The sequence below is a fragment of the Thunnus albacares genome, chromosome 5, assembly GCF_914725855.1.
Source record: "Thunnus albacares chromosome 5, fThuAlb1.1, whole genome shotgun sequence".
In the NCBI taxonomy this organism is placed as follows: domain Eukaryota; kingdom Metazoa; phylum Chordata; class Actinopteri; order Scombriformes; family Scombridae; genus Thunnus; species Thunnus albacares.
The window spans coordinates 14742402-15030759 of record NC_058110.1 but is presented as its reverse complement, the minus strand read 5'-3'; the positions used below and the strand labels follow the sequence as shown (position 1 = coordinate 15030759).

Here is a 288358-nt window from a genome sequence, read left to right as displayed (position 1 = left end):
AGAAATAATGCCCTTCACAAGGCATTAAAAGTTAATTCAAGATTTATCCTCCAATATTCAACCAACTTGTAATCCTTCCCTTTCATGGTCGTCCTGGTAATTGATCGATGGAACAGCAGACGTAAGATGCAAGGAGTCAAATTAAAAGGTAAAAGATGAAAAAGGGCCTCATACCCCTGAAGAACCAGAGTTTTATCATTTATTTTCATTATCCCACCAATTAAGCTGTGTGATGTTTTACTTTAGCCTCATCTACTGTTTCCTGTTCTAATGAATGTGTCAGCTCATCAGAAATAATAGACCACTAGAGAGCTGTGAGACAGACCGCAGAATAATAATGCCCCTAGCTCTGCTCACACTCTTCACTGGCTCTGAAGTGGTTTCTAATCTGAAGCAAAATATTCTAATTATTAAAGCAGTAAATTATTTTTTAAACAAACAATCAATGCTTTGGGAACACACACACAAAAAAACAGAATTTGTGTTTATGGTTCATGCAGTATGAATGAGCTATATGTATTTGCATGTATGTCTAAATATTGAGCAGATTGCACTCAGCAGGCATGCTAAATAAGGTATTGCTGAACTACTTTTTCTTGTTTACAGAAGGCTTGTACGTGCTGCCCACATACGCTCGCCCTTAAAGCCCTGGCTTTAGAGATATTGGGCCTCATGCAAGAACAGTTTTGTATTTTTATCCTAAAACTCTCAGACTTTTCTCTGTGAGGTTTACTCGTACGAGTTTTCCAAGTCAGATTCAACAAACTCTCTTAACGGCATGAACTTGTTGTAAATCGCTTGTTTCAGGCTGATGAATGTCACCTGTTCATAAAGAGGTAATCCATGTCCCTAAAATTGCCATATAAGGCTCCATGTTACGCTCCGTTTGTGGGTGAGTTTCATTCACAAAAAAATTCCCAAAGAGTAAAAACGCTGCGCAACTTCAAGTCCTGCTTCCAGAAATCAGAGGACAAATACGTAACAAATTTAGGAGTGATAGTAGGAGACCCGAAACAATTAGAACATATGAATCCAGCTAAAAGTCATCAGAGCTGCTCAGCACTGTGACAGAAATAAAGACAGATATCTAACTTCACGTCATTCTGTGACGTTAGATGCTAAAAACATCTTTCTAAAGTAAAGCGCTCCATGAGGAGAGGCGGTAAAGGGATGTGACATGCACAGAGATACTAGAGGAGAATATAGTCCACAGGTGATGTTACACTGTCAGCTGCAACACAAGATGATACTGGACAGAGAGCTGCAGAGACACAGGGGCAGCTGTCAGAGTGAGAGAAGTTTCCAACAACTACTAAACTGTAGAAGTTGCTGCATCAAATGGCCATAAAAATCCTAAAATTGGCAGCCATGATGATGATTTGGTAAACAGAATATACATTTTGCATTAAGTTTGTTTTACTTATATATTCCATTTTTTGTTAATTCCAGTATCATATTTAAATTCAAAATTAATCCAGATTAGGACAATGCAGAGATGAGCTGGACCACAATTTTGTACAAGTAAATTAATGAATGCAACAAATGTTCTAAAATCACTCGTACGTACATTTTAAGAACAAATCTGTTTGTACGAGTGCTTCTTGCATTAGGCCCATTGATCTGTATAAAACTCATTAGCAGCTCCTGATGAAAAAAAACCTCTAATACACTGGCCTCATTAATACATATTAATGGGGCAACAATCAAGGATCAATTCCTTATCCTCTTAATTATATTTCATTGGCTGAGGCAAGAGGATGCTGTCAGTGTCTTGAGGGTGTTCAAATAATCTGTTATTAATATGGACAGTCTGGGCTTTTGTTGTGAACTTGGCTCAGGGCAAATTAATATCTGGCTGTATTATGAATACTTACAGCCGCAGCCGTATTATTTTGGTCCAAACTGAATATTTCCCAAATCTGTAAAATATCCCATCACACATGTCGGAAATGAATCTAAATAAAAGAATGTTTTAAAAGGAATCATATTGATAAAACACATCGAGTGTCGTACTGACTGGTGTGAGGTGTATTTCGCTACGTACTGTCTTCCAGGATGGTGATGACACAACTGTCATACAAGCACAAGTGGTCACTAAGTGGTTTGAATGCTAATGACAACGATGCTATCCGTGCACCATGACCTTCTCCATAACCACCACCACCAGTCTTTGTGAGGCATCGCGGAGTGGCATCTAAAACATTTTCCATTGCCATTGTTAAAAAAACACAAGCACCCAGATCATCACTCAAGAGTCGTCGTGTCAGGAGCGATTATCATTGACCTTCACCGCTACAAGAGGAGCGGAGTGAAACAGGCCCGCAAATACCGCCGTGCAAAATTATTGAGCTACTATCAGTGGCTAATTTTACATGATTGCAACAATGTGTCTACTGCCAATAACACAAATAGTCGCTACTGCTGCGAGTACGATCATAAAAGTCCACATATGCAGCCGCAATCATAATCAAACTGACAGCACAGTCACACTGGCATCATCATTACCATCACAGTTAAATGAGTTATTATTCACATTTTTGTCCTCACATAATAATTGCATTTTTGGAGCACATGTAAATGCAATTGTTTTCTCACCTTGTAGTATTTAGTCATGCAGATAGTTTGGATTTATTTACCCAGGTTATTTCTGCCACCACCTCAAAAAGAAATGAGGTTCGGTGGAATATTGTTTTTTGGTGTTTGCAGCTTTTAAGAATGACATTTATAAAAATTCAGCAGTGACATCTCTTCAGAACAACACGGAACAATTTCCTTGAAAGAAAGCAGTTCCAGCGAAAAATGTTGACAGCAGTCGTGGGGATTATTATGAGTAACAGCAACACTCTTACTGAAAAGACGTCTTTTCAGAAAGAGGGTCTGTGGTGAAAGTAAAAACAACCAGAACCATTTACACGACTGCTTGAGGTAAGTAAGAACAGACCCTTTAAGGTGACCACAGTCTGTATGTTGGAAGGTACATATACTGATGCATGCTCAGTGAGGTGCTGCACATTGTTTGGAGGTGTTATTGTGTCCTTTATGGGTCACAGGTAAAGGTGGCATGGTTTCCAAACAGGATGGCTGGCTGCTAGATTGGAAAATAATATTCTGATCAACACGTGACCGACCTCATTTTGCTGAAAGTCTGTGATAAAGCAAAACTATTTGCCCTCAGTGACTGGTTTTCTATCTAGCTTCATGCTTTGCCGCCCACCATTTGAAGCCATTCGATCCAAGGAATGAGACACCCATGACAGCTGCAGTGAGCAGGAAGTGTAAATAATGCACAATGTGAGTCACAGACAAGTTTCTCTTCAGTCAATACTAGGCCAATCCATTTCCATGGCCTTGACGTTGCTTCTACTTGAGAAAACAACCTTATTTCCACTTAGCCCTCAGCCATTTGGGAAAGGAGTGCCTATTAATGCCATTTGCCTGGAAGATCTTCAACATGCCAAACCGAATCACTGGTGGGTATCTGTACAAGATAAAGATATGGATCCAACCTTTTCAAATGTTGACACCAAAATCATCCCTCACCTCATTTGACATTTAACATATTTGCGTAGTGTCAATTTGCTTGGCTATTTGGCGTATTGATCAAAGCCAGAAACACTCCTCTCACTCTGCACGCTATGCAAACCCTCCACTCCCCAAAACATATAATAAAAGTTGTCCTATTTTGTTTTACCCGACGTAACTCTTGACAATTGTGTCTCTCTGGAGCTATACATACTGCATGAGTGAGCACAGACAGGCATCTGAACATCCAACTGTCAAGCACATTGCAACAATATTGAAAATTGGCCATTAAAAAAAGAGAGAAGGAGGAAAAAAAGAAAACACACATCTTAAAAATTCATAGCTGGCATTCATACAATTTCGGACAATTTTGTCAAGTTCTGTACTTCCAAAAGCATCTCTGAATGCAATATAAAAGAAAAATAAGCCTCTTCTATTTGGGGTAATCAAATGGCTGATACTACAAATAAACAAGACATAAAAACTGTGGACTCTTTGATGACACCCAGAATGATTTTCATGAGATTGTGGGCATTTTGGGTTCAGTGCAATCACCAGCTGAAACAAAACCCATTTGAGTTTAAAAGCCTAAGTGAACATTATAAGCCCAGAAAGTGGTACATTCATATAATGTCTCGAAAAAACATCTTTTATAGGATACATTTTCCTTTATTTCTTGCAACGCAGCTTGTTTGGTAACACAGAGTCCTGACATCTTCTTATCGAGGGTTGTTTTGTAGCTGCGTCTATCATCCACTTTACAGTCGAGACAGTTTTTTTTCCTTTTATTTCTCCTTTTTTAAAAGGGGAACCCAAAAACAACCCTGGCTGCAAGCCTCGCTTTAATTAGTGACTGCAGAGCAGAGAGGAGGCTTTCTTACCTTTCACAATCAATACAGCCACGGCTGACAGGCTCTCCACATCCGTGTCCACCACGCAGATATATTTGCCATCATGGTAAAGCTGAATGTTCCTGATCATCAGATCTCCTGCTGTTCTCTACCAAGGAGGAAAGAAAGCTTTATGTAGCATGAAAGATAACAGACCTTGTGACAGCTTATTAAAAAATCTAGTGAAGCATATATAAGGTGCAGTAAATAGCGGTGCCAAAAACATTTGCAGCTATTTAGCGAGGACTTTGCAGGGAAAAACAAAGCCTGTTTTTTTTTTTTAAAAAAGATATTATATATGTATTTTACACACATCTCTTGACAGCTCTTGCAGTCAGAGCCATAAAGGCAAAACTTAATAAGACAGAACCTCACATACAGCGGTCCAAGATGAGCTCAGATGAAAAGAATTCATAAAAATTTTATGCAGTGAATTGAGTTTTTGTGTTTGACATGGCCTTGGCTATTTCACTTGCTTTTTTGCAGAGGTCATCACCATGGCCTTCAAGACCTGTTGCGAGGAACTACACAAATAAGCTATTACTATTGAGTTAAACAGGCAGTTTTTGCTTGATTGGAGAAGGAAAAAAGGCCCCCTAGATTCTCATCTGAGAGGACACCCATAAGCAGCAAACAGTAAATTAGTGGTGAAATCGTTCTCCTGGCATTGGCAGGGAAATGTGGCAGTGGAGCCAACATGGTTTAATTATGGAAATTAAATTCCTTGAAGCAGCAAAGTTAAGTTGATAATCTCTTTAGACTGGGGACATCCAAGCATTTCTGGGGAAGGAGTCTCTTTTCAGATAAGAACATTGTCAGTCAAACACACACAGGAAGAATGGCTAATCTCGAAGGGTGTGAGGGTGTTCTGGAAGTGTTTTGTCATTTGGGGCTCTGCCATGCTTTCATTCCTTTTAAAGACACCTCTAATGATGTGTATCCTCTTTCTGTTATGAAGAGCTGTGCAGCAGGCTATGTCAAAGAAGGGTTTGAAAAGAATTCAAGACCAACCGAAGTATTAATGTCTCCTGGTCATTCCTTCAGTTAACAAAAAAAATCAGTTGGCTTCAAAGCATTTGTCTACCGTGCTCTTTATAACATTCAGTTGAAATCTTTAACTTTGACTGACAAACTACCTTTATTGACTTCATTACAGCCTACCTAAGTCGGGTCCATCAGCCTCTTAACATCCCTTTAACATTGATAGTTTTAATGTGGTTGTTTTATTTGAATTTTTATTATTTTATTTGCTTGCTGTATGATTTGTCCTAAAGTAAAGTGTACTGGGACCATGCTGCATGGTGATTCTGCACTTTAAATAAAAGAGACTGATTGATTAAAAAATAGATTACTTCAGAAGGCTGAGCTTGAGTAGAGGAAGCGTATCCAAAAAGACGATAACCTGTCACAATGGCTGAGCAACTAACACTCTACCGACATGATGATTTTTATAAAGGAAGTGTATTTTGACATAATAACCACCATGTTTCTATTCACAAAAATACAATTGGAAGCTTAGAGTGACTGAATGATCAAATAGCACATCCTTCTAAAGATTTTCACATACACGCAGCTTATTATGCCTCTGAGAAGATTTGGAAGTATTGCGAAAAAAAAAAAAGATGGTCTCACACCAATTGCAGCAATACTAACCACGGTAAATCTCCAAGAAATACCATGATGTCAAACCACAAGCTGTCTCTTTTAACTAATGGCAGGAATGAAGTGAAGCAAGATGGGAAAAGGTGCCAACTGCCCATTCGCACGTTCTAAAGACGTATGACTGCAGGTCACTCACCCCACCCACTAGCTCAAAGTGACCGTCCCCCTTGGCGATGAGCTGTCCGTTGAAGGCCCAGGAGAAAGAAACGTCAAGGACGGGGTCACTAATGACCTGACAGGGTAACACGATGCTCTCGCCCACAATGATCTCCATGTCCACTGGCCCCTGGATGATTCTGGTTGGATCTGCACCCCCGCACACCAAGAAAAAACACATTGTGAGCAGGAGTCACTTTTGACAGGGCTGCAGCCAATATCACACAGAACATGAAACATTTCATTACAAGGAGATGAGCAGTGCTTTGTCGATTGTCTGAAAAAGGAAGCACACTCATGATATGACAATTGCTGGAACACATGAGCAGGCTCTGTAATACAGTAAGAAGAGAAGTATTATCTACATAAAGAGAGGTCTCATGAAAGTCTTAGTGGAATAATGTGATAACATGCAGCCTGCCACGACTAAAACGGCCTAATACAGGCTGACACGGCAAGAATAATCTTCTGAAATCCTGATAGCAATTACAATACAATGAGAATCAGATAAAACTTCATGTAATAGACTGCTCTGTGCACCCAGAACAAAATGAGGGGCACTGCTTCAAAGTCTGCTATAGCAATCATTTGGTTAAGTCTGCTGTGCTTCAAAAGTCAAGATAATGAATCTGCTGGAATCAAATAAAGAAGGTACAACAAAGAAGAAGAAGATTTGCACCGTCACATCTTACCTTATATTGACTGTTGAGGGATTAAAAAAAAAAATCACAAGTTAAGAGTGTCCTCGCAGTTCTTAAGCTAGTAATAATCAATGTCTGGGTCGTGGCTCTGTGTCGCTGACTGCATTATGGCCTTGAAAAATACTCCAGCAATTTAAAATAAATAACTGGCCTTGGCAGTTACAGCGGCAGAAAATAGCATTCAGCACATTAATAAAAACAATAAGAATCCTGGAGAACACTCAACTATCACGCACGCCACTGGAAACACGCTTGTGACAATAACGGTGTCTGTAACACCTCCTCACTAACACTTTCATTGCTTCCACTCAGGGCACTTTCATTTGTTGCAGTAAATTGGTTGTTTCAACTGCTTTGAGGAATACAATGACAGAGTATTTTCTCAAACACCTCCCAAGTGCATTAGTGCAACTGCTGCGAAAATGCAGCCAGCCAAAACAACTCCACAACATTAAACTGAGAGATAAGAGTTTGTTCCATTTGCAGTTGAGTTTTTTTGGTAACCCCCTCAAATAAATAAATAAATAAATAAATAAATAAAAAAGGCTGTTACTTAATTATGCAGAAACTCTATGCAAAGTCGCTCAAGCATAGAGACTTCCCAAAGTTTTGACACACTCCTTAAAAGCAAAACTTAAAGTTTGTTTATGTTTTCTAGCCGCCAGTTATTGACTCGAGTCCTCGCGGCACAGCAGCTTTCTCTGGTGCTAATCTATACTGAGCAATAAATTGTGCTTACTATGTGGGGTGCACAAACATTCTGCTGTTTATCAGTGGAGCTTACCGGTAACAAGGAGCCTTCCAGTTGTACTAGACATGCCAAATCTATTCCTAGCGAAACATGTATAGCTGCCAGCATCAGACTTGCTCACATTGGCAAGCCTCAGTGTTCCATCTGGGGAAAGTGTGATCCTATAGGCGAGTATAAGCAAAGACAGCAGTTTACAATCCAACTTCAGAGGACATAGAATCATTTCATCTTTACATAAAAACTGATTTTGGATTAAAAAAATGATAAATTGGTTATGTGTGTGCATTACTATAAATATTTCTGATGCAACACTTTCAACTGAAGAAGTGTTTCAGTTCAGTACCTGTCATTGGTGTGGATAGGCAGGTTTCCTTTCTTCCACAAAATGCTGGCGATAGGATAGGCCTGGGGTTTACACTCTAAAGTCACTGTAGTTCCTGCCTTGGCTTTGAGCAAAGCTCTGAGGACGTTCCCTGTGAAGTCTGGAGGAGAGGCTGATGGGAAACAGTAAACTGACTTTAGTACAAGACTGCAGCAACTCTCACAGGGCATTTGAAGCATGCTTCAGTTTGATCTGTGGAAAATTGTAAAGTAATGGAGGCAGACGTTTTAAACATTTGTAATGGGAGTCAAATAGATATAAAATCGAATCACTGCAGAGGATTTTCATTTCATTTTCTATGTATAAAATGAAGAACAAACAAAAATGTTTTTCAAAAAACTTTTTTCAGTTATTGTTGAACTTTAACATTAAAAGCTCAAACTGTTTCTGGTATTCTGTATCCGCCTCCCCATCTTCACCATAATATCAAAGTAAATCAGGATATCATGAAAAGCATTTTTTAAAAAATGTCTTTGACCCCACAAAACCATCCTCGCTGACCCCATTATCCACTAATCCAGACAACCTTTAAGAATGACAGTAAGATGACCTTTAAGACTCTTTGGCAACAATGATTTGAGGATTTAAAGGCGAGATAAATGCCATCCTACCTAAAACCATTAGTTCAGCAGCAAAATATATGACGCCGTGTTTATTCTCAGCCACACACTGGTACATGCCGGCGTCAGACAGTGTCAGCACTGACACTGACAGCACTCCGTCCTCCACATGGATTCTGTCCTGTGAAGAAAAGGATGAAAGAAAGCAATTATTGCTTAAGACTTAAATATAGCTTTTGCTTTGCTCAGCACACTCTGGCAAAGCTTAATAAGCATTGGATTGGGTTAGAGGCATCGTCAACGGGCGCAGATCAAATCAGGATTGTGTTGTAGAGAATGAATCAGTCAGAGCACAAAGCACATTTTCATTTTACAAATACATCCCCGCTTGTTTCACCATTATGTAAACCAGTATTTGTAGTTTGCTGGCTGGTCCTGCTTCCAGGTGCTGGACTCAATTGTTCCTCAATGGATGTTTTCAAGGAAAACTGAGCTCGCAACATTTGTGTCTCTGTGGCTAAACTAAGGGGTTTTGCAATAGCAAGACTAAAGAGTCTACAGTTATGCTAGCAGCTCTGAGGCTGTATTTAGGCACAGTGGTGCTTGGCGCTAAATGCTAATGCTAACATTGCAACATGCTCACAATGACAATGGTAACATGCTGATGTTTAGCAGGTATCATTTTTAGGGTCACCATCTTAGTTTAACCAAAAGACTGACATGCATAAAGCCATGCTGCTAGCATGACAAATGACATTTTTTTCCACTTTCATATCTCATATCCATAACACAAAATGCTTCACAACTCTGTATTTTTTTATTCCTGTGAATCCTGTGGGATTTAGCTCTCATATTCGTTCAACATCATTTTAATTAACGGATATACATTTACCAAACAGCATTCTTATCATAAGCTAAATATATCTGAAACAAAAACTAGATGATATGGCACCTTGAACAGTAAGAATCCTAGTGACAATATTCTTGAGATCAAATTAAACACTGACATTTGAAAAATGTCTTTTTAATAATAATATAAAACAGGTTATATTTGCATTCTTATTCAAATCAGGTATGCCTAGCCCCGAGCATAATTAAATCCTAGAAAGAAAATAAATCTCCACAACATGTTACAGTCAGTCAAGTTCAAAGCTGTGGATCTGAAAATACACAACCCTACATGTATTTCTCTGGTGGTCTGGAGTAAGGTGCGCTGCTATACACAGTATATTTCACAGTAGATTAAATCCATTGTCCCTAAATCAGGAGGAGCTTAAACATGCACCATGAATAATGAAAAACAACCACTGACTCCATTCGGATGAAATAGAGCAATCTCCTGGGGACTACACTGATCCACTCTCTAAGACTGTGTAATCTGCCAAGGTAGAGCAGAATAAGAGACAGTTACATCCATGTCTCATCACTGGCACACCTCAGCAAGATGTTTACACTCTCCTTTCATCTCACTCTGTTTTGCACGCGGAAAAACAGCAATGTGTTTGACGCTAGGCTCTCTAAAATGAAAAGGATGAGCTGAAGCTGAAGATTAAGTCTTTAAAATGAAACACTGGGGAGGTGGCAGAAGACAGGCAGTAATTTACCTCTGAGAGCAGCTGTTGGCCGTTCTTCAGCCACGTGTAGGAAGGTTTGGGCTTGCCATTGGCTCGACACTCCCAGTATAGTCTCTCCTCTATGGCCAGGGCTGTGTCCTTCATGGTCTGGATCCACTGAGGTTTGGCTGAGGAAACACAAATAGTGAGTCTTTCCTGTGCCCGAGTTTGTCTATGATGCAAAGATCAAACTCCAGCGTGCAAATAGTGACTCTCAAAGTACCAGTAGTCTCTTCAGTCCTACACTAAGAATGAAGTCTGACATTCTTGAATGTTTGGCATCACAAATCATCAAATATCCCTCAAGTGCTAAATTTGATGCAGTAGCTGAAGCACTAGTTGAAGAAGCACCCATGTTTAAGGGAGAAAGGTTCTGTTACTGGCTTCTATGGGTGGAAGATTAGTTTGAAATATAAAATGGTGAACTACCACACTAAGCTGCGTAACATTGGATGTTCAGAGCTGAATGTCAATTCCTTCGAGCGTAAACAGAGTGATCCACGCACATCTTCAGATCAAGTGAAACCTGGAAAAGCAGAGGTGAATTACTATCCAGACTATCCAACAGGACAAACCAAAGAGAGCCTAGAGGACGAGAGGCTGGCACTGTTGTCTGAGGTGAACCACTAACAGGTGGTTAAGGAGAAAATGGAAAAGACATTTGCTTACAGGCGGCATGAGGTGATTGAAGACAAGCCTTTCATTGCAGATTTCAAAAGAAAGAGGCCAGCTCTCTTTTCTGAGCATGACATCAGTCGTTATGTATTGTGCCAATAGCTAAATCAGTATTTATTTTTTAAGGGGGTAAGTAAGGCAAATGAAAATTGGAATTATCAACTTATTCTAATGCAAGTTGACCAGAGCACTGTGGCACATTTGTCCAAAATCTGGCCATTTATACTCATAATTTATGGTGGTCATTGGAAATTAAATGGAAATTACCCTAGCTTCCACGACAATGATAACTTTTGGGAAAAATAATTATTCAGAAAGGGTGTCCTCATCCTGGTGATACTGCATTGGTTTATAGCTCAAAACGACCCACAATACCTGTTTATGTACGACTCTAATGCAATGTTTTAACTAAAATTCATCACATTAAGGAAGTAAAAATACTATTTCATTGATTGGACTGATTCCATTTTTGTTTTCATTAACCTACCATAACCTAACCATTATTGTGTTGTTGTGGACCACAAAACATTTGTCGATTTTAATACTGTCATTATCATCACTCCTTCCAGCTGATGAGAGTTTTCCAGCTGCTAGACGAAAAATAAGGAATATCATGGTAGACTTGGACAAGGTGTGTGTTTTTCTAACAAATGTCTGTACATAAAGAACGTTTGTTTTGTTTAGAAAATTTTTTTCGAAGAAGCAAGCATGAACTAAAAAATAGGAGCCTGAGCAGTTTGCTTGTGCATCTCTAGTGTTAATTGCTGCACAGTACAATAATATAACGCCTCTTACAAATTTCCCTTGTTCTTTGCTGCAGAATGACGCCATTGAAACAAGAAGAGCCTGTGTACTCAAAGCGCTAATTGTTTACCTCAAAGAAAACCCTGAAACCCTCATTAGGGAGCACCTTCTAACTACTTTGGCCTCTGCTTTCCACAGAATTACTCTCAGGAGACTGAAAATGTGATTACTGTTTGTACTTTTTCTTGCAGTTTCTAAACAAACTAATGTGACCAAAGTCTTCATAATGAAGGAACACGTCACCCGGTGCAACGATGTGGCTCATTGACGTGTTTTTAATAGCTTTTGGACAAGAATGGAGGTCTACGGCACAAAGGAATAAAATATCAGGCTTTGGATACACACACAATACTTGTTAGTAGATCGATTCATTGTTGGTTTGGCTCCAAACATGAAATCTGTTGACAATAAGAAAAATACAGAAAATTGCAAGACTTATCCTTTAACACAGCCACGCTTCCCTCAGTGCAGATGGAAAGATAACGGCCATGCTTGAATAGGAAAAATCAGTTCCCACTGATATTATTAACAGCAGTTTGTGTACTGCTGTTTGAAGATATCATTTATGGATGGAGATTATGCTGTTTAGTTATTCAAATGTAACTTTTTGTAAAGCCTGTTTCATATCCAACATTGACAACAGATACGAAGATACCAACAGCAGATAATGCCAAAACTAGAAAAGCTACTCCAAATGTAGTCTGGAGGGATAGTAAATGCAGGAAGAGAAATAGGAGAGAAAATGCTTGTCCATTGTGTGTGTGTGTGTGTGCGTGTGTGTGTGTGTGTGTGTGTCTGTGTGTGTGTGTGTGTGTGTGTGTGTGTGTGTGATGTTGGTTCTACGAAATCTTGTGATGGAACTGGATGGCAACCACCTCTCAACAAAGGCTGAAGTGCTAAAAAACAAACTGTTTGAAGGAACAATTTAAGACAAGACAAGACATTTCGCAAGTGGAGTGTGGATCATCAAAGACCTTTTTGTGGATGCTCTGAAGCAGCACATAGGAAAGCTTAGAGCAAGGGTTTTATCCCAAATCATCTAACAGAAAAGATATCTTTTTGGATCCACATGTTGAATTGTTATAATTATTATGGCCTTAGTTTCAGATGATTGATGTCTGAATATGTTTTAACAGACTTTCATAATGATCACAAAAAAAGAGAGAATGAGAGTAACAATCAGCGACTATGAGAGAGTGGAGAGAGTATTTTATGTCTTTTAGAGGAGGGCAGAACAAGAGTTTGAAATGGAGAGAGTGACAGAGAGATGGGTGTGAATGAGAGGACAGTAAGAGATGTATTAGGAGGGTTGTAGCAAAAATATAAGGGTGAGAGAAACAGAATGAAATGTGAGAGCACGGAGCAAGAGTAACAGGCACCAATTTAACATGTGAATTTTAAGTTGCTGTTTGTGATATATTTAGCTTGACATGTTGATTTAAACAAGCAACGCTGTTTCTACAATGTCTGTTCCAAGCTGAATGTGGTGCAAATTTTTCCATTTGTATTTTGTATTGTCAATTTCACCAAACGCTGTACACTGTAGGATTAAAAATAAGCTGTAGATGTTGAGAAATGCTTTCTCAGAGCAGTTCTAGGGGTTAACTGAAAGTGTCAATCATATGTTTACCATTTAGAGTCGAACAAGTTCAAGTTTTGAGGTTTTAAACATGTATGACTGTTCAGCTGATGGTTGCCATAAATTTGAAAGGTAAGGCTGGTGATTTTCAATATTTTTCTTATTGTTGACAAATCCCATGAAAAGACCAAAAGGAACGATGAATTCACAGTATTAACAAGTATTGCTTTTGTCTCCGAAGCCTGATTTATTTTATTCATTTGTGCCATTGAGCTCCATTGTTTTTGCTTTGGTGTTTTGACAGGATTTGTTGACAATATGAAGAATATATAGGCTTTTTTCATTGGCATTTATGGCCACGACAAGTCAAACCATAACACGTTAATTTGTTTTTTCCATTCCATAAAGGTGCTGAGCTGCGCCAAGTCGCACCCAGAACAGACCATCTTCAAAGTCAAAGCGTGCCCGACCCGCCTCCAAGCAGGTTGTTTTGTCATCATTCAGGGACGAACCGGCTAACTTCCGGTTTAGCCCTCCGCTAACTTGAAGGGGATAAAATGATTCATGATGCGGCTCTTCTAGACTTTACAAATGTTATCGGACCGAATGGATCAAATCCTGATAGTGAAACGAGTCATCTAACGGGGGTCGTGATGCTCAAAAAAATGTATCCACCGTTTTACAGCCGCACTTCCCGGGGGCTTGAGTGAACAGCGCTAAAGAGAGCGCTGCTTTTAAACGTCATCGACTCAAAACAAGCACATCATCAGTTAAAGACACACCTTCAAATGAGATGCAAAAAAGTGAGATGCAACATCCCCGTCGCACTGGGCTTTTCTTTTCGTCTTAGCAAGCCAAACAAAAACCTCAGTACCATAGAATGCCAGTCGACCAGTGGCTGTGTTCTTGCCCATCTTGTTCTCTGCCACACACTCGTACGCTCCCGTATCGTCCTGCTGGAAGCTGGGGATCTCTAGCACGGCGTTGGAGTACTTCATTTTGACTTTGCTGGGGAAGGGAACTCCATTTGCCCTCTTCCAGGTGATCTCTGGGACAGGGCTGCAAGAGAAAGAGGAAGCAGAGATTCTGATTTAGTTCCTTTGAAGTTTTTCAGATTGTCACTCAGGTTGCAGGTGTGTCTGTAATAATCCTGCAATAAAGTGTTTGATGGAGCTTAAACCTTATTCACAGTACTTTTTTTTCCGGATGAATGGGTTAGAGTTAAGCCAATCCAGCAACAAAATAAGCCGACTCACATGGTTTTCAGACCAATCACGACCTGGTGCTACACTCTAAGAAATATAATTGCCACAGTAACTTTACTATATAGAAATCCTGGGGTTCCTCATCTGGAATGAAAGACAGCAGAAGATTGAAAACATGCTTCAAGGAATCCAGCTTACTTCCCAAGGGCGAAACACTCCAGCGTAACTGTTGATCCTTTTGCGGAGGGTACATTGTCTGGGAAATTAACTTCTATTTTCGGCTCGTATTCACCCATCACTCCTATGAAGAGCAAGCACAAGAACTTGCTCAGTCTTCCATTATTCATGACTTACAAGCAATATGGCTTGCATTATGGACCAAACAATAGCACTGCAAAGCTAACAGAGGAGAAATAGAAGACACATGAGCAAACATTCTCTCATGGGTAAACTCAAAGCAGTACATCACTTAAGTGTGCAGTCACCAGAGTGCAGAGAAATACCAGCAAGGAATAATCTAAATCTCTTCTTGGTGGAATAGACAAGAGTATGTTTGAAATCTTGTTTTTTTCAGCTTGTCTGAGTGTTTATGTATTATTTTAAAGCTTGAGTGGGCAGTTCACCCATCTCTGGTATTTCATTGTTTGTATCAGTATTCAGTGAAGACACTCAGGACCAGGATCAGAAAGTGATGCGATGGGATTTAAATTTATGCAGCTACATGTACAGTACACTGAGTGGAAACTAACTGGTTGCGCCACCGGAACACTCAATGTAATGGTCCAGTGACGTACGGCTTATGTTTAATTCATTTCAAAGGCGATCTTTATGCACGCTTTCTATGAAAGCACAACAGAGAGGGAGCAGAACAACAGGCCATCGAGAACCCGCCTGCGAATTCATGTGAAAGCACAGGGCAAAGCTTTTAAAGGGAATGCGAATTATAAAGAAAGCTAAGTCAGCAAAGAAGAGATTTGGATGCTTTGTTTGCTGCCCTACATTGAGGAGAAACTATTTACTTACAGGCATTAGCACTCTGTGATTCAACTACAGTGCAACACGGCAGGCTAAAGAGCACTCATGCTAGAACGATGATTAAAGCCACCTTGAAAGGAAAGGTTCTTAATACATGGCTGAAAGGCATATTTGTCACATCACGGTCATAAGCTGGGTCTTACCATCTGTCCTGAGGATCAGAGACGTAGGTGAGCTATGAACTTTGCCCTTTGTGATGCTGTTCATCACTACACAAGTGTAGTTACCCACATCAGAGGGCTCCACCTTGGCAATGTAAAGGTTTCCCGTCTGCTGGGAGACGAAACGTCGATTGTCTTGCTGAACAAAGTACGGGTACTCATTGAAGACCCATGCATAAGTAAGGTCTGGAAGATAAATATGGATGCATATCAGACGAGTAAAGATGCACATCAGCCAGTCGTGGAAAAAACACCCCACTAGAACTTTACATAACTTCAGCGTTGAGGTTATTTGGAGGTTAGGATGAAGGCTAGAGAGTTTACCTCCTGAGGAAGTGGGCGTTCCACAAAGCAACACCACTCCTTGTCCCTCTCGGACTGATACCGCGCTTCTGGTATGGACTTTGAAATGATCTAAGTCTGAGGGAGGAAAAAAAAAAATGAAAAGAGAGATCACTGCAGGATCTCACATAACAGAGTGGAACAGAGCAGTAAAAGCTTTCAGCAAGACACTGACATAAATCCGTAAGGAAATTGTCATGAGAATTGCACTTCTGCCTGAGAGAGAGAGAGAGAAATAGAGAGAAAGAGTTAGAAGAGAGCTTGTTCTAAGTACATACACAGGGGGTTGTAAAGTATTGAACTTATAAACCGAAAAGCAGTGCAGAAAGTTTAACCAGGACCTAAAATACTTTATCCACTGATGAGTTTTTCCTTGTCTGTATTGTTTAACATTGCCTATGTCCGAACTTAAGCCATAGCAACCTTCACTTACTAATATCCTGTAATGTCACATCCAATTAATGCTGAGACAAAACACACTCAAAACCACATAAAACATTTCAAGATAACAATGACGAACTACAAAATACTGCATATGTTTTACAATGTGTGTTATCTGTGAAAGAGTCAGGATCACAAAATATACATATACATATTTTCCCACTTAACACTAAAGCTATCTAGCCAGGTAATATCCTGCAATTACTTTTCAATAGGAACTATTTTCATTTGAAGGTAATAAAGCAAAACTCTAATCAGTGAGGTGTCTGGAAGATCAGTTCTAACCACAACATTATTTCTGAAATAAAGACTCTTTGTTGTTGAGTTTTTTTAAAATGTCATTTTTCCTCATTTTGGGTGCCACAAATCAGCACTAGTCTCAGCAGCACATGTCTCAAAAGCTTGTAGAATAAAACCCCAAAAATATCCGCATGTCCAGATAGCATCAAGAGTAGGTGTGAAAAGATGTTTTTTCGTGATCTGCATGAAAAGAACCCTTAATGAATAGCACATGAATAGAAAGTATTCATTTCGTTATTCAGATGTTTGCTGGTTTCACTACCATGGATATATGATTTGAAAGATATCAGCTTATATACAGTCTTACTTCTGTTTTGTGATAATGCAGCTGTAATATACTGTAAGTCAATGTTTGCACTCTTAAATATTTATATGTAGCTTTTCTCCATTTGCATTATTCCTATCCTATTTTGTTCCAGTTAAAGTAAATGTTGGTTCCTTCAGGCTTCAGTCTTTTTTATTAACATATTCTTCAAACACTTTGGCAATTAGTTTGATTGCTTTATCCCAGACTACATTCAATGAAACACCATTCACTTTTGATCAAACTAAGCAAAGCAAAGTGAACTAGTCATTCTTAGTTTGCATTCATGCTTGAAGTGACCAGTAATAAGCAAAGAACAGTCATCGCACTCAAACTGCTCCCTTGCTACTTTAACATTTAATGTAGATTCACACCAATGTCACAGCACTCAAAATAAATATTGCAAATATCGCCCACGCAATTCAGTGTGCGTCTGCATTATTTGCTAAGTGCTGTTACACTTCAATGCCATTTCTTAGTAAAATGACTATAACTTACAGGCAAACTGCAGACTTGCTCTCCTGCTGAGGATCGCTCCTACAGTGTTGTAGGCCATACACTGGTACATCCCTACATCCTGGTAACGGTCCAGACTGCTTATAATGAGGTTGCCCCCAGACAGACGCCGCCGGCGATCCAGATCCAGATTTATGAGAGTCCCATTCAAAGACCATCTGTGAGGGCAAAGACACCATCAGTCCCTGGCAAAATGCACTGTCCATTTCTTTCTACCAACCAAGGTGGTCTGACAGGAGGTGAGTGGAGAACACAACTCACTGTAGTAACTCACTTGAAGTAAGAATAATATAATGTGTATTCGCGCTGGCGTCTAGGAATTCACAGGCTTGACATGTTCAGCGTGAAGTTAAAGGTCATGACATTAATTCTTTTCCTGCAGTGCTTCAACTTTCCTGACAAACAAAGATACATACAAAAGTATTTTGTAAAGCTATAGAGGAACTTGGAGAGGACAGTTGATAAATGTGTGCACACCTGTCTCAAGTAATATAAAAGTATATTGATGAGCATTTGAATGGCCTCTGTAGTCGTACTTACATTTATCTTTACAGCACCACATTCTTGTCAACTGTCATTTTTATTAAATAACTGCACATTTATCATATTCTGCAAGTGTTTCATAATTGTTTGTATACTTCTTGGTCCCTGTAATCCAATTATATCATTGCTGTGATCCACGATGTTGCAGTGGTGTTATTGGTTGTGTGTTTATATAACACTCAAAACCCAAATGTTTTATTTATATAGTATTTATGTGTTTTTATTCATCTTTTCTCTATTTGCTGCTGCAGCTAACCCGTTTCCCCACAGGGATCATTAAAGTTTAATCTTAGAGTATCGTAAACAAAGCTGTCCTCTGCCATTTAAGGGAAGCAGAAGACAAAGGTTTTAGAAGACATTCTCAGTATTATGATAGATAGATTATACATACATAATGTGACATTATTCCACTTCTGACTTCTCATTATGACAAAACGTTAGCATTTGGCAAGATGTAACAGTGGGTTGATGCAACAAAGGATACCTTTTATGCTCCTTTTCACCTTCTATTACATCCTTCTCACGCTTAACAGGCGTGGGAATTTAAAAGAAAAGAATTCTTTTGCAAGGCAGGTTGAGATTGCGCTATCAAATAAATGAAGCACCTAAAAGAACTCTTAAAAACACGAGGTTAATTCATTGATTTAAACAAGTCCCATTATTCAGCAAGAAAATATATTCTTTCTCTGCCACCACAACACTCTATCTCTTTTTAAATGCTGTTTAAAATTGGAGCACTGACGGGTTCAAGGACAGAGCACTTTTCAAGAATGTTCCATCATTTTTCTTAAAGGATAGAAAATAACGCTTTCTTTCCTTCAGCCACATTCTTCTATTCTGCTTTCCTTAAGTGGAAATCAAAGACATAAAGGCCATGATGGTCAACCTTCCAAAAGCTTTCAAGTTTAAAATAATTTCTTAAAGAATGAACCCAAACCATTGAATGTTGATGAATGCTTACTGCCATATTCTAGACACTTGTACTCAATACCTGTATTTTGTGTGCATTTAGATGAAACCTACAAGTATTTAACACTATACAGTTCAAGAGGCTGTCTGTACCTAAAAGGTTGGATCAACCAGTGGTACACGCTTGTCTGTGTTTAAGTCTGTGCATCCACTCGCATGCATTCAACTCTTTATCCCTGAGTCACCATTTTCACCTCTTTTTGACCTGCTCTGAAGTGCCACTGCTGCTTAGTGGTGCCCTGAATGTTGGGCAGGTGATTGAATAACAACTCCAAACTGAATTACTCTGCTCGAAACTCATTTTGTGAACACATGTTATCTGACCATCTGACCACAGAGAAACTCAAGTATTCCAGATCATCCTGCAGTCCAGAGCCACAGGCTTCAAACCTCAGGTCGAGTAAAGGTTAGTCAAGTCACCTTCTGTTTAGATTTTAAAATCTCATACTGCATTACTTTTATGACCCGATTTGGAGAAGATGTTTTTCTATATAAGATGTAGCTTTCTCCCATGACTTATTATGCTGTTATAGTGTGCGTATTGTGGAAGCCTCATCTCTTTCAGTGAGTGACAGGACTGGCAGAGGAAAGGAAAAGAGAGAAAAGAGAAGTAGGGGGAGGGAGCAGCGTGAGCCCATTTACACTTCAAGAGAGGAGGCAGAGAGGTGCTGAGGGCATGCAGAGCCTAGCACAACCAGCTTGACAAGACACCACGTTAAACATGCTCATCTCACCTTTAATCAGTACATGGAAATACCTGGTCTTAGGCGGGGAATGTGAAAAGCCTGAAATAATGAGCATACGTACTCCACACCACTATCATTGAGCTCATCTGTGCTGGCTGTGCTGCAGTAATTCCACTGTTGAACGCCAAAGACACTTGTAATCAGTGCCTGTTGGTGCCAACTGGTGTCTAGCAACCTGCATTGGTCTCATGGTGTTTTATAAGAGGGGACCATCATTAAGATGCTACACGTGTGTCGCTAAGATACTGTCTGGCGAGACAAGAGGCAGATTGGCGGCGTGTTAGTCAATATGAATTAGCAAAGCCGTTGTGACGTCACTGCGCTGAGTGTCTATGCATTTAAGTCTAATTTAGAGAGCATTAATAGGGGAGCAAACACCTTCCCATGCCAAATGAAAAATATAATCTTGGAATTTACAAATCCTTATTTACTGTAAATGACTGAAATGTATATCTATGTATATGCTGTCGGTTTTGAAAGATTTACACCAGAGGTTTTAAAAGAAGCAGATCATTTAAAACTGATTTTCACACACACAAAGAGGCTGTTATGTTTCCTGCACTGATCACAGTACTTTACATTGAACAAGGTCCTCTTGTGACATTGACAGCTCAGAATACACTTTCACACTTTCAGAAAAATAGACTGAAAGTGCAAGTGAGCCGTTGATTACACGTCTATACAAAAAAAGCGATAAATGATGATGGTGTTTTTGCTTGAAATCAACTTTCTTACTAAACTAACAGTTTTTGTGCTGCAATTTATATTTTTATAATCAGGGTTTCACACAAATGTTGTTGATTTGTAAATCAGATTTTCACTACAATAAACATAAATGGACCAATTAAAAAATAAAAAGCTAAAATAATGTGCTGCATCTTTATCTGAATACTTACACACACACCTTAATGTGAACGTGCTTGTACCTGTACTGAAGAGGTGTGGCTCCCTTAGCATCACAAGTCAGAGTAGCCTCTTCCTCTATGGAGTCCACAGGAATGAATAAGTCACCTGGCTCCATCCGCCATCTTGGACCATGGTATGATCCACTGTCCAGACAATCTGCCAGAGAAACAGTGACAGCCTGAACATTAACGGCTGAAAAATGCTCCATTTTTGATAAGGCCCAGCCTCCATAATTCTATGTTGTTCTGGAGGAAATAAGATACTTGGGCTTAACGGGGAGCAATTTTTCAAAATGGGGAGGATGGACATTACCAAACATGGAAAATGACTCAATACGTTGCACATTATCTTCAGGTGTTAAAAAGTACAGGCGCTTCCAAATGAATAAATTGAACACCTGAAAATGTATCACAGGACCGTATTATTATTCATGTCACTCTGAAATGTTGCAACATCTTATATGTACTCCTACTAGTACAGCATGAACTTAAGATACACATAGTTTTTTTAAAAAATTTAATATGAGTGGTTTGTTCCTTATTGGTAAATTCATTCATTCATCAGTAAATTATTGTACATTACACATATGTCAGAAAAGCTGTGAATTCAGTGGGAGCAATCATTGATCTGTGTTCTCAGTGAACATTAACACTATGATAAACATTATTAACAAACACATCTTTGCATGATAAAAAGGAGTCTTTGCTCTGTGTTTTGTGTTGCTCCAATTCTCCAATAAGTGCCAAATAAAAGAGTATAAAAAAAACAGGAAAACAACATCAGATGTTGCTCCACTAGGTTACAATCAGAGGGGAGTGAAGAGGAAGATCGAGCGCATTGTGTCTCTGTTGTGAATGGAAGTCAATACTGAGGAGTGTTCCTTTAAACCGGGGCCATCCTATCATCTCTGACACTGACATGATTTTCGGCTCTTTAGCTATCATCCCGCAACTGTAAACGTCCAAACGTGAAAGAATCATTACTCATATAAAAAGGTGGTTCACCTGCCAGACAGTCGATGATTGATAACAGTAGAAGCTGTTTCCACGGCAACGTCATCTTTGGCAGCCAAGGGCAAATGAGACTTTCATCCAATAAGCTTTGAAATGGCACTCGTGTTCTCTGAGAGAGGGGAGCTTGACCTGTTGGAATGAGAATTTAGTTGTAAAATACCAAACCCTAACATTTTTATCCCACTTTCAATATGGTGCCTTTTAATTGCCTGTCAGGAGGAGAGAGAGGAAGTGTAAGTTTTGGTGGAATAGTGGAATATAATAAAGTATAATAGTGATAAAATTGGATGTGGAATTTGGTACAGGATGCATCTTGTTTCATCAGTTCATTCTCACATTTCCAATTAAGTGAAGATCCAGGCGGTGTCACTTTGTGCCCTGTGATGTGGCCAACTTGCACCCAGAGATGTCTGAGGGTGATACCAGAGGCATATGGGAGGAAGCCCATGCCAATCTATTACAGGAGCGACCAACGCCCAGGCTCATCCTTCACTTGGACGGATTCACTCTCTGGCTGCCTGAGGAGACTTGGACCTGGGAATTGGGTGCCATCCAATCAATTAGATTCACCCACAGCAGCATGTGTCTCCCCACATGCTGGGGTGAATCAAGACTGCCTGATGAGGAAGCCATTCCACCCAGGTCCATAATCAAGGGCAAGTGTCTGTCTGCTTGTAGCATGTGTTGCAAATTGCGATGCACCCGCTTCTTGCAGGAGGAGACTGAGCGAGTAATGATACAATTATGAAATGTCAAACATACACACAACAGAGAACCTGCAATAACGCAGCAGTTAGGTGAGCAGTCACACGTTCACATGTGCAGACTACATGCAGATCTGTGTACATTAGAAGGAACCTGCATGAAGACATGCGCATAGAATACCTGGTCTGCACACACAGAAACACACAGAAAACACACATTTCTTCAAGAGGTGTTCAAGATATATTAAGGGCAGAGACAGATAATAACACCAATCTGCTAAATGTCACACAACCCCCACACACCTACACACCAAACTCACTTTCTCACTGTGTACAACACACACGACACCCTGCCTCCACACACACACAGACACTCACTTTCCATTTAGAAGACATAAGCTGTGATATGCGGCTCATTTGTGGCCTAATCCCGGGGCGAGCCTGGTTCAGAGCGCTACTTATGGAGGGTCTAATTGTTTGTCAGCTGCCTGGATGTCAAATCAGACACGTGGGGTCTCAGCCAGGATTTTCTTCCCTACCTTTCATGTTTGCTCGGTCCTTTTTGTTCACCCAAAGTCTGCAAAATGGGATTGGTACGCTTCCTCTCAAGTAGAGTCCTGCATGCCATACCTCAGTGATAGGCCCACAGTGTGCAAACTGCTGGCACCTCAGGACTGTGGATTGGTGTGTGGAAGGTACAGTGGGTATTACACTACTGTCGACTTTGCATGTTATGGTTTGCATTTGTAATGGGGTTTTGTTAGGGATGGCACCGTGTAACAGCTGATGCCATGTGTTCCTTTTTTTTTTTTAATGCAGCTCTAATAAATCATTTACAAATGCTAAATACAGAATCCTGTCAGTGATATTACCCAGGAGCAGATCACTCAGTGATTCACATGTACACAAGCATGTATCTGCGCGCACACACACACACGCACACACACACACACTCTTACACACACTCACACACACACTCATGCACTTTCTCACCTTGCACTAAACACAGTAATGGTGCTAACGACGATGGTGATAGAAGGGGGTGAGAAAGCTTTACTGGGTGAATCACTCAATCAAGGAGGATACCTTCCTGAACCAACACACCTCTGGGTTAACTGACATGAAAAAAAAAAACAATGTATAATGACGATATCTAGCACCTCCATCACACTCCACCTGCATCCAAGTAACAGGCTGGTTGAACAAATAGCCCAGCTGGAAGAGTGGGAGTGTACTTACTTTGAAGGCCTGAGCTGCATTCATCACAGATATTCCAGCTGACATCTTGGCATACCAGTATGCAATTACCTGGTGAGTATTGCAGGGTATAAATGGTGTGTGCACCTTTTTCACCTACAGTATCTTTGAAAGCACAATCCCAGTCGCTGCCACAACACTCTCAAGGTTTGCGTAAGAAACATATTTGGATAGTCCTCGATATCACCTGAATACATTCATGGTTTCTTAGTGCTCAGCCTGCACATAAAAGCACCATACTGTACATGCAAGTCCACCCAAGATGTGTTGGTGTTAGCCTACAGCAACACATTTCAGACAGTGAGGTGAAGTGAAGCTGGGCTGCAGTGTGGCATCACACCAGGTAGGCACCACAGTAGCAGTTAAAAGGCTAAAATACCACCATGTGACTCATGTAAGTGCACACGTACATCACTTTGACAAAGAAAAGCGTGACTGAGCCACAAAGCAACTCCTGATTATATGAAGAAGTGCCTGTTTCTGCATGCATGCCTCTCCTAAATCAGACTACTCTGTGTGGAGGAATTGGCTGCAGTTGGGAGGGCGCGTTGTTCCTGCTTAAAACAAACAATTATTATTATTATCAAACAGGCTATGGCAGTAGGAACTGATGAGCCAATTCGGGATAGTAGACAAGACAGGCCGACATGTGAGCCTGTTAGACTGAATAAATATTTCAGCATATAAATATCACTATGTAAATAATTTAGCTTTCTGTATTTGTGCACGTTCGCAAATGCCAAGCGCGCTCATGGGGTGTATTTTATTTTATTTTATTTTATTTTTTTTTGTCTTACCTCTTATCTTGAAATATCTTGAGACCAGCGGGAACCAAATTCAGCCCTCACAGAAAAAGCGACAAATTGATCCTCCATGGAAACCTTGTTAGGAAAATTTCGGTCACAATCGCAAGGTCGTTCATACAGGTGAAATTGAGCCGGTGGTCAGTCAGAGATAACGGGTAACGCAGGAGGCATAAACACACGCGTTTCATATCGCTGTTCTCCCCCTTCTCCTCCACTCCCCATCACAAAAACACACACACACACACACAGGCACACACACACTCACACACACACACGCGCGCGCACACACACACACAAACAACACCCACGTTGTTTTCTGTGCAGAATCACATTTAAATCATCCCCCAGTCAAGAGGCACGACTCTCGCCTCTCAAATCAAACGCGCGCAGGTCTGGAAATGGGCTTGAAAAGGAATCTTGCAGAGGTGATTTATTATGCGCATCAAGTCAGCTCCCCCTGCGAGGAAGAAGTGGGCTGCACGGCGGCGAGGACGGAACAGCCAGAACCAACGGCGTCGGGATGGGAAGGTGCGGGAGGGAGGAAGACGCACCTGGCGGAGAACTGCGCCCCCCTGCGTCATACCACAAAATTGCCATGAAACTGTGAGCCTGAACGGTTATCATCAGCTAGTAGGGGAACATGGGGGCAGGTGCGGTTTTTCAAAGCATTTCTTACAAATTTAGAAAACAAAAATCACCAGAAAACTGCTATTTTTAAATGTCTGTAGGCCTATATCTTAGTTACACAACTTTGAAGGTCGTCTTTGCCCACATGCGGTTTATTTTATAATATTGTATTATATGTATTGTGATTTACTATGATGTGATTTAACCAACCTGTGAAGCTGAAGGCAAATTTCCACATTTATAGACAATAAAGATTACTATTAGATTAGATAAAGATTATGTTATTATCATTGCCATCAAGCTTATCCATAGTTTACATTAGAAAATACTTAGAGTACACTGTTATATTGACAACATGGCTAAAGCATTTTGACTACCATGTTTGCAAAACATGACACACTGACATTTTTGAGAGGTAAACTAAGGATTTGAGCAAGTTAAGGGCGTTTGCAGGTAATTCATTGTGTGGTGCAGAGAAATGCATGTTCTGTTTTGCAAATGTTAAGGATGATTCGAGGAATGTACCAAAGCAACTGAGAAAAACTGTAATCTAAATGCATGTTGCATACAGCCAAGACCCACAGAACTGCAAACTATACACTATATGATGACAGATTCATAAAAGTAAAATATTAAAGCTGCAGTAAGCAATGTTTAACCACTAGTGAGCAATTCCCTAAACATTCATAAATTAATCATCAGTACAAAATCTGACCAACTGTGTTAGGATTTGGTTCTTTGATTAAAAAACAGAAAAGTAAAACACACTTTTGTACATAAAGACATAAAAAGTCAACTATGACTCCAAAGAAGTATTTTGAAACTTCTGATCAGAGATTAAAGTCGATTCAGTCGGCCTAATCGTGGGTGGAGGAAATAAATCCATCAGGTGTTTAAAGTTTAGTTTTCTGGCTCGGTGTCAGAAATACTGCGCAACAATCAAACTTGTTTTCTGAATTGCAGTGATAAAGCATACAGAATTTACTACAGCTCTGATTCACGACTGACTTTTTCTCAACAGCAGTGGCTCAACAATAGTGGCTCATTTGTTTTGAATCATTTGCAATATCAATGCCACTGAGAAAACATGTTTTCTTAGAAAGCACCAATGGGACAAGTTGAAAGCAAACAACATAATTTAACCTTGGTTATAGTTTTACTGCACTGTAGTAGGTATTATCTGAGAGTATAGACAGAAAATGCTACAAACGTGTCAGATTCTTAGCCGGATCACTACAGTAGGGCGGCCCTACACAACAAAAGGCTGCCCAAAAAGTCTGTCACTGACTGACTGAGTCACTGACTGAGTGATGAAGTTACACCATTTGTCGGCCGAAGCTAAGTATCCCAGAATGCATTTTGCACCAACCGACAGCAATGGCAGAGATTATGTTGTTGTAATTTTTGCTGTAGGAATGTTAATGTGTCAATTTTCTAAGTGTTAATATTTTTACAGGTGAAAATAGTGTTACGATTAGTGAAGGAGACTGTCATGTGATATGTATGTGATCAGAGAACACCGTTTCCAGTGTAACAGTGTAACTGTCAATTTATTTCCGTACGTTACAATAAAGCACTTCGACATTCATGGTAAATATAATAAAAGCAATATAACAAATATATCTACAAATGCAACTTCACACACATAAAACACACTGTACTGAGGCTATTTACATTTAAATTTTTGGGGTTGTGGGTAAGAGAAATAATATATAAAACGTATAAAAAATACCCTAAATCTTACCAACCCTTCTTACAACAGTAACATCTCGTATACACCCAAAATCTGGTGCAATGTATTTTAAGTATTTTTAATGTTTTTTCTTATGTACAGCACCTTGAGTTACAACTACTGTATGAAAAGTGCTACAAATAAATAAACTTAAAGGACCAGTGTGTAAGATTTAGGGGGATCTATTGGCAGCAGTGGAATATAATATTCATATTCCATATTCAACCTACCAACTCAAATATCATACTCCTTAGAAAATATCAAATGTTAGCTGCCTGTGGCTCACTTAATTGGTTCCTTCGGCTCTGTGCTGTAGTGTACAGTTAGCGTATATCAGGAAAAAGTTTAAGTACAGTATGTTCTCAGAGAATCTCCTGAACATGCAGAATAAAAAAAAAAAGATTGGTGACATTGTCAAACAGTGTGGATTATGCTGTAGTGCTCTGTCTTACTCTGAGCGAATTTAAAACAAAAAAGAGCTTCATTTGCAACCCCTAATTGGGACCTATTTTTAATCATCTTTTGGGTTAACTATCTTGCATGTGGTACAAAATTTTCCTTGGCTTTACTTGGAAGTTTTAAAGCAGCATTAAGAGATTTCTGACCATTAGAAAAATGGGTCTTTGTGATTCAACTTTCTCCACTAGTCACTTGTTTACATCAGTAAGCCTTCATTTTTACACTACACAAGTAGCATAAAATCACCTTCTATGAGTTTATGTGCTGGGAGTGGCTTCCATGTTATGATATGTGTGGGGAAAAGGGGGCTTGAGAGCCATTGGGATTCAAGCATACATGTACCAGAAACCAATATAATGAGCCGAAAGTGGCTGAAAACACAGAGTTGCAGAGTGGGGTGTTAAAATGAGAGTGTGTGGTTTCTTTGTGTGCAAGCGGGTATGCATCGGAATATGAGGGGGCTGAGTGACATCACTCAAACTAGTTTCTGTTTGAAGGAGACTGAAGTGTTGTGGTTACAACTGAATCTGTCCTCCACTGGACCACTCACGGCACATAACAAAATGCGCCTGGTTATTGTGGAAATGTAACAGAGCAGGTATCTGGAGTTAAAACTCAGAGCGTGCTATTTGTGATATTAATATTGGTAATATTTCTCCCTTTTCTAAAAGTTTATTTTGACTTGTCACAGTAGGAAAAGTATATAATATGTATATAATAAAATCAATAATAGCCTAGAGCCTTTTCATGACAGACATTTAGGAGACTGTCCTCCCAAGAAAAATGACACAGTAGGTTATAATGTCAGTCGTCCAAAAATGCCATAACAACGATCATCCTCTTATCTTAACCCTATCCTAGAAGGTCACCTAACTTTAAGGAAAGTTAATCTAACCAAGTGCCAATGCCTAACCCTAACCAGACTGTCACATTATAAAACATCATTATTTTTTAACAGTGATTTTCAGCACAGACAAATGATGATAAGAAAATTCCCTTACGTGTCGTTTTGGAGCGCATGGTGAAACAATGTATTTGGTCATTTAAGAACTTGCTGACATTTTGACTTGTTAACAACTTGTAATTGTCCCAGTAAGCCATACCAGAGCCCTGAAACTGAATCAAGTGGAATGCAGCCATCATTAGTGTTATTAAGGGTCTATTGTGCATGCTGGCTCAAACTGTCATGACTCACTGGGACACTTGAATAGAACAGAGTCATTATTAATATTATTAGTAACATTAATGATGGCTTTTCCCACTATGACAAGTCAAAATATCTGCTGAGAAAAATGCCTATTAATGCTACTAACTGGCTATTTATTGATAGGAATATTTGATCCACAGTAACCCAAACACTTACATTTACATTTTTGCTGAAACTCTTTGTACTTATAGATAACATGTACGTAATTTTATATGTTACATACTTTATTTACTCAATATTGTCATTCTGTTTCTTCACATTGTAATTGTAAAGCAGTTACTTCTGTCTACTCTGTATATACATCATCTATTGCATGTCTGTACATCCTGGAAGAGGGATTCTTACTCTGGAGCTCATCTGAGGTTTCTCTGTTTTCTCTGCCAGTTTAAGTTTTTCTCCCTTATCTGAATGGAGGATCTAAAGATAAATAGAGGGTGTTGTTTGTTGTGCAGATTACAAAGCCCTCTGGGACGTATTTGTGATTTGGGGCTCTATAAAGAAGATTTACTTTGCTTCACTTGACTATAATTTAAAACTGCACTCAACAACTGAAAGAAAGACTTGGTTGCTGTATGTACTGAGTTGGAGAAGGCTGAAGTCTCACTGTTTTTGATAAGCTTTCGCGGACAGTTTGGTGCATGGTGAAAAAATGTATTTGCAATGACAAGACTGGAAAGAAACTGCTCTCTTTCTTTATTTCCACTTTCCAACTCTCTCACAAAAACAACTGCCCTTCACCGCCCTCTGTCTCTCTCTTTCTGTCTGTCTTCTCTTTCTACAACACAGAATCTCTGCATCTCTCTTCTTTACCACCACAATCATGTTGTCTTTTTGTATATCAAACCCTCTTTCCCTCCCAAACACGCACACACACACACACACACACACACACACACACACACACACACACACACACACACACACAAAAGTCATTATCAGTTGTGGGCCTCAGTGAAGCCTAACTGTGTTATTGTATGTCCCATAGTCCCTCAGTCTACTAGGAACCCCATTAAACCTACATTGATCATCTTCATTCCAGGCCCAGGATCCTTTAACATGGCCAGGGCATCGTTAATAATGCTCCATACAGCAGCCATTTGACATTTCCTTTAATTATGCCCGTAATTTATTCATGCACTTGATCCTAGGAGCTTGTTGTGAAAAGCTTCCTCCAGGAATATTTTATCCAGCTCCTCACGAGGCCCACGGATTAACCATCTTAATAGCAAACCCCTGAAGGTATTACTTCCTGCACTGTGTGTGAGTGTGTCTGCACACGTGTATGTGTATGATGGCGCTGAGCGTTGTGCCTTGAATGCGCGTGTTAAGCTGCAAAAGTCATTAGGTCTTATTTCTCAACCATTCAGTGGACTCAATGTGAATTCTCCTGTATTACTAGCTTGTCTAATTTTGGGAGAGCACAAAGAAAAGTGCAAATGGCTGCAAGATCTGCGCTTATCGCACAATGCAGCGACCCCCACATTTTAACCCAGTTTTGCAGACGAAAAAAACATTAACGCTTAATTTGCTCACTCTGCAGGTCGGTTAACAGACAGCAAAACACAGCAATTTTTTGACAAAGTAACGGAGGAAATCACAAAATCACAACTGCACAGACTTCAAATTGGATTTATGATGTTAATTATGATGTTGCTTGATTACAGAACATTGCTCAACTCCTGACTGCACACCTGATAGAATTTTTTTTCAGGCTGTGGAAAAAATGAAAAAGACACACACACACACACACACACACACACACACACACACACACACACACACACACACACACACACAGGTAGAAAAGGGAAGGTAATTTGTCACTTCTAAATGGAAAGTAATTTGAAATTTTGACAATTTGTCAGGACTGGAGGAAACAATATACAGCATACTTTATTATTTCATAAAAAATGTAGCAGCTATTGCAGCAAATACATAAACCTGCATCACTTTCACTTTCATTGTAATCATATTCCACAAAACCATAAATCCTTTTTGCTTTTTTTAATACCCCTTTGCTCTGCTGTATAATACATCTGAACATAAAACCTGAGCTGTTGTCAATCTAAATCGATTGTTTTCTGCAGCGTGTTCACTTAAATACTGTATGTCAGAGGGTCATTGGGATACCTATTTCTCTCTCTTAGCTCCGCTTTCCACTCTGTTTTTTTTTTTTTCTTTTTTACTTTACTCAGCCTTAGTTCATTAGCCAGACTATTTTCAACAGCCTTGCATAGAAGACTAATGGGCCAGTATACCTTTTATTGCATGCCATAGTTCCATGTATGTGGAGGTCCATTACTTTGGAGGATCAAGAATTTACTCTCTTACTGATAGGGAAGCCTTGCTAGGAGCTAACGAAGGGAAAGATCCACTTTGAGATAAATCCTCCTATAGGTCAATAAAAAAATTGCTTGGCTGCAGAGTCCTGCAATTAGAAACCTGCTTGTGAGGTCTGCCCTGGGGTGAATCCAGTCAATTCAGTAGGGAGATATCTATCTATCTATCTATCTATCTATCTATCTTAGTAAACATAGGTTGCATATACAATATCTTTGATTAAACCTGTATTTATCAATTGCTACAAAATAAGGTGCTGCACATACTGTAGCATTTCACCATTAACTAATTATGACTTCATCTATTTAAAACATGGATTACACACAATTACGAACAAAAACTGTTCCAAATAAATTGGTTGCCTCTACATGCCTCTTTGCTCTACATTTACATTGTCAGTTATGAGTACAGGAAGTCTGTATTATGCTACATTTGTGGCACAAAGAGGCTGCATAACAGCACAAAGACTGGACAGGACAGTATTCACACTGCATAAAGCGAACCAAAGCTTTCCTGTAACAATGATGGTAGTGTGAGTAAAAGACTGATGGAAAAAGTGACTCTATCCATTATCAGCTCTTATCCTTTTTGCTCTATTAAACAAACTCATGCAGAGTGATGCCCGGGGGGAGAAAACATCAGCCCTCTCCATTGCAACAGGAAGCAATACGGTTTATTGGAAATGTGGTCATAATCTGGATCATAATTTAGCAGCACTCACAATACTTCTGCTGTGCAGCAGAGGCTACTACTAATTATCTCAACCACAGTTTCATTAATTACACCAAGGTAATTCAAATAATTTACTGTTACAGTGATCTATAGTATTGATTACAGTAAAAATGATACCCTGATTAAAATGCCACACAGACCGTTCAGTTGCAGCTCTAAAACCTTTCCATTTACACTCAATTGGCAAAATAACAAAGTAGCTTATAATGGTCAGTTGTGCTAGAGATGGTCAGAGGTGTTGATTCAACTCGATGGTCATTCGGAGGCTGTAGTTTGTAGTGTTATTAAGCAAATGTCCTGTTAAGTGTTTTTTAGTCGGCATTGGTGAGGGTCTACTTGTGATCACTGGTGCTCTTTACTAAAGCAGTTCTCCTGTGTGTGGATATTGTTTATTGAGAAGTTCCTTTCACTGTTTTGTATAATTTCACAGTGTTTGGGATTGATGCACCGGCAATTTTGGCATCGATAACTGTTAAAACACAAAGGCAGCTTCACATAAATGAGTCATTTAAAGCTGAATACCAACCAGCAGTAGGTGCCATCTTCACGGTAACACATCCCAGTTTTTGACTGAGTTTTCAAGTCAACAGAAGGCAACTCACAGAGCCACAAAGAGACCGGTCACTATTAGCAGCAGTACATAACCCTCGCAATAATTTGGGGTTTAGTGTCTTACTCAAGGGCTCTTTCACAGTGTTTATGGTCTGTAACAACAGCCACCTCGTACTTGTCTACACTCCTAACCCAGTGCCAGGAATCAACCTAACAGAGTTTCATAGCTTTTTGATGGTCAGTATCTGCACCTCTAGGGCAAACTGGAAGTTTTGACAAGATTAAATTGCACTGACATCATCATCTCCTGATGCCTTTGCAGCCCTGGTAAAAGGTCCCTAAATCCTGAACTCGCAGTGCAGACAGAATTAGACTCACTGCCTGTGGCCTTGTACTGCTGAGAAGAAAACACTGGGAAAGGAGCAGGTGGCAGCAGACATTACTGCCCACGTCCTCATGCCAGTCTGAACAGACATTTTCCACACAGCTCATTTGGTTATAAATTCTGCCATTGGCAACACATAAAGTGATAACCGAATCAAAATGGCCTTAATGCGTAAGTTTTGGTAAGGATAGAAGGAGGGGAGGTGTTAAGTGTGGTAAAGGGTGAGAAGAGGAGATTGTTAAATGGAACAACTTGCCATGTGTCATCAATATTCAGTCAGGAAGTCTGTCCTGTTCACATATTCAGGGATGCTTTATTGGGGACGTACAGATACAGATTTAAATCATGTTTTTATATAATTCTTAATATCCATAGACACACCCAAACCTCATGCACCACCTGTTCATACTCACCAAGACATTCCCAATGTTTAGGTTGTGCGGCTGTTCCATTTATTTAAGCGGCTATAAATATTTAAACTGTAAAACTGTTGTGGGGGGATGATACAAAAGTACTCTCAGCTGAATATTCATTACCTATAAATATTTTAGCTTTCATTTCACCAGCTTTCCATTGACTCATCTTGTGTGTGTGCATACACAAGAGTACGTTGTTTCCAGCGCTCAGTTTTGCTGCCCAATATTAGGTTGTCTGGCATCTGCAATCAATAAAGCCACTGAACCAACAAGGTCAGCCTAACTCATACTGGAATTGGCAATTTTTCCTTTTTATAAAAAGCTACTTGAGTCTACACATTTCACTGATGGTCTTTGGTTGGCTTCAGGAGCACATTTTCCTCTTTTTAATATTTTTACCAGTTACGGACAGGAAAAAGATAAAATTGTTAATATATACTTCACTCACTCAAAAAGAAATTAATTAAATGAGCATATGAATGTATTAATATTCATTATTTAATATCAACTTCCATGCCTGTTATTATTTTTTGAGTATCAGCAGAAAAAACAAAACATTTTGGAAAATTCCTGGCTTAGTAGTGTGCCTCCTTAATGAAATGTTTGCCTCCTTCATGAGAAAACGAGTCAGTTGGGAGTTGTGTTTACTTTCATTTTGAGAGTATTAGAGGCTTATACGCAAGTGAACCCTACAGTATAATGGAACAAACAATGGGGATGTCACCCAAGTGGATTTTCTTCCATTCTCTAGAGAAGGTTCCTGCACACTAACACACATCATGGATGTTCAGCATACTGTGCAGCCCAGTGCTGCGGGCATTTGTTTTCACACATTGTTCCCAAGTGTTCAATGAAAAGATCTATCCTCAGTGATTGGGGTTTAGATATGTATAGGTCCAAGGTGTAGACCACTGTATGGATTTTCAATAGTCTCTTCCTAATGAATGTTTTCACCCTCCTAGTTGTCAATGACTCAATGATCTCCTGCACTTAAAAGCTACAAGAATATTAGCTTGTGTTTAAAAACAAAACATATCTCTCTTGATTTTTAACTTTACTCGCAATTAGACACCAAAACCTACAGTACACACAAAACAATCTCATCAGCACTCTCAAGGAATTGCAAAAACACAATCAGTCTCAAACAGCTGGTAACAAGCGACTACTCTGCACTTCTCGAGTCTTTACTTGCACATTTTTTGGTGACAAATGAAGCAGAAATTGTGTGAAAAGGCAAAGTTTTCACCATGAACAGCAGCAGATCTGCTAGGCTCTCAGATTTTCATGGATGATCAGTAGCTGGTTAAAGGTGAACACATCTGTTTCCCAATGCCTTCATCTAGCTTAGCACTCTGGGTGTCAAATACATGAATTATTCAAACATGTTAATTAACATAAAGGATCGCTTAATGGTCAACATGCTGACATACGGGTTTACATGAAACAGAAAGTCTATATTACAAGTGTATGAAGATAACTTTTGTTTGTGCGTTGTAAGGAAACTAATGGTAGATTGGATTGTTTTTGGTTTTTTTGTTGTTGTTATTATCATGTCCTGCTCTCATATAGTACAGGACATGTTTCATTATAAATACATACTAATGTACATTAAAGAAAACTTGTGATATGCAATTTTATTGAGATTCATTACATATACATTGTTGCTTTTAATGTATGTATAATAATCCCAGTGTTCTGCATACTTATATACTTAAACTTTACTGTAAATCTTTGCTTATTTATTTTATATAGATAAGAAATAATAAATTCTGTTACTCACAGGGTTATTATTGTACAAGGACTTGGTCAGGCTTAAAGCGGCTGCCAGAAACAATGCAGTAGGCCTTGATTTTGCACCAATCTCACACCAAGGATGACAGCAGCCTGTTGTTTGGAATATGTAGTTACTTTATGTCTGTCAGCTGTTGCTCTTGCTACTTGTTAAGATATTGATTCAGTAGAAAAGGACGTCATGCAGCAGCATTGTCAGACAAACTAAAGTGCATTGCAACATTTTTATCATTCTGTTCCTTAAAACATAGTCATTTATCTTTTTCAGCACTGTATAAACATCACACAAGTACCATTCCTATGCGCTTGTTCTTTTCATCGGCCTCATGCACACGCATTTTTCACATTTATAAATAAAGCAGAGGCCAGAAAAACACAGCAAAGCATAAATACAACCCTTAGTCACATATTCCCAACGTGCACGTCACGTGTATTAAAGTCATTTAACATTTCAATTTCAAATTTCTCCCTTGGGCACCTATAGTCTAGCAAGCTGCCTGTAATGCTGTTAAGTGGTGATGATGCAAGTCCTCGTATTCCACTGCAACACTGGTATTACACACATTCTCACACACATTCACACCCCTGGGTCTTGAGTCAATAAATGAAGGCAGCTGGCTTTGATTGCACTTATCAGTCAACATTTATTCCCAGTCCATCTCCACTTAGCACCCATTGCAATGCTGTTATCTTGTTGGGCAGCAAATATAAGACTGAATTTTTGCATGAGACATTTGATGTTCCCAGTGTCGCCTGCACAATACAGTCAGTCATTAAAAACAAATGCAGCATAAGCATTCTCCTCAGATTCGAGACACATGTTCTGTATTCTCTGAAGCATTCTTCTTCAGATAGAGCATTGCTCCCCGCAGCATCATCTCCTTTCTTTCCACACCCCTGTCTTCAATTCTGGCCCTCTTTTATGAATGTGACACTTAAAGGTAAGGTTGGTCAAATAAAGAACCACAAAGAACTGCATAACAGGCACATACTGAAAATTGCACTGAAGGAAATGGATGCAGAGAAAGATCCCTGACATCTTCAGGTCGATGTGCACACACGCTGGGCCTCAATACAAAGAAACTCATAATTGGATAATTTCATACAGTGAGCAGTGGTTCAGCCTTGTACTATGGATAATCCTTGAAGCGCTGCTAATATTCACAGCCTGAATGATGGCCTTGCAATGGCAAAAGTGCTATCAGTCAAAGCAGCTGGCAGTGCTGAATCTCAGAGGAATTTTTGGTTATAGGTCTGGATCCTATGGTCTATAATTCAAATTTAAAAAAAAAAAAATCATATCAAATGTATTTAGTTTGCTTTTCAGCCAGTTATCTGTCATCTATAGGAACCCACATCAATTTTACACTTGCTTTAACATTTTTACTGCACCAATTTAGATGAGGATCATTGTATATTCTGAGTCTGTCATTTAGAAATAGACGACATAATAGCCAACATCAAGATAATACATAAAATAAATTTCAAGCACATATAAAGTGTTTTAAAGATGTCTCTCTTACCCTTTATGTGGAAAAATAAAGTACAATATTTTCTTCTGTGATGAATGATATTTTTGGGGGCATGCTGAAACATAATATAGAAAAAGAGAAGTTAACTGAAAGTGACAAATATTCTCTTTCCTCACCATGGTCTCACTTTAACACATATTTGCAACTTGTGAGCCTGGGATGAAGACTTTTTTGATTAACTGTTTCCCGTAAGATTTAGCGATTTGATATTATATTAGATTTCATGTTAAATCACTACCTGGATGGCAAAACTATCGAGAAATTAATTCCTAAACTCCCTTGACTGTTTATTCAAATAAATTAAAATATGTCAGCAACAGACCCAGTAGTAGAAACACCTGAAGAAAATTTCTTGCTTAACCAACTGAAAAATCTACATAGATCTTTCACATTTAAGGAGGACCCTGGGAGAAGCAGTTGTGGTGCAGATTTCTGCAGCTGGTGTAGAAATGATGTTTCATGCTCAAATGCACCTTAGAAGAGACAATCCACTGCATGAGACTGACACTGCGATATAGAGATCACCTGTCATCTCCTGTAACATCAAAGCTGGACATAAATCTGACCTTTCAAATGCACTTGTTTGGCTTAATCAGTCATTTAACATTTCCTTGCCTCTCTGAAAACACACAAGATGAAAAATGATGTTTGAATATCCTTGAAATAGTTACTGAAATTGAAATGAAAGACTGGTTAAAGCGTTCACTGGAGTGAAGCTGTGAAAATCCTCTCTCTGGATTGTGCTGCTGCTTCCTCAGTGTGCAAGGCCATCTGAGATGTCACTAGGGGGCATCGTTATACCACTGGAGGAAAGACCTGCCCACAATAAAAATCCATTACCATGGCAACTGGATTCTCTTCACTTTGTCCTCTGTGAAATATATATTTTTCTCGTTTTCTCTGTTGCTCAAAAACAAAGGGCAAAGGTCAATGTGAACTACCACTGGGACTGCACATATTGATAGAAATAAATTGCTATGGGGTGTCAGAGTCAACACTTGAATAAAGAGTTTTCAATTTGTGCAAAACATTATATTTCCATGTGCTATAGAATAACTTACTGCCCTTTATGTCTACTGGCATGTAGGGCAGCAACTATAAAATTACTTCTGCTAATACATGCTGTGACTCAGACATGGAGGGGAATCTACAGATCTCAGTTATCAGCAGGGAAGTGCTTCGAGCCAGAGAGAAACACAACTTGAGGTCAAGATTACAGGTCAGAGAAGCACAATGGCCTTAATGGGTGAAAATGTGTGATCTCCAAGCGGGTCTTCAGTGTTTCTCTCAAAGGAGGGTGATGTCAAGGTTCAAGACACAGTGTTCACTGCGGGTTTGAGTGGTAATTGGAATGTAAGCTTCTTCTCTATAGCTTTATAATAAAGTCTGAACCTTGAGGGAACGGAGCACGGTATGGACAACTTGACACAGAGAATATATTTTATAGTCTATATGTGTCGATGGGGGTGAGGTTTTACATTGTTTTTTTTGTGTGTGTGTGTATTTCAATAAGTAGCACATATTTTTTATAAGATTAAGACACAAGGAGAGATTAATATCCCAGATAAAACTTCTACAGGATTGTGTTTGTGTAAAATGCTAATGCTTGCACACTTTCACCACTATATTAACAGATATGCAATGTAGTATTGCGAGAACTTTATAAAACTAATGAATTACATACATTTAATTATTTTAATTAACTAATCTCTAAAATTTGAGACAATTTTCTTTCTGGTGTTTGAATACATCTTGTGTTGCATATGTGTTTTGTAGCTGTCACATTTTTTAGACATTTTTATGAGCCAAACCTTGACTGCAAAGGAAATTAAAATATCATATAGTCCAACTAAGAGTATTTGTCAACAAAAGTCTATTTTTATTGCAGGAGTTTACAGAATGGAGTGAGCATCCTCTACTGATTTGGCCTTCTGATTACACATAGTAGAATGATATGCTTAGTCTGGTGCGTTGTCAGTATGTCCATGACGAAATAAGCAAACATACTAAAAATATCAAAAGTAAAGAATCTGAATCAAGAGCAAAACACTGGATGAGTTAGATGTGAGGTATTGGATTAATCTGACCACAGCACTGTGTACTAAACCTAGAGTGTACTGCCATGGTTATACAAAAGAAGCCAATAATAACATAATAATAATAATAATAATAATAATAATAATAATAATAATAATAATAATAATAATAATAATAATAATAATAATAATAATTAACATCAGTAAGATTAAGTTGTATAAATAAGAATATAAATATGAGAATACTTTTTATCATAATCTTAGTGCCTTCTAGGTATCAAAACGTTATAATATTCGCTGTAAATGCCAGAGATAGGGCTGCAATTAATGATTGCTTTCATTACTGATTAATCTCACAATTATTTTCTTGATTAATCGATCAATTGTTAGGTCTATAAATTGTCATAAAATAGTGAAAAATGCCCACCACAATTTCTTACCTTGTACAGAAGACCAATAAATCCAGTAAATATTCATATTTGAGAAGCAGGAGCCTGTGATTTCTTGGCATTTTTGATTGGAAAAAAATGACTTTAATTATTCATCAGTTGTCATAATTGTTGCTGATTAATTTTCTGTTGATCCATTAATCAACTGAATAATTGTTTCAGCTCTACTTCTATCTTCATAACCCTTCAACATAATGGGTGGAGTCTTAGTTTAGATAATTAAAGCTAACTATGTATTCAGATGTTCTGATATGGATGGAAATGTTTATATCTGCAACATCTGAACACAGTGTGATACGTTTCTTATGAATCCTGTGAGCCTTTTTGCGTTTCTCTCCAAGAATCTCTCCACACACCTGCACTTCACATTCCTTCTCACATGTGAACAAGCAATGCAGGTGACAGAGTGTTTCAACATGAGGACAGTAAAAAACACAACTCATTTCTTTTTTCAGTCTTGGTAAATGTTAAATGTGTTTTTTCACTCAGTGAGCTGATATGGCTCTGCTGTAGCTGGAGTGTTAATATAAGTGAACTCAGATGGGTGTGGACTCATTCTGTGCAAACACTGGCATAGTTTTATGTGTGCACGACATGAGATATAGCATATTGTAGCCCAGTGGTTCTCACAGTGGGTTTGGGGACCCAGGTGTTTTTGAGAGGGTTCCAGGGGGTCCCCAGAAAAAAGGGGAATAATTTATTTTCACTATAATTCCATCCATAAACAACACAATGACAGAATGTATGACTATTATGGTCATGGGTTTCATACACTTTCTGTAATCTAAAAGCAAACATCTTATCAGATGGGGGTCTGTAGTCTAATTTGTGTCAGTTTAGGGGTCTTTGCAGTTACATTTTTTTTTTGCGAAACACTGTTGTAACCTACAGTAGGAACTGCTCCGTTGAAATTATAGTTATTCTTGAGCTGTATCAACTTTAAATTCGAGCAGGTAAATGTCAGATACAGCAGAGAGGAGATGAGAAAGGAAGAGTCCACTCAGCAGCTCGTTCATCCTCTCAGGATGTTCGTAAAGGGCAATTGCATTTGCATGAATGAACAGTGATTGTCCTTTCCAATCATCATCAATCCAATATCTGAGGTTCATAGGGAGGCTCAGCTCTAACACTGTGAGAAGCTACTCCAGGTAAGTTTATGAATGGGGGAGAAAAGTGGATGAGCTTACTCTCATTAAGCATTTACCTTGACTGGCGTTCAACACGCGCGCGCACAAACACGCGGACAGAAATATTTCCCAACGTTTTGTATAGACACATATTTCTCTCAAAGCATACGGACGGATGCTGGTTATAGTATATGACAGCATTCATACCACAGACACAGAGTCGCGGTGTCCTTTGACCTCTGTCGCTTCTAAAATAGAGAAACGACCTTGCAGGACTTGACTCACTGTTGCAGTTGTTGACTGCGCAGTTTTGGCCGTCAGTCAAGAGTTTCACACGTTGGTCGTCTGAGGTAAAAAGAAATGGAGAAGTACGGACACGTCGAGCTTCTCTTGTATTAAAAAAGAAACCTGCGCAGGAAAGAGCCTCATCACTCCAGTTGTTCGTCTTATGGGTAAGCTGTACAACACAATTTGCCTTCAGACAACTAAGTGAATGTCATATGATCTGCGTTTGTGGCCGTAAAAAAAGCTTTCAGCTTTGTAGTATGCAGAGATGGGATGTCAGCACTTCTAAAAGACGCCGCAGTAATCGAATCATCAAACAGCTGCAAGTTTTCTCAGCTTAAACCAGGTAGGCAGGTCACAGGTAAAGACTTTACCTGTGACCTTTCTGATCTCTGACCTCTCTGTCTGAGCTCAGAGACAAAACAATCAAAACTTGACCTGTGCCAATGAACGTAATTGGACTTAGACTACACACTGCATCGGAGCCAAAATACTACAAGCATAGCCTACAGGGCAACATCTTAAGAGTCATCAAAAGTCAGAAACGAAAAGTCTTTGAAAACGAAACGAAATTTTGATAAGAGTTTATCTTCCCATTTTATTATTGGCCTTTTGATGCCGTTCAGTGCTGGACAGCTTCGTCCTTCATCTCCATCAGGCATGACTATGTTGAGGACATGGTTATGAAGTTGTAATTGGGGCTGGAAAAGTAGTTTTCTGAATATATCTATCTGTTGTTACATGCAAAAATACTTCAAATTGCAACTGGAACTGGTCAGAATTCATAGGTTTCAGCTTCCCAAATATGAATATTTTCCTCTATGATAATAAAAACTCATTATTTTTGGGTTTTGGACTAAGAATAGATAATGTTTTTAAGATTAATCATGGCCTCTGGGAACTGGGGATGGACATTTTTCACAATTTAATTTTCTTTTACAAATGAGAAAATAATTGGTAGATTAATCGATAATAAAAATAATTGTGAACTGCATCCCTAATTGTAACACATGATTACATTTTTGTGGTATGATTGTATGTTTTAACACTATTGTATCCAAAATCTGTAGAATGTATTTTTTATTATTATTATTATTATTTTTATTCAAAGATTTGATCGACCCATGGTTTGTCTGAGTGAGGCAGGAGCATTTTCTCACTGATGTAGCAGACTGTGTTGATCACAATTTAGATGTTCTGTCTTATTTCCACACTTTGAGCAGCATTTATCAATATATTTCCTGTAGCAAATGTAATTGTAGAAGAGTCACATTTTCATTGACAGTTATTTGGATCTGATGCTCAGATTTATATAAATGTGGGATTTTGCTGCACAGTCATATTAATCTCACTGCTTACTTGCTGTCTAACTTGTTCATAAGTCAAAATCTCTGCTATAAATGCAAATTGTTCATAATGAGATCACATCTCTCTCTGTCTGTTCATCTGTCTGGCCGGTCAGAGAGTGAAGATGAGTGGTGGAGGGTGAGTTGTGCAGAGCGCTGGCCGCGCTCGCTCCTGTGAAGCCGGCCTATTAAAGCCTCTGCAGCTTTGTCATAGTGAAATGGGTCGAGTCTCTTTCTTTGTCTGACCCAACTTGACTGAAATGTGGTAATTGGGAATCCTGTGATCCTCACTCCTTGTGGTGATGTTTGGACTAGGCTTTCAATAAATTAATTTACAGTACCACAAATTGTTACATGAGAATAGGGTCAGCCTTTCATTCAAACTGTGAAAAACATCTAGTCTCCTGCTCATTCAGGCGTGATGTGCTGCCTCTTAGATTCTCTCCCCATCACAACACATCACATTCCTCTGCTTAAAATATTGAAATCTACTTCATCTCTAAGAAATACTGTATCATGCGTGTTGTTTTGACTGGAATGTTCTCAGCAAGTATGAACTCAACCTTCCACATCCATGTGGCTCACTGGCATTTTCTAGTTTATGAAAGGCAGAGAAAAGATGATAAATTCTTCATGTCATATGGTGAGTGGTTTGTCTGAGTGTGCTTCTTATGAAGCGAGCACTTGAATGCAAACTGACAGTGGATCCACGCTGAAAATGTCATAATGCTTTGACACCGTGAAATGAAAATCAAAACTTTCCACGGCGAACAGCTCCCGGGTGGCAACAATGATAGCACATAAATGTAAAGTGTCGCAGTAAATCACACTTCCTACTACTTTTTTAGAGGTTGCACACACCATCAACCTGGAACAGCCAGGTGTATCCAGCATGTGTTACCACATGCCAGGCATGCTGTCTCCACCTACCTGCTTTGGCTTCTAGAGAAAAGGAGGAGGTAATTGTCTCTCAGCAACCTCTGTAATTGTATAATTGAAGCCTGTCGGAGTTTCACTATATTTACTCAGTACTGCAGTTCTAGGTTGTACCCTGGCTTCACAAAGGTACTACGCTGACAAAAACACCTCCACAACTTGAAATTATGTGGAATACGTATTATATTATTCAATATAGTATGTAACATATTTATGCAACATCCTGTTATTGTATAATGCTGTGAATGGGTTTGAAATAATGCCAAACCTGTCGTGACAGAATAGAATATATTTAGCTGCTGTCAGCATCTGAGCAGCTCATTGTTATCCATTAGGAGCAGCTAGTGCTGCGTAAGAGCCTTAACAGGCAGGGGGTGAGTTTCTCAGCCACTTAATCAGTGACAAACTGGGAAGAGTAAAAACTCCATGCCAGTCACTTTATAGTCAACAACATTATGCTATCAACATGCAGCTACTACATGAAAGAATATCAAACATATTTAATGTAACCTAATAAACTAATTTACTGGTAACCTAAATTGCTCTTCTGTCATTTCTAAAGGGATTTCAGATGCTTACATCTTGCATTTGTTGCCCCAAGCTAAGGAGAGGCTGTGGTGTTTCCCAGTGTTTCTCACCACATAACACACATACCAAATCACGATGTTTTATGTTGTAAAGACAAACATCAACCCATAACATCAGACCAGGATGTAGCTGCTTAGTACAAAACAATATAAGGTTTCTCATTACTGCAAAATATAAAAGTTGTATGCAAATCTCTCTAATTGCAGTAGGAACAACAATTAAGTATAAATCGACATATTCTAAATTAGTCCTTTAAAGTGGTTTGTAAAGGCTGCAAAATATATTTTAGTCCTACAGAAACGAATCAATTAGAAATAAAAATGTGATTGTGTTTGCTTTTTTTTTTTTTTTTAGAGAAGCACAACAATCACATATTTTACATATCAATAGACTCAGAGAAAGCATTCACGTGGATTAAGTGTTTGAGTACTGTTTAAGCAGATAATCTGAGAATACTGCATACATGAATAGATTAAGCAAGTCTGTGTACTTCTGAATCTGCTCTTGAGAATGTAAGATAACAGCTGTCAGAAACATAGTGTCAGAATTGATCTTTGAATGTTTAATTATGTTTTTTGCAAGCCGACATTGACCTGACTTCATGTTTTTGTATTAGTTTCAGTCTATACCACAGTACCATCTGTCATCTTCAGCTCCCAATTCAAAACTAAAGGGTAAAAATAATCTAAAGGAGAATTTTTTACATTTGATAAAGAATGGCAGGTGGTTCTGCTGTGTCGTTCCCATGGTCCTTCCTGCTGTGAGTATTAGTTTGTGTAGTAACTCCCTGCTTCTGTGCCATAAAAGGACATGCAGAAATCCTTTCCCCACCTCTAGCTCAATAACTTAATGATGCATGGTTGGCTTTAACCAGAAGATGACCATGAAAGAGAAACTGAGTACTGATGTGTGTATTTGGTAAGGGAATTTATCGCTCTCCTCCAAGGACAGCCAGTCCACATTTGGAATGCTTGTGAAATATTTACAGGAGTCATTGACACTGGAACTCACCACAGTCAACACTGTGGTTTAAAATAGAGGGGTCACTGTCAGAAACTGATTGTGTCTTCAGCCTGTGTATCTCAAACATTTTGTTGAAAGATTTGTTAGTGTCAAACTTTCACCTGCTGAGGGATTAAGCTTGTATCCTGTGGAAATTTCCTTTAAGATTCCCAGTGAATCTCTCCAGCATAGATACCAGCACTCTTGTTACCATGGTGTCTGGCTTTCTGCCTCTCAGCTCTGGCAGTTCCTAACAACCGAGAGCAAAGGTCATGACCACTCCAGCCGACAACTGTTTGGTGAAATCAACGCCTCACACAGGGGGCACAAATAACTTTCCCGCCCTTCTGAATTTGAGCGACCAAAGTTTCTCTGGCGAGCACAAGAGGACAGGGATGATCTGGCTTTGAGAGAGGTCACGTACGCTGTCCTCAGCCTCCCTCTGCCCCCTGTGCTGCACTTTCAGGAGCATTTGCACAAGTTCAATTGACAATAGGCTGCATTCCTCCTAGCGAGTGAGGAACATGGTTTGCTGGCACTTGAAATGCTTTTCACGCCATTCATCTGGACTCTTGCTTTTGAACAGTGCCCTCACTGTTAGGACCCCTTTTTCAGGACAAGTGCTCACTTTGAGAGAGAAATACAGAAATAAGCTGTGACATATACAGCGCATCTCCTTGTTGACAGTGACAGAATGTCCCAATTGCCAGACTATGAAGTAAACATCCTCTCCACATGTGGTCACCACCTGCGGATTTCTCTGTGGATCACTGCAGACTCTGTTTTGTTTCTGTCCTGGAACCTGTGGAGAGGGGGTAACTTTATATGGGCTTTTAGCAAATGTCTGACAAATGTCATGTCATACAATCAAAACTAATCTGACTGTACAGCAGGCACATGTCTGTGGAGACGTAATAATAAGAAACGTTCCGTGTCTGACAGCAATAAAGAATTTGGCCAGGACGCATGGTTTCCATGTTCTTACACGTTCTCCTGCTTTAAGGCTTGGGTGATGTACAAGACCCGCAACAGGTTCACACCACGGACGAGAAACCAAAATCAGGTTCAAGACATGTCTCTGTTAATGCCATGGCTTTTTTTCTGCTGATGTGCAGCATTTCCAGTGTTTCCCTTAATTTATCAGTAATGTGTAAAGTGGACAGTTGTGGAAGAAATATTTAGATCCTTTCCTTTAGTAAAATTAGCACGATGATAATACTCAATAATACTCAATTACAAGTAAAAGTCCTGCACTCAAACATTTATTTTAGTAAAAATGGATACGTATCTAACTACTATATCTAACTACTTAAAAAATTATGTTATGCAGACTGCTGTTGGGGACTACTATAACAATGCATCACAGCTTTGCATCTGGTTTGCAAAGTATTAACTATTGCTGTCAATGTTCAAGTACAACAAACAAGTACGAATTTCCCCTAGTAAAAGTATGAAGTAGAATAAAATGTAAGCAAAGTGCAAGTATCTCAAAATTGTACTGAAATACAGTACTTGAGTAACTTACAACTGCCACTTTTATGCATCAGCATCATTATCTGTTGATTTTGATCTTGATTATTGTGTTAAATCATCAAACCAAAGAACACAAAGGGTAGTCATACATGAGATGTGCTCAGAGTTTTACTATTATGGCGAGCACATCGTGCAAGCGTTGTACATGCTTGTTTGAATTCCTACAGTGTGTCATGGTAATATATGTTGTTTTATCTCCATCATATTTTCCCCAGGCCTCTGAAGTCCTTAGCTCTACTTTTGTAGCACACCATGAGAGGATTAACTTTGACCCTTGCACTCAGTGTACTGATTTTGCTCATCTATTGCTGGTATTCCTAACAACGGGCTCTGAACTGAATGTCTGTCCTTTCCTGCTGCTGGAATTTGATTCATATGCTAATGAGCTGGATTCCCATGGATTTTTCTCTCTCCTGTGCCGCAGATATCACCCCCAAAACTCTTTTCCTCCCCCCTCTCGCTTTCTGTCTTTTTTTGTGTCTCTCATGCTCCCTTGCTTTCTTTCTTTCTCAGGGTCCCAACCTCGCTCAGAGTAATCTTACACAAAACTGTTTGTGTGGTAGTACGCTGTTCTACCTTTACAGCAATTGTGGATAAGCATCTGCGTTGCCATCGGGCCATGTGCAGGTTCTAGGAGATCAGCATGCATCCCCCAGCTTGTCTGCAATGCTTGCTTCCAGTGAATAGATAAAGATAAGACAGCTTCAAAATTCCCTCAGATAAACATCTGTGTTTGTTTTTAGATGAGTTGACTTGCATTTCTTGTGGACAAATTATTTACATAGAAGTGCAGAATGTGAAGCACTGGTAACTCTAATCATGGCATGGCTCCAAAGAATACTTGCCTCTGATTAGTTCGTAAGGGTCTGTTTAAATTGTATACCTGGACAGACATGGCAATCTTAATTCTTTTAAAACAGTTAAATTGCTGTCTATAACCACAAACCATGAATCTGTGCTAAAGGTCTGTTAAACTACAATATTTCTCCTCTCCTCTATTCTAAGTTACTAGTTAGTTCTTACTTGTAAAGCAACCACGAATAGTGCAAACTAACTTTTTTGTAGTAAGTAACCATGGTATATTGGTGATAATGCACTCATATGTGTCCTAATATTAAAGGTAAGAGATTCAGCAGAGGGAATGCCCGTTTGTGTCATGGTGTTCTTCTCCTCCACTTTTCCAATCAACATAGATAGATACAAGGTGTCCAAAAACACCTTGTCGTGTATGATAGCCTCCATAGATATCATTGGTGTCCATAGCTTCGACCCAGATTCAGTAGGCCTATAATCTACAAGTAGAAACAGGTGTTCATCATAACTGCAACTTATATTTTATTTTAGCTGAGTGGCAACAATATAAAACCCTTGTCTTACACTCAGCAAGGTTTTTCTACCTGTAAACATTGTATTGCATAGTATTTAATGATTTAATGGCAGTAATGACATACATTTTTTAAACCATGCTTTTGCTGGGGCAGGCAGTGAAAACAGAGGGGAATACAGAGTTTAGCACTTCTAATCACTACAAGTACTATTGTACCTCCCTCCTGTGTTACTTTGAAGTTCAGGCTTTTTTAAGTTTTTACTGTAGTCATGTAACCAAATTTCCTCCTAACGGCTCTCAGTACCTTTGTGTGAGAAAATTAGGTGTTTGACAATAGTTAGTTGGCAGGGTTGCCAAGGGGGATGTTGCAATCTCTGACTTACAGTAAACGGGCCTCAGTTGATTCTTGGCTCAGAATGTGAGACCAGCCACCCGAGTTTCATCACAACCTGCCAATATGTTCGGTGTCTGTGTTGAAACATTTATTAACCTGATTGATGTTAACACTTGTTATGTGGCCCACCTGTTCACATGCTGAAAGATGACAAGCGGTGTATCATCTGCATACGGATTGATCTGGGCCACCATGTCCTTCAGAACATTTTTTTCTTTGCTCTGGCACTTTCCTCCATACACCAGCTCCCAAACTTCCGACGTAACACAGTGGAACCCGTAAAACACTCTTTAATGGACCCTTTCAATTGGGCACACAAACCAGAACAAACACTTTCATTCATGGTGCTCCAAAAATGCTAATGAAGCAAGGCCCTGACACTTTCACAGGGGTACGCCTGTCATGGGCCTATGTTAGACAGCAGCAAGGCTATCACTTACACAGGGTGATGCAAGGTACAGCTCCTATGGTGGCTGTCCCAAGTGTAATTTAGACCTATCATGCTGATGAGTCTCCTCAAGCGCCATTGGCTCTGATCCATAGCATTGATGTAACAGATTAAGGGCAAACCAAGTTAAAACAACTGGAGTCGGTTTCCTGAAACAGCTCATGAAATGAATGAATTAAAGCTGGCTTTTTGTGCTAGTAGCACATTTTATTCACCATCAGCCATTCTTGCATTATGATGAACCTAACAACTTTTTTGACGTAGTCTTTTCTAACTGATTGAGATAATATGACTCACAAATAAAGCCACAATGGTCTCTTTTGTTCATTATGCTTTGCAGCTTTAAAGGCCAGGGTTCAAATCAATTCAATTTTTCAATTCCCAAATAAAAGGCTGTGCTTATCTGATTCATTTTATGTTGTCAGTCCTTGTCAGAGCTTGCTGCAGATGAAATGATCTATGACCAGTGGCTCTATTTAAGGTGCCGCAGAAGCCTTATCCACCTGACATGTTGCAGCAGATGCTTCAAAACTCATTGATTGAATCACAAGTAGGCGGATAAGGAATTTATTTCTGATGTGATGATTTTTTAAAGGCAGTTAGATTCCACATAAATTGCCTTTGCAGATGGTTTATGCAGAGGATTTCAGCAGGTAATTGTCAACACTTCACAACAGTATTTCTTCTAATTCCATAAGGAAGTTTTCACAAATATTTTAGTGTTATATATATTTTATAGTATACTATGATGTATTCAATGGCACCATTTATCATTATGGCTCCACATGTCTGTGATTAAGTGGTATCATATTGCTTAATCTGCGCATAATATGAACGATACCTCTTAATGTCATGCAATGTAATGCAGTTAAGGGATTGGGATCCTGGCTCAGACTCTCTTCAAACATTTGCTAAGGTGGAATGATTACTCTTCATCCTTTCCTGCCTTGTTTGGGAAGAAACTGGACTACAGGTGCGAGGCAGTTGAAAAAAGACCCATATGCGTCTTTTCAAAGTGACAGGAAAATCGCTCTTTTCGTTTTTGCTTTTGTTTAAGTCTACCTGGGGCTTAAAGAATGACGTACACAAACTATATCTTTGGTGTTTAAAAGGCAGGGTGGGAGAGCACACGTGGAAGAGTGTTCACAATGGTGTGTACCAGCTACAAGACCAGGCAAGTGAAATGAGGCTTCATTACTTTCCGTGTCTGAGCTCTTTGGAGATGAATGTTAATCCCCAGGATTGAGCAACAGCTGTTATTTCTAAACATCATAAAATAGTATTTATCACAACTTGTCACTAAGTACATGGAAGCCCCTGTAGCGTCATGGGTGGCTGTCACTGTCAGTTCTTTATTTACATTTCACCAATGAGAGGAATAGTAAGATGAGAGGAGTGTGTCAACAGGTGTATTCATTGTAGGCCTGCCTTTATTTTTCTTAATCAGACGCAGCATACTTGCATTATGTTTGGCCATAAGAATTTACATTGGGTGGATACATATGTGATGTCTTTCTTACAATATTCGTAATAATCAGTCAAGATTTATAGTATATATAATGTTGATGATAGATAAAGCAGTAGTTGGAGAGCAGTCAGTGTATTTGGTTAATAATGCTAATGGTATTGTCATTTCATTATAATTTATTTATATATTCACAACACAGGCTGAGCGACATATGAAAAGCAAAACCGTCATGACCCACTTCATCCATTTAGCAAAAACATTAAATGAATAAACAATGAAAACTCATGCACATTTCAAATCATGTACACGAGTGTCACCAACTTTTCAAGTGTTTAGGGTGGAATGCATTCAAGTGTTAAAAACTGAATTCACACGTCTAGTGTCTAGTGTCTCACTGAGGCTTATCCTGTATATAAATAGACACACACTGTATTTATAGGTCCTCTAACTACGGGTGCAACTAAACATATGGAAATCATTCTTTAGAAATAAAGTAAAGGCATAGTTCACATAGCAAATGTAAACCAAATAGTCTCCTCTTCTCCAAAGTTCACAACACAGGAGTGAATTCTGTTATGTCTCCCATATACACCGACACTTAAGCAACAAAATATTGAAGTCATTATAAAGTTGTGTTTGGATGCTTTACAATGATCATTAATAGCAGAAATATATGTAAATACAACAGAAAACATACTTTCAACTACAAAATATTTTTCATTTTTAAACCAAACTGTTTTAGCTTTGGACTGCACCTATACACAGGGCTACTTTCAAGCAAAATTTCTTCCATTTGTTGGACAGCATCAACCCACCTAAATACCACTTTAGGTCTTCAAGATTATCCCATAAACTAATTACCAGCTTAGTTCAGACCATAGAGCACAGCGCTGCTTGCTTATCTGACTCGCTGCAACAGTGATGAACAATGTGTGAGGGTGAAGGAAGGTGTGAAGAGGTCTCCTCGTGGCCTCCGCATTTGAAGGGAGGAAGCTGAGTGTGACTGCTTGTCTCCACACTGTCTCTCTGTTGTGCTGCTGGCTGTGGCAAACTGATTAAGCTCCTGAATGCCACTCTTTGTCACTTTTCACTTCGACAAGGGGCACGTTTCCATAGTAATTCATTTTGTTTTGAAATCTGTGTCGCACAACAGACTCGGATGTTTGAATGGTAATTCGGTTTGTGTAATAATTCGTTGTCATAACTCCATGCGAGGGGGAAATATTCCCAATAAAAGTTAAAGGGGTGTTGGAGGAGAGAAACTTTGTTTAAGAAATGTCAAATTTTAAGCTCTGTGTTTTGATATCATGAATTTTAGGTTGTAATAGCTTGCCAACAGTTCGTGTGCCAGCCTTGCTCCTGTTTATAGAGGCAACTCTTCACATCATTCCACAAAGCATTATGTGCCAGAGCAGGAACCACTTAAACCCAACTGAGTGAGCTTGGCGGCACTTAAATAAGCAATATACCTCCACAAACTTCCACATAGCGCATGTGCTCTGCAAATAACAGTTACATAAAAGGAGTGTGGCATGAAACCACTGTTTTGGTGTTAGTGTTTTTTTTTTTTTTTTGTTATCAACTTTTTAAAATGTTCAAGGGTAACAAACAACACGTACGCACAGTTACACAACAATAAACCCCCACACCCACCCCTGGCAGCCGCCCAACCCCCATTACAGTTGGCCTTAAAAGATCAAAGAGGAGAAGAAATGAAAGGAGAAAAGGGAAAGTAAAAGAAAAGAAAAAGAAAGGTATGATAAATGATAAAGATGATAGAGGATATAAATTATTACATGAAAGTCATGCTGAAATGTGAAGATAGCTTGTTATGATGTTAGTGGTGAGAACTGAGTCAGTGTGTTTGACTGACTTCAAAACTTAAATTGTCAAACCAAATCTGTGTAATAATTGATCGCACATATTGAGTACAAAACATCCACCTGAATTTAAAAATGAAAAGTTACAATAGGATAAGTTTTTCCAAATGCCAATATTGTTAACCACTAATTATCCACGTGCATATACCTTGCAATGTTTATGTTTGAGTGTTTAAGATGAGCAGCTACATGCTTTTGTTATCTCCGCCGGTTGTAAGCCTGGAGGGGATAATGCGCTTGGTCGTGTGTGTGTCTGTGTGTGTGTCTGTGTGTGTATCTTTCCACAGCTAATCTTGTCTACTACTGGACCCATCAGCCTAATATTTTTTGTGCACATTTATGACTGTATTCTCAAGGACTTCCTATTGTAAAGCTTAGACCTTTGTCTTTTCAGCAGTCCTTGCCATTTAGCAAAAGAAATTTCCAGCAATTGACTTGGCTAAGAACAAGCTAGTCTGTTGCAGGTCACATTTTGGCTTTTGTCGTGGCTCAGAATCTGACATCCATAGAAAAGTTTGGTCTCATCTTGAACCAGAACATCTGCAGATTAGTTCCATACCTGTTATGTTATGATCAACTAAAGTTAGACACGATACAAGATGAATAAATCCTCGTTTTTGTTATCTTGACTGTAAGGGAACCGGGAGGACAACTGAGTGAGATTCCACTCTGTTTTGGAGAGGAGAGGGAGGTAGAGGAGGGTGTCATGTCGATGTTGGTGAACCCAGGATGCTCAGTTACAAAACCATTACACTATTCTATGCATCTTAAAGAAAACTGACCCTATACCACACAAAAACACTTTATTAAAAATGTTGCGTACATATCTATATAAGAAAAATGTACACACCTGGCAGAGATCTGCACTTTACTGAGTGCACTCCTCTAATTTTAAACCTGTTTTGCTTGTAAACTATGTAGAACGTTGGGATCCTGCCTTTACATAATACTGGAAGCACAAGTTTGATGTGTGTCAGAGAGCTGTCAGTGAGCTGTTTGTGTGAATTCCAGGCGTACGTGATTACTAGCTTGTAGAAGTGCTCAGGGGACTGAAACAGAGACATGGCTCATGTTACGACAACATTGAGTAATGGCGAAAAGATTCAGTGACCCTAAAGGTAAGGAGAGTTCTTACTTTATGACCCTAACCAGTTTAAAATCTTGATGTGTTAAGAAGACGCGGCTACAGGCTGTTATGCTCTCATGTCACTGAGGTAGGGATGCAACTAGTGACTTTTTTCATTATTGATTAATCTGTAGATTATTTTCTCAATCAAACATTCAATTGCTTGGTATAAAACATCATAAAAAGAGAAAATTGTGTGGATGCCAGTGAAAAAGAGCGCCAGGTGATGTCATCAAATGTCTTGTTTTGTTCACCTTCCCAATATCCCAGACTATTTAATTTACCATAATGTAATACAAGAAAAAGCAGCCAATGCTCACATTTGAATCTGAATCTGAAATTCTCTGAAATGTGAGAAATTTTTCTGTAATTTTTGCTTGAAAAATGAATGTATCACTGCATAATCGGCAGCATGCAAGGGAGGTTTTCCTGAGCAGCCAGAAAATTTGCTTAATTACACATTCTTTACTATCACATTTTTGTTTAACGTCCTGAATTTTAAGAATGAGACATTAAGTAGCCCAACCCACTGTGTCGAAATTGTTTTGTGTACTTTTATAAACCACAGTAGACTGGAGAAAGTTTTTGTTTGCAAAAGCTCTCCAGTATTTGTTTATGAGTAGAGTTTTTCTGAAGGCTTTCTCTCTCTCAGCCCCAGCAAATGTTTGTGGACGTCTCAAACCTCGTCTGTCATTGCTGTCATTGTCTATGTTGACAGCAAAACTTGTCATGATGCATTTCTTTTGTGTGCCTCTGTTCAGTGTCCACATGTTGCATGGGTTAACATTCACTGAAATCTTTTCTATTGTGATTTCAAACAATATTTGAGGATGGAAAAGAATTATGAATGGGTCACAGCATACTTACATATTTAGGTGTGTCTTGGTGGCCGTACGTCATTTCTTCGATTATACTCATTACACAAACGCACATATATATTTGCAGTTAAGGTATTTTAATTTAGGCATCTCGTGTCAAACATTTCATTGGTTAGTTTGGAAGGTATTTTGTAATTGCCATGTATTTGTGAGCTCTGCCAAAAGACAGAAGCAGCAGACTTGTAATTATCAGGAAACACTACAGGCAAGGACTGTCGGGGAGGAAATGACAAAGGCACGGGGCAGGGCAGCCTCTTTAGTTAGTCACCACAGGAGATTGAGATGTTGTTGGAGGCATGAAGTTGGAATTCACAAATGACTCTGTCTCTCGTTTGTTTTAACGTTCATGTTAATTTAACAAGCACAATGAAACTGGTCATGAGCAGAGACCCTGAAAACACTGTGAATTGTGTTTTAATTGTGTGACTCTGACTGTTATCAGTCAGCTGCAAGTCACAATAAGAATGACGATACTTTGAACCTGAATAATGTTAATATATATAAACACAGTACATGTATAGATTAAGATTATGTTTTATATTGATTAGTACAAGAAAAAATAAAATATTTGGTCCCTTTGACTGTGTCAACATATTTCAAATATGTAGTTTCTTAGAGTTACATACTGTGTGTGTGTATACTGTATTTACTTAGACCAGACAATATATGTTTGGCCATGCTACAGCTATTGTTCTTGGATTTACATTAATCTTTTGTGCACATGGTCCCATGTCTACATGTCAGACTTTGAGTGAACATGCAGGTCCATTAGGCTTTGCCTCTTAAGTTTTTTTCTTTGTGTTTACAGAAGCCATGCTCTCTTAAACATGAAACAGGTCCATTTGAAGTGATGAAAACGGTCTTTTTCTAAATAGACTGTGTAATTAGTTCCAGCCATTCTTTACTGACAGTGCACATTAGGCCAGAAGACTAGTTCTAAAGTATAGTGGCCTAGTTCATGTTTATTCTGCAAATAGCTAAAACTCAAGACAGGATTTTGGAAGACACTTCTTACTTCTTTATTAGGCAGAGTTAAGATGGTTTTCTATCCAGATCTGCTCACTAAAGCTTACTTTAAAATCTTAGTCTGTTCTTCTTCACTCTATGTGGTATTATAACTCTAATAATAGAATATATCATCTTTGGCAAGTGTAAAATTAATGGGGAGCTTTCACTACCTAATTTCAGGATTTACTGCTGTGCTGTAAATGTCTATTCTTGGATGACCCTGCAGGGCAGTGTTAACATCGCTTACCCTATTGGTGAGGTCATTATGTCTCCATCTGCCTTAGCAAATTATGTTGTAGGCACAATCTCTATTATTCCTAATACAATGCAGATTTGGAAACAAAAAGAGAAACACTTGAAACTCAAGACAATGTCTTTTATGCTATCTGTATTACAAATCTTTGCTTTGCTCCTTGGAATATAAATTGAGCCAACTGAGAGGATTAGAAAACAGATCGATAACATTGGAGACCTCTATGTAAGAGGGATATTGAAGTTGTTTTTCAGCTTCAGGAGAAACACAGATTGGACTGAATCATTCCTTTACATATCTCCAGATAAGAGACTACGCTTGCTCAATAAAGATAAAAACCTTTAAAATAAAACAAAAGTAGGAAAGAAAAGTAGGAAATCGTGTAGCTAAAGATCCTATTAACTTACTATCAAAAACATCATGTCTATTTCAGGCATGCTCTCTCATGCCTCCATCTATTAATACCCTGGAGCACTGCATGGAAATGAAAGTACACTTCCACAAAAGCTCTGGTCCTCTCAGAGAAGATGACTCCCTTCCCTTTTCAATGGAGCTAAGACACATTGCATTCAGATCACTGTGATGGAGCCAAGTATAAATGGGCATGCATGGTTTGTGGAAGGCTGGATGGAGGGATCTAGGAAAAACAGAGGGAGAGAGAGGGGGAGAGAGAGAGAGAGAGAGAGAGAGAGAGAGAGAGAGAGAGAGAGAGAGAGAGAGACATGCTTGTACTTCCTCTCCGCCCATTCTTTAATGCTCACTGAGTAGCCCCGCAGTGCAGGCTTTGTCCCGGGTCATTGTCACAGGCTTAGAGAACCTCTTTGCCAAGTGAGAGGCTTTGGCGACATATGTCACTTCAGTGAGTCTCCTGTCGCTCCTTTAGCTGCTTGAGTGGAGGGGCGGGCAGGGAGGCGTGCACCAGGAACGTGAGGTGGAGCAGGAAGGACATGTCAGAGATGTTAGTTCAGAGAGAGTTGTTGGAATGATCCCCTGATGGTCCTGTCCCAAACTTTTTATATGGACTTGTAGTGCAGCGGCCCTGGTCCTCCACTAGAGGTGGACTTAAGATGTAGAATGACTCAAAAACCAGTGAGTATTGGTTACTTCATGAAATGTTTGCTGTTCTCTGTGAAATTGTTAAATTCTGTATTTATTGTATATGTATTTGACTAGAGTAACATGTTGTGTGTGCATAACATTTGGGTATCATCTCTGCATTACTTTGCAGGCTTTACTTTGCAGCTACACTTACATATTGCAGCTTGTGGGGGTGCTGGTTGGTCTGAGGGAGGTTGTTCTAAGGTTTAAGCAAAGGGGGAAGTCATTGTATACAGTGTGTGTTGGCAAGGATTAGTCGTGTAGTAGTCACGCTCTTCATGCCCTGGCCAACTATTGGCTTAGGAAACACAATCCCTGCGGATTTGTGGCTATGATCTGCCATGTGTTCAGGTAATAGATCCCTTTACTCTCAAAACAAATGCTTTGTTATCTGTTTACATAGGGACTCCACCCCGTTTTTACGTTCCAGAGATTTTGCCTTTGAAACGGACTGTGTCAGCTTTGTTTGAGTTATCATTAAAGCGGCAGGTTTACAGATCTCCACATGCATATAAGGCTTACTAATGTGCCTAACCCACAAGTTTCTTTGGGTGTGCACCAAGCAGGGGATTTTCTGCACATGAATGAAAGTTGCCATGTTGTCAGGATCAAAACAAATCGGGACGAAAGGTTTCATTTTTCATGTCACTGGATGACTGTGGGCCTCCTACCTAACAAGGACTCTGCTGGGCTGATGTGCTTTGAGATTTAAATCACAATATTGTCACTGAGGTTTTAACTTATGTCTATGCAATAGTGCTATAGGTGGTTTCTAAAGCAAAGGTGCATGTGTGTCTGTAGGCATGTAAATGAAGGCATGTGTGTGAGCCTCTGTGTGTAAAATACGGTGTACAGTAGCACCAGACTAAGAATGAAAGAGGCTTACAGCTTTATTACAACATGAAAATATATGTTTACTCCACTGGAACAAACATCTAAAGAGCTTTGTTTACTATTCAATCCGGGGGAAGATAATCACAAAAAGTCCTTATAGCAGTAATACACTGCTACAATCTCTCAATTTGTTTAATTGATTCTAAATTCAAGCAGCTTAATCCTGAATCTAGTCTACAACAATTACCACATTAACCTTCCTCACTAAGAAGAGACAACACATGCAGCCATGCGTCCTTAGAAGAACCCTGAACTGATTTGTCCTGAGCAGCACTCAGTCATTGTTAAGGAGTGTACTATATGACTGCAGGAGCTCCCCGCCTTCATTCTCCTGATAGCAGGATTAGCTGGAGGGTGAACCCATTTGGCATCGCCAACGCTGCCGCCACAGTCTCAGCACTGTGAGAACTAAGCCGTGAAATACTGATGGGCTTAGACCAATTTATAGTCTGCCATCTTGGATCTAGCAATCATAGCAGACAGCAGCTTAGCCTTTGTGCCAGTTGGGTTTACTGTAAGCATGCCATCCGATGCCACCAGCCAGGCTTCACAGTTCAAAGGGTAATCTCTAGACAAGTGCTCTGCTGCGTTGTGCTACAACATCATAACAATGAGGGACATCCAGTGTTAAATGGCTTGTATCAACAGGAAATTTTGCTTTACTAAGCACAGGTTCTTTGAAGGGGGCCTTATTAAAAAACTTTAAAATATCTTCTTTTTTATACATGGAAAATCAAAGATGTTTACAGTGCAAATGACAGATGACAGACAGATTTTATATATTTATATGTGAAGTTATTTGGTCCATTGCTGATATTCACCTCTACTCCTCTGCCTTTGAGTGCTAAGTATTCAAGTAAATTCAATACATTCCATTTAGGTAATCCAAATTTACTTGCATAACATCATGAAGAACATTATTCTTACCCTGAGGCACAGCATATTTGAAAAAATGATCAAAACAGAACAGAAGTGATCTGTAATGTATTTTAATTGGGATTATCATAGAAAAGCACTGCAAAGTATCCATGCTTGATGGGTTTTTATGTTGTCAGATCTTATTTATCTATCTGCCTTCTTGTTTTCTGTAGTTTCAAGCAGTCAGTCACGTTGTATAAAGAGCCTGTTTTCAAATTTGTTACCATAAGTGTGATAATTTGCAGCTTATTTATAGCAAAGTAACTCTTCTCTTGGGATTCAGTGCCGTGTTTCTGTGATTAGAACAGATGCTTGAAGAGCCCTTACTTGACCACTCAATTTATTATGACTATGTTTTTTAATCTTATTCTTCAGGTCCTCTGTGCCTTAGGAACTCCGAGTGACGCCAGCTGATCTGCATCAACACGTTCTCCTGATCTCTACTGTCTCCCTAAACCAGCGGAGCGTGATGAGGTTGGCGGGGAGCCTGCAGCTTGTTCTGTTTTTGGCCTTGACCTCCAGGGCTGCAGGCCTCGATATCCCTCTGGAAGGTAGGAGTGTTACTGAGGGTAATACTTACTGCTCATTTATTCTCCAATAAATATAAAGAGTGGATTTACAAGGTATGTCCGACATGCAAGGCAAGACCTACTAAATGTAAGCACGATCTTATTTGTAATTTTAACTGATTACTCAACGTGCAATGTTTAATTTCCTCTCTCTGTGTTCTGAATAACATAACATCTGTCAAAAATATGTGTTCGTTTTTGGATGTCCAACCTATTTAAGTATAAAGTAAAGTATGAGGTAAATACTTTAGAAGTGTTGTTGCAGCTGAGGTTTCTTTGTTTAGGGCTAAGAATGCTTTGCAATCACGTCCTGGTGTGCTATTTTAGTTCAGTGTCTATCTAAGGCACCTCGTTTGTCCAGATTATGCAACATTGTTGGCACACAACTTTGTCATGTTGATGATTTCTCAGTCTGGGTTTCATACAGGGCAGTTGGAAAGAAAAGGAAACGATAGAGAAAAAACACAAGAGAGTTGTTGCACTAGCAAAACATTTACATTTAACATTTCTGTGCTAATTTTGTGTGTTTTTGTCTTCATATTGTAGTGGAGCAGGTTCCAACCATAACAACTCACACATCGAGTCCCGTTATTGGCCTTCCTTTTGACAACACTGTTACTCTCAGGTGTGAAGCCAAAGGCAACCCACCACCAGTGTAAGTGACATCAACATGATCTGTGTCCTATCTAACTGTGCCAAAAGATCATAGCTTTGATCACTTGAACAAAACATGCTGTATATCTGTGATTCATTGACCCACTGTATGTTTTGCTTCAACAGATACAGATGGACAAAAGATGGCCAAGACTTTATCGCTCCCCATCTCTCAAAATCCAAAGCCAACCCCAGTGATGGCACTTTTGTGCTCTACAACAAGCAACTGGTCCAGTTCAAGGGCAAATACCGGTGCTATGCTTCCAACAAGTTGGGAACTGCCATGACAGAGGAGATCGAAGTGATAGTTCCTAGTAAGTAACCTTTAGTCTGTTATGTGAAATTGCTGACTAATGCTTTTCAGAGTCATAATAAAACTGTATTTTCTTTCAAATTTTCTTGATAAAGTTTTCATTTTATTTAATGTCTGTGTCTTGGATAGATATCCCTAAGTTTCCAAAGGAGACGATTGATCCTATTGTTGTTGAAGAGGGACAGCCAATTGTCCTGAAGTGTAACCCTCCAGAGGGCATGCCCCCACGTCAGATCTTCTGGATGTCTATTGGTAAGCCTTGAAGTAACTGTTAAAGTATAGAGTAACACATCAGTAACAAATCATACTCTGAAAACCACGCCCACCAGAGGGGAAAACAATCGGTGCAATAATATGTAATCAAGGGCTGACACGCTAACAAAACACTTGTAGCTAGCTAAAAACATTAGATTTCAGCATGTAAAAGGATTATTGTAGCAGAGAGGAAAAGGTAGTTTATAGCATATGTTTATAGCATATGTTGAAACTCGTTACATTAAGATGCAATACATGAATGCAAGGGCTGACATCACGTCTACAGTAGAGATAGCACAACTGTATAGCAAACCCCACTACAGAACAGGCTAGCATGACACTTTTCACAGCTGATATGGCGAGTACAGGTTGTAAACATTGTTGAGGAAATAACACATGGGCACTTTTTACAGTTAGCATTTCAGCTCAATGCAGGTTAGCTATTCTGTGATTTAAATGTCTATTACAAACACTGCAATACCTTTCAGTTAAACAGCTGTTCTGTTTTTACTTAAAACCTGCGTGTTCTCTGTGACTAGCAGTGTGTCCAGGTGTATGTCATTTTTACGGAGGTGTTTGAGCTGCAGGCTGTCCGTGCAGCTCATGTCGGCTCTGCACTGCATGGTGCACAGCCCTGTAATGTTATCCACTTTTGTCTTCTTAAACTCTCAGTTTTTCGGTTCGGCAGCTTATAAAAACTTTGTTCTGGGTTGGTTACTCTGCTGGTTGTGCATCCCACCACACAGCAGCTTTTAGGCATTTTTCTGTTGTTTGCTAGCAGAAAGAAGTTTCTATGGGGCTTTTTTCCTCTATCTTTATTTAAGAGTGGGGTCTTTCAATTTGACAGCATGATTTATTGACTTCATGTTCAGATTTATGTAATTCTTTCCCTTAAAACCCTGCCCTCGCACCCACTGCTTTTTTGTGCTACAACCCTGTCAAAATTTCCCAACCAACAGAATGCCAGGTGTAGTGTTGAACAAAAAAATGATCCCCTGCCTCCTTGTGGGCACGTTCGCTTTACTTCTTAGAGCGTCCCATATGGGTGGTTACTCTTTAGCCGGGTTCATCCACTCCTACCCTTCAAGGCTTTATTAAATTACTTCCTTTGCTTTCTTGTACAACTTTTGGAATAAATAGGACAGTTAACATATATACCAGCGTCTGTAATTTTTACTATAATTGCTACATATAGTAGCTGTATAGTACACTGGAAACGACGTCACCTTCATGACTCAGAAGAGGGAGTCTAGCGGATCACCAAAGTCAAGGACCTTGAGTAAGTTTTTTATGTTAATGGTGCTACTGCTTCCTTCAAAGTGAACTGGTTAAATTATATTTGCAGCACATATATACGTCCATGATAATAGACATGGCTTTCAAGTGTTGTATGTTACATGAACACCGTTGGTAGGCAACTAACAACAAAATGGACAGCAAAATGAACTAGCTAACATATTAAGACAGTAGAAAAGAAAAGTAACTTTAATGAGCTGCTACATTTTTAAAACAGTGGTGAGGTCATGTATCGTGTTGTTATATCGAAGAGTCGTCCTTCTCTTCAAATGCTGTTCATTGTTGCTTATTGAAAGTTACTTTTGTTCTCTACTTACGTCTTAATGTGCTGGCTAGCATTTCTTCCTGTTGCTGTTGGCACTTTTCTCATTCCTAAATAATTGAAATACAGATACAAATATTGCTAGTTGCCTAGCAACAGTGATCATGTTATGTAAACACTTGAAAGCCAAGCATAATATCAAGGATGTATTCTTGTGCTGCAAACATAACTTAACCAGTTCAATTTGAAGGAAGTAATAGCACCATTAACATAAAAAACTCACTTGAGGTCCTTGACTTTGGTGATCTGCTAGACTCCTCTTCTGAGTCGTGAAGGTGATTTTGTTTTCTTCTCTAGCACACTGACAGGAGGCCAGAGTGCTATATGGCTTCTATATGTAGCTATTATAGTAAAAAGTACAGATTCTGGTATATATTTTTATTCCAAAAGTCATACAAGAAAGCAAAGGAAGTACATTTAATAAAGCCTTGAAGGGTAGGAGTGGATGAACCCGGTTGAAGAGTAACCACCCATATGGGACGCTCTAAGAAGTAAAGCGAATGTGCCTGCAAGGAGGCAGGGATCATTTGATTGGTCAACACTATATCTAGCATTCTGTTGGTTGGGGGATTTTGACAGGGTTGGTGCAACAAAAAATGCGAGGGCAGAGCAGAAATCTGAGAGCAGACATTTCACGAGTGCACAGAAGCAGCCTGAGTGTGAGGAGAAAGGCTGAAGCTGGAGCAGGAAATCTGTGCAAGCAACAATATATGTGAGCGCAAGCATACAGTTTGAGCAGAAGCAGAGCAAATCTAAGCACAAGCAGGGACTATTTGAGTGTGAGGGCAGGGTTTTGAAGAATTACAAAAATCTGAACATGATATCAATAAATAATGGTCTCAAATTGAAAGATCATGCTCTTGAATATGGGAAAAAAGCCCCATAGCTTGTCATTTATATGGTTGGTTCATGGGTGGCAAAAACACTCACCCACAACTGCAGAGCGCTGCTGTAGGCAAATGTTTTGCCAAGGCTTCAGTATGCTATAAATTAACTAAGTTGTACATCATGTTATCCGACCATGTCTAAAGTGGTGGAATGGTCACATTGGAAAGCAGGGCAAAAAGCCTGTCATCACTGCATAAGGTGGGTGTGATTGACTGTTTTGGAAAAATTACAAAAATTGTAGAAAATAACCCCCCTGCATCTTATGTCAGGATAAAGTGTTTCAGATGCAGTTAGACGATTCAACAAGCACTTAATTTGAAGCATAGAGCGGCCTCCACTGTTCATGAGTCACATCTTTGTCATTGTGCTGGCACCTTGAAGTGCTCTAGGCTGGGATAATGTCAATAGTTTTCAGGTTCGTTTGCATCACCCTCCTAAAGTTTCTCACAGATGAAAAGAAAGAGCTTGCGACACACCATGTATTTTGGCAAAGGCACATGGCTGTTGGCACCCTAAACTAACCTTCAGTGAAGTCAGCGGTAACAATAAGAAGGGCGGTCAAGGAAAGGTACACACTTCAGTCTCACAAGTTTACCTCACATAAGCACCACTACTGAAGAAAGTGATTTACTGTGTAAAAGGCCACCTCTGTTCTGTCTGAAGTGCTTTGCCAATAGGGGCTGAGTTTTCTGTCCTACCCTAAGAAAGCTCCTCAAACAGCACCAACAAACCTGACTGACGTCAGAAAGATGGAAAGACGGAGGGACAGAATTAATGAATACACTTTTCTGTTTTTATATGTTTTTCTTAGTCATCATACACTTATATTTCCACAGATTGTCACAACAATATGAAATAATAAAATATACTTGAACATGTACATTAGTCTGTCTGAAAAGTACAAACACATTGTGCGTTCTGTATGCAGCCTATGTGCATGAGTGTGAAAAATATTGTTCATTTTGTATTAGTCACCCCTCTTTCCCTCAGGTGTCATGTCACATAAATTAGAACCAAATATGTGTTTTTATGACTTCGCCTTAAACACTGACAAAACAACCAGTGACTTAAAGCTAAGTCTTAAATGAAGCTGTTAAATACTGTGAATGGGTTGCTGAAGGAGTGACACAGAGCTTCAGTGACCCGAGACTTAAATAGCGGCTCTATGTAAACCAAATATGCTGTCACAGTGAGTTCACAGGCTCCATACAAGGAAACTCTTTAGGGCATTTCCATTAAAGTCTATAGCATATATGAGGCTACATTGTGTTGCAATTTGTTAGCAGGTGACCTGAGTCTCATTGTGAAGTTGTTGTTGAAATTATTTTTATTTTATACTTTCGACCCTCTGGTGCCCCCGATGAATGTATTTGAGAATGTGTGCGAAAATCCAATTTGTGTCTTCTTACCAGCCACAATACAATATATACATATAATGTTGACATTGATAGTATATCACTGATGAAGAATATGCTCTTTTTCAGATCTCCAGCACATTGAGCAGGATGAGAGGGTTTCCGTGGGCATTGATGGCAACCTGTACTTCTCTAATGCCTTACAGAAAGACAGTCGTCCGGACTACTGTTGCAATGCTGCCTTCTCCAGGATACGCACCATCGTCCAGAAGACCCCCATGGCTGTCATGGTCAAGAGCTGTAGGTTTAAAACATAGTCTGTGAGATTTTTAACCCAAATACAACTGTTGGACAACAGTAGCTCACTTGTTAATTATGACAAGAACAGATCCCCGAGAAGCTAATGTGATACATATCTACAAATACACAGCAGTAAAGCCCACTTTTGCTCTACCAAAGGTGTAAAACGACATTTGAATGTTTTTCCAGGTGTTTGTTTCTGGCATATTTTTACTGGTATTCCCCTACCACATACCAAGGAGCAGGGCTTGTCTTGTCATGTTCATGTGGTAACTGATATGACACTGGATTGAGCAATACATGTACTGTGAAGACTAACCATCGCTACCACAACAACCACAATTCTCACACTACATTGTTTTTGTTCCAGTGAAACCTGACAATCAATCTGCTGATAGCGGCAATGCCAGTAAGTGATTTCACCACGTCAAAGCCAACAAAGCCTTCATAGTAAAAATGAAAACATGTTTCACATTATGTGACTCTCTGTTGAACAGACAAAACAATCAGCCTTTAAGTAGGCAAATAGCTGCAGTTTATAAGATCATTGATTAAAATTATACATATGAGTGAGGAGGACTGCTCTCTCTATATTCAATGCAGCTGAAGCCCCCCCAATGAGAATACCCAGCCTGCTGCTGCCCTCTGGTGTTCAGTCGGAGAAAGTGCTGCTCAAGGGAGAGGAGCTGCAGCTTGAGTGTATACCAGAGGGATTGTATGTATCAATGCTGTATCATCAGGACTGCAACCACATTATCACTGATATATATATATAATATAATATAATCATATTTGTCTGCCATTACGGCTCATAACATGTCCTTGTTTCATTTTGTAGTCCAACTCCAAAGATAGAATGGAGGAAAATGGGAGACAAGCTGTCTACTCGGACAACATTTAACAACTTTGGAAAGCTGTTGACCATATCTGCTATAGAAGAGAGCGATGAAGGGAAATACATGTGTAAAGCCAAAAATCCCGCTGGAGAGGCTGTTCACTACTTTGATGTAATAGTGGAAGGTAGGTCAACATCAGGAGCTAATTATACTTGCGTTTGTTTTCTTCAAAGAGAGAGAGATGACAGTTGTTTTGACTCAAACCAACACAGCACTTCTTAACATCTCCCAGAGCCTCCAAAGTGGCTGACAGAGCCTCCTCAGAGCCAGCTGACTGTGATTGGGACTGATGTTCACATCAAGTGCTCGGTCAGTGGAAAACCACTGCCAGACATAACGTGGAGGAGGAATGGAGAAATTTTCGAAGGTGAGTGACAGTAATTCTAGTGGTGGTTTTATGCATCTTTTGCCACCGGGCAGGAGGACAGGGCAGTGAGAAGCTACACCAACCTTCAACCACAGAACCCCGAGTTCAAGTCGACAAGCAGATAATTGTTCTTCAACGCTCGTGAGACATGCTTGACTCCTTGACAATTTCAGAATTTAAAATACAGACTATACCAAACGGAAGTGTTAATTAACATATTTAACATTCTACTATGTGACTACTGACTGGGGTCCCTGGGCACCCCATGAATAAACTGCTATAAGAAACAACCATCATAGCCAAATGTTAACTTCTTTCCTCTCAAAACATTATTAGTTGTGTAATTAATGTCACCTGAAAAAAACTTGGTTGACATTATTATTATTTTAGGAAAATTACAGTTAATTTGCATATTGTGTGAAACAAAGCCTTCAAAATGATTGACCGAGTGCCGCCCCTCCCCCCCCCAATAGTGTGTGATACTTTTAATTAGGACCCATGGCAAACATGAACCCAATAAATTGGGTACTTTTGACTGGAGTCCCCCAGGACCCCAGTTCATTGTTATTTTTAAAAAGCACCAATTAAAACAGAAACTGAAAACAATTATATGAGGTCATTGGGAACAAATTGACAAAGTCATGAAAAATTGGAATGATAGAATAAAGCACCTGTGAGATATGACAATAAGTAAACCTCTGGGGTCTGTGGGGAGCACGGTTGGTAGAAGGTTAAAAATAAAAGTTGTCTTTCTTTACTGGTTATAAATAATGTAAAATGTTAGAAAAATTGAGATTTACAAAATTATATGTAGAAATGTCCTGATAAGAATTATTATGTAATATATTTAAATAGGAAAATGTGTGATTTTATTCATCATTCATAACGAGTTGATTCCTAGTGAAATGTACTGTTCAAAATCTACCATCATCATCATCATCATCATCATCATCATCATCATCATCATCATCATCTCTGATAGTAAAGTTTATTGTTCATCTAACATGTCCTGTGTCAGTCTCTACATATCTCTTTCATAAAAAACAAAACAAAAAAAACTGAGGGATGATCACTAAAAATTGTTTGTTCATATTAAGTGAAGAAATATTGGCCAATATATTTTTCAGATATTTTTAAACTTTCAAATATTGATCTCATAATTAACCTAAAAAACATATTGGCTGTGCTTTAGTGTGCTGCTTGTGAAATGAGCTTCATGTTATGTTTTTATGTTGCTGTCAGATGACCCTCTGAACAACAGGCGGGTGCTTGATGACACTGTGGTGCTCCACAACGCCATGCCAGGGGACAGTGGCGTCTACCAGTGTGAAGCCTCCAACAGGCATGGCAGTATTCTGGCCAACGTTAACATCATGGTCATGAGTGAGTATTACAGTCACAGGCCAAGGACATAATTATTACATCATACAAATAATGGTCACTTAATCATGTACAACTGAGTCTGTGAATTGTTGTGTAGTTTGTGTGGACTCAATAACGTCATGCAGGCCTTCAGATTTTGAGGTGGTGCTTTAACTTTACAAACATCCAACATCTTTCTGATCCTATGTCCCATTATCAGACGATGTCAAGTCCCAGAATTCATATGGGCAGCAAAGTTTTTCAGTCTTTAATCACTAAATTTTGTGATAACACATATCATTGTGATATATTTTTAACTATATCACTGTCTCTTCATCTTCTTATTGGTTGACATCAGCTGACTAAATCTTATCGTTATTGTTTCATTCTTGAGAGATCATATATACTGCACTGCACCTAAATCCTTTGCAGTCAATCCTTTCTGAGATTATAGTTTCAGTATATCTAGCACCAGCATTTAAACACAGTCAAGGTTGTTTAAATAACGCATTTCCATGACATTCAGTTCAATATCACTTATTATCATTTTATTACCGTGTGCTTTATGTATATGTGAGTCACCGTGTGGAGGAGGAGATATTGACTTAAATGGCAGTTTACCTAATAAAGAGAGTGTCACCTCTGTTACACTAGCTTCTCTTTCATCTTTCATTCAAACCTAAGAATTAATTTGTTAGCATAACAAAAAAACACAGCTCCCATTAAAATATCTCAGCTTGGTATTGTAGCGCTACTTATGTCATTGTAACTTCCTTTCTTCCATATCCATGATATCCAACAACACTCTCCACTCATGTCATTTTTCTAATTTTTTAGCTGTAATTTCTGCCGTCTAAAACGTCTGCACCGCTCAGCCCTCTCTGTCTTGTTGTTATTACAGTCATTCAGGGCTGCAACTAAATGACTTGCTTAACTGATGAATTGTTTGGTCTATAAAAAGTCAGATAATAGTGAAAAATGCCCATTGCAATTTCCCAGGTTATTCAAATTGCTTGGTCCAATGCCCAAAGATATTCTGTTTACTTTCATAGAAGACTAAGAAAACCAGCAAATTGTCACATTTTGGAAGCTGGAAACACAGAATTTTTGACATCATTGCACACAAATGACTTAAATGATTAATTGATTATCAGAATTGTTGCCAATTAATTTGCTGTCAATTTTTTAACAAGCGGGGGCCCTTCAACACGCCCATCAAACGTCGCAGTTCATCAGTTTAACCAGTGTCTTAAAAAAAAAACCCTAAATATGAAATGAACAACATTACAAAGTTTAAGTTCATAAGTTTATGCTTCAGATTTTTGTAATTCATGTAATTTCAAATGTTAAAGTTCTCTTGTATCTTGTAAAAAACATTTTAGCTAATCTCTCCTCCCTCCACGTGCTCTTAGATATGGCTCCTCTGATACTGACAAAGGACCATCAAGAGTACGCTGTGGTACAAGGAAAGGACATTGTCATGAACTGCAGTGTTTTCAGTAGTCCACCACCCACCATCTTTTGGTAAGTGACTACCATGAACATCAGGAATTTGTCCCAGTGACATCTGTCACAGTACATTTTGACACATGTTGTTAAGACAAAAGAACCTTACACCCTCATTCAGTGTGATATGTTTTCTTCAGGTAATTATGGTTTTATTCATACATTTACATTACTGTATATCAGTCAGTTCTGTGCAGCTTGCAGATGTCTGAGCTATAGTCTAAAGAATGAATCAGGTCACATATTGTAACACTGCAGTGAGTCATGCTATTAATCCCACACTGCTTCAGGTGTCTGTATGACAGTCTGATGTTGACACTTATGTCTGTTTAATGAGATAATCCTCTTCCGTTCCTTGAAATTGGGCTAATTAAATCCTATTAACTAGCACTGCAGCGCTGCTACAGCTCTACAAAAGGGAAATAGGATCTTAGACAGTCCATGAAAAAACACTCTTAACTTTAAAAAGACCCTCAGAATATTAGGATAGCAGATGATTCATCAGATGATCCTTTCCATCTTTTTTGTTTCTAAGCACTTCTGCTGTCAGATAAGTTGTATGCACAGTCTTAAAGAGGTCTGAAAACTTCCTCTCCTAGGGCCAGAGATGAGACTCCAGAAACCATCACGGGGGAACGTTTTTTTACCCTCCAGAGCGGATCATTGCAAATCACCAGTGCAGAAAAAAACGACAGTGGGAAATACGTGTGTGATGCCATTAACAAGGAGGGCAAGGCAGCTATCACTGCTGTGCTGGATGTAAAAGGTATCTCAGCAACATGATTAGTGCTTTCCTTAAGCATGAGTAAACCTATCCATTACACAAGATTATTCATTAAAGGGGCAGTTCACCTGAATGACAAATAGACCTATTGTCTGCCCAAAGTTTTAAAGTTTTTAGTGACATTAGGGGGCTCTAGAGATGGCCAATGTCAGACTGTCAGATGGTTGGTTGGTCCATTACTTTGGTCCAGACTGAAATATCTCAACAATTATTCAATGGATTACAATGAAATTTGTTACTGGCATTCATGTTCCCATTTGATGAATTGTAATGACTTTGGTGAACCTCTAACTTTCCATCTGGCACCATCATCTGACCAAAATTGTCTTTGTCTTTGGTTTATGCTAATTAGCAAATATTTTCATGCTAACATGCTAAACTAATATGATTATTCATTTTACATTCTACGCATCGGCATGTTAGCGTGATCATTGTGTACTAGCATGCTGTCATTAGCATTTTCCTCAAAGCACCGCTGTGCCTAAGTACAGCCTAACAGAGCCGCTAATGTGGCTAAGGACTCTTCTGTGTGGCTAGTCTAGGGGTGGGGAAAAAATGTTTCTGTAATTCAGATGAACTGCCCCCTTAAAATGATAGTAATTTATATATAAATTAAATAAAAGTGTGGTTGTGTTATAACCACACTTGGATTAGAGGTTTTGTAGTGAGGTCATGGGTTTTTGCACGTTGTTTGTTTAGGTTGTATTCAAATAAACTTTAGATGTGGAATAGGACAGGTTAAGTAGATTTGTCGTTTCTTTTTTTTTATCATGCTCTGCTTTGTTTTTCCCTATGTTTTATTTTTTTAATATACAGTAATGTATTACAGCAATATTGTCTGTGAGTGATGGAATAGTTAAAAGAAGGTGGTCTGTTACCATTAGGTCCTTTCATCTTTCATTGATGTTATAAGAGGATGCAGCAGAAATAATGATATCATACAGCATATTGAGAAATATATATTTCACTGACATGTCATAAATGCAAATTACCATGGAAATTTATTGAGCAATATCAAGACATTTCCATTTTATTACTCATTTCACTCGTTTCACTCATGGCTTTTTTTTTAATCTTTAGACCCCACAAAAATAATAGAGCCACCTCAGGATGTTCAGATCATCAGTGGGACCACAGTCCAGTTGATGTGCCAGGCAGAGTATGATAAAAGCCTGCAGGGCACCTTTGAGGTGCTCTGGAGAAAGGATGGGGAGGAGATCCCACTTTCCTTTGAAAATTCCAGGTGGGTGGCTGTGGTTTGATAGTGTTTCCATTGGTCTTCAGATGTGTGTGTGTTTAAGACGGCATTTTCAGTTTCTTTATCTGTATATTAATGCAAAGGAAGAAAGAAACATGCAAGTCCCAGAAGATTTGTTCCCTATCCTAATCAGTACCAATGGATTCAGGGGGTCAAAGACAGAGGTTTTTTATTTTTATTTGACTGGTTATTAGATAGTTTGTTTGCAAGATATCTATAAAAGGTTACTTACCTGAATAATAAATGTCTGGCACACATAAACCATGACTGTCTATCACCATGTACATTTTGATGCAGTTTCAGATTGAGATGTAGATAAAAAAAATGAAAAATGTTTTTTATTAAAATGGATAAAAAATGTAGAGGATTGTGTAGCTTTTGTTGATTGATTGATTGATTGATTGACGTTATATCCCTGCTATATCCCCGTGAATGTGCTTGTATTGTTTGTTCAGGTACTTTGTGGATGATGGCATGCTGCAGATCATGAATGTGAACCTGAGTGATGAGGGAATCTACACATGCATTGCCAGAACCAATCTAGATGAGGACAATGCCACTGCGTTGCTCACAGTACTGGGTAAGATAGTTTTGTAAATACATTTCAGTTTATTTATTATATATTGATTTATTTAAATTCTACAGATGTTTTGATGATTAAATTCACAGTTGCTTCCAAGCATCTATCATTGTTGTATGTACTCTGTGTTGCAGATGTTCCTGATGCTCCAACAAACATAGAGGTGTCTGAACTAAAGAGTGAGAGGAATGTTTCCCTGTCTTGGATACCTGGGAGAGATCACAACAGCTATGTAACAGGTAAAAGTTAATGTGGAATCAAATCTAAAATATGTATAATGCTTAACTTCTATGACTCTTTTTGGTGTAAAATACTGCAACAGAGAAACTGCTATTACTCAGAGATCATTGACAGTTGCTTATCATGTACTGTTGTGACTGTTACACTTAAGATTATCAGTGTCCAAAATAATCTAATTACTTTGTTATTATGGTGCTGTTACAAAATATATTAGAGGGTAATAAGGTGAAGTTTCAGAGGAACAAAACAAGAGGACACTTTTTAATTAATTATGGCTCCTCTGGCCATAATTCACCTACTTTAAATATCAAAATCTTATCATGTCTCCTCTGCTGTGAAAATGAGAGTGAACAGATTCTGCTGCTGTGATCACTGTTGACTGAACTAACATTATTTAACAGGTGATTGTTGCTGTAAGTGCTGAGGATCCTGGCAAAGGACCTTGTCTCACTTCTAATTTATTTTTGGAAGTCAGTGATGATAAGATTTGATATCAATTCATAAATGTGTCCTATTCTAGGTTTGTAATGTTTCTTAGCTTTGATATGTGTTATCTATGAACTGAAATAAAGACTGAGAAGTATAGTCATTTTATTTGTTAAATTTAACATGTTAGAGACGCAGGCATCAGCTCTTTTCTAAATGATATTTGTGGATCACACAGTTTGATTCAACACCAGGTGGATGTGTGGAGAACTTAATATTCATTTTATGTAATTAATTTGCCATGGACTTGCCAAAAGCTATGGCTATGTCTCAAATCCCTCCCTCGTTAACTAATTTATTATTCCCTACATGATAAACAGTCCGTCGGGTAATCTATGGCAAGTAGTTAATTGAGATTTGGACACTTAGACATACACAGTGTAGTGTTGCATAACTAATCTACATGTCTGTCATCTCAGAAGCAAAAGTGAAGCAATTAATTATGTGATTTTAGCCAATGCAGTTTTATTGTCATTCATAACGATGTTGAACTTTTTGACGGTGTGCTTACATTAGCACACAAGGGCATAAAGTGAATATAGTGCAGCATTGCAAGATAGAGGTAATATCCTGAAAATTAAATGTTTTACTTGTATTTCAAAACTTCTTTTTGGGCAATTCACTTTTTTTTTCTCAAGACCGAGACCTTTCTCATGCCTGTGCATTAAGTATTAAGATTGAGTCAAGAAATTGTTAACCTAGCTTAGCATCAAGACTGGGATCAGGGGCACACAGCTAGTCTGGCTCTCTCTAAAGTTCAAAAGTCCTCCTACCAGCACTTCTAAAGTTCACCAAGTAACACGTTGTACCTGGTTTTTGGTTTTAGAGAGAAGTACGTACAATTATTAGCTTATTTTTTCTCATTCTTTAAGCTAGTGTAATTGCCTCCTGATCCCAGCTTTGTACTTCACACACAGACATGAGAGTGGTGTTATTCCTTTATTGGTGTAGTGAAAACATTAAACCTGTATTGAAGACAATCCATCAATATTTTATAGTGGACTAAAACTAGACAAAAATAAAAGTGGTTTTAATTATTGATTATTTGTATGGTGATAATTAAATGTGTATGTCTCCTATCTCCTCCATGAGCACAGAGTTTATAGTGGAGTATGAGGAGAGCCAATGGGATCCAGGCAGGTGGAAAGAGCTACAGAAAGTCCCTGGTAACCAGGCAACAGCCGAGCTGGCACTATATGGACACCTTAACTACCAGTTTAGAGTGTATGCTGTTAACGCCATTGGACCCGGACCCCCCAGTGAGCCTACTGAGAGACACAAAACACCCCCTGCTGGTGAGAGTCGCTCTCTTTAATTAACATTTTCTGCTGTGGTTATCTGTCTATTGTGAAAGCATGTGCAGTTTTAACATATCCTTTGAAATGTGCAGAGTGCAAGTGTATGGAGAGGCCAGCGTTTGGCCACAGGACTTTGTAACAGTAGGGGGTGTGGATATTTTTGGGTCTCAAAAGCCCTTAAAGTGCGTAAAGTATTAGCTCCAACACATGTTGCTGCTTAACCTTGGCTCTCATTTGAATATGTACATCTACTACAATTACCAAAGTGTCTGATTTAGCTGAACAGTATGGATGGATTTACATTTTATCAGTAAAAGACTACAGAACATCAAGATAAAGATCAACTCCACTTCAAGCAGTTTTTTCAGCTTTAATAATATGATTATACAACTTCACATATCTCTTCAAAGCTCCTGATAGGAACCCAGAAAACATTAAAATTCAAGGTCATCTTCCTCATCAAATGGACATTAGCTGGGAGGTAAGAGAAAGAGCATCTCCACGTAGAACATTGTACACTATAAACTATTATCACATGAAAGCATTTTTAAAGATTTGTAACTCATCAGTACATTGTCCTGTTGTAGCCGCTGTTGCCTATCGAACACAACGGCCCAGGCCTCGAGTACAGGGTAAGCTACAGGAAACTGGGGGTGGAAGATGTCTGGAAGGAGCATATGGTCAAGAGACACTCCTTTGTCGTGAAGAACACGTCCACTTTTGTCCCGTACGAGATCAAAATTCAGAGCAGGAACAGCCACGGCTGGGGACCAGAGCCTAAAATTGTTACAGGTTACTCTGGAGAAGATGGTGAGTTATAGACGTAATATTACTTCCTCTACTTTATGTATTCATGTCATTAATATGTTTGATCCACAATTTCGGTATATAATATGTTTATATGTGACTCACTTCTGTTTTACCGGTTCATTAAAACATAGCCTGAAGCTGAACCGGCACATGTAGCTGTTGTTTTGCTTATGACTTACTGTGAACTTTTTGTGTTACCGTATGCCACCGTGTCCTCAGTTGTCTTTTGGCATTGTCTGCGGGAAAATGTGTCAGGTTAAGTTCTTTCATTTTTTCCCTTTAGCCCATGGTTTTTAATCCCATGCAGGTGTGCAGTAGTGACATTTCCTCCCCTCTGAAATCCCTCCCCCACACCTTTGCTAAATTCAGCAGGTGGCAGATAACCTTTGTAGAGCAGAGGGATTTCCAAATTTCCACTTCTGTCTCAGAGGCTGTTGGAGATTTGACAGATCACGACACACTTTGCGCTGTAGGCCTACTGAGGCACAATGGCTGCTTCTGTCTCTTGTGTCTGCTGTGCTCCTATCATTTCCTGCTACCAGTACAGTAACATGTAGAGCAGAACATATATTTAGAATATTTTCATTCCATGTTTGCTGTTGTTTTTTTCCCTGCAAAGAAAGAAGCTTTGAGCAAATGAGCTGGTTTATCTGGTGGCCAGCTGAATGTATATTTTGTGCACTTTATGCAGATATCAGCATCAGTGTTTTAATTTACCATCTTAACCAGAAACTGATCATTTCTGCATGGCCTCAAACCATTGAATTAGGCAATTTTTTGGTAACAAGGTTATTTTATTGTTCTACTGTGTCTGCAAGCATTTATCTTCCAATTTTCTTTCTTTATACATGCTTTATACATGCTTTTTAGAGTCTCTGTGAAGGTAGCCTGTTGTTTGCAGTTAGTCTGTATTCCTGACCTTCCCTCCATGTGTTCTTCAGTCCCTTCTGCAGCACCACGGGATGTAGCGGTGGAGGTGATCAACACCACTGTTCTGAGAGTGAGCTGGACCCCGGTTCCAACTGCCACACTGAGAGGTCATCTAAGGGGATATGATGTAAGTTTTCACTGTATTAAAACACTGTCCAAGAAATCTTTGGAGGCAGAAATAAGACTCTTGGTTAAGAAAAATCAAAACAAGCAGAACCAAAGAATTAAAGTTTGTTTTTATATCATATTGTATAACTGAAGACTTTCACAGGCAACAGAGGAACTCTTGAAAGTAATGATTTGGTAGCACTTAACAATAATTTACAATATAGCAATGGCTTCATATGAATGACATATGAATGCAGAAATATGAATATGAGTGAAATAATGTAATAATGTGCAGTAACTACCAACTTGATAATTATACAGTAATTACTGGTACAAAGGTTGCATCAGCCATCAGTCACTCGTTAATACTCGTACAAAAAAATAAAAAGCTGCAGTTGATACAACTTTGTAAAAAGCAGATTGATCAATTTTCATTTTCTAAAGAATCAGTAATAATTGGAAGAAAATGCTATTAACTATAGAGAGTCCTATGATAGTTATTACTGTGCTCAGATCAGAGTTTTGAGAGAGTAATTACCATTCATTTGAATTGTTGGCTAATATTACTTAGATTGTCTGAATCCCTTTTCTGCTATAATTAGATCTTTTTTCAGTACACTTTTGTGCTAAGCCTCGTCTTTTCAGTGTGTGATAATCAAAGATAGCTTCCCAGGAAAGAGACGCCATTGTCCGCCACTATTTTACCTCTTTCAACTAAGAAGTGTACAAACAATATTTTTAACTGAGAGATACTGATACTGTGCAGTTGAGACAGAAATGCAAAAATCTTCATTATGTCATTTTAAAGTGAATCTTTTTTTCCCTCTGAACAGGACATTGCTCATAAAACTTACAGTGTCCTAAAAACAAAACTATATGTCACTTACATTTGACAAATTTATATCTGTAAGAACACAGTCATTACTGTATAGTAATGATAGTAATGAGCACATGGAGAAAGATTAGTCCTTGTAATCATAATGGTTTTGTGATTTTTTATATATATTATATATTTTATATATATTGTTATCTGTATATGTGTTGGAACAATGACAGTTGCGTGAACCAGCCATTTATCACACACCATCACTTGAGGTGAAAAAAAGCTACATCTCATATTCATAATTCATAGGTGATGTCTGATTTCAGATACCAGATATCTGCCTCATTACAGGTAAAATCTGTAATTAATTACTGCTCCTCAACATATTTTATCTCACTGTTCTGTCTTTCTCCCTCTCTCTATGGTCTATTCAGACTTGTTTCTTATCATTTTCTATTCTCCCCTCTCACAGGTTCACTGGTTGAGGAAGTGGAGTCTGCGGAATCCTAACAAGGCTTTAGATGAGCGCCACTCCCTTTCCTTCCCTGGGAAGAGGAGTCATGCCATTGTGCCTGGCCTCCAACCTTTTTCCGAGTACAGACTCACTGTCAACGTTTTCAACAAGAAGGGCAACGGGCCCAACAGTGACCCGGTCACGTTCAGCACACCAGAGGGAGGTGAGGTGTTGAGGATGACACAAACATACAGAACACAACATATACAGTAGGTGTTAGTTATACACATGTAAGTATAAGTATAAGCAGACAACAACATAAAAAATAAACTCAAGCTTGTAGGTGGGCATTTAAATTGACTCAGGCAACAAGCCAAGGACTTTTAACAAAAGCCCATATGCCGTATGTCACAATGTTTACCCTTTGAGAACAAGAGAGAAAGAGGAGGTCATTAAAGGTAGTAAGCTGTGTGCTGGCACAACTCAGTGTTGCACCCTTGTGAGATGACAAAGCTGCTTAAAACAGGCAAACTGTCAAATGGTTACACCAGTTTGTTTTACATCTGTTTAACAAGTAAGAAAGAGGTAAAGAAGGCTTTAAAACAATATAATGCACATCAAAAAAAAAAAAAAGCAAGCTTGAAAAGACATGTGAGTGGAGAGAAATAAATCCTTTGTCATTTAGTTAAGAACATGACCGACTGTCTTGATTCAAGCATCTTAAAAATAATGAAACTTTAAAACTATTTAAAAAGATGTAACGTTTAACCACCTTCAAGTGAACAAAAAGCTGCTAGTAAAACATCTGTATACAATAGACGCATTAACATAACTCTCATTTTCACAGTTCCTGAGCAAGTGCCCATCCTGACTACATCCAACGCCCAGAAAGACTCAATTTTGCTGGTATGGGGCCCGCCGCTGGAATCAAATGGCATCCTCACTGGTTATCTCCTGCAGTACCACCTCAGTATGTACACACACACCATGTTGTATGACTAATTACTCACTGACTTAATACCGTGTAGACCTTTGGCCCTGTGGGATTTTTTTTCCATTAGTACATTTCACTTAGCTGTAGCTCATTGCTCTGCTGTGTGAGGCATTACCAGGTGAGGTGTAAGCAGGATTGTGAGCAGAGGATAGGTGACAAAAGGAGGAAGGATGTGTGGAGGGGGTTGTTCAGGTATACTGCAGTTTACCTTTGAGCATACACGAGGGTTTGATGCACTTTTGACAAACCTGAAAAGAAACCAGATGCACTCCCATCCACCCTCTTTTCCTTTCTTGCATTGTCATACCAGACACTAGGTGGCAGTGTTTAATTCTGAACACTCCACAATGGTCAGCAACAGCCCAATTCTGCAAGCTACTTTAGATTTTGGTCCCCTCCGTTTTTCTTATCTCGTATCCTCCTGGACTGCAAGTTCTTTTCCAAAATGATCATTCAAGCTAAAGCAGTTTGTGCCTTTTCCACAATTTCTTCGGTATTTATCACTCACAAGCTTTTCTTCTGGCAAAAAAACCCAAAAAACAACCCACCTTTATGTTTGAGAACTGTTAGGGTGAACAAGTGAGTGAGGGGCTTTTATTACTTTCTCTCTTTTTTTTTGAAAGCCTACACTCTCGTTGGCTGACATTTCTGAAGTCTTTTGTGTAAAGTGTGAAGGCAGAGACAGCCCTTTGCCGCCTCCATCAGCACCCACAGAGTCTGGCCAGCTCTTCAATACACTCTGTGCCCCTCTCCTTTCTGCTTTTTTCCCATATCAGATGTCAGACTACACAGATATTCCCACACAATGAAGTCTGTGGGTGTTGGAGGCTTTATGTTTGAATTGATTCACCATGTAACTCAAGCGTATTTAAAATTTTGTTTTCTGCTAATTCTATGACTAAAATATTACACGGTGTACAACATGCGCAGCCTGCACATCTAGTTGAGTAATGAAAGTGCTGTGTATAATTAGTCAATGAATAATCTGAAAGCGTTCACAAACACATAAAATATCCGGTGTTCTGTGGTGCAAACAAACATCAATTTTCCGTGGCGGCACAATAGGCTTGGCACACATTCAGCAGCTCTCACCTGCATTTCAACATTGGCACAGTAATGACATCAACGAGGGCGGTTGCAGGAGAAATGCATTGCTTTCTACAGTCTGCACGCATACTGTACTTTGATCTATAATGCATGTTTGGTGATACGTTATGCTGCTTGTGATTGCTACTCTTCTGATTTCCTTCTTCTGCTTCCACTTTATGTTTATTTTTTTTTCTTTTGCCTTTTTGTCTTCCTTCTGTTTTTTCCAGTTGTACCTGTGATTTTTTTTCTCTTCCTTTTACACTCTTGTTTTTTTCAGATTTCACCCTATCATTTCTCTTTCATTCCCTCCTCCTCCGGTTTTTCTCTTTCCTTCTCTCCTCCTCCTCCTCCTCTTTTCATCCGTTGCCACTTGTTTACACTCTTTACCCCCTCTCCTCTTGAGCGCTCTATCCTCTCCTTTCATCTCCCCTCGCCTTTCTTCATAATGTATTCCTCTTCAGCTCACCTGTCACGACATGTATCTGCTACATTCACTTTCTGCATGAGCTACCATGACATCTCTTCATCTTCCTCCTCCCTCTACTATTGACCGTCATTATAATTGTGTCCCATTAACATACAACATCCAACACTGATGAGTTTTTCGGCATCTATCTGTTCTAGGCTCACTCACGCCACACAAACTGACATGACATCTTTCTCCTTCCTCCATAGTTAATGAGACCACACTGGAGGTGGTTGACTCCCAGGAGATGAACATCACTGGGGCTGACACCACCCAGTGGCAGCTTCAGGGCTTAGAGGAGGGCAGCTTCTACCGCTTCCACCTCAGTGCCTGCACTCGAGTAGGTTGTGGACCTCCGCAGGCCCAGGAGAGCAGCACCATAACTCAACCACGTGAGTAGATGGAATCAGCATACCTGGGATGGTAGTGTCGGTAATCAGAATCAGAATCAGCTTTATTGACAAGTATACTTGCGGTTACGTATAGGTAATCGCATTACATACAAGGAATTTGACTTGGTGTTGTTATGGTGCATAGTGGTCAAAAATATACAGTGAAAAATATAGACAAAATTAAGAGGTTCTAAATAATATAAAAAGAAGAATTTATAGTATATTAAAAATGTAAGATATAAAATATATTCTGGTGAGAGGAGCAGCTACAAATTAAAATTTTAAATATTAAATAGAGGAGAGTGGGATGAGTGTACAGGGTATTGACCAGGAGTAAATAGGGTATGCAGTATGCATAATTTATAATAAGTAAAAAGTGCCCCTCCAGTGTTGTTAAAGCATAGCACACTACAGACATGATCGTTGCATTCCTTGATAGTTACAGGAAGTACTAATCAGCCTGCGAAAGCAGCTATATGATGTCTTCTGTGGCTGGAGCAGCTTTGTCAGATCTGAGAAAATAACACCTGATGATGTTGGAAACTTGTTTTAATGTAAACAGAGTGTTACAAATGTGGGCAAATGAATTTGAAAATTTGAATGAAGTGGGTGTAAAGCATGGATGGTCTAATGAAAAGTCTCTTTTGATTATTTTGATTCTTCCTTTTTGCTGGAGTTTATGTAATGCACTCTGAATTTTCTCTAGTAAAAAAATGGTTTTCTTGAGATAAAATAAATACCGAATAGTGAAAGGAACACATGGCAAATAAAAATATTGATATTATAATAATTCATTGGATACATTATATTTTAAGCTGTTGCTTAAAAATGCTCAGAGACTTCCTCCCTAATATACATGTGAATGTATATTCCACTGAATTCGACTGTTTGCATATAAAAAGGTGCATCTCGAGTTTTCATATGACAGTGGTTGTGAACATCTAACAAACCTGCAGCAGGGAATGCAAGTGAACATGAAAGCACATAAAGCAACAGGGAGTCTGCAGTTTAGGCCGGTCCTGAGCCATCTAATGCTTTATAATAAAGCAAAATGACTTCTTATAGGAAGTTCTAAAAGGATACAGGGAGACAGTTTAGCTCATTTAAAACTGGAATGATAATGCTCCCTCTTTTTAGTGTTGTTTTGAAGTCTAGCAGCAGAATTGGGAGTACTTTTTATCCGCTAAATACTCGTTTAAAGAAGACCAGTGAAAATAGTCTGCTTGAGATGAAAGCATGAATTAGCTTTGTGGCATCTTTCTTGCTGAGGAATGTCTGTACACCCGCAATACTTCTCACATTGAGATATTGACCTACACGTATACCTGATTAGATGAAAGAATGCTATTTTTATCACTCCACTGATGTGTGATCTAAAACTTAGTTTGTTTTCAAAGACATGGGCTTATAACTTCTGATTTGAACCAGAGATTGAGGATTCTTGAATAGTGCATCTCTTTGTCCTTGAGGCCAAGGAGAAGCTTTTTTTTTTGAGCTGTAACAAGTAGCACTGAAGACATCACCTAAAGGAGGCATGTAAAGTTAGAATAGCATGAGATCAAGGCAGCTAACCTGTGCTACAACAAAAGAAGTGATAGACACATTTGCATTCCTTTGAGTGAGAATGTGTGTTGAAACTTTTTACTGGTACTGTGTGTACTAAAGAAATTTAAAACATCCTCTGGAAACATTTGTGATCCGTCAAATACAGCATTTTTTACTATGAATCCAAAGAACCTAGTACTGAGACCTTGAATCAGTATTAAAGGTGCAGTGTGTAGAAATGCAATCTAATATTCATAAGTATATTTTAATTAGTGTATAATCCCATGAAAACAACAACTTTTGCTGTTTTCGTTATCTTAAAATGAGCCCTTTATGTCTACATAGAGAGAGGGTCCTTTTCCACGTCATGTTGCACCGCCATGTTTGTACAGTAACCCAGAACGGACAAATCAAACACTGGCTCTAGAGATGGCCTTTCATGTTTTTTGCAAGTTTCACGGCCACTGTAGGTTCTCCTACACGTTTGGATGGGGACGGGTGAGGGTGAGGTGGGGGGTGGTTGTTGGGATGGGGGGCTATTCAGTTGGTTGAGGTTGCAACATCACCGCTAGATTCCACTAAATTTTACTCTTGGAGAAGGGCGTCACTGTGCTGTGTTTGTCCTTGAGTCTTACTGGGACCTCTCTGAAAAATGTTTTTATTTCAGAAAGCTGTTAGTTTAAAGATTACTTTTTCAAGTATCTTGCTTGTTAGAGGGAGGGCTCTTGATATGGGCCTGTGACAAATAAGAACAATATTGTTAGCTTTCTTTCAGATAAACACAGCAGAAAAAAATCTCAGTCTCATGGAACGTGTTTATAATTTTCAGGACATAATCATAGACACTGTTAAAGACACATTCAGAAAGCACAGCTGTAACGAGATCAAGACAGCACATGGAGAATTTCAATTACAAACCTAAAGAATTCTGAGGCAGAAATGAACAAAAAAACTCGTTGCCATCATCCTTTTTCAATGAGGACGTTGAGGTTGTCATCTTTGGCTACAATACCAGCTTTGATGGTAACTTTACTGTTGAAATATCTTGCAAATTCCTCACTTTTTGCAGTGGAGTATGTATAGTATATAGTGAATGTCAGAGGTTGGGGCAGCATTCAAGAGCTGATCAACTATGGACAACAATACACTAGAAAATCCACAGTTTTCTCTGAATATCTTAGAGAAATGGGCTTGTCTCGCAGTGCATACAGTCTTATTATAAGTAGTTATGGGCTCTTTATAAATTAAACATGGACCTCCAGTTCAGCCTTTCTCTATTTCCATTCACTGGCCCTACATGATCTCTTTAGCGCTGAAATAGATTTGATAAACAACGGTGATGTACTGTCACACAACCTTTTAATGACCTTCGGTGTCCATTAGGTAGTTATTCATGGTGTCAACCCTAGCCACTGAGCCGGCATCACTGAGTAGTTTAATGAGCTCATAAGTTCAGAGAACAAAAACCTCTGCTGTAGCATCTCTTATGCTATTCTAAACTGTACATGGTAAAAAAGGTAAATGGACTGCATTTGTATAGAGCCTTTCTAGTGTCCCGACCACTCAAAATGCTTTAACACTACAATCCACAATCACTCATTCACACACACATTCATACGCTGATGGCAGAGGCTGCCATGTAAAGTGCCTGCTCATCAGGAGGAGTCTAATCATTCACACGCACACTCAATTTGGGGTTCAGTATCTTGCCCAAGGACACTTCGACACGCAGACTGGACAAGCCGGGAATTGACTGCCAATCCTCCGATTAGCGGACAATCCACTCTACCTCCTGAGCCACAGCCATCACTGTGATTTCTTGTTTTTAGTTCCAAAAGTAGACACCAAAAATCACAACAATGATGAGAAACAGAGCTTTTATTAATGCCCTTGTGATGTTACTAGTACTGTATATGTTACAATGCTGATGTGTAGTCACAATAGTGTTCTAATAAATTCTACTGGCTAATGACTTCAGTAGCATTAGGGTTAATAATACTGCTAATACAAATGTTCAGGTCCCCATTTTAAAATATTCTGTCAAAACTGGTGATAGCCAGCGACACAGGATCAAATAATTCCTCATGAATTATATGATAACTGCCTTGCTGGTTTGCACAACCTACTAACTTTAAAGCTGGAGTGCGGGACTTTTGTCTCCCCCTTCTGGCAGTGAGAGTAAAGGGACAGGCATGCAGCATGCTCTCATGGCACCGCGAATGACTGGCACACAAAGGGGGCCGGTAAAAAGGATATGTTTTGACGGTCCACTGGCCCACTGAGATTTGTCCCAGTATGCCTGATGGCCAGTACACCACTGGTCGTAACCTACTGCTGTGGCTGTAAAACGGTGCATAAATTGTTTCAGCACAACCTCTCCGAAATGACTGATCCATTCGGTCCTATAACATTTGGAAAGTCTAGAGGAGCTGCATGGTTAACGCCAGCGTGGGAATGTTGCAACCGACATGAGATTTAAAAAGTCTGTATATTGTGAAATACAGAGAGATTTATCTGGCGGTGAGAGGCTTAATCAGCTTTGTGTGAACTCATTTGGCAAGGGCTTCAATGTAACGGACGTTCATTTATATGTAAAACTTCCGCATTGCAGGTTTAAGAAATGTACTCTGCTATGGCATATATATTTACTCTGTAAATCACTTCAGTTCTGTGTTCTCCTTTGAGAAAAAAAATCAAAAACCAAAAGGGAGAAATTTATGTCTAATATTTTTTTTTCCATGATGGTGCCCCCTATCTTTTCGTTAATTAGTCGGAATACTGTTAATTCATTGCTACATAGATAGAGAACTTGCTTCCATATAGCCAATCAAATCACTTTATTTAAACCATATTTGCATGAGGCACTGGTTTATGATATCACACTGACCAACAGCCAGACAGCAACTTGCTGCACAACACGAGAGCCACAGACTCTAAACATCCATCCGCATGAGGTTTCCTGCTAAAGTCTTATCTAACTTACAAACATGTAACAAACATGAACACACGTCTTGTTCTGCACCTTATCTTGTTGACTGAGTGAGGAACAAATATTCACTGGGGAAAAGTGCACTGGTAACATTAGTTTGCAGGCTAAATAGCCAATTAGCTGCTCAGCTGCACATTCAACAGTATGTTAATGTACCTGCATATGTAAGGCCGATTAGGTAGATGCTGGTGTGGTCCTTACTCTTCATTACCACCGTTTGCAAAGACATGTGGTACTTTAGTGCACATTTCTTTACTTTGTGGAATATAGTTCTCAAAATGTTTGATAATAGATACGATATTTAATGTTTATTTTGACAATGTTTGCAAAATTACAGAACAGAAGAAGAACATAACAGATTCCTAATATTAGGCGATAACCATCTATGGATGTTCTGCCATAACTTAGTGCTTGAATATTTATAATAATATTCATGCTGAATCCAACATATCATAAACTTCAACTTCTTATTTTCTGTTGATTGATAGTCCTAAAACCCACCTTTAAGTGTACAACCACCAACAACTGGACTGGTGTTTTGCAATATACCAATTGTGGGATACACTTGGCTCTGAATAGCGTTTTGAAGTGGTATTAAGAGAAGTGTGCATCAAGTGTGGGTTATGTGTACTATGTGTTGGTATATATCAGATGTGGGGACACACTTGCTTACTACCTGGTGTTGTGAGAACGTGCACTTGTACGAAAGATTGCAGACTGCAAGTGTTGGGACAGACTCTATGTATGTGTTTCTGTCTGCCTGACAGTTCAAAGTTCCTGCAAACTCTTCCCTCTTTCCCAATACTTGGCAGACAAAAAATATCTGTCCGTTATCACCAATGTTTTAATAAAGGTTATTCATTCCTCTCTGGCTTTTATATTTCCTCTGAGAGGCACTCCATTTTGTAGGTGGATGTCCAGCCTGAGAGCCATTAGATTCATTGTTTGTAAATACGGTTGAGTAGAAGGCTCTTGGGGAGATAAAATGATTCTGTTTCAGAGCGCTGTCCTCAGGGCATGTTAGTCACAATGCAGCAGAGTAGATTTATAGATGCCAATAGCACAGAGCAGGAGCACAGTGAATTTAGAGACATTAACAGGCAGTGATGGAGTGACAATGAAAAAAATGAATGCATTTGAAGTGTTCTTTTTAGATTTCACCTTTGTGACTGAGTGAGCTTTTAATACTTATAGCCATTTAGCAAGGATAAATGGTTGTCTGGCTTAGAGATAGACAAATTACAGAATGGCATAGCAGAACAAAAAACGACCATAGAGATATCAGCAGATGTGTGTGTCCATGTGTCTTTGTTTGAAAAGCTTGTAAAGCAAAGAGAGTGGCTGAAGTGAGAGACAGAAAAAGGAAACACAGAAGGATGGGGTGAGACGTCTGTGAAAAAGAGGAGCAGAAAAAAAACTGAGAGAACAGCTAACAGCCGTAGCAGAAGAGTGTGGCAGACAGAGAAAAAATATCTATTTTCCTTCATCAGCTCTCATGAGATAACAAAGCAGCAGAGATAAAGCGGGTTGCAAACTAGACAAAAAGCACAGAAGAGCCTATACCTCTAAAGTCACACAAAAATAACCAGCTCCTCCAGAGATTAAATTATTTGCTCCCTGCCAGAGCATTTGAACACCCAAGTTGTTATCGCCAACATGTTTGCTAATGGCTTGAACTCAGTGTTTGAAAAGGTTTAGATGGAAAGGGCTTCATCTTCACTGCAATCAGCTCAGGATTCAACAATCAGAGTAGAACAGGCTGTGTCAGTGAGCAGCAGTGGTAATTTGTTTTAATATAAGTTCAGCTAATATAGGCAGCAACATGTACAAATTAAATACACACACACAGAAGAGAGTTGATGTGTGTGCCACAGGTAATGAAATGTTTCTACTATTGAAATTCAGTCCATATAAAATCACTACAGGACTGGAAAATTACAAACACAGTTTATCACAACAACAGTAATTGCTACATAATAAACTTGTATTATAGACATCTTCACATAAAAGACTGAGGACCAAAAGCAACATAATAATAATAAAAAAAAATCTAATTAAACTTAGAAAATTTATGCAGGATGTGACACATTTCCCCAAACCTAATCTACCGTATGACCAATACCATAATAAGTTAATATTCACTTATTAAATTCTGGTTAATCTGGTCCCACACACTTGCAGAAAATACTCAAAACTGTTAGATAATAAATAAACATAATGACTATGTAGCTACTAGCCATAAAGATCATGCTGAAGATAAGGAGATATGCTTTCTCTTGTGTTGTAATGAAGTTGTGCATAGGTTTTTCTCTTATTTTAAAGGGGACATATCTTGCTTGTTGTGATTTTCTGTCATTTATATACTGCTATAATCTCAGATGTATATGTTAAACATGGTCAAAGTTCCAAAACTTGAGGTAAACGTGTGTAAAAATGCCATCTTCAAGTCAAAAGCCCAGGCTTCAACCTCCTCTGAATGCTCTGTTTACAAAGTTACCTCTACTTCCCCAACCGACATCAGATCGTTCACACATGCCCACAAATGGCCGCCCGTTCCATAGTCTTTGTTGCTAAGGTTGTTCCACGGCCTGTTTGCGTTGACCATATTTTGGATCGGAGTTCGGCTTGAACATACACTTGAGAAGTTGACATTTTGAGTAAAGAATGAGGAAAAGAAGTGAAATCTTGTTTGTTTACATAGCCTCCAGAGCTGGCAGCTAACCAATCAGAACAGAGTGGGCTCATCTGAAGGAGACAGGAGCTATAACAGCTTGTTTCAGACAGAGGCTGAACTGAGGGGCTGTGTAAAGTGCCAGTATAAGATAAATAAGGAGTTTTATGAATTGTAAATCACGCAAAGATATTCCATTCAGGTCAGTAAAATATAGACCTGGAAATTTGCAGAATATGTCCCCTTTAAAGAAAAATATATATATGAAAAATTCATTCACAAAAGTGACTGTTAGGCAATATAGGCAAGAAATTAATGTGCAATTGGATAAAAATAAAATTGTGATTTTAGAATGGCTAATGACAAATCTGGAAACTGTTCTGTTGTTGTGAGCAACTTTTCTTTTTTCTATTTCCTATTCTATTGGTGCTTTGCATCCAGTTACAGTAGTGTCATCAACACTCCAGTTAAGTTACAGTTATACTTCATTTGTCATTATACACTACATACCCAAATTCTGGTTAATATTTGTAAGTTTGATGTACTTGGGGGGATACTGTTCATGATCTTTTTGCTGCTCAGTGCCCTCTGTTGGTGCAGCTCTCCACCAGGCACCAAACACAAAACAGATCACCTATGCATCCACCTGCGCGTGGTTACGTTAGTGAGGATGCACTGCCCACGTATTTGTATGTGTGTCATTGTGAGTGCAATCACATATCCCTACAAATGTGTCTGTGTGTGTGCCTGGTCTATAAACCTTAAAGCTGGCTTTCCATATATCTGTAATACTCTGCTGTATTTCATTTTCTTTTTATCCCTCTGAAGATTTTTCCCTGACTCCAGCTGTGGCCTCTGTTCAGAGCAGTATGTATCACCGCCTGCAGCCGCTGCAGCTCGCTAACATAGAAATAGAGGTAGACAAGGTCGTAGGTGTGTTTGTGTGGCAAGTAGCTGTCGCTTATAGTTAGTTGTACAAGCATAGTTTGGGTAATTCCTTTAAACCAATTCAGGAAAGATGTTCCAAAATTCAAAGTGTGACCATTTTGTGTGAGAATACCCTGTTTGAAAGTAACCACTGAAGTTTGAATTTGCATTTCAGGTTTATTGTGTCGACCTCAACCCTGCTATAATTATAGTGTGTTTGCAATTAGATGCAGTGTACTTTTACAGTTACTCCCACCAGTTTTCCCAATAGCTCCAACAATCCTGCCTTAGTGTCGTTTATAGCGCTCGCTTGTTTCACAATAGAGTATTATACCTGACAGTATGGTAACAGGAATCTAACATCTGAAGCTTCTCTTTCATTCCAGGCCACAACTGCTCTCTCTCCTTTCCCAGCTCTATCCCAGGCAATTCTACTCATCCTCCTTTAGGTATATAGCTCCCACTCACACATGCACAGCCAATGATATCCCTGTGATCTCATCTTGATGTACCTGAACTTTCAACTAACAATGAGATTCGAGACATGGAAACGCTTCAATCTATTCTGATATCCGCTCAAGGCGGGGGGGCGTCAGGAAATGCCAGCTTTGCTTAAGAGAGAGTGAAGACTAGATGTCACTCCCGCCCACCATCTCTATATCTACTCTTTATGAGCCAAAATCCAGCTCCACTCAATTAAGTCTGGGGCCCAGCGTTGCCTTTTGAACTGTCGTCTTGAAGGGTTTCTGCTAGCTGCACTGTTCTCAAGCTGCGGGGGGATCCTATTTGCCTCTGCTAATCCTCTTTTCCTGCCTTCTTCTCCTTTTCTCTGTGGCTGTCTGTGTTTTCCTTTCCTCCCTATTTTCCTCCTCCTATTTCTTCTCTCTTTATCAGTTCCAGCCCTGTTGAACATAAGCTCTTATGTGAGTGACACCTTTGCCAAAATCAGCTGGACTGCCAGAGAGGAGCAGCAGGATTCGCAGCTTTATGTGGCTTATATGAATAACCGTAAGCTTCTTTCACCGTCTCCGCCTTGCTAAACATTGGTAGGAATTTTAGGTGACACCATGTTTAGGTGCAACTGGGAAGGTTTTATATAAACATCTAAAAGTACATTATAAGTCAGCATGTACAGTACATGAGCTAATGTCTGCATGGCTACCTTCATCATTTCCTCATCATCATTGCCTCAAAATGTAGTAAGATGTATTTAACATTATATATAGTTCAATAAATAAATGTGTTAACTTAGCAACTACTTCTTACTTGGCGACAGCTCTTATTCGGTAGTATGAATGCTAACACAGACTTGCTGTTTGTGCACTTCTTGTGCTTCGCTGTGTAGGTGATGGTAACTGGCGGATTTCAGAGGCTGTAAACACTTCTCAAAGTTTCCACATAATTGATGGGCTCAAACCTGGGATGGTGTACACGGTGCGCCTCATGGCCAAGAGGCTGCTCGATAACGCTAGCATTTTCGAAGACGTTATCCAGACACGAGTCAAAGGTGAGATGAGGGAAAGGTGTCACAGTCAATAGAGTTGAGTGATTTAGGTTCTAGTCTGCCATAACAAAACCGGTATATCATTGACAAATGGGTATTGAGTGTGGTGAATGTGTGAGTTTCTTACATCTCTGCGCATTTTTTCCCCCTTCCTATCTAATATTCTTTCAGAGGAGACAGAGTGTTGTAGCTGAAGGGAATATGAGTGAAATACAATGTGAGAACATCCTCTCAAACTTGAATCCATCATGTTTTTCTGTTTTAAGTCAAAGAAACAGTTGTATGAGGAGCGCTTGAGGGGATTGTCATAGTCAAATAGGCCAATGTGTGCAAAGTTGATCCTCTGTCTTTTCGTTGTTTTTTGTTCACAGTTATGGCAGGTCAGCAAAGCAACTTCTCCACCCAGGGCTGGTTCATTGGGACCATGTGTGCTGTGGCGCTCCTCACCCTTGTTGTGCTCATGGCCTGCTTTGTGCAGAGAAACAAAGGTGGCAAGTATGCAGGTACGCCGCCGCCCCAGCGACAAGACATGTTCTCCATGGATAAAGGTCAGTTAGTCTTTGACCAGGGTTGGGTCTCCATGTTGTTTCGCTTCAGGAAGTGAACCAAAATTACCTGAAATGTATATTAAATGTAGAAGATATCAGTCTGGTTTGGTAATACGCAGCTTAATTATCTCTGAAATTTTTAAACACCACCAGTTCTTGATTTGACTCTTTGATGTGATTTTGGTTGACCTCCTGAAAGAACGTACAGTGGGCCTCAACCCTGACCCCCCACCCTGTTTGGAAATGCCCGATGCATGCATGTTGGACACCTATGCATTTAACCCCATGAGCTGCTTGCAGCTAGTACAGTTTTGCTGCATGCAAAATAATTTGTATGCCCCTGTTAGTTCTGCTTGGTACCTCTGATTACATACCTCGTCAAGTCAGATGAGTGAGAATCAGCTGGCTTTGTTCCACACCTCCTAAACCTCTCACCTGTGCAGACCTTCCGGGCCCTTTCCCCTGCACTATTGTGTTGCCTTGTATCAGAGCCAAATTCAGTCTCACAGTGGTACCTACCTGCAAAGTGTCTCCTCACTCGATTTCTCTCCTCTCAACCTGCTTTCCCGTCTTCTCCCCACCACTCCATTTCTTTGCCTGCAGTAGCTTTTGACATGAAGCACTGAATATTTCATCAGCTCCTTTGGATTCCCCCTTTGCCCATCCAGCTCTTTTCATGAAATCCCTCTTTTGTCTCTTTCGAAAGTATAGAATTTTTTTTGTGTTTTGTTTTAAAGCATATTTTACACAAAGAGCTGATGTGTAGCACTTTGTGCACACACAGAAGGGAGGCTTTCAGTGTACCGACTTGATATAATGTTTACACAGTCATATTTAGTTGTGCTCAAAAGCTTTTGAATTCCATCTCTTACAAACACTCAGGTGTTATAAAGTAAAAGTTCAGATCATTTAAGCATGAATGTTGAGCTTTGCTTTTGCTCTAGTCTCCAAGCGTCATCTGACAGGAAATCACTGTAGGTCATTAAAACAAACAAAGGCAGATTTTACTGTTTGAGTTATTTCCCTTTGGAAAATGTTACAGACAAGAACCTTTATGGTTGTTTGAATTTGATGCATTACAAATGATTATGTTTCCCAACAGTACATGTAATACGTAATCATGTCTGCGGATGAAAATGCTGACCTTTCACAATGTTGCTGAAATGCCTGTTGTGCCCCTCCTGCAGTGAAAGAGAAGGAAGACCTCCACCCTGACATGGAGTCACAGGGAATGAATGATGACACCTTCTGTGAATACAGGTGAGCTGTACTCCTGCTCTGCAGAGAAAAGCTGCAGTGCCAAAGTGTTCTGAGGAAATGACATTTTTTTTATCTCCTTGAAATGCATTGTGTTGTGGCAACATTAATCTAACAACCATATGTTAAATATTATCTGGATAAGAAACTCATTTTTTATGTGTCACAGTAATGTTTTCTCTCTCCCATCCCAAAAGCAAACCTTGCATTCATGAGCTTTACCAGGATCAGCCTAGAAGCCAATGTTCTCATCATTTAATGGGCTAGGTAATCACACAGTGTAGTTAACAGAAGTGGGTAACACTCAACTAAAGCTTTGTTCCCCTTTAGTTGGAATTATGATTGTGTGCACTCAGCAGTACATGTGACTTAGCTCATTCCTGTAGGCATAAGTAAGTTATTTTGTGTGCTAGAATGTGCATGTCTGTGTGTGTCTGTGCATATTTGAATGCTGCTTGCCAAAAACATCTACACACATACACCTCATATGTGATCAGAATCAAAATCTAAACCATAGCAAGTTCGTTAGTTTATTACTGTTAGAAGAAAAAATAATACAGTTTACAAAAACAAATAAGAAAAAGACATGGCAGTAACTCCATTCTCAACTGGACGTCCACATTAGCATTCAGTCCAACAAAACTGTCTAGCACTCAATGCAGAAAAAAAGGATGTGGTGTCACGAGGCCAACGTGGGTCAAAAACAAACAAAAAAAGCACTAAACAGTGCTCGGTGCTGTAAGGAGACTATGAGATGCTGTTTTAGTTGAGTAGTCTAATATTGTACAAAACATGTTGGCACAGCACCAGAATAATGACTTCTCTCTTTCTAAACACAAATTAAAATGACACAGCCACAAGCCACAATTGCCACATGTATAGAAAATACATCAGGTTGAAATAAACTGGAATTTTCCTTTAACTATTCCATAGTGGCTTACTGTAGAACTGAATAGGGGATGGAGCCAAAATTGGCCGACTGGTGCTAGCGCGACCACTCCAGTTTCCAAGACATTTCTTAGACAACAGCTATAATGCTATTAACTATTTAAGCTGCCTACTGAACCTATTCAGCTTACGGTTTAGCCACTTCTAATATAGAAAGACCTCTCTGAGGAGACTGGGGGTTACCGAAACATGAAATTTTTTTGTCTCTTGATTTAGTGCCTCAGCTTATTTGGGAATTAAATACAGACACGTTTAATTGCAATAGAGGAAGCTCCGACTGCAGACACACAGACTGATTCTCGACATACAGCAACAGGAAATATCTTACATTCAGCGACACAGACATAAACTAAGCATGGCAAATGGGTGGAAAAACTGGGCCTTTAAGCCCGAAGCAGACAGCTGTTGTACATTATAATGGCTGTTGAATTTCCATTGTTTGCATTGTTTAGCTGCTACGGTGACAGTTTATGGATATCGACTGAATCCTATTTTGCTTGACAGCACTGCAGCAACTGTGTGACAATGCTGTGATTGTTTGTGCATACGCACACACAAACACACACAACAGAAAATCACCTAAAATGGCCTCCTCTGTGTGCTTTGATTCTGCTCGTCATCATATTATTCAGAACATGATTACTCACAATTGTGTTGTCGCTGCCAATTCCTGCATTCCTGTGATTCTTGCCAAGACCATTATTCTGTTCAGCAGGAAAAAATCTATTGTCTACAACACAGTTTATAGATTATATGGCTTAAAGATGTAATAAGTACGTTTTTACCATCCTGTATCTCAAAATGACCATATTTGTTGGGATGACAGGGGTGTTGGCCAACATCAGTGACTCAGTGATTGCTGCACAGATATCGAGATGGCTTTTAAACACAGTTTGGATTGCTTTAGATATTGTTGTCTGTGAGGTTTAATGCCAAGTAGGGCTGAACGATAATTCAGTATAATCATACATTGGCTTTCAGTGGAAATACATTATGATGATATGATTGTTTTTAGGTATAAGATACAAAGCAAGTTGTAATCAAAAACTAACAAAATTAGTTTTTGTTTTACATGTGTGAAGAATTTTGGAAATGGTTTATCAGTTTATCAATTGTATGATTTCATACACACACACACTCACTGATATTGTGATACTGATTTCAGCTCAGGTAACAAGTTTACTTTTGCAGTCATCAGACAAGGGAGGCCATGGAAATATGAGTTTGTGAGCTTGTAGAGATGTTTGGCTGCAACTTTCTGTTTAAAATGCCTCTCATGGTTGGTTTCATGAAGCTGTTTTGACTACTGTCCCCCCAGAGTGCCCTTAGCCTTACTATGATGTTGTTTTCTTGGCTATAGAGCTAGATTCAGGGCTCTCTTGTGCCCTTTGAGTCTCCAAAGGCAATAGACCACCTACTGGTATGCCACGTGTCTTGGGAGCTGACAAGTGGTAATTATGCACCAGACGATTTCTCTTTAGAGACAGCCCTCTGCTGCCTCGCCCCTGTGTCCACTGCAAGAACAGCAGGTGTCATAGCTGGAGTAGGCTGTTAGCCGACAGTGTGATGCAATTTTTTCCTTAGCTAGTTTATTTGTTTTTCTTTTTTTTATTTTACCCCTGCTCCTTTTTCTCATCTCAGCTCTCATCTTCTTGTATTTTTATGTGCAATTTGGGAGGTGGCAGCAGATGTGGAAAAAGTTTTCCTACAGACACTTTACCACAAGTAAAATAAATACACCTTCAGGTGCAAAGGGGTGAAAAAGTCTGCCTTGTGCCTGACGTTTCTGTGCTGCCCCCAAACCAAGTCACCATGGGTCAATGGCAAGACAAATTTAATTACCTTCTGCCCAGTGATGTGCCTCCACTCCATCTCTCACCTGTTTGTTGAGGCTGAAGGAAAGCCTTTTCATGGCAACAGCTGCGACTGAGCTGGATCCTGACCAAGGTCCTGAATGAGCTGGGGCTCAAAAGCACTCAGCCCCATTTTATCACTGTATTCAAAGTCATTGTGGGAGGGCTGCAGCGTCTGTGGCATTCCTCTGCTCTTAGATAACAGCCACTTATCTTCAGCGCTCTGGAGTCGTCAGAGAAAAAAGGTTTGATAAGAGTTGAAATACGGACCTTATGTGGCTTGCATGGTAAACGGCCTCATGAAATAGGATAGATAAGATTGGTTATTAAAAATACACGTGAAAGAGACCTGCTTTGTAATCTTAGCTTGAGCCATAGACTGCATGTAAAGGCGGAGAATGCGTCTCCACTTCCTTCCGCTATGCAAAAGTGAAGCCAAAATATCATGTTTCCGGGAACTGCCATCATGCTTGTGTGACGTCATTTGCAACCAGAGTCTGTGCAGTAGAGTTGGGCAGCAGGATGACGGCCCACAGGACCCGCCCCCTCAACTTGACTGACAGCCGTCCCCCTGCCAAGAGGTAGTGCCATGGAGAGGTAAACCAGCCACAACCAGCCAGTAACTACAGCTACTAGTTACTGGCTAGCAAAATGAAAACGCATACATTAGTGTCTTCTGCTGTGGTCACTTTGCTCGTCTGATGGAGGTTTTAGGGCGGCTGTCAATCACAGCTGTCAATCATGATGTCACACCCCCTTTTCATATCATCAAATAAATAATAAAAAACAAACGTATCAGAAAAATGAGAGCTTTAACGTACATCGGTGTGATAACAACTACCTAAAATGAAAGAAACCATTATGGGAAAAATGTATTTGTGCACTTTGATTTTTTAGTTTGGCCCATGTCCCATTCGCTAACATGGATGGGGCAGGACTTATGACCTATACTGCAACCAGCCATCAGGGGGCGATCGAGATAGTTTGGCTTCACTTTTGGGGACGTCATCCATCCTTATATACAGTCTATGGCTTGAACCACAGTCTCTGTGCTTGTATTTGACATATGTGTCAACTGCAGCACGCCACAAATGGCACTATCACATATCAGCCACCTGAGTGTCGTCTCGCAACGCAGACGCTCTGCGGTGTGAATACTAAACTGAAGGAGAGAGAGGTGTTACAAAAACATGGATGGTTTGGGGAATTAGAAAAGAGGACAGGGAGGAAAAATATCCTCAGTGTTTTGAGGTGACCCTGCGTCTTGTAGTGAGACACCTGCAAGTTGGCCAGTTGCCCAGCCTTAAATTGGCATCTAATCTCCTTGGCCTGCGTGTGGGCCCCTTGGGAATACCAGGAATGACAGGCTGTTTGTCTGGGATTGCATATGCCCCACCTCTTCCCCCCTCTTCCTTCTACCCTTCTCAATCTCAGCCTTCTACCCCCCCTCCACACACACACACACGTCTTCTTCTTTCTCACTGTTCGAAATGAGCTGCACTCTGGCAATTTCCATCGCTGGCTCTAAAGAGATTTGAAATTGCCTTTGGTCTTGAAGCCTTGGCAATTAGCAATTAGTGAAGTGATTGTAGCAAGCCCTCCCCGCCTCCCTTGCGCTCTCTTTCCTGCTGTGCAGCCGCTGCATCCACCCCTGCCTACTGCTCGTAGTGATGTATTGAAACCATAAGAACTTGCTTTGTGAGTGGGAGCCTGCGTGTGTGTGTGTGTCTGTTAGCGCAGTCAAGCATTTAATAGTCTTTACGTATTGTACATGCTCTGTACGCTGGTGTTTCTGTGTGTATCTGTGCTTGCTGTGCTTGTGTGTCAAACACCTCTCTAGGGTCATATGTGTTGCCTCCGAACATCTGCCTGATGTACTATACAATGTGTTTGTTTATGCACTGCACCACTGACCCCGGCCATCCTTCTCTGTTGTTGTTGATGGCAGTGACAGTGATGAGAAGCCATTGAAGGGCAGTAGCTTGTGTACCCTGAATGGCGATGATGTGGTCGGGGACAGCGTCAGCAGAGACAGCCTGGTTGACTACGCCGATGGTGGAGGAGAATTCAATGAGGACGGTTCATTTATCGGAGAATATTCGGGACGCAAGCACGGAGGGTCTGTTAGCGAGCCCAGTGGACCCAGCCCAGTCACTGCATAAAGCCAAGCTCCAGTTGAAACAGTCTACTTCAAACCCTTTCAAGATACTTTTTATACTCAGCTTTCCTGGCATTAAATATAACTTGAATAGCCAAATTTGGGGCAATAAAAATGACTCAAAAGTTTTTACTGCAGGAAGAAGTTTTGCCCAGGGACTGAAAATTAAGAATACACCCACCATACACATCAGTGTGAAAAGTTTTTGTACATACTGTAAGAGAATGAAATGTATCATTTGAGTGTTTCATGATTTTATTAATAATAATAAAGTGTTTTTTGTACCTGTCAACTACAATCTTCACTGTTGTACATTGATTTTGTTATTTAACAAAAGGCAGCAGATCAAAAATTACTTTCCATTACTGTATATTTTATTTATATATGGATGAAAAGTTGATAATTTATTTATAATCAAAATGCTGGTAATATCTGTTGTCTTTTATATCATTGTATTGAACATTGAACTTTTCATTGTTTTTTATTTCAAACAAGTGACCACAACACACATATAAGGACACACATTTTGAAGTGAAAAGTGTATTTCTGCATTTATCTCCAGAGTGTAATAATGAATACACTGAAACTAAAGCAATTTGTCATGCAGTACTTTATTTATAAGGTTTAGGACTTTTTGAATCATTTGCCTTTATTCTGCCAACTATCCCAGGGTGAATCACTCTACCTCCCTTTAAAGTTTAAAGTTTAAAACCCAGCAGCTGGGCTATTTATTATCTTCAAATTGTTAATGTCGCGAACCTCCTTCCCAGTTTCTTCTTAAGTTGTTGCGATGATTCATCAGCCTCTATTGGCTGCTCTTTTTCTGTAATTTAAAAAGCACTCACTTATATGGTAAGCTCACTTTCAAGTTGAGATGTCCTTCCACTGAACATGGAATGTGAATACATTATCAGGAAAAAAACCTTCTTTGGTGCTATTTTTCAAAAGTATTTCCACAATTATACATTAAATTTCATTCACAAACTAAGCTCTCATTATCTCTGCAATAGATGCAGTGGCTCCTTACATGCATAATGCATATTGCTAAAATATTCATCAAGGATATAAGTCAAATAAAGTTGAGATTTGACCTATTCAACAATCTTACTCACACAGATGTAATAAAACACGATATAGAAGTGGTGCTGGCTACTAAATGTTTCATTGGCTAGAGGCTTTTTAAAAAAAAAAAAAATTAGGACCAGTGAGCCTTTCAGCTACAAAGACCACTTTAAAACTAAACACAATTCTTGAAAGCTAAAGAGATTCAGTTTGTTGTGTAACTTTGGCAAATCACAGCACACCATATTTCATATTGAACTAAGAGAACATTCGGTCTATAGAAATGCAAACCAGAGAAACTTTAATAACCAAACTGAATGTTGCATGAGTTCCTCCCACACAGTAAACAACATGAGAAAACAGTAGTTGACAATAAAGAGTATTGTCACTTCAAACCAAAAAGAACAAAAATGGTCATATGGAAGAAAGTTTAGCTATGAAATATAGTCAACATTGTAGTCAATCTCTTTCCCATTACTGTACCAGCTCCCATGGCTCCAATTATCTGAACCAAAGCGGAGCTCCCTCTCCTCTTCAATTTCTGAAGGGAAAATATAGCACCTTTGATGAGGCAAAAATCCCAACTAACGAAGATGGGAGAAGATCGACTCGTGTATCAGCCTCTTTATATCTGTCTAAAACAGCCCAACTACCCCTCTGATTCGATCCATTATTTTTGAGCCTTTCAATATAAAAAACAGCTCAGAGGTTCAGAAAGAAAGCTTTTCCCTTCTTACCATATTTATTTGTCCTAAATTCAAAAAACGAAACTGTGACTCAAATTCACATTTTAAATTTATGGTGCATTCAAAGACAGGAAGATAAACATAGTGACAGAATCTTCTCAGACACAGATTTATTTATAAAAGAATGAGCTTATTTCACTTTCACTTCCTCAACCTCTCCTAAACCTTTCTGTTGTTCAAATCCTCCCACATGTCACTGGACTTCTTTCATATCTCTAAAATACCTTGGGGGCCCTTATCTCCCACTTTGAATGCGCAGCTTCCTTGCAGCTGTATAGTCTGTCTATAGCCCTCTGATTATAAATAGGCATTGTAGCCGTAATCAAACCAGACTTGGGATAGTGGAGTTGAAAAGCACTCCATGCCTCATGGCGAGATAAAGGTCATTTAAAGAGATAATCCCTGTATTGTCGGGGATTACGCCCTCATCCGTTTTAAAATTGCTTTCTCCGTGGAACGTTAAAACCTCTAAACAACAACAAAAGATTACTCTAGTCAAAGCCCCCGTGAGTGTCACACAAGCAGCTTTTTTGCTCCACTAAATCTATTTTGAAGACGTGCAGGTGACCTTTTCAAATGTCATAATCGCCTTTGGAAATGAGCACAGGTCAGGACGTTTACATCACCTGCATCCGCGTTGAATGGAACAAGCTTGTTTGTTGCGTGGTGCTTTTCTTGTGTTATCGCTGGCGGATGCCACACGCTCACACACAAACTCATAGATCCCAGTTCAAAGCGGATCACTCAGTTTCAGTCGATTTGATTGGACCTGATATTTAGGCTAAGTGCCCTGGAAATTGCCTGGTGGGAGGAAATCGATAGCATGCTCACACATGCTGGGATTTCGGCCCAATACCCACGGGCTGTAAACACTCCGTGTTGCAACAACTTTAAACCAGCTGAAGACGCTGCAAGGACAGGACACAGTGCAAAAAAAACATAGCACCTAGGGAAGATTTGCAGTTTCTCTCAAGGTGCTACATATTGAGTTTACAATGCAACTGAAGAGGAAGGTAGCATGATGACCGTGAACGTCTCATCAATAATGAACACCACAGAGTTCACAGAGAGGGGAACTGTGAGAGGTGTTTCTGAAGATGCTCTTAAGGAAGACCTTCTCTTCACCGGCTTTTGAAGGAATGCAGTTAAAGTGTTTGCAGAGGCATCGGTATCAGGAGTTAAACCAACGTCACGACTCATGCTCTTTAAAAGAGACAAACAGCCAGTCAGGCCTACTGAGAGCAACACACACACACACACACTCTCAAGGACAAGCTTTGAGCACTCTACCAGAAAGAAGGGTTAAGGGTGGGTGGAGAAAAGGGGGCTTGAGTATTGAAGGTTATTTGACGGTATGCTCTTATTAGGAACTGCTTCAGCAACATTGCAGATGAAGAAAAGGAGCTCAGAAAGATGGCTCATGACCTTGACACGTAATCGGAATGAAAGTGTTTTATTTTCCATGTTCTTCCAATGGCCTTCACTCTTTGTCTGCGTTTCTCTGCAAGTGGATGTGAAATGAATATTGAAATACAAAGCAGACTATTAAGAAAGAAAGAAAAGATACAGCCATCAAGCTAGACATCAGTGTCTAGACACGCATTCAAGAGGCTGCTATTACAATAGCCTAAACTCTCTCTCTCCCTCACAGACTTACTTGAAATATTTCTTACTTGTCAGTTCTATTGATTCCACTTTTTAAAAAAATATAAATGCATCAATATCTCTCATAAATGTGAAGCTTTCAGTCACAGCATTGTAACACCCAGAAGAACTCCCATCTAATTTAGGTCTCAGATGTCCTACTCCCCTGTTTCGGCTCTTTCTTTTTTTTTTTGTCACCTCAACATGATGCTGTACTCACCTTCTGCTAAAATTTAATTTGTCTCACTAGAATGCAAATGGAATGGGATGATTCTGCATACAGAGAATCCTTTTAGAGGGCTATTATTTCCCTGGTAAACTGCTTTAGATGCAAACCCAGACACTCTCAAATGCCAGCCAGCAATTGACTGGATGTTTGTGTGTGTGTATGTGTGTGTGTGAGAGAGGGTATGAGTAGAGCAAGAGGAGGCAGGGACACTCAGCCATGGCAGAAACTAATGAGACATGCATTGGTAATATGATTACAAAGTCAGCCTGGCTGTGTCAGAGAACAGTGGGGTGGGGGGCTTTGGTAAAGACATCTGCACGTGACACAGTGGACACTGGGAAGTTCAGATGTACTTTACCTGCATTATATCATTGTACCTGAAAGGGACTGACGGTGAGTACAGATGGTGAATGCAACACTCAGACAGGCTGTCATTCACAGGTAATGACAACACTTACATCAACGAAATGGAGTTTGATGAATGGTGATTTGAAACAACCCAGGTGTGCGTGTGCTTGAAGAATGCTGTCTGGGCCCTTTTAGGTCAACACGTCCTAAGTTTGATCCAGCAAAGGATTTCATCTAGACTATTGCTGGAGGATTAGATAAGAGACTTGTAAGTGCTGTGTGGGTGGTGAATAATTCTCACCTTCCTTTCTTAGCCTGAGGCTGTCAAAGCAACAACTTGGCACAAACCACAATCCGTACACAATACGTACGTCTGCTTGAAGTCCCTGCAGCAGAGCCATGTGAAAAGTGTCATCCTTAACTTGCACAGCTAAAGGAACATAATCAAAAATGACGTTCCTATTTGTTCATGTTAACAACACTCCACATGCTCACCATCAGGGATCTTTTAAATGTTATTTTTAGTGCATCACACGGTTGTTAATGATTCAATTGGTCTATTTTCACAAATGTCAGAACACAAGGTGCAGCTAAGTGTATTCCTTTTTTCTTTTTCTTTGTAGATGGTACTCAGACTGGTTTTGAAACCTTACCCTGATATTAGGTTTTAATCTTATTAAAGTACAAAAGGCTGGCAGCGGCAAGACAGAAGTTGAGTGGACGCAGGATGAGTGCATCTCCTGCACTTTGCAAGCTAATTAAATGGGTTATTTCAGTTTGCTGACATTTGTTAATAAGCAAGTGATGAGCAGCCCTGGATATCAAACAGAAGGGAAAGATACATCAACATCCATTTTTATTTTTCCAAAGCAATTCTTTTTCTATGAATTTGTTCCTGCAGTGCGTTTCTGTGGAACACCACTCCTGAATTATTCATGGCGCCTTCATTAAAACACCTCCATTTGCATAACACACAGGGCCGCATAAGATGCATTAGGGCTTTTGATCCTGGTGTACATGTCAAATAATTTAACGGAGAACCAGACCGCTAAAAAAGCCCAGCAACATGGAAAACTTTAAGTGTCTCAAAATAAACGGATAAAAAAACCTTACTCGGCATAAAGTTTGAAATGAAAAATTATCATGAAGACATGTAAGTGGGTCAGAGTGGACCCCCTCTGGTGGAATAACCCACTTGAACAAGTTAAATAAATATGATAAAGTAGTCATGAATCTGGAGGACATTAGTGTTTCTCTGGAGAAGCCACAGAAATGTGATTTATTATTATAATTACTTCGATGGAACCAGTGACAGTTATTTGTCAAATGTGGTTTTCCAGATGTATCAATAATGATAATTCTGTTTCATTTTCATTTCAGTCACAGCAGTTTGCAGTTCTACACCAATCTAGAGTGATTGAGGGTTTCTAGTCAGTTTCAGTGGTGTCTGGTTGTATGGGCTCAGTTACATCTAGTTAGCCTTCCTCACAAATGAAATTAAGATCACACTGACTGAAATTGTCACTAATGGTGCACTCATAGGTTGTTGTTTTTTTTTTTTTTTTTTTACATTTTTATTGTTTGAATGTTTTTGAATATGCTCTGTCATTTTAGGGACCACTTGTCATTATGTTCTTTTATTTTAGGAATAGTGTAAACTAGTAGGGGTACAATAGTGTATTTTTATGTGTGTACACATTACGTTACGTTACGTCACGTTAAAATTGTACCTACTATCCAGCCACAACCCCAGTTTGAGCTTCTTGACAGTTCTTGAAAATCTACATGATAACTTTGCAGCCAGGACAGAGGATCAGTCTATTGCACTTTGATGATGGCAAAACAATTTTTAAAAAATACATTTTGGTTCATTGCCAACAATCAAGAGAGTCTACAGCCATGGTGGTGATCAACTGGCCAACAGCACCATCTCCAGAGCCACGCTGCTAGCATTGCTAAAAATAAATGCATCACTGTTGATCACGACATCCACCATAGATCAGAACTGGTGACTAGTTACACATATTATTTTGAGTTTGGCTTGCATTAGAGTAACATTATAAATAATCATGTGGTCCAACACCTCACTGTGTGTCCACCTCAAGTTGTGTTCCATGTTTCCTCAAGAATTAAAACAGAGACATGACAAGCTTAATTTTACACACAAATTAGGTTGAGTTGCCATAAATAATGTATTTTAGGACCATGCAGAAAACACTGAGATCTGAGTGGCGTATGAGAGAAAAAAAATCCATCTTATCCTAAATGTGTGGACTTATTTACTTATAATTCCTCTACAGTAAAAGCTGCCCATCTTTGGCTTTTTGCAAAGCAGAAATGCTGCCGTCATGGGTAATACCAAGTGAGCTTATGTAGGGTTTTGATTTTCGTCCCCAATTTTGTTGTCCTTTTTACATCTCAAATTGTTGTGAAAAGGCGAGAGAGCGTAATGGATAAAAATGGCAAGTAAAACTGGTGCAAAAGCCATCATTTGGCCAGAGATAATCACACAATCAACTCTTAAATCCTGGTGGAACACTAACATGAAAGCCTGCATATTTGGTTCTTTCAATTCCACTCAACACAGACTGATTACTGTAATGGCTTTGTCCTGTGCTACACCATGGAAATACTTGATCCTTTTGCATGCTGTTTACCATTACTGCCGAACATTCAAACACACACACACGCACACACAATCCCATGCACACACTGCAGCAATAAGCACAGATGGGTATTATGTGTTCAGTGGGGTTTTCTATCTCTCATTGCCTTTCTTTATTACAGTCTTTATTCTAATCATGTGATGTCTCCTCAAGGCACGGTTCAAATACCTTGATCTGTTCAAAGCTCAGGCTGATAGTGGCAGCAACAAAGTGTTGTGTTTTGGCACAACAGCATGGAGGCTATTTCTTAGACGAACTTGTTTTTTTTGGTTGATTCCTCTGTAAATTGCTGCTACACGTCTGCTGCTACTTGTGGATAATAATTTGGGATGTTTTGAAACAAACTAAACTCTGAAACGAAATGGCAGCAACTAGCAACAGTTGACTGGGATTTAGAACACAGACACCATCTGATGTCTCCGATGACTCAGAGAGGATTAATTGTTCAGTGAGCACTTTGGGATCCAGTGCAAACAAGCCGGGTGTCATGATGTTCTGATACAATTATAGATCATCTATTTAATTCAAATCAGTGTGCTGAGTTGAAACCACCTGTAATTAACTAATTAGCAGAAAACTAGATTAAAGATTAAAGAACCATCTCACTAAATACAAGACTGAGATGATGAGCTAAAAACAGATTGATCTGCATGAAAAATGAAATTGAAGTGACAATGACCATTAGTATTGGAATAAAAGCTCCTGAGACTAGTTGTGTCTTCTGTGCTCCCTGGATGCTCTGCCACATCTTTTTGTTTGAAAGAGTTTTTTATGTCTTTCCGTCACCAAGCTGCACATGCTGACCTCATTCAATGAGGCTGTCCTCTAAAAAAAAAAAAAAAAAATTGGCAAATTCCCCAACGACATGTTTGTGCATTTACGTTCACCCTAGCATCCCCTCACTCCTCTCGTCTGTTGGGGGAGGTCGGAGGTCGGATTGGTTGGATGGGTCAAGGAAAACCTCAAAAACTCTGCCTCAAGAGACAGCTGTTCCCTTCTTGTTTCCTGCTGATAGACCTTGATTGTTCTCTAATGGTTATTATTGTAACCACATTGGCGAAGGTCACCTAACCCTAACCCAAATCCCTAACCCTAACCCTAACCCTAACCCCAAGCACTTATTTATCACCAAATCACAATCTCTCCCCGACTTTAACAACACACTTTTGTCTGAACTTAACCAGACCTTATCCACAGCTGTGTAAGATCAGGAAACCTTTTGTTGTCTTTGAAGGTTTGTTCTTTTTTCCGCTCATGTGAAGGTTTTTTTTTTCTCTCTTTGTGTTTTTGTGGAGTTATTGTGTGGGTCAAGATCTGTTGCTGTTTGAACCTGTAAAGCCCACTGAGACATTTCCCGAGCAATAGAAATAAACTTGACTTGACTTTAAAACGCACTGCACGCACACACATTCAATGACATATTCATGGCTCACCCTTCACTGTTCCCATTGCGTGAACTGGGTGAAACTGGCTTCCATGTCAAACTTTACCTGCAATGTTAGATTTGACATCTCTACTGTCCATGATAAGAAGTCAGGGACACAGAGTTTGACTTGTCTGGACTCATAATACCTAAGTTCTTATAACTTTTCACACTCCAGTGGTTGTAAGCTCCCTTAAGGAGCTATGTCCTCTGCATCTTTCAGTCTAAATCACCTCATTTCATTTGCCTCTATTATACTCCATCACGCCTTATATCTCCCGTATGACTTCAAGAAACCTAATTTGCCCTCCATTGTCTCGGCGACATGCAGTGAGACACACAACAGGGGTGCCTCTTCCTCAATTAGTGGTCACTCATCCTCCTCTGGAATCCATCAAGTCTTGCCTACCTCGCTTATTCGCACTTCACCCTTCTTCTTTACTCCACATTTTCTGCCTGAGAGAAATCTCCCCTGACATGCGCGATTACTAGAAAGCCTCTCACTGTCCTTTCCCATCATACTTATTCAGCTGTGATGGAGCCTAATTCTGAGGGCGGAGTGTGAAATTCAGTCTTTTCTGTATGTCATTTTCTGTATGTGGATGGATATATTTGCACACCAAAGACAGCAATTTGCAGTCAGACAGACAGTCAGTCAGTCAGTCAGTCAGATTTTCCCCCTCTTTATTCATTGGCGCATAGAAAAAAGGGCCCTTGAGTAGAATGATGAGAGTGTATAAACATTTAATGAACATGATGTTTTGGTGGCTCTGCATTGGTTAAAACACACATAACCTCCCCATAGTAAACCAGCAGACCTTGCCAAGACACTGTTGCATCGAAATGAAGAAAATCACGAGGCATACGTACAGTATCATTGACCTCTCGCCCCCTTAAGCTCTTTTTGCTCCAGTAAAGAGCTCTACTCTCACACCTAGCTGGTGTAATCATTAATTTGTGATGATTCCTGGATGGAGTGAGCATGTTCAGACATCATTCGAAGCTTTGGGAGAAGACACCGGCTTGGCTTTTATGTGCCACTTGCTACTTACATTACACCTCAACAGGGCCATGTCTTTGGAAAGTAACTTCACTGTATTCCAGACGTTTTTTAAAATTTTTTTACAGTACATTAATGCTGCTTTTGTCCTCTGAGACCAATTTACTCCTGCCTGCCGCTGAGTGCTGTAGGAAAGACGAAAGGCTACTGTGGCAGCACTGCTCTTTGGCACCACACATGGAGATAGAAAAATAAGCTCAGTCTGCAAAATATATGGAAGTACCTATTTTTGTTTTATTGTGTAAGCTTGCAGTATATTGGATTTATATTTGTTATAGAGGAGCTTCCTTTCAGGGATTTTGCTGTATAAGATTTCTCCTCAGAGGAACTCATAAGGAGTAGATTTTATAACTCTTATCAAAGACTGAATAAGTAGTAGCCCTGAAGCACAACTGCAGTGTAACATCCCATTAAACGTAATGAATTACCAGCTGCCTTCCATAACCAGTATTCCAGTAGACCTAGTGGGCTAGTGAGGCTCGTGGGTTGGCTCTAGTATCTTGAAGTTGGTAATGAAGAAGATGAATGAAGATGGTAAATCTTATTGTCATTTCTATTATGTTTTATTGAAGGACCATGTGTTTCTTTCTCCCAAGACAGTAGGTAGCTCAGCGGTATATACAGGTTTTGGAAAGCATCCATGCCACTGAGTGGAGTATAATCAGAAAACAACACAGCAGGTCATAAAACTGCACCGCTATCACAGAGAAATTTGTTGTCTGTACTGTTGTGCTCTGCCTCCCTCTTTCTCTCTGTTCTGCACAGTAAAGGGAAAACTTTCCAGAGCCGTCGACACAATTACAGATCTTCATCCCTACTTTGGTCACAGAAGTGTCGTATAGTACTGTACTATGGAGTGCAGTTACAGTAACAAATATGGATTTTCCAAAGCAAAATGCTTTGAGACCAAAGGCTGTTCCTCTTTCTTTTTGTTTTATATATAAAATGGTTAATAATAGGCACATAAAGAAGGTTCTGACAATAGCAAGTAGCAATAATGAACATATCTGAGTGGAAAGAAGATCGTGGTGTACATAAAAGTGTCGCTGTATATTCCTCCTGCATCTGTAAAGCAATGAGCTTTCTGAATGCCATGATTCTACTAAAACATAAAGCTTCTTGCTAAATTTTAGGTGGAAATTATAATTGGGCCAACCTACTGTAATTAATTCTCTTTTTAATTGGCTAAGAGTTGCCCTTGGTTTGTTTATGGACTACATCCTCCAGAAAGTTGTAGAATTACCTGGAGAAAAGTCTCTGGTTTACCAATGTATAAACAAGGCAAACAGGTTGGTTAAATAGAGAGGAAATGCCCCGCGGCTACAGTATGCATGTACTCTGAGTGGTTATTTCAGGGTTGTCCAAAGGTATTATTTCTAAACCTCACACTCTGGGATTGGTGGAGTGTGCAATTTCCGCTTGCAGCGTGACCACAGATAGGGGGCGGGGGGGGACCTTTTTCAAAGGGTGACAAAGCAGAATCTCTTATCAGGAGTCCTCTCTGTGACATCCCACTTTTTAGACACAGGGAATCATGGGCTGTGATCAATCGGAGAGAGAGAGAGAGAAGGAAGATGCCCTGATACAACAGAGGCAGCTAACACAGCAACTGTAATTTCAGGCATGCATTATTCAACAGCGCTGTAAGATCTGTGAAGCTTCAAGATTATTTACACTTTGAAAAGCACTGGCAGGGCAATTGCAGACATGTCCTATAGAGCCCAGAGGTAATATCTCAGCATTTGAGAAGTTTTGTAAATTCCAGCACGCACAATATCTAGAGCATTTCCATCATTATTAGTTTGGCCGACCATGAATAACATACAAATGTCAATAAGATAAGACATTGGGAGGAAGACTTACAATACCAAATATCAAAACCTGACTTGTCTAATGTTTATTTCAAGAATGCACTATTGTTTGTACTTTGCAGTATTCTAGTGGGCTATTTTTTGCAGTAGTGTTTGTGTCCAGGCCTTTACATTCATTATGGTAATTATCCATGGCAGGCAGCGATGACTCTTACATGCTGTGTCCACTGAGCTGGCGTCACAAGAAGGGCATGGCCCACGCACTGTGTCCTGCATTCACACACACTGTGTTGTCTGCGTGTGTGTGCGTGCCGTGTTTATTTGTATCTGCATGCCCCCGCTACAGGCATTCCCTACAAATATAACTCATACTCTCTGTCCTTCTATTCCTAAGTCTTCCTCTTGCTCTCTTTATCCTTTCTGCCTCTGTCTGTGTCAGGGCACTGAGTGTGATGCTAGGGCTCTGTAGCTCTGAGCGTAAACATCTCTCCATCTCCACATGAAGACAAACAGGGGGGCATTATCAGGCAGAAGGATAGACCCTGCATTCAATCTTCAACTATAAATAACCCCCTACCACCTCCTCATTGACATTCATGAGGTGAAATAGCAGCTTGGAAAAGAACAGGCTCTCTGTTTGCAGTCTTATTCGTCTCATTTGTTTAATCAAACATCACTGCATAGAATTTATCACACTTTGTCACCCTCCTGCTTCATATGAGCTTATTCATACTGGACAATTCCAACTGAATTCTTTTTCTTTTTCAGTATGAACCACAAAGACTGACAACTTGACAACAACTGACAAAACAAGTTTTCAGAGAAATATTATGACATGATATTCTCATGTCATTCTCATGTATAAAAAATATGAAGCTAACGACAGCTGGTTAGCTCAGCTTAGACTGGAAACAGGGGGAAACAGTTAGAGAGGCTTTGTCCAAAGGTGAGCAAAATCCACCTACCAGCACTATTTAAAGCTCATATTATATCCTGTTTGTTACACACAAGACAGACAAAGTAAACAAGCAGCTGGTGAACTTATATTTCCCTCGGGAGTTGGTGTAAAACAAAATGGAGCTAAAAGTTCAACTTTATTTGTCATTTGTGCAGAATAACATCGGTCATCTGTATAATTAAATGCTTGTTGGGGCTCGGGACAATACTGCAGGCAAAGTAACAATACGCTGTAACAATAAGATAAACAATAAAAGATATAACATATGAAATTAAAATATAAGGTAAAACAAGAGATGGAGAAGAAGAAAAACTACTGCAAATAAGGAAGTTACAGTAGAACCAGTATTTAAATAAATAATAGATAAATAGCATTAGGGTAAAAATATTAGATGCTATGACTATGGAGTTTTTGGAAGCAGCAATACAAATAGTGCAAAATTGAGTGATAGGATATGCAGTGACTGTAAGCAGCAGCACTTTCAGTGGACACAAACACACTTTAAATAAGCAAGTGTCTGCTTACTAGTTCTCCATATTAATTTAATAGGTGACAATATGTCAATATTGTTTTTACAGATTGTTTCTACTGCCCCCAAGTGGGAAAAAAACAGGTCTTGCTGCTTTGGATAACTAGTTAACCTAAACAAGACAACAAGACTTTGTAACTCTTGCTGAACAGCGGCCACTGTGGAGAAAACAAACATGTTCCCTGGTGAGATATAGGGTGTTTCTTCATTGCTTTACTTTTGAAATACTGTTAATGTGTAAATGTTTATGTGAGAAAAGCTTACAGAATGGGAGAGAAGAGGAACTCAAACCAGTGTTGGAGAGGTACTGACCACCAAGGTAGTCACACACTTGTAGCCACAGTGCAGTAGTTTATTAGTATAATAATAGTTCATTGAGTTGTCAATGTTTTGGCATGACAGCCTTCTTCAAGGAAGAAGACTGCATTGTGGCTACAAGTGTGCGACTACCTTCCTTCATGCCTAAAACGTAAAATGCTAAGATGTAGTAAAACAGTGGCACAAGTAGAGAAGAGTTGTATAGTACAATCAGCAAATATCTCTCTTACATTTGATGAGACACTGGTCATACCAGACCAAATAAGGCTGCGTTGGCAAAACCCCTGAGTGTACTGAATTGCATTTTATTGCTTATGAATTCACTTTTTCATTTGCAAGAGGACGATTGTTGTGTTTTTTCTTTCTGAAGTTCCATAGTCTTTCTTTTAATGTTTTGTATATGGATAACAAACTGTCTCATTGTGCATTTACATAATATAACTAACACACCATGAAACTTTTGTAGTTTGATTCTTTATGGATGAAGACATTAGTGTGAAGGAAAGCGATCAGTAGTGAACAGAAGTTCAATAAATGTAAAAAGGAGAATCACAGCGTTCCCATGAACGCTTGAAGATAGATTTCAAATGGTTGCTGTGGATCCATATGTTGTTTTTAAAAAAGCATCCAATCACATTTGAATCCTTCTGGCATTCTTCTCACAATATATTTGTGTAGGACAAACAAAGTAGTGGCTGCTCAGGAGGAACATCTGGCAAACCAGGTTCTGTGTGTTTGTTATTTCCTTTATCCTAAAGCATAAAGGAAATATAGTTAGCGCTCATAACCCAGGTGGTATAATAGAAGTGGCTCATTAAAGGAGCTCGCTTTTGCTCAGTGATTGTCTCTTTTTTACAACAAAACCATGGTATTGCACGTCTTTCTACCCGTTGGAATTTTTAAAGTTCAAGTCACACTGGTGATGATCTTCAGTCATGCACACACTAATTTAATGAAAAGGCTGTTAACTATCAAACTTTTGAGACATTAACCCAGGAGAAAATATTTTATTACTTTGTTGTATTTTTCTTCATATGTATAATGTGATGTGATGCAAGTTGAGTCACCTGTACATACCTGAAACAACAAGTGAAAAACATAAAATAACACGTTAGAAAGCCATTTGATGTTCGTCACTCTGTCACATAACTCCCTGACAAAAGATAAAAAAGGACTTACAGTAGTGTGATCTTTTCTCCTCATATTAATACATTCACACATTCCAATATTTCATATCGAGTGAATTATTAATGATGTTTTATTTTATCTGCCAAAAAAAGTAATACTTCAGCTACAAAAAAAATCAAAGATGTGTTGCTATGGAAACTGTGAATATCAGTGTGTGACTGAAAGACTGTCTGTCTTGCAGGCATGATGGCTCAAAAACCATTTCTGGAGCCACATCTTATCACACTCCTTGCTTGTTAAAAGTTTGTGCTACTTTTGTGCCTGATCTATATTATTCTTCTCACTTCTGATCAATGCGCTTTGACATTTCTTTTTAACCTGAGTGGAACCTCTGTACACACATACACTCTTACACACACTTTTTAAAAAGCTGGAAACAATCTGTCAATTAACACCTTCTCTAGGTCAGACTCATAGATTGAATATTCAATTCAAGCTGTTGCTTTATAATCACACTGCTCAGATGGCTTACTTCCCTTTTGTTGATTGATGATGCATCACTTTTGGTTTCCATCCCATTTAGCCGTCCTACACACTCTTATTTTACTGTTACACTTACTGTCACTGCACCTGGTAAGAGTCTCTGCTTGCAAGTTACGTTGCTGTGCAGGTTTTCATTTGGGTTGTGACTAGGCTATTTATAGTATCTAATATTACAGTAGTAATGTTGATATTTCACAGGTAACGGCTAATCTCATGATACGATGTAAGATGACCTTAAGTTAATTAGCTCTGTTGTTACCAGCTTGTTTCCTCCACCACGCGTCATCTCAGTGACACATACAGCGCTGAGATGTTTTCTGCTCACTGCAAATCACACCAAGGAAACCTTGACTGTCGTAGCTTTCAAGCTGTGTCTGACAGTGAATCAAGCCAGCTGTACCACGAGGTTCGGAGTGAAAACTCACACAGAGGTCTTACATATTTCCCATGTGCTCCCAGGAGGTTGTTATCAATAGGAAAATCAAGCTTTTTTTTTCCTGTATCAGCATATGATGCTCAGTCACAGGAGGATTATTGGCTATATGCCTGCATAAATCACTCAATTTTCATCTGGCTTATGAATCTGTTTAGTGGATCCTTACCACTTTCAAAACACAAAGACTAACCCCAAGACCCTAGAAAGCCACTGCATATTATCATTATTAACCTCAGTTTACCCCAGAGGAGATCACATGTCCTCAGAGCGATTGTGTTTCCAGCTAACTCCTGCCTGAAACACAATCTTTGTAATGATGAGCTGTGAAATTTGCTACCTGTGAATCCTTGGTCATGAAAAATTAATTGGAGAGTCGGGTATTGACCTAGGTAACATCTAACATCAGATGAGACAGATCATACAGTATGTTAAGATGTATTTATATAAATGTAATTAAATAGCTAAACCCACTGAGTGTTTTTCTTTGCACTTTTTATATGACAGTCTCATTTTCAATGTTTTTCTGGATGTTTTGGGAAGAAAGCTCCTTTGGTGTTTTTTTCTCTCTCACAAAAATAGCATACTCTCATGAATAAGACAAAAAACTTTATTTTTTGTTGAATACACAAAGCATTGTATTCATTACAAGTACCCTATTTTCCCCTGCAGTCTTGAAACAACCAAACAAAAATGTTCTGAAAACAGACAAAACTGTTATGAGGATACGAGCAAAACGCCTTTGCTCTGGCTGCGTTTGAACCTAAGTCACTTTATTCATTTGATTTTTCTGAGAAGCAAGGTCAGAATTGCTGCCAGAGATCTCTGTCTCCTCTATTTATGCGTTTGTATTTTTGTCAGGTCTTTGAGAGTGGATGACTAACGACACAGAAGGATCGACAAGCCGCAGCCTCAAGCTGTGAGAAAGATTTGATTTATCCCTGTTATTAACCTGTGCCATTTCCCTCCACACTTATTCAAATTCATGACTAAATCCATCTCTTTTTCCCGCGTCATTTTTTCATCAGTGTGCTTTTGCATTCTCCGTGTTTTGATCAATATTCCGGGATAAAGATTTGCTGTTTGTACAAAGGAGCCATTTAGATGGCACCCGGTAGTTCGAGAAGGGAATGGATATGAATCTCATATGACAATGTATTCAATTAAAAGCAGCATGAGGTGTGAGCTCAAGAAATGGCTGTGCTCAAAAATGTACCCGCACATTCATACAGACGAGTCTATTCTGGCTGGGTAGCATAACTGCTGGCAACCTGTAAACCTCACAACCACAGATACATTGAATTTACACAAAAAATGCTCAAGAAACATCTACAGTATTGTTTTAAATTGATTCTCACGTCTTTAGAGCTATGATTCTCAGCAAAAGCACACACCAGTAGAAAGACAAGCAGTGCTGTTATGACAGGTAGACAGCAGGTCGAGATTTATTGTAGCTTTTGCTGGGAAGTGTATCAATACCCCCAACAGTCTCTTACTCCCACCACTATATTTTCTCTTACTCTGAGTGATAAACTATCTGTAGGGTGAGTTTATTTGTATTGCACCTTTCAATCATAAGGCCGTTTTCAGAGTGCTATATAGAGGGTGAAGAAATGCATATGAAAAGGAAAACCAGTTAAGATAAAATTACAAATGGACATAAAATAATGACAAGAAATGCAGTTATAGTGTGTTTACAGAGCAGAATAATAAAGACAGGTGCAGTAGAGAAAGTAATCTAGTGTCAACAATATATAGCATTTCATGAATATAGTATAAAAACCTTATATCATAATTATGTTATTGTGATTTGCGATTCCCTCAAAGAGACAAAGCATCAGAGGGATAGATATATTGCAGCCATGTAGTGGAGGAATTATTATTGACATGAAAATATTGTGATGAGCATATATTTGGTGAATATAAAACTGATTAAAAGTTACCCTATCAAAAGATTATGCAGTAATATACAGTACAATGGCAGAATGATAAAGATCGTTTTAGAATATATGCTTTTTATCTGTGCCCATCCTGGACTTTAGAGAACTGGACAGAGTGTGATGTGTTTTTACAATGTCTGGGCTTCAGACACTGCTTTTTGGAGAGACAGGTTAAAAGGATCATAAATCCAGCCATGAAACCAGTGCTGATATAAATAGTTGTTTTATGCTGTTGTAGGGTCTAACAGCTCCATTTCTCATCCACCTCATGGCAGTCGAGGCATGTTCTTAGCGACTGTAACAGCCAGGAAAATCCACTGCAAACATGACCTGAAACCCAAAGCAGTTGTTCGGTGCCCCTAAAAGATCGAGGGGGAACTTTACTCGGTTTTTGGACTTTATTATTTGAGTTTCACCTCTCTGTGTGTGGGTTTATTTTTCAGTTTTTTTCCCCCTCCCTGTCTTTTTTCTCTCTAAATCACCACAGGCTTCTAAGCATTTTTAAACTGTAAAGTGATTTTTTTAACTGAAGTCACCTCATGATTCCGACTTTCACAAATGACCCAGTTGGAGCACGTTATTACATCCATGAATGGGATGAAAAAAACACTGCAAAAAAACTACCAAAAGTCAACCACAAAGGAAACATGTCCTTGACACAGTTATATTTATAAAGGATGATCTCTCACTGGAAACTGGAAGTGTATTTTTTGTTTTTTTTAAATCACTTTACACATGCGGCATAAGGGATGTTCAGCTTTAGAGAAAAAAAAAATTCAATTGAATATTTTATTAGCTGCAGAGAAATTGGGTAATTGCTGTGCATCTCGAGTGCCTAAAGACACAGCTGGACACTGAGATGAAATCCCCCTGAGTGAAAGTTCACTGCAGAAGCTTCGAGATGAAATGCGGTTCACAGCAGGAGTTTTCTCTACAGTATGTACGCATATCAAAATAGGAGAATATATCTTATATGAATCAGCATGCATACCATCGGCACAACAGCAAGTAATAAAGCATTCATTCTCATGCTCTGTTTGGTATGTTGTCAGACTGTGTGGAGTGAAGAATTCAGATTTGTATGGCTTTGTACACCAAAACACGGCGTACAAAATCAACTGTGAGCAGAACAGTTTGGTCATTAGACAATATCTGCTGCTAATGAAGAGTACATTTTTATAGTAGTTGCTTTACTCCTTGAGCCACACATACAGTGAGCAAAAGACAGATTTAAGTTTCACCGATCAACCCCAAAGTCATTATTTTAAACTCTTTTCGAGTTCCGAGGTTTGAAGGGTGTTTTGACAGGCACGGTGCATTTGCTGAGGAGGCTAATTGACTTGCAGCAACTAATTAATTCAAAGGTTGCGAGGTTGTGATAACAGTGTAATGAGAGAAGGGAATGTCAACACCAGTTGATATTACCCCCGCTAAATATAGATGAGATAATATTCGACAGCTTTTCTATGGGGAACTGGGGTTCCAGATGTAAAAACAGATGGTGATGACACAATGTGGAGACAACAGAGATCTTCATACCGTAGCTTAACAACAGGTTACTGCAGCTTCACAAAATTCAGGTTCATGGGGCAGTAAGTTTTACTCACTTAGTTAGAAGCAGCTGATTTTTGCATTTACAGAACATAAATACGGAATACGATAATTTACTTTAGTTTGTTGTCTGTTCAGAAATTATATTAATTAACCTTTACATTACATTACAAGAGCACTTTTAAAGCAGTGTTACTAAGTACTGAACAGCTTTCACAGCAAACAATTCTATTATTACAAAATACATTAAAATAATACATTTGTGTCCCCAAAGTTGTCTCCTTGTCTGACCTTCTTATCACAATGAAAACCTTTTGTCTTCTCAAAGTAACTCTTGGTCAGAAAATTCTTGATTACTTCTGTAAATACTGTTAAATAAGTTACCATTGCTAAAAGTTGTGTTTTCTTTCAACAAACTATGCGCATACACTAAATTAAAAACCAGCATTCTGCCATCTTGAGTGAATTTATTGTCACGCTGACTTGACATGCAGTAGGTGGATGTGTCACTAACTTTGGTTGTAATAACACCTCTCTGCATGGACTACACCTACCCGTTGTAATTCAAACTGTCAAAGCCCCTGCTGGCTTGTCTCAGTGTCAAGGCAGGCATTTCTACCTGAGAGCAAGCGAGCCTTTAAATAACCCTTTCCAGTGAAACCTGGCTATTCAAGCGTTCGACTTCTATGAGAAAGCTACAGGATCGAGGAGATTTGCCTAGCCAGTTGAACGATGACAAAAGAAAATTGTCAAAAATGTCACGCTTTATTTGACCTCTGTCTGAAAACAACAACTGCAACAACAAACCAACTCAATCAGTCTTTCTACAGCCAAAACAGGAATCAATCTGTTTTAATAGGGATAGTTGGGATCCATTTGATTGACCATGCAGCAAGGCTGACCTAATAGGCATGTCAATGCATGTTACCATTTAAGAAAACCACTATTTCAGCCGAGACAAATCCTCATCAAGGATATAAAACATTGGCATGTTTCCATGTTGTTTTTTTAAAGAGAAAAAAACAGAAAACCTAAATAAACCAGATGAGCTAGCAGTGTATCCCCCTGAAATTAATTGCTCGTTTAAAACACAATGTTCCTCGGATGTGTCTTGGAAAACAAGTGATGCTGAAAACCTCGAGAGACATCTGCTCAATCATGTTTTTCCTGAGCTTGAACATACTTTCTAATTATGGCCTGTCCCCTTTGGCTGACAGAAGTGTTTTGCGAGCAATAAAGTTGTGACATTTTAAAATGAGCAAAGCAAGACAATTAAAGCGTATGGTGGGATTACCTCCTCATGGATGACCCTTACTTGCATGAGTGTTCAACTCAGCAATAATGCTCTTAATTCTTGCCTTGTGCTTTTTTTTGCTTGTACAAATGTCACATCAGATGGGGGATTATTTTTTGTCAAGAAGCACTGGGGTGACAGCGGCAACCCACATGAGGGTAAGGGCACTGGCATCAGTTTAACCCAAGGGTCTGACTGCTGAATGTCATAGTTTCCTGGTAATTTGAAGAATAAGAATACATAATTGTGATAAAACGATGCAAGCCAAAGCTTTTCACAGTGTTAAGATTTTTTTCTAATTGCTATCACATGCCACAGCCTGCTTTTCTTAATGTGAAAAGAAAATATAATCTATAAAGATTCTCCTTAAGATTAATGCCCAAATATCCTGCAAGAACATTTTCTATGTCGAGGAGATCCACAAAAAGAGACAATCTATCATGCCATCTTGAGTTAGTGTCAGAAAGTAACACCCATCCGCTGCCTCCTCTTCAGTGACTGCATAAATAGCTGCTGAGATCGCTGATTGATAATTATCCTTATCTCCAAATGTCTCCTGTTACGGGGAAACAAATAAGGCAAGAGGGAAGTCGGAGCTGGCAGGCAGAGGTCAATGGGAGGACTTCTACATTTCATCCAGCACATATTGAGAGATGGAGGTGCCACGGAGTGACAGTCTCTGACCCCTAGGTGAGATCTGAAAGGGATGATAAAGGCAACTGACGGAGAGAAAATTGGCAGATAATTACAAAGGCTAGAGGGGCACATTTTGTCTCCTCCTGTCTCTTTCTCTGTGTCATACACACACACACACACACACACACACACACACACACACACACACACACACACACGTACATAATGCAACAACAGTGACAAGTCAGTGTGAACACTGTGCAACATCCACAGGTAGGCAGTGAAATTACCTTTAACTCCTGTTCCACCATTATACCTGCTTGTTGTTGTTTGCTTTGGCTTGTTTTCAGGAGGCACTGGTGCGATATATGATTTCATGATCTTTCAAAAAGAATTATCCTCCATTATAAGCATATGTATCTGTGCCGGAGATGCTGACATCGCCTCTATTTACATGGTGACTCTCCGCTGGTTATATCACAAGATAATGGAACATTTAATGTCATATCTGTTGTTCCACCTCATTTTTGATGAAAATGTCATCTGCTGATCAGGTATCACGGACCCAGATGTGTTATTTACTGAAGTAATGGAGATGCCTCTTTGAGAAAATAAATGCATCTATTCAACAGTACTGTATTAAATAAATGTTATGTAATTGAATATGTTTCATAGAGGTGATCGTGCAAAACGCACCAATCAGGGACGTTTTTCACCTGTGCTGACTTCCTACTTGTTCATTTACTTCATACCCTCATTTATAATTTCTCCTAATGCGGTGTTTGTGGATTTTCCCCCCTCCTTTTCTCCCATCAGCCACCTGTGTTGCCCATTAATCATGTTGTGCATCTCTCACTGGACGAACCCCAGGGAGGGCTGAGGGGATCAGAGGACTGAACTGCACTTGAACTGGAAAAAATGCACCAGAACAGCTAGAGCAGCTGAACCAAATCATGTCTTAAGAAAATCACGTGTGTGTGTGTGAGGTAGAGATTAAAGTACTGTGCTGCTGGCTCAATAGCAATACAGTCCGAAAGGATATACTTACCTTTCAGTGATGTTATTCCTTCTGAAGTGTATTCTTAATCCCAAACATTGTTTTTTTTTTCCTTCACAGCCACCCTCGCTGATTCAACTTGACAGAGGCAAGGTGGGCGCAGATATATCATGTTCTGTTTCAGAAGCTACTGTTTGTTAGTCTTCACTCAAACTAAAAATTGCAGAAGACATTGTTCTTTTTTAAAATGAATTACATGTAGCTGAATGAGTCGGAGCCATGTGATTTGTGGGTGTGTGTGCTGTAAATCTTAAATGACTCGAGCTAGTCCCGTCGCTGGACTGCTGGGAGGCAAGTTTATTGGTTTCCACACATGAGGTTATTGTTTTGTCTGTCCATGCTGTTGTTTTATTGACGGAGGTGAATGAGGAATTTTCTTCTTGTATACTTGATCAGTTTAAAGTGCCACAGCGAGGCTCAGCTCTCAATGAGACACTTGACTTACACCTTAAAAGAATGATTCGACATTTTGGAAATGGCACGTATTCAATTTCTTGGTGAGAGTTGGATGATAAGATCGATACTATAAATTGTTGTTTTAATATTTACACAAACGAGATATAATATGTTAATTAGTGAGCTTAATTAGAGGTGCTGGTGGGTGGATTTTCTTACCTTCTGACTAGGGGTGTAATGGCATGTGTATTTGTCCTGAACTGTCACAGTACAGACGTTACAGTTTGGTACATGTCATACGAAGAATATGCTTTGTGACCTAAGAAATTACTGTCAAAATAGTTTAATAATCCACTTAGTCCGACCTGCAGAACAATAATTCTAGAGCACAAGCTCAACCCAGAACGTTTTGGCCTTGCGCCACTTAGCTGTAGCAGGGTAAATGCTAAGTCAGATGGGCCAGAGGGACGATCTCTCACGAGGTTAGGGTTAAAATCACGAGAGAGTTTCGCAAATCGCCCCTCTGGCCCATCCAATCTAGCACCAACCTTGTGGCACCATGCTCATGGATGTATGCTAGCCGGCTTAGCCAAGGTAGCCTGGTTAACCTGTAGTGTCACTGCTGACAGAATAACAGATGCCTTATCTGCCTCTGATTGGCTAGTACTCGTTGCCTTCATTGCTTAGGTTGGTTAGGTTTAGGCACGAGGAGTGATATGGTTAAGGTTAGGGTAAGAATATCAGGGTCAGAGCCAATCAGAGGCAGAATAGCAGCAGGTCTTCACAGAATGCAGGTGGGAACAAAAATAATTCATGACAAACAAGTGACCCCTAACACTGACTGAGTGCAACACTATTATTAAAATATGCTCCGTTCTCTTCGTAGTCAAACAATATCGTGTCTCCCGTCCCCTTCCCCCCTCTGTGATGGTCATCTTTTCACTCCACCTTTGTGTAGTTAAAAAGTATTGCAGTAAAAGTAGTGGTTTGGTCTCTCTGACTGATATATTATTATATATGACATCATTAGATTATTAATACTGAAGCATCAGTGTTAGAGCAGCATGTTACTGTTGTAGCTGCTGGAGGTGGAGCTAGTTTCAACTACTTTACATACAGTCAGACCATAAATCATCATATAACAGCTGTCAGCAGGTGTTCTGACTCCTTGCAGGAAACAGAAAGCTTGTTTTCTTTTTCCACTGCAGCACAACTAAACTCTTTCAGCAATAGTTTCCACTGTGGCACAACTAAACTGTTTCAGTAATAGTTTTGGCCAATGAGCCATTAGTGGATGTTTCTGCTGTACTTATAACATACTGAACCGTGAATTCTGTGTACTGTCACACCCCTACTTCCGACAGAGCCAGGCTAATTGTTTCCTCCTGTTTCCAGTCCTTATGCTGAGCTAAGCTAACCAGCTACGGGTATTAGCTTTATATTTAGCTGATATATATGTCAGTGGTATCCATTTTCTCATCTACCTTGTGGCAAGAAAGTAAATGAGCTTACTTCCCAAAATGTTGATTTCTCTTATCTAGCATAACATCTTAGTGAGAATTAGAGGTGAAAATAAAAAATGTAAGATGTTCAGAATTGTCTCTGCCCCCCTTTCAGTAGTAGGCTCAGTCTGTTGCTGGTTCAAGCTGCTGTATTCAGTTCAGTACAAAACTTGTCCTATAGAAGCAGAGTTTATAAAGTTAATAGCTCAGCAGGCTTTATTTGGGACAGGGTTATCACAGACTGATTGTTTCTTTGGCCTTTGTGGTCTTTTTGTAAGATTTTAAGAGGAAGCACCGTATTGTGTATCACGGCTGAGCTGACAGCTTTGTTCTCAGACACCAGTGAGGGGAGCTCCACCACTAAAAGCTACTGATTCAGTCAGTGACAATGGTGGTTCAGTATAGTCAGCTCAGTTTGAAGATTCTCTATTAAAGAGTAATTTCTACATGCATTAAACACCTCTAGTAAAAATATGATGTATTTATCAGTAACAGTGGTTTATTTTAATCTACTCTTTATTATGTCATAATAGATTGATAGATAGACAGATACAGTACTTCATCTTGATGGGAAATTGCAGCATTACAGCAGTCAAATCACTAGGGCTGTAGTCAACCAAAGAAAGTGTTGGTTGACTAAAATCGTACATAATCTTCAACTAATGGATTAGTCGCGCGGGGGGGGGGGGGGGGGGGGGGGCTGTAATGGGACTGAGTGCACAGTTAACCCGGCAGCCACACATTTCTCTGTTCTGTATTTCTCTGTTTTGTGTCTTCAGGTTAAGCTAATCCATCGTCGCTAACTTTGGAGCTAACCCCCTTTACTTTTCCAGCATTTGGGGAAACAACAGATGTGACTTTTTAGCATTTATTAACTGACACACTGTTGTCTGTACTGTACATTTACTGCCAGACTGACAAATTACTACCGACCTTTTCCTCTGCCCCGCTCGCATCCACTGTCACTTCTCTGCCCCTCGCTCTTTCCCACTCGCTACGCAAACATACTCCTTAACGGAGCCACGCAACCAATAGTTTCCCAGGCAATGACAGAGGTTGACTCACGTACTAGAACAGCGCTCCACAGAGACTCCTAAATGCTATCGATTTCAATATTATCAATTATTTAAAAATTTTTTTTGGCCTGGCGGGGGTTCTCGTTGTGTCATTATGGAGAAACGCAGATTCAGTTCAGCACGTTCAGTAAACGTTAAGTACAGGTGGACCTAGCAATTTCCATTAAGTTGGGCGAGTTCAAAGTTGTGAAAACGACGGGGGTGTTTTGAATACACTCGTTAAACTAAAAACTAGGAACATAATCTAAATATAAAACATATACAATAAGATTCTGTAAATGGTTAGTGCAAGTCAGCTCCAGTATATTGTCAGTATATGCACTGATATGGCAAGGTGCATTTCTATTGCATGGTTGAGTATTGGGAATAACTATACAGTGGATTTATATATATACACATGTCATGTACAGGTGAAGTGAAAGTGGACAGTAAACATCATGGAATAAAGAGAACAGAAGTGATCAGAGATAAAATAATAAGTGGTATAGTAAATGTCAGGAGTTTGTCCTAGTGAAGTGAGAAAGTAGAGTTTCATAGTTCAGATGAGCCCCTCTCCCAACAAAGAGAAGAGCGCTTGAACAGGTGGGAATAACTTCCTGTAACATTCTTGTCACAGCTGATCTGTTTAAGTCTGCTGTTGCTGAAAGTTTGACCAGTAGGTCATGGAGGGGGATTTGAGACATTCTTCACGATGGATAACAGTTTGTGCAGCATCTTCCTCTCCGTAAAGGCTCCTGAGAGGTCCCTCAGCGCAGAGCCAGACTTCCTTATCAGTTATATCCAGAGGAGCTGAGTCAAGGGCAACTGGACTTCTTTTATATTCTTGAAGTTGTTTCACCACTCATCCAAGTCTTCTTCAGAGGCGAAATGTCTCCAAGAATCTACAGCAAGTCCAGCTGCCCTTGACTCAACTCTGAGAATCTTCACAGACATACTTCCCGACCAACTTGTTCAGTTTTCTTGTGTCACTGGCTTTGATGCTGCTGCCCCAGCAGATAGCGGCAAATAATATCCTTAGCCACAACAGACTAGTAAAAAATCTGCAACATCTTGCTGCACACAGTGAAGGACCACATATTCCTTAGAGAGTAAACTCTGCTCTGTCTCATCTTGTAGACAGCCTCTGTGATGCACTTCCAGTCCAGTCTGTTGTCAAGCTGGAAGATATTTGTATTTCTCCAGCACTTTCATCTCCTCTCCCAGGATGGAGAAGGGGTTTGTTGTGATCTTCTTCCTTCTGAAATCAACTAACATGTTCTAGGTCTTAGTGACAAGCAGAAGCTGCTACGAACATACTGATAGAGAAAATGATCTCTTGGCATCTTGATAAGCATCTTAAATTATTATTATTTATTGCCAAATAATTTTCTGATCGCAGAACCTTATATCCAACTTATATCAATTCAATTTTTATACTCAATTTCATACTCCCAATGATTTTACCTGGATTCATGGTATGGATATGAAATACCTGATCCATAATTCAACGCAACAAGACAATGATTTGACACTGATCCATTGCTGGATCAATAGCCTTGTTGACAGAGAATTCAGATGAGCCAGCATTGTTGTAGCGATAGAGGGCTTGCTCCATTATGCTAAACCAAAGACTATGGGAGGGCAGCCCTAATTGTCCAAACAACACACACCACATTCCTCATTTGATGCTGCATTGACATCTAACATATTGGATTCCATGCTGGAGCAATCAGGCCAGGACTGCAGCGGTGGGGCATTCTGAGACGCGACCAGGAGCCAGGATAATTAACATTTATTGATACATGACTGCTGTAAGCCTGTTTGCCCAGTGAATTAAACCAGCTCATTACAGGCTTAATGGTGGGTAGGGGAGATAAATAATAGATGCCAGTCCACTCACTGGCACTTTAGCATGCATCAGGAGACCACTGCCTCCCCCACCCCCCTTCCACTATTCCTGACATCAATTTGCCCTACACACACAAAGTCAAGACATCCTCCCTCGAAACCAAAACTGACATCACCACTTCAATCCAATCAAGTGGTCTCATGTGGGCTGGGTTGGAGGTTTTAATGATGGTAGTTGTGGATAAAGGTTAGGTTGAGTTGGGTAGTAAATCACAAACATGCACACAAGCAGATGCTTTTTAAAAAGTGAGGATGTAATGATTAGCAGGAAAAAAAATATATTTATGTTGCAGCTTGTGGAGATTTGTTTGCACTCCTGGGAGTGTTTGATGATAAAAACCAACCCAGTCTCACGGCAGTTCATGAAATTTAATCTATAGATTCGTGTACATGGACACAAATTTTCCATTTTTTTTCATGACACTCAGCACGAATATCAAACTAATGTACTTCAATTGGAAGGATATTTCATGCCTGCACCACATTTTTCAGTCAGTCGGGACTTGGGAGCATGAAGCTGTGTTATTTTTCCTCATTTGTTATTCATTTTTTAACTTTATTTTTTAAATAACCACTACATTAATCCACATTTAATCCTTGTTTTTACTTCTTTATTTTAATTTTATCAGTTGCCTACAGTCAATGGTCTGCATCAGTCCGGATGACTCGCCACCTGGAAGTAGACTATTTTCCTCACTGTGTTAAGGTTTTCTTGTAATGATATCTTTAATATTTCTCAACACAAAAACATCAAGTGTCCTTGATAAAACAACAGTATGATCGGTTAATGTTGAGGCCATCAGTTTTTAATTATTTCTCCTTCAATTCTGAGAAAGTTTTTTTTGTCAGTTTTTGATAGCAGTAGGCTAAAGAAGTACATTGTGTTGTAGGCGGATGTGGTGCATTCGACTACTGTTTTGGGTTGTCTGCCATCAGTGGGCTTCATAACGGTTCAAATTGCTGCTGTTCCACCACAACCTGAATTAAAACACTCTGTTAAGAAAAGACGTTTTATAGCCTGTGATTATAAAATATGAAGTTGCTCATTTATTTTTTTATTTTCCAAAAATGTGGCTGAGGATATTTAAAATGAAATCATCTTTCTTGAGAGTCTTCCTCAATTGATATTGAGCCACATCATCCAATAAAGCACTCCAATGTTTTGTATGTATGTGTGTGTGCGTGCGTGCATCAAATGTTGTACCATGGCCATATAAATGGGATGAAGACAGGGTTATCTAACCGGACCTCCTGGATCCTTCTTTTAATCCGTGCACTTGTCACTTTCATATATTTCATCAAACTGGACTTTACATTGTGCGTTGTATTCAATCTCCACTGTTACATAATTTAGTATTATTATTAATAATATTACTTCACTTTCATCTATTTTTATTCTTCTATGTTGTATTTTTTGGGAGCAAATGCCAAGACACATTCCATTTATGCTTGCACTGGCTAATAAAACAGATGCTGATTCATGCTGACATAAAATCCCAAAACCAAGAATCATAAAGATACCAAAAATCTCCAGGGTTGTGTAAATAGTAGCCTACGCTTTAATGAGAACGGGTTGTTCTTTTCAGCCCTAACCCTAACCCAAGCACTTCAGGTCTTCCTTCAAGCCTGTAGTAATGCCCTAGATTGTCAGCAGCATTGTAATCTCTGAAGGTGACTCATTTTGGTCACTATTTCCACTAAAAAGAAAAGACAAACAAACAAAGAGCTTCATTTTATATATTGGGCCTTCAAAGTGCTCTCTGAAACTAGGGCTGGGATGACTTGTGTCCATAAAATGAGAAAATTAAAACTTTGTCAGAGCTAAACCAAATACATCTTTGGAAAAGTCTCGACCTGAAGGGTAACTATGAAAATTCTACATAGCTCCTGCTTTGAAATACTGGCCTTTGAACCTTGACCTCAGTGTATGAACAATGGAACAAAATCAGTTGATGCGTCATCGCAGACAGGCTTGAAATAAAGCTGCTAACATTAGCTAGCCCAATTCACTAACAGGTCATAAAAACTTTGTAAAAACTTTTAATCCCTCTACTTTGGTTGTTAAACTGTCACATTCACCAGGTCTGTCAGTCAAACTGACAGGTTTTATCATGTTTTATGTGAGCAGCCTGCTTTCAGAAAAAGGACAGCAGTATTAAATCTCAACATTTTTGAATGGAGTTCTGCATACAAGTCAGCGGGTCATCCAGTACGCCCAACAGACTGGCGCGGACCATTGACTGGACTGATAAATAAATAAAAACCAGGATAAAATCTTGTGATTAAATGTTGACTAATGTAGCAGTAAACAGCTACTGTGCTCCCGAGTCCCGAAAAAAAAGGGATGCAGGCACGAAACATACTTCCAATTGAAAAACATTAGTTTGAAAGTTGTGCTGAGTGTCGCGGGACCATATATGTCCATATATGCAAATCTATAGATTAAATTTTGTGATGATTAACGAACTGCTGTGAGACTGGATTGTAAAAACAGAGATGTCAAGACAGAAAGAGAAAGTTCTCTGTAGGTGTCAACGCCACAAAAGGGTGTTCACTTGCTCCATTCTACACTCGCTATCTCCTGCCGTATGGCTGCTCCCAGAAATGAAACACGAGAAAACCCCATTCATTTTAGCGTTACAGCAAAGCATCCTGACAAACAGATGATGCTTTTTGTTGTGCTTCTTATCTTCTTTGCCTCCCCTGTCCTTTCCAATTGTTCTCCTCCCTGACAACATAACTTTCACGCTCGTGCTCCTCCACCTCTCCCCTGTAACCCTCCATGAAATGCTGCCTTATTGAGCTCTAACCCGAGACACGGCACATTTTCAAATGCAGCTCTGCCTTGTAAAATCCACTCAATTCAAAAGCTTATGAACATTCAGTGCTGAGTGCAAGGCTAAAAGTTGGAAAGGAACTAGTCATGACTGAGTGTTTTTATTTTTTCTATTTATGTGAGATGCAAGATTTTCACAAAATTAACTACTTTGTACAAGTTTTGTTGGGAGGGGATCAAATCCGAGAGCCGATTTCATGTTTTAATCTGATGAATGAAAGAATCCTTTCCAAATGGATATTTTGATGAATTATCTGGAAACATTATGTCTTGGATACATTAAAATTAACTAACAAGATAAAAGATAAAAAGTCTGTAATGTGCAATCTACAGTACTGTTGGGAAGATGATAGAAGTCAGAGAGAGGAGTTTGATGTGTTTGACAGAAATGCTACAGAAGTCTTATCTTTGTATTTTAGATTGTAATCACATGATGTACTTTGATTATTGGTCTTCCTTTATATAGTCAGGCTATATTGCCTCAAATGAATAATAACTTTTTTTTTGTTGGTGTTGTTTTTGATTTTATCTGCTTTCATGTCCAAACTGAATTTCATATTCCTCTCTATTAGAAGCTAAACTACTGGAGATCAGCAAAAACAGGATTTTCAACTGGTGTTAAATCACCCATTAAAGGATCATTCCTGTTTATTGGAACTTATTTTCATAGGTTTATTTCTAACAGGTGTGATACAATTGTACTCACCAACGTAAGTGCTGAGATATTAAATGCGGCAACATTGCTAAAAATGTCCAAATCAGCATGAAACACAAGCAGTCTAACAATCATACAGATTTCAACCAAACTTATTTTCACAAAAAGATAAAGGCAAACAGTTAATTTATTATCCAAATGTTATCCTGTAGACTGTATCTGACACTTTTTTGACAGTTTTCATGTGCAATGAGGGATTATTATTTACATGTCGGGAGCACTCACTTTGAGTTAACCTCCACGTAAAAAAGGTTTAGATAATCTGACTCTGCTCTTGGTTTATTTACGACCTGTCTGATCGTCTGACTGCTTGTGCTTCTTGCCTTGTCAGACTTTGTTTTAATGATGTTGCCTTGATGCTACTTTGGCAAGTACAATGTTATCATAACCAACAGAAATGGCCAAACCTACAAAAATAAAATCCAATAAAACAGGTACCATGTGTCTCATTTAATGGAGACACATGGTACCTGTTTTGCTTGAATAAAGAGATGTTGAAATGTGGACGTTTACTGTGATCGAGGCAGTCTGGCTGGAGAAAAGTATGGGTGTGAGTTGGTGAGGAATTTGTGATGATACTCTGGTGCTTGTGTTGGAAGAAGTCTCTCTTTCCACTGAACAATTGCCTCTGTTATATCCAGATTCCTACTCATTGTTGCTGAGTGTCATTATTACTCCATAAATCTTAATAAAGGCCAAGTTGTTTGATTCATGCTAAGTTGCCCTTGCCCACTTCAACATTTCCATCTGTTTTATTTTTTCACTACCTCTAATAAGAAATGTAATTCACTTGCTTGTACTGGTTTGAATATAACTTGACAAAGGCTGACTTTTATTTCCTGTGTAATGATTTGGAGCATCATTATTAACCCTCATGTACAACGACAGGCCAGACAATAAATTACTGACTTTGTAGACTTGTGAATGTTTTTTTTTTTTAAGCTTTCATACCAAACAGAAATATATTTCATAACAGCAGTGCCTTAATATCAACATCATCCACACAAATGAGCAGGCATTGGTACAGAAGCAGGTCCAGGCTACACTTCAAAGAGTTAAATTTCAATAATCACTTATGGTCAGGTTGTATTTTTTGTAAGATCTGAGCCAGCATTATAGAGTATACAGATACTTTGTTTCGTTTACTACAAAAAGGTCAGGGGATGAAATTTCAACACTCCAGCCGCAGTCAGCATTCAGTAGTTCAGTTGTAAGAGCAGTTCGTTCATTGTCCTCATTATGTCACTTCTGACATTTGCGATGCTTTTGCCGGTTTGTTTGTTCTGGTTTGTAGGAGGACTCCTCCAGTGCCACCCATGAGGGTCTATCAGTATCAAAGCAACACGTCAGAAACCTGACACACATCACAAGGTTCTCTCCAACATTGCCAAGGCTGCGCTGGGAGTACACTGAAGTCTATGTGAAGCAGGCTCTTGTGAATCATATCAGAGGGATCTAAGAGCCCTCTGTAATGTTTACAGTTAGCATATAGATGTGAGGGTACAAACAACTGTATAGTCTCAGTTTGTTGTCTGTTTTTCAGAGTTTAAAAAACAGTTTGTGTGTATATAAATATAAAAATATATATATTTCATGGCTACCCTGCTTTTCAGTTTTTCCACTCATTTGAGAATCTTGCTAGCACCTGTCATTTTAACAAGACTAATAGTCTGGTCTTATAGTCTGGATGAAAAGGCAAAAAACAGCCTATTTCTAGAGAGAAGCTGACACTTTTGGAATAGAGTAAATTGGAACCAGGGATTTTTTTGGAGAAAGCATCTAGTGGCTGCTGGTGGCACTTTAACTTTAGGTACTTCTGCATTGGCTTCAGCCTCAAGCCTTGGTAGTTGCCACTTGTTTGGAACCATTCTGGCCCTGTAAATGGCTTTCACTGCTATCAGAAGTATCACGGCCCACTATGGGGAGCATTACAGAACTGGGTGGTTTTCAGTGTTTGTGACTATTCTTAACTCTGACAGACCAAAATGACTTCTGGAATTTGTAGTAAAATCATATCCCCTCTGTGCTCGGACCAATGTAACCACTCCAAGCTCTGTTGGAACTGTCACTGCTGAGTCTCTATAATATTGCCTATGGGTGCCTGCCTGAGTAATACTTCTTTCCCACTGTCTTTCTTTGAGTGCTTCTGCTTTTTTGTGACCTGCAAACGGACATTTTCCTGATCATCTTTGTCCAACAATCTGTCCCAGTAAAATAAACTGCATTACTCCACAGCAGCTTTTTCAAAGGAATTTTGGGAGCTATTTTTACATGTCCCGATCCACATGCAAAACACACTGCACCTTCAAAATAGATTTTCATTTGACACCATCAATAAGTCTGGATTATTTCATTGCACAAATACCACTAACGTTAAATGATACTGGATACTGCTTGGATTATAGCCAATAATTCATTTTCAAGAATGGATTTTGTCTTTGTTTATTGTTTGCTTGCCTATTTATTTGGTAAATGCAGTCCTCCCCAAAGTGAAATTAATGTCAGAAACAAAAAAAGCAAGCAATTTGTACACTATGAAGGCACCACTACAAATATGCAACTATTCTACATTAGTTATTTATGTTCAGTGGCAACTGTCAAAGCGAGTGTAGTAAGTAGTGTGACATTCATAGTGCATGGAAAGTAAGGTGTGAAGGTCAGAGTGGCAGAATTACTTATCTGCAGCACAAGCAGCCCACATTTGCGTCTCATAATAGTCAGAGTAGACATTTTTATTAATTAACCATATCTCACACACACTTTAACATAAATATGCAATGCTTCCACTGTGCACCTCTGGTTACCTGGTTTCTTCTGGTGCATGTGGTTCAGTCGCTTTAAAGACCCAGTTCCAAAAACAATATCTATAGCCTTCAGCCAAACAATATCCAACGGCCAGCATGCCGTCTGTCTGAGGTCAAGCACGTTACTGAATTTAAAGGGAGTGTATAATTAGCCGATGAGCACCAGCTGTGCCAATCAACTCACCTGGCACGGCCCTCATGAACCATCTCTACACCTCTCTCTCCTGCAGCTGAATGCCAACCACGCTCACCCCTACACTTAAAAACTGTTTTTAGTTGCATAATGATATCCACATCTTAACTAACCTTAAGTTGCATACTGATATTGTTGTGAAAAATGTTGTAAGTGAATATTTTGGAGTTATTGTAGGCGTGTATAATATATGGAAGAAAGTAGTTATATTAACATTATTTTGTAGGACATGAAGTGATGTTGATGAGCCTGTAGAATAACTTTCAGAAACATTGACCTCCTTATTTCCTCTCAGAAATGCTGATTTAGACTAGGTTAAGGGTGACAAAACATATTTTAACATATTCTTTGTCAGCTAAACGAAATAGATGTTTTATTTCAGTTTGGTCAGAGACCATTACGAGCCGAGACTAACTACTGACTGTCACACTGTCTCAATTTTCTATGGAGAGCTTTGCTGTGACCTGAAACTCTGTAGCAGAGGCTGTACCAATCCATCAAGGAAAGAAAACTGAAGGGAAGCCCTTATGTGTCTATAAAAATGGACATGTCAGCTGGGCCTCCAGACATGCACAAATGGTAAAATAGTAGTTTGTTAAATCTTATAGCAGTGTTTGTTGCTGTGCCCAATTGTTTCATTCATCAGATTCTTAGAGGAGGGCAATGTGACAATTGACAACAGCAAACCCTTTTATTTAGACTTATTTAGATTTCTGCTGATGACAGAGTAAATTACAGAAAATTTCCTGATCACAGGAAAATAGATAATTATGGTTTTACCCTCATTTTTCTCCTAAATTAAAATTAAATGAATTCTGAAATGTTTATTTACAAAAAAGCAACATAGTTAATAAGTGTATAGCATAAATACAGTGTAATCAAGACAACTTTAAACATGCTGAAAAGACTATTCATTCATTTAAAAACTGGCAATTATCACTACATAATGCCACAGTATATTGTAATTCTATAATCGTCTTTATCCATTTCGAACTAATAGGTTAAATGTGGTAAGTGTATTAAATTACAAATTGATTGATTTGTGATGATCTCTGAAATACAACAAGGAAACATTGAAACACAACGTCTAAAAGTCTAACACGTTGTGTTAAAGTGCTCTCCAGTGTGAGGAGTTCTCTGGTCAAGATGAGTCAAATAAATTTGCTTTTGTCACCACTCGATCCCAGTCTGCCGTTAAACAGAGGCTATTCCCTGTATCTGCAACTAAACACAATAAAATGAGCTCACTGTATCGGTTTTGCTCATAAGGATTATTTTACTAAATGATCTTGATTAAGTAGATGGCTGAGACAGACAAGGGTAAAGTCCTGGAATAACTCATTTCACCTTAACAAGTGAGTTTCACCTCATTTAACTGCATGTGTTGTTGTGTTGTGTTTGCCCGCCAGAAGCTCTGTCAAGCTCTGTCTTAAACTGTCTTTTTTCCAGTTTTAAGCCACATTTTTACGATACACTTTTTAGATCTTGATCGTTTTTAACTATATCTTTTAACTGGATAAAGGATTTTATTCATTGGACGTCTGGATCTTAAGTCATCAAACAAACTAAGCACATGCTTTGTCACTGCTGTTTTGTGAACAGTTGTTCTTACCATGGATTTAAAGCACTTTTACTGTGGTTTATAAGCATACAGTATAATCATGTCACCACTCACCACTCCATCCAGTTGGGAGAACTGTGCAAGTCGTCTTGTGATAATGGAGCTGCTGGATAGAATATCCACTAAATAAGATTCAGGAGGAGGAGAAGCACTTGGACTCTATAGTGTCTTTTGCCCCAGCACCAGCTGTCTTGGTGGGGAAGTTGAATGTCAAGCCTAAGGTCCCACTCAGCTCGACCCCACAACAGCCGGAGCCCTGGACGAATTTTTAACACTTTTCTGAACAAGCATTTTGGTTTGATCTGTACTATAGTGATAATGAGTTTACCATGACAATTTCTGATCCACACCTGGCCCTAGACTATTTTATAAAAACATTTCATTCCATTGCAGACATGTATGCCCCTTTTAAGAAATTCAGAGTCAAAAAGAGAAAGAATCCTTGGTTTTGTTTGGAAATTGCTGAAATGTTACATGAAAGGGATGCTGCCTGGCACAAAGCGTGAACAACTAAATCATCCTCTTGATTGGCAATATTTTCATCAGCAATGGAAGAGGTGTCTCATTGTTATTCTAAATGCCAAATCTTTTATTTTATGTCTCTGCACTATCTGAAAGCCAAGGAAACCATTTGGAAACTTTTGGAAAATGGTTCAATCATTATCACATAATCCCTCTTCATCCTTACCCACTGAAATTGTTCAAGGTTCCATCGCTATCTCAGTTGGAAAGAAAATATGTGATGCAATAAACATTTCATTTTCTTCAGGTTATTTATTTGAAAATGCTGGATATCTCTCCCACTGTCTCTGATCATAGTGCACCTTGCTGGGCAAACAAATAAGGCACTCAGACCTTTTCATTGCAGCCTTTTACAAATCATGAAGTGTTTAATGCTCTTTGTTATATTGACACAAAAAAGGACTGATCAGTGAGAGTCAAAGCTTTTATCATTAGCAGGTCCATTGTTAGGTGACTTATATTATATGCTTATATATATATAGACTTATATTTTTAATCTGACTGTGGTAACGGAAAGCATCCCTGACCTTTGGAAGACAGCTTTCTTCCTTTGCATAAAGGAAGAAACACTTTAGCTATCATGTCTAGCTAAAGTGCTAAAGAAACTGGTAAACAATCAGGTGAGAACATTTTTATGTCAACAATCCATTTTAAAAACGTATCAATCAGGATTCAGACCTGCATAGTACTGTGACGCAGCATTGAAAGTCTTGATTGATGTTGCTGGTGCATTAGATAACAAGCAGGATTGTGTCGCCCTTTTTATTGATTCATCTAAGGCTTTCAATACTGTCAATCATAAAATTCTTTTGACATGCCTGGACTCTATTGGATTTGATGACAATCATGTAATTGAGTGCAAATTATTTCAGATGTAGAACACAAGCTGTTGTGCCTGATGGCTATCAGACCAGTGTTATGAGAGTGGTAACAAAGGTTTGCCACAGGGCTCTATTCTAGGACCACTTTTATTCATAATTTTCATAAATGACTTAGGAGAAAATGTTAGAAACAGTACAATTAATCTGTACGTGGATTACGCACCCTCTGTTGCCCAAGCAGTATAAAACATGCATTTTGATTTCTGTGCTGTACAACAAATTTTAATTGATCTTAAATTACTTTAGAACTCTGATAAAACAAAATGCATTCTGTTTTCAATAAAAAGTTCAGTTTACGTCCAGTGAAATGAATATTACTACCCTTAATGGGACAGCAATTGAAAGAGTATCCTCTTATAAATATCTTGGTTTCTTGCTTGATGACAAGCTGTGCTTCAAAAAACATATTAATGAACTGACTGAGTCCTTAAAAGCAAAACTGACAATATTTTATAGAAATAAGGCATATATTACCCAGAAATGCAGAAAGCAAATTGTTCAGTCAACCTTTTTATCTGTTATGGACTATGGTGATGTAATTTATATGTACTCTTAAACCTCTCAATGTCTATGTCTCTCAGTCTATCTTTCCACCCTACGGCTCATAACTGGGGACGGCTTTAGAACGCATCATTGTATACTATATGAGATAGTTGGGTGGCAGTCGTTGGCAGTGAGAAGAGAAAGAAACTGCAATCTATTTATTTAGCACCTTGGCTTTTTAACTATACATCAATATCACACTGCACTAGGTCACAAGACTATTTGGTCCTCAAAAATCATCATGTTAGTACTGAGACTGGGACACTGGCTTCTAAATACTATGCTCCTCAGAAGTGGAACAATCTGGAGAAACTTGTAAAATTAGACAAGATAATCCCTTTTAATCAATTCAAATCTCTTTTGACTGACATAGAGCAGTGTTTTTGAATTGATGTCGTCCCTTATGTTGATGTCTATGGCCTGTTTGTTGTATAATCTGTTGATGATGTATAGTGTAACTTTTGTGTGCTATATTGTTTCCATATGTACTGTACTATATATATATACATATATATATATATATATATATATATATATGTATATGCAGTGTTATCACACACAATTATCACTTGCAAGAAAATAAGTGTAAATTACAATCAAATTCTGTATTAGCCATGCTTCCCTGATTTTAACTGCACAGTACAACAGATGGAAACTAGAAAGCCAAGTTGAATTGCACTGCTGCAACTGCTTCAAAGTAATTTCTCGAGAAATGCTGGTCAATCTCGTCTGAACAGCAAAACAACATGTGTCCAACAGCTTTCCATTTGGAAACTAATAGAGATTTTTGGTTGAGATGTTTGAGACAAGTAAACCTAAATGACACCAAAAGAGCTGGTGAGGTGTGATGATGATTAACTTCTGCACTGCAAGTTATATAAAACAGAAGCAACACGACACATATATGTCTCAAGGGAACACCTCCACAGCCTTCTCTGATGTTTTCATCATTCTGTGTTTGATCCCACTTTCCTTCCCTGTATGTGTTTACCCTCAAACCTGGCCAATTCAAGTGGCCAGGTGCAGCCTCTTCAGAGAAGCTAACACAACAGCCCTCCAGTCACTGTGTTCTCACCAATGTTACAATCATATGCAACAAATTATTCTGCTTTTTCACACTCCAGGACTGAAAACATCAAATCAGCTATCTTATTTTTCTTTTCTGAAATATTGTTAACAGTTACAGTAGTCACACTGACAAAGAGACCCTTCTTTCAAAACATATTTCCCTTGCTGAGTTTAAGATGTCATTAGATAAATCCACAAGCGTGTACAAAGTGTACAAACACTGTTTATGCAGTTAGTATACTCACTATAGAGTATACTCTATACTCTACTGTTGTATTTACAGTGCTTTGTTAGCTTGTTGTGCTAAATATCACAACCCTTTGACTTTATCAAAGAAAATCACCAGCCTTACCCTTTAAAGTCTAGCGCATGGTCAGAGGATATAACGGTGGTTCAGAAACAGTATTGTTCGCTATGATGCTGTAAGGTCAAGCCACTGATCCCACAACAGTGCCTTGGGGCTATTTCATTCCTAAGTCTGTGTTAGCTAACAGTTGATGGGATTGAATGGGGTCAAATAGTGAGGTTGTTAGGAACACCAAATAAGTCAAGCTACGGTTTTCTGTCTGTGCTTGAGCATGACCTATGGCTACTTTGTGACTGAACTATACAGAAAACAAATGGGAAGCATCTGACATTTCCCACAACCAGTATGCCATAGCCTCACCTATGTGCTAGGCAATTCACTATACAGTCACAAACAACATCTGTTTAATTACATACCATTAGATCATTAGCTAATGTTGATGTAATGGGGTCATCATCAGGGTTGTTACTGTCCAATACACCTTTTTCACACTACACACTGACTCCGCAGCCAGTGTTGGCTGGTCCAGCGTACCAACCTATCTGAATGAAGCCTCCCACCCCCCCACCTCCACCACCACCACCGCCACCACCACCATCTCTCTCAGCCATTCTTCTGCACTATTGAGTACAAAGCCACTCGCATCCCTCTTGTTCTCTACTCAAGCAGAATCATTGACAGTGACAAACATCATTATAATGTTCCCCAATGAGTGCTCCACCTTTAGCTGCATGTTGTAGCCTGCGGGGGGCTCTTCTCCTGATGTGCTGACCCGTGTTTGCATGCTCGCAGTTTGACTGTCCACCCCAGTGAATCACACACCCAAGTCACTTCCTGTCCGCTCTGCTTCCAGAATATTACGCATTAGCTGGAAGACTTTGGGGAAAGAAGACTGACATCATGTAACCTTTTCATTATATTTTTATCATAAGTTAGTGAATATCTGCATCTATGCATATGCATATTTATATGACTGATAAAATAACCAGTGGTAAAAATAGGTTTTGCTGAGAGTAAAAATTTAAAAAAGTAAATAAAGCATTAGATTGTTTCTTTCCTTTTAGGATTTTGGAAAGGCACAGGACAATGATAAAAATTAAAATTAATTGAGCACCATTAATTAATAATTAATTGAGAAATAGCTCTTGCCTTTTCCAGCACATGCACTGGTGCAAAAATCGTGCAAAAACAGTGTTCTACTCATAAAAATTTAGGCTCAACACATGAAGACAGCAAATATATTGTAATCTACACAATATATTTGTCATTAGAATGTACAAAAAGTTCTGCTTATGATACATTTAGTGACATTTTGAGATAATTTGTGTGGTGGAGGGTTAATGCTGGCAGCAAAAGGGATTTAGTCAGAGAGTGATGCATTATATGGAGTCAAATCTCTAAGTCTTGATGATTTAAAACACCTTGTGCAGCTGCTACAAATTCATCTTACACCAATCTGGTCTCAGCATTTTTGGAATATGATAAACTAGTGAATGAACTGCCTGTCTATTTTTTTCTAATAAAACGAAATATATATATATTTAAAATGATAACTCATCTAGAGTGTTTGATTAAGACTATTGTGACCCAGTCAACAAATTCTTAATGTTTTCCCATGTGATTAGTGTTTTGCTTAATGTAAATTACAGTAACTTTCTAATTTAAGGACCCTAATATGCATTAAGTACTAATCTGTGGACTATTTAAGTAACACTATCATAGAGTCTGTTGGGGGCTTAAGTGTTTACAACAGAGCTGTGCTTGGAGAAAGTCTCCTGCGGACAGTTTCAAGTATTAATGCTTTGGGTCCTCTGGGAATTTGTCATAATACTGAGCTCCTAAAAAGAGTCAGGTGTGTCCCTGGGCATGTCCTGTTTTATATCATAAAACTTATCTTTCATTGATGATTTATAACATCTAACTTCGTATTTCCTTCACTTGTGGCTGTTTTGATGGGCTCTCTACAGCACCATTAATGTCACTAAAATTCAGAAAATATAATTCACATTGGATGGGTCTCAAATATAAACAACACATAATGTCCTGCTTCTTTTCGTTCATGCATCTGATGTGGGTTTTTGGATGTACATCAGTGATATGGCTCTGGTTAGGAGGCATGTGGTGACTTTGACCTTTCCTAACCTTGGCAAGATGATGATATGACCAACTGTGAGGCCGGCTGTCCGTCTCTCACTGGGACCTTTTCTTTAAGTGACAAGCCTGGAAATGTTGCCAACACATTGCTTTTTCCAATAAAGCATCTAAAGTAATGGACAATGAAGTCATTAAATTATCATGACAACATCTTTGCTGCCAAATTAAACCAACTGTTTTAATAATCACAGGAAAGTTCAAAACATGCACTGCATGGAAATATAATCTTGTTTATGCTGACATTCCACCCAGTAACTATCCTACACCTTACACCTGTTTGTGTTGTTGAATGTGGTTCTTCTGGTCCTTCATGGGGCAAATCATGAGGAACAAATGTAGCTGTTGTTCATGATGGAAGCCCCTGCTAGCTTTGTGCTCTGGGATCATGTGTCCACTCTGTTACTGAGTCCAAGAGGTGTGTGACACATTTGTGACAGGTGGATTGCCAGGTGTCGCAGTTGGTGGCCAGGCTTTCATGTGCTCAGGCTGAGATGTCACATATTTTCAAGAGAGTGCTCAAGCGGCCATGCAGATCTGAATGGGCCAAACAGGGAAGTGGTAACCAATGCAGATCCATGTGTGTCACATGCATTTTCACTTGTCTGTTTTCAGTTAAATGTTTGAAGACCCTGCAGTACAATATGTGCATTTGTTTTTGCTTTTTGTCAAACTTTACCTTTTGATTTTCCTCCAGAATAGTAAATACATGAAATTAAATGAAATGGCAAAAAATGGGACATATTTTTCCATAGTTCCTGAAAATTAGCGGAATTTAAAAAAACAAACAGTATAGTCTGATTAGCAGTGTCAGAACACCTTCCCCCTAGAGACAGCAAGAAACTAAGTGGCATGCAAAGTAGAAAGGTGATATGACTCCTGAAATCTAATGTCTAATCTAATGTGTGTATAGGAGGCAGTACACCTGTAAGCCCTGCACCCACTGGAGCAAAGCCTATCAGAACAAGCATAAGACATATCCCTCAGACTGTGAACTGTGAACACACACATTGAAGCACATACACACACACACACACACACACACAAGCCCATCTCAGGCAGACAAGACATTGTACAGTGCAGGCATGAATTACCATCTTGATCATACCAGCAGCAGCCGCGATGTCATGCAAACTTATTGTTCTGTCTAATGCAGAGGTCACCTTCAACAAGCCTATGCATAGTCTATGCATAGCTTTACGCTGTCTGCAATTGTGATGCTTTTGTTCTAGCCACAAAATGTATTTCTTATCCCCCTGCAAATGCTTATTCATCAATTGACAGTGAAGATTCCGGTGACTGTCAAGGATAAACTTTTTGTTCCGCCCTTCTTGCAAAGGTTGTTGGGTTCAAGATATCTACTGTATACACAAGGTGTGGTCTACTCAATGCAATAGTGATGCTTTTCCAGGCATTAAGTTTATTTCTAAACCTATCTAAAAGCTTAGTCATCCATTGACAGCAACCCGCTGTAACTGTCGAGCATTTAGTATCTGAGGCTTTTTTGTGCATTGTCCAGTATTTGGTGCAGATTAAATATTGATTTCTATACATTTTGGAACACAGTGAAAAATGTTCCCTTGAGTTGGATTATATGGGGCGTTACTGGAGGCCACTCATCATTTTTCTGAATCCTACAATTTTACTCAAGAGGTGAGATTATACCATATACTATGCTCTTGTGGCCTCTCAATATTTGAGTTATTTTGAGTATTCAGCAAGCTTTTCTCAAACGACTTGTCCCCAGCAGTGATGAAACTCCGCTAAAGTTACTTTCCAGTGTGCTAAGTCCTTAAAGCAATCAAGGATGAGGAGAAAATAGACAATCTCCAAGAGAGTATCTCATGCTGATTTGCTCGCCACGCTTATCCAAATAGTCTGGCTCCTTATCAAATTGGATTGGTTTATTTGAATGAGAGTGAAGTCCCTTTTGGTCAGCACAAGATTAATATTGATTTAATCTGAAATTGTTAAATATGGGACAGATGGTGACAGTAGAAAGACCTTGAATTTTGAAATCGTTGTCTATAATACGCTGTCTTCCCTTGGTGTCTTTTTCTGCATATAGACAAGGCATTTTAATTTCTTATGTAACATTGAAAGTTCTGATATTTTTTATATCCATGTTGTTATGCTGTCATTGCTAAATTAAACATGTTTTTAAATGAACTCACATTTACTAAAATGTTAAAATTCAGGAAATTACAGTAAAAAGTGCAATAATTTAGTGCATCTTAATGTCTGAATAAATACATTTTGTTTTCATAGCTCTAATATTTCACAAATTAATAAACTATTGCTGCTCTCATCCTCACTAATATGCTGCTATGATTACAATAGATGTTGCGTATAATCTTTTCTCTTGGGTGAGTGATTTTACTGATTGTGAAAAATGAGGATCGGTTTCAACTGTAGAACAGAGGCTGTTTCAGCATCCTTGTCCGCAACTCATTAAAAACTCTCTCCTTGTGCCAGTACTAATTACAAAGGATTTACTGCATGCCCTCACCTTGAAATAGAGTAAGCCTCATCAGGGCCAAGTGTCAGGTACCTGTTTTGAGGATGATTACAGCAAAGTTGACACACAGTCACCACAGATCAGTTTCAATTGAATTTCTAATTACATATATCATAAGCACTGTGATGACGTGGCCTCTGCTTTCATCTGAGCACCACGTAGTGAACTCCAGAGTATCCACGAGTGCACTACAAGCTCGATGCTTGCCTTGTTGTTGTTCTTTTATCCCCCTACACCACACACAGGAGCAGCCTTTGAGCCTCTTCAGATGCTGGTGAGAGCTCAGAAATCAATGCACTCAAACAGGGATAAGAGGGACTTGGTTTTGGATAACTCAGGGTGTCTTAGTGTGCATTATTCATTAGACAGGAGAGACACAGTCACCGCTGCAGAGGTGTACTGGAGACAAAGAATATGAAAGCTTAACTATATCAGTCTGTAAATCTCAGAGCAGGAATACTACAATTCCTGGTGTTTAGTTTTCTCCAGGTCCCTCTGTATCGGGGCGGGTAGGACACAGCTTCTGATGGTGTTGTAAACCTATTTGAAATGGAAGCAAGGGCATGTGGTGGGTCTGCAGAGGTTTCTGGCTTGAAAGATAAAGCTAATGTATAATTATACTGTACACATAATGGAATTTATCTGTGACACAACTGATACTCACGGGAGGAAGACCTTAAGCAACCAAGCATTTCTCCTCATCTTACCTGATATTTTACCTTGTCATGATGGACTTTCATCACAATGTGACCAAATAAAGAGTTGGACAGGCAATCCGTTGCATAGAAGGTGTAAAAGAAAGTGTCATCAGAGGTTAAATTTCATTAAAATGTGTTTAATGTCCCACTGTTAGTTGTGAGTTTGCATTTGATTTCTTTTATGTTAGTGCTGCCAGTCCTTTCACTTAGAAAACTTTTCAAGCTCAGAAATGAGAGTGAGAAATCTAATCAAAAGCAGCGTACTGTCAGTAACACAAGTAACACTGATCATGACAAAAGTAGAAGAATCTATTGGTATTAATTTTATAATTACCTAAGCTCGTTAAGTTCAGGCTAGATATATGAATGTATTAATTATTAGACAGAATGTTCCTGTAAGTGGGAAGGCTTTATATGCTCCAAGAGATTGGCATTCATCCAGCAAAATGGAGGAAAAACATAAAATAACAAACACATATGTCTACCATTAACCTCTCATGTACAAATTTGTGAAAACAGCTCAAGGGCATGTATTTACACATACAGATTCTGCCCTCTATGCACACACACATACAACTTTTCAAGTTTCAAGTTTATTTTATTTACATAGCACTTTAAAAAGCCACCAGGTTTCGTACCAGAGTGCTTCACAAAGACAAACACATACTGTATGTACATGCAGTATATGTGCATAACAGATCAAACAGATGAAAATAGGGCAAGATTGAAATAGAAACAAGTTTAAACACAATTTAAAACCCAATAAATCAGATAGAAAGAAAAACTGGTTAAACACAATTAAAAGCCAGAGAATAAAAGTGGGTCTTAAGGTGCATCTTAAAAGCATCAACAGACTCACTATGTCTAATGGCCTCCAGCAGGCTATTCAGGAGCCGAGGAGCCGCAACAGAAAAAGCCCTGTCCCTGTCCTTTTTTTTTTTTTTTCATGAACTGGGTTACAGTCAACATGCCATGGTGGGAGGATCTAAGGGGACTGGTGGTGCTGTAATGGGTGAGAAGTTCTGAGATATATGTTAGGGTGAGACCATGGAGAGATTTATAAACAATTAGAAGGATTTTGAAGTTTATCCTGAAATGCCAGCATAAGAATGCAAGGACAGGGGTGATATGGTCTTGTTTCTTTGACCTTGTTAATAACTAAGCAGCAGCGTTTTGAATTAGTTGTAAACTGAAAATGGCAGCCTGAGAGATGCCTAAGTAGACGGAGTTACAGTAGTTCCAGCCTGGATGATATTAGTGCATGAATGACTCTTGTAGGTCAGAGGGTGAGAGGAAGTGCCTAATTTTGGAGATGGTTCTGATTTGAAAGAAGCTGGACCTGACAAAGGAATTTACCTGCCTGTTGAAATTTAGATCGCCATCAAATATAATACTTAGAGCCTAGAAATCTAGCAAATCTTTAAGCTTAACAAAGGTTGAAGTTGTCATTTTGTCACTGTCAGTTTGCTCTTTGAAGAGGAAGCTGTCGCTTCAAATCTGGAATATTTCTTAACCACTATAGTGACTAAAAACTCAAGGGGATGGGTATCATATAAATCTTTTTTGGTGCATATCAGATTGTCTTTCAGAAAGTGTGATGGGTTTCAGAAAATATTTAATTTGCACAGGTGCACACACACAAATCAAAATTCAGAAGGGATTTCTGCATGCAGGTTTCGCTTCAACTGTGTTACATTCAGTAGATGATTTGCCACGTTCCTTCAGCCTTTTTTACGCCGCTCCCTAGTTGCATTGAGACAGCTGGGTACATATGCACTGGATCGTATCCACACTTTTACAAATAAATTTGCCAAGACTGGCAGCACAATCACTTTGGAGGAGGAGGAAAAGTTTGACTTGCTTATGTATCATTGCATCTGTAGTGTTTGGACATGTATACAATCCTTTTTTTTTTTTTGCCTTTATTCGATATTGAGCAGTGAAGAGACAGACAGGAAACAAGTGGAGAGAGAGATGGGTATGACATGCAACGAAGGTCCCGGCCAGAATTGAACCTGGGACATTGCAGTCACATTAACCATTCCGCTACCGGGGCACTCAATTTGTTTTAACAACAGTCATGTCTCCAATGTTTTAAAATTATTCATAAGAAAATTATTCTGAAACTGAACAAGACAAAAAGCAGATTGAAACAACAAAGTTCTGATTATAAATTTAGCCAGTGATTTCTGAAATGGTAATAATTGATTAATCTTGAAGTAGTCTGGGTTGTAACCTCCTTTCAGAGGGACAACTGCCTCTATTTCATGGTTCAAGAACTCAGCTTTTCAAAGTGAGAAGACAGATTGGCTCAAGGTTAAATGCTTTGGCAAGACAGTCATTAGTGTGCAGCAAGTGAAGGCTGGTGGTAAGAGAGAAAACCTCTACTTCTTGATTTTCTGTGAGATATCTCCCACTCAGACAATTTGGCCTGTGGAGCCAGGAGTCACAAGTCAATATCAAAGTCCTTGTGTTACACCATTTCAAACTGACATGGCTAATTAGAAAGAAATAGTCAGGTCTTCTCGTTGAAGTATTTCTGAGAACTTGCTTGTCTCTGTCAATATAAAATTAAAGCACACATCAAGAATGTCCAGATCGACTTAATTTATTTATTAAGTCGGACAAAACATACAAAAGTGTTGTATCGTAGCTTCTTCAGGTTTGCTCATCACATGTTCAGCAACAGGTGTACACTTTTAAAGCTTAATGTAGCAGCTGATTTAGCTGATTATGTGATAAACGTATCTGTCTTTCTTAATAAATTAAAGTCTAATAGACAAAGTACAAATCATGTATAAATAAAGAGCTGTCTAAAGGTCTAACAGGCCTATACATTACATCTAATACTGACAAGAGTCAACAGTGTATCAGCTCTAACTATATAAAGCAGATAGAAAAAAGAGCTATGTTATTCCATCATAAAAATCCAGTGCTTCATTGCTTATATTCATATAAGCAATCATATACTTCATATACTCATATTCTTCTTCAACCCTTTATTAAAACAGGGAGGGCCATTGAGAGCAAGCTCTCTTTTACATGGATGCCATGATTACAGTACATATAAAAAGCACACGAAAGTTACAGTATACATCAACGACAACAATTCAGCAAGAACAATAGAAAGAATAAAAGTGCAAAAATTACAGTACCAATAGATTATACAACAAACAGGCCAAAGACATCAACATACAAGACAACATCGATTCAAAAACACGTGCATTCATACTGCTCCATGTCAGTCAAAAGAGATTTAAAATGATTAAAAGGGATTAGCTTGTCTAATTTTACAAGCTTCTCCAGATTGTTCCACTTGTGTGGAGCATAGTATTTAAAAGCCAGTTTCCCAATCTAACATGATGATTTTTGAGGGTGAGATACCCAGGAAGTTTTCCAAGAAGTGCTCTATAAAAAAAATAGATTGCATTGCCTTTCTCTTCTAACTGCCAATGACTGCCACCCAACTTTCTCATATAGTATACAATGATGCGTTCTAAAGCCATCCCCAGTTATGAACCTAAGAGCAGAATGATAGACTGCATCAAGAGGTTTAAGAGTAGAGGCAGGAGATTACATATAAATTACCATGGTCCATAACAGATAAAAAGATTGACTGAACAGTTTGCCTTTCGCGATTTGGGTAATATATGCCTTATTTCTATAAAAGAATGCCAGTATTGTTTTTAAAGACTTAGTCAGTTCATTAATATGTTTTTTGAAGCACAGCTTGTCATCAAGCAAGAAACCAAGATATTTATAGGAGTATACTCTTTCAATTGGTGTCCCATTAAGGGTAGTAATATTCACTTCAGTGTAACTGTTAATCAGTTTTCTAGAAACAGCATGCATTTTGTTTTAAAATGTATGTTGTGTAAAAATGAGTTTGAAGGTAAATGAGTCTAAAAGTAATTTAAGATCAATTAAAATGTGCTGTATAGCACAGAAATCAAAATGCAAGTTTTAAACTGCTTGATCAACAGAGGTTGCGTCATCCACAGATGAATTGTACTGTTTCTAACATTTTCTCCTGTGTCATTTATGAAAATTGTGAATAAAAGTGGTCCTAGAATAGAGCCCTGTGGCATACCTTTGTTAACACTCATAAAGTTGGACTGATAGCCATCAGCCACAACAGCATGTGTTCTACCACTGAGGTAATTTGCAAACCAATTACACAACTTTTCATGAAATCCAATAGATTCCAGGAATTTGATGATCGACAGTATCAAAAACCTTGGATAAATCAATAAAAATGGCGATACAATCCTGCTTGTACTATACACAGGTCTAAATCCTGATTGATGCGATTTTATAATGGAGTTTTGAGACAACATTTCAACTAAACATGATAGTTTAGAAATTGGTCGGTAATCATTTATTATTTATATATTATATAAGTCAACTGACAATGGAGCTGCTAATAATAAAAGCCTTGGCTCTAACTGATTAGCCCCAATGTACCTTTTAGGATCAATAAAACAAAGAGCATTAAACACTTCAAGGTTCGTAAAAGGCTTCAATAAAAAGGTCTGAGTGCCTTATTTGTTTGCCCAGCAAGGTGCACTATGATCAGAGACAGTGGGAGAGATATCCAGCATTTTCAAATAAATAACCTGAAGAAATGAAATATTCATTGCATCACATATTTTCTTTCCGACTGAGATAGCGATGGAACCTTGAACAATTTAATTGGGTAAGGATGAAGAGGGATTATGTGATAATGATTGATCCATTTTCCAAAAGTTTCCAAATGGTTTCCTTTGCTTTCAGATAGTGCAGAGACATAAAATGAAAGATTTGGAATACTGGATTTAGAATAACAGTGAGACACCTATTCTGTTGTTGACGAAAATATTGCCAATCAAGAGGATGATTTAGTTGTTCACGCTTTGCACCAGGCAGCATCCCTTTTATGTAACATTTCAGCAATTTCCAAACAAAACCAAGGATTCTTTCTGTTTTTGACTCTGAATTTCTTAAACGGCGCATATTTGTCTGCAAAGGAAATTAAAGGTTTATATAAAATAGTCTAGGGCCAAGTGTGGATCAGAAATTGCCATGGTAAACTCATTATCACTATAGCACAAATCAAACAAAAATGCTTGTTCAGAAAAGTGTTAAAAATTCCTTTTGACAGTGATGCATGCTGTTGGGCAGTGGTCACTGAAGTCTAGAGGAAAAACACCACTAGACTTATAATGCTGAAGTCTATTTGTTAAAATAATATCTAGAAGTGTGACCTTTTCTACATTTTTAGATCTGGCTGAGTTGGAGAAGACATAAACTGTGTGAGATTGAATTCATTGCAGAGATTTTTCAGATCAGAAGTATTAGTTAACCAGTTAATATTCATATCACCCAGAATAAGAAGTTCTGAATTTTCATAGCTGGATATCAAATCAAATAAATCATCTATTGCACCTGCAGGTGTAGAGAGTGAATGATAAAACCCAGTAACTAGTACCTTTCCAGTATTAATTTTCCCAAGCAAACACTTGTAGCCAAGAGTTCAAACATTTTGGCTTAGATACAGAGACAACGAGAGAGACAGATAAACAACTTTTCACAAAAATGGCAAAAGGTGTGCATCTATCCAGCATGCCTCTCTTTTCATTAGCTGTTCAATGAAGTTGCCTCCTTTTGGGTAAGGCAAGACTCTTTCCATTAAGAGTGGAGGCTGATCCGTGTTTTCAACTCAAATTTTGTTCATATACAACAACCTTAATCAGCAAACACGGTTTACAGGAAATATGATGCCACTCATATCATGTTATGTATTAACATTGTCAATATAATGAGGAAATGTCCATAAGTTGCCAGTATTTTACTGTTTTTTACACTGTCACCACTGTAATTTACTTCAACAGTTAATTACTGTAAAAATCATTATTGTATTCTTTTGTAGAATGTGGTGTTTATAGTTTGATACTATAGCTGGGCCTGCAGTAAGGACCTGTATTTTCACTATGTTGCTATTGTAATCTACATTAACAGTTTCTTACTGTAAATGTTTGAGTAAACAACTGAAAAGTTTTCTTCTTATTCATATTAATGAAAACAACCATAAATTGCAGACATATACTGTAAATAACAATGTGTCTTCAATCTCACTGGTCCAGTAATGAGATCTGCTCAGTTTTACATTTAAAAAGTCATAACCCCTCTACCATAACATCCATCACAAAAGAGGATGAGACAAGTGACAGCTTTATGGAACTGAACACTTATTCAGAAGCATTCAAATATGCCAAATAAATTTCAGTATACGTGTTTGAAAAAAATCATTCAATGTATATCTGTTAATTATAATATCCCGAGCTGCCAGCAAAACTTAGTCATGAGTCTAAACAGCAACAGAATAAAATAAAATATTAAAAAAATATAAAAGCACAAATGAACAGATTGCAGGATACACAGTTGGTAATGCCTTCAAACGTCCTCTGTTATAATTGGCAGAGGGTTGGCTTCCAGGCTCACAGCTCACTGAGTGAGAAAAAAACAAGAATGAAAATCGAGCACACAGTGAGAGAAAAAGAAATGAAACAGTTGAATGGCAGCGAGAAACATTTTAAACAAGGACACCTAACTTACCTTCATGAAGTGACGTCAAGTTCTTCAGAAGAGTGGTGACAAGGATTCACTGTGAGCTTGTTTGTCTTCTTAAGCTTCACTTTCGCCTGGTTGGCCTCTGTTCCCCTCTCAGGGTTAATCACAATGAAGCACCTGAAAACAACATGTAACACTTGTACAAACAAACAGCATTGCCTGGAAAATCACATATTATTATCACTAGCTTTTAGTACAGCTTGGCAACAAACTACAGTATCTTTGCAGAAACCTAGCTACAGCTTAGGAACACACTTGGGTTGAGCTTAGACAACCAATATTACCACTCTGTCTTTTGGGGCTCATAAGGTGTAGGTATAGATTATTAGCATTCACTGATATGTAGTTAAACTTGACTTGCAAGCAGAAGTGAAAATATTGTTTAAATACCCGTAATTCAAACTTCCAACTGAAGAACTCTACCTGAAAATGCTCCAAGTGCTTGCTAGGATTATATCAGTTTAATGTTAGCAAAAATTAAACGCAGTTGCTAATTGGGTAACCAGATGTTGTTCATGGTTGCATGTTGCTTCTGTGCCTCCATTACTGCTGCAGTGAAAATGAAAATACTATATTTTACTGTCAAATAGTACAGTAGCCTACTGTTAATATGTGTTCTTGATTTTGTAGCGCTCAAAAAAGCGTTAAAATTTACAGTATAGAATTTGGTTGTATTTTTACAGCAGTTTATTACAGCGTACTTATGACTTCTGGATGGGAAAAATCTTACCAGTGAACATAAGTCATTCAGTAATTATGCTTCCTCCAACATATATTTGGAAATAGTTAATGTTATAAAAATTATGATTGCACTATGTATGAGTGTTACTATTTTATTTAGATCATGATGAATTGTTCCTGTCTTGTACTGCAACTCTGCAACATCAGCAGACTTATCAGCTAAGGTTAAAGGAAGTTCAGTATTATATTTGTAAAGAGGAAGATGTAGAAATTAAAATTCATTGGAGACAGGGTGAGACATGTCATCTGGGGGTCAGTTGGGCAAGATGGCTCCTGGACAGGAGAACTGAAAACAGACATGACGTTATCTATAAGTCTGTATTTTGATAGATTAAGAAAAGAACTGTAACGCCCACTTAAGATGTATAAAACCCTGTTGTAGGCGCTCCTCTGGGAGCCTTTTTCTTTGTAACCTCATCCTGTGTGTTGCATTGTGAAACACTCCTTCTTGTACAAGAAAATAAATTCTTCGGCTCCGGTCTCTATTCTTTAATGGTCAGTAGGAAGAATTTTTTAACAGTTAAACTAAGGGTTTCTATTCGTATAATGATGGCATAGTCTACATTTCCACTTTAATCGCAGCTTTATGTTCTTTGGTTTTTGATGGCATTTGGCCACATTCAAAAGTCCCACTCTCACCAGAAAGTTGCCATTACTTTGGACATAAGGACATTCTTACTCTCCGCAATGCCTTCAGACTGCTGGTACCCATCTTTGTGAGAATGAAACCTGATACTGGCTAATCTCCAGAGTGTTATAGACCTGCTTTTTCAAACCCTACTTTGCCTACATATCCTAGTTGAGTATACACATACAACAGAGGCTCTGTAGTTTTGGCTTCTTGTTTCTATGCCAGGATCCCATTTGTGAACTTCATCTCTGCTTTCAACACTATTATCCTGTACCTGCTCCACAGCAATCTGTTGCAGCTGTACATTGCACCCTCAATGAGTGGGTTGATATGGGACTTCCTGACAGATCGAAGGCAGCTACCTGTCAAGCCCCAGGCTGCAAGCACAGGTGTAACGCAGGGATGTGTGTTATTTTCCTCTCCACTGCTCACTGTAAATCCATGATTGTATGTCCTATCTTGTCCATCAAGCTTCTTAAGTTTATGAACAACACTTGTCTTGTGAGTTTCAGCTACAAAAATAAGTTTGAGCTGAGAAGAGAGGTGGAAATTTTTAGATCATACTGTTCCATTAATGACCTTGAGGTGAAGACACTTAAAAATGTAATGAGAAAAATTCACGTTCATAAAAACAAATTATATCTGAATTTTCTTTATCAATCAGTTTACTTAGTTAATCTTATAGACTAACTAAGTAAACTAATGTAAAAAGAGTAAAAAGTGTCCAAATGTCAAATTGGTTGTGTAATTGTACCAACAGTCCAAAAACCAAAGGTATTCAATTTACAATGCTATATAACAGCATTATAGCATCAATCCAGATATTCTACATACACGTACACACATTTTCTGCACATATCTACAGTTTGTCTGTAGATTATTATTTATTATAAATGTGGTGTACAATAGTATGTACACCTTTGTGAACAAGTTTGTGCTTGGTGCTTAGTTTTTCTTTTTTATAAATGTGTATTTATCCATTTCAAATACAATATTTACCTATCTACACACACACACACACACACAAATGTCTATCTGACCGATAAAACCGTTGTCGATTAGTTTCTGGTTGAGCAGCTAATCAATTAATTGACTAATCCTTTCAGCACTAAACTGCCTGCTCATCCACACTACAGTAACTTTGCTGTGTGTCATGTAAACAAGTTAATGTATTCATTTTGTAGCTGCCTCACACATATTAAAACACATTACTACTATTCTTAATCCATAACATGGATACATTTTTATGTCAGCCATTTACCGTGGTTTCATTTTTGGATTATCATGTCTTTCTCTTGTCTAAGGGCAGCCCTCTCATGTCAGACAGGATGGCTGTACTCTTCTATATATTACTGTGATTTCTGTCTGTGAGGGTGACATTTTGGGTAAACAGGAATCTGTGATTATTCATTCAGTTTATTGGTTTATGGCAACAGGGAAACTCAATCTCAGGATAAATTTCCATAGACATATTCAAATAAACAGCTTAAACCAAATAGGACCTTAATCTACAATCATATTGTTAATTTGTATATGTTAATCTAGCCAGTCCACTGGCTGATCAATTTCTAAGGGTCTACCACCACCAGCAGCATTAAATGAGGATGAAAATATGTAAAATCAAAGGCCATTAGTGAATATCCTGCCCATTGTGCAGTTCAGTAACAGAAAGTACCCTCACATCAGACTGCAGTCTCAGGTTTAGCACTGCAACCTCCTGTCTCAAGAATAAGCTCCAGTGTGTTGTCTGCATTGCTGAACAGGTGACTGAGCAGTTGACTGTCCTTCATTTGACTAAAACTGAATGACATCATGCAGAGACAAAGGCAGAGAATATTGCACACCTGTGCCAGAAACTTTGCTCTGACAGAAAGAGCTGATCCAGATCACCCTTCAGCTTAGTCAGTTCTTCATGTGCAACAATTACATAAGTTAATGCAGGTGGTAACAAAACAAACAGATAAACAAAAAAAAACCTAAATACAAAATTCCAAGGTAAAAATAATGTTGTGATGTATTGTGCTATGGATAGCAAAGAGTCCAGATGCAACCTATTGCAGCTGTGAGATGATGGCTTTTTGGCTGGATAATCAGACACAGATATAAAGGGAACTTGACACACAACAGTATTATAACTGGAAGTCACAGAGAAAATGTTTGTGATTAAAGACAATACTTTATTTATTTTATATTTGTTGTTTTGCATGTGTCTAGAAGAGCATGTGGCAGTGTGACACCTCTGCAGAAAATAATCTGTCTTCCCTTGCTGTCAGAGAGGCGGCCCTGAAAATGCTTGCCTTTCTGACTCCTGGCGACGTTGACAAGCAGCTCATTTTAGCATCTCATTTACTGCCTGAGGACAAACGTAATTCAAGTATTTAAATGACATCTTCCAAACAACAATGAAAAGCTCATTGTCACATAGAGAGAGTCACATGCAGTATCTGTTCCCATAAAGATCAGAGGGAAGTAAGTAAAACTGCATGAAGTTGAATTCAGTTAGTTTTCCTTTGGCAGAAATCATCACAGTAAATTGATAAGAAAAATTTCCCTCCAGTCTTGAGCATTAAAGACTTCATGAAATATTCAAGACTATTTGCAGATATTTGTGTTTAGGGTGGCTATACTATTAAGTGTTCCTTGGAGCTTTGATGCGCCATTATTAGCAGTGTGCATGGGTGGCTAAGGAATACTAAATGTTCATTCAGTAGGTTAATCCAAATATTCTTTTTTCCTTTTGCCTTCCTAAGGCTCAGCGGGGCATTCATTAATTTCTTCTGTAATTATCACTCTCCCACTGGCTCAAACAGAAGTAGATTCTCTTAAATCCCACTCAACATTATGAGTGGATTATGTGCCAGAGGCGTAGTGCATATAACAAGTTCTGACTGTTTAAACTTTATGAGCTGGCAATCTGTCCAGTGTTGTGTAGTAGTAGTAATGATGTGCATGATCATACACCTGAATCAACTGACATGGACGTGATTTCAGACGTGACTCTTTATTTATTGTGTAAATTTTGTATTAGTTTGTAATACCATATACAGTGTCAAGTCAGGTCAAGGCAGTTTTATTCATATAGTGCCAAATCACACCAGAAGTTATCTCAGGGCACTTTTCACATAGAGCAGGTCTAGACCGTAATCTTTAATTTACAGAGACCCAGCATTCCCCCATGAGCAAGCACTTGGCGACAGCAGCAAGGAAAAACTCCCCTTTAACGGGAAGAAACCTCGAGCAGAACCGGGCTCTAGGTGGGAGGCCATCTGCCTCGACCGGTTGGGTTGAGAGAGAAAGAAGGAGGAGGGAGAAGGGAAGTGGGAAGACAAAAAACGTTAACGCATCATGAAAAATTAACTGAATAATTTTTATCACAGTTACAAACCCTGCTACAAAGGTGGGTTATTTGAGGTTGAATGCCATAATCACGGTTTTTCTGTGTTCTTTCAAAGCACGAGGCAACCAGCAGAGCTTCAAAGAGGCAAAATCATCTGTTGCCAAGCTCCAAGTGCATGGAAATTGTGCAAAATTACTTAATATGGCAGTCATATACACAAAAACTGTCAACCTAACCAACATGAATAATAAACCAGTGGTGGAAGAAGTACTCAGATTCTTTATATGAGTTAAAATGGCAATATCAGTATTTAAAAATTGCTCCATTACAAGTAAAAGCCCTGTGTTTAAATTTGTACCTAAGTAAAAATATATAAGTGGTAAAATGTACTCAAAATACCAATAATAAAAGCACTCATCATGCAGAGTTGCCCCTATCAGAGGTTTATATTATAATATACAGTATATTATTGTATCAATATTATATAAGCATTAACATTTAAGTGGCATTTTAAAATATGATGTATATATAGGCCTACAGTACAGTGCAAAAGTTTTAGGCACTAAAAGTAAAGTGAGGATGCTTTAAAAACTAATGTCACGAATAGCTTTTATTTATCAGTTAACCTTATACAAGGTTAACTAAACAGAAGAAACATAAATGAAATCAATATTTGATGTGACCACTCTTTGCCTTTAAAACAGCAGCAGTTCTCAGTACACCTGCACAGTTTTTCAAGGTACTTGGCAGGTTGGTTGTTCCTGCATCTTGGAGAATTTGCCACAGTTCTTCTTTGGATTTAGGCTGTATCAGTTGCTTCTGCGTCTTCATGTAATCTCAGAATGACTCAATGATGTTGAGATCAGGGCTCTGTGGGGGCCAGACCATCTGTTGCAGGACTCCTTGTTCTTGTTGCTGAAGATAGTTCTTTATGACTGGCCGTATGTTTGGGGTCATTGTCATGCTGCAGAATAAATTTGGGACAGAGCAGGAGCCTCCCTGATGATATTGCATCATGGATAAGAGTCTAAACATGTACAGTGCCTAAAACCTTTGCACAGTACTGTATATACACAGTGGTGTTGGGCATTTTCATCTAGAATAGAGCTGTAGCAATTTACATAATAGATTAAATGATTGACAAAAAAATCAATTGGTGACTATTTTTCTAAGCAATTAATCACCATTTTTAAGCAAAAATGCAAAACATTTTCTGGTTCCATCTTCTCCAATATAAAAATTTGTTGTTTTTCTCTGTTTAATATCAGTGTAATATGATTATCTTTGGGGTTTTGCTTATTGGTTAGACAAAACAAGACATTTGAAGAGGTCACCAAGGACAAAATGTGATGGACATTTTTCACTATCTTATAGATCAAATAATTAAGTAATTAATTGAGAAAAGTGGCAGACTAATTAAAACTTGCAGATTAATCCATAATGAAAATAATCATTAGTTGCAGCCTTAATCTATAACAAGTATTTTACAAACTGATAATGTGATTTGTATGAAAATTCATACACTAACTAAAGCTGAGTAGAAGTATAAAGTTGAAGCAAATGGAAATAACTGAGTAAAGTAAAGTACATGTGCCTCATAATTGTACTTACAGGAGGTACAGCCGTTGACTTAATGTGTGCTTCTGACTTACTTTCCACCACTGTAAAGAGCATACAGTTCACAGTGTGAAGAGTTTACTTTAATGTAGGCAGGCTACTGCTACTGTAACTTCAGAGTTTTAGCTCCTCCGTGCATTATTTTGCCTGTTTTATATAAGTATATTAACATTTATTGATAGTGGTAAGCAATTAAAATACGCCTATAAGTCACTCTTTTCCCTCACAAATGTAGCCTCTGATAATAAAATGACATGTTTTTATTTATCTCTGATTGAAACACTGGAAGAAAATGACCTTTTAATACTTTAATGAGTGGGAATAAACAAATATTCTCAAGCGTCTTCAGATATGAAAGGTCTTCTATAGGGTGAGTTCTCGTGCCAGTTTGAGGATAAGACGAGTAGGTTACTGTAAATGCACCTCCGATGTCCCATGTGCCACTACCGCCGCGCGCGCAGGCAACTACTGTACAGTCCTTATCCTTTTGCGCGAGCCCGGACGTGTCAGGCTCAACACGACGTCAGCCAGACCGTGGACACTTTCTGCCCCCTAAAAATTAATTCATACAGTGAAATGTAAAGACTCACGAAACGTAGACCTCCTTGTTTGAGGCAACCGCTGCGGGTTTGGTTCGTAGGAGACCGGCGGCGGTGCGAACAGGAGTGCCGGTGTGTCCTAAATGAACGTGCCGGGGATTGAAGTGGAGACAACGGAGGACTGGGCTGATGCTGGAGAAAAACCAGGGTACTGACAACAGCGGTGGCACTGGGGGTAGACACAGTGAACACAAGGGCTCGGGTTAGCCATATTAGAAAGAGAAAGAGTTTGGGGCCATTTGTACGAGAGCGACATCCGCACTTTGAAGAGACGAACTTCACTGTCGCCGTCGCCTCGATGCTGCGTGCTGCTGGGCTGAAGGAGTGAAGGAGATGCGCGGTGTAACATGGATATCCGAGAAGGGATAAACACCAACAAACACCGCAGGGGACGTAAACAGGTAAATAATTACAACTATTTGCTTTTCTCTAGTGTATAATGTTAAAAACCCTTATTTTCAATATTCCCCGCTTGTTTTCTGTCTGTGCAATCATCAGGCTGTTCTCACTTCTTACTTCCACTTCTGGCCTCGAAGAAAATTATAGTAGCTAAAATAGTGTCAAACTTAATATTTTAGACATTCACCGCAAGATATAAGCATATAGGTTGTCCTGTTCTGTGTTTTTTTTTAGACTATGCATGCCCATTTTTATTTCTATCACAGGCAATGGTAGGCAGCGCACAGTTATTACAACGTGCAGCGTGTAATTGTAGCCTACATGTCAAGGCATATATTTGTCTCCATGCATTTTATGGCCGTGCATTAATTCAGAAGAACGAACTGGTTTGAAATCCAAGTGTGTCCCAATTCATAGTTGAGTTATACAATTTCCATATAAGCCATTAGAGATAATAAAATTATCTGTGTCCTTTAATTGCCACGGCTATCACACCATGCATGTTTTCTATAAGAGCGGCACACATTCACTTATCAAATCCAGGCTCATTTAAAACCTCTGGCAGAAGTCATTTGTTGTCAGTGATCAACAGAGGGGATTGGGCTGAATCCGGGCTCATCATCTCTCGCTTGCTTTGATTGCACCGAGCTTCCAGCTTGATTGCCGTTCAGATTGTCTAAAGTCCTTAAGCGTGCCACTGCGTTGGAAATATTGATTCTCATGATATCAAGTGTCCATATGTTTGGGAAGGAGCTGCCTTGCACATGATGATTCTGCTATTAATTAAGGGGTGGCTGAGAATAGATTCTTTTGGCTTTTAACTATTTCCTATGGCAACCTTTTTGACATTTTGTGTTATTTTGCCTCTCAGCAGGAAGTCTCAGTGTTGTAAGCACTGGGTTTAGTTTCATGTTGACATGGTGCCATCTGGATGTTCCCTAGGCATAACTGCTACTGCCACAAGCTAAGGTTTAATTCTCTACTCTAAACACTGCTTTGGAGTGTTACTCCTCTTACCTTTTTGTATCCAAGTGGTTGGAAATGTAGAGCTACTACACATCTCCTTGGGGAAGTGTGCTTATGGCTGGACACGTTTCTGATGATGTCACTGTCTCAGAGAGAGGAGGTGGGTGGAACATGAAGTTTATAGTAGTCATACAGTGGAACCTGGTCTGCATGAGAAGTGGAGGAACAGCTCTGGGAAATGTTGATGCAAGGGAAAATTATGTGCATTTTGATATAAGTAGGGATGTTTTTCTCCCCCAGCATTTTATAGCACAACAGGTAAGCATAGATAGTAGGATGAGCTACAGTTTTTATGCTTCTGCTGTTCATCCTTTTCTTTATGTTCAAAAATAACAAAATGCTTTTGTTGTGCTGCAGAGCTAAGCTATATAATCTATATAATTTATTCAACTGAGTACAATTGTGACAGTGACAGATATAGTTCAGAGGAACCTACTGAAATGCACATGCATTAATAAAATTCTTCTTCTCTTCTACAAAATATATAGGTTGAACAGCAGCAATACAAAACCCTGTGGATCATATGCTTGCCTATTTTCTAGGTGGACTAAGTGTGAGTAAACTGAGAAATGGATGGGATGTTGCTTTTCTAGATCTTGACACTGTAACAAGGCACATGCAGCAAACAAGTTCCTCTTTGTTTGTCTTTCAACAACTGATGAAATTACATATTAAATACTAATCCTAACAGAGGAGGCAGTGCATTCACACTGGACAAAAAATGTTATTTCTGAAATTTAAAGCAGAATCTGCAAGTTGTAGTTTGATATACTGTACATTGTCTTATATTACTTCTTGACTTTACACAGTGTGAAAGTTCATAAACTTGTTGTGTAGTAACTGCCAAGACAGTGCAGTAGGAACATATATGTGCTACATACTGTAGTTTGGCATTGGGCCACAGTTTACACTCATCTCTACGATACAGTTTGCCAGATTTTTTGTGATTAGTGTGTTTCCAAAAATGCCTTAAGCCATCGTGCTTAGGTTTTTTTGTTTATAAGATGATCTTCCATTCCTCAAAGTAACAACTGCTTGCCTTTTACCTCCATCATGGGCTTTAAAATTGCCTCCCATGATAACAGAAAGGTGTTCCACCAAAGATCTAAATCTGTGTATTTAAGGAACTATTAATTGGCAGGCTCTAAAATCCTAATGGGATCCTTAATTAGTGGCTTGGTAAAGGCAGGTGCGGTGGAATTGTCACCCACTTGTGCCTAAAAACGCATTCAGCCAGAGCTAGCATCAGTTATAAGACAAATACACAGTATGCTGGCTGCAGGTGCCTAATTAGAGTGATTAAAATCTAGGCCATCCCAGTTACATCTCGGCTATTAGCAATGAAATCAAAAGGTTACAACCATTTATCAATTCACTCACATCTATTACTTATTTTAGGGTATTTACAATGGGCGCATTGCTTGAGACTTAACCATTTAATCAATAATGCTATATAATATACAAACATATATATATATATATAGTAGCAGGGAACGTGATATATATATATATATATATATATATATATATATATATATATAAAGGGATAAAGGGTGTTGAGAAACTTTCTAACTGAATTTTCATGCATTTTTATATAATGATGCGTAAATTATTATCATATACTGGGCCCATTATGCTAAAACTTGGAGCTTGGAGCATGCGTGTAAGCAGGAAGAACCTTTCAACGTACTCCGTTGTCTTTGTCACAGGGGAGATCGGGATGAGCGCTTTCGTGGAGCGCCCCCGGTGCGGTCTGGAGAAATGAAGAAGCTGGCACGTGTTATGTCATGCCTGCGGCTTGTGTGCTTAGATCAAAACACCATTAGTCTCTTTGTCTTGTGCCACTATTTGAGGTAGTATCTTGGCTAGGGAATACGCTGGCACTTCCTTGACTCCCGTAGTGTGCCATTTGTGAGGAAGAAAAAAAAAAATGCGTTGGCACACATAAAAGCTGCAGCTCAACAAAGTTTTGAGCATATTGGTTATATGTGCCTAGATTATAGAAGAGCAAGATTGGCAGGAGGAAGTAAAGGTTTTGTGGCTTCGTCATCTCTGTGTAGCTTGAAAATTACCCTGAGTTCAATGTTTACAATCAGCGTTAGCAGAAGCTTCAAAATAGCTTTGGAAGTACTGCTTTTCTTTTCATGTTAAAATTGTACAGGAGGCTACAAACATTTATGAGACCTACTTAACATAGAGCGAGGACAATGTCAGTTCAATAATGAAAAAGAAAACTATTTCAGAACTTCAAAAAACAGCAGTATAGTCTTGGTCAATGTATAAATCGCTCCCACAGTAAAAAAAGAAAAAAAGAAAAATCTTAATTGCTGTCTTATTCCTGTGTGTACTTGGCTTAATGATTAAATATTTAGAGTAAAGAGGCTCATAACTGTAAAATACTATCATCTGATTAGGACTTGATATCATTATCGCTGCCACTCTTCCACGGAGCTGCTTGGTAAATCTTTGATTCATGTCTGCGGTGAATCAAAATATGCAGGATTAGGGAGAAATTTCACGTTCTCTGCTACTACTAGTCTCAACTCGAGCACCACCAGAAAATGAATTTTAAATGACTGGAGGCACTCAGAGCCGTGAGATGAGCCTCACATGCAGGAAAACACTGATCGAGCTGGTGTCTGCAGATCAAGTGAAGTCACAGCTCAGGTGATTAAAGATGCAGCATTGTATGCCATTTTTCCTGGTCTTGTCTCGTTTCTGCGGAGTGTGGGAGTCTGGTCTCATTCATGATTCAGAGCTCGGGGGGGGGTTCGGGCGCGTGTGTGTGTATGTGTGTGTGTGTGGGGTGCTCATGCATTTTAGTGTGAATTTTATCTTCATCTGGACTCTTCAACCAAAGGGACCTGGAGTACCCTTCTATTAATACATTTTTGAGCCCTGAAAAATTGATGGCAGTGGAGAGATCGGTTGTAGTGGAGAGGGTCGAATCAACTGCCATCACTGTCAGCTTCTGTGGCTGACTGAACTACAATCTGTGGTTTATCAACTCCAGCTGGTGCTGTCAGAGAAGAAGAGGAAAAGAGGTGTCACTTTGACAACACTGAAATTTGGATGAGTGCTTTGTCTCCACAAATCCAAAGCTTCCCTCAAAGCAGCTGAGTTTCCTCAAAAGTCAAATAAAATAAAGCACAGAGTTTTACATCCTAACTTCCTGCTGCCTGCTACATGCCATTGATTCCATGTGATTAGATGAAGTCCCTGTACTACCACGCCTGGGAATGGAATCTGACAGTTACTACAAGGAACTGATTGACTGATCATTAATTGATTAATTTACTCTGTAAAAAGGCAGAAACTAATGAAAAATGCAAATCACATTTTCCTTAAGGGCAGAGAAAAACAGCAATCATCACATTTGAAAGGCTGGGATGAGCCAATGTGTGGTACTTTGGCTGATTCATTAATACATTTTACGATAAATTAATTATAAAATTTGTTGTTGATTAATTTTCAGCATTCATATAATCTTCATATAACAGCGGACATCATGATTTTGGTATTATGTTAACATGACATTTGGGTATTTTGCAAATTTTTCCTTTAAACTAAATATTTATGGAAATTTTACCCAAAGATCATGAGAGTCAGAGATGACATCTCTGAGTTGCACCTGACATTTTGCAGATCTCTCATCTCATGACTTAGATTTAATGAAAATGTTTGCATTTCTCATCATCTATCATCACGGTTTGGCAAGCTTTTGGTAAACTAATGTCAAAGCTTTTGAATTTGGCAGGTTACTATTTATGTTTCCTTTAGAAACTGACAAGTTTGTTTAAGTACTTGAGCTGAAATGTCAGTTTCACAGCTTGGAAGATGAGACTCTTCACACGGGTAATGTTGTACTCTATACAGCATGCCCATCACAGGGTCAGCAGTGGTTGAATCATTACTCAAAAAGAAAGAAAATATGTAAACGTGTCATTTATTGCATGTTATTAGCCATTTACATCATCTGCATTTGTGGTAGGAAAGGCTGAATTCATTGTCGTCGTACATTTAAATACAGTTGAGTTTGTACAAATTGGGTCAGGAAATGTTTAGGTCATGACTGTCATTCCAGCCTTGATCATATTTCATTTTTCAACCATTGGCTTTTTCCACAGACATGAAAGAGGGTGGGACTTGAAAGGCAAAGTTTGAAAGCCTTTCCTATCATTAACTTGCATCTCATACAGCAAACAAATGAGAGAATCAATTTGGGATGAAAGTCAGTCATTGGCCTTGTCACTACCACTTAAGGTCACAGGCGTAATTCATTTGTGTTGAAGAAGAAGTCAAATACTGCCACGGACACTCCCCAAATCCCCTAGCCATCATCTTAGTGCTGAGCTTCTTTGGATCAAAAGGTTGTCTTTTATCCCCCTCCCACTAACCACCCTGTCTGATGTCTTGTGTCTCAGGGCTTGCTGAGGAATAGAGATCAAGAGATTGCTGGTAGAGGCTAACAGATACCTGCTTTTATGAATGGGATGTCTCAATAGTTCACACTTTTCTGGTTGTGTTTGCTCGTGGTGCTGTCAAGGCAGGATAAATTAATTTTAGATGACCAGAGTGGCAAACATTTACATGGCTGACAAAACAGTTACTTGAATAGTTTTGGAAAACATGAAGCAATATTTGCAAGTGTAATGTTAATTTGACAGTTCAATCTGCAGCCTGAGGTGACGTATTTACTTAGGAAGTCAAAATCAAACTTGATGATTTGTTAAATTTAGTGTACGTTTAAGTGATAGATGTTAGCCAGACATGTTAATATCATGGTGTAAGTGTGAAGTTGGAATTTAAAGTTTTATTGAATTTCTAGGCTCCTCTTTTCTCTTTTAAACACGTTGTATGAAATAATTTATTCAGTGCATCTCCCACAATTATTCCCTCAAAGGAGGAGCACTCCAAAAATATCCAGGAGCACAAAAAGGGATTTGAAGTCTCTCTGTTTTATTATTAAAAGCCAACATTTACTCATGACATTTGCATCCTAATAACTGCAAGATAAGTTGGAACTAAGATGACACTCTAAACCCAATCTCCATAATGAGATTTATGGAGGGAAAGTGTTGCCTTTAATGGTTTAGTACACTCAGAAGGGAGAGTAGTGTAGGCGAATGTGTCAGGAACACAGTTGATATATTCGCATAAGCATCAGTATGCTCTGTCATGCCTTTCAGTGGTGCAAAGATAAGAGGTGTGCAGATAACTGAGTAACTATAAAAGTGTAATCTTTCAGTTGTCTCTGCTTTTTTGGCACTTGCTTTTTGATAGACTACACTGTACGCTCTTATTAATTTTTTTCCTCTCATTTATTTCAGTAGGCTGATGGTGTGTAATCAGAGAAAAATGTGCCATCAGTCAGTTAAATGTACCAAGGAGAGTCAGTTTGAGCAAAGACAATGGCTAATTTCCTCTCTTCATCCTTTCTCACTCCATAACCAGCCCATCACACGCAAACATTTATGTGCTGATTTATCAGAAATGATCATAGCTATCAACATGTTTGAGTATTTAGACAAATAAATACATCACTGTTTATCAGTGACAGGAGGAATACGTCTCATTATCAGTTCACACTTTTTAGGGGACTTTATTTGAGTCTAAGCAGGGATAAATTACGGTTTAGTCCTTGAGAAAATCAATTGTGTGAGTCTCCCGGGGGACCAGAAATGGTTTTGCGCTGGGTACAGTCAGCTCTTTATGTCAGAAATACATAATCCCTCCAGCTCAAAAGAATTCGAGGAGCCAGGACAGTGCTTTATTACATGTGTCTGACAACCAGCTTGCTTTTTGTTTTGTCTCAGCAGGTTTCAGTACAAGCAAGAAATCCCTTTATGTTTTTTTCTTGCAGACATGATCCCTATTATGCAGTGTTAAGCACACTTAAGCAAACTCTGCAGCACAAGTGTTTTGTAAGTGCTTTGCTTGAACAAATCATTTCTGTGTTTGCAAGAGACAGAGCGGTTTCTTGATTATACTAACAGATATACACTATATCCAGACTACCATTGTCTGCATTTCAAAACAGAGATGATTTTAAATATCACCTTAGAATTGAGTGTTTTCAAAGATTAAATGTATTAGCAAAAGATTTTGATTTTTAGGACGTGACTGATATTTTTTCCTCTCATGTTGTACATCATAAAAGTAATTGCCTGGCAAACATGGACAATTATTGTCCGTGTGAAATAACAGCATCAGATGAGACCAGTGACCAGAATGTCTAATGGCTTTTCCCCCTCCTTCTCTTTTCATTTGACAGAAGAACGGTGAAAGTGCTGAAAAGGACAAAGCCAGGATTCTACACACCTGTGATTGGATGTGAGCTTGTATTGACCTGAGACCATTAAAATGGAGTTGCTATGGAAACTTATACTGCTACTGTCATTGGTGGAGTGTCTGGCAGGTAAGCCTCCCAAACATGCACTTTTTTTATGTTGTTAGCATACTGGCAAAGAATTGTTATTTATAGATTTTTTTGTGATGAATACTTGGCATACAGAACAGATGGCACTTGAAAGTAAAAAGGAAAACTAAAAGGTTTTATGGCAAAGAGCGCCCAAAGCTTTCTATCAATTCTAGAAATTGTAAGAGAAGTTCACGCCGTTCCTTTTCATTGGTGGCTCAAGGCAGCAAATCAACATTTCTTTATTTGTGCATAGTAGCTATCCCTTTTTTAGCATTGAATCCAGTTGGAAAAGAATAAGCAAGGTTTCTATCTCTGAAAGACAGTCTCTATCTAGCAGTTGAATGTGCAGTCATTCATTTTAAAGAGCACCTCAATTGTTACTCTAATTGAGATTGCACTGGTAGTAGTACAGAAATCTTGTCATTGATCTTGCCTTTAATGAGAGACCTAATTTTCTTCCCTTACAAAATGTTCAGGGTCAAATGCTAGTTCTCTTCAGAATGTCAGAGTCTGAAGCTGAGAAGAAGATGAATAAGGGCTTTGTCGCATGAGCGCAGTATCTTGAGGAATGAGTAATCTTTCATGTTGCCTTGTTCCAAATCAGCAGCCCCTCCTCACAGCTGGGACCTAAAATAATTAGTGTTCATGCGTGTGTGTGTGCACTCATAACTGTGTCTGTCACTGTGTGTTTGTGCATGCGCACCTCTTTTCAAAAGCACAACAGTACGTCAGCACCTAATTTGCCTACATGGCAATTAGCACCACTTATCACTAAATCCAATACACATCAGTGGATGTCTAATGAGGCTTTCCTCAGGGAACTGTGACTCACTACGGGATTAGGATCTACACCACAAGTCTGGATCACATATTATGTCCTACTTAACCATTCTGTTAAATACACAGACGAATGAATGTCTTCAACATCAGCGGAAATCCTGCCACAAACCTGACAGAGTTTTGATCTCAGACAAACAGGCTGAGGACAAGCTTCAAGGAGACAATTCAAGTCTGCAGTCTGTGCTGCATACATGATCCCAGCTGCAAAATTTACTCTTGCAATCATGAGGTGCAGAAACTGAGTTTCAGAGTTATCTATTCAAAGCAAATTAGTGTTTAACAAAGGAACACAGGGCAAATCGTTTCTGAAAAGCATTGTGTTGCAAAGCCCTTGCCTCACTCTTGAGGCTCACACTCACAGTTGGTAACACAGAGTAACCAAGCATTAATATTCAGTATGGGGCTACATTACATATGCTCTGCTTGCAAGACAAGTATGGCGCAATATAACGATAGACCTCCAGAGTCTCTGTGTTCTGAGAAAGACATGATGAGCATTTTAGTATGCAGAAGCACAATACTGGGAAGAGAAAGCACAGTGTGAGGGTGTTTGATAGGTGCTTCTTGGTAGGTTGGGAGTGGGTTTTTTTTGTGGGAGAGCGGAGAGACCAAGGGGAAATCATTCCCATAGCAAGTTCATCGGGAGTTAACCAGCCCTCCCCCCCATTCCTCCCCGAGGGTCTGAGCGGCCTGAGGCAAGGGTGTGCGCTGTACGTGTGTTTGTTTTGAATGAGTGAGTGAGTGAGAGAGAGAGAGCAAGGGAGTAGAGAGGAGGCTTTTGAGGGAGGGTTGGATGTGGTTTGCCCCACACAGATACAGATAACCTTTGTACAGCAAGTCACTTCCAGCATTGCATCAACAGTCTCCATATGACCGAAGTGATTTTGTACACAGTCATAGCCAAGTTGGTTGAGCATGCTCACAATGGTGCATTATGTAAAATTACTTTTAGAAAGTTATTCATTATTTGGGGAGAATTTCAATTCTATTAACACACTGCAATATTCAAAATACATTAATATATATCAAAGAAGGAAAATAAAACTTGCTGATCGCTTTTTGCCAAGAATATAAATCACTTGATGCAAAGTATTGAGTCTAAAAATTTTTACTAGAAGCTCAGATGAATTTACAAACATCTGCTTAAAAATAATTGGCAGGAGGGAAATCATAGAAACATCTGTAGTTGGTATTGAAGGGCTACAATTTAGCAGCACTGTAAACCAAAATGTAAACATATCCAGTAAGATTGTGTCAGGGCTCTAACCAACAATCAAGTGTTTTGTGCTCTCAGAATAATTCGGAGTTAACATTGGAAAAATCTTTCATGGTTTGTTCAGTGGTTTTGTACAGTTTCAAAGAAGTAATGCATTTTTGGCACCTGGTCTTGATGTTTCATTTGATGATCAATCTCCAGGAATTGTTGAAAGTGGAGCGATATGAATAGATGATTAGTGTTCAGAAATCACTCATATTAGACTATATTTATAGGCCAATCAGAACTAAATATTCAACAAAGCTGTAATGAGTTTTCATTATGCTTATCTGAAGTGGTTTGGCACAGCAGTCGTGCTACGATTAATCTTTGCTGTGTAAGAAAATCAAAATTTCCATATGTCACCCTTGTTGTGCTGCTGGAAACCTGTAAGCCTTAATGTGACAGTTCAGAACACAGCAGCTCACTCTAAATAAATAAATACAAGACGTTACAATTTTAGCACCACCACTGTTCATTTAAAGCAGCTTCATGTCTTAGTGATATGCCAGTGAAAATGAAGAGCTGCTTCTGGCCAGCAATATAATCTCCTAGAACTACTTTTACTTTGCTCTCTGCTCTGTACCCCCATGTGTGCATCCCAGAGATGACTGGAGTTTCAAATATAGACTTACCTCATTGATTCATCAGAACATGGCAAAGCCTTTTAGGAATCCTTAAGCAAGGATTTTATTGCATCTTTGAAGTTCTGTATATGTGAAGATGTGGAATATTCCCCATTGAATCTTCCTCCCGTAGCTGGTTGTATTTTCGCTTCACCCAGGAATGAAATATCATCCATTTTAAATGTGTTTTCATACACAGTGTACCTTTAATTATAGATCCATAATAATTAATCTGCACTGTGTATTATTTCTAGTAAATACGTCACTATCAATGAAACAGGAACACATTTTTGTGACAGGATACATCCAATAGCCTGAAGCACAGCTGTGAGCTGCTTTTATTGGCATGTGTCAGTTTTACTCCTGTTTTCTCCTGATGCTGAAATTTGAGTAATTTTTAATTACATTAATATGAACATTTTGCCTGTATTATCTTACATAGTGCCAAAGACATGACAGTAATGATTCTCCTAGCAGTTCTCACACTATATAGAGTATATTTATCAGAAAGAATTATACATTTATTATCATCGTCACATATATATTAGTTTAGTCAGAGGGTGTAAAGTGTGTGTATGATGGATTTGTTTCACAACCTATTAACAGTATTCTTGGGTTTATGTTACATTTTATAAGAAATATTTACAAAGTAAATAAATCCACTCTGTATGGTACGCTGTGTTGTCAAGAAAAATGAAAACCACTGATTGCCAAATCAGGCATTATGTAAGTTACTGTGGTCGGGAACATTACTGTACAGGTTTAAACCATGATGAATGCTTCCATTAGTGTAGACCATGGTAGCTGGTAAGTGACAAATAACCTTCTCACCAATCTTGGAAAGGAAAAGGTAGGGATATTACTACAATTAGATGACAAATGGCAGTCTCAGAAGCAATATGTTCCTGGGTTTATGTAGACATTCAATAGAAAGAACAACAACAACAAAAAATTGCTTTAATTTGCCATTCACACATGTGGAGTTGGACCTAATCAATTCTGTGTTTCCCTTGTGAACATTGGATACCCTCAATACAAGGGGTGTTATTGAATTTCAGATGCACTAGCTTTGATTAACTAGAGAATGGTGTGACGTGGTTGGATAATGGTTGGAAATGTGTTGGCCACATTCCTCTCGGACTATGTGGATGAAAATGTAATCAACTTAATTAATGAGAGTCTGCAGTACAGTACACCCAAGCTGATAGTCATAGCAGGAAAGTATGGCCTGGAACATTTTGTATTAGACTGACTCTTTGGCTTTTTCTTTTTATGTGTCTCTAATATTTCTCTTCACTACATCAATAGTACTGGAATCACAAGAATGTGGCCGTCTCTTTCAACTATTTTTACTTTTGTATTTTTCTGGTAAAGTGTTATAATATTAATTGTTTAATTATTTAAAGTTCAATGTTTCTGTTTTTCAAGGACCTTGAAAAATAGGTCCCACAAATATTTCAAGTATCAAGACAAAATATGATCGAACCTTTCTCAAATCAACCCAAACCTTCTCTCTGCTCTGGAGTAACATTTGCTGCCCCTGAATGAGAGACCTTAAAGGTGTACCTTATCGGGCTGGACAGAGGGGAAAGATGCTTTAAAAGGCAAGATTGGCTTTTTTTATTTGATGCATAAAACCCTGAGCTGAAACGAATGGATTTGGGACCTCACAAACGACCGATACCTCCCCCACAGCCGTCTCCCCATGTGCCTGTTTATTCATGCTGAGGTAAGCTGGAGGAATTCATTTGCTGTCAGCTAGTATTGAATTTGAGATTAGTTTTTATTTCAGCCTCCAAAACAGCTCCCTCTGCCTTCCACTTGTGCTACGATGCTGAGTCTTGTGTTGTCTGAGGAGTCTTGGTAAAACGGCTGCACATATTACCATCTGGCAGCAGGTGACAGATATGAGTGGAGGCGGCCTATTTTTTTCATAAAGACCCTTTCATAATGACCTCCATCTCTGTCCTGTGGCATTGTGCAGTCAACTTCCTGTTAGGATTCTGGATCAGTGCACTTCTCTGATAGAGCACTTTTTCATCATTTTGCTTTCTGTGTTCAGGGGTGCTCAGTGCTGGACCTGCTATCAGATTCTGACATTCTGGTTTTAACAGGATTTCTTGACTCCCTCTTAGATCTTTAACCGGCTAACAATATGTCACCTAGAGTCTTCGTGTTGATTTTAAATTTTAAACTTTCATTTCTTGGCTTGATGTATTTCCATTATGCAGCCATGATGTGGTCAAGCCAACAACTATGCCACCAAAATGAAATCTTCCTGGGAAAAAAAAATCCTTTCATGTTCTTGGCTGGTGGATTCCAGGCTGAGCTGACTGGTGTAGTGTGTAACACCTCAATGTTTGATTACCAGAAAGCAAGGCTTAAAATTATTCCGCTTTTCCCTACCACCTCTTACTTATTCATTCCCGTTAGGGCAACGAAAGACTTTCAGAGAGTTTGCATCAGTTTGAACTGACGCCCTAGGCACAGCCCCCGGAGCTCAATCCCCTCTCATTATTCTGACACTTATTCACCATTATAATAACAGTTGCCATGGTGCTGCCAAAGATCAGGTCAGTTCAGCGCTGCCATGACTGAGCGTACGGGCTTCCAAATATCTTTGTTGATTAATTTCCCATTAATTGAATATTGAGTTACATTTGCGTACGGCAGTCCACTCAGGGATTGAGTGCAATACACACCAAGGTTATGCAAATAAAGTCTGACAAACATGGTTCAGTGTGTTGAGGGTGTTCGCTTGTGGTTGCAGGAGGGGTAATGCAAGATGTTCTTTTGAGCGTACACAGTTGTTTGTGCTTTAAGTGTAGCAACAGCAGGGCACAAGTGATAAGTGAGAGGTCCAACGCATTAAATAAGCACCATGAATCACTCACTGCGCTCAAAAACAATTTTTTTCCCACACATTCTTAATCAGGAGGTCATAAAATTAAGTTAAGCATGAAGCAGAGCAGTGCATTTTCTTTTTCCAGTTTCCACGCATTCATTTAGTCATACAAAACTGCTGTATTTAACAACCCTAAAAAATGAAGCAGCTTTTAAGAAAAACAGTGGTTACTTCAATAGTTCAATATAATAATCTTTTTTTTACATAAAGCTGTTGTTGCTGTAATTGCCAGACTTGGAAGTGAAATTTCATTAAAAATGTGCCAAATATACATACAAAACAACGTTACTCCTTCAAATGTGAATGAAATCTGTTAAAAGCTTAACTACATTGTTGATTAAATCTCATTGGGTTTTGTAGCATCATCAAGTTTTGACATTATTTTCTGTGATAAACTGTAGCATGCATAATCAATTAATGGCATACTTTTTAACAGTAATATACAGTTGCTAAATTGTAGAGCAAGCAAGATTACATATAGGTTAAGGTAATCTTATTTAGGTAAGGTTATTTAGGTTGGAGAACTTAACATCAAATAACACATGTTGGAACAAACACAAAGATGCTGTTCTGTTTGTGGAAAATTAAAAAAATAAATTTAATTCTGACTGGTACTGTATATACTACTGAATTATTGTTAATTTAATGCTTTGTCTTTGAGTTCTGACTTTCTATTGCTTTGACTCAAAGTATTAATTAATAACTGAAGGGTTGGATTACGTTTCCGGGCTGCCTGCTGAATAGCCCAAATTTAAGCATTTTTCAAAATGATGCTGAATGTAAATGTTGATGACTTGATAACTGAAATCATTTATCAATTTAATAAGGCACAATGATTCATTTCATGTTTACAGCAGGCTCTATCATCCTTGAAAGTTTGTATACAACAAGTGTGAGGATTTGTGTTTGAATATGAACTGTATAAGAAGTGTCTTCTGGTAATCAATCATCTCTCAACGCTGTTTCGAGGGACACGCTTCATCTAACAAAGATTATAATTAGGCAGATTTTATTCTGTGTAACTTTCTGAGAGGTTTATCCTTGTGGAGAGGAACAATCAGTGTACAAGGTCCCTTGTCAAACATCTCCACCCTCTCAGAGAGTTATTTTGAGTCTTGAGGATAAACCTGTACTTCCAGGGCTCCAGAGACTTGTAAAGGATACCTGCCTCTCATACAAATGAGTTATCCTACCTACAGATTCTTCCCACTTCTATGCCATTACAGAAATGCAAATGCCTTCTGACAAATCCAAATGAATTCCCCTTCCATTGCGGAGAGAAATGTTTATTCCAATGAAGTTTTGACTACCCCATGGGTCACTCGTTTGCTACAGAATTACTGTGGCTCTTGCCTGCATAACATGCATTCACTATTGTACCTTCATAATTAACTAGGAAGGGAATGTCACACTAGACATGATGCTGTCTTTGTGTTTTGTGTGTGTTTTCCTTTTTTTTGGTTTTATTATTCTTCTGAATGCAATGAATCAACATTTCTGTTATATCACTTAGGGAATTTATTGTATTGATGTATGTACTGTGCTGTATATATTATATATTTAAAAGTATGTCTTCCTTGCAGAGCACCACATGATGAGTAATTATGATAATAATATCCAGTGTACACACAGTGCATATATGCAAAAGCACTGTAAAAGTGTAATTCAAAGAGATTTGCAGGCAGTGCTGGCTATTTGTTATATCATGGAAAGCTTGCATTAAAAGTTATAATGCATAGTTTGGATGATATTGGGAAAAAGCTATTAGTGTTCCACCTCCTCAGAACAATATTTAGAAAGAGCACAAGACTTAGTTTTGATTTTGTATTTCAAGAAGAAAAACAACTCTTCTCAAGTATTTTTCCCCTAACTTGGAAACTACAGCCATTTTTCTTTGTCTGAGTTGCAAAGGGCACCATTTTGTTGGCTCAAATGAGAGGGCTGATTTAAAATGAGACCATATTACTGGTAGTATTTGTTGTGACATTTTATTTCAGATTTCACTCCCTGGGATGATGGTGATAAGTTTGAAGGGTTTAGATGAAATTGTACTGAAGCATAGTGGCAACTCAGTGTGCCATTCAGATGTTTGCATTAAAGGGGCCTATTATGATTTTCTTCAGCCATATGTGTATACATATATATATATATATATATATATATATATATATATATATATATATATATATATAATGTTACAATATCCGATGTTCATATTAAACTTGGCCAAAGTTTCAAATGATAAGGTAAACATATGTAGAAGTAATCTCTGTTAGCAAAAAGCACCAGCTTCAGACTGCTCTGAACGCTTGGTTTCTGACAGCTTTTTCTACTTTCAGCCCGAGCCCAGGTCAGCTCATGCTGGATTTCTTCATATGCTCCATGCACAGTGTGCCAGTTTACTGCTCCGCTCTGCCAACATTATGTTGTTTTTCCATTGTTTTGGGGGTAGTCACACCGAGTCATGACTTGAGTCGTGCTGGCATGCTGTATTTTCCACTACACAGCAGGGTAAAGTAAAATAAGCTGTTTACCTGTTGGAGGTGTGCTGGTCATCTGCAGCTCTTCATAAAACATCACTGTGACTGTTTCTGCTTGTACTGTTTTTATTGAATAATAGTGCCACTAACAAAGCCCTGCTTATTCGGTGCTGAACACGTTTCATTTCCTCACAATAGTTATTTGGTCATTTAAAAACTTTTAATGTGAAACAGCAAAAGCAGGAAATGTTAGGTTTTCATCAGTAGTAACTTACTTACTTACTCTGATACGGCTGCCCCTCGACAGGCTTCCTGAAACTGGCCAATCAGAACAGTAGGCTCATTGGGAGCGGGGTCTTAAAGTGACAGGAGCTAAGACTGCCTGTTAAGAGACAGAGGCTGAACTGAGGGGTTGCATAATGGGCCAGTGTAAGATAAATAAAGAGTTTTTTGAAATTTGAATCATTCAAAGCTGCTCTAGTGGAGTCCCTGAATAAAAATATAGAGCTGGAAATAAGCATAATAGGTCCTTTTTAAAGTTTCATGAAGGTTGCAGCTGATTATGCAGTACCTCAGGGATATAGCAACTTTTTATGACTGATACGAAAAATGCTCATGCTCTGCTCACATGGCTGACAGATATAGTGATTCACCCTTCTCTTGTTTAGCACTGTTTTCCACTTGCTTCTGTCCTCTGTAAGCCTTCGATATCTGCTTGCTAGCTAGAAAAATGTTAAAAGTGTTTTCAGGCTAATCAGGACATCAAAGCTGATCTAGTTTTGTTGGTTCTCCACCCAGGAAGTGGAGTCCTGCTGAGGCCTGTGTTCACCAAACAACCCGGCAGTGTGGTGTTTCCCCTTCAACCTGGCGAGAATCGCAGAGAGGTGGTGTTTAGCTGTGAGGCCCAGGGACACCCACCACCCTTCTACAGGTAAGACCTGCAGGCATCTCTCCATGCACACAGTTGGGTTTTTGTTACACAGAACCTTTAGGTAATATCCCAGAGCTTTCAACATTTGCACAAAACACCCAAGCAAGACTGGATTTATTGCCCAGGGAAAACTAGGTATTTGTGGACATTATGGCTCGCTGCTGCTCACTGCCTGCAGCAGTTAGCTTCCCTGTCAGTCGTGGTTAATTTGAGAATGATGAATTAATTGGCCTCAGTTGTTGGTCTAATATATATTTGCATTGGCGAGTGGACATTGATCTGCTGTACAATTCATTTAGAGAGCTTCCTGTCATCAGTGTCACTGACCACTGAAAAGATCAAGTGACCCAAGAGAATCATGCACCAAAACTCGGCTGCTATCATGACAGAGATAGAGTGATGAGGATAAACACCAGTGGAGTATGTTTCACACACCAGAAATGAAGTGGCAGAAGATTTTCTTCCATATCTCTGCTTTAGACCTTTAGACATTTTATGTAAAACCCTACTGTCAAAGGCTGCATAGACGTTGCCACGGGGCATCTTATTGGAGGTTATCACTACATGATAAGCATGATTTAAATAACTTGTTGGACTGTACACTGGCCCTGTGTGGTTCAGTGATCCCCCAGTGACTGTGTTAGAAACAAATTGATGCCCAATTCCTCTGCCGCTAAAATGATGACAAATGAAAACAAATGACAAACGATGATTTGCTTTAAAGTGCATCAAGCGCATAAACTATTAATTCATAATCTATCAAATGGGGATACATAGCTGTTGTACTCCCGTCAGTGTAATTAAATGCAAATTGCAAAGCCAAGCATTTAATGTGTAATAGGTTGAAACGATCCCTCATAACATCAGCATATGCGGCCGTTAATGTAGCTTGAAGATCCTTGGTGTTATGCCTAATGGGCACAAATTGAAATGAATGTACAAGATCTTATCACTTGGATCGGCTGGAATACTTATTAAGCAATCAGTCGCTATTTCACTGTCTGGATAGTCCTACTTTTGAAATGAAAACCAATTTATGAGTTCAAATCTGCAAGTTTTTTGCCCTTCTGAGTTCAAGTCCTGAGAGCGTGCCCGGCTCCATATCAAATCAAATTTAGCTTTAATTAGCTCTTTAATTACAGCAAGTGCCACCAACTGTGGCAGTTGATATACCACATTAAGAAGTGATTTTCAGATTGATCACAAGCTGTTATGATATCATACTTTTATCCCTTTTAATGGTGGGACTCATATTCAGATGGACATATTGCTGCATTGTTAGTTCAACCAGCATACATCATAGGACTGTCATCGCCTTGGCAATTATCTTTTTTTTTAACCAATGATCATGTGTGCCAGCTTTGGAAATGGATTTTGAAAGGGGTTTGGGTCCTTGTGAGGTTCGGCAGCAGGACACCATATGCTGAGTGGCTCCTCACCGCTGCAAATGTAGGCAGGTCTATTTCAGGGGAGCCAAGGACAAATTAATTTGTCTAAGGCTACCCAACGGCCGCTGCCACATAGAGCCCCTACTTCAAATTGTCACCATGGCCCTTGATTTGTCTCATCTGGAGCTCTTGGACCTGTTCCAGCTGCAACACCAAATCATTAAATCAATCTAATCAGCCAATCTGCCACTGAGCACTGCTCTGCTGCATATGTCCCCCCTATTCCCTCACTTCTTCAGCCCTGCCTCCTACTCTCTTTGTCTAAATCCTTCCCACTGAAAAAGGAGGCAGAAAATCAGAAATAGAAACCTCTAGCTTCCTTTTTTTCAGAGAACTGTGAAAATCTAATCAAGACCAAGGAGCTAATATTCACCCTAATTGTGCCTTATTTCTACAATGAAAAGCAGTTTCGAGAGAGTCTCCTTTTGCAAGTGTCACTTTTCTTTTTAGTCTGTTTACTTTCCTCTTTTTTTCTTATTTTCTTTCCCTTTGAATGTGATTTGGTTTGAGAATGAAAGTGCAATTTGCACACTAAATTTGCCTGAGTAGAATGCAGACAATTTCAAGAACCTATTGAATTGATAAATTGTATCTGAATACATTTAGAAAGTTTTCTGCAAAACAAAGTGGCGTTTAATCCTTTTCATGTTGTGAACTCTTCTTGAATTCACAGCAAATAGAAACTGAGCATTGTGCTCTACACAATTTAGGAGGTAATGGTCAGATGCTGCATTTAGTTGAACTGAGCATCAACTCAGCAGGTTTTCTTAGCCCATAAGCCTTAATTACACAAAGTGAACAACATTAAGTCTCCCAAATCAAGCAAGCCACTTGTACAGTTAGAAGTTGATTGTTTGCAATTGCATCTTGCTCTCTCTCTCTCTCTCTCTCTCTCTCCCTCTTTCACACACACACACACACACACACACACACACACACACACACACACACACACACATACACACACACACACACTTGCTGGACTCCCATATTACTCAAAACAAGAGGTTTAATCAAAAAGAACCGTTATTCTGTGCTTTGCGTGTGGCCATTTTGTTTGAGCAGTCCCGGTGCTTAGCCCTCTTGTCTGATAATCACTATGATTAGAGAGGAGGATTTTGATTCACAGTGAAAGGGCCTTCCTCATGGGGCTGTGGTTGATTGACAAACAGACTGAAAAGAAAAGGAAATGTCAGGAATTTAGAGCATTTGATTTGTGAGTGAGACTTCTGTTTGTAGTGAGTAAAAGTTTGAATAGAATGAATACTCTTTTGAAGTGACTTGCTGATTGCCTCTCATTTCAGTTAAACTAATTTTGGTTTTGCTGCAACGCACATCAGACTGTGTTATTTCTGTTAATGTTTGCTTCATCCACAATAAGGGCTGTTTAGTCACAGTTTAGAATACTGGGTAGTCTCTATATTACAATAATTGGGCAATTTATTAAAAGTGATTATCAGACAACGGATACATGGAAATGACAATAAACAGTACACCAAAACTTTCTGTATGTGTAATTTTGTTGTGTGCTTGCATTCACAGGTGGAAGCTAAATGACTCTTTCATCCTGCCCAGACCAGGGTCACGCTATTCTCTCATGGGAGGAAACTTACACATCAGCCATCTGAATAAAGAGGAAGATGTTGGCATCTATCAGTGCCTGGCATCAAACTCTTTTGGCACCATTGTCAGCAGAGAGTCTAGTCTGCACATTGCATGTAAGTTCATATTATAAGCAAACTATACTGTGCATTTTTTCAGAATAATTCCACTTTTATTGGTAATATATGTTTCCAGCAAGCAAAATACAACACTTAAATTTGTCTTTTTCTTGTATTGTCTTGAACAATATCTATGTTCTTTTCAATTTTATGTTTTCTCTTCAGCTGAGTTTAGTTCACTTCAATTCATCTTCAGTTCTTTTGAGTTCAGTTCTATTTTTGTTTGTCTTAGAAAGTAAAAGTTTTGTTACACTTCAGACGTTGTGGTTCGCTGAAAGTATAATGACTCAGTAGGATTCTCTGGAAATTGTTTGTTGTCAGATCTTATCTAACAAAAAACAACCAGTGACAAGAGAATCTTAGGCTGATACTGTTAGGCTATTAATGAGAAAAGACAAATCAACCGGTTGTGTGTATATCACGGTATGTTTTCACCTTTTAACCCTGATTAGAGCTCCAGTGCTATGCTGTTTACTCTGATTGGTGGTTCTAAACTTCTCATAGACCTGTGAAGAAGACTGTGTGATTGTGTGGTGGGCCTTGACAGAGCCTGTATAGTTGATGCTTTACAGTGTTCATCCATCACATTTTATAAGACCAGAGTCTAAGGCATCTCTGATGGCAAGGTGAACTTGAAGCCCCCACTCTTGATGGGCAGCCCATATCAAATGACAGCCCTGATATCTGTGAACAGATGGTGCAGCTAGATTGAATTCTGATGTCTGTTTCTCTGCCATAGCAGATGCAGAGATGATCCTTGGCAGGGAGAGCATAAGAGGTATCCATCTCTGCACTATTTGGTGCTTCTTTGTCACAAAGCAGCATTAAATCTTCAGCATATAGTGCAAATTGGTGTCCTGAGTTGCCAGCAGGCTGTTGATCATATTCACATTTCCTATCAATTTTCGAGGCCTGACCTGAACTGTATGTCATCATGATTGGACTCATCCATTGCCGGGGCCTGACCTGGGACCCGCTGCTTTTGTCAACGGATGAGGACAAGCATCAGTGCTGATGTGTCATACGTCTTATTTATTGCTCTTGGTTTAACTTAATTAAGTGTGCTGTGTGATTGAGCGGGTCTCAGTTCAAGGAAATAATTCATGGAGGAGAAGCCTGTTATGAGAGTCAGTATTGTGTCATTTGTAACAGACTGACTCAGAGTAGCCCAGTATGCTCTTTCAAACACCAAGGGGGCTTGCACCTCTCAGTCTTGTAATAACTCTGTGAGACAAACACCAAGGTAAAGGCCATTAATGAAGAGAATACAAGGGTCTACAATAATGTTAAGCTGGTAATCTTATCAAGTCTGGTATCCCGCAACCAATGCTTTTAGGCAGAAAACAAATATAGACACGTGATTACAGCAAGATTATTATTAACAACATTATTACTTTCTTTACTAATGTAATCTATATTTGGCAATGTGTTCATGGAATTCCTTGCTGATGATGCTGGACAAGATCAATGTCTTAGATTTGCACCAACTAATGAGGTCTCTCACCATCAAATTTGTATTGCATGAATGTGTAGTGCATACATAAGAGTTAAGATAGCCTACATTTTTAATCCTCTGAAAAATGGATGATATAACAGTTTCTGTTACCATCTGGTAGGGGCTTAAACCTCTAAAAGTATAAAGGTTCTTGATCCTGTTGACAATACAGACTTAAATGTTTAAAAGGCCCTGCTTGCCTGCTGGGAGCGCTGGAAGGAATAATCTACTGTAGTTTGTTATTGAGCCAGATTGAGTTTCCTAATCTCCCTGGGATATTTTTGTTGTAAGTGAAAGGATTTTCACTGATGCAAGATGCAACATTATACAACAAATTGCAATGTCTGCAATACAGGCAAGGTGTATTGGAGGCCCGTCCTGAAGAAGGAACATGCTACAAGCTCATTGCTGTGTAGCTTATAGAGCCACAAGGGTAATACAGTGTTTAATGAAGGGTGAAATAGCTGTATTTATGAAAGCAATGCAGGATGCAACTCCCTTGTATCTTGCTGTCTGTGATTTCAGTCCTATAATTGCACACAATTTGCATTTTTTTCCTTACTGGCTCCTGTCTAACTTAACTACCTTATCTGTGTAATTAATTTGCAAGATTTCTATCTCATGTTTTTTTTTTCTTCTTGCCCCTCTCATTGTCGTGACTTGTTTAATTTAAGTAATTAAATAAGGTAATTAATGTTTAGTTTAAACTGTACATCAAGAAATGTAAAAGATGTACTATTTACATTTGTAATATTTACAGTAAATGTGACACATTATGAGAAACCTGGTAATGGTAAGAATTCAGTGTTACTATGGAGAATATATAAAAATACCTTGTTTCAAGCTACACACAGAGATGATTTCATTTTGAAGTTTCAAGGAAATAAGCTGCCCTATGCTTTGTCAATGGCTTTAGTAATGAAAAGTGTATGTTCAAGATGTCAGGTATGAAGTCCGCTGTTTCTCCCCTTTCTGTAAAACTGCAGCATGTTGGAGAATAAGTGTTCAGTCTGAACGATATCTGCTCTGGTCATTAAGATGAAGCTTCCACCATACAACACTCATTTCCATCATTTGTGGTCTCATGCCTCAGGTGAAAATTAAGTCTATTTTGAGCTGGAAAGCATCTGAGGTAGGGACAACATTTCTCGATTTCTGATCAGCACTATGATGCTAAGTGCTCAGTCTGTGCTTCAAATCTACTTTTTCGGAGGAAGGCAGTGGGTTTTTTCTGAATGCAGCACTTCACAACAGTTTTGTAATTGTCAGGAGACACCAGCAGTAGCACTCTGTAAGAATTAGGCCTCTTTGATGTTTATCACTCCTCAAATGTCATGTGTCACTCACTGTTAGGAGTTCACTGCATGAACAGAGGAGATGAGAGAGATGAAGCAAGATGGGAAGGAGAAGGACATATGATAAATGGTAGATTTTGTGAGCGGATGATGGGTTTTACCATCTATCATAAATGTCCTTTGCAGAAACAACATATGATCGCTTGTTGATTGTAGCTTTTTGTACCTTTTTGAGTACAGAGTATTTATGTATTTATTTAAATTTATAGTATTTAAATATGGATTTCGGATGGTAACAACCCAACAGCATAATTCAAACGGCTACACCATAGAAATACCTACTCTGTTCCTCAAACTCTCTCCTGTATCTAAATCTAAATCTTGTATCTTCAAAGGTTTCAATATAACATTCCAAGGATATTTTGTACTTCATTGGTATTAAAGAACTTCTAATCTATTGAGAACAGAACTTCTCAATAGATTAGTTTTTCTCATATTTTAATATTTCAGTGTTTACCCACTTAAAAAGGTTCTATTAAACTTTGCTTTACTGTACAATGTTGTTTTTCCCCAAATAATTTCAAAAGGCTTTGACTCGTCTATTATACTTAGCTGCATGTCAGAGGTTTCTAAAAGCATTGCATGAAATTACATTTTTGAAAACTCTATTGTTGCATGTTTCATGATGCCACTTGTGTGTGTGTTTGTGTCAAAGAGAGAGTAGAAATATTAGAGATGAATAACGTTATGTTACTTCTAAAGTGGAAAAACGTCAATCCAGCAGGATTTCAATAAATTATTACTCACTGGATTGACACCCAATGCTGTGTAGAAGCTCGTAAATATGTTTGTTTACAGTTATTTGGAAATTTGCTATACAAGTTGGGTTGAAGTTAAAATATCGTTAAATCTGAGATGACTAGATTCCAAAGTTGTTTTTGTGTGTTGCTCTTGGTGGCTACAGTGGTTACTGTTCTATATATTGGTCTTTGTTCTCTCTGTGTGGTGTTTTCATGGTCAAGGTTTCCTTTGGGTGCTCCACTTTCCTCCCACACTAAACACGTACATTAGGTATTATACATTCTCCTGTCATTTCGCTTGATGAAAAAATTACAATAATAATAATGTTGTTTGAATATCAGTTTTTAAGCAAGTGTACTGAGTGTTTTCTAGTGCAGGGTTACAATATCAAAACGGTCACACATAAAAACAACAGCATAAAAGAACATTTACAAATAAAATCATCCATAAAGTAAAAAACAAAACGAAAAACAGTCAATGAGAATTTTTACAAACATAAAATCTGGTGATAACAGTACAGAGCCGTATTTGAAAAATGAAGTCTAGTGGTCATACAAGAACTAGAGTTGGTCCTGGGTACAAGTATAACTTAATCCAATGGTACTTACAGGTGCCCTGTTTCTGACCTTTAGTAGCACTGTGGAGCATTGTGCACAAACACAAAGATGCACATGCACGTGAGTGTACACGTGGGTGATGTGATGCAATGTCCCGCCATTGGTTTCAAACTATTTCAATGATCTATAGGTGGCTTTAATGCAGTATTAATACTAAAAAATTCGGCTTTGCAAATGTTTTATGAGGAAGAAAATACATTCAACACACATGTTAGACCTCAAAATACACATTATGTATTTTGGTGAGTAACACTCACTGTAAACATAACTTTTGTTTGCTTACAAGGAAACTCCACATGGCACCTTTAAGTGTGTAGGCAACATAAGAGTGAGAGGAGATATCCAACTACCACGTGCTTTTGCGGCATACCTCTGTCATTTTGTTATTTAGACTCCTGAATTTTGGATGGATTAAAATGCACTTGCACAATTTTGTTGAGGTAATCAAAGAAAAGTAAATGATTTAGTAAAAAGGTTTTACAGAATAATGGCAATAGTGAGTGAAGGCTCTTCCAGTTTGCTGTTTGAAGACAGCTGGGTGGGAGGTGGATGAATCACTGGCAACTCACCCACAGCCTTGGCTGTTGCAACTTGCGACTCTAAAAAAGACATAATTTAGGTTTAGTAAGAAGAGAGATGGTTCTTTTGAAACCTACACTAACCTGTTCATGCACTTTTAGTCCCTTTTTTGTATAGTTTCCTTTATTCTCTAGTGATGGCAATGTTAGTCCGTCTGCCAGAGTAAAATATGTCTACAGCTCTTGAATGGATTGACATAACATTTGGTACAGACAGTCATGGTCCCAAGAGGACCATAAAGATTTGATAATTCCCTAACATTTCATTATCCTGTCAACCTTGGCTGTATTCTACACTTTTACCAGGTTTACATGGTGTTGGATAAAAGTACTGTACTGTAGCAATAGAAATACCATCAGACATTTATCGGATGTTAATTACCATTTATATTAATGTCCTATTTTCTGTCAAATCTAACATGATTTTTTTTGTTAAAGATGTTATGAGATAAAAAAGCCTAAGGGGTCATACTGTAGTTTTTTAAGAATATATTCGATCCAGATCCGCTCTGACTGGTCAGCTTCCTTCAGAAATACTTTCATTAAGGGACAGGAGCTTAATTAAGCTAAAAAGTTCTTTAGTCCATTGCTAAAGAACTTCAAATAAAGGTCCTTTTGGATTTTTTTAAACCTCTGATGCCTTTTGTCCAGTGGTTATGTGACAAATGTAACCACATCACAAATCATCCTCAAGCTCACACTTCAACAGAATGGCTTCAATTTTTCTTCTCTACAATCGCCTCTCATTCATTACAATGGGTCACATTGGAGTAGCTAGCCCAAAAATGCAAATTCACATCCAATTTCATGGATCTGAAAGCACTCAAAATAGCCTGAACCCTGCCATGGAGAAGCACATGGAGGTGCAGAGCCGTGATAGGCTTGATAAGATGATCCAGGGGGTGCAGAACAGCTTGGGTTGTCAGGCATTGTTGGCTTTTAGTGTGTCTAGCTCATTTACGCCCCACCATACTCCAAAGGAATATTGATCAGGAGAGTTTCACTCTCAGTGTGAGTTGAGCAACTCTAATATTTTCATGGTTTCAGGTTCAAATGTGAACCTGTTTTTTTTTTTTTTAAAAAGAGTTTAATCTGAATCTGTATGTTGTTCACAACATACCTACTGACGGAAAACACGCCTTAGGGAGAGACGTGTGGCCCTATATTTCTTTGTCATTAATGTAAAATATAAGATCTGATGTAGCTTTTTCCAACACAACTTTGTGCTCTACAGAAACCACACACACACACACACACACACACACACACACACACACACACACACACACACACACAGAATCACCTGCTATGACTTAAGTGCATGTCTATGTGTATACGTGTACTTTGGGAAGCTGTAGCAAATGCCTCATCAATACACTACACCTCAGATGAAAAAGATATATAGGCGTACGTATAGGTACATGTTGTAAGTGGAGCACATGTTGCATTTGTATAAGGTGACAAATGATTCAGCGAACTAACGTCAAACGCCTCACTAGCGCTGGCTTAAGACACCTGACCAAACCTCTGAATGCACGCCAACAATTTACATAGACTCACAATGGTGATACAGACATTACACACGTGACATAGGTAAATGGTAAATGGACTGCACTTATATAGCTCCTTTCTAGTCTTCAGAGCACTCAAAGCGCTTTTACACTACAAGCCACATTCAGCCATCTACACACACACTCACACACTGATGGCAGCAAGCTACCACGCAGGGTGCTGGCGCAGCCATTAGGAGCAATTTGAGGTTCAGTATCTTGCCTAAGGACACATTGACATATGGACTGGAGGAGCTGGGAATCGAACCACCGATCTTCTGATTAGCGGTGGTCGTTTCATATAGTTTGGTGACCACCAGTAAGAGCCGCACTAATTATAAAAGAAACATACCTCCCTGCCTTCCGAGGAAGAAAAAAGTTGCAGCATGCCCCAATCTGCTCGCTGTGACGTGTTGAACTCTGAGGCATAAAGTTGTGGAAATTCCATGGAGTGTCAGACAGCAGGACTGTAATTAGCTACACATGCTTCCAACAAAATCAACACAAAAGTGATGAACTGTATAAGTGACACTCCCCTGCTCTGAGTATGAATGCATTTTAGCAGTGGACAGACATCCATCCAGTTGAGCAGCTGTTTCCAGCAGCTGGACTAACATTAGCTACAGCCTTTTTCAACTTGTGTAGTATGTTGATACAGCTTGCCAAAGTGCATGTATACATGTATACATGCACTTTAGCTGTAGCAGGTACATGGTGAATTTACTGTGCATTACTTGGCTGAATCATTAGGGTGCAGACACACCAAATCTGGCAACGACACACTGGGGGTTTAGGGTTAGGGTGGGTGACGTGGTGGGTAATGTACTGCGAGTTGGGTAGTGCTCGGTTTTTGCTCTGCCGTTTTTGACATTCTCGTTTTACAGTTAAATAGTATCAGTGTTTCCCCTATAATGGCATTTAAAAAAAGTTTTTTTGGCCTGGCAGGGGTTCTTGTTGGCCTGGCAGCCCACTAGGCCAAAAAAACATTTTTAAATGCCAATAATAACGCCAAATACCCATTCAGTCGGAAATCAATAACGTTTGGGAACCTCTGAGCAGGGCTGTTTCGAAATGTGAGTCTGTGTTGTTGCCTGGGAAACTCCTGGTAGCATAGCTCCTTCCAAGGAGTAGGGCAGTGCATAAGCAAGTGAGTGGTTAAGTGAGAGAGCGAGCGGCAGAGAAGTGACAGTGAAATATGTGGCTGTGCACCAAATGTAAACATGCGCTCCTCTTACAATGTGTACCTATACGCATACCTAGTTATCTATCAAACTGTAAGATGTAGTGTGTTGATGTGGCGTAGCTATGTGTGCATATGAGATTATATTTACAGGTAGGTGTGGCGGATATGTGGTAGGATATGACCACCACCAGCGCCACACCTATGCCACATGTGTGTGAAGTCTTGTCTCCATTGTGAGTCTACGTGAATTATTGGCGTGCATTCAGAGGTTCAGATCTTAGATGCTAGTGAGGCGTTTGATGTTAGTTGGCTGAATCGTTTGACACCTCATACACACAGACGGCTGTTTACAGAGGTTGCCACACCTGAGCTGCTTCATTTAGGAGTATATTTAGAGGAGCTGCTGCATGGTGGCTGTGCACACAGCTTAATCGCAGGAGACAATTTCATCTGTGGATGTACCTGTGTCTTTAGTCTGCTCTATTTTCAAAGCTGACAACCCTCTAGACTTCAACCTTTTAAAGTGAACTGACAATAATTTAAATGATCAATTCAAATTAGGAGAAATATAATACACTATGTGTACAGTAATGAAATTGTTTTTCAATTCAAAACAATGAAAAAAAAGAACTATTTCACATTATTTTTAAGATAAACACCATGTTATACCCATTTTAAGTTCAATTTGAATTTTTTTTTTTATTTCAGATGTTTCTTTTTTCTCCCAAAATAATTTTTATCAGGAAAAATACTGATGTTACAAGCACATTAATGAAAGACTCAGAAGATATTATAGTATTCAGACATACAGTACACAGATCTACTCTCTACTGTCTAAGGAAAACACACACATATACACAAAATGGCTGTCTGTGTAACAGTGGACCAAACATTGGGTGGTTTCATCAAGTCTGAAACTACAGAAAGTCTACTGTAGATATTTCTTATCAGCATTCGGATGACAACAGTGTGCAGAATATAGACTCAAACCAAACGGTTTCACAACATCAAACCATTCAGAATCTTTGCTACTGCAGCTGCTGGGACGTACTGTGTGACTCAGCAGGCAGAGGAACTGCCAGAGCAGCTATAGTTTAATATGTTATCAGATAGCTGGTTACCCTGCTCACCAAGCCAATACAGATTATTGTGTATATCATAGGTAGGAGAAAAAAAGTACTGTTTTTATTATACTATTTTAATAAAGCAAATGAAAAAAAGATGAAACTTTTATGTGTGGATCTGCTTCTCTGGGTTTCCACTGCTGCTTTGCTAATATCTGAGCTATGTCTTGTACCATGCAGTATTCTGTTATTCAATCCAATTTTAACTTACATTTTTTATTGTTGTGTTTTGAATTCTTGCAGTAATTAACAGCACTAATGTTACATGAGGATGCGATATAACTCGAAGTTAAGCATGAAATTACATAAGCATCATTAGGGGGCTGATAATGTCTGCTTTCACATACATTTCTGGCACACACTGCACATAAAGGACTTAATAAATTTCTCACATTCACTTCAGCACATCTAAAGGGATCTATAGATGGCTTGTTGGTCCATAGAGACGCTCACTGTGTCTGGTCATGCACATAGAGGTTTTATAAGATTATTAAACACGGATCATCCATAGATTTAGAATTGGCCACTGAAGCGTCCACCCAATCTGTCCGCACCAAAGGAAAGAAAAGAACTTAATGATCTACTAATTAATTTGTGAAGTCATACACTTTCCGCTAAATCACTGGTGAGCAGAAAAATAAAAAATAAATTAAAAAAGCTGCATTTGATTGTGATAATGTAATATTGTCCTGCTGGATGCAATTTCCCATTACTCACAAGGTCTACAAAGATCATGCACTGTATTTATTATGCAGAGGCTCATCCTGCTGTGCTTGTACACAGGAGGTGTCAGTTTTGCATTCTTTCTCCCTGTTTTTGAATTCAGTCTTGATTATGTCATTATATGGCAGCTGCATATTCGGCAGCACTGCCTGCGATATCTCCAAGAGCCACAGCAGGCAAGAAAAGGCGACGTGTTCAAGGATTGCTGTCTCTATTTGCTTTCTCTCAGCAGGTTGTCAACAAGTCTCCATACAAATGATGTTTCAGTCTTAGTCATTTAATTGTTGCTGGTCTGTGTGCAGCGGATGAAACACAGAAAGTGATAACAATACGCAGTTCCAATTAAATTCACTCATGTGTGACTTATACTTGAGGAATTGCTTTCTGCTCCAGTCAGAAGTGTTTAGGACTTTACAGCACCATGTCTGCATTTATGCAAACATAGCAAGAGTGTTTCATGAAAATATGCAAAAGTTCTGCATCATATTGCACTGTTAAACTCTGGTCTGTAGCTGTGTTCTAACCAGATATGAAATTACTAAGCAACCACAGATATGACTTGTAGTGCATTTTTATCTCAGTAAACAACTAGGCGTGTCTTGCTTGCATCCTGTGTGCTTATGGCTTTTGTGAGGAATGAATTGATTATTTTGCTTTTATTGCTTTTGTGTTGTGGTAAACAGACTTGGAGAACTTCAAGACTCAGAGAAGAAGTCCAGTGAGGGTTCGTGAAGGTCAAGGAGTGGTCTTACTGTGTGGCCCACCACCCCACTCTGGAGGTAAGACGGCCTATTCTGTACTTATTTATCATAAGAAGACTTATATTTGAATTGCTACCTCATACAGTTTGTGTTGCAGTTCCACCAATATTCAGTATCAGTGAAGAGTCACTATCTGTCCTACATGTGGAAAATGGAAAATGTCGGCATAGTGTGATATCACTTTTTTCCTTCCTCATCTACTGCCTGTTTATCTGGACTAAGTGGAAGTCATGTTTGTCCTCTCCCTCTCGGATCACTGTTTGTTTGTGTTGTTGAGGTCAGTGGAGTGAGTCATTTTTACTTTGGGACACTCTGGCCTGTCATCCTGATTTTCAATGGGGGCGAGAAAAAAAAATTGGCATGCAGACTGGAGAGGCTGTCTGTGACTGGGGCCCTGCCAGGCTGAGTAATAGAGCTTCTCTCTGAAGGTGCTTTGTTTGCTTCACATCAGCCCTTTGCATCCATGACATTATCAATGGGAGTTAGCATCCACTGCTATTAACTACCACACAGGGGTCTGGAGATAGGCTTTTTTACTCTCTCAGCCAGCGAGGCTGAATGTAATTCTCCACTGTTGGAGAATCTGGATATACTGTAACATACTGCGCTCAGCAGGGGAGACAGGAGCTTCCAGCCATTATTTTCAAAGATGAGTTTTAAAGAGCGTAGTGATAACATTTTTACAGTAAGTATTCACTGGCTCAGACCAAATTATCTTCTCAGTTTCATTTTTGTTTTAAAAAGCACCGACTCAGATATATTTTGTGAGAGTTTCCTGTGATATTTCACAAGGAAATGGTATTGAAATCAAAACACTTATATTTCCAGTTGACTCAGAATATAGAGCCAGATTGTAACAGATGTCAAAAAGCTGTGATTAAAATTTCTTTTTCTAAGGGTATTTGTTTTACATATGTAAATTGAGTTTTGTTTGATGTATTGCATTAGAGTTGTACATTAATTAACATGAACATGAATGTTGTTATTTTATTTATTTATTTGCCATATCATAATAACAAATATATTGTTATGTAAAAATGCACATGATATTTATGCTGTGATAATGATTTTGGCCACATCACCCACAAAATCCTGCTAATGGTACAACTTAAACAAACCGGAATATGCCATTGTCCTGAAAGTAAAAGTAATCTTATTTTATGATTATGCGAAAAGAAAAGAAGCAATTTCATAGATAAATAGTAATACAGTATGATATCAAGAAGCAGCTACCAAACAGTTATGGCTGCTGGATGTTATTTGTACATATTGAGCACAAACTATTGCCTGTTATCATTCAGGGTGAAGCTTAGTCACCTAATTCATGCTGCTGCTGTGTGAAACCATGTTCAGCTGCTGCACTGAGGATCATTTGAGGTGTTTTTTGTCTTTATCACAGTCACTTGCAAACCTAACAGTAGGCCTACATTTGTAGTGCTTTGTTCTGTACAGTATGTGTTACAATGAGACATCTCACTCATGGGCCATATGCTTACATTTGGCAGCCTCCTAGTGTAATGGATTTTTTTAGACACATCCCCTGGTGCAACGTGTCCAAATGCCAACATACACTCCAGCCAGCTTAAAATCAGAACAGCAGCCTTTTCAGGGATGTTGGGTTGTAGTAGTAGTGTAATGACAATGTCAACAACTATTTTAAAAATCTGGGCACAATTTTAATGCAGTATTTTATTCATTATTTGCGGGGAAACAGTACTGAGTTTGTCAGGAAACTGTCCCATATGCAAAATAATGTCTTTCTATTTAGAAGCTTGTTTGTTATGAAGGCAAATCCAGCATGCACTAGACAAATGTTTACAATTTAAAAGATGAAGATGCTTCTTTTATGTGAGTGCACTGACAAGGAATGTGGCACTCTCTGGACAACCTTTTGGATTAAGCAGCTTTTTAGCAATGGGCACAGAAATGAGTCAACACTGACTGATCTCTCCTTGGATAGATTACACTTCCCATATCTTTTTTGGTAATTTGCACACAGCACACAAACAGGCTACAAGTATTATTTGCAAGCCAATCAGAAAAGGGAGGGGATTTACGTAACCAACAATTCATTTAGTCACTTGGAAATGTATTGACGTAGTTTAATGAGTCACCTTGAGTCATAAAAATAATCTGGATTGCTTGCTTGTTTAATGGATGCCCGAGTCAGTGTAGGTTATATCATTTAATTCAAATTTAAATTCATTTTGTGTATACGATGGCTATGTATTTGTAATCATTTTAAATGTTGTATACAGTCATTACAACACTTTTCCTAGTAATTAAAGATATTCATATTGGAAGTAAAGCCATACAAAGCATGAACTTGCAATATTATTCACTGTAGGTATTTGTTTTATGCAGAGCAAGCAATTCTTTGGTAATTTCCCATCGTTTAAGAACAAATTGGTAAATGTGGATTTAAATGTAGAAACTGAAGCCAATATCAGTACAAATGTGATTTAATGTTAATTAAATTTAATTTTACCAAGGTGTGCAATTTATGGGCTGCCAAACAGACAATTTTGAATCATAATTAATTTATTTGCAAAATGTTCACGTTTTTTCCTGATGCCAATTGTGTAAATTAGGACACAATAACAACTGACTTTGCAGTAGAAGTAATGTACATAAAGTTACATACAATATGGCACAAGAACAACAGGGTGCGACAAGGAAAGTATAAGAGAAAGTCCAAAAATATTTTACTTTTAAGTTTAAGAGATCCTGTATTACATATAAAAACCAGGCCAAGGACGGGTTTGACTTAAGGCAGTTAGTTATTTTCACATTTTAATACCTGAAGAATGAATCAGGAGTGCTGCTCTGCTCTGACAGAACTGGAGGGGCTGAATGATCTTGTCTGGAGGTAATAATATGAACATCACACCTGCATTTTAAAGCACCGAAGCATATTAGATGAAGACACAGTTTATTTACATTAACAGCAAGTAGGATCTTCTCTCCAGTGTGGAACTTCTCAATGTGTTTGTCATTTGAGTCCTCTGAAACTCAAACTAGAATGTAACGTCTCTATATAAACTAATTTTCATAACATTCAGGAGATCCCCCCGGCCTCTGTTGTTGCACTTTGTTCAAGAACTCCAGCTGCTTTGTTGTGACTGAGATCTTGCACATTTGACAATATCGCACTTCAGGGATGTTTACAAAGAAGTATGCCACAGTGTGTTTGTGTGAAGATTTGACTAAATCATTAGAGATGCTATATCTGAGACTTGCTTTTGTCTCCAGGGAAATGTAAATAGATTTATTCAATAATTCATGTTCATCTTGTCTGTCATTTGTTACCTAAATTTACTGCTTTTTATTTAGTTCCAAACTCCCTTTGGACTTTTCTCCAACATGACACTGATCATTTGGGACTAGAGTCCTGAAGGGGTTGTTGTCAGTAACCCACACTGTTACATTGCACCTGGCCCATATCTGTCACATCCAGTCTGATACCAAACCTTTACCTGCTCTTAAAGGGAAACTTGGACTTCAACCTGGACCCTATTGTCTCATCATTTTGTGCCTAAGTGACTAATGGAGACAACAGTTTTTGAGACTGGTCCGGTATTGAGCGAGAGCACTACAGCTGGCAGCAGCGAAATGGGCTGCAATGTAATCCTTTGGGGCAATTGTGCCCTGTCAGTGTCCTTTCGCTAAAACTGCTTGTTTTTGCCACCAACAGGCTCAGATTGTTATAAGTGTCTGAAAACATTATGGAAAGGACCATACAGAGAAATAAAACTTCTTTCTTTATGCTTTGCTTGATCTGGTCTGTTTGTTATTGTGTCTAACCGAGTCTTGCTCAAGGAGAAGTCTCACTCTGAAATCTCGCGAGAGTTGTTGCAGGAAGACAACGGTGGAAACTTGAGTTGGAGGAGAGGAGTGCCCGGAAGAGTTTGTTATGTTGGAGCACAGAAGTGTAGCTTAGTGTTATCAAGGTTTTCAAAGTCATTTCTGAATTTACTCTTGAGATTTCAGAGCAAGACTTCTCCTTGAGCGAGACTTTGTTAGACACAGTAACAAACAGACTGGATCAAGTGAAAGGTAAAGAAAAACGTCTTATTTCCCTGTACAGATCCATGATGTTGTCAGACACTTATAATAACAATCAGCCTGCCAGTGGCAAAAACAAACACTTTTAGTGGGCGTACATTTATGGGGTGCTATTGCCCCAAAGGATTACATTACAGCCCATCTCTTGGCTCCCAGTTGAAACGCTCTTGCTCAATACTGGACCAGTTTCAAAAATTGTTGTCTCCATTAGTCACTTAGAAACAAAATTATGGGAAAATGGGGACTGAGTTTAAAAAGCCCGCAGTTTCCCTTTAGAACGGAATAATAAGTACAACCATGCTAACATAAATTCTGTAGGCCTGTTAAACATTTTGCCATCATCATTTTATAATCTTTGATGACACAAAAACACAAATGTAATACCTTCACGGATGCCACAGAACCACTTAAACCTACATTGTTATTGGAGTAAATGCTTCCTCTTCCATGTTAAAACAATGTATTAATTTAATTTGACTATGGTACAGACTTATGTTTATGCACACTGGGTAGCGAATGTTTTTGCTGTTGGCTCCATTACTCAATTTGCTACAATGCTCCTTGAAGGTTAAGCACAGAAATGTTGGCCCATTCATTTAAGGACATTAAGTTGTTCTCACAGTAACCCTCCACACACACAGATAAAAACTGCAATGGAGATAAAATGTATCACGTTACTGATATTTCATGTCACCTAGCCAAAGTTTTTTTTTTTTCAACATGAGCCAAAATAAATCAGGGGATATTATGAGCCTGTCAAATGCATTTCTGTCTTTTTTCAGAAACAATCTGCCACAACGTACAAGTAATTTCACTTAAAGAGTTCTTCAAAATTCTGTACAGAAACTGTGTTTGGGGAAAAGTAAGTCAAAATTATGCCATGGACTTTATGAGGTAGAGATGTCCAGCAAATATAATTTAATATAATGTGGGGATATCCAAAATCCAATATGCATTATCAATGCCCAGACTAACTGTCAACTATAATTTTACTTGGTGAATGGTGATAAATTGCTAATCTTGTTTAGATTCATTCAAACTGGGTCAGTTCCCTTCCCTGCTGTTTCCCTCATATCAAATAAACACAGCCAGAGCCTGCATTTGGACAAGCGACCAGTAATGTACAGTCTGCTTTTATTTATACCAACAGCCCCTTCATTCCTTCTTGTTGTGATGGATCATAGCTGTTCTCTGGAGACCTAGCACAGTGCTTGGAATGATCCATTTTCTGACAATATTTTCAGCAGCTGTCATCGTAGATTATGCCTATTGATAGAGATGTTGAGGATGCTGAGACACTCTTTAGGATGAATCACATCCAATTTTCTAACATCTTTGCTGAAAGGTAAGCCTGACCATATCTGCTATGGTAATAATGTATCCCTCCTACTTTCAGGTTCATACACACACAAAGACACACTCTTAATGGTCACATTCTCTTGTCCTCATTCAGAACCGTATTTAGACTACACATATGAATAGCGATATTGTACCTGATTACTTTCATTCACTGGATTCTTTTTAGGAGAAAACTGTGAAGAAAAGCAAATAAATAATTTGGATATTAATGTTAGTGACAGGAACTGTTTTTAAAAAAGTAGAAAAATGCCTGATATGTGTTTATAGTATCATAAAAATATAGTTTACAGAGAACCATTACTGTATATTGTCACAGGTGGGAAAAAGACCATAAAGACTAAAAGAATAAAAAAGAATGCAAGACACATTCTCTCATAAAGGGGGGCAGGACATAATTCATGATCAGCACAATACAGCCTTAGACAAGGATCTGCCTCATCTCCCCTTTAAAGGATTTCAGTATCCCATGCATGATTCAGGAAGCCATTATTTCATTTTAACGATGCCTCAAAACCCACCGGACAGCTGCAGGAAGTAGTTTGGTGCGGCCAGGATGCTCTACAGTTGTGAACAGTTTGAAGTTGCACTTTGAAAATGACCAAAATATTGTCAAGTATCCAGGCGTTCTTCCACTGCGCTGTACTGTATTTGCATTAGATGCCTGTCTGTGTCATCCTTTGCTTTGAGAGGGTCTGAATGACTGCGGTTAGGCCGGGACCTAATGCATCTGACCTCTTTTCACTAATGGAAGCGGGCCTTTTAGATTTACTCAAGGCTGAAATCACTTGTTCTCTCTGTGTAGTGCATCTACCCCAAAACAGAGGCTGCTCACTGGCTAGTAAAAACACATATAGCTTGCAGGGATTTTTCCCATGTGCATGACCTAAGCCATTTCATAGAGTGAACTTGTTGTGTGTTATGAATACAGATAGGTAGCCCTGGTTAATGGCTGTTACTGCCAAGGGAACAGACTTGCGAGCACAAACTTTGACACCAGTTGTGCATATACTTTTCTTTGAAGCAACACACACTTGTGCAAAACCCCACTCTTGATTCAGTATGTCCTTGGTCTGTCATGTTCTATTTCTCTTTCCTCCTCTCAGATCATTAAGGGGGAATTGATGCTCCCTGTTCATTATACAAGGGCTAAATGGAACTACAATGAAAATCTGCCACTCACCGTCACTCATGATTGCATTATTCTATGACAGCCCATCTGCAGAAGGCTCTCAAGTCAAATCATCAAGTACAACCAATGGTGCTTTCCACTTCCTATTTCCTGTTTCCTGTTTCTCACCATGAATCTTTAACTAACCAATTAGTAACCTCTTATTTGCTGTCGTTTCAGTTTGTTGTGCCCTGCACCTTTGGAAGATATTGTTTCAAAAACAGACATTAAATATACATGACCTTGTCAGGATGAGAGCTGGGATATATTATTTAGAGGAGAGGAGGATATTACAGCTGTTCCCTCTGTGGGTCTGATGGATCAAGCCAGGAAGCTATAGTAGATACAAGTCACGAAGGCTAGGTTGGAGTTCAGGGCAGGAGAACAAGAGAAATACATTGAAAATGAAATGCAACTCCACTTATTACAGTATCTGTCTCAGTGTGTCTATGAAAGTCATCAAAGGTGTAGTTCAATATTTTCCGAAACATTTTCATTCATTTTCTTGCAGAGAGTTAGACGAGAAACTTGATACCACTCACTCTACCACTTTGTCACTTTCTGTTTGATAGTGGAATATATTGTATGTATGTTTGAGGATATAAGTGGAGCCACGATACGGTTAGCTTAGCCTAGCTTAAAGACTGGGAACCGGGGGAAAGAGCTAGTCTGGCTCTGTCCAAAGGTAAAAAAAAAAGTCAACCAATCAACAAACTCTAAAGCTCACAAATTAACATGTTACATCTCAATTTTTAATCCATTATAAAAAACAAAGTGAAAAAAATGAGAAATAATAGTGACGACAAAACTCCAGGAAGTCACTGCTCCTAGCCAAGAAATAGTCCAGCAAATAACCCCTCCCTTGAAACCGCAAATTGTAATTTAAAAAAAAATTTTTTTAGTCACCAGACAGACATGAGAATGGTATTTTTTTATGAAATATCAAACCGTTCCTTTATTTCCAAAGCACATCTTTAGAATGTTAGCAAACGTACTGTATGAAAGCAGCAGGAGGGTGTTCACACAAGATTTCATATATCATAATGTTTATACACATTGTTATATTGAACATATGGCAAGTTGTAAAGCAGGAAACATTGGTGTATCTGGCACAAGTTTTAATCTCATGTTGTCTTCTCTGGATGATCACAAAGTTAGGTTGTTTTCTACCAATCCAACCCACATAAAAACACCCACTCTGTACTTAAAAGGAGCATCCTCGCAGGCGCATCACAAGTTCTCAAGATTCTATGTCAGAATGTGATTTGCAAGGTTTGCTGTAATATGTCAAAGCCCACACATCCTCTTGCCCCCTAACGAGCAGAAGTGAAGAATTCTGAGTCAGTAGATGAGCGTCCAACTCACATCTCAATTATTCCCTGTACTGTAGTGCCGAGTCATCGCTTAGACAAGTTTTTACCAACGGCCAAGATTGCTTTTGGGACAGGGATCCAATATGGTCCAGAGCAATCTATCCTTGTGTCAATATGTCAAAACACCATCATTCCTTTTTATAATGTTACTGATTGTTAGTACAAAGGCTCTCTGACTGCACTCCATTTGGTTGATAGTACTGGGAGTCTTTCCCAGAAGCTTGTTATCTGGGATGATGAATAGTAGACTAGGTGGTACCAAACTGAATAACATGATCTGAAATACATTGGTTTTATTGGGCATTATACAGTGTTTTATGCATGATCTGCCACTAAGGGGTTGATTTAAGGTCCTCTGCTACTACATGACAGCCATAAAGGGAGGGTGTTTTTTAATGTACAACCACTGTGTCTGTGTTTTTAAATAAACTCTTATTAAGTAATACATCCCAAAAAGAGGCACCAAAAATAAACAACAGGCTTACTTTAACTTTAAGGTTACTTTACACTGAGGGACTATGATTAGCACAAATACACTTAAAGTAAGGCTCTCCTCAAGGGTTGCAACGAACATTTATTTTCATTATCGATTAATCTACTGACTATTTTCTCAATTAAGCAATTAATCATCTATAAAAAGTCCAATTTCAAGTAGCTCAAAGATATTCAACCAGCAAATATTAACGTTGGAGCAGATGGAACCAGTGAATTTTTGCATCCAAAATTACTTAAGTGAATAATCGACTATCAATGTTGTTCCCCAATAATTTGCCTGTAGATCACGTAATTCAGCTTTACACACTTTCTCCTTACACTTGCATGGACATTTTGCTACAACAACCACAAACAGAGGCCATATTCAAATCAAAAACAGCACTGCGTTAAAGAAATGCGAAGGACTGCGTTAGTGGATGGTGTGATGCTTCAGGCACTGGAGAGAAAATGAAATACAGTATGAGTACAAACAGTACAAATGCAGTGGTCTAATTAAAATTAATGAGGAGGCTGTGTTTTTTGACACAGTGCTGTTGTTGGTATCCTAATGTCAATTAGTTTTAGGAGAGGTACGAATGTTGTAGATGTTAATATCCAACTTTCCTGAAAAGCCAATCATTCATACTCGTAGCATCATCATTCTAACGTAGTGAACCTGTGAAACTTTTACCATATTAAGGACATTTATCCAACAGTGAGTGAGAGTAATTGCTCTTCAATTATAAATTGTGTTTTTAATCATGGAAGTCTGGCACTCAGTCCGAACCACTAATTGCTTTATCCCTGAAGGCATCCACTCAAATTGAAGTGATGAGATTGCTGATGCGGCACACATTATCTGTACATGGGTATAGATGATGAATAAATACACTATGTGTTTTTGACCTGTGTGCTTCACACCCATTATCCCCGACTTTGTTCACAGAGCTTACCTTCACATGGATCTTCAATGAGTACCCATCGTTTGTCATCCAGAACACACGACGATTCGTGTCCCAGAAGACAGGCAACCTCTACATCGCCAAAGTGGAATCCTCTGATGTGGGAAACTACACTTGTGTAGTCACCAATACAGTCACCAAAAGCAGTGTTCAAGGACCACCAACACCTCTAGTGCTGCGAGTTGATGGTATGAGACGACTCCACTTACTATACATAGAGCGCAAAGTAGGTATAGACTTTTTTGAGAGATGAAAATTTGATTTTACCAGCTGGAACGATAACTGTTGCCAGCAAATGTAATCAAATGTAGCTTATTTATATCTGAGACGTGGCTTAACTACAAAATAATGCTATTTGTTGTTGTCTGTTCAGTGTGTTAACTATTCTACTTAGGCTCAGACAAAGATGGTTTCGGGAAAGGAAACATCACTCTGCATTGTTAATATATTTGAAAGGGGAGAAAGTAGACAATGTGGATTTGCTGCTCAGTAAGTCCATTCGAGTGGTGAGTCTCTTGGTTGAACTATCTAGCCAATCACGTTATCAAAGTTTTCTTTGAAGTTGATTTTAATATGGCTGACTGGATTGGAAAAGACAACCCTGGGAGGACTGCTGTCATCCTCACGAGGCAAAACAAGATATGTTCGCAATTACGCTTTCTAGATGTTTGATGCTGCGTAGACCACCAATACAGGCCTGGAGTGTAATTTATAGAAAATAATTGAATTTTAAATCAAAATCCCAAAAGTGGTCAGAAAAAATCACCATGAGATACAATATTTTCCCCTAAGCCTTCAGACACAGTACAGAGTTATTGCCAATGTGTCTGCCAAGTTATTGCCAACACAATCATGACTTCTGTGATTCTTGACTCTGATTTTGTTTCTTTCTGACATTTTCAGGCTTTGAGCTGAAAGAATTCCCTTCAGATATACGTGGCATCAATTCTATATTTCTGTTTGCAACTCCAGGTGTGATGGGTGAATATGAGCCAAAGATCGAAGTGCAGTTCCCTGAAGTTGTTCCTGTCGCTAAGAGCTCAACTGTCAAGCTGGAATGTTTTGCACTTGGAAAGTACGTCCCACTGTGTATTATTATACCACGGTCTTGACTACACCATTAGTTGTTTACTGTACCAATCTGAGCTGCATGGTAATGTGTGGGGTCCCTGTGAAGTGATTTTGAGAGCAAAAGATTTCTCATTCTGACTTTTTCTTGTTCTGCATGCCAGAGTTTACAGACTATACAGAGAAGGAACACTCACCAGTTAATTTTTCAGAATAATTATAGATTGACATACTCAACAGTGTTTTTCAGTATTCACTGATATCATATCTATGTCTTCGACTAAGCTTAACCCCTCAATAAAACGTTCTTCAGGAGTATTTTTCATTTCATGGCCTTGCTGTGTGTTTTATTTCCTCGCCTTTAGCCCAGTGCCAACCATCAGCTGGAGAAGAGTGGATGGAGCCTCTTTTGGCAGGAAGGTGGACATAAATAAAGCAAGCGGAGTTTTAGAGATCCCTTACTTTCAGCAGGAGGATGCGGGGATATATGAATGTGTGGCTGAAAACAGCAGAGGAAGAAACTCGGTTAAAGGAAAGCTGTCTTTCTATGGTGAGTTGGAGGATGGTTTCGTTGACTTTGATCTAAAACTTAGCCTGTCTTGGGGAAAAAAACACTTAATGCCATCAACCTTCCAGTTGTCTTCCTAACATATCATGTACATTTATAGACTTTTACCAAATCTTCTGCCCATCGATTCATAGCTTCAGTTAAAATCCCTCAATAGTTCTTCATAGTACTGAGCACAATTGAAAATCTTGCAGAATAAAAGTGTAGTTTTGGTGTGAGTCAAACAAAAAGTTTTATTTGTTGTCAAGCAATCTGTAGCTTTTATTAGTCTCCATATATAACTGCATCATATAGTGGAATGTGGCAGTAAATTAATCTATTACCAGTAGTTCATTTCTGACAAGCTCTTCATTGTGCCAGCGGCTAACATGGGGCTGTAGCGCACACAGATTTATACCACCTTTCAGGGAGAGGTGATTTTTCCCTCACCAACACTGGACTTATGGCCCACATTCTGAGAAGGCTTTTAATGGCCCTTGATGAAGGATTTTTATAGTTTCTCTCGCCATTATTTTGCAGTTTATGCATTGATGATGTCTGCCCACAAGGCCCTTTAGAGACGTGCTTGACTGAAATAATCAAATCCAGATTTTTCTTTCCTGTGAAGGAGGATGCCTTTGATATGATAATACAGGTTTTTTGCAGCACCTGTGGGTAAGACGAAATGCTCACAGTACCTGTAGGTAGGCTGAGGATTAAATGTGCTTTACTTTAAAGAGACGTGCCTGTTCATAGAGCATTATAGCGTCGCAGGACTGGGTCTTAACAACTTAGAGATCCTAAAACAAGGGAAAATGGTGTGTTTATGTAATAGTCATTTTGTAAACAAGGTCATAACTTTTCAGTAACTTGTGGCTATCACTGGGGTACTATGTTGCATGGCCTCTACACCTGTGCTCCGTTGTAGTTGTATGGAAGACATGTTTCTCCTTGTAAGATTTAAGTTTCTTCTCAAAGCCAGGGAACCTGGCCGGCTGCCAGGTGATAAAAATCTGTAATCTTATTTTAAACTCCCATAGACAGGAGCTCGCGGGACATCCATCAACTCTATAGAAGAATAGGAGAATCAATACGGGGATGTGGTGTTTGCAGCATCCAACCAATGCTGGCAAAGGAACAATAAAGGGTGGCGTCTCTTTCAATTTCCCTCTTAATTGTCCTTCTGTAATTCCAGGGGATTTATGAAATCATGGTTTAGCAGTTGACTGCATTTGAATAGGCTCACAGGAGATCAGATTGACTTTGTATAGAAGCCGTTTGCATCATGTCTTCCTTTCTATTATGTTATGTCTGACGGTCTCATTTGTAATATCATTAACAGAGTGTCATGTTGTATTTGTTTTTGTGTAGTGATGTATTTTCAATTCAGTACTGCTTGCTCGCTTCCAAATATATTTATTGTACAATTTCTTTTCATAAAAAGAACATAAAGAGAGCTTGTTTTTTGATAACAAAATATTATCTCAATTCTCATATGGGTCTGCTGAAGACTTTGTCTCTGAAAGCTTTTTAAATATTACTGTTCTTAGCAAGTATAATGCACTTCAGGCAACCCATGCTTCACTGTTACCAAAGATATTAAATTCAAAAAACTAATAATCAGCAAGAAACACCTTAATTCATTTTTGAAAAACACTGTAGTTGGTTTTATGCTTCCAAGCCTTTTTTTTTTCATCTAATGGTTTCATGATTTTGCCTTTTAATTTGACAGGAATATAGTTTCTAAAAACACACAGGATATGACAATCAACTGTTAAGTCAACTTCCACGCTAAAAAAAAAAAAAAAAGTTGAGCCCCCTCTAATGCCCCCAGTGCACATCATGACTGAATTAAACAGTTTCACTCAGAACATTCATAGCCGCATGACGACCTAGTGATAGGAGAGACTGTATTTTGTACAGAAAACCCTTGGTTTAAGTCCCCCTGTGTGGGTGAGCATTTGGCCTGCTAAAAAGTCCTTGACACTGAATGTGCCATGGATACTGTTCTAGCTGTAACTATACTCTCATGTCCCCGAAGAGAGATAAGATAAAAGGCTGTTTCAGTATAGAAAAATTAATCACATTATAATTTTTAATATAATTATTAAATTATCAAAGTAACACAGCCAGGAAGTGGGAAAGATTGACTCAACTACCTCTCTTCCCTTTACCCTGGCAGGGCGTCCTGTATTTATGGGGGTGCTTCACAAGAACCATAAATCTTCTTACACTGTCACCAGAGATAAGGTGCTAGTCATTTATGTGACACCAGCACCACCATCATAAATATAGAGGCATTTTCTCTATGGATTTCAGATGTTTCAAAAGACAAAAAGGGAATATGACCTGTGTTATTAACTGCACAGCAAAAAAAAGAATTACAACCTATTCGTTGTAAGCATCACAAGAATATATAATTATTTCATATATATATATATATATATATATATATATATACACACATATATGTATACATATACATATATATATATAATTAAACCTGATTCCTATAAAATATCTGTATCAAATGGTTAATTCAAGCTGGCTGTGGCAAATCCAATAGCTTATCTTTTAGCTTTTAACCTTACAGTGAATAGTTTCAACCGTTTCAACTATTGATCCTACCTAGTTTTACTATTATACAGTTGTTTTTATTTATATGTTTTTCAAGTAGAGGGCAGCTTTGGGTTAATTGGAAGTGGATTTATGCTTTGTGCCCTTGGATGCTTCTTTAATGAACTAATTGACTGCTTGGTTGGTTCATTGATTTATTCTGAAACTGCTTTGTACGGTTAATGCTCAAGCATCTGTGTAGTGTTGAAGTGTTCATTTACAGTATGTGGTATGTGACCTCACAGCTGCACCTCACTTGACTGAGAAGCCTCAAGATGTTCAGAAGACCATTGATGACACTCTGGTATGGGAATGCAAAGCCAGTGCCAAGCCCAAACCCTCTTACCGCTGGCTGAAGAACGGAGAGCCTCTGGACCCTATGGAGGTAATGGATTTATTTTTTAAAGTTTTTAAATATTGCTTTTATTGACGAAAACAAAGAAATGAGCACAGACAAAAGAATGATTGCTCAATTCCCCCACACCATGCAGCACTGATCCCCTTCAAGAGTACAACAAAGATGGAAAGAAACAAATTAAAAACAGAATAAAACTAAAAGCTGGAAAAATGAAACCAGGTGCAGCCACACATCAGCCATCAGAGCATCCTCCACTTTTTCATATCGTAGTGCCAAATATTGCAGAATGTTTGGTAGAGTAATGAGATATTGACTGTATTGCCAAACTAGACAACTACCTCAAATTATACTTGTGCAAATCACCTCTGGTGTTTTTTCCAATCCTACTGCAGTATTTGGTTAATCCGCTCCCCCAACTTTGGATAGTTTTAGAAATTTCATACATTGTTTACCGCTTCATTGTTTCCATCACATTTAAGCCAGAAGCTGCTATGTTAGTCCCCACACAAACCTGTGCTTGGTTACCAATAACATAAAATCATTAATTTTTACCCTCCATCTTTAATCAACACTTATGAAGGTGTTTAACACTCTTCTGACAAGAAACACATTAAGATTGCTGAAAGCTGCAAGGCTCCATCTAACAGGCTGGTATTAAATCATATTGTTATTGTTAGCAGAGGGTCGATTTTTTTTTTTTCATTACAACAGCCCCTAAGCTGGACAAATAGTGGAAATGAGCACAATTTAATATGTAAGATGAAAGATAATAAGATTACAGTAGATTCAGAACCAGCTTACTTAAAGTGTGCACTGTGTTACCTCACCATTTGTTGCATTCATTTTCCTGAGAAGCAAAATTGCTCCAACTCATAGGCTTGTATTTGGCAAGAACATGTCACTTTGAAATAGCTGTATTTGCTTGGGACTAAATTTGGCTTCAAAAGAGTGTGTGTATGTGTTGGGGGAGGGTGTTTGTGTTTTGCAAAGAAGCCAAAGTGATGCCATTTTCAGCCTGTCATCAACTAGGGACTGTTGACAATTTAGTGCTCAATCTCTCCTATCTGCTACTCTCAATTTTATCATTAAGTCTCTTCTCTCTGGGGAGGGTGAAAAAATGCCTTATCATCCAAAATACATTTCACATTTAGGCAATTTGCCTCGTTTTGTGTTATTGTGCCGTTCGGGTGAGTGTGCTTTCTGCCTAAAAAGAACAGCTCCAGTGAATCACAGCCACTGATAGTGTCAGTGTTTGGACTGGGTAATGAGGCCAAAACTGGACTGTTGTCTTTAAAGGTGGGTATAGTTTTCTGTTACTTTGATTGAGAGTTAACATAATATTCGAAATCTGGGGCACTTTAATTAGAGATCTGAATCACTATGCACTCACAGTGAAGAAGATTACACAGCTTTGCACTCTAAATGGCTCGCCATCATGATATAGAAGTAGTTATCCGCAAATGGACATTTCACTCTCTGTCATTCGTGGCTGTCTATTTTGTTAATTTTGAAGGGCGTAGAAAAGGTCACTTCCTCTATTTGCCACACATCCTTAACCACAGGAAACCCTTATCACTCCACCTGCGCATTTCCAGTATTGATTTGTAAATAACATTGTAAAAATTCCTTTGGCGGTTGGCCAAGGTAACATATTCTCTGTACATGTGGCTATATTAATGAGGTGGGGTGTTACCATTTTCAAAATGCCACCGTCAACAGCGGCAACAGTAAATCAATTTCCAAACCCAAAGGTCAGCGATGTAGAGAGAGAGGGAGAAGGAGAGGAAGGCCAAGGGGGCCATTTGTTATTCCTCATTAGAATGGATCAGTCCTCCTTTCACTTTCTCGCTCTCTTTATCTCAGTATCTCTTGTGCTCTCTTTCTCTTTCTTACGGCCTCTTTCAAGCTTTTTTTTCCCTCCCACTCCCCCCCCCCCCATCTCTCTCCATTTCACTTTGGGCCCCCTCCAAGGGAATTAAATGGCGCAGAGGAGGGCTGTCACTTCAAAATGTCACCCCGGTGAAACAAGGACCCACTCACGCTTGTATTTTTCAACTCTACCACCAGCTCCCCCTTTAGTTACATACATGAGTGCGTGTTTTTGAGATTTCTCTACCTTTGACCTCCAAAGTCAGGGACCTGACTTCTGAGGCGCATTTATCACACATTAAATGCACCACTACAATCAGCAATAGGATAATTACATCACCAAACAGAGCGTCCATGATTTGCCTTTATACAGTTCAACTTGAAACAGTGCTGGTATCAGAGTAGAGTCAAGCATAATTAATGATGGCCATGAAGCAGACGAATGCCACCATTTGTCTCCAGCGCTAAAGAGATTGTGATAGAGCCACCACTGAGTCTCTGAGGGTTTTTCAACAGGGTAGTGGGTACAGAATAGCGCAGTGTGGCACCAACCCATGCACTTACACAGATCTCTTTCATCTCTTTCATCCCCCTGGGCCCTTGCACTGTGTAACCTAAAAAGGACCATCTATCATCTATTCAAAGTCTCTATGACTCGCTCTCTCTCTCTCTCTTGCTCTCTCTCTCTTTCTGTTCCTCGCTCTTTCTCTCTCTCTATCATCCTTTTTTCCCTTGAACACACATATAAGCACCCAGTCCCGGCCAAAAACCCAGGGACTTGTTGTGTTCCACTTGGAAACTGCTTCATCCATCCTCACCCAGGACCCCCTCTGGTGGTGGCTTTAGTGCCAGGTCAGCCGTGTGTCCATCGTGTGACTGGGCCTCAGAAAGAGCCCTGTTTGAAGATCCTCAGCCGTGTCACTGACTGATGTTAAGGGACAGTCCTTGTCTTTTCAAGTGGCAGTGCTGTAATGATTCCGCACGACAGACAGACCGGCGGCAGGACCCTCTGGACTACTTTGTCAGTGACATTAAAAGGTCCAGCTACACTCAGTGGGAAAGATCAAGGGCAAGAACAATGAGTGCTGCCACACTTAAATTGACACAACTATAAAAAGGGAGCAGAAAGCTGTGCCAACCCTTGTAAAGGTCAAAAGAAGCAGTGGGGAGAGAAGAACTTTGTTTGGTTTTTCTATTACTGTGTACTCTGTAGGCATTTTAATTGCATGTATGTATTTTTAAACAAACAGCTTCATATACCGAGCATTTTTTCTCTGCCACCTAAGACTCTGTGATACTTGATAGAGTTCAAAATAGCCTGCATGAAACAGCTTATTCCTCACTAATTCTTCAGAGGTTTGATTTCAACCACCGTTTGATAATGTCGCAGTGCTATGTTAAGCAGAGGGGGGTTACATCAAGTCACTACGGGACTATTAAGACCACAGAAAATTAGCAGTGTTTCAATTATCAACCCCTCCGAGGAGAGAAAAAGTGTGGCTAAAGCTTGAATTAGATCAGGCCATTTGTCAAAAATGAACATAGTTGGCATCATAGTACTTAAAATGTCCATATATAGCCCTAATTACCCACCTCAAAGCAGTTTTAGTCTAGTATTCTCATATTAACACCTAGTGTGTGACACTGTTATGGCACTAATTGGATTGTTTACAGAATTTCCTTAAAAATGGATTATATTTATACATTACTTATATAAAGTGAAGAGTTTGCAGTCAACAAAAAGTGATGTTTTTGCTAATGTTTAATAGTTGTTGACTTCAGATGTCAAAACCTGTAGAACCTGTAGTGTTTAATTTATGTGTGTATGTGTTTATGTTTTTCCATCTCAGTTCAGTCTAAATTAATGTAAATTCTGCAAACGCTGCTTCAAAGAAGATAGATAAATAAGTATAATATAGATAGATATAAAAGGCTTAAAAGGCTGATGTAATACCTGAGAAGTAATAGAATTTACAGTGACATTTTATTACTTTATGTGACCCATTTGTTGACCCATATAAAGCAACAGTACAATAATGCAAATGGCTATTGAAAATGTCTCTTATATAGTAAAACATATACAAACAGTACAAAAGACATTCTAGAGTAAATATCAAGTATAGAAACAAGTCAACCTGTGTGTCACCAGTAAACTTAAGATAACATAAGATAAGATAACATTTGAGGGAATTATACAGATAACTGGCTTATCAAACTGAAATGCTTATGTACATGAGAAATACTAGAATCTAGTTTGTCTTTTCTCTGTCTTCTGTTTACATAGTGTTATTCTGTTAGTATATTTTAGGAATTAATGTCAGATTTGCTTGAAGATCATCCAGTGACATCTCTTAGGCAGTATTTTAAAGGCCATAATGTCTCAAGAGAATCTAAAGCTGTTAGCATAACTTGTTATCGTGCAGTTTGGATGAATGCTCTGGGTATTTATCTTTCTTAATCAACAGAGGCTCATCAAAATTGGGTTTGATGATTAAGCTCCTCTAATCAATATTTTTTGTATTCACAGTGGATAACTACTGCACACTGAAGAAGGCATACATCTGTGTATTTTTCTCCTGTGCTCAAGTTTGATGAAGCAAACTAAATACAGGGAACAATCTGACTGATTTGAGTGTGCAAACGCTTTTCTGTGCTGCTTTGAACTTTGACTTTGGTTGCGTGCACCCCAGCCCCCCGTTTTGTTTTTGCTTGAGTGCAATGTTTTTTACTTCCATGTTCACAGTGGATCAAATGACTGTGTGTAACTGGAAAGACACAGAATTATAACCCAAAATATGCTGTGATAACTCCGGTGTACACTACCTCCCCACCTGGTGAAGAAACCAAGATATTTCTCTCAGAGATTGATGGAGACCAAACAGCAAAAAAACAAAAAACAAAAACAAAACAAAACAAAATAAAAAACTGTTAATATTTAACTTGGGTTGGCAGAAACACAATTAATGCTATGTTTTTTTATGTTTGTTCATGTACAAATAGGTGATTGTTTGCTAACACATTAACAGGTTCATATGGAACTAATGTGTAATAATATACTGGATGTGTGATTTTCAACTTCAACTTCCTATAATTTAAGTGGCCAAAAAATCAATGAATGCAACTTCAAGTGGTGGCATGGACACAAAATTACCACAACAGAGTGGAAATATGATTTTGATAACACTACTTTCAGCATACAACAGTCCTAGCACAGAGGAAGTCCTGTTAAATGTGTGTATTTGCATATGTCTGTGTGTGTGTCTTAAGCAGGACAGAGTTCAGGTGAATAATGGAGTGCTGACAATCAGTAGCTTAAATCTGGCTGACATCGGCATGTACCAGTGTGTAGCAGAGAATAAGCACGGAAGAATCTTCACCAACGCTGAGCTCCGAGTCATAGGTAAGATCATTTGGTTGATTTCCCTAAGTACTTACCCAGTAGAATTGCTCTCATGTCATCTCCCTAATCTCTGTGAGATGGTTCATAATAGACACTTAAATTTGGCATGCTGATTAATGTGCAAATGCTGCCAAAATAAATACAATACCAGTCAGATTGGCGGTGGTGCTATAATTAAAGGTCCACTTTTAAGGCCACATCTCCTACACCCACAGTCATATTGGCAGAACATTTGCTACACATGTTCGTCTGCAATTTTGCCAGTTGGATCACGAAGATAATTTTATTTAAAAAAAAAAAACATTATTCCCCTAATGCTCTTTTTTTTAATCATTTCTCTATTTGTTTTTTTGTTTTTGCATGAAAAACATTTTGCAAAAAGGCGGTGCAGTAGATCTGAAAGATAAACTCAGCCTCCCCCATTAATTTAAATGAAAGCTGAGCACATTCTAAACAAAATTTGTTTTTATTCTTGCCTCTGTGTTGAGCAGACTGAGAGCTAAGCGCATTTGTATCTACAATTCAAGTTCAAATTCAAATAACCACATTGGATGCAGTTCAACCTTCAGCTGGGAAAGTTGAAATGACTTATTTGCTTGGAGATGAGCAGCTGTGTACACCGAGAACAAGAGATGAGAGAAACACTTTGCTTTGATATTTATATGTTATACTATTTAATACTATTTAATTAAATAAAATAATCTTCTGATCATATTTCCCCCAGTATTCAGTGTTAGAATGTAATCTTTCATTTTTACATATTTTATAATGTTAAAGGCTTGGCTGCTATGACTAATTGCCAACATACATAGTAACATACAGAAAATCTGACCGAAAGATGTATGCACTTTCTATATTTATCTCAGTACATTTAGCCATTCACTTCTTCATATCTGGCTAAACTTTGCTAACTCTTTGCTATGGCAGTTTTACACAATGGCATTAGTAAAACAAAGTGTTAGAAGGCTGCCAAAGCCACTTTGCTCAGTGTTTAAGTTTAGAAACATTTCTAATTCTGATTGGCAGCTTGACACAAAGTAACTACATGTATGCACACAGGGTTAAAGCTGCAGGACTCTCAAAGCCTCTGAGTAGGTTTAAATGACTGAACTGTAGCTGTGTAGACCAAAAGGTGATCAGTTAGTATGGTGAAAAGCCTGTATAACACAAACAATTTTACACCTACACATTTATTATGAGATCCTATGTGCAACCCCTACTCTATTCCTTATTATTTACTTAATGTGCCCAAGGACCTCCTTTATATAAGATGTCAGAAAACTATGAAAAATACACAGCACAATTTCCAGGACATCTCTACTTTATGTAGATATCAATAGATAGATAGTTTATTATTGACAGTATTAGGATTGTTAAACTATTCTAATTTCCATCCTTCATATGCCACCATCATATCATAGCACAATTTACTGTTCATCATGCAGTTGTGAACACTTAATACATGATAGTAATTTTTCATTTACATTATATGGTCCCCCTACAGCTCAGAGAATCTGTTTAAATTCTGTAGTGCCATAGTACATTCATTTATTATACATGAAGATAAACACAGTTTATTGAAACTATAACTCCTCACACTCCTTAACATACGAGTTCATGTAAATTATACCCAGTTTCTGTGGGAAGTATGACAATATCTGTTGTGTTGATGAAGGAAATGCCCGTATTTCACACTTGTCAAGAAATAATTGTGAGGTGCAATGTGTGTATGAATACATGTGTTTCATAGTGTGTATCGTGCACTCACGTGCACTGTCATGCACTGGCAGGTGCTCAGCCATGTCACTGGCGCCAAGCTGTGTGTTCACTTTGAAGAGCTTTCTGCTGAGTCTGTGCGCATACAAAACAGCTCCTGACGACGGCGCCTTAGTAATTAAGGCCTAAAGGAGCAGCAACAAAGCCTCCCTCTCGTTTTACATTCTCTCATTTTTGCTTTGGAGCCCCACGGCTTCATTCTTAATGCATAATGTCCTTTTAAGGAAAATGCATGGAATTGGAAAACCCACCTTCTTTCAAATAAAATGTCTTCTTAAAAATGATGTACCGTGTCTCTTCCCCCACATTTGTGTGTGTATGTGAGTCTGTCTGCCTGTGTGCAAACAAGTGTACATGTGTGTAAAAATAAAAGGATGTGAGAGCTGATCTGCCTAATGGATGCAGTGACCTGCATGTTTTAAGAATGCTTCTCCACTCTCATTTCCTCAATAGCTCTATCCCCTTTGCTCCCATGTCTCTTTCTCTGACAGTAAATTAAACCTACGTTCTCTTTCTTCATCTCTTGTCTCCCTAACAATATTTATATCTCTCTCTTTCAACTCTCGCTATCAGCCATCGCTCCAGACTTCTCACAGAATTTGTTGAAGGCCCAAACTCTGGCCCGACAGAGTGGCGACGTCCTGATCGAATGCAAGCCCAGGATGTCTCCTCGGGGTGTGATTTCATGGAGGAAGGGAAAGGAAGCCTTGAGAGAGAGCCACAGGTACCAGGTTACTTTCTTTAGAGCAGTAAATGTGTTGTGTGTGTGACCACAATTGTTTAGTTTGACTGTCTTACTTGCAGAATGGTATTTCATTGACTTGCTTTTTTCCCTACTTGATATTCATGGTGACAAACTGCAAAGAACAGAACCACAGTGTGACACAATACAATTTGAATTGCACAACACGTTCTGCACTCCACCACTCTCCCCCCACTTTCTACATTTCTTCTCTGAACTCCATTGTACTTTGCTCTCCTGGCCACACTCAGAGCTGGTTTCTGCACTGTTTACTTAAGGTAATTGGCCATTCCTAGACTGCTGCACTTGGATCGATGCGCTGATCCATCAGCTCATTAGCAGCATGTAAGGCCTGGAGGGTCATTAGACCACAAGGCAGACGATGATCCAGGCTACCAGAGAGACATGGAAGAGGCAGATGCTATCCCCAAAAGGACTGATCAATGGCTAGCCGCTGAACAACATACTTATGTGATAGTAGTGGCGACACCAGGGCAACTAGCTGGACACCTTGTTTTATTAGAAATCAGGTTAAGTACAGATCAATGCAATACCTCTGTGTGCTGGAGAAAAGAATAAAAAGGAAAAACAAATGTTAATCAGACAAGAAAAACCAATTCTCCTGCTGAAGACGTAATGCTGGTCAAGGTGTCGCTAGGATGTACAGTCAGTAATTGATCAGGATTCTGTTTCTTCTCACATGGCAGTAATCAGGGAGATGGTGGACGGCAGCTTTTACACTGCATGGCCTTCATGTCATTGGTCATTGCTAGAGTGGACATATGCTTTCTCTGTTGTCTCTCCATTTTCAGAAATGTCACCACTTGATATTTGCACTGTTACAGTTCACACAAGCTTGAAACATTCAGTTTACGATTTAATTTGGAGGAACAACCTGATGTGCTATTGCACTTTTAATTGTTGCTCAGAAACGTTGTAAGGAAAGCTACTCAACAAACAGTGTGTGTTTTGTGTTTTGTTCAGGTGTGCTTTCATAATCTGTCACTGTATAAAACACAGTGTGGTCTACACAAATCAGTCACTGATGCATTTCCACGATCTGATAATATCTTTATTTGTGCAGGAATGTATCAGCAGGAGGCAAAGCACACCTGCTGGCACATGTGGTGACATACTGGGGGTCCTGATTTCTCATTTGATATGGGATTAATTGTTCAACTGGCTCAGCAGCTTTTCCACACACAACCTCTGGGATATCCATCCTCGCCACAGTGGGGGTGCAGCAGGTTTAGTCATGTTCTCACCTCCCCCAGTCAGACAGTATGTTGGGGAAACTAAAGGTGCGATCTGATTGTTACTGATGCCAGCAGAGACATCTTGGTTACAGGAGTGAGATGTTTTATTTAAGGGGGAGCAGCAGAATCAGCACCAAGATTATGCGTTGCAAACGGCTGCTAAATGTTTGACCCAGCTTGCAGATTTATCATCCTCTTAAGTATTGAAAGGAAAATGCATCCATATTGCAATGTGCAATATCAGTTGCGCCCATAAAAGCGAGATTTCCCATTTGAGATTTAACGTTACGGCCTTGCCCTGAAGTGGGTGAGTTGCATACAAGATGTTAGGCTTTGACATTATTGCAGCATCTCTCGCAAACCTATTCCCCTGTTCCTGGCTCGTTAGCATTTACTCTCCTCCATATCGAAATGGGTCTGCTACCAATGCTATTACAGCAGTGGCACAACACTAATCCATCCCACTGGCTCAACTAAAATACCCATAATTCCTTCTAATCTTCCAGGGATAATGTTTTCAAGGATCTGGAGCAGATGAGAACAAATCAACTAAGAACAAGGCAGGATCTGATTAGTTAATGAAATCATGCAGCGGCGATACCTACATCAGCTCATACGCCAGGCATGTATAACAAGATAGCCTTATAACAGGGTTGCTGTGCACTTAAGCGGGGAGCTATGAGGTTAACGATAAAGTGCTTACCATAATTTTATTTCACTGCTGACCACTGCCAGAAATTGTAAAATGGAATAGCTCTCAGGAATATTACCTTTAGATTGAACCACTGTGTTTAAGATTGTTATGCTAAACGATATGTATTGCTTCATCATGTAATGTGAATCCATTTATAATCCTGCTACTCTAAAACAGCGAGTTTTCCGGATGCATTGCCACAGTAAGTGAAATAAGCAGTACTTGTGGATACTGCAAGTTCCTAGTAATAAACTTAGTTAATTATACAATCCTTCTTAAGTGGTTAAAATAATGTTTTTCATTACAACCTTTTAGTTTTTTGTTACACCAAGGAGAGACAGACCAAGCTTTTAGATTAAAGCCAGTAGCTCACTTTTACACCAGCCAATAAGGTTGAGGTAAAGTGCCTATTTACTATATCACACTGCTCAAGCTTTTATGTACACCACAAATTTCCCCAATACCTTAATTGCTCCAGGGCAACCTTTGAGAGAAAAAGGAACAAAGTAAAAGCATTTCAGACAGATAATGCTCCTTACATCTTTATCTTTCACCGTTCCTTTGAAGCTCTGGTGAGGAGGAAGCCTGACACAGGCTACTGCACAGTTTAATGGCAGGTCTTATCCGTGTGACATCTCATATCCATAACTCTTTGTTATAGTCCATTACAAAGGAAGCCGTCAGTTCAGTTAGGAGAATATACCTCCGGCTCCGCAGGGGAATAGGCTCTGTAGAAGAGGCTAATGTATTTTAATTCTTGCAGCCTTTAAGGCGATACAGGTCATTTTTGATCATTTTGGGAGGTCCAGGCAGACTTCAAGGGATCTTTTAGAAAGGAGCGTTCAAGTTCACCTTTTCAAACCAGTTATGTTTGAAACCCCGGTTCAACATCATTACACTGTCATGTGCAGTTTAGGAGATAAGGTGGGAGCTTCTAGTGAGGATTTGCGGTGGACATTTATCAACAGAGTAATTCATTTCTAAGGATTCAAATGTGGTCAGGAAACTGTTTTATATCCAGGGTTGAGAGGCAGTATCAAAAATTGGTGGAATATAATTTGATCAAATTGGCATGACCTTTCTGACTGAAGAAAATAACTGTAGATGGATTTTCTACTGTAGCTCGAGGTGAAGCTGTTTTTTGCTTTGCGTCCATCAAAAATATCAATAACAAATTTCTCCCACAAGCACTGAATGTTTACCCAGCATTATAGCTTCTTTCTTTGACAACAAATCCCAACACATGGCAATGATCTTACTCTAGCTGTATCATCAGAATGTAAGTCTTAACAACTGTTTCACATCATGAAATATTAATCTGTGCTCATGAAGCTTAATGGTTATTGCTTATTTCTAATACCTTTGATAACACCAGGCCAAATTAATTATTAGTTCAGCAAGCAGTGGCTGTCTTGTTAGCTCAGGGGAATTCATTTTTGGCTGGACCAGCCACAGACCAGCCCTATGACCCCGAATGTCTGTCCATCACTGACTTACTGACAGACTGATTGACTGAGTGATGAAGTTAGTGGCCCAGTGTTAGAGTTTCCCCATTGGGAATGTACGTCCTCATGGGGCGTTTACAGCGGAGCCCCCTGAGGACATAATAGAAACTGAGCACAGTTCACTCTCATGAGCGCAGTCCCAAAATAAGTTTTAGAAACACACCTTTACCAACTGAAGCATCTCACACGGAGGCTCCGACACTGACAGGAGCACCAACCCGCGGATACAAAGAGACGCGTCGGATCCATTTTAACAGCCTGCATGGTGGCTAGCAGCTAGTAAGCATGGCTAGCATTGTTAGCATAGCTGTGCCATGCTGTGTATGGGTCATAAACTGTATAAAAAAAAAGGTGTAGCTGCTGTGTTTCCGGTTTAACAGCACTGTGCTGGCAGGTGACAGGTGTGTTTACGGTGTTTGATTGCTCACGGTGCAGATTTAAAGTCACACAGCTGGTGGACTGTTAGCCTAGCATGCTAATCCTACGTATTCATATGGATGAGACCATATGTTCACAGACATCTGCAGATAGAGACAGATGAAAGCAGGGGGAGTTAACAGATGATTAGAACAGTTAAAATTGAAATAAATTCTCTTTCAGTCAAACATCCCAACATAAGTATTGTTCTTGCTACTGCATTTATACCCTTTTTTGACTCAAATGTTTGTGATATGCTACTTCAGTACACCTTAACAACAAATACTGGGGACACTACAGAAAACTGCAGGTGAACATTTAATATCCAGGAATTCACATTATAGACACTGACTATCCTTGTAACCAATTGGCCATCATTTCACACATTGACCATATACCTTCATATACTAGGTTTTGACCTAGTCTTGTTAACAGTGTGATATTTTATTGATCCCAGTAGGGATTTTTTCTTCATGCCTGCCCCCTGTATAGAGATCAAAGCTGGCAAAGACTCAGTGTTGCTTAAGAACATCTCAGCGAGGCAGATTCTTGACTTCAATGTGACAACTGAAGGACAAACCTGTCCCTCCTCTACTATTATTTTTATTGTTTAGAGATATACAACAGAAGTGTCATGTATATGCCTGTATTGATTTTGTGTTCTCCAGTGTGTTGTCACCACCGCTGCAAGCATATAATGGAAATATTTTATCAAGGATGGGTAATATCAGTGTGATTTGTCATTATGACCCTTAGTTATTAATCATTTTTCTGTCCCTTTGATGTTAACAAGTTCTTAGACACTGGACCCCCAGCTGAGAATATTTATAAGATCTATTTTTGCCTTCTCTAATACTCCTCAGTGTCAACAAGCGTTTTGGACATTTGTATCATCAAAACACTGTTAAAATGTGTTAAACTGTGACAAGAGGTTCAGTCGATATTTTTATGCATTAGGGAACACCACAAAGACAGACATGAGGTGGTGTTTTTTTCCCTGCTTGTCTGATTTCTATTGTTTTCCCCGAAATAAAAGGTTTTTAGCGAATAGATAGTAAGACAATGTTGTCTTTGATTACATTAGAAGCCTTTTTTTGTGAATCACAAACCATTCAGGTTAAATTAAGCTAAATTAAGACACCTAATTCAGCAATAATTAATAAAATGAAGAAAGACAATACAGCTATGTTTTACACAAATACAGTGTAATGCCAAGTATTTAGGCTGTATTTATTTCAGACTATTTACATTGAACGACAGTAAATTTAAAAACAGTAAATACTGTATCCTCAAAGCATGATTGAAGCACTGGGAAACATTTTTAAATGACACATAACAGAAGGAGAATGCAGGAAGTGAGCAAAAACTTCAGTCACACTGTCTTTTAAGGGATGTGATAGATTCCCTCCAGTTATTACAGAAATCAAAGGAGAGAGAACAAAGAAAATGTGTTTTCTAAACCAGTTAGAGAACAGGAAAGACAAAAGGATCAAACATGAACATTAGGTATGAAAAATAAATAATTTAGTGATGCATTATATAAAGCCAGTATTAGTGATATCTGATAATATTTTGATAAAATAAGGGTTTGAAATGAGTGGTTCTGTAGCATTATTTGCACACAGAACACATGAATAGACATTTTTCATCAGGGCATTTTGTGCAGCATGTGGCTAGTTTTCCACTAAGGCCAAGGAATGAATTTTTATTAAAAACCATTTATTTCTTTATTGTGTGCCTCAGTCACCGGTCACCCTGACATTCATTTCACTTTTACTAAGTGTTTGGTCGTCCCAGGGTTGTGTGAAGTTCACCAAACAAGTTTCCCACTCAAATGTTTTTCTTCTTGTATCCTCTATCCTTGACTTTGGTCAAAATCTACTAAGAACTGGGCAAAATGAATGTCATTATGCATATTCCTCACAAGTTCTCTTTGCACATGTTTGCTGCACATACTTTATACAAGGCCTTGTTGACACCAGCATGCTTTTAAAGACCTCACCCCTACAATCAACACTCTTGGAGGCAGCATCAACATTACTTAAGTTTAGTTTTTCAGCTTGGAAATTTGTCCCCTCATGTTACTCTGCCAGTACACAAAATAACTGACAAAGTAGTTCATTATTCATAATTATGGTTTAAAGTTAAAAGCACAAATGATGATGAGCTGTGATTGTTTGAGTCAAAGAAAGTGCAAGTGAGTGAAATGAGAAACTAAGATTATAGATTAGTTTAATTGTTGCTATGAGATGAAACAGTTCTTGTCTGATGAAGTTAAAATGTGAAAGATAACTCTTCAGGGACTGGAAGCATGAAACGCTTTATTCAAGCAACACCTTGATGCTGACTTCTTTCATATTTGGTTTGGTGTCACTCCAGCACCTTGTTTACTGGTATTAGCAGTTCACTCTCTCTATCAGATGAAATCTGTCAGGCTTGACTGATGACGCCAGCAGCTTGTGCAATCTGTTCTGGAGGTTCGACTTCCTTTTATTACCACACAACCAGGCAGGTCAAATTTGTTCCTCTGCTGCTGAAATTTCATTGACATATACAAGAATCAATTGGATCAATGGTTGGTTTGGATCTTTATTTTACTTTTATTTTTGTCTCAGTGCATCAAGACATAAGAATATATAATATAAAATGATTAATACTGGCAGTAGCAGTAGGGAGTAGTAGTTGTTTTTTGTAGTTTTACGCTCTATTTATTAAAGCATATATTACATTAATCCAGGTCAGAAATTACAGTTATTATTATTACAGTATAATTACAACATATGGAACTCAGTTATCTCATGGTTAAATTCATTTATTTTGGGCTTTTATCTGATTTACTGAAAAAAAGGCTTTGGCATTACGCTGCATTTCCGTCCTTACTTAAAAGTGCATGTAAGGTGAGCTTTCTAAAACATCATGTAGCACTGAATGCAGGAGTGCTGGATTAACTGTGTTAAAATGAATATTTTAGCTTCATGTAGTGCAGCGTTTGGGATAACCGGAGTTGTTTAGGCAACAGGCCAGGAATTTCGAAAATCATGTTCATGTTCAATTCTGTCTGTGTATTTATGTCTGCTGAAGCAGTATTTCTCCTATTAACAATTAAGATACACTTATACAGTATGAGTAGATCTACCGTATAGCATTCATTCATTGATATCACCAAGAATTCAAAATGAGATTCTCCTCTCAAGTGATCTTGCTGTGTTCTTATCAAGTCAGTGGTGAGAAATCAAACTGTAACTCCTCACGCTGGGGTTCTCCGTATGTCACGCCAAAGCACAGGGAGCCAATTAAAAGTCACTGAGATAAATTCCACACTAAAGTTAAACTGCTTGAGGACAGTGGACTTGCTCATTTAGAATAGATTTTATGCACTTTGAATATATGTAAAATGACACCTATGCAAGCTTCCATGAGTAGAGCGGTATTTCAGTTTAACTTTATTACTTTATTACCAACACTGATGAACCGTGAACAGGCCTTACAAGGTGATGAATATACTCATACACTGTATCTATGTATATGCTGTTTTTACCCACAGAGTTACTGTGATGGATAGCGGAAGCCTACGTATTTCCAATGTTTCTAAAATGGATGCTGGACTCTACACGTGTGTAGCCAGAAACCAGTTTGGAGTAGCAAGCAGTGCTGGCAGCCTTTTGGTTAAAGGTAAGATACGACTGTTTATTACCTTGTCTTGGTTTCAAACATCAGCCCTGGTTGTTTTACTGTAAACCACAGCTGGATATTGCTCGATGTGTTTATTGACTCTGTTTATATGTATACTAATATTCCACTATTATTCAGAATATGACAATATTCTGAATTTGATACATGTCATGTAAACAGCATATTCTGAATGTAGCATTTTCCAATTAAGACAGGTGGGATATGCTGATATTATTCGGGTTTTAGGAGCATCCTTTAGACATGTATACAGCGCATTCAGATCATGCATCTCAGTTGGGGTTTTTACCACAGTTTACGAGCTCTGTGTGTTGTAAACAAACCAACTAGCCAACAGTTTGCAAGGCTGGGATAGAGAAGCATGACGGGCTGGTTGTGTAATGCACTCCTGCACAGGAAAAATGACATATGCTGGAGCAAGAAGGCAGACAGAGGAGAGGAACGAGAGGAGAATGGAGAGCTGTTCAGGGTGGGTTGGAAAAACAGAGCGTGCCTTCTCCACGACGGGAACGGAGGGGATTGGTTATTATCCTGACATGCAGCCATGGACTGACGGTGATGACTCGGTGTGATGCACCAAAAACACTCAGCAGTGTAGTTAACATCATGGGACAACCTTGGTGCTGGATGTGCCTGTATCTATAAATTTATAATATCAGTCATATCAATATAGCTTATAAATATCAGGCAGCAGCTCATGTTTTTCACCTCACTGGTTTACTTCACTGCCTGCGGACATCTTGCGAATCCCGTTCCCACTGGAGCAACTCTGAAAACACTCTGCATGTAAACGGGAATATTAGTGGAATATTCATTTTCATTAGCCATGTAAACAGCTTAGTAGGAATATTGTCTTTTTCAGAGTAAGGGCAAAAACTAGAATATTTTGTGCATACAAATGTAGTCATTGTTTATTTTATCCTCATTAGTTTTTACCTTGGCAACAACTGCTCTTGTACTACACATACATGATACAATTACAGCAATAATGGCTATTTTTTTAAGACATCATTACATCAACGCCTAACATATGATATGCAAAACATTAACAGGTTGTATGCTTTTTGTGGCATATTTTAAGAATGAACTACTGTAATGTAACACAAATCAACATCAGGATTTGTACAGATTTTGTTATACAGCTTTTGTAACAAACTAAAACATCATTTCTGGTTGTCAGTATTTTGGAGGAACACAGAACAAATTATCTGGAAGTCTGCACAAGAGCTGTGAGACACAACCGACCAGTGTTGCATTTTAAATTAACCAGCACTGTACACTTGATGAAGCAGAGTCGTTATAAAGACTAGCCTTCCTCTTACCTGACAGATATACAATCCAATTAGTTGATTGGCAGTGGTTGGAGGAAGCGAGACATGAGGCTCATTGCATTCATGTGTCTCAATGTTTAATTCATATTTTTTTGCACCGTGGCTCGTAGCCATGCTCGGTTTGTTTAAGATTTCAATCCATTTAAATCACACACTTCTGCAGTGCAATGAATTTTCTAGGTCTTTCTAAAGAGCAGAGTCAACAACAGTGCTCTATTAAAATGCCTTTTGGTTATTCCTCTTCACAGGTTTTTTGAATTGCAAATTGGTTTGCACAGAGGCCCAATTTTGCTTCCCCCCCCCCAGCCTCTTTACATCTACGAATGGAACTGTTATACTGTAAATATATATGTGTGTATTTATAATATTGGTCAGAGGGGGAAGGTAAATTATATATTTACTCAAGGGCAGTACTGCTCTCAAGTATTAATCTGAGATACTACACAAGCACAATATTTGCAGTAAATAATAAATACTTCTCCTGTTTATTAGGGCTGCAATAGCCATGTAAACCATTTTTCAATTAATTGATCAATGCTTTACTCTATAAAATGTCCAAAAATAGTGAATAAAGCTCATTACAGAGCCCAATGCAACATTTTCAAATTTCTTATTTTTGTTTGTACAGAAGTCCATAACTGTTGTATAAAACGGAGAAAAGCAGCAAGTCCTCAAATTTGATTCAAATTTGAATTGTTGTTTAATGACTCAGTAAATGATTAATCGATCAAATGATCAAAGTTAATTCAATCGATTAGAAAAATTATGACAGTAAATTTTCTGTCAATTGAAGATAAATCAACAAGTCTTTTCATACTTGAATACATTTCATGATTAGTACTTGTTTACTACTGAAATAAAACTGTGAATGTCAAACAAAGTGAGGTAGTGGGTCAGCCAGTTATCTTTGGGCTTAACGGGGTAGATCATCATGGTAACCGATGCTGTATGGCAGGTTAACTTTAGAGGATCAGATCAAAACCTGTCAACAGCCCAACTTCTGACCATTCAGCTCAGTTGAAAAGTTAAGTCATCATTCCTACAGTATAGGACCCTCACCTGGACAAAAGTACTGTCTGAACAATAAAATGACAAGTAAGAGCGATTGATACTTTAATAGTTATAGAATCATTGTACTGTTCAAGGCTTTCCTGTGTGCACTCTGGGTTTAAAAAGAAAAAACTTGAATGAGGGGCAAATTCGCAAAGAATGAATTGCGGCCGCTGATACCACCGTGAATTGCGTATCATCTGCCCCGTCTCAAGGTCCAATTCACAAAAGATAAAGGGCTAATGATATGACGACACAAACATGCCCTTGAAGTTTTGCAGCTGAGTGCAATTTGCTCTTGTTTTGCATCTGATTGAGTGAGCGGAGCGGTCTCCAGTGTTTCAGGCTTTTCTCCACATTTCAGCACACAGATTGGTCCATAATGAAAACTGCATAGAGCACAAAATCCTCAAATTGCGTGTCTTTAATTAGAAGAAGTGCGCACACACAGAGCTCTCCACAATCGCAAACCAACTTTCATGTATTTTGCTGCTTTTACTTCTTTAGTATTTCACATCTATAACATAATCTCCTGAAATGTCACATGTCAAAATACAGCCATTAATGTGACTCAGGCAGGTCTAAAATGTGTTATATCAATGTCTGAATCTCACAGTAATGTTGTTCAGGTGTCATTGAATGTATATGTATGGATTTCGCAGAAACATCAGTGCTGATGTTCTGCTTGGTGCCCACAGCTGGCAGCAGCAGTACACAGCAGCTGAAACCATAAGTGCGTCTTCAAACTGAGAAAGAGGCTGTGCGCATTTATGCACGCGACACAGCAGCGGTAACTTCATTAACACGGTCATCGGTCAGGATGTGGCGGTTATTAATGTTCTGTGTTCTGCTACACATCAGGTCAGCTGTTACACACAGACTCCAGGTTTATACGGTGGAATTGTTTGTGATAAAGCCGCCCTTATGGATGCGCTGTCAGGACATTTTTATTTTTAAGTAGCTGAAAGTCCTGATAATGTTACCACCCCATATCCATTTGATCCCCCCAATGTCTGACTGAAGATTTTACCCTTGATATCATCCAGTATCAATTCAATATCATTTAATGCCTCACAACCTTGAAGATTTGAAGAGATAGAGAGAGAGAGAGAGAAAGAGAGAGAGAGAGAGAGAGAGAGGGAATGAATGCGCTTCATTAACCACCAACTCTCTGAAGATGCTAATAATTTCACTCTGACTGCATGTGGCTATTAGTGCTTATCTTTTTGAATAGGACTGTTTTTGCAATGAGGCTCATTTGCAGAGAAAGGAGCAATTTTTGCACCAAATGAATGCATATTATTTCATTTGCATATGTGCAAATAACAAAGGAGCACCAAGATGCTATTTGCTTGGCAGCACAGTTTGGGGTGCATTTCAACCTTTGCGGGTGCCTTGTGAATTACATGGTTTCTTTTTGTCTCATTTGCACAGGTTTAGTGGTCACAAAAGTCGCACAATCCTTTTGTGAATTTGCCCTTGAGTGATAGTTTACTAGCCTGACGCACCAGATGGTTTGTTACACAGAACCATCTGAGAACTCATCCCTGCAAACTGTTTGGAAAAGGGCGGGCACTTACAAAAAAAGAAAAAACTTGGCAGGTGATTGGATGAACCATCTGTCTATTACTGTCTATTACCGTTTTACCTTGTGAGGCAGCTGGATTCGCAAGATCATGAGATCATACAAGAATCCTCATAGGACGCTGATTGGTCCGAACCACAGGTGGTTAGGACACAAGTGCATAACTTGAAGCCTGACAAGATGGATTCTCGTGATGTTGTGATCTTGGGAATCCAGCTGCCTCTCAAGGTAAATAGTTTACAACACTAAATACATACGCATTTACATACTAAATACTATTCTAGCTGCATTTAATTGCGCAAAGTTTCCTTTTCCCTTTGATTCTTATTGCATCAGTGCAGCTCAGAATGACATATTTGGAAATAAAACTACATCCTCTGTTGTCTTTCATAAGAAAAATTATCCTCACTGTAAATTAGCTTCAGTTATTATAAATGCAACATTTCGGTCACATGAACTTCATTAGGCATGAACTCCTTTTTCTCTTCTCTCTGCCTTGGCAGCATGAGCACACTTACATTACTTACCTTTTTTCTGTGCATCTCATATTCATAATACTTTGTTCATCATCAAACAATAAAGCAAAGAGTACTCTCCACTAAATACATATGTAATAATTCTGAGACTTATTTCTGGCCTTACTTTTGATATTTGCAAATTATTTCTAATGTTTCTATATTAGATGCTAGATAATTATATTATTATATTGTAACATCTCTCTTCATTTAATATCGCTCTTTCGTTTCATGTTTCTGATGATGTCGCTTTTACTTGACAATGCCACATCTTTCACATGAACCTACTCGTAGCTGGAAAACCCAGAGATAACAGAGCCAGATGACACCTGCTTCATGATACCGGTAGTCCCAGGTCAACAATGTCAGGGTCAGTGAGGCGAGGTAGCCCAAAGAGAGCCAGACTAAACTGAACTTTTTTCGTTGTACAGGCTCCTGGTCCTCAGGATTCTGAGCACAGCTTGCTTTCTATCCTAATGTCTAGTTAATTGCAGTTAATTGCATTTAACCCGGCTTCCCAAGTGTAAATCATTCCTGCAATTCCACCAGGAGTTGATGTCAGCTTCCACTTCATCCCAGACGTGTTATTTTGGCTTAACTGAATCACAAGCGTACTATTAAGGTTTAATTTCTTCAGAATGTGGATGTTCAGACATAACAATACATCCTATGCTCATTCAAATAGAAACATTAAAATCTAGGTTATACACTCTCTGATCTGTACAATAAAAAACACTCTTTATGGTTTACAGAATGAGAATTGTCATGCACAGAACACGCTGTAGGGAATGAGGGAGCCAATTTGTGATTTTCCTTCCAGTATTAGCAGGAAATGAGCGTGACAGCTTTGCTATCGGAGGCAGAAAGTTTTGCCCCTCTCATTTTGGCATCCAGTGCCGAACTTTCCTAAGACTCACCTGGAATGCACTGCCATGACCAGTCAGTTCTCCTTAGGGGGTGCAAGATAAACAAGCTGGCTTGTTTTGACAGAGCTGAATATAGACCTTTACTCCCCCTGACATGCTGCATTGGCTTGCCTGTCCATTAGATGCTTATGACATGCATGCATAATTCACAGTGGATTGGTGTATGGGCCTCTCAGCCTGTACTATATTCTCTGCACCACACTGCTGTTGAATGAGACACCCAACTGAGACAGACCAAAGATTATGCTGATGTGCACCACGCTGAGGATGAAATAGGATGGCTTTTTGTCTCGGCACAAACAGAGCCAAATTATAGACTCGGATCTGACCTGCAGTAATGGCTGAGTTTTTCATTTTGTTTGTTTATTTTGCTTCTTCATTGTTGTTGCTTAATGATACATATAAGACCATGCTCTGATTTATGAAAGTTAAAGAAAGAGATGCGATACAGGCCCACTGGTAGACTCAAAAGTAATTTATCTTGAGAGCCTTTGATAATGTTTGGCTAATATCTGAGACTGTATTTGGTGCAACTTGTTTTTGAGTCTGGCATGTTTTTGCAATTATTTCTCCATGTTCCGGAAATAAAAACAAGTCAGCTGAAAGAAGTGGATCACTATTTATACAGTAGATACACTGAACCGTCTGCAAAACAGTACATCTGCTCTAACAAAGGAAAACCACTCTGTTAACATCCACCTCTAACTTGGTGCTCCCTGTTTCCAGACCCAACCGTGATCACTAGTCCAGCAGGGCATCTGGATGTGACTGTGGGTGAGAGCATTGTGCTGCCCTGCCAGGTATCACACGACCCCACACTGGACCTCAAGTTCACCTGGTTCTTCAATGAGCAGCTCATCCACTTTGGAAGTCACGGGGCTTATTTCGAAAAAGTTGGTGGGGTAAGTGCATCCGTGTCTTTAGATTATTGGTGTCTCTGAAGGAAATATGATACTGTATGTTGCAGGCTGCATGTTGAGCTTGGACACCCCTTCATATCACAGTTAAAACTGTGTGCTCCAGAAATCTCACTCACACACACACACACACACACAGATATTTCTGAATTCTGAGTTCTTCAAATGACCTTTGAAGTATTTATTATGGCAGAATAACAGAATATTTCTGAAGTGCCAGCCAAGTAACTTTTCTTGAGATAAAAAACCAACTATTTCTATATCCTTTTGACAATCTTCATGTTTCCACTTGAATGTGGTGAATCTGACTTGACAACAAAAAAAAAGCTTGCTGCGAGCATCTGAGGACAGGCTTAAAGCAAATTCATACGTGAATAGTTTCACACTTCATATTGCTTCTTTCTTTTACATCGATAAAGTTTTACACATACACAGTAGTTTAAAGTGATTCCCAAGGAAGTGAGCCATTTAAGTGATCATTAAAACATTTATGGGTTTTTTTCTCCTTACAGCTCAATTTTAGGCAAATCTTTTAAGGAGCAAAGAATTTAATGTTTGTTCATGATTAATCATACTGATGATTTTTTTTTTTTTGTCTGAACAAGAGGGCTCTATGTTTGCATGTTTTGCCTGCTAATAACACCGTCTCCATTGACAAAAGCAGCAACCAAGGATTTCATTATGCAATGCTCATTCATGCATTACATTTGATCATCTAACACCAAATATGTTTCTCTTTTAATTAGGAAAAGCAATTATGAGGTCTTGGCTTCTTTATCTCTTCTTGTTGTTCTTTGCTTTCTGCGCGATCATGAACAACAACAAGAGCTTTATAATTGCATGTTTCCCTGCATTTCATCTCTGCACCAAACCTCTGCATGGTGCTGACATGTTGTAGAAGGGAAAATGGTGACATATTAATGCTGAATGGTCGTGTTATTTAAACTTGCAGATGTTTTTCTTTTGGAGCAGATCCTGACATGCTTTTCACTTTTGATGAGTCTGCTGTGAACACAAGAGGAGTAAAGCTTGTAACATACAATAGTATCATGAGTCATTGATTTATAAGGTCATCAGAAATTTGCTACTATCCAGGTACAGGTGCTGTCCTAAATGTGTATATCCCAGTGCACTTTTTACACCTGCAGCGATATTTCCTAAATGTTTAGATCCTTATTACAGATTGAGATTAAATACAACACAGTGCTGAGTAAAAATCCGTTTTAATAAGCTGAGTGAGTCATATGAAATGGTAAAAGTTGTAATACTTTAAGGTTATAATATCATACCTCCAGTAAACAGAAGCAGCAATGCATTATTGCTCAGAAATGGAATAGAGAAATCAACTGATTCAAGCTGTTATTTTCAAATACTATAGAAACTATAGGACATATAGGTATTATAGAAATCTGACACAGGATATATACAGTTAAAAACCCTGTAGCAGCATCATCCAAGTCTGCTGTTAAAGAACATAGTGTATCCTGTAAGTGAGCACCATGAAAACTGTATGCCTCCAGCAATATTTAAACCAACCAGTCTGTTGGATACCACTACCCCCTCTTGTTGAGTTTATAGCATTTTGCAGCACATCCTACTTGCATTTTTGTGGGGCTAATTGTTACTACCAGAACAACAGTCGTGCTACTGTGAGAGCTGCACTTGGTGGAATTATTGATGAAATTATGGGACTCACAGTGTCTAAGTGTGACATTTTAAACATAGCAGTATAGAAAAAAATAAAATATACTTTTTCAACTGAAAGCTATTTGGCAACAATGCAATAAGATGCTAAATGATCATGAAAACCTGCACTCAGTCATTTGGTGCGTCCCTGGACTTATGTTGTACATTTCTCATCCATAATGTAATAAATTAAATGCCAAAAGAAATCACTGTGACATTTCACTAGTATTCGCTGTCCTTTTACTTCATTTTGCAACTTTAAGATTCTGCCTTTTTACTGTTTTTCTTAAATTTTTGTTGTTGTTTCTTCTTAACTTCTGCACTGACAGCGCTCGGCTGGTGACATCATGATCCGGAACATTCAGCTGAGGCATGCTGGGAAATATACGTGTGCAGTACAGACCAAGGTGGACAGTGTGTCTATTGCCACTGATGTGGTAGTCAGAGGTAAGGATGTCCCTCACACCACATTATAAAAACTTAAACCTGTAAGTCAGATTTGTAGCTCTGCATTAAGCACAGGAGTGTCTACACATAGTCACTGTAGCTGTGCAGTTGCTCTCAAACATTTAACTACATGTCAAGACTGTGGGGGCTATGGAAATAAGAGGCTGAGCCAGCAAGCACCTACAAGTTTCAGAGAAAGGCTCAAAAATCATCTCCATTGTAATATCACACAAAGCAAAGACAGTTTCATTACAAACCTTTTGCTTGCCAGGTTCTCGCTTCCTTTGACAGTGAACAAAAGTACTGTAGCTATTAATGGCTGCATATCAGTAATCTTCTATTCAATTCTATCCGAGTTGTTTTTTGGACTGCATCTCAATAATCTTCTATTCAATCGTGAAACAAACATTCTCATTATGAGTTATGACACTATGTCACAAAGTGAGTAAAATAATGTGAACAGTCTTACTGTGGTGTATATAATTAAAGCATGATAGCGCCTGGTAATGTACCACACATATACCCCTTTATGGCATTTGCTCCCAACCTTTTTGGCTTCTCACCACTTAAAATAAACCAACATTGTCTCATCACAGGTTACATTATGTTCATGAGTTGTGAAAACTTTCACCAAGGAGTGATTTTCCATTAGAATATCTTTAAATTGTTGCATTTCAATCACTTTTAGAAGAAATAAACATATCTAGTATTTCACTAGAGAAAAGCCAGAAAACAGTAACATAACTTTATGTAACATATTCGTGTTTTTTCTTCTTCTCACAACCCTTCTGATTTACCTTGCAAACCCCTGGAGTGAGTCTTATCCCCAGGTTTGGAACCACTGTAGTAGGCCATGTTATGATCCTTCTGTATTTCCTAAACTACAGTACAATAAACTACATTTCAGAAAAACATATAATGAAATAAGAAAGATTACATTTGCCAGAATAAATCAATCTGCAGATTTTGCTGCTTTTTTAGATTTGTTTTTGTTCTTTTGTGCCTCCAACGTAGCAAACAGTTGAGTTTTGGATTAGTTGTAGTTCAATATTGCACACTAGCTTCAGAAAGTGTTAGCAGCTGTTTTCCTTTTTGAGATACTCTCAGCACTAAGCGCAAGCCACCCACTTTGATTTTCCGTTCTTCTGCCTCTTGTCTTCATTAATCTCTACAGTATACGTCATCCTGTGTGAGTGAGCTATGATTAATTATCCCTCTAGGTCCCCCAGGCCCCCCTGTGGACTGCCAGGTGACTGAGATGACAGAGACTACTGCTGCTCTGTCCTGGGGACCAGGGATGGACAACCACAGCCCCATCCTCAGCTACACCATCCAGGCCAGGACGCCCTTCTCTCTTGGGTGGCAGGCTGTTACCACTGGTAGGTTGGTTTCATCTGACAGTCTTTGTGTAGGTTATGCAAATGTGAAGTTTATTGAGCACATAAAATAGAAGCACGGGGGTGTGACTGGTATCCTTTTCAAACACCACATATGAAATGGCAGTAAATAACACATCATCAGCTTGGCTAACTTTCAGTGGCAGATCTTGCAGGGCTTTGATGAAAGGTTATTTCTGTGATGTCTCTCAGTTCCTGAGCTGCTCGGGGGGAAGCAGCTGTCAGCCACTGTCATTGACTTGAGTCCCTGGGTGGAGTACGAGTTCAGAGTCCTGGCAACCAACACCATAGGAACAGGAGAGCCCAGCAAACCCTCCAAAAAGGCCCGCACCAAAGAAATGCGTATGTATCAGAAGTCCCTTACATTTCCTCCGCTGCCAACACTGACAAAAATTGTTTTCAAATTATGCACATTATATGTAGACAGATCTTACTTCATCACAGCAATTAGATCCCTTCAAAGAACTTTATTGTACCAGTGAATTTCAGAGAATTCTCTGCTTCCTCGGGGCATACAGCACATGAATGAACCATTCACAACAAATATAATGATGCCAGGCAGCTTCAGTCCAACAGTTTCACTCGTGTGTGTTGAGAGGGAAAAATAAATCCTCTAAAGAAATATATATAATATATACAGTATGTTTGATTCAGACCCAACTGTTATAAAATTGAGTGGATTAAAAAGGATTTAAATTAAAAAAATAAATTACTCTATCCCCAGCCAAATGTATTAATAAGTAGAAAAATGTACATGCCTGTCCCTTAAGAGTTTTTTTTTTTACATAACTACACACACACATTCAGGCACATGCGACAATGAACACATATGCATAGATAAATATACATGCATATACACACAAAAACATTGATTTGCTTACACAAGAGAAACGGTTTCATAATGAACAACCTAAAAAAAAATCCTCATACCGAGTACATTGCAGTGTTTTACAGCATCATTAAAGGTACACTGAGCAGTTTTTAACCAACAGTAGCACTATGAAGCAACATTTTTTCGAGTGGGTCCCTTGTTTTGTTTTATCTTATACATGTGCACAAGGATGTATATGCACACATGTGAGTATGTAGAACACTTGATGTAAACAGAAAACTCCACAGGGCGTAAGGTGTTTTGATTTGAAGTTTTAGGATCCGATAGGCTACATTTAAGTACAAATTTAAGAAAAGTCTAACTCTTGAAAAATGTAGGACATGTTCAATATCAGCAGCTCTTTTCATGTCATGGTGAGCAACAGAATAGTCCATATTTTCATTTTGAATGGCAGATACTTATACATTCATGTGTTGATATATATATTTGAATATACAAACAGTTCCCAGGGTGACTCCAGCCAGAGTGAATGGTGGTGGTGGAGGACGTTCAGAGCTTGTCATCACTTGGGAGGTAAACATGCATTTACATACATTACATGATTCTGTTTGTGTTTGTCGTTTGAGTGAGTGGTTCTGAATGTGTTTTTATTTATCTGCTAAATAGAAATACATACAGCACCAGTCAAAAGTTTGGACACCACTTCCCGTACAGGAAATGTGTCCAAACTTTTGACTGGTGCTGTAATTGAAATTGGTTTTAATAAAGGAAACACAATTTTCACACTTATATGAGAAGTACAATACAAACCTGTTAATATATAGAAATTGATATCAAACACAACAGCCGTGAAATATTGGACACTTAAATGCTCTCCATCTGTGTTTGGATAGTTTTATTTTTTTTTCTCAGTATAAAACCACTTAAGACAGTGATAAGTTCATGCAAGGCTTGCAACTACAGGATCATCCTCTAAGTGCCCATAGTGCATTTCTTTTAGGTATTAATATCTTTAAGATCAGTCATGCCCGTCTCTCTTGAATCATCCCTCTGAGTCATCTCATACCTCCTTAGCCTGTTCCTGAGGAGCTGCAGAGCGGTCCAGGTTTCGGCTATGTGGTGGCTTTCCGCCCACTCGGGGCACAGGGCTGGATGCAAGCTGCTGTCACGTCCCCGGACGCCTCAAGATACGTCTTCAAGAATGAGAGCATCCCTCCCTTCTCCCCTTACCAAGTCAAAGTCGGGGTTTACAACAACAAGGGAGAAGGCCCTTTTAGTCCAGTGACCACCATCTACTCAGCGGAGGAAGGTGTGTATTATTACAACGACTGTATATAGAAAGTGTCAGCTGATTTCACTCTGGAAATGTACAGCAACACTAACACTGTCTCAGTGATTATACACTGCAACAACGAAGCATCAGATTAGTCTTATTTTATTAGTGTGTATTTTGATTCCAGTTTAATAATTTTCATTTATAAACACCCACTGCCCCAAAGCCAAACGAGTGGACAAACAACTCTATTAAACACTTGTCAATAACTGTCACTAAAACTGAACTCTGGAAAATGTTCTGTGTGGCATGAATTGGGTCTTAAATCCTGGCTCCAAACACCTTCAAAGAATAAAAACATGTTTTCTCAGCCAGTGTTTTACGATGAGCAGTGTGGTTCTACAAGTTTGAACGGTTTTGTTTATTTCACATGAGAGATTTCTATACTCTTCTCACTGGTTTGAAGTGGGCAGAGCTCAGCTGGAAAATAAATTATGTCACATATTGTATGTATTTCCATGCACCAACTGGGATTCAGCAACATTACAACCAAGATTTGATAACAGTTGTTGGGTTGTTTGCTCATGTTTAGAAACCGCAGTCAGTCTAATCTGATCGAACCACACACATAATGTCCTCATGATGCAGATCAGCTACAGTAAGTGCATGACTGATAAACCCTTAAAAATGTTTTTCTGAAATTTCTGAAGTGCATTTAATCATGACTATTTCGTTATAGAGAAATACTTCAGATTAAGATATAGATGTCTTGCAGCCAGTTGCAGGCAGCGTTGACCTTAGCAGGTTTCAGTTTGGCGTTAACACAAACAACAGAGCAACCTCTGCTTATCAGGAAAAGTTGGCCACCAAAACTAAAAGGTAATTATTTTTGCTATGCTCAAGGCTTGTTCTAAAAACAAAACTCTCCATAAAATCTGAAAGGTTATCCTACAAACATGCTATTATTATTTATTTTGTCTTATAAACATGCACATGAGTCACTGTCACAGCAGGAAAATATTTTGTTTCTGCAAAGTATTGAATTAGTCTTTTTTGACAGTGAGATCATTTAGAAGAGCTCAAAACCCCTTCAGTTGTTTAACAGAAATATATTTTCTTGTGTATGATACATGTACATGTTCCCAAGGACATAAGAAGTTTAGATGGGTACCTCTACATTATTATCACAGTTTCTTTAACAAAAAACATAGGTTCTTTATTTGTTAGATATATTTGTGCTGTCACAGATACCGCTGCTGAGGAGTTAAGCATATCACACTTTTGAGTGATACAAATTCCAGTGAAAAACATTTTTTACTCATCACACAACAATGGCGCTACAGTATATTTATTAAGTCTTACTGTACATGTGGGTGTAGTGAATCCATGTCTTCTTCCTTATGCTGACTATCTTGTGTGCATTTCAGAGCCCAGCAGAGCTCCAGGGAGGCTGAGGGCGAAGAGTGTATCAGCATCCGAGGTAGAGGTCACCTGGAAGCCGCTGGCCTGGAGCAACAGCCGCAGACGCATCCTGGGCTATGAGGTCAAACTAACACATGCCCACACAATAGGAACTGTACAAACATAGTGGACAGTGCCAACAGCTAGTGGCATTATATTTGTGTTTTCATTGGAAAACAATAGGATGACCTTTTTGTATTTCTGTTTATATGATTATTCATTCACGAAGTAAACCGCAGTATATGAGCATGGTGAAGCCCTCCAGGATTCATGCCCACAAATGCAGAGTTATAGATACAAGTATTAACAGTTACATGCAGGCTGAAAAAGTGATATCTGTGTATCTGCTTTTAGTTGCGGTACTGGGGTGAGAAAGAGAAGCAGGACACAGCCAGTGTGATTAGGACGGTGGGGAATAAAACTTCAGTACTCATCAGGGATCTGGAGGGCAGCAGTATCTATTACATGTCCCTGAGGGCCTATAACAGCGCTGGAGTGGGTCCACAGAGCAGCATAGTCAATGTCACTACCAAGAAACCACGTAAGGACTCGCATTACAACACAGAGCTGGCAAACGACTGTGTACTTTTGTTTGTTTTTCTCTGACTTCAGGTGACTTAAAGATACCTTGTGGAGTTTTCTTGTATACCAACAGTTATTTTTGACATTCATCAAATTGCATTGTGTATAGCTAGTTGAGGCCTAAAACATCCATTTTCTTCTTCATAAAACATTTGCACAGCTATTTAAAAATATTTTGAAACCTGCATTGTTTACATCCATCTATATCGGCTTTCAGTCTTCTTCTTCTCTGCTTTTTTGTGGTGCATTGCTTTGTTTCTTGGCATCTCACAACTAATAATAGTGTGAAACAGAGGGACAACATATGATAGATGTGGGAAATCTTTTAATAAATGCTAGTTTCATTTACCTTCACACCAAGCAGTTTTCCCATGTAGACCTAGCTGGCAATTGATGAGCTGTTTCCAGCCGTGATAGTGTCGCCTAAAAACATAAGCTAAAACATGGCACCACTAGTGTTCAGAAGCTCTACAGGGTACCTTTAACTTTCAGACAGATGTGTAGCATCTTACATATATGCAGGCTACAAGTGTTCATCACAGTGATAATATATCTGTTACACATTCTTGCATGTCTCTTCTTGCTTCTTGTCTCCCAATCCATCCCCCTCACAAACAGTCAAACATGAGACTGCTCTCACTCCTACTCACATATTCCTAGAGTGTGTTTTGCGTGGGATGATAAACTATGCCCAGTTTATTATCCCACTGCTCATTCCTAACAGTGGGATAATAAACTGATAATGAGAAATATCCTTCATGCTGAGTTGGTTCTGGATTTTACTGTTTATTGACCAGTTGGCTTGTTGTTTTTCACCTTCCTCTTCCACTTCGCCCCCCCCTCAACCCCCGTCCTCCTTTAGCACCTAGTCAAGCCCCAGTCAAAATCATGTGGAACACATCCAACTCCAAGGTCATCCTGAAGTGGGACCAAGTCCACGCTCTGGAGAATGAGTCAGAAGTCACAGGATATAAGGTAAAAAAAAAAAAGTAGAGAGTTTTACACTTCTGCAACAGAGTGCTTAAACTGGACTGGCTGAAGATGTGACGAGTGAATGGTTTTATAGATTGTAACGTAACAGAATGACAGACTGTCACTTGGTCCATTTACTCCACATGAGTACACATTTCTTTTGTCAGTTTTGACAACGCTCATATTTGTGAATGCGCTCATTTATACCCTGATAATAAGGGTTAGATGCCTCTTTACTTTAGATGTTAGGCCAAGAAGCACCTAAACCTCTCACAGTCTGGTAAACTGCATTTAATTTAGTACTTCAGCTACATAACTGTCAATGCAAAAATATACAGCTTTTTGGATTGTTGCTTAAGGAGTCCTTGCAGCAAAAGACTATTGATCCATACATGTATAGTGTTCCCAGTTGATTGATTGTTATCTTGCCACATTTTGACGCTTCACTTATCATAGTGACATCGTTTAAACATGTTATGCAAAATACATATTTTAAGAATTACTTCAAGGATTGAATATCAGGTTGTTATGAATCTTCCTATCGGCCTAAAAAATAGTTACAACGTTAAGAGAATGTATCGACAGTGAAATTTGGGTCTGAATCACCTGCAGTCGCTGCACATTATTCTCATTACTTTAAAGAGGTCTCCTGAAAGCGAGGTTTACTTTATGTTAATTGGGCCGGTGTATCGACAGAATAAATTCAAGCTGCAGCTGAACATCCTGGACTGACGCATCTATACTGTCCCCTTATTTCTTCTGCACCCTCTTTTCTGGTGATCCAACACAGTCGTTTGTAATTAGACTCATCATTGTTAGTTTCAGAGCCAGCATTTTACATCTCAAAGAGCTGTCTGAAAGAAACACGAGCTGGGAATCAGATTTTCTTTTTAATATATTGTCAAGAATCCCCTGGATTGACTTCAATGTCATGCCTCACATTGTTATCATCTTTCCCTCTCTGCTTCCTTTAGGTAATGTACAGCCAGGACAAACACAGCCGTCCCAGTGTGGTGGAGACCAACACCACCTCTTTGGAGTTGTCACTGCCGGTCAACCAAGACTACGTCATCCAGATTAAACCCTTTAGTGAGGGCGGGGAAGGCAGCAGCAGCCGCCAGATTACCATCCCCAAGATAGCAGGTGAGATAGTCCCGAGCCATGTCTCTATTTATGATGTGTCAGATAAAAAACATACAAATCCATTTCAGTGTGTGTGAGTGTTCTACATACCCATACACTAGTGTTTAGTGCATATAAGGAATTATTTTCTGCTCTGAGTAGTGTAAAAAAAAATTGGTGTACCCACTTTCTTGAACTTGTCTACTTTTCCTCAACTTGACTTTCTAAGGTGACTTTGATGTATGAACATATAAATAAAACAGAGTATGTTTGCAAACTAGCTTGTGAAAATTAGGTATTTCAGCCCTGACTCTAACGCGTGTTCTGTGGCTGCACTGCATTATGGTCTTTTGAGGCTGCTGTCTGTAGATAAACTGGTAGCTCTGACTCTTCAATGAGAGATTTTTCCCATTAAATGTTATGTAGAATGATGACTCTTCAAATAAACCTTTTCTCTTTGAAGCTAAGTATGAACTCTATGTTCACAGTTGTCTTAGATAGCTGTGAAATACTGCCTGTTATCCACAGACTGAGAAATATATATCATCAAACAACTAAATAGGCTTAGACATGCAAGCAATATTGCCAGTAGGTGGTTGTTCAAGCAGTGTTGAAGTCATATAGGAGTGGATTTTTTCCTTTTAATCAAACTATGTCTGTTGCTGTGCCCACCTCACAAGTCTGACTCTTTTAAAGTCAGGTCGCCCCATAAGTGAGCACAAGGCACTAGTGCCATCTATTGATATATGTGTGCACTCACACCATACAGTAATCCTCTGTATTGGATGCATGTTGTAATTGGCTTACTGTATTCTTGTACTGTGATAATTTATGTAAGACCTTTACGTCAGAGTTTACACTAAAGCCACATTTGCAGTTTTTGTGTGAGTTCTGTCATAAATTTCTAGACCACACCGGACATTAAGAATACAAGAGCATTAACACCTGTTGGATTCTGATTTGCTTGTGAATTTCAGGCTCCATAGCCATGGGTGCAGCTCCAGAGTCCTCGGCATTTCCCTTGGTCAACCTCGCAGCCCTGATCCTCACAGCAAGGAGTGTACTATGACAAACATCTGCAGGAACCAGGCACTACAGCTGCTTATTAAGAGGAGAAACAGCAGGTCAGAGACAACAAGAGGCTGACAGCCGCATCCTCACCTGCTCCCTTCCCTACCCTACTGTGTCTTTCCTCTTCTTTCTACAAAGATCTCTTTGTGAAGAAGTCTCTTTTTTCCTCCACCTTTCTAAAGGAGTTACTGAAAGGAACTGGCTCTTTCAGAAGTTGCTTTTACGGAACTGAAAGGACACCGTGACTCGACTGCAGTCTCTTTGAAGATATTTTTTTTTCTTTGCTCTGTTCTAACTAATGGATATTCTCAAATAGTCACCTTGGAGGCCCGGTGGTGTGTGATGCACAATAGGATATGTCTATGTTTTCTCCGGGTGGACTGTGCAGGTTCTGCTAAACGGATATGTGTGTACCACTGGACTTTTCTTGGACGACGGAATTTTATCTATGACTTATTGGAGATGGAGGAAACGTAAACACTGACATAGCTCATACCTAAATGAGTGAAGTTATATTTAAGCTTGGTTTAAGATGAGAAATGGTTAAAGTGGTTTCCCTCCTCTCTTTGGACTGTCTTTGGGAAAGTTTCTGCACTGTCTATGAAAGAAAACCAACTGTTACTAATCCCTGCCAAAAAAAAAACAGGGAGCTAAGCCTCATTGCTTTATGACAAACCAGAGTTTGGGACCTTTGTAACTTTGCCTGGATTTTATTCATGCTTTTACGTTGCACCACATTACATCAAAACCTCAGAGTTGCCATGAAATGGACTGGAACCAAAGGTATTGAGCCAACAAGGTTTGATTCCACCTATTGTATCATTCTGAGAAAATTAGTGTACGCTCCTAAAATTCCTTCCATTGTAAACAGCAGACTTGTGTTGATTAATCGATGTCTTACCTTCCTCGCTCATCCATGATAAGTGCATAACAAAGTCACGCTGAGCAGTCACTGTATGTACACTGTATGTATGAAATCCTCAGGTCCCAAATGAGCCTTAAGTCTTATGATTATTATCCATGTTGTTATTGTTCAAGAGACGTTTTATTTATTTTCCTCCTTTGTTTATCCACATTGTATATTGGCTCACTCATACTATAATTTATGAATAAGTGACAGTATGCTTTGTTCAGATTTTTCACTTTTGTTACTTTTTAGATCATATTTTTGGGCGTTTTTGGGCTCAGAAACAACATGCCTTTCTCCTATGTCTTTCATGATGAGCATTGTAATACCGTACAAGTGGCAGTGATTACTGACTTTTCTAACATACCTTATTACAAAGTAGGGATGGTATTTTACTGTCAACTGCTGTTTGGCATGAGATTGGTCAGTGTACATACCTACGTTGCTTAGGATGTCTGAATGGATCGACCTGCTTTTAATAAACATAATGGCATTTTCCTCATTTCCTTCTTTGATGTCAGATAAGGCCAAAAGGTTGTGTATTTCTAATGTAAGTGCTGCTTCCTCATCAGGCTATGAAATTTGAAGTAAAGCTTTTACAAAACATGTTGGTTTAATTTTGACATTTTAAACAGGAGTTTGTGAAATTTCAGTTTGACAAGAAAAAATCTTAAGATCCACTTACTAGCTCTTTCTGGAGTTTACAACCACATTTTACAGTTTTCTGTAGCAGATGGAGTTTGCTCCGGAAAAAGCTAGAAAGTGGACCGTAAGTTATTATTTCCAAGTACTGAATGTAGTTATATTGTTTTATTTAACTTCACATCAAGGTCACACTTAAAAATATGTGGCTGGGGTTGAACTGAAAGGAGATTCGAGGAGATTCAAGAATCTTGAATCTTGAATCTTAAAATTTAATGGCTGGGGTTGAACTGAAAGGAGATGAAACTCACATAAAGTACATAAACTTTCAGTTTGTATTACGTAAGTCTGAACCACTACTAACCTGACTCACAGTTGTAAGACAAAGTTTATCAGATCTGTGGAATAACCTCAGATAGAAACCTTTATTCATTCAGAGGAAAACCAACTGAGGGCAAAGCTCTCATTTAAAATGGTGCCCTGCAAATACAAAACCAAAATAATATATAACAAAAACTGTAAAAAGTATCAAATCAACAATCTTATACATAAATACAGCACAAACACAAGACAAATGATGTACAAAATACAAAAAGAACACAAAGAAAAGACAGTAATATAAGTACATTACACAGTGATAAAACAGACACATTAGGAAAACAGGAGCATTCATTTTATAAAACATCATTTAACAGAAACTTCAGAAGTTCTAGGGTAAAAAATGTGTCTAACCTAAGGGAGTCCTGAAGCTTTTTCCTCCTATTAGGAGCATAATAGGTGAATGCCGTTTTTTCTAGTTCTGAATACATGAGATATCCAAGTTAATGCATTCTTGTGAGTGCGTATGATATCCCAAGTGATGTCCACCCTACTTTCTCATAGAGGATACAATGATGGGCTCTAAAACCTGTAATAGATCTCAGAGAACTGTGATACAAAGTCAAGGGGTCTGAGGGTATCGGCAGCAACACGCATGTAAATTACTGCATAGTCAGTTTGTAGCAGTCACCCATTCGTGGGACTTGCCATCATTTCCCTGTTCCAAATTCATGTCTCCCTGTTACGAATTTGTATTGTATGTAGAAATTCCTCTGGGTTGATTGGTGGGTTATTCAAATCACCTGTTGTGCAGGGTGTAGGGACTGGCTGAGGGCAGCTGAGTTCATTCCCCTCTTGGCCAATCAGGGTGTGGCAATGCCTTTTTTCTGGGGTTTAAGAGAGGAGAGAAAATGCACACCCTGGTCACTCTGTTCTTTCCTCAACTGGTTGCAGACCTCATTTGTAGAGACTGTCAGACAGAAACTCTCGTCTGTTCAGGCCCTTTTGAGTCTTCTTTCTGGTCTTTTGCCTTTCTGATTTGAGGGACTATAAAACATAATTCTGTCAACCAAGTTACCTGCATTGGGTTGATCTTAGTGCTATTCCTGCAAGGTGTTGTGTTTGCCTCAGGATAGCCAAACACCTGCAGGCTTTATTTTGTTTATTAAACGTATTAAAGAGACATTTTTTCTTTAGAATTATCGAAGAGGCATATTTTCATTATTACTATTGAAGAGGCACTTTTTTCTTATTGTTGAAGAGGCATTTTCTCCAAGTGACTATTATTTGTTTTTCTTTATTTTTTTTATGTGGCTGGGAGCTGGTTCTCAGGCTACTTGCCGATCAGCTGTGGTCTGGAGGATCAGTACCGCCACAAGTTCTTTGACGTGGATTTTAAATGATAATTTTTCATCAAACCAGATACCTTTTCATTTAACATGGGACTTTTTTTAATGTGAGTCTCAGATATTGTACTAATAGAAAAACTTAGAAGATTTTTCATTTGAGATCTGGTGAAGAGCATGTAATTAGTCTTATCTGGAGTAAAAGCTTGAGTTTAATCATGGCCTTTTGAATAGCTAAAAAATCTGCCTTTAAATTAGACAAATCTTTGTCAATAGAGTGCACCGATGAGTAATGATGATGAGTCAACATAATAATGAATAGAGTTATTAATGAGCCCAGGTCATATAACAGGATAGGACCTAGGTTTTAGTCCTGTGGCACCTGTTTTGTAACAATTACTTGAGTTCTGCGAGTAAGATAACTGGGAAACCAGTTGCATGTATTTTTGTCAAAACCAATTGATCTAAGTCTATCCAGAAGAAGAGTATGATCCACTGTGCCAAATGCTTTTAACAAATCAGTGATCAGGGCAATACAACCCTCCTTCCTATCCAGAGAACAGATTATATCATTTACTACCTTACAAGCTGCTGTCACAGTGCTACGTCCAGGTCTAAAACCAGACTGATGGGGGTTTAAAATGTAATGATCAGACAGAAAGTGACACATTTGATTATTGATGAGCTTTTCTAAGATTTTGGATAAACATGACAGCTTGGAGATTGGGCGGTAGTTATTTTGATCGCTGGTGTCACCGCCTTTATGAAGAGGCAGCACATGTGCTGCTTTCCACACTTATGGAATATTCCCAGATAACCTTAATAATAATTCCCCAGTCTGATGTTGTTTCAGCGATCAAGATAATAGATAAATACAGTTCTAAACCATCAGATAATACTGTATGTCTTACTCACTGATCTCACTGGTAGAAACTGTAGCTCAACATTTAGCCAAACTTATCTTGTAGCTGTTTCAGACATGTATAGGCGTCATTTCTCCTCACAGGAACACTGTAGATTTGTAAAGTTTGGGGTTCCTTGCATGAAGATCGAGGTCATGCTGCAGTATTCCATTCACTTAAAGGTCAGGACTTGAATTGGCAATTTAAGAATATAAATTGTAAATCATTGTCAATGTTTGGCCCAACTCATGTCTCAAAACACAAGAGCATTTTGGAAACAGATACTGAAGTGCAATCAGTATGTGTAGATATATGCCTATAAACTGAGTTTGTCACCTCCTTGAGATTTGTTTGGTGCTCTTGCAGAGATCTTTACACCCACTGCCCTCACTGGGAGGATAGCATCAATGCTACATTTCTCCATTCGTTCTGTTTCATATGCTGTATCTGTCTGACTGTGAGATTCAACAATTAGCAATCATGCCTAAGAAGGGATTTCAAAAGTATCTGTTTTAAAGATAATTGGGTTTAACTATTTTGACAGTAATTGTTTGGGTCATGGAGTGTATTCTTTGTATGACTGCATACACTGAACCGTAACGTCCATACCATGACAGTTCATGACAAATACACGAACCGTTACATCGCCTATATAGGTTATATAACTCCCCTTTCATTGAAATCATTTTCCTAGCAGTTATATTTTAAATACAGATTGTGCATATATTTACTGTATGTATGATTCAATTTTTTCTCTTAGCTATATGATGCATTTGCACCATCTTAACCGCTGCTCACAAAGTACTTTGGTGAGTGTTGAATAACTTGTACTTTAACAAGCAGTAATAATCAAACTTATCTCATCATATCCTCTAACATCTAACAAGTTTTTGCATCATAAATGTATTCTTAATCCCTAAAACTATGATACAGAAAAAGACACAACTATTGATATGTAGGAAACCTAAAACCTTATTTTATATTGCATTATTTTTTCATGATTGAAAAATACAGTAGCTGTACTTCATTAGCGAACACAGAGAACAAATACATACCAGCCATAACAACACAAACACAGATAAGTGGAAGAGATCAAACAGAGGATTCCCTTCCCTCCCATCTTTTATTCATTTTGAAGGAATGCAAGTACAATGTACAGCAAAGACACAGCACCAAGCAATGGAGAGCAGCAGAGCAGAAGAGATGAAGCTGGAGAGGAGGAGGAGGAAGGCTCTGTACAGAAAGGAGAGGGCTAGGTTTAAGGGTCAGCCAGAGGCCGTCCAATCAGACTTCGGCACCAGGTGTCTCAGCCCCAGCCAAGTGTCTGCGATTAATCACAGTCTGGTTATTACTTGTCAGACGTCCAAGAGCTGGCCTTTTCTGGACGGAGGGGGGTAAGTTTGACCTTACAGGCTGATCCAAGGATGATTTGGATAATTTTGCCCCTCAGTGATGGACGATGAGTGAGATTTCAGCTGGGTATGCTTGGTGTTGTTGCAAAGCTCTCTTCTTTTAGGTAACTGGTGCCCCCTAGTGTACATCAAGCCCGTGGCCATTAACTACATCTTCACAATCCACCAAACGGCACCAAATATACAGTACAAGGTATGCATGGCTGCATTGTTTTTTTTTTGTTTGTTTTTTTTCCATCTTCAGGTTTGACACCCACATCCATGAGTTAACCATCACTTTTAAGGACTCAGAACCAAAATATGAAACACAACAGGAGTTACACTACACATGTAAAGTTTAGTGTCTGAAGGCCGAGGTAATACCTCAGTAATACCTTCATAAACCTGACATGACAGTTTTTAGCATTGTTTTTCTCAATTGTATGATTATGTTGCTGTAAGTATTGATTTATATATAAAATATGACTTTTGCCAGAAGATTTGCAAGTAATGTGAGACACCAGAATTAAAGGGAAATCTTGCCATGTCAAGTTTATGCATTTGACTCTCTAGCACTTCAGTAATTAAAAGTAACTCGTTCATATAAAGTTATTTGAAGTATTTCATACAAAATCAGAGTTTGTACAATTTGACTGTTACCTTAAAGGGGACCTATTATGCTTTTCCTTATTTTCAGTCGTGTGTATATATAATGTTACAATGTAGGTTGTTCATATTAAATGTGGCCAAAGTTTCAGATAATGAGGTAAATGTATGTGGAAGTAATTCCTGTGAGCCAAAAGCACCAGATTCAGACTGCTCTGAAACGCTCGGTTTCCAACGTTTTTTTGCTACTTTCAGTCTGAGCCGATGCGGGCTCATGACAGATTTCTTTAGATCATCTACTCCACGCACAGTGCACAAGTTCACTGCTCCACTCCGCTAACATTATGGACATATGCTGTGAGTGTTTTCCATTACACAGCAGGGCAAAGTAAAATAAGTTATTTACCTGTTGGAGGTGTGCTGGTTGTCTGCAGCTCAAACATCACTGTGGCTGTTTCTGTTTGTACTATTCTTCCCTCATTATTTCTAACTGATCCTCTGAACAAATAGCTCCAAATATTTCCATATGTTGTTGTGTCGACCAGTTTAGCGGTTACCGGTTAGCACTGCTAACGAAGCTCTGCTAATTCAGTGAGGAACACATTTAATTTCCTGTAAATTCTTCACAATAAAAGTCTCCTGTTATTTACTCATTTATAAGCTTTTAATATGAAGCAGTAAAGCAGGAAATGTTGGGTTTGCATCGGCAGTAACTTAACTTTTATACAGCTGTCCCTCAGCAGGCCTCCGGAAAGCTGGCTATTCAGAACAGAGTGGGCTCATCAGGAGGGGGGCCTTTGAGAGACAGGAGCTAAAACTGCCCGTTAGAGACAGAGGCTGAACTGTCGGGCTGCATAAAGGGCCAGAATAAGATAAGGTGTATTTTGAACTGTGAATCATGTAAAGCTACATTACATCATTAGAGTCCCAGAATAAAAATATAGAGCTGGAGATGAGCATTATAGGTCCCCTTTAATTGGCACACTACATGTCTATGGCATCCCTCTAACATTTATGTACCAAACCACACAGAACTAATGCTCCTACTGTATGTATTATCTATAACACTGTACTTTGCTTGAAAGAGAAATGGAAGGGCTCTGATGCATAATACCATGTCAGCAGTTCAGAGTGTCTCGAAATATTTTGTAAAATAATCAGCAGTGAAAAAAATGGTTAGGCATTACAGGCCTTCTCTGTGTTCCTTTATTTGGAGGTAAAATTTGTATTTTTTAAGCAAACTGATATGTAATAATATATTTAACAGCACTAGTGGCTTGAAATGAGACAAATGTGTTAAAGGGTTGTGACAGAGGGAAGAAACTGTAACCACTGTGCTTTCATTGGATTAAAACCAAATGCATTGTGTTCTCGAAATTTGTTTCTTTTTTTTTTGATGAATACTCTTCATTTCCTGTCAGGAAGCTTAATTTCCTGTTTTACATGCCACAACTCAGATTTGACTTCAGATTGTGAATAATTCCACCTTAACGTCTGTGCGATTTCTCATAGCGGCTCTTTCATGATCCACCATGTCGTCCTAGATATCATGATCCGTCATTCTTGACTTAATAGCCATATTAATCAATTACAATCCAATAATGCAAGAATTTATCATGCAAACATTATCTCAAATACTAGTTTTACTTATGCAGCAGCCCGTCGGGCAACTTGAACAAGGGTGTGAGCCTACTCTATGTACTTACTACACAAAGTCGTATTATATCCGGCTGAACTCTGAAAGCGCATCTAAAGGCTGGGAAAGGAGAGAAACTGGGCTCATTCTGAAACATCAGCATGCTCAGAGACTACATCGCCACCATTTGGATAAATACAACAGGTACACTGTGTATTAACAACTCCTAATGTCCAGACAGACATATGCAGAAATTCTCAAAGTCAATCAAAGTCCATCATGACGCAGTGACTGGAATCACATCTTTGCATAGCCTACTTGCCACCCACACATCATGGTAAAATACAAGTAAAATCCTAAAGGTGAGACAGGAAGGGGGAAGAAGTATAGTGATCAGACCACAGTAGCTCCAACTTTGGTACTTAAACACTTGAATAAACACCAACAGAGGACCTTGATGATCCTTTCTATTCAACAGTGCATCGTCATCAGTCAGTGTGATGGGAGGTGGGGCAAAGCTCATTTGTTCATTTGACTGGTTGTGTGGGAATGAAAATTTAATGTAGGTTTGTTCTACTCTCACTAAACCTTGCTTCACTGGATGCTGTAACTGTACTGGAGTTACATGTAATGGATTTTATTATTAACAAAGTGTAAGCACACACAGTAGGTTTTTTTCTGCACACACAGCAGGAGTCTGATGATTTCTTGTTATTCATTACAGCAGGATAAGACACTCCTCTATGCATGGCCATTTTTTTCTCATATTTCTTTTTTCACAAATGACACTTCCTGATTGGGATGGGTACCAACATGTGACCTTGGATTATCCACAGTGTGAATGAGGACGAGCACACAGATTATCTAAACAAACCCCTTCTGCACTAATTCCCTTTGACCTTTAAGGAATACTTAAGCAAGAGGTTTGGATACAGATGCCCCGAGAGGTTTCAGAGAATTTAGTTGGATTATGTCTTTAATTGTTCCAGATGTTTGGTGTTGTGGTGGCACACTGTCAACCAATCAAGGACCATGAAATGTTTTCTTTTTTGCAGCATGACCTCCAAACCATAAAAATAAAACATAAGAAATCAGATTTGAAAAGAGTCATGTTTTAGCTCTGTGTATGCTTGTGTGTGTGTGTGTGTGTGTGTGTGTGTGTGTGTGTGTGTGTGTGTGTGTGTGTGTGTGTGTGTGTGTGTGTGTGTGTGTGTGTGTGAGTGAGTGTGTGAAAGAGGCTCCATTAGGGCGTCACTGGTAGTAGTCTATCAGTAGAGATGATGGGTGGCAATTTCACATCTGGTCCAAAGGGGGGCACTCTCGTCTCAGGAAATCAAGACTGCAGATAAAAAAAGAAGAGATAGTCAACCCTTAAATCCCTGAACCTCAGAGCAGGTTAAGAGGCTACATCTTGGCCAGATATTATCTTTTTGGAGTCAAGATGGCACCTGTACCTCTGATGTGCCGTGTCGATCCTCAGTGGATGATTCTGTTTCCCTGACAACAACTGCCTTGGTCACCTGCATGTCTGGATGCTGCTGCTTGGCTTCCTGTATTGCAATAGCCAAAGCCTGCAAGAAAAGAGTGCACTGTGATTACTATGTATAAAAATGCATAACAGGAAAAATGTTTAAAGTACTTTCACACAACTTTCATGAGAACTTCTGTTGATTGTCTGTGTTTCTCAGCTCCAGGCTGAAATCCTGTCAAATTCCAGTTCAACAATTGTTTTATATATGAAGACAATTTGAGTTTAATGTTTCAAAGAACAGTTGATTTTCTTTGCATTTTTTAAAATAATATAATATAATATAATATAATATAATATAATATAATATAATATAATATAATATAATATAATATAATATAATATAATATAATATAATATAATATAATATAATAATATAATATAATATAATATAATATAATATGAAAATATATGCCTGCAATACTGTATAGAGGCTCAAAAGTAGTTCCAATACCAAAATAATAAATGATCAGAATAGATCATCAAAAACTACAATATCCAAAACCAGCAACCAGTAAATACCTTGCACACATTTGTTTTAACACCACTGCCCCCCCCCACACTTCACTTGTTCACCTCAGCTCACCTGTTCCTGGTCTACATCATCATCTCCTGTGATTATGATCCTCTTCTCGATCCTGGTCTCTGAATATCCTCCTTTCACTGTCTGCAACACACAACAGCTTCTCTGTAAAAAGCTGTTAGAAGTAGGACTCACATTTCACTGTACTCAGACATAAGAGATGAGCTGCACCCCCTTGTGTTGAAATAATCCTAAGTTAAATTCATAATTCATACGGCTTTACTTAAGCGTCTCTACCTTGGTGACGTGTGTGGTTGCTGAGGTAACGTTTTCAGTGACAAGAATGGGTGACCCTGTTGCCTCTCTTCCAAGACTGCCCATATGCACCTGAGAAAGCACAACAGCTGGCAGCATTAAAAAATAGTGTAAACACTGACATACATATGCACAAATCAGTACACGTTATAAAACAAGCAATAATTCTTTGATATTTGAAGACATCCATCATATTCAGGAATTCATGTCTTTGGTCTTTGTAAGTAGGTTTAAACCCTGGAGAGCAGCAATGAGTGTGCTGCAGGTTGAGTTAAAATTGGAGAGGTCTTTTTGTTTGTACTCACAGGGGATACACTCTGTCTCGTAGAGTAAGAAACCTCACTAAGGCCACCGATGCCATGATCCTGAAACAAAAAGTTTTATTATGTGACTTATTTTTATTCAGAACAACTGACATACAGCTCCACAATAATAATCCATACTGTATATAACATAATAACTGTTTTTTGTTCTAATCACATCAAATATTCTTTCTCATCTATAAAGTGTTTCACTAAAAATAGTAATTTAACCTGATCTGTGAACTCCACGATGGTCGTGGTGACCTCTGACCCATTGGGCTGGGTCTCCGTCCTGACATCCGTCTTCCTCACTGTCGGTGTGATCATGACATCACTAGCCTCCCTGCTTAGTGGAGGGACGGTAGCGATACGACTGGGTTCCCTGTGTGACTGCTCTCTGTCCACTGACGATGACACTGGTACTGACCTCTTTGGTTTTTTGGGTACTACAGGCTTGAGAAAAGAAAAAAGACAAGTTTTAGTATTTACAGGGAAGACAAATAACTGCTGCTTTTATTCTGAAGTTCTGTGGGAAAACAGGACTTCAAAAAGATCCAGAGATATCGGACATGAAGTTGGAAGCACCTTCTTCACAAAAATATATTCAATATTTATTAAAGCTTCTGATGCACAGGAATGAACAAAAGAGTACACATAGCAAAAGGCAAACACAAGTGACTGAAATTCAGTGGTGGAAGAAGTATTCAGATCCTTTACTTCAGTAAAAGTACCAATACAGCAATGTAAAAATACTCCATTACAAGTGAAAGTCCTGCATGAAAATACTTAAGTAAAAGTACATAAGTATTAGCAGTAAAATGTACTTAAAGGACCAGTGAGTAGGATTTAGTGGCATCTGGCAGTGAGGTTGTAGATTGCAACAAACTAATAACACCTCACCGTCCCTCTCCAAGCGTGTAGGAGAACCTACGGTGGCCACGAAACTCACACAAAATACGAAAGGCCCTAATGATGTCATATATATTATTATAGATGACATCATTAGATTATAAATACTGAAGCATCAGTGTATAAGCAGCATGTTACTATTGTAGCTGCTGGAGGTGGAGCTAGTTTGAACTACTTTAGTTTAGTCCAGTGGTTCCCAACCTAGGGGTCGGGCCCCTCCAAAGGGTCACCAGATAAATCTGAGGGATCGTGAGATGATTAATGGGAGAGGAAAGAAGAAAAAACAAAGTTCTGATACACAAATCTGTTTTCAGTTTTTGGACTTTTTCTTTAATCTTTGATTTTTGGTGAAATGCTGGATCATTTGAACATTTATTGAAATGAAACCGTGTGAGAAGTTTAGAGGGAAAAATCACTATTTGGTGGAGCTGTTAACAACTCATAGACATCTGAAATGTGACCCAGACTACACACTGCTTTTTGTAAGACATCAAAAGCCAAAAAGGTTGGAAACCACTGGTATCATCTTTAACAATGTGTTGTATTTTAAAAGCTTGTTATATTATCCATTGTGTCAGATCTTGTAACTAAAGCTGTAAAATAGATGCAGTGGACGGGCAGTATAAAATCACATAAGATGGAAATACTCAAGTAAAGTACTAATACCTCATAATTGTACTTAAGTACAGTGCTTGAGTAAATGTACTTAGTTCCACCACATGCTGGAATGCAACATGCAGACAGGCAATATGAGTTAATATCAGTTTTTGAAGAAGATCTTTTATCTTAGAAATTAGATTAAAAAAAAAGACAAACAGGAAGGAGAAAAGGTGGGTGGAGGGTCTGTCTTCCATCAGCGCTGCTAGATAAAGAGCATCAAACTCAAATCACATGTTTTAATTAAAACATTAAATTAAATCTCATCTGCATGTTTTATTACAGCCACTTACTTTATGTTTGTCCTTCTTCTGTTTTTTTGTTGATTTCAGTACATCAGAAGTATATTCAATATATATTTTAAGCTCTAGACTTTTACATTATACAGATTCATGACTATTGAAGGCTTAAAGCTCTACACAAAAACAAACAAACACCAGAAATAACTGTTTGAAATCTGTAACCATAGTAAGCAAAATGTTGTCACGGTTCTTTTTATTTGACCAGTACATTTCATTTACACTGACCAACTACTGCACAGGCAAACTAGAGCTTGTAAACAAAACTTGCACAAACTCATCAACAGCTCGCTGTGGTAGCCTGTAATCACACTTTGTTGCAGACTTGGACTGCACTAAGAGGGTGATATGGGGGTGTGAGAAGGTGGGGGGAGTTGGGGAGGATATACATGCAGTCCTACTTCAGTAGTCTTGGCAAAACTGTAGCCTGCACTTCATATTTCCAGTTAAAAATGTGTGTGCAATATTCCTGAGACATAAAACAACTTTCTGAATTTTCTGTTCATGGTACATTCAGATTATGTTCACACCCAAATTCACCTGCATTGCAGTTTGATTGAAAGAGGAGGAAGATGCATATTTTTAGGCAGTCGTGATGCCTTAAAATAGCACAGTTCTCAGCTGCCACAACAAATCAAACTAAAGGAGCAGAAGCTCCTACAGTAAATGCTCCAAACACACAACACAGAATTTTGTCTCTACCTGCACATCAGGCCGTTTCACCTCTGGTCGGACCTCTTCAGCCTGGATATGTTTGGCCGGAGGGCTGCTGCTTGCTCCTCTGGACAGAGGAGCTGACACTAATGGAGGCGGGGGTTCAGAGGGGCCTTGTTGCTGGAGAAAATCGATTCCAAAGCACAGACCCCCGTCAGGTGACAGATCCCTCTCTCCCAGCTCTGTCATGCCCCTGGAGAACTCCTCCATGCCTGTGTGCAGGTCTGTGAGGACAGTGAAATCTACTTCTGCCTCCAGGCTGGATGTAGAGCTGACTGTGATGCTGGAACATTTGCGCTCGATGCCCAGGTGGGTCTCCTTCAGGTACAGGATCTCGTGGTCTTGGTCATCCTCTGAGACAGAGCCAAGACGTCTCTCCCATGGTTCCCTCTACAGGAAAGAGTGCAGAACACTTAATGCAGACCATGTAAAATACAGGTACATTTCCTTATATAATCAGTCTGAGCAACAGAAAAAAATGCTGATCAGAATTAAAAATGTAGGGCAGTTATACAATAATTACTGATATGAGCAAAACCAGCATCAGAAAGTATTATAAATTAGATTTAATTATTTAAAAATCCTGTGTTTTGACTTTTATTGCAGGGGTTTAACTTTTTTGATTAGATAACAACTTGTAAATTGTACTTTTAATTTTTGCAACACTCAAATGAAATCTTAAATGAAAATGTGTTGAATAGCTGAGTGCAGTTTGTTTACTCATTTACGAATAAGTAGCTTAAAAGGAGAAAAAAAACAGACTGGTGGAGCTGAGCGATGACTCACTGAGGCTTCGTTGAAAGGCTCCTCGTGAATAGCAGGTGTGGGAGGTGTCTCCTATAGAAGAAAAACAAACAACAAGCAAACATTAATATAAAACAGAATAAAGTGTGTCAATTCATAATACCCTTCTATAACTAACGTGTGTGTCATTGTATCAAAAAAGGAAAGAGCAGAAACACAGAGTTAGAGGTTTTCTTGTCACTGTGTTAACATGATGTTCTGTTTACAGTGATAGAAGCATTTATTTTCACATTTAGAGAAACCAAGTTTGTTCTGCTTTTAAGCTAATTGCATTTGTACTCGGTGAAATTCACTGCATTATTATTTATAAATGAGAACACTTAATTCATCCATCAACTTGCTAAACTTACACCATCAACACATATATGAGAATTCCCAGAGACTCTAAAGCTAAAGGTTACTGTCAGAAGCATGCACATAGGGTACATTTCACAGAGTGACATTCTTAAAAATGGCCGCAAGTGCAACGGTAATGCCATGCACTGAAAGGTTAGATTTCTAAAAGTCCCTTTCAGGAAAAAGGTATCCATATTTGTAAATGCAACATATGAATGCCTAAGCCCTGAAGAGGTTTGGCAGCTCTGCAGCCTGTGATTACATCTAATCACCTTTGTCATTTTCTGCTATCGCTACAGAGATGCCAAGATAGAACATTTGGTTCAAATGCCCTTCTCTGCCATTTACGAAAAAAGATTTAAATCATGTCAAAAAGAGGTTTCAAAGAAAAATGGTGGGAAGGTCTTGTGCTCCTTGCAGCAGCCACCTTTGTTATGTGAGGATGTTGGAAGGAGAGACCAGGTGTTAACGTGACAAGTTAAGGTGAGATAAGGAGGGACGACTGAAGCTTAAGCAATGGGAACTTTGCTTAAAAGGCCCGCAGGGTTCTGAAATGGCCAAGCAGATGTCAAGCTTTGCGGAGGGGAACAAGGGAAAGCAAAAAGCTCCCTGGGCCATGGACGTGAATTAAGTCGGTCAATGATGCGATGCAGAGGAACGTGAAGTTTTGCCTTCTCATACACAGCCACATGAGTTCTGAAGTATGTGTGTGTGTTGTTTTTAGATGATAAAAACGAAAGATTTGCACCACATCGCCTGAAGCTCATGCAATGTTTTACTTTCCGATGATTGACAAATAGGTTAGGGGTCAGATGGTTTTACCGCTTGCTTCCTCTTGGTCGTTTCTTGGCTGGGCGTCCTGTAGTGGATGTGGCTGCTGTCCATGTTGCTCTGTCTGTCTCGGGACCACTGCGTTTTCAGAGGAAGAGTCCGAGGGGGAGCTGTGGGGAATTTGGAGCTAGCGAGATTCTCTTTAAACTCTGTGCTGTTTTGAAAATTATCTTCATGTCGCATATCTCCTCTTGTCCACTGACTTTGCCCCGTTGTATCCCTGAAGTCTCTGAGCTCTTGTTGTCCAAACAACTCGCTCTTAATCTGCTGATGTAGTTGATTTTGTTGCTGATATGACATTGCAGCTTCACTGTGGTATTTTGTGTTTTCCTTGACAACATCTGTGGCGGATTGCATTGCAGCATTACCATCCACTCTCCTTCCTGTCTCACAGTATTCGTCTTTTGATTTTGTCATCTGTACATCCCCAGCCGCACCGAAGATGCCTCTATCGGACTGGCTTTGAGTTTGAGGGTTTACAACACCTTTGTTCTCTTTATTCAAAGATTTCTTTGATCTCTGCGGCTTGAGAGGAACTATTCTGGTGACTTCTGAGTGTGAGTTCCCAGTTTTGTTGCAATCTTTCTCTCCCTTGAGGCTTGGGTCTTTTATTTTCCATGTCTCATAACGCCTCACGTCACTCTCAATTCTGCCCCCGTTGCCCTTTGGGAGAGAATCCGCAGCTACCGGAGTTTCAAAGTTCTTCAGTCTCTCTTGATGAATGTTGTGCTCATACTGACAATGCCTCCCATCTCTATTGTTCATTACACTCCTCTGTTTGTCATGTGGAGAGCCGTATCCATTTTCTTGAATAGTATTCCTTGCTGTTACAGAATCATGGTGGCCATTAATCGCCAATGAATCGTCCATAGGGTTCATATCTGTTGCTGTAAAGTCTGTTTCCTGTTTTGGAGATGTTCCAGTTTGAGTTCTCAATGAATCCCACGGTGTTTGATAATTGTTCATAGTTGCTTCCCTCCAAGATGTTACTGTGAACGTGTCTCTACCCATAGGAGAGGTCTTACTCTTCTCCTCTTTAGAGTAAGTATCCAGCACTCCTTCATAAGCATCCTGCTTGTCAATCAATTTGGCATCACCGGTCGCCTATGTTGACATAGAGTAAACAGTTGCATTAGCCTAGCTAGATACACGTCTCCTCCATCTCTGATATCATTGTTACCCCACATCAATACTGTAAATGATCATTCAAGAAAAAGAGTGATTAACTGGAGGACCTAAGACCATGATTTTCTGTGTTTTGGTTCAGTACAAACAGCATTTTGATAGAGAATGGGAGGAGCAGACAGGATGGGAAAGGGCCGGCCAATACAATATTTTTAGAAAATGGTAATATATAGAAAACGAATAGTAAGTTTAAAAAAATGGGAATAGAATCTTGTTCTTACTGGTTTCCGCTCGGGGGTTCCTCCAGGAGGAGTAGCTGAAGAAAGGCGTTTCTCTCTCTGGGCCATCTTGCTGTTAGGCTGCCTCAAAGCTCTCTTCAGCTCATTGATGCTGGCCTGGTGCTTCTGTATAACATCTTCCGGCTTATCCAAGAACTGCTGCTTACACAGTGAAGGGCACATCCATGGCACAAATTAACATATACATTAAAGTCTGAGCTCTAAATCTATTAGATTCTGGTTATATTTGTTTACACAATTAAACTATATATGGATTCACATTGAAAATGAATGTGGAGGTTTTTCTTTTTAAAATTCCTTCCCTAAATCTATTCTGATTAGATTGTAGTGCAAGATTTTCTGTTTTCTGTTATTTAATTGTGCTGTAGGATGAATTAAATGCTGCATCACATGGTTGGACAACAGAGGTCTTAAGGGTAACCAGGTGCAGATATAGGCCTCATCCAGAGATCCAGGTACATCTGGAGGTTTGAAAATCTTCTAATCAGTGACAAAATTATATTACAGTATATTTTCCTTCACACAACCACTTCTACTCTGCAATCTTTGGAGGATGGAGCACATGCTTTATTGTCATTTTCCCTTTTATTTAATTACTGATCAAAGGCTAGATGACAAGATTTTCACTGGTAACAGTGTTCAGAAACCAGGAAACTGACGTGCACAACTATGATATTACACTTAAGAAAGCGGTGCACCAATCGATCCTGAATGTTTGAACATGACCTCCATTGCTGTTGCTGTGGACTGTTCTAACAGTAAGTGACAAGCACAATGATAAGCACAGGACTCCTGGTGAGGGTCACATACGGCACATGCCGAAATAGAGAAGACGAGCAGTACCTCCTGTTTGGGCCGAGGGATGGCCAGATCCTTGTCCAACAGATGAGGGAGCCCGAGGTGGGGCAAGTGAGATGAAGTGAAGGGTTTTGAGCAAAGCAGGAGTTGAGGGTTGGGGGGTGGGGTAGTTGGAGAACAGATGCGTGCAGAGACAAAGAGGTAAAGTGCTGCAGGTGAGTCAAAAAGGCAGGCGGCCAGACGGACAGACAGAAACAGTTGACTGTTGGGGCTTTGGACTAAGACAGTTAAGCCATTTAATGTTCTGCCAAGAAGACAGGGACAATCCATTTCAATGTCAGCCGATCGATAATTAATGCAGTAATCTATAGGCTGAACATTATTAGGGGGATTATTCCCATACTTCTTCATACAAAGATTTGGTGAGAAGGAATTACAAAACCACAAATGAACAGACCCTTGAGTAACGAATGCAATGCCAATATTTCCTACAATACCCCGTAACACTACCAAATTACCAGTGCAAGACTAGATACACTTCCATTTATCATCCAAATAAAAACTAAAATAAATTTGGCATAAACAAAGACACAGTGTGTCTTGAATGCCATTTTAGCAGTAAAATAAATTAAAAATAAGCATTAATTAAATAATGAGATTTTATGCATCTCAGCTGCTGTACCAGGAGATTTGTTAACTAGGGAACCACTGATTCACTGAGTCATCAACAGTGCTTAAGGGCCATCTGTTTATCCTGCTAATAACAATCAATCCCTTTAATTTCACACAGGGACACTGTTAAAGATGCACGCTCTCGAACATGTGTTGACATTTGGAAAAAAAAAAAAAAGAAGCTTTTTCCATGTGGAGTTTTAATGTTTCTGTCACTCTGGATAAGAGCGTCAGCCACAGTAAATGCCTGTGAAGTATATCAAATATGAATTCCCACTGAAACTACTTCCCAGTGGGCAGATAGAAAAAAAAGGGAGAAGAAGAAGAGCCTGAATAAATGTATATAAAACATTTTGTGTCTATTCATCTGAAGATAGATTCATGCAGTTTCCATGGATTATAGTCAGTGGAATCCTGGAAATCATGACATGAAAAGAAGTAACATTCGTGCTTAACAGACACAGAGTACGGAGCATGACCTACAACAACCAAAACCACACAGACAGACAAAAGTGCCCATGGCCAAAATACCTCTGATTTAGAGTCTACAGGCGAGCCTGCCTCCTCACCCTGCAGAAGAGAATGAGGCGGAGAACAGAAAGGTCAGAGAGAAGAGAGCAGAGGTTAGCAAGGTGAGCAAGGTGTGTTAACATTATAGCAGCGAGAAGAGAACAAAACTGTTCGAGGCAGGGTGTGAGTTTAAAAAAAACAAAACAAAACATCTGGAGCAAAAAGATCAAGTTAGATTTTGGGGGGAAGATTTGAGAAAAAGTGAGTAGAGCTGACTCATACTGAGAAGTCTCATAAGTCTGGTGAGGAGCAGAAAGTGGAAGAAATTAGGTCATGGGGAGAAAAAATAGGGACAGTGATTACAGTCTCAAATAAAAAGGAATGTGAGAGAGACGGATGAGGAGTGTTAGCCAAACGTTCATGAGGGATTTTTCCGACTTGGGGCGAAGCTGTGTGCTTTTACAATTTAAAATGAGCCAAAGGAACTGCTTGTGGATATTTCTCTGTACTGTCCTCAACAGTGTGATACAGTTCACATAGGAAAGGCAATATTTTAACAATGTGAGTGCTTATTTCATTTACAGTGTTGATTCATACTGTGTGAACTATAATGTACACGTTGCAGGTGTGTTTAACAGCTATAAGCCAAGACAATAAGAGCTGGAATGAAGTCAGGTTTGTGTGTATTTGTACAGTTTTCTATCCTCTCATTTTGTACCTTGAGCTCCAGCATCTTGGTGGGCGTTGAGATGTTGGCACCCCGAGTATGCCTCTGATCTTGACCTCGCTCCTGCAGCTCCAGCTCCTGGTCTGTGTAATGGTCTTGGTCTTGGTCCTGGTCCTGATAGTGGTAGTGATCGTGCTCCAGGTCCAGGCTGCCTTCTTGGTCTAGGTCCTCTCTGGACATGAACTGTGTGCGCTCACTGGAGCTTCGCTGGGACAGCTGGTCCATGCTGTCACCTAGAGCTGAAGCTGGTTAAAACCAAGGGAAGGGAAGCGTCAACCGTTTTTAAGTTTTTACATGACATGATCTACTGTACAAGCTCAGTATGCTGTGCATAAACATAAAATTACTGCCTTCATTTCTTTTTTGCTGAGAAATTTGAGACTCAGATAACACAGGGCTACTGGAGCCTTACCCAGCACACACTGGGTGAGATGTTACTGCCCCACAACATAATCCAGGAATCATGAGTGCACCCTGAAGGGAGAGTGGAATAACTGGGTTTCTTACCTCCATCAATACTTCGTGGCAGCAAGTACCTCTTGCTAACTGAGCGGTCAAACTGCGGAGCAGGCCTGTCAATCAGAGCACTCGCCTGTCTGGTTTGGGCTTGGGTCCGCCCACTGTAGCGGAACTTGGAGCCAATCACCAGAAAGCCCTTGGGAGGCGGCTCTGGGGAAACCAACCTGCAGGAGGATTCAGTTTATGAAAATCTGCCACAAGCACCAAGATTCTGCACCTAGTTTACACATTTTACTTTATTACACAGTTAAGAATTTGACAAAGAAGAGAGAAATGGGTAACAACTATGAGTCCCTTAATTTTATACAAAGGACATTTTCCAGAAAGAGGGGTGGTGCAATTGATGAATACAAATGATAAGAAAACTGGAAAAAGTGTTAAGTTGTACCCACTTAATATATTTGGGTTCAAATGTAGTTGTTAATTCGGAAAACATCTTTACAACTTAGATTTTTTTCTAACAGAAAAAAAACATAATTTTCAGTGTGTAGTTTTGTGTGTCAAACTAGATATTTACATATCAGGTTCTCTCATATACTATCAAATTACATAACCCTTTAAAAGAAATGCTCTAAGAATGAGCAGTTACTCTTGGAAATTAGTAGTAAACTAAGGGATCCGTAAAATTAGGTGTTACTGTCAGGAATTAAAATCTTGCTGACTGCAAGAACTGACCATTTAAACCCAAGGAAATATTCATTTATTATTGGAAACTTAATTCTCCGTACTGTATGCATTCAACGGTCTGCTTGTCTGTAGACAAATTTCTTACTTTTGCATGTTCAGCTGACCTGCTGTGCACTCACCCTCTTGGTTACAATAGAAATTAATTGGAATTAATTAATTAGACGTGTACTGTTTCCATTTCACCTTTATTAGAAGCAAATTACTTTGTCCTCTTCAGGAAGCTTCCTATGAATTTACAATTACATATTAGTAATGTTCAAGTACTTTCAACAAATTATAGGGAATTATGAGACCTGTAAAAATTGTTACCATGAAAAGTTATTAACACATTTGTATGATGAGTGTCACTTGAGGGATACTTCCGCTGTGCCAAGTGCTACAGTGCATGCAGGGTGCAACAACTACAGTGCAGAAAAAAGTCTGTCTGTGTATTTTTGAGTATGAAGTCCTACCTGAAGAAGGTGTGGTGCTCAATGCAGACCTTCCACAATCGCTTCGAGGCCCGATGGTTGGGCAGCTTGAAGCCTATGGTGCTCTCAAACTGTTCATACTGAGCAGTGAGGGGAAGGAGTGGAGGGGTGGTGGTGGAGGAGGAGGAGGGCAGGTGAAGAAGAAAAGAGGAGTGAAGGGAGTGAGTGCCGGGGAAAGATGAAGTGATGGTGGTAGGGTGAATTGTGTTTACTCCGCAGGAATGGAAAAATCAATGTCGTTTTTTTTCTGTTTAGCCATAGACATATTTTCTCGCATCTCCCCACTGCCATGTCAGGTAGATTTTCCATCTCTAACCAACCTACAAATTAGCCGTTCGTGCACTTGCTGCATCAGATGTTCAGTGGTGTGAACAGAAGAAGCAGCGTTCAAATCAATAGCTTATTAGCAATATAACAGCTCTTAAAACATAAGAAGTAGTCCATTCAAATGAGGAAGCCAACTTTTAATCCATGCAAAAATTTTGTGGGGACAGTTTAGAATAAAAGGGCTTTAAACACAATGACAACCCTCTGGGTAAATTTGAAGTGACAGCTGACTTAAGAGGATAGATCTACAGAACAAAGTATATGCACAGAGTGGCCTTGATATTCGGTATTAAGATGTCAATGTCAGTTTAACAGTGGATATAAAACACACAGCAGATACCCTGAAGGCCACAGATTGTAGGGAAAAAAAAAACAAGAAATCTTAATAATTTCAGGGAGTTGAAAACCAGAGCGAGTATAATGTGGCTCTAACAGTCCCAAGTAAAATCCTTGATAAAAGTGTAAATCCTCATGACTGGTTAATCACATTTAAAGCCACCATAGAGGAAGAGAGAAGGAGGAAAAGAATAAAAACATGACCTATTGGACTCATCTGTAAGAACAGTATCTCTGGGGGCTATAAATAATGTCTGAAAAAACACTCCTTGTCAGTTGTCACATGGTATTCTGCAGATAAAACTCTGAAGTAACACTTTTATCAGACCATGAAATGACTATTTATGCTGTTTGCGACAAGTCAAGAGAGACAATGATGTAATTTTAACAACTGTGAAACCATGAAATAGAAATGTGGAGTTGGCTCTTTACCAAATGATCCTTCATTTCACTTGTCTCGGCTTTGCCAGAATGACTGTCACGAGCTGTTCTAGTGGGGCTGTGCATGCAGTCATTGCACAACTTCTCAAGCAAGATGCAAAAGACAAGATAATAATAGTTTTTATTTACCTCCCCAGGGCGGATCTTGATGTAGAAGTTGCTCCTCTTATAGGAGATCTTGAGGATCTTTGGCCAGGCGAACCGGTTGATCCTTAGACGGTCTCGGTAGATGAGCAGACCGTTGGCGCTCACACCGAGCATTATGTCAATTCCCTCTGAATCCTGGCAAACACAGGCATAGAGGATCAGAAAACTTTGAACACAAGTGTGAGGAAATACTGTCCAAGTCTGGGAGCACCTATGTATTATCTCTGTACCTTAGCGTGATGCAGGTCCACTCCATACATCGAGAGCTTCTTGGCATTTTCTAGAAAGTTCACCTCTGCGTCTGCTGGACTCATTCCCCTACAGTACAAATGCCGCATATGAATCATCACGTCTTTTATATTGATCCCACAAATCAAGCATTTGCCATTATCACCATGGCATTCAATTTAATTAATGAAGTCATTTTTTCTCTGACCTGTAGTTACGGTGCAGCTCCATCACCCTCTCCTCCAGCTCACGTGTCTGGTTGGGGGCAAAGCGGAAGTCGCTGACATAGTCGGGGCCATGTTCCTCAGGCTCGTAGTCTCCCAGTTCAGCCTGGACAGTGTAAGAGCCCAGAAGGGCGTGGGTGACAAATGAGCAGGGCAGACGGCCGGACAGGATGTCGTCCCTCAACTGCAGGCACAGGTAGTACCTAAAGAGACACAGCAACAGACAGAGATGCTGCTTGTCTTGAAGTGTCTACTTTATCAGGGAAGACCCACTGTTAGACTTGTCTCTCTCAGTTCTTATTTGAAGTTGAATCAAGTTTTTAGCCATGCTAGTGTGGCTTTAAGAAGCACTACTGCATGACTGTGTCTAAACACAGAGCTGCTGGCATATGGCTGTAAATCTTTTCTGTGTGAAATTTTTAAATGTCTCTTTACTTGGCCCTCATCTGTTTCTCTCCAGGAAAACAAAGGATTTAACAGATTAAAAGCTTCTACACTGACTGAGTCATTCATTAGATGATGGAAGATGTAGGACATAGCTCCTGACAATCTATATCTTTGCCTATCCTACAGTTACAATTTTGGTCCACTAAAATTACCAAAAAAATGTTATCATCTGTTTTACTTACCCCTATTACTACTTGTGGAGGTTTTTAGATCTCTGAGAATTTCCTCATCTCACCAGAACTGTGGTGGAATTTGTTTGTGGTGCTCAAAGAACTGCAAAATGACAACATCTCTTTCCAGAGACAATTTCCCAGTTATTCTGTTTTTTAGGATAGTCCACAGACCTCAGTGTTCAGCAGAAAATAGGTCTTAATGAAAACTACATCACAATGCCAAAAGCTTTCATACTGTACGCACTACTTTTTGGCAGAAAGTGGCTCTGATGAGAACGGCTCTTACCAGAGTGTAACACAGAAAAAAGTTTTATGTAAATGCTTTGAGCACCACAAGTTTCAGAAATATCTTGTATAATTTGTTTTTTGTGTAATGTTGGTGAACAGACCATTTAAGCAGTTCATTATTCATTATGATTTATTATATTTATACTTTTTGTCTTTTGTCTAAAAATAAAATCTTCCTATATATGTCTTCATAGAGTACATACAGTACATACACTCTAGACAACAGTCTAGTAAGCATAATAAACATATGTACATATATACATACAGGCTTATCTTTTTGCAAAGATCATAGTCACAGAGAGAATTGTATTGTTTCAAGTTCCGCACTGCAGGTTTAAAGAGGACCTATTATGCTCACTTCCAGCTCTATATTTTTATTCTGGGGCTCCACTAGAGTAGCTTTGCATGATTCACAGTTCAAAAAATAAGGAAAAGCATAATATGTCCCATTTAAGTGTCCTGACCACATGGTGCACACCCAAGGCACCAAACAACAACTAAGATGGTACAGTTCCACAATTTAATACATACTTACATGACAGGAATAAATAAGTAATAACAAATAAGCAATTATAGTGGGTCTTCTATCTTAACACTCAACATTTTACCTTCAGACAACCGCAACGAATCAGGTTTCTTTTACTGTATCTATCTATAAGTTTGCTTTGACCTATGAGTCCCTGTTGTTGTATTCAGACCTACCTGGTGATGTCTTCAATGAGCACAGATGGGTCCGGGGGGTAGAACTTGACAGAAAATCCCAAATTCCAGGAACCAACTGTGGACAAACCATCAGTAAGATTGTTTTGTGAAGGACTGCCTGTTCATTAAAATACTGCATGTGTGTGTGAGGATTCTTGACCTGCGTGTGTGAGACTGTGTATGTGTGTGTCTGCTGTACTTACCCCGAATTTGCTTCTTAATCTCTTTGGAGGGATCCAACCAATTCTGATAAAGAATGAAAGAGACAATCCCTTTTGAGAAATTTCGACCTCCGCAAAATCATCCATAGCCACATTTTTAACAGCCCTTTTAAGTACTGTACCTCGCCAGCTGCTCTACCCTTTTTAAATCAATTCCCTCGTTGAAACCAAATATATTCACGCTACGAGAAAATGGATGAATGCCTCTATAAACACTGAAAGCGTCAATATTGGGGCTATAAATGCCAGTTGAATCTAGCTCCGTCCGCTTAATGTCACTAGAGCTTTCATGGTGCTCTGTAGACCCTGTGCACAATTTTTAAAAGGCCATACTGTCTAATCACATTTTAAAAGGTTAAAGGCCATGTATGCCAATCTCAGGCTTTAAGTGGTTAATCATTACTAAAAGGGCAATGAGGGACTCACTGCTTTAAAACACCTGGAAATGACAAACTGGTTGAATCAGTGCTATAATTCAACCAAAACAGTAAGTAAACTATTACAAGCAGCTACAAAGAAACATTCTTCTTCTCTCGTACTTATCAATACATATACATACATACATACACTGTATTATGAATAGTAGTCACTGTGGCAAGTAATGAAAACTAAATGAAATTCTTATGAAATTCTGTTTAAAGCTCTATATGATAAGTTGGGGATTAAACTGGACAGACGTCAGTGCAGTTTGTTGCACATCTGATGATGTTACACAGTAAACGCTTGTGCTGCCTGGTGCTATCAGATCAAAGTGGATACAAGAAGCACATGGAACAGTACTGTACTAATGCTGTTCTTATCATTTCTGGTTTTTATTGACAAAAAAATTTGTCACTTACACTACAACTGTACAACTGCACTATAACTACATGCCCGAGTACTATTGGTGAGCTACAGACCACTAAATGCCTCTTTACATTGTATGAGTCAACTACAACACTGGTAAAACTTAAAAGTTAAAGATCCCCTTCAGACATGTTTTAAGATAAATAAAAATACTCCACTTTGAATAGTAATTTGTGTCTGATATGTTGTTTTTTTTCCACAAAAACAGTTGAATTACCCAATCCTTAAAATTACATCTAATCCTTCTCCCTCATTATTTTAAGTTTATAAAATGTTAAATGGTTTGGCCCCTCCTCCACTATGTGACTTTGTGTACACTTGCTGAGTAATTTCTATTAGATCCTCCAGAATAGATGAATGTCCTTCCTGATGATATGAAGAGCTGCAGTTCCATCACTACGTTCAAGGCCAAATTAAAAAATCTGGTAAAAACTACTCAGCTCTGTAACCACTGAATCTAAATTTCATCTCATGGTCTTCTCATGAATGCAAATAATCTTGCTTTTAATTTGACAAGCATACATTATTAATTTCTAGTTGACATTAAGGGTGTATGTGATGTGCTATTGTGTGTAGCTTTGTATTTTGTATGTGTCCTGTGTGTTTTTTGCTTTGTACTGTTTGTTATTGTGCTTTTATATGTTTTAATTTTATGGGACTGCAGATGAAAATTAGCTTTAAGCTAACTCTGGTGCAGTACATCAAATGTTAACATTTATGTTTAAAACTGTACATTGTCCCAACAAATATAATACAACGACATTGAAAATCCAGAATCTATGAATATGAGAATATTTTTTTAACTGCTCAACAAACACGTGTACATGAATAAAAACCTGCATTCTGTATTTATACTGTGTACTGTGTCCTGCTCAGAGGCACATGAATCAATTCTACTGGCAGAATGTGTTTGTATTATTTATTAATTATTTGGTCTGTATTATTTAATAACCCAGAATATGGTCAATGTCTTTTGAACACTGGAAATTATTTATTAGGCTAAATGTTTCAGGGAAATTGAAATTATGTAACTCATATCAAACCCGACGCTCAGGAATTTTTCTTAGCTTCACATGTGACTGAATGGAAATGATGATGAATTATGTAAAATATAAATGTATTTAAAATGTGTCTCTTGCTGACAGACAGACTCTTCCTGACTTTAATTTTGTCTATAATAAAAGTTGATGGGGGAAATAACAGATCATGAAAAGAAAAATCTTTCTAATAAATGAAGAAAGTTGTTTATGGTTCTTTTGTTGATCAGACCGACAAGTAACAGATGTTTAACTAGATAATGAATCAGAAAACAAATAAAATATAAAACTTGGGAGTGGTACACTGTTATCTGTCTCCACTCCGGTATGAAACTGCGGTGATGTTGTGACATATCAGAGCAGCCCAATCAGCTGCAGCATCCGGTCAATAACTGCTTTCCAATAAGGGGACATGTCAGCCGGTAAAAGACTTCCATGAAGGCTGCTCTCGTGTATCCTCGCTCATGGCTACTCAGAGATCCCTCCTCGCTCCTCGCTCCTCGCTCCTCAGAGCAGAAATAAGAGCTTTGAGACAGCCTTCAAAATGGCAGACCAGGACAACTTCCGGTTCAAGCAAGCGGCGAGGAGCAACAAAAGATCAAATAAGAGACTTGAGATGTACCTAGTAAAACTTTCCCCCTTCAGCAGATGAATGTGAAACCAGACTGCTAGTGTCAAACTCTGCACTTACATCATGCTGCACAGCGAAGCTCGAACATCCAAGTGAAGTAAAAAGAAAAACATATATTTGAAGAGACAGCGACAAGTACAGCTTTAAAATGTAGATTTACAGAAATGTAGCCAATTGACATATTTAAGCTTATATTAAGGGGAAGAAGAACTTAGTGAATGTTCATCAAATAATAAACACATATTGATACAGGCAGTTACAAATCTTATAGGTCAAGAGTTGTTTTTATTATACTCTCTGTTTTATCAGGTCGTATGTTCTATGTTTTTATTCATGTCTCTATTATTTTTACCTTGCTCTGTTTTTATTTATGTTATTGTTTTATCATGACTGTCTATTTTATCTTGTTCTATAAAGCACTTTGTAACTATGTTTTGAAAAGTGCTATACAAATAGTTATCTTTCTTCGTGTGTGTATGTATTTGTGTGTGTCTGACCTTGGTGTTGTCCGTGTCTTGGAAAGTCAGGCCAAAGTAGTCCCTCTCCAGCAGGTTCAGATGGCCACACACCATGTCCAGCAGGGTCTGGCCCTTGGCAAATTTCTGTGACACACACACACACACACACACACACACACACATACAACGTATAAGAACACACAGAAAGTGGGCAGGTGACATGGTGTGGCTCAGACAAAAAGAAGAGGACAGAGTGTAATAATGCAATTTAATAAAGTTGTGTAAGATTGTCAGGCATCCAGTGTAAAATAAAGTATTTGTAAGACTGTTTGAAATGGGATCTCATTGCTTCAAAAAAGATATTTTATGCATTATATTCAGTGGTTGGTTGGTAAAATAATACATTATTTTCATTTTCTTATTTTCATATTTCCCAACGCAAAGGAGACAAAAATATCAGTAACATAAATATCCACCCCAATGGTGGTCTGTGAGATGCTTCCAGCTCTCAGTCTGTCCTCTCCCCTGTTGAGGAGGAGGAGCATCCCCCTGTATGTCTATATAAGGGGAGGAATTGCATTTCGCATCAGTGGTGTTTCAGCAGACCACACCTTTTTTCTATCCAGCCCTTCGGGGCTGAAAACAAGGCCTCTGTGGGTTGCACAGGCAGCCTTGGCAAATGCTATTTCCACACACACATGCACAGACACAAACACACACGCGGATAAACACACGCGCCATATTCGTCTCCAAGGGAAACCTGGCTCCTATGGCGACAAAGCAACCAAGCAGCTGTTACCATGGAAACAGAAGTAATAGGTCCCTTCTGTGTGTGCGCGTGTGTCCTCTCACTTTCTCTATCTCTGGTTACTACAAGGCCACCACACAGCTTTGTTCAGCTCTTTTAATAAACATTCACCTAACCTTTTAAAAAATGAAGAAAAGCAAATTAATTAACCATTTTAGTAATGTGTCTCTCAATCAAATAAATAATAATCCACATCCTGCTGCACTGAGGCTGCCGCGGGAAGAGTAGTGAGAACAATGCTGATTAACAGGCAGAGGCTGCAGTCAGAGATTTTTCGGGGTGTGGCGCATTTATTCGATTTCCCAACAAAATGAAATTGCAACACACATCTCAGGTGGTCCCCCAAGCATAGCAACCAATTCAGGAGCTGTTGATGAGATTTCGTTGTCGCTCCAATTGGCTCCAATCACATTTCTCTAACTAGTTCTCTGGGCTGATTGTGTTAGCAGCCATTTGGTGTAATCCTAGAAATCCATTTTGCTGATCGCTTGGCCCATGCAAACAAGATGAGGAGAGACAGCCTACGTGTGAATGAGTTAACGGCTGGCCGAGGAGAAAGTAAATCTATTGAACTTTGTCACTTCAACTAATACAAGTGGAGAGATAGCGCTGTGTAATCAAATAGCTAGAGATTTGTTAAAGTTAGCCTGAGTCATTTCTGTTATGCAATGTAATTGCTACAGTATTTAATCTTTACAGTTAATACTAGTCTGGGCTATAGCCAGGTTAAACAAAACCATATGATGGTCTATTCAAATTAAAGGTAAATAAATGGTACCATTACATTTGCTTGCACAAAAGTCCTTATTATGAGTGAAGCTAAAAAAATACTGGAACTTACATTTCCTAAAATGCCTAAAGCATCTTTAATTAGACCCATTATGCCTGATAAATGCCCATAACATCATATGAGTTATTTTTTCAGACTTTACAAAGCTGTCCCCAGAGCCACAGAAGATTTTTACAACTGATTTCATGTGTAAAATAGATATGGTAGAATGCCCCTTTAATCAAACTTGCAATCAAGTTCACACTGGGTTCAACACATTTTCAGTACAGTTCATTTAAAGTAAACAAACATTACAGTCTTGTACTTCATACTGGATTCATTAAGCAACATCACATTTGAGGCTGCCGCATGGAGGAAATAGATGTAAATACAATTAACATTTAAATTGTAATATTTGAAGGTGGATGGACCAAACATCCCCTCTAGTTCCAGAGTAATTTAATTAATAACTTCAAAACTGGTTTTAAGAAAGACACTTTATAGTCATTATATGCAACACAATGATATTTTGTGTGGTGACCATCACAAAACAGCATCAGTAAGAACACTAAGGAATGAGTAAATAGAATAAAATCAAATTAATAAAAATCATTTACATAATCTTAAACATTCTGATTGAAATATGTATTGCACATTCATACAATCGAGCTAGTCGTAGCAGTTGTTTCACCAAGTTCCAGCATGACGACTTAGAAAAAAGCTTCAAAAATATATTTGATATGTTCAAGTTTCTAAATAATGGTGCGTGGTACAACTCTTGGGTTCTGAATTTAACCACATTTTTTAAGAGCCAGCTGTAGCTCAAAGCGCAGTATAGATGTAAGTCAGTGTAGAAGTTAGAGAGACTGTCTTCCAACCAGACAGGTAGAGCTCCAGTGCTGGCAAGTACACACTCTGAAGTTCCCTCGAGCAAGACGCTGAACTCAGCTGAACCTTCAGAGGCTCAGAGGTCTGAAGCTGACTCTGCACTCTGACCTCCCATGAGGGGAGGAAGTGGAGAGCAAAGCTGCAGGCAAATGTATTAGATTGATGCTGTTAAATTGGGAAGAAATGATGCAAGATATACTGTACTGTAGATATACTGAGGTCATAACCCTTTCAGCTCTTTCAAATGAGGCCGAGCCTGGACCCAGTGTCATGAATCTTTCATTTAGTTTTAACTTGTTAACATGATCAAATAAACCTCACATATATGGAGCTGGTGTTTTTTCTCCAAGGACGGACTTCAGATATAAGAACGCTGAATGCTTTTAGTATGTGCACAGATATAGAAAAGTATCTTTTGTTAGACTTTTTTACTGCATGTTTGATGCTATGCTGCATCTGTCTAACAAAGTGAAATTGGAAAAAAAAACAAAAAAAGTTATAGAGATTATTTGATTTGGGAGATATTAAAGTTGTGTTTTACTATTCAGACCACTCATGTGAAAAAGAACCACATTTCAACTGTTCCAGTGCAGAATAGACTGAGAATAAATTTACGAAAGCACTGAAATATCAGTAGTGCAGAATTTACTGAACTCAGGAAAGCAGTTTCAAAACAGCCTCGCCTCTGCAATACAGTGAAAAAGTCACGTGGTCATGCGGTTAACCAGCAAAAATGAAATGAACCATGAAAATGAACATTAGCATTTCTGGGGTTGGACCTACAGAGAAAATTCCGTTCAGCCAAAGTTTAAGTAGTTAAAATACGGGCACAATGGGTCTCCTCAGGATATTATTTCAAAGCCAGATGTTTCATTCAAGAAGGTTTTAAAAAAGTAATAATGTTCCCAGCTTGAAGGCAGTAAAATAGTCAAGTGGTGGAAGTCTTGCTTTGTGGAAGCTTCTGTGGCTTCAGGTTAAGGACTGGGCAATGTAAATGCACTGTGCTAAATCAATATCCATAATGTCGTGAGCCAAACATCAATAGGAGACTCAGGCTGCTTCTCTGTGTTTTTATTATCGGAGCCCCGCTTGCTCGGTGGACATCATGACTGTAATTACAGTAATGATTTTACTGCATTCATCATTGTGTCCCCGCTTGTCTTCTTTTCCCATTGCAGACTCACTGAACCACACATACTCATACATACTACAGTACACAAACAAGCACTCCTGATATTTGCATCCTCTCCATCTTTCTCCACTCCTACTCCCCCACTCTCTTCATCTTTTCCTCCTCCTCTTTTCCTTCTCCCGTTCTATTTTCTCCCCGGTCAAACATAAGAGCACTCATCTGTCAACTGTATGGATTTCCTGTCAAAGCCCAATACCTCTAGTGCCACTGCCCAGGTGACATGAATGAATGTGTGTGCACACACAAGACAGAAGGGGGAGACGGGGTTGAGTTGAAGGAGAATGTGTGTGTGATGCTTTAGTCAGGACTCCAGACATATTTTTCCCCGCGCAGGCTCTTGTAAGTAAAATATGTGAGGTCACGCGGCAGGCAGTAAGCCATAAAAGGAATATAGTTGACGCGAATGAGGTCGGGCGGCCAACAAGATCATTCCCGTCACACATCACTCTCCATCATCAGCAGCAGCCAATGGCGTTCTAGAGCAGGCTTTAATGTGATCTGTGGCGGCTCTGGAAGTCCTGCCCAGGATCTCCCTCTGGTGTGGAGCGACCCTCGCTTTTCCTCGGGAGTCATTTCAGTCCAGGAGCTGATTAATTTTCTGCAGTACTCAATCATGATGAGCGTATGGGCTACTGTGAAATTCAAATAAACCAACAGCGGTGGGAACTCACAGCGCTGCACCCGTCTGTTTACAAACACAAAAGGCTACAGAGTCACGATTCATGGATTCCTGAGATTGCTCATCTGAGCCTTCCATCCCCCACAATGCAGAGCTTGTCTCAACCCCCCACCCCACCCATCGCTCCCCCTGCAGTGAGAATAGCAACAGAACTGTATCTCCTGACTCAGTAGCATGTACTACCGAGGGAGACTTAATCCCACTGAGGTGTACTGCGGTGTGGTGTGCTGAGTCAAGGGCTCTGTTCAAATGGGGGAGATGTACACCGGTTTCTAAAAACGCTGTATTTCTTGTCACCCTGCGCAGCAAGATATGAATTTAAAGCATGTATGGATTTGTAGTGTGGATAAACAGCCAATCTGAGTTTTAATAGTACAACAAAACAACCTTTCAAAATAATTTTTTTCTAATTATGTCTCTGCATGTTTGCAAAATTGCTAATGGCAAAACAATTAACAAAGCATAATTCTTTGGAAAGGTAGCTGTGCAGCTGGCAGCAGCTTTAAAGTATAATTGTGTTTTACAACAACTTGGGGTTTTGCAGTTTTGGCTATAGTTTCTATCAGATATGATAACTTTGTATCCACCGCAGTAATTGCTAAGATGTGGGACCACAGTGATAACCCAAAACAAAGTCTGATGGAGCAAGAAACAAGCAGTCAGACGATCACACAGGTCGTGAACTAGCCCTGATCCAGGAGGACCAACTCACGGATGGTAAGAAATTTTCTTAGCAACCTATGAACCTATGAGAAAAAGGCGACTGTTAAGTAACATAAACATTATTTATTGTGACAAAAGCATGTCGGAGATAGAAGATAGTCACGGAGAACTGAAAGTGAGCACACAAGAAACGTTGATATTAATCATTGCTCCATGGATGTAGCTTTGCTCAGGAAAACCTTGCACAACTACAGCAAGTACTGTGAGTCAAAGTTGGACCAGGAAGTCTATTGTTGATGATTCTGTTGTTTGATGTTTTTGATCCTTTGTTTTTCAAACCTCTATGATCGTCTGACTGCTCATGTCTTTCCTTGTCTGACTTCTTTTTAGCAATGTTCCAGATCTCAGCAAATAACTTGAATAACTTTAGTAACATGTTACTATTACTGATAGAAATTAGTTGTGAGTTGTAACAACTCCTTTAACACACTTTCATTGTAAAATGTTTAATCTGGATTGATCAGCTATTTTCTCCATCCTTGATGATAAAAACTAGATAGCATACCTCCACTGCTGTCTCATAGTCTGAGCCGTCAAGTAGAGTCACTTTGACAGGGACAGTCTTGGGCCGCTTGGTTGTTTTCTGGGGGGATTTGGAGGCCTTGCTGGGGGTCTTCTCGGAGCTATCATCCATATCCCCATGGTCTTCTGGAACCTGTGAGAGAGAAAATCCTTCCCTCTTAGCAAGTGAGCATCAAATCACTGTCTTTTGTCTTTTATTTAAAATGTGAATTCTGAGTCTCAAGAGGCATTATGTGTTTGTCTTGCAAAGTGATTTTAATCCAAAATCTTTGATCATGTGAGGCAATCATCAGATGCATGATGCAGTGTGTGAGCTGCTGCTCTAAGATGTTAAGATGTTAAGTTGCTGGCACAGGCAGAGGGGGCTAGCTGCCTTGCATATCAAACAGAAAGCTGGAAGGCCCCTGAGTGATTGAGGGGCCTGAGTAAAATGATCTACAGCTGCTGTGACTTCCACAGCACTCCCACCTGATTGGTTCTCCTGGCGTCACCCTCCATTGCGCTCTTCATCTCCCCAGCCAAAGCCTTCTCTGTTGTCATAGAAATGGATTGCAGTCCTGCAACCACACATAAACATATTCAGTCAACATCAAATCTTTTCCTGTTCCAAAAACCAGTGTGGAATATTTACTGCTGCTAAAAGTCCAAACTGCCTATGTACTCCTGACGGATTCGGCTCACGAGATGAGTGAGCAAAACACTTTCCCATCTGTACAAAACATACACTTTAACTGACATGTGATGACATTTTTGTGTAATGACTTGGCCACAGAACAGAAACCTGTGATGACATCACATCCGATTTCTTTTGCGGCTGACAGCTACTACGCTTATGTGGTATTTTAATTAGCCTGTACCACCATGCAGATCGAGTGTCTGGATGGCGAAGGAGAGAAAGAGGGTAGCTCAGCTAGTGCTGGCTCACAGCATCCCACAGGAGCACTCTGCATGAGGAGTGTTGGCTTCAGGACGCTCTCCTCTCACACTCGCAAAGGAGATAGCATAAATTACATCAGCCAGAGAGCCCTGCGGCACCGCACAAGACAGCAGACACACCGAGATAGAGAGTGAGAGAAAAAGAGAGAGAGAGAGAGAGAAAGAGAGAGAGAAAGAGAGGGAAACTGAGAAACGACAAGGAGGGAGAGGGCACTGGGAACGTGGCGACAATCTGAGGATGAGACAGGAGGAAGGAGAGAGTAATACAGAATGAAAGGCAGAGGTTATGAGGAGAGAGACACCTGGGAGAGGAAGAGAGAGGGATAGGAGAGTGAGACACACAGTGCAACAATGCTGATACAATATTCAGGTGAGCTGGAGACAGATGAGGCTTGTCATTTGAAGGTGACCACTGCTATGCTCGATGTGGACTCTTGCACATTGCTCTTTCTCTCTGGGTGACATACAATAAAATAACTGATATTCAGATTATTCATAGCTAAGAGAAACGCATTATCCGAGATAAAGCCCAGAGTCAATCTGTAGCTTCATTATGAAAAGTGAGCACGGGGTCACGGGTTAACATTCCTTCTATGTCAGCTGAAATTTTCCTAGATAACACTGGAAATTTTCTGGCTGTATAATTTCTTAAATTTAAGCCATTTTTTTTGAAAAAGACTGGATTGTGATGGAGCAGTAACAGTGCAGAGTGTTATGTGGGTGCATCCTTTTGTTCAGTCTGCTAGAAATATAGGGTGGTAATTGCTTAACTATTAGGTTCCTCCTTTCCTCGAGTGTATTGTTTATTTTAGAATATCCCCATTTTTCAGTCTCAAGAGGAAGGTTGTGAGCAAAAAATGCATACTCTACAGCATAATGGAACAATTTCTTCCTAAGAAACTGAAAGAAATGTGTCAGCCCAAGGCTTGTGTAATGTTTAAGAGCTGGAGAGCTCCCACTACTTCATTAATGACTCCCTATGAAGTGTCAAACAGCCATAAAGCCACAAAGAGAATATGCTTTTCTCTTCAAAGCCACTGCCATCATACTGTATACTACAGTTTATAATCGTTGATTTGAACATGAGAATATCAGCTCCTCTGAGTATGCACTTATTCACATGTTTGTGACAACATTTGTAAAATAAACCTTGAACATTGACTGTGAAAAATGTGAGAAAAAAACATAAAATAAAGTATGAGGTTAATGAGAGGAAGGGATTAGCGAGGAGGGGACATGGAAAGCTCTGATAAAAAGTAGAAAGCTTCCAGGGAAAGTCGTCATTAAGGAGGAGCTAAACAGAAGCTTAATTTGGTCTAATAACGGCCAATGAAGTGTTTGTAAACCAGTAAAAGATATGGTAGTATTTCCCCGCAAAGAAGAAGCCCTAATTAACAATTTTTTCCTCAACCAGCTGTCTGAGGACATCTTTGTGTTTACAATTTGGGAGGCTGGAACACAGCACGTCTCAGCTTTCATGATAGGTCGGCCTCCCTCTGAAGCTGGATCAAAGAGGAGTGCAGACTGACTCTGGGAAGGCTACAGATGTCACACTCACGCTGTGCAATGTTCTTCCACAACTTTGAAGGGCCTGCAGGTTGCTTAATTAATCAAATTAATGAATAATAATAATACTATTAATTTTAAAAGATATCCTTATTATGACTGTATATTACATGCACTGATAACATTTAGCAGTGTTTCATGCTGTGTTGAGATTTTCCAAAACAGATTTACATGTGTAAATTTGCCTGATATGACTCATGTTTATGCAATGAGACAGTGTCAAGTTCAGACAAGGGAAGCAGCCAATTTACATGAATGCATATACATATATACACTTTATGAAGAAGCAGCATTGCTGTCAAACTAAACCTTGACATTGCAAGAAGTTCACTAATGAGCGTACCTGTTATATCAATACATGTATCTCATCAATAATGAACATGGTAATGATTATAATGTAGCACATTTTATTAGGGCTGGTAAATTATTCAATATTTTCCTATATCAACTTTTGTTTCCAAGCAAATTGTGATTCAAAATTAGTTATTAAGGTTTTTGTTTCACATCTGTGAAGAGTTTTGTCTGATGTAAAGCATAACGGTGAAACACAATTCATTTAACTGAACTGTGAGCCTGACTGATAAATCAGGACATATCAGTCAGCCAATAAGTAACAAGAAATTGCAGCACAGAAAAGCCATTTGTGATTTTGAGTGAAATGTCTCAACAAGTGTTTGGAATGGATTACCATCTATAGATCAATTCCTAATATCAATTTGTCCAATACTTGATGGACAAAAAAAAAAAAATTGATACTCCCATCAGCCTCAGCCTGTACTTTGTATTTGCTAATTAGCATATGTTAGCATGCTAACATGCTAAACTAAGATGATGAACATGGTAAACACTGTACCTGCTAAACAGCAGCATATAGAATTTGGCTTTATGAGGATGTTAGCATAATGACATTATTTACATCAAAGGGACATCGTGGTGTATGGTTCGAGTCTGAGACCCCCTAGGCCACCCTTACGCCCCTCAGCCCTACACTTCATATAAAAGCATATTTCATATAGTCACTGTAATATATTGAGGGGCACATGATTAAAATTCCAAGTAAATTATTTTACCCTGACATGCATTTCTAATCTGATCTCATTTTGTTGATAAATGTAAATTTTTCTGAACAGTCTCTCACATGATCCAGCCGAATTCGTCAACTGTTATACCCCCAACCGGTGTGAATGTCAACCCCATGAAGCAGCAGTGTCAGAACAACGTGTCAGTGAATCACAAGCAAATTTGAGAGGAATCCTAATAGATCAGTGTCAGAGACTCAGGGCACTCATTTCACACATATCATGATTGCGAGGCCAATCAATTCTTTCATTTGGGTCACTTTGTGATTCAATCACAGTGGCTCCGCATCAGTTCTGGTCTCCGCACACCTAATCATCTGTGTGAGGGAGATGATAGACACCAAGATGTGTGAGGTGCTGCGGTTGCTCAGACTCATAATTCCTAGAACAGTCATGGTCTTCAAACAGAATCCCATTAAAGGTCTTTCTGAAGGCCTCCAAAAATATCTGCACTAAGTAAGTTTCCTTTTCCTTCTTAAATAAGACAGAAATAATTTTTTATTTATACTTCAGAAGTTTATTGACTACGTCATAGACAACCAAAACAACCCCAGGCAGCTTCCTCTCTACTTCCACTCTTGTCTATTAATCTCTAACTGTGTGGGCATACGTGTGTTTCTGGCCTGATGAAAACCAATAGCACCTACAACTAACTAAAAGTCCCAAACTACATCAAGAGATACAGGTCAATGTGATATTGATAGAAAAACAGGGGAAGCTTTGCAGTCCATTTTCAGTCTTTATCCACACTGTTGAATGAACCCTGCTCACCGAAGAACAATATCTGTTAAAGCCCCTGAAAACATGTTGTAGAGAGTTCAAACAACCTTTGTTATTTTACATGAAATATTTTCTGTATTCTTCTCACTAGTTCGAAGTGGGTGATGTGCCGTTGGAAAAAGGTGATGAAAAGAGGTGTATATATATGTGTGTGTGTGTGTGTGTGTGTGTGTGTGTGCACCTATCCGAATTTAGCAAAAAGAGAATCAGACTGTGATGACAGTTGTGGGGTTTTTTGCTTAGTTTTCCAGGGCGATACCGCTGTCAATCAAACCACATGTTAAACAGTTGGTTTCAAGGACAAGTTCACAATTTTTCAAGTCCGTCTTAAAACATTAGTCAGGTGTCCCAATGAACATTGAAACAGATTTTGGTTGATATAATCATTCCTCCTGTGCACAAATGTATTCCAAATTTTATCTCAAGCTAACATGAGGCTTCAGCAGCCTGAGTTATCCAAATCGAGTAGATATCTTCCAGTCTTTTTTAGTAAAAGTCTCTCTTTGTGTTTCCATGGACAGTGTTTCCCCGTTGAGCTGTGGTGTGAGGATAGTAACAAAAAGAGGGAATTGTGTACTAACAGCCTGTAACTTTAGAAGACATCTATTGATCTTGGACTGCTGAAGCGTCATATTAACTACAGATGAACTTTGGAAAAAATTTTTGCACAGAAGGATGGCTTTGCATTTTGCCCCCAATCAATTTTGCAATCAACTGTAATAACTACGCAACAAATACTATTTGAATACATACAACACAACCTCAGCTGCAGGTGCAGCCCTGGTTGCTGTATATGGCTCATGATGCTCAAAATAAACATCTACATAATCATCTCAGCTGCTGGTGGCACTCAACATGAACTGACAGTAAGCAAATTCACCAGTACAAATCCCGCAATTCATTCAGAGAGGGAGCTATGATTCATTTACACCTCCTTGGCTGACTGTCACAACATAAAGATGGCCCAATACTGTGTCAAAACATGAGACATCTGTAAACTTATACTTGTGCTTGTACAACCAAAATCTTTCCTCCGCATTTTTTAAACAGTTTTATCACACTGCAGTTTGTTCCAAATATTTGCTGTCTTTTTGAGTGAAAACTAAAGGTCTATGATGTACGGTATCTCCAACTGTCAAACACAGCTGATCGTATCATCAAATCAAATGCTTTGTTTCCATGAGAAGTGTTGCCTATTCAACTGTGTGACAAAACACTGCAGGCATCAGTAAGATAAGCTGTGTTCAGCTGATCAGTCACAGTTATTGAAAATCTTTTAAGACAAGGCACAGATAAGCAGAATTCAGTCTAGTTCCTTTATCGTATCACACACACACTCTCATAATACACGCGTACATTCACATACACGCAGACCTCTGTATCACTCCTCTCATTCAGGACTCTCTCAGCCTTGCCATGTCAGTCTATCTCTGGAGATGACCTCCTCTCCGGTCCACATTTCAGAGTCAGTCCAGATACATCGTGATCATTATTGAGCATCGGGGGCTCAGCAGATATGGCTTCCCTGATGTAAGCTTGAATCAACTGCAAGACTATGAGAACGCACTCACTGAAGTGGAAAGAAGTCTCAAACTGCACTACGTCAACTCCTCTCCAACAAAGGAAGCAAAATCCAGTCAACGTGACACCCTCAAACACTCGCCGTCTGCAGCGGGGCAGCTCACATAAATTGCCAGATAGTAACGGACATGATGGCTGATCATCTAGGGCAGAATGATGTCCATGATGGACCGCTCACCATGGCCTGCCTGTGCCCATTTGTCTTCATGCCATCTTTCAAACAAAGAGTCTGTCAATTTAGAGGCCCAAAAAATTGATGCGTCTTCAGGCAGGCGTCAGTTGCCCACAGGCCCATCCTTCATCAGCAGGTGGGCAGGAGAAATCTGTCAAAGATAGCATCTCAAAAATATGTCACTGTAGTGCAGGAGAAACACAGGGACGACAGCTTGTGGATTCCTTTCGCTCTTCATACACAGTATGCTGTCAGGAAATTATGCATGTGCTTACAGTGTCAAGTGTTTGCCTTCCTCTAGAGCATGTTTAAAAAAAAAAAAAAAGAGTAGTCTGGTATACAGTGTGCAAGCACAACAATCACTGTGTCATTAGCACCTCATCTTCAATACTTTGAGAATGCACTCACTGAGGTGGAAAACACAATATCACAGCTTTGCAAGAGAGGAATTATCTCATAAAAAAGAGGGTAATAAAAAACAAGCTACTGATTACTAATAGCAATCAAGACCATTCTGCCATCTGAGGAAACAATGCTGTGCTGAGCTATTTTGTGGTTTTAAACAAAAACAATATAGCATAGGTAATCCCCCGCCTTAGTTTAGATAGAAAATCTGTCTTATTTCTAAAAAAAAAGTGAGATTTCAAAAACATCTCTCAGCATTTTGTGTCAGGATTTAGCCCCCTCATCAGCACAACAGAGCTATCTTCCCCTCGCTATAGCGCTGATTGCTCTATTTTACCACTTTTAGATCAAAGTGCAGCATTTAACTCTGCGGATCAGACCCGCCTGCTTGAGCAAGTAAAGAGGCATATTTGTGCTGTTTCCTTTTTTGACAGATCCTGTGCTGATGATGTTGTAAGAAAAGAATAATCCTCTCAAGCATTTCTTGCAACATCAAACCCAAGGGTTTTAGCCCCCATGCTAAATTTTATTATGGTTTCCAAATGCAACTGCGATATGTTCCCATACAAACCAGTGATTCCAGCAGCTTCCTCCATTGTTAAAGTGCTTTATTATAAGAATCAAAAACTTTAACCAAAGATGCTTAAAGGATCAGTTTAGCTAAATTACAAAAAACATTTTTCACACTCAGAGGTTAGTGGTACAGTATGTGTGACTACACAGATTTCTGGCACCACCGCAACAAAAAAATTCTCAAAAAATCAACAGCTATGTGTCTTTCCAGAAACAGTGTACTCAGGATCATGTACAGACTCACTGGAAACAGTGGCAGAATAAAACTCAAACCATCTGGATGGCTGGATACCAAAAGGGGTGATGAGGGAAAATGGAAAACAGTGTTTTCGAATCAGTTTGTTTGGTTTTTTAAAATCTGGGTTAAGTGACCCTTAAATAAAGATGTTGTTATTTTTAACTTATTGTCATCCGCTGGTTTAACCATTTTGATGTTCTTACTAAAGAATGTGACCATCTGCGCTTTTGACTTACAGGTTTAGGCTATAGTTATAATAATTTTTTACAGGAAGGTAGTGTTAGTAGTAGTGGCAGAAGATGTAGCAGTAGATAGTGTGCTGCAGAGAGCAGATAATGTGCTTACTGTGATCTCCAGGCAGTTTTCTTCCTTTGCCAGAAAGTCTTTTGTGACATTTACAAAAAAACAAAAAACAAAAACAAAGCATGTTCCATACTGGGTTCCTGTTAATTGGGCTATTCATTAATTTGGAGATTATTAGAGATATTACTCTTACTCTGAAACAAAGACAAACCATCTGTCAGTTGTCAGGACATTTTAAGAGAAAATTCTGCACAACTATAAATATAGATGCCACACAAAAGTCAAAACTAAATTGAGGTGTCTTATTATTGTGCCAAGTGTAAAAGTGTGCTTGTTATTTTCCAGTCAGTGAAGTGGACAGCCCTAATGGATTTTTGGAGGTTTATCCTACTACATGTCTTTGACTAACACAAACAACAATCTGTGTTTATCATTAGATGTCATCAGTGCAGAGAGACTGATGATCTGCTGTGGCAACAAGCCAGTATCTGATAACATGAGGATTCCTGGAAAATTATTGTTATAGCCCACAGCATTATTTCAAGTGTTGAAAAATATCTGTGTACTGATGGTATTATGATATACCGTATGGTTTCAGGACTTCTTATTTAAATGATGCTTTGTTAGTAGTCAAGCCATAAGAAAACACAAGTCCAGACATCAGAAGGTTTTCATGTATATCTGAAAACTGGCACTCACACATGGTTTTAAAACACTGCAAATGTATGTGAATACCTTCATTTCATTTTCGACTTAGTGTGTCTGCACAGGAGGACTAATTTGGCCTTTCAGTAGAACAAAAGTTCGATATTATATTTACAGTAAGATGATATGATTGTGTGTTCTGGCTAACTGTGAGTTATGTGACCGCAGCCCTGAAAAGAGGTCAAAATACTTCAGAAAGGCCGTATGCCTACATCCAATTTCGACATAACTGTATTACTGCTGTCACTGGAACTGAAGAACAGTTAGTTGTTGCATCATTTCAGATGCAATTAAACACCATAAATCTCATATGAAATCATAAAAATATATATTTTAATAGCTACATTCCTTTAAAGGAAGAAACACCACTAATGTTTTTTTATCTGAACAAGTGACCATTCCTTTCTTTTTGCAGTCCTGTTCTTACTGTTACAATTATTAGCTATTATATTATTTTATTATACATTCTACATGTACTATAACGATTAGTCAATTAATCAGTCATCAGAAAATTAATAATAATAATAATAATAATAATAATAAAATATAATAAACAATATTGATAATCAAATAATCGCTTTAGTTGGGTTTTTTTGTAATAAAAAATGCCAAATATTTACTGGTTTCAGCTTCTTATATGTGATAATATAATGTTTTTCTTTGTCATCCATGATAGTAAACTGATTATCTTTGGGTTTGAGACTGTTGATCAAACAAAAAATGACAAAGACGTCACCTTTGACTCTAGAAAATTATAACAGGCTATTTTCACTATTTTCAGACCATTTATAGACATAACAATTAATCAAGAGAAAATATTTGGCAGATTAATCGATAAATAATCGTTAGTTGCAGCCCTAGTTAGCCCTACTACAAGCATGAATGTAACTGATGTGTATCCAGACATGACCAAGTGAGCTAGCTGCTAAACGGCAGAATGTACACACACTGCCATATAAAAACATGTGGTGTTTAACGCCATGTGCTAAATGACCGTATCTACACTGACATCCACAGACACCACCCACTGTATTAGCCAACCGCTGAACAGTCCTCAGTGAGCGTTGCCACTTAATCACGTGATTCTACATCTCAGCTTCACAATCAGTGCTTGACTTCTAATAGCACACACAGCCGGTCCATCAATCCTTGCTGGGCAGGGGCTGGCTGTGGGAAACCAGGTTCAAGATGGTGGGGGTTGGGGAAAAGGGAGTGGCGAGATGTCCTTGTTCAGGGGAAACCACATACACACATACTCCAAACCTTTGGCACTCAGCAGTCTTGGAAGCAGATTGCATAGCACGACTGTTAAGTCTGCTGCAAATCACGTCACACCCCAACAGAGATAAATGATACGACTTCCGATGCAATGAGGCTGCAAGTTCATCCCCCCCAAGAGAAAGCGAGCCCAGAGGGAGCTGTGCAACCTGGATCGAACAGTATAAGCACTCTCTCGTGGGAAGGGTCCGTGCTAAGGGGAACTTCCCCTTTTTGAGCTGATATGAAAAGACATTTATGTGATTGCAAACTTATCTGTGTCTGCTTCATTATCACTTCGATTCAAAAAAGGTGACAAATGTGCATATCAGAATTATTAGAGCAGGGGTGGTTCATTGTAAAGTTAATCCTAACTGATTAAAACAAATCAGGCAGTGAAATCTCTCAAAATGGGCTGTCATAATGCATCGTTTGATTTATGAGATGAAAATCTTAAATATTAATCAGTTTACACGAGTGGAAGCCAACCTATTTCATTCTACACCGCAAAGTAATACCACATCCATTTAGTGAGGGAGGGTCATGTCAGGATATGTAATAGGAATATTACATTAAAGATCGAAAGCAATTTGAATTCCAAGGACATGATTGCAATACTAAAGACTCCTGACCTATTTGGATTTTTCTATCAAAAAACATTATTTTAAGAACCATTACTGCGGCCCGGCGAGGCAGAGTGTAGTCTGTACCTATCATTTATAATGTGTGAACAGTGTGTGAAAATGCAATTTAATACGTCTCCATCTACACCCTCAAAACTGACCACAGAGTTGAATCAGCATCTCCTTGACACAGCCCTGTCAGAAACTGAAAATGATGAGCTTTGCAAGGTTAATATTAATATTTATATAGGTGTTGCTATTATTATTTTCACCTCCTGTATATTTAAGCAGCTTGGTGATGTACATTGTTCAGCATTTTTGGAAGTTGTTTTTGAATTTTTTTTGATAATGAATTACCTAGAAAAAATAAATATATTGAGCGCAATTTGTCCCTGAACATATAATCAATTAAATTACATTCACCATAGTGATCAGTCACACCCAATTAATCTGAAGACAATCATCTTTCTTCTGTTTCTATGGTAAAAGCATCTTCTTCATGCTCATTTCACTCTAAAAGCACATGCATTTTTGCAGACTTTTACTTGCAGAAAAGAAAGAAAAACATATACAGTAAATATCTTCAATCTTCACCACAATGACAGAAGAATGACAATCACCACACTGCGCCTGCAGCGCTGTTCAATTGTTTTCTATTTGACCAAAGACGAGACTGTCGCCACTAACGATAGTTAACACAGAGACATCAGGCATGCCTTTTTAAAAATGCAGTTACCATGGAAACCCTTGCCTAACATCATCTGTCAAGCATATCAAAATAAGATAAAGAAAGAGAAAAGAAAAAAACAAATGAGAGAACAGCCCGTAGGCATTTATTCGCTAGTTGACACATACACACTAGTGAGATGAGAGAAGAGGTGAACCATTACATGGCACTATGCTGAAGACTGTGACAGCTCATATAGTGGTGGGCACACTCATGTAACATGGTGGAGACAGTGGTGGTGGGTGGAGAAGGATGACCAACAGTTTAAAGAGTGATGTCAGCTTCTATTTTGCATCAAAATGATTCGCCATAAAAACAAAAGGTCAGTGAAGCGACATGTAGATCTGATGGTATGTGTGTCACTGAGCAGGGACAAGCTTATCTAAGATTTCACACTTACAAGAAAGCGTAATGCGTATTAAGATTACCTTTTAATCATGTTAGTTGTGCAGGCTTTAGAGAGGATGATGTGTTGTTCACAAGTCTGGTCAGACTATTTGACGCCGATATGCAAAAAGGGATGTAAAATATAGCTGTCAAAGTGAAAATAGTGGTGTGGTTGATGAGATTATTCTGATTACCTTTACCACTTTATATATTATCACAAAATAGATCAATTCAGAATATGTACAAAAGTCTTCAAATGTGGGGCTTGTTGACTACTACATGACACACAAGCTCCAAGTAATTAGAAAGTAATCAACTTTTTAACATCTTTATACTTTTTTGAAATATTCAGATTTTTTTTCACTATTTTTTACAATGGGAGTCTATGGGAGGAGAGTTCAAACTGGGTTCAAACCTCCTCCTCGACCTTAACCTACTTTCAGCTGAAGACTACATTCAAACTAAACAGGTCAAGTTCACATTTTGAACTTTCAAACTACATCTCAAACTGGATTCAGTTTTTTTTTTCATCTCAGGCAAAGTGAATATATTTAAACGATTATCCTTCAGCTATCACACTCAGTTTCCTCTGAATATGCACTATTTCAGGTTTTATTGAAGCACAATTGAGACACTGTCTGTCATCTTATGAATAATCATTATTGATACCAGTAGAATAAACCTGAGTCAAACTGTGTTACCACTCATAACTTTAATGTGATGTTAGAGGAGGGATTGCCAGAAAACGAAATTTCTCAGTGAGTTGGGCATTGTATCCTACAACACATCATTTGTGATGATAATGCAAAAAGTGACAGTTTATTACATGCCGTTATGTTTAATATGCCTTTGAAAGCTCCTCTCTCTTCTAAGCGACGTGGGTTTATCTTGTGGAGAATTCCAATTTGGCTGTGAACAGACCACTGGCCCCGGTTCAATGAGCTATTACAAATCGATCATAGGATGACTTGAAATAGGACTCGAGGGAGAATTGTATTGAAGTGTGCTACCTTAAACAAGCATGCACGCTGAATTTGCGCACACAAAAAACACACACACACAAAAGCGCATCCTGCGGCTGTACAACATTTGACCTAACCTTTACCCTTATCGCGTGTGCATTGGTGACAGATTGCACGGAGGCAACACATCGACCGGAAAGTAATGGAGTCACCGCCTGTGAACAGCATGTGTACATCCGCCATCTAACCTTGCTAGTCCCTCCCTGTTTAAACATTTACTTGAATGTCTGTTTCATCTTACTTGTCATAGATAAGAGGAAATTGCTCTGTGGGAAATGTAGTATGTAATTCCATTATTGTATTAACTGCAGCGAGACTCCTTGAACAACCTTGACAACAGCCTAGAAGATAGGTATTCCATAATTTTTCCTGTAGGGTTTTTAACGCAACATGCATCCACAGAAAGAGGCTTTGCCCTTTAATGTGAACAAGCAAATGGGCGTAACAGAGGAGCGCCACACTGCTTATAGTTGCACCATTGTAATGCACACTGGGCAGGCTGAAAGTGGAGCAGGTGAAAGAAAGGAAAATGAGACTGGAGGATGCATGAAGGGACAGAGGCATAGATGGACAGATGGATGGATTTTAGATCTAATTTGCCCCCTCCGTGACTCTGCCTCCACCAATTCTGGGTCTGGGAGTTATTGTAGCCTGCGGCGTGGCTGCAGCCCACGACAACTCACAGTCTGTGTGAGTAGGAAGAGGATGAGCAGAAGGATGTATTACTGACAATGGTAACATTTAGAGTCCGGACTATCTGGAGGTGTTGATGTAAAACTTGCTGAATGGTTTATATAAATTTTGTCCAAGTCGGAAACAGATGGGAAGTTTAACCCTCATCCTACCAACATATTTAACATACATGGACTACCAACTGGGGTCCCCGGGGACCCCAAGAATGAACTACTGTAAGAAACAACCATCATACCAAAATGTTAACTTTTTTCTTCCCAAAACATTATTAGTTATGTAATTAATGTCATCTGGATAAAACACAGATTATTATTATCATTTTAGGAAAGTTACAGTTAATTTGCATATTGTGTAAAATGAAAATATGTACATTATATATAATATAATAATATATATATACAATATAGTAGTATTTAGTACAAATTGCAGCTTTTATCCCAAATACAATCTTTCCACAAAGCCTTCAAAATAACTTGCAGAGTGCACCTACAACCCCAACAGTGTGTGATACTTTAAATTAGGCCCCATTGCAAACATGAACTCAGTAAATAGTTCCATCTATTAAAGCTGCATAGGCGGAATTGGGTGTTTTTGACCAAGGTCCCCCAGGATCCTAATACGTTGGTATTTTTAAAAAAGCACTAACTAAAACAGAAACAGAAAACACTGATAGGAAGTCATAAGGAACAAATTGATAAAGTCATGAAAAATTGGAATGACAGAATAAAGCACCTGTGAGATATGACAAAAAGTAAACCTCTGGGGTCTGCAGGGACCACAGTAAGTAGGATTACAGTTAAACTCTCTTATATTGCACTTTCTTAGTAAACTCTTTTATTTGCCTCATTTTTTTGCCAAACTTTTACTGTATGAAAAAAGTATACTGCAAACTAAAGCGAGTCAAACTCTCTGTATCCTCTACTGCTTTATAATATGCTTTATGCTTTTACATTTGCTGCAGATTGCTGTGTCTGTTTTAAAACATAAAATCTTATCTGGGTATGATTTTAGTTTATAGTCTACACAACTGATAACTGATCTCAAATTGTCTGATATTTTAGGAATACATTGTCCAATATGTAGGATAGATGATAATGTTGCATTTTGAGATTTAACAGAAGAAACAAGCCTACATCCTAAAATGATTTTTTTTTTTTGTGATTGTGGAGTTGGAACACAATTTTGATTTGCAGCTCTCAAGATTAAGGACATGTTCAACTAATTGCAGATATGGTCAAAACAATGTTTATTCCCCAACTAATTAACATTTTTCTCCAAAAATTAGGAAATGTATCCTAATCAAAGCAACCTGACTGGTTGGATTTTTTTTTCCAGTTTGCCCCTTATATTTATTATATCTTGCGATACATGTGTTTGTGTGTACAATATACATGTTGTAATTTTTTTAATGAACTGTTCCACTTCTACTTTCAGGGTATTTCCCGTTTAACAGTCCACTTTCTCACTGTGCAATCCACACATCTGGTAGACCTTCATGCCTGCCCCCTCTGCCACACCCGCGACAATACACACCGTGTTCAATTAGCTCATTATCTTGAGCATCAGCTGTTAGCCTATAGCTCCACACACAGAAATCACAATCCTTACACACACTGGCATGGCCAAGAAAAGGTCTGAACAATTGTAGTGGGTTGGATGTGCACAGTATCGGTGCTGATCAAGAGCTATATGTGATTCAGAAGGCGATAAGAAAGGTGCACCTGCTGCCTGTTTCAGCCTACTGGGCCTTGATATGCATGAAATAAAGGATGCCCTGATTCTATGCAGCTTATTAAACCAGCCTGCCGACCATATTGGTCGGATTAAAGCTATGTGGCAACACCCTCTCCATCCGTCCATTAACACTTGAGGCACAAAGCGATGTCTTCGCAGAGCATGCAGAGCACGGTTTTGTGCAAAGCTTGTCACCGGTATGAAGATGCTTCATGCCTACAATGTCATTTCATAACAGCCGGCAAATGCAGCATGCACCTGTTCCGCTGTCATCAGCGCGCTATAAGACAAATAAATAAAATGCACAAACTGTACCTGTCCTGTCAGGTCCGGGTGTCAAGCTTCAATCCAGATTCTGATCATTGAGATTGCAGGAAACTGGAAGACGGACGCCGCCACCGCCCCGGAGCGCCTTTCCTCTGCCACCGGAGATAGAGCCCTGCAGGCTGGGACAGCAGGCAGGCACAAGCCGGCAGGGATGGCTTTTACGGTCGGAAAAGGCAAGGAGGAGAGTGGAGGGGCGTTTTCACGGTGTAAGCAGGGGAACTCCGAACGTCGTGCGTGATATGTGAGGACAAGACCGCTCCGCTTGTGCCACGCAGCGTCTCTTACCACTCAACTGATTTCAGGTCATCTTTTCCCGCCGTGAAGCACTATGTTGCATGATTCTGACATGGAGGTTGAAAAAAAGGATGCTCACAGAGAGTCGTAGTTTCAATGCCAGATATAAACTTAAATCCACTTGTGATTACTACTTCTTCAATTCGAGTGCATTTGAATACCCTATAAGATTTACTTTATTGTCTCTGAGGGGACATTTATCTTGGGCAATAGTGCTACACACAACTGCAATCATCTTCGATTCAATACTAGACAATAATAAATTATATACAACATGATAAAAAAGATATGTAAAATATTGCACATGCTTTGTGAGATAAAATATATGAATGCATAAATATATACCCTGAATGACTTAAGCATTGTTAAGAGGGATTTTTAATTGTCTTAATCATACATTGCAATTCTACCACACCTCCTTAAAAAGAAGATGGGAGGACACCTGCTGAGCTGCTGCTCCAGAACAATACTGCAGCCTGTCTGTGTCAGAGCGCCCTCAAATGTCATTTAAGCAAAAGTTCAAATAGACTATGATGTGCATTGTGCATCATTAATTGCAAATCAGAGCTCTTGGCTTCAAGACTAATAGTAACTGTTATTGACAGTTGTTGACATATGAATAGATTTTGGCCTAAAGGGCAAGCGGAGGAAATTAAGTTATTGTTTGCCATCCTTTGATTATTGTTTAGAGCAGCTGCATTAAGTGATGCATACTTGTTATCTTATGGTATTTTATAATTGTTCATGTATGTGCTAGAAAAGAGCCTACTTATATTCAATCACACATCCAACAAGCTACCTTTGACATACTTTTCATTGCTGTGAAGAATAATTTTTAACTCGGATTAACTAGCATTTAGTAAAAAAAAAAAAAAAAAAAAAACTGTCATACTGTTCTGCGCATAGCAATCAGTGTGTTGAATGGGTGAGGGCTAAGTGGGTGATGTATTGCATTGGTGACTCATAGGAACCTTGTGTACTGAACGCCCTCTTTGGCTTTCATGCACAAGTGTTCTGTTCAAATGCAAATATGCATACAGGAAAATCAATTCCTGTCATGCTTCAGTGAGTCTCCTTCAGTTGCTTACAGAAAATGGAAAAATAAGCGGCGGAATGACTTCATCGCCATATGGGGAGGGTTTTTGGAGCATAAACTGATGCTATAGGACATGTCTTAATTCATTATCCCTGTGTTGACTGAGGAAGAATAATGAATATATGACCACAAATACCACCTCCACATATCCATATAAAAATCATTAAGGATATCAGAGGATGTCACATTTTTTACTTGAGAACAAATGAAGCCAAAGCTGAAGTCACCTTAAGGAGTTATGAAGCAATTTCTCCACATGGTGGCAGTCACATACCATCATCATCACACTCCTCAACAGGCCAGTAAACAAGGTAGTGTATGGCCTATACATACTTCACCCTTGATCAAGAACATATCAGTTTTCAGTCAGCCCCATGAAAGTGTTTAATTTGCTTTGAACCTGCATGTTAATATCTAATTACACGCATATCTAGTAGTAGTTTTACGGCATGACAAGAATCCATCACCTTCTATACACAATGTCGCTCCAAGCACTGTCTCACATATAAAGCATTATCATTTTTGCTGTTATTACCTCTGCTGAGCTGCACCATAAATCTCTTAAGTACTGAGAGGGTTTACTTTACATTATTTACACTGTCACAAGGTCATATTTCCACAGAAATTAAATATTTCTCTGAGAAAACATCCTGTTACATGATTTATGTTGGGAATTCGACATCCCTGCTTTTTGCCAACAGGCAAAGAGCTATATGTCTTTTTTTTTTTTTTTTTTTTTTTTAGATGTATACAGTTATGGCTTACTGTTATTACTATTGTTATATTCATCAGGAGGAGGGACACCGATCCTAGGTGCAGAAAACTCCGGTATATGCAGTGGTTTCAACTGAGCAGATCCTAACTGCGTTTTCCTTACTTTATAAATTGCCTAGTAAGGAAATTAAAGGATTGATTACGTTTTGTACCTGTTTTTGAGGCAAGTGTTTTGGATCAAGTCCAGGACAAGTCTCAAAGCTTTTGGCAAGTCCAAGTCAAGGGTCAAGTCTGCATTAGCAAATTGCAACTCAAAAAGCTTGTTTGTCTATCAGTGTTAAACATGCTAATTATAATAGCACAATGACCCAAAATCCCACCAAATACATACTTTTTAATGAAACCAGTTGAAATGATCATTCTGTCTTCAACAAGAACACTGAGAGTGAAGGTTTTGAATATGTTTAATGGTGCAAAAAGCCCCATGTGTATCCCTGTCTGTTTGGGAGTATTTGAGGAGTCTCTCACCTCATCCATCATGTGATAACATCTACATGTCACAAGTCCAAAAGAAATTATTCAACCCTTTGATTTATGAGCGTTTTCTGAACACACAAGGCTACTGTACACAGGACCTCCCTACACGTTTCCTTCTCACTGACCATTGGTTGTAGGTGCTCAGAAACTCAACCAGACTTATTACCTGAAGGGTCAGGGATCCCGTACGAGTGACAGTTACTGATAAAGTTGGAGTCAAAGGCCAGTGGGATCGGAAGAAGGTAGTGGGAGCTGACCGGTTAAACAAATACATCTATGCCCTGTTGTTAACATTGAGGTTTTTACGAGTGAGGTGCAGTGTGTGTGTGTATGTGTGTGTGTGTGTGTGTGTGTGGTATGTTCACTTAGTGCTTTATTTGTCCTAACCTTACATCTGTGTAAACAAACACACACACACACACACTGTACACACACTTGTTTTTCCCTCTCCCAGACATGCTGCTCGCCTGACAGACGGTGTGTTATGCGACACTGCGGTATGTATTAATTTCAAGACCACCAACCTGCGAACTTTGTCTGACTGTTGCCATCTCCTCTGCACTGAGTCCTTCCTCAGTTTAGTTCAAGCCTAAAACACAGAAAGCATCACAGCTACTTTGCATGGCCGTACATTACAATGCATTGAACGTCTGAATCTCAGTGAAATGGTGGGACATCACAGAGATGTGATCACTAAGGTGCTTCTTGAAATCATTCTGTACTGTACATGCCTTCCTAGAAATTGGCTTGGTGGCATTTGTATTGTTGTCTCAGAATGCTTCATTTTAATGCAGCACAAGTCCAGTGACTTTAATTAATAAAGATCTTCTGTTGGAAGACGTCAGACATGGAGGTCTGATTCTTTGTGCTACCATATAACTTGTAGAACTCCTAAACAGGATATTTTTTCTACATAACTCAGTGAAGCCACTTGAATTATAAGAATCTGGTAAGAGAACATGGGGCTTTCCTCAATATGATCAAACAGTGCTTAAAACATCTGCTCTTCCTCTATCATTTCACTGAATACAGCCTGGATGAGAAAGCTGCATTCTCATTCGATTCCAATCCAAATGAGGATTTGATAAATAACTACACAGAAAAATGGAAAATGATGAATTCCAACTGCTTCATGTAACCCGGGGACAGTCCTCGGATTCAGAAGCAACGATTGGGATTAACATATTTTGGCAGGGTTCACTGAAGCAATTAAAGAAAGTGTGATAGGAGTAGAGGTTTGGCATTTGTTGAAAACAATGAAAGATTAATTACTTGTGATCATTGAGTTGGTCGGTGAATTAGCACATACAGTTGAACCAGCAGTGTTGAGCTTAGCGTAAAGTTTGACAGCTTCTTCTTCTTCTACTGTGTTTGATCCCTCGGCTTCATCTTTCCCAACTGCTCTTCCAAACAAGGTTCTGCTCAAGTTTGTGTATACTTTTTCCTCCTGTCTGTGACCCAGAAACTGAGGGGTATTCTTCATTTGCTCCTATGATGAGACATGGAGTAATGGGTGAGGAGCCTTCCAGAGAAAATATAAACAAAATCAAGATAAAACCATGTAATCAAAATGAAAGTTAAAGAGGGGGATCTTCCAAATTTTAAGTTCAAAAGCAGCACACAAGCAGTCCATGAAATTGTTGTTATTATTTTTATAGTCTTTCCAGCAGAGACTTCCAAAGAGCTTCACTTTACTTTGGAACCTGGTCAACAATGGAGTTTTCATTCATTTACATGGATGCAGATTTTATATTGTTTGGGGTATATAATTAAAGTTATTGCCGAGAATTATATCCTTCAACACCACATCCAAGCAGTTCATGTGTGAATTCTACACTTTTCTGGCACGAGTAGAAACATGGTGATTGTCATCAAGCCATGCTTGTGCGGGTATGTGTGTCAAAGTTTAAATAAATGTAAGAAAAGTCTATTTGAGTCTACTGTGTTTAAAATATAATATAGTCTGATATACCATAACTATTAAGGCTTGTTATATATACTAAAAAGTAAATAATGGATTAGGTAATTGTCAGTTTTCATTTTGCTCAATAAACCATAGACGTTGCTGTTAAACAGTTTAAGGGACCATATGCATACAATTTTACAGTTTGCAGGAAGACAACTAAATAGTCAGCTAAACATCTAATAATCAGCTAAATATATAATAGTCAGCACTCCTCTCTCCAACTCTCACTTACGTTTTCACCATTGTCTTCCTGCAACATTTCAGAATGAGACTTCTCCTTGAGCGAGACTTGATTAGACAGAATAGTAAACAGACCAGATCAAGCGAAAGGTAAAGAAAAGTTTTAATCTCTCTGTAGGGATCTTTTCCATAATGTTGTTAGACACTTATAATAACAATCTGAGCCTGTCAGTGGCAAAAACAAGCACTTCTAATGGACGTACATTGAAGGGGCACCATTGCCCCAAAGGATTACATTACAGCCCTTTTCGCAGCTGCTGGCTGAAGTGCTCTCACTAAATACTGGACCAGTTTCAAAAACTGTTGTCACCATTAGTCACTTAGACACAAAATGATGAGAAAATAGGGTCCAGGTTGAAAAATCCCAAAGTTTCCCTTTAACTGTTATAAGCAGACATAAACTGATAAGAGAAAGAAAAGATACGACAAACAGCCCAGCTTCTTGCCTGGATTTAATCAGCTGCTGTTCTGTGAGCGTCTAAGTCACTGCACCCGAGGCACATCCTCACACACCCGCTTGGCCTCCAGATGTGTTCCTTGAGTGATGTCAAGCCAGACAACTCTACAGGTAGCAGTCTGAACAAAAACAAATACGACATTGCTTGAGCGTCTTCTTCTTTTGCCATTCTTTCCCTCTCTTTCTATTCCCTGTGAACCTGAAGTCTTGTTGAACGTTGTTAATGTTTACACTGCAAAGTACAAACAGAAAGATAAAAGAATTCCACTCATGTAAGGCTGCAATCTTAAAGGGGCCATATTATGAAAAACTCACTTTTTCAGTGCTTGTGCGTATGTATTTACATCTCTGATGAGGCTACTAACACACAAGCTGTAAAATAAGACCTTCCAGTCAGTTTGGTGAGGGCTGGCTTGCTCTGTACTCACGTGATTCAACAAGCCATTCAGATTTGATGCCCCTTCTTACATCACACAGGGCAAAACTAGGCTGAGCTAGGCTAAGCTAAAGGCGAAAAATTTGCCCGTATTGCGGGGCAACCTAGCCAGAGCTAACACCGGAGTCACACATCACTTCAGCTGCTGTCATCAGTAATACACGTCTTAAATGCCGGTGAGTTTATATGATTTTAAAGTTAAACAGTATGTAGATATCTATGTGTATAAACAATAATGTTGCTGTCGTATTTATACTTTTAGGTTATGTTATTTTGAGTGTGGATGGAGCAGCTACAATCTTAGCATAGCTCTGATCTATCTGAACTCCATTCAAAAAACAAGCATTTTTCACAGTTGTTTGCATGTTGTTGTGCAGACAAACCTGACAAAGAATGAATTCAGGCTTTTTATAAAATCAAAATCATGATGTAGTTATCCTTTTGATCCGTTTATTGCAATTAAATCACAGTAAAATCAAAGTTTATTTACACTCAAACCAGTCATTCTGAACGGGGCTGTTTAGACAGGATGAGAAGGCTGCTGTGGCGCTTGATCCTTCTGGTATTTTGACCAAAGCATTTCAGATACATTTTATTAAGACCACAGGGAACTGTGTTAACTTGTGGAAAAGGGGTATAATATGGCCTCTTTAATGCAGAATTCAAGACACATAATGTGACAAAAAAACTTTTAAAAAACCACGAACAAGCTTTCTCCCATTTTCCACATTGTAATTGCAGTTTTTTTTTCTTTCTTACTCTCTCTTTTTGTCAGACTGCTTTTTCCAAGGTTATCTTTCACGCTTATTTACAGGGTTACAGAAACCTATTGTGGCAGACTGTGCAGAAAGTGAAAGCTGAATTGATTTATAGTTTTATACGTTTTTTTTACACAGCTAGTTTGGAAGATACATGTTCAAATCTGTCAATAACCCTGATGTCAAGAAGTGTGAATTGATTTACTATGCAGTGTACTATTACAGTTATCACTTCATCAGTCAAATATGTCTTTGAGGCTTGTCGAGAGATGCCAATATAAATTCGAACAAAAAATGCAGACAAGAAGCTCATCACCCTTGAATGTTTCTACGCACCAATAAATAGAATGATCTGTTTTCACCTCCTCAATTTTTCTGTGTTTTGCAGAAGCTCCCTGAATCCATGTAAGACTTGCGCTCCAGCTCTGAGATAAATAGATGGACACACACGGATGGAAGACACACATCCCAAAACCTCAAACGTGCTGAAAGTATAAATAATAGCAGTAGGTATAAGAAAAGTCCAAATACTGTATACTGCTCCGAAGGTATAGTTGCACAAAACCACATAATCGGTTGTGTCCCATCACTGTCACGCAGTAAAAAAAAACCCTGGCCTGCAACTATCTCACCACTTTTGGCTTCTATTCCAGGAAAAAAACAGGAAAAAAAGTGTTTCCCTCCCATAATAACAGTTAACATTCTCCCACAAAATTGTGAAATCTTGTAAGAAACTTGACCACAGTGGAATGAAAATGGGGATCATGTACAGTATGTCATTTTTTCAAAACTGTAATTGGTCCCACTGAAGTAAAATGGAACAAAATACTTTTTTTTTTCCTAGAATGACTCTGTACCGTAGGTGTTAAGCCTACAGCATGAAATACTGTGTTGCAGAAATAGAGTTGTTAGAGGGAAACATTAATCAAGACCACGAGCCAAGAAATTGTTAATTCATGCTATTAAATTCTTTTTGGAATCTTCACTCATAATTAGACGTACCTGCAGCAGGTGTGATGCTGCAACTTGCAGAGATACACCACACTTTTCACTTCCCTCTAGGCATGTTATAGAATTGGCCTCTGACAGACAAGCCTATTCAGATAAATGAGAATGTAATCATCATCCAAAACAGTCTGATTTATGCAAGTACAAACATTAAACCTTTATGCCGCAGCTAATAAAGTTTGTTCCTGACACAAGACTGCACTTTGAGCTCTTATTTAGTGCTTTACCACTTCTGTTCCATGTTTTTCTTTATGTTCTTCCGTAAAGCATTTTGGTATATAGAATCTAATACATTAACTTGCTTCATTAATAAGAAAGGAAACATACACACAAAGTTACTGATGGGCCCGGTCTGTCAAAGTCATTACTGAGAACCCCTGAAGACACATTGAGCGTAAGCTGAACACAAATGTCATTACCACATGTTTCTCTCTTTTGCAACTGTCTCCTACTGTATAGCTACTGTATTCTCTGTTTTAAGGCTGCATGCAAAAAAGTTTTATAAATTGACACAGATAGTCCAAAGCCCCATGTAAAATAAATGTGCTTTACTTCTCTGTGTCACCTTGGAAATGTAGTAATTGCCTTAACGGACAGAGTTAAACAAACAACCTGGAAAGAGATTGATCACAACTGCTGCTGCTGTTGTTGGGGCTCTTTTTTCTTCATCTCAAAGTGCAGGTGCTATTTAGATAAACAGTCCTCCAAATGACATGTGTTTATATTTTGCTCACATACACTTATTAACTTAACACATGGAAACAAAATTAATCCAAAAGCTGGCTGCTTACCAACATAAATTCGAAAATGGTTTGCTTTAAGAGCTTATTTTACATTTTAGCATCTGGCACTCCAATTTGAAGTCACAAAGTTTGTGATTAGCTCATAAGGTATTTTACTTATGCATGGAGAGTGGTGAACATTTAAATCTAGAAAAACAATATGCAATGTTTAAATCACTTTTTTACAGCTTGTTTATCATGATGTTGATAAAGAAACTATTTTTAAACTAGAAACTATTAAGACTATTAAGATTAAGATCCTCTTTGTTGTCATTTCTCAGCACTCACATACATTGAAACAAAATTTATCCTCTTGCATTTGACCCATCCTAAGTACCAGTAGGGGTGGGCCTCTGCGGTGCAGCACCTGGGGACCAATCCAGATCTTTTTGCCAGTGTCAGGGGAACTGATGGGAGTATTAACCCTAACATACATGTCTTTGATGGTGGGAGGAAGCTGGAGCACCCAGAGGAAGCCCACGCAAACAGGGGAGAACATGCAGGCTCCACAAAGGGGGGGACCTGGGACGGCCGGGGTGCGAGCCCAGGACCTTCTTGTAGTGAGGCAACAGTGCTAACCACTGAGCCACCGCCCCCCTCCACTAAGTGTGAATTATAGGTCAAGTGGGAACACTCCTCACATTCCGCACTTGAATAAACCAGTGTTTGCATGTTTCTCCGTTCCTTGAGGTAAGGTTCGACTTTCGGCTGCTTAAGAAGTCAAATGTTATGAAAGACTTTCCACTGTATGATTTACCTTTGTGGTGAAGAATTCTACAGATTCATGCCTCGGAGCAACAGCAGCGCATTTTTCTGAAACTTTCTGAAACAAACTTCCTCATCCTCACAGACCAGGAAGTTCGTGCATGAGCATGTAACCTGTGGATTCTACATGAGTAGATACGGTATTGAAAATGCCCAATGCAGTGTATCATCAATTTTCTTCCAATCACAGGCCTTAAATGACCTTTCCTCAATCATACCTAGATCTGCATCACACCCCTTCAAGTTGAAAACAAGTTGAAGTAGCGTGAACAGCTGGTTGTAATGCCACCTCAGTTTTGGGAAGAGACGCTGTGCCTAGGGAGCCATGAGGAGATAAGAACATCTGTGCTGCTCTTCTTCAGCTTATGAGTCTGAAGTTGTCAACATCTCAGTAATTGTCAAGTCATACCTGAGTTTCAGACTCCAGAACAGCTCTGAGGGTTAATGGGGTCATGATCTTTCAGTGCTGTCTTTCTAGAGCAAAGGTGAAGAACCTTTTTTTGCTCAATGGTCACCATTAGTTGAGTGGGAAGTACACAACATGGTGCTTGTTCAGTCAGAGACAGCATGATGCAGATGTATTTTTATGGACATGTCATGTCAGAATGGTCATGCAAGTAGTTTAATCTACTCTCAAATGTATGAAAGCAGAGAAAACACAGGCAGAGACAAAGAAACTCCAAATGTCCATAGTTCATGTTACATTTCTTCTTCTACATAAAACTTAAACCTGCAATAACTGATTTTTTTGGCCTCTTAGGTGCAGTGGAAGCAAGCTGTGAACAACACAACACTGACATATTATCACCTTTTAAATTTATATGACAAACTTGTTAGCATATATTTTCCTATTTACACATCCAGCAGATACATTCACGCAGGTGACTGTAAGGCTTGCAGTTTGTAGTGTGCAGTGGGTTTTTAAAGCTTTTTCCTTGAAAATAGTTGCCTGCTGTAGCCCAAAACAGTGTTATGGGAGTAGTGAGAGTGAAACAAAATAGTAAAGTTACAAGCCAAAAAAAACAACACAATGCGTTGAAAGTCACAATAAAGCTCTGGACAAATTGACATGAAAGGCAAAGTGGATTCAGTGGATTGATCCCTACAAGCAACCCCTTTTACATACAAGTAGTGGCGTAATCCATGGTTGGTAGAAAAATATTGATGATAGCGACTTTAAAGCCATTGCATGTAGATTTTTATGTGATTATAGATTATAGATATTATATGTTACAAATTATTCTGATGGTATACGTTTCAGTTTGTAGAGGAATTAGACAATCTGGTGGATTCCTGGTGGAAACTGGTGTAGTCAGTGTGTTGTGTCCAGCCAGGAACACAACCTCAAATGATGCTACTGTATGGTGCTCTGTGTGTGATGTGTAAGTGGGCAATTGTTTGACAACATGTTAGCCATCAAACTTTATAAGGTATATAATAAGGTAATATGGTTTTAAGTTATTTTGGCCCGTGGCCAAAACAAAATTTGGTAAATGCAACTTTAAAGTAGTTTATTTGGGGATTTTCTTGTAGTGAAAGTGAGCTAAAGTGTTGTAGGTGGTTGTAAACCTTTACTTTTATTTAATCAGTTACACAGCCAATTGATTACAAGAGATGTCTGCATGGAGTGTTCCCTTTGGAGACAGATACTTGACTGTTTTTGTAAAACAATGCATTGTTTCAAGTCCAACATAAACCTTTGTTGAAAGGATCATATGTGACTGACAGCTCCCCTAAACATAGGACAGTATATGTTTCACTATGTTCCAACACAAATTTCCACTTGTATGCTGATGATACTGTGATATACTGCTCCATGTCTATACCAAACCAGGCTCTTTGTCAGCTACAACTTTCTTTTAATAATGTACAACATACTCTGTGTGATTTAAAATTGTTTTTAAATGCTGACAAAACAAAACTCATCATGTTCTCAAATGCAAAATCAAGCCACTAACCTTCAGATTGAGTCTGTATCTCAATACAAGCATCTTGGAATTATAATTGATGATTCTCTCTTATTTCAGCCTCACACTCAGCAACTGGTGAAAAAACTGAAGTTGAACTCCAAAAGGAGACTACTTGTTGCTTCCACCTTTATGTCTGTGCTGGACTATGTAGATGTTATATACATGTATGCATCTTAATAATGCCTACATGTGCTGGATACTGTCTACCATGGAGCACTGAGGTTTATTACAAATCTCAAAGCCATTACCCACCATTTCTCTTTGTATGCTTGGGTTGGATGGTCCACCTTGTCCACCCGTAGACTTAACAGTTATCATATTCTTATTTATAAGGTTGTTCTGGACTGCCGCTTTCCTAGTTTCCTAGAAGTTATTTTCTTTGCTCCTGGGACTTCCTTGTTCCTAGCAACTGTACCTAAAGCCCATACTGAACTGGGAAAAAGGGTGTTTAAGTATGCTGCTCTCTCTGCTTGGAATCAGTTTCAAAATTACCTGAATCTTCAGGGGCTGGTCTCATCGGATGCATTTAAAGTGATTCTAAATAACTTCTTCTTTGTTTTCATTGTAAATTGTTATATTTTTGTTTTATGTCTGCAGCCATGTTATTTGTGCTGCTGCCTGTCTTGGCCAAGACACTTTTACTCTTGGTTAAATAAAGGTTAAGTAAATTAAATAAAAATATTAAACAATGTTTTTATTCTGAGGTTTACCACACATATTTCCTTTGTTGTATTTTTTTTCTTTTTATACTTTGTATAATGTACAATGGAGAATAACATATTATGCAACAAGGTCATGAGTCAGACATCCTAAGAGAGTACCCGCTACATCTGCAAATCAAATGGATTCTTTAGTATACAATGATTTGGTACATTAAATATGCAACAGTAAATATGATAGAAACGTCATGTTTTTAAAAATGTCATAGATGCTCCACAAGAATACTGCACTATTATAATAAATATCAAGCGATTACTGCACCTGTCACTATTATATTTCATGATACTGACAAATCCTTTGTGCTGTTGATTACTGCATTATTAGAGTTATTGGACTGTGAATGCTGAATACACATAATGTCATACCTATTACTGTGTCAGTCTTTGAAACCCACCACATAAAATTCCTTTCTGTCAGATAATCACTGTACAATTAGCTAGTAGTACTTGTTAATTCATGTTAAGTGTAAATGCAGTTTGATAGTTTTTGTTACTAACTCAAAAGCACACTGGTACATAAAAGTACTGTAATAATCGTTGAGTGCCAGTAATTAGTAAAACCTACCTAATAAATACTCTACAATTACTGCACTCTTTAATTATATAATTAATTCAACTTTATCAAATGTTTACTGATGTTTCATTTTATTTTTTCCCCTTTTATATTTTTCATGTTACCTCATTGTATTGATTTATACCCTTTATTTTTATGTACTTTCTTATTGTTGAAAGGAGCTCTGAATGATTATTTGTGTCATTATCTGCATCCTAATTTATTTACAAAAACTCTTTAAATTGACTAATTTCATTCCAACAGCACAGAGTGAAAA

At 38.9% G+C, this 288358-nt stretch overlaps 4 protein-coding genes across 17 annotated transcripts in view; 2 read left to right on the top strand and 2 right to left on the bottom strand.

Annotated features, from left to right (window-relative positions):
* cntn3a.2 (contactin 3a, tandem duplicate 2) overlaps window positions 1-25048 on the bottom strand; it is a 40913-nt gene extending 15865 nt beyond the window's left edge. Inside the window, exons 1-14 of one of the 2 annotated variants that reach the window (XM_044352639.1) lie at window positions 24535-25048; window positions 21768-21905; window positions 20784-20919; window positions 17582-17757; window positions 16021-16116; window positions 15679-15882; window positions 14699-14801; window positions 14170-14354; window positions 10229-10365; window positions 8676-8805; window positions 8026-8176; window positions 7716-7843; window positions 6211-6380; window positions 4404-4521 (exon numbers count right to left, since the gene is read on the bottom strand). In XM_044352639.1, the coding sequence (XP_044208574.1) occupies window positions 4404-4521; window positions 6211-6380; window positions 7716-7843; window positions 8026-8176; window positions 8676-8805; window positions 10229-10365; window positions 14170-14354; window positions 14699-14801; window positions 15679-15882; window positions 16021-16116; window positions 17582-17757; window positions 20784-20919; window positions 21768-21822 (1789 nt within the window). In that variant the 5' untranslated portion in view covers window positions 21823-21905; window positions 24535-25048. The remainder of the gene's footprint in view (window positions 1-4403; window positions 4522-6210; window positions 6381-7715; window positions 7844-8025; window positions 8177-8675; window positions 8806-10228; window positions 10366-14169; window positions 14355-14698; window positions 14802-15678; window positions 15883-16020; window positions 16117-17581; window positions 17758-20783; window positions 20920-21767; window positions 21906-24534) is intronic. The other variant, XM_044352640.1, reaches the window with a different exon arrangement.
* Window positions 25049-40165: 15117 nt separating this feature from the next.
* Window positions 40166-94797, top strand: LOC122982437 (neural cell adhesion molecule L1-like protein). 9 transcript variants are annotated; one of them, XM_044351712.1, is made up of 29 exons: window positions 55174-55489; window positions 57686-57861; window positions 58426-58534; window positions 58660-58847; window positions 58976-59098; window positions 63092-63262; window positions 63633-63671; window positions 63866-63977; window positions 64101-64282; window positions 64391-64525; window positions 65768-65908; window positions 67300-67411; window positions 67993-68159; window positions 69258-69420; window positions 69891-70015; window positions 70150-70254; window positions 71839-72036; window positions 72450-72520; window positions 72627-72849; window positions 73791-73906; window positions 75183-75387; window positions 76012-76134; window positions 77923-78105; window positions 87132-87245; window positions 87583-87744; window positions 88113-88244; window positions 89477-89549; window positions 89744-89813; window positions 94296-94403. In XM_044351712.1, exons 2-28 carry the CDS (start codon window positions 57780-57782, stop codon window positions 89811-89813), a joined length of 3624 nt encoding a protein of 1207 aa, XP_044207647.1. In that variant the 5' UTR covers window positions 55174-55489; window positions 57686-57779; the 3' UTR covers window positions 94296-94403. The 9 variants fall into 9 exon arrangements, with proteins under 9 accessions (XP_044207641.1, XP_044207644.1, XP_044207643.1 ...); XM_044351711.1 differs by having other exon boundaries at window positions 88113-88289; XM_044351706.1 differs by lacking the exons at window positions 55174-55489; window positions 89744-89813 and adding an exon at window positions 40166-40380 and having other exon boundaries at window positions 88113-88289; window positions 94296-94797.
* A 56221-nt stretch (window positions 94798-151018) lies between these two features.
* On the top strand, window positions 151019-229223 carry cntn3a.1 (contactin 3a, tandem duplicate 1). Of its 2 annotated transcripts, none has more exons than XM_044352717.1 (23): window positions 151019-151534; window positions 158833-158976; window positions 167884-168016; window positions 171007-171182; window positions 181235-181330; window positions 190698-190901; window positions 191686-191788; window positions 192147-192331; window positions 195190-195329; window positions 200442-200571; window positions 202921-203071; window positions 210506-210633; window positions 216785-216960; window positions 218991-219108; window positions 220329-220487; window positions 220698-220847; window positions 221840-221910; window positions 222412-222646; window positions 224038-224153; window positions 224426-224612; window positions 225516-225628; window positions 226600-226768; window positions 227725-229223. In XM_044352717.1, the coding sequence occupies exons 2-23, from the start codon at window positions 158922-158924 to the stop codon at window positions 227814-227816; spliced, it is 3087 nt and encodes a 1028-aa protein (XP_044208652.1). In that variant the 5' UTR covers window positions 151019-151534; window positions 158833-158921; the 3' UTR covers window positions 227817-229223. The 2 variants fall into 2 exon arrangements, with proteins under 2 accessions (XP_044208652.1, XP_044208651.1); XM_044352716.1 differs by having other exon boundaries at window positions 200439-200571.
* Window positions 229224-234787: 5564 nt separating this feature from the next.
* si:dkey-178k16.1 (band 4.1-like protein 1) lies at window positions 234788-276238 on the bottom strand. 4 transcript variants are annotated; one of them, XM_044352667.1, is made up of 24 exons: window positions 275775-276238; window positions 261147-261235; window positions 260662-260811; window positions 255137-255241; window positions 252108-252150; window positions 251905-251980; window positions 250279-250497; window positions 250073-250160; window positions 249825-249977; window positions 248574-248671; window positions 247423-247598; window positions 246907-247160; window positions 246210-246248; window positions 245052-245081; window positions 244191-244346; window positions 242776-243888; window positions 241600-241650; window positions 240802-241203; window positions 238466-238687; window positions 238238-238297; window positions 237915-238004; window positions 237681-237761; window positions 237021-237137; window positions 234788-236905 (listed from the first exon to the last, which is right to left on the bottom strand). In XM_044352667.1, the coding sequence occupies exons 2-24, from the start codon at window positions 261216-261218 to the stop codon at window positions 236900-236902; spliced, it is 3801 nt and encodes a 1266-aa protein (XP_044208602.1). In that variant the 5' UTR covers window positions 261219-261235; window positions 275775-276238; the 3' UTR covers window positions 234788-236899. The 4 variants fall into 4 exon arrangements, with proteins under 4 accessions (XP_044208602.1, XP_044208603.1, XP_044208604.1 ...); XM_044352669.1 differs by lacking the exon at window positions 242776-243888 and having other exon boundaries at window positions 234809-236905; window positions 275775-276233; XM_044352668.1 differs by lacking the exons at window positions 245052-245081; window positions 246210-246248 and having other exon boundaries at window positions 234789-236905.
* Window positions 276239-288358: the final 12120 nt, after the last annotated feature.

Bases quoted from the DNA above. Each gene is read 5' to 3' on its own strand.
- LOC122982437 (XM_044351706.1), top strand. From the start codon at position 57,780: ATGAGGTTGGCGGGGAGCCTGCAGCTTGTTCTGTTTTTGGCCTTGACC. The intron at 68,160-69,257 runs GTATCTCAGCAA...TTTAATCTTTAG, and splicing joins TGCTGTGCTGGATGTAAAAG to ACCCCACAAAAATAATAGAG. The intron at 73,907-75,182 runs GTAAGTTTTCAC...CCCCTCTCACAG, and splicing joins GTCATCTAAGGGGATATGAT to GTTCACTGGTTGAGGAAGTG.
- cntn3a.1 (XM_044352716.1), top strand. From the start codon at position 158,922: ATGGAGTTGCTATGGAAACTTATACTGCTACTGTCATTGGTGGAGTGT. The intron at 168,017-171,006 runs GTAAGACCTGCA...TTGCATTCACAG, and splicing joins CACCCACCACCCTTCTACAG to GTGGAAGCTAAATGACTCTT. The intron at 222,647-224,037 runs GTGTGTATTATT...TGTGCATTTCAG, and splicing joins CATCTACTCAGCGGAGGAAG to AGCCCAGCAGAGCTCCAGGG.
- si:dkey-178k16.1 (XM_044352667.1), bottom strand. From the start codon at position 261,218: ATGACAACAGAGAAGGCTTTGGCTGGGGAGATGAAGAGCGCAATGGAG. The intron at 241,204-241,599 runs GTGAGTCATCGC...TCTTTCCTGTAG, and splicing joins AGCCTTTCAACGAAGCCTCA to AGGGAACCATGGGAGAGACG. The intron at 237,762-237,914 runs GTAGAGACGCTT...TGTGTGTTGCAG, and splicing joins CAACCACACACGTCACCAAG to ACAGTGAAAGGAGGATATTC.